The sequence below is a fragment of the Phalacrocorax aristotelis genome, chromosome Z (genome assembly GCF_949628215.1).
Source record: "Phalacrocorax aristotelis chromosome Z, bGulAri2.1, whole genome shotgun sequence".
NCBI classification, from domain to species: domain Eukaryota; kingdom Metazoa; phylum Chordata; class Aves; order Suliformes; family Phalacrocoracidae; genus Phalacrocorax; species Phalacrocorax aristotelis.
Genome location: NC_134311.1, coordinates 73,026,764 through 73,300,317, shown reverse-complemented (window position 1 = coordinate 73,300,317; position 273,554 = coordinate 73,026,764). Strand labels below are relative to the sequence as shown.

General features: G+C 41.5%; 3 protein-coding genes across 9 annotated transcripts; 1 reads left to right on the top strand and 2 right to left on the bottom strand.

Annotated features, from left to right (window-relative positions):
• Positions 1-42,737: 42,737 nt before the first annotated feature.
• Positions 42,738-220,988, bottom strand: KIAA1328 (KIAA1328 ortholog). Of its 3 annotated transcripts, XM_075078654.1 has the most exons (10): positions 220,885-220,988; positions 214,841-214,980; positions 210,704-210,798; positions 201,169-201,284; positions 151,042-151,169; positions 101,667-102,334; positions 98,765-98,860; positions 80,346-80,530; positions 73,258-73,366; positions 42,738-46,116 (listed from the first exon to the last, which is right to left on the bottom strand). In XM_075078654.1, exons 1-10 carry the CDS (start codon positions 220,913-220,915, stop codon positions 45,903-45,905), a joined length of 1,782 nt encoding a protein of 593 aa, XP_074934755.1. In that variant the 5' UTR covers positions 220,916-220,988; the 3' UTR covers positions 42,738-45,902. The 3 variants fall into 3 exon arrangements, with proteins under 3 accessions (XP_074934755.1, XP_074934756.1, XP_074934758.1); XM_075078655.1 differs by lacking the exon at positions 98,765-98,860; XM_075078657.1 differs by lacking the exon at positions 73,258-73,366 and having other exon boundaries at positions 45,962-46,116.
• Positions 220,989-221,149: 161 nt separating this feature from the next.
• Positions 221,150-242,348, top strand: TPGS2 (tubulin polyglutamylase complex subunit 2). 5 transcript variants are annotated; one of them, XM_075078626.1, is made up of 8 exons: positions 221,284-221,348; positions 225,756-225,835; positions 226,020-226,060; positions 233,946-234,033; positions 235,734-235,865; positions 237,489-237,602; positions 239,089-239,249; positions 240,857-242,348. In XM_075078626.1, the coding sequence occupies exons 2-8, from the start codon at positions 225,826-225,828 to the stop codon at positions 241,082-241,084; spliced, it is 774 nt and encodes a 257-aa protein (XP_074934727.1). In that variant the 5' UTR covers positions 221,284-221,348; positions 225,756-225,825; the 3' UTR covers positions 241,085-242,348. The 5 variants fall into 5 exon arrangements, with proteins under 5 accessions (XP_074934728.1, XP_074934725.1, XP_074934727.1 ...); XM_075078625.1 differs by having other exon boundaries at positions 226,020-226,064; positions 235,723-235,865; XM_075078624.1 differs by lacking the exon at positions 226,020-226,060 and having other exon boundaries at positions 221,154-221,348.
• Positions 242,349-242,485: 137 nt separating this feature from the next.
• On the bottom strand, positions 242,486-251,743 carry LOC142050203 (aquaporin-7-like). Its single transcript, XM_075078623.1, has 6 exons — positions 251,624-251,743; positions 248,260-248,386; positions 246,835-246,972; positions 245,976-246,094; positions 244,357-244,574; positions 242,486-243,514 (listed from the first exon to the last, which is right to left on the bottom strand). Exons 1-6 carry the CDS (start codon positions 251,711-251,713, stop codon positions 243,355-243,357), a joined length of 852 nt encoding a protein of 283 aa, XP_074934724.1. The 5' UTR covers positions 251,714-251,743; the 3' UTR covers positions 242,486-243,354.
• Positions 251,744-273,554: the final 21,811 nt, after the last annotated feature.

The window sequence follows — 273,554 nt, the reverse complement described above, 5'->3', positions numbered from 1 at the left end:
TTTCAGTACTTCATGGAAAATAGCATTCAGTGAAGGAGAAGGACAAGTGGCAGAGGGTAGAAGCACAGCTTATACAAACTGAGGCTCCTGTCAGGTACTGCAGCAATTCACATGGACCCTGACACATGCAAACCACAATGAAGTCGTTTAAGTCAAGCAGGATCAAAATGAAATTTTGTTTTTGTTAGTAATTACCGAGGAGGTGAAGGATGGAAAAGAAGTCAAGACAGACCTTTGTGGAAAATATTTCAGCAGGAAAGGTTTGCCCTTCGCTGGTGGCCATAATCTAACTTGTCGCACTGTGTGGGTGCCTAAAACACTTCTTTGCAGGAATGCAGACCAAATGATGGTGCCTGCTCCACAAAGCTTAAAATCCAACTGAGGAACAACAACAAAAACTATAGATGCCAACAATTCAGATCAACAGAGAAAAAGCCTATCACAGTGCCTGACAAACAGCAGATACAATACACTGCCTGCCTGTTTGTTGCTATATTACTACAGAGGGTGGTTAGTTTATTTGAGGAAGGATGAATCAGAGATACAGAATTATGAGGTGAAGACAGGTAAGTAAAAATTCCACAGGACTTGTCTTCCTAAGTCCATACGTTATCTTCATGTATTTCTTATATTCCTGCACCTGTAAATTTATACACAAATACAGCATCCAGTCAATCTCTGGAAATAAAACAACCATTCAGCTTAAAATATATGTCCTTAATTGTCTTGGGTGTAGCCTTCCTGCAGATGGCTGAAACTGGAAAGTAGCAGAATTTTCTAAGTGGCAATGTTTAATCAGAGGAGATCTTGGAATCACCCAGAATGCCACATTTATTTATTTGCTGGGCCTGGTGTTAGCTGGAGTTGACTCTTCATTAAACACTGTCTCTAGAGCAGACTGAGTTTAAGGCTTGATTTTCAAATTCATTACAAATTCATTACAAATTCAGAACAGCTCTGGTGGCTGCAGAAGCTCTTCACAGGGTTCCAAGGGATAACTGTCAGCAAAGCTCAGAGCTACCTTACTCCAGCCAACCTACTTCTTAAAACTCTGTCCCGTCAAGGCGCATGTGAACTGTGATTGCCAGAAGTACTTCTTAGGAAAAGGATTAGAAAGGGCTTATTAAGGCTATTCATTCAGGGCAGCATGGAAAGCTCAGGCCCAGACCATCCTGCCATTACAAGGGAGGAAAACAGTGCTAGGAAGCACTTTGTCTTGGTGCCATGATCCCTGACACATTCACAAACCATGCACATTTTGCTCAACACAGGGAAACATCACCATCTTCCAGAGAGTTCAGGCTCCAATGTGCAGATCTGAAATGCAGCAAGTGACATTAAGGAAGATGTTAAGCCTTGTCACCCAAAATAAATGCTATACAAGACAAAATCCCCACGTTAGAGTGTAGGAGTCACTTTCCTCCCCTCTCTTTAGCTTTTTCCTCATCTCCACTGCACCTGTGGATCAAAATTTTCAGTGCAATTGGACACAGCAGTTCAGCTGAGGACAGAGACAAGTATCAAGAGAGGAACAAAGTATGCAGGAGGGTCCCTTTTACATTTTCACAGACACAGACTGTATTTTCCCCTTTCCCTCAGGCTCCATCACTTCACTTTCAACTCCTACAAGTAGCACTTGGAGAGCGAAGAAAGTGGGGGGAGAGGTGTGAGAAAGCTGAGCCATGAGAAGCTTTCCAGCTCTCCTGGAGGAGAACAGGGATTTGGGGCACTGGCAGATGAGCTCTGCAAACATTGCCATGGTGTCCTCAGGTCCTGCCACGTGCTCCTGAATCCTCAGCCCCTGCCATGGGCTCCCTCACACAGCAAGGGTGGTGGAGGAGAGTCCTGGAGTGCTGATCAAGGCAAATTGATAAGATGCCAGACTACCAGAACAGGCAGAGGTTTGCCTCTCTGCTGCAGGAATGAAGAGCTGGTAATAAAACACTGGGGATAAATGGCAACACTTTCCATCACCACTGCTTCCTACTCCATGAGCAGTTGTTGGACTGTGACAGTGAGGGCAGAGAGTGGGATTTAGTGAACAGCTATGGTCTCCCTGACAGCATGCATCAAAAACACTCCCCTACACCAGCCGTCTGCAGACAGGACTGTCTTGGTGCATGGTTTGTCTGGCTGTAGGATGTCATTTATTTCTCTGCCTCATATTTCCCAAATATACAATATCCTTTTAGCACAAATCTCTTCCCTCCTCCTCCTTCTCCCCGTTATACATATATGAGTTTCTTATATATACATATGAGTGTTTCTTATTTTTTATGTGATCTCTCATAACTGCCAAAAAAAATTTCTTGACATAAATCCTTTTGGCTCAGGTTTCTTGACAAATATGTACTAGTTTTTCTTTATCCCTCACACCTTTTTCCTCTCCACAAACTCTCAGCAAGAGTTTCTGCAGGATCTTAGCTCTCAAGTCATGAAGCACCTCAGGAGAAATTACTGTGCTGAAGCTAGGGCAGAATAATGCTTCCTCTGCCTGTGGAGAGTGTGTAGGACAGGGAGGGGGCATCTGCAGTGTGCTCTGTCTCTAGATATTTTTATTTCCTCCATTGCATATATCCCTCCAATCATGGCTATGGTGAAAATGCTCCCAGTGTCTACATCTGAGCCTGACATCTAACTCCAGCATTTTAGTCAACAGATCTCTCTAGTCAGTGGACCTAGGTGACTCATCATTTTGCACTCACAAAACCTGTGGCAAAAAGCAGAACTGAGCTCCAAACCCCAGACCTTCACATGCTTCTTGAGTGCTGCAGCCATGAGGCTACTCCCTTACACTCTTCTTGGCTGCAGGTTGAGATGCAACATTGAACTGTCCACCTGAACAGACACTTGCTTGGAAGATTCAGCACCAAGTTGGTCCATGCAGTATAAGTCTGCATCCAAGCACTTCCCTCTACATGCTACAGTTGGCAGTAAAGCAGAGGGGATGCAGAAAAAGTACATCGTACAGAGAGAGAAAAGGAGGTCCTTACCCTTGGCATCAATGGAATTGCTTTGGGCCCAAGTGGATCCAGTCAACAGTTTTGAATCCCCTACAGAAACTGAGGCTGAACTTACAGAACTTACTGGTTCAGAGGAAGGAAGCAGAGGAAGGGTTTTGCTGGGATGCACCTGCACCTAAATTCTGGGCAATGAATGAAGGAAATGCATAAATCTCCCATCTAGTCAATGGGGAGTGACAGATGTTTTTCAAGGCTTCAGAGAGACTACTGTTACTTAAGTTGGCGGAGAGGATCTCAAAAAAACACCCTCTCAGATGGCTGGCTAGCAAATGTCAGTACCTCCATGAGTGCAATGGCTTCACTATCTACCTAAAATACAGATGCAAGCCTGGTGCCTAACCTAGACACACCAATTAATACTTAGCTTTTGTATTTTAACCTCACCAGAAGCTCCTGTTACAGTGAAATATATGGGGCAGCAGAGCTAAAGCCCATAGATCATGGAGTTAAATATCCTACTGTGGGCTAAGAGTGAGTGTGCACAGTTTCAGCCCACGTGTTGGTTGAAGTTATGAGCATGTGAGCAAACAGGATTTATAATGATAATGGCAATTCAACCTCAATTATAGTGTGCGACTGTCTGCTCACTATAAACTGGAGGTTTAATAATGAGGCAAGTAAGCTGAAGGAGCGAATTTCATTGTGTCTGTTTCACAGCCTGGAATTCTTACTAAATTCATCAGATCACTTGAGTTCTCCTGACAACTGTAGCAGTATAACTAATTTTAAAGGGGGTTATTGTACATTAAGACAGCAACAAAAGATATAGGCAGAGAAAACCTCAGAGCGAAAGAGAACTCCAGATTGAGGACTATAATGTATATGAGATTTGAAAGAAGTAAGTGCTAAAAGATGTAGACAGCAGTTTTTCAGGGTCCTTAACCTTGATGAATAAATGAATAAAATCCCTTAAAAAATTGCAGTGTTTCTTTCAAGTGATTTCCAGCATGTTAATGATCAAGAGAAGCTGAGAAAATTGCTAGAAAAGGAGATGACTTTCCTCAATATGCTCTTACCACAGAGACTATGACACAGACCTGAATTGTAAGCAAATAATATGCAATGCAAAATATGACAGAGGAAGTGAAGAACAGAGGCTTTTTAGCTGTCCATATTGCATTTGCATACAGGCATGTTGACTGCAGGACTTTGTGATGTTGCCAGATCAAAACCTCAATGGAGACTTGGAGCGTTCCAGTTCTTCCATACCCAGGTACTTAGTCAGGGCCCTCCTGTATCATATTTTCTTACTTTATTATCCTAAAAGAAAGAGAATAGGACCCAAATTGAAAGAGGGCACAGAGAATACACAGAAGCCTTTATCTACCACTGTAAGCATCCCACCACCATGTACAACCTCCCACCAACTAATACTGAAGCCAAAGGTGCCTGAGTTGCCCACCTCCCTCATTTCTATCAGTAAAATCTCCTAGGTATTGCTGGAAAAGTTGAAGATACCAATAAAAAGCACAGCATCTCACCCCTCAATGCAGCCCACAAAGGAGGCATCTCACCACCTTCTGAAAGACAGGAAGGGAACATCTTGGTGTGCTGCCATGGCCTTGCTGCAGGAGGTGCTGAGGACTTCAGGAAGGTGCTGCTGAGACAGGGAGCAGCAGGCACTGATGGGAAATTTGGCTGCTGAAAATGTGGGTGCTCCCAGATTAAACATTAAACAATGTCAAAGGAAATGGCAAATGAGAAAGGGGTGCTGAGGACTGAAATTTTGAAGGTATCATCTCCAGCAATATTTTTACCTCTCAATTTTATGGGCTGACAGTGCTTGTAGACAATGCTCTTGTCTCTCCCTGTCTTTGAACTCTCCCCAGCACCCACATCACCCACACACCCCTTTTCTCTCCTGGCCCCACCAACCTCTAGCTAATAATGTAGCTGATTAGATCTTTCATCATTTTTATTGTTATCCACCCGCAGATTAATAAAACAGCTCTCTGGCTGTTTCTGGCTGACCACATTCCCTAATTTATCATAAAGGCTTTGCCTGAAATACTTCTGTGTGACATGCAGGGAGAGTTGCAGTCCCTCCCAGCCAAGCATATCTGCAAGAGAACACAGCACAATGGTCCTCAGTGATACAGCCCATATTCTCACCACACAGAGCAGAAGTTAACACTCCACAACCAAGCCACTAAAGCAAAATTACCAGAGATTGGTACCAGAGGCACAGAGGTGGAAAAATGGGGAGTTAACTCCAGCTCACTGGAGCATACTGTTTCATACCTGTACTGTCTCTTAATACAAGGGAATCTGCTTTTAAAGCACTCCAAATTTTCTTTTTAAAGACAGTAATTACAAGGGTGACTTAACATGGCCTCAGGGACTATTCTGCAAGAATTGGAAGACTTGAGCCCTTAAAAGTCAAGAAACGGGAGGAATCATGAGACTGGCAATGGATATTTTTTTGCTAACTTTCTTCTCCCCTTCCCTTCCCTTCCCACCCCACTTTTCAGGGTACTGATTTAAAGAAATGCAAAGTTCAAATGTCTTGCAATCAAAAGGAGGATTTGAGCCCACAAATTAAAAAACAATCCCCTTAAAAACACACATAGCTCTGTTAAACTAATGGTGTCATCCACTTACTTTGAGCACATGACATTCACCAGACGAAGGTGAGTTCATCTTTGCATGGCCAGTGTTATAGAAGGGGAACTGAGACCTCTTCAGTATTTTCCAATCCAAAGTAAGAAAAAAGTGAAACACTTCTGTCAGCTAGACATTTTTGTAGGATTTTTTTCTTGTTTTAAACTGAACAACATAAACAATCTTCAAAATACCAACAGAGGAAACAAAACCAAAATGGGGAACAACTTTTTATTAAATAAAAATTGGAAAATTTCTACAGAACCGATAATGTTCTACAGAAAGATGCCATTTAATGAAAAAGTCCATTTTCTGCTAAAAAATATTTTCAGGGGATACATTTCAGTCAGGACTGTCAGCTGTTACTTGCCTTTCAATCACTGATTGATGCCCTAGCTCACATCCCCCATGCTAGATGCTATGCAAAGACGCAATAAGCAATCTGCCTTATGGAGCTGGGAACTCATTTTGGGAAGAGCTGAGTGTAACAAGAAATGGGGTGGAGGTGCAATAATGAGGTCCCAATGATACAGCAGCCAACATGTGAGAACAACCCAAGGGTAAAGTAGTTTGAAAACAAATATCTGCCTCCCAGCCAGCTATGCCTTGGCTGACTCCATGCAGGTAACCTCAAAGATGTCTGGCATAGTCTTCAGTGGGTTCTTAAGAAAAGATTGAACTAACAGAGGGTTCGTGACCTTTCAAGGCAGTGCAGTGGCAGTGATGTACGGGACTGCCATGATTGCTGATCTCATTAGGAAAAGGTGATTTTATATCTGTGAGAGTTGAGAACAAGCAGAAAAAACACAGAGCTGACAGGCCCTTCCAAGGAAAAACATTCTTCCTTCTCTTCCTTCTCTTCCAATATCAAAAATATTGACCCCGCTTGGAGCACCTTCTGGTGCAGTTATACATTCCTCCCTTCGTTCCTTAATTTTTCCCTATTCCTGTGTCTCCTTCTCATTTTCTTCTGAACTCTCCAAAATAAGGTTTATTGTGAACTGAAGAATCAAGACTGACTTTTCCATTATTTCGTGACTCAAGGCAAAGTGCGTGTGTGTGTGCGCGTGTGTGTGCGCACGCACATGCACCCTTCGTTGTCTTACAGGAATTCTGTGTTTACTATGGCCTATCCATCCACAGGAGGAGGCAGAGGGAATAATACTCGTGAACATCAGTAGCAGCTTAGAGGAGACTTTTCCTCCATGCCATGCAGATGCCTATCTTCACAAAACATGCAGGAGCTTAGTAACTTTCAGATTTCTTTCTCCTCTAGCCAAAATTTCTTTAAGGGGTTTGACATTAAAACGAGAGAGGCACCAAGCAGCAGAATGGCACATGCAGTGCAATTGCATTAACCTTTCCATCCTTAAGAAGCCATGGTGCCACCAATATTCAGAACCACGTTCCTGTAGCAGACACCACTGAGAACAAGGCGCCTTGGACCCTGGTGACCCACAAAAGCAGGGCTCCTCTTCAGTCTCCACCCTCCAGCATCACTAACAACAACAGATATGAAGCTTTAACAGCTGTAGACACTCACAAGCAAGGTCCACAAGGTGCAACTCTGCCAGCAGCACAGAGTGGATATCATAAAAAAAAGAGACAAGTGCTCGTCATAGGTGACTCTCTGTTAAAAGGCACTGAGGCACCCATCTGCCGACCTGACAGGGAGTCATGAGAGGTTTGCTCCTTTCTGGGAGTTACAATCTGAGAGATTTTCTGAGAGTGTGCCACAACTTGTCAAGGGTACAGATTACTATCCACTGTTACACCCACGTGGGCACAAATGATGATATAAGCAAGAGCCTGAGCAGAACTAAGGAAGACTATAAAGCCCTGGGGGAGCAAGTGAAAAACATTGGTGCCCAAGTCATCTCCTCTTCCATTTTACCAGTTGAAGAAAAATGTGTAGCTAATAACAGACAAATAATGCAAATCAGCTCTTGACTACATGACTGGTGCCATCTCAAGGGTTTTGGCCTTTATGACAATGGGACACTCCCCAGAAACCATAGCCTGTTAGGGAGGAATCGAATCCACCTGTCTAGAAGGGGCAAAGGAATCTTTGTCAGCAGCTGGCCAACTTGGTGAGGTGGGCTTTAGACTGAAGGACTCAGGAGGTAGGATCCAAAGTGGCAATGTTAATGCTGTCACATCCAATGGGGGAATAAGCCAGGCCAACCAGAGCAGTGACAAAGGTGTCTGAGCTGCCTCACGAGATGACAGTCAGAAGACCAACCACCTCAAGGGTGTGCATGGCTATGGTGGATCCTTGTGCATCCCTCCAGGGAAACCTGTGTACTCAAGTACCTCTCTGAAATGCCTGTACACCAATGCACGCAGCATGGGCAATCAACAGGAGGAACTAGAGATCGGTGTGTGGTCTCAGGGCCATGATCTGATTGCAGTTACAGAGGCATGGTGGGATAGCTCACATGACTGGAATGCTGTCATGGATGGGGACATATTTTTTAGGCCAGCAAAGTGAGGTGGGGGAGTTGCTCTTTATGTGGGGGAGCAACTGGAATGTATCAAGCTCTGCCTAGGGGTGAAGGAAGAATGAGTCAAGAGCTTATGGGTAAAAATTAAGGGGCAGGCAAACATGGATGATACTGTTGTGGGTGTTTGCTGCAGGCCACCTGATCAGGAAGAGGAAGTTTATGAGGCCTTCTACAGGCAGCTGGAAGTAGCCTCACAATCACAGGTCCTGGTCCTCATGGGGCACGTCAACCACCCTGATATCTGCTGGAAAAGCAACACAGCAAGGCATGCACAATCCAGGACGTTCCTGCAGAGCATCAGGGATAACTTTTTGACACAGGTGGTGGAGGAGCCAATGAGACAAGATGTGCTGCTGGACCTTATAATAACAAACAAAGAATGTCTGGTTGAGGATGTGAGGGTTGGGTGTAGCCTTGGCTGCAGTGACCATGAGGTGGTGGAGTCCAGGATCCTGCACGGTAGAAGTAGGGCAACAAGTAGGATTACAACCCTGGTCTTCAGGAGAACCAACTTTGGCCTCTTCAAAGATCTGCTTGGAAATCCCATGGGTTAGGGCTCTAGAAGGGAGGGGGGAGCAAAGGGAACTGGTCGATATTTAAGTACCACTTTCTCCAAGCTCAAGATCAGTACATCCCTATGAGGAAGAAGTCAGGCAAAGGAGCCAGGAGACCTGCATGGATGAGCAAGGAGCTTCTAGAAAAACTCAAATGGAAGGAGGAGGTTTCCAGTATGTGGAAAAAAGGACTGGTCATTTGGGAGGAATATAGGAAGATTGTCAGGGTACGCAGAGGTGCAATGAGGAAGGCCAAGACTCACTTGGAACTCAGTCTGGCAAGGGATGTGAAGCATAACAAGAAGGGCTTCTTCAAATACATCAGTAGTAAAAGATAGACTGGGGAAACTGTGGGCCCACTGCTGGATGTGATGGGTGCCCTGGTGACGCAGGATGCAGAGAAGACAGAGTTACTGAATGCTTTCTTTGCTTCAGTCTTTACTGCTAAAGCTGGCCCTCCGGCATCCCAGCCCCCAGAGGAGAGAGAGACAATCTGGAGAAAGGAAGAATTCCCTTTCGTTGAGGAGGATGGAGGTCATGGAGGACAGGAGAGGTGCCTGAGGACTGGAGGGTAGCCATTGTCAGTCCAGTCTTCGAAAAGGGCAAGAAGGAGGACCTGGGAAACTATAGGCCAGTCAGCCTTACTTCCATCCCCAGAAAAGTGATGGAGCAGTTCATCCTGAAGGTCATCTTCAGGCATGTAGAGGAAAAGAAGGTTATCAGAAGTAGTCAACATGGATTCAGCAAAGGGAGATCATGTTTCCCTCGACTTCAGCAAGGCATTTGACACTGTGTCCCATAACATCCTCACAGAAAAACTTAGGAAGTGTGGGTCACATGAGTGGATAGTTATGTGGATAGAGAACTGGCTGAACAGCAGAGCTGAAAGGGTCATAATCAATGGGACAGGGCCTGGTTGGAGGCCCATAACTAGCGGTGTTCCCCAGGGGTCTGTGCTGGGTCCAGTCCTGTTCAACATATCCATCAATGACCTGAACAAAGGGATAGAGTGTAACCCCAGCAGGTTTGCTGATGATACCAAGCTGGGAGGAGTGGCTGATACACCAGAAGGCTGTGCTGCCATCCAGTGAGTCCCGGACAGGCTGGAGAGCTGGGCCGAGGGGGAACCTCATGAAATTAAACAAGAGCAGGTGCAAGGTCCTGCACCTGGGGAGGAACAACCCCAGGCACCAATACAGGTTGGAGGCTGAACTCCTGGAAAACATCTCTGTCGATAAGGCCCTGGGAGTGCTGGTGGGCAGCAAGGTGACCATGAGCCAGCACTGTGCCCTTGTGGCCAACAAAGCCAACAATATCCTGGGGTGCATTAAAAAGAGTGTGGCCAGCAGGTCAAGGGAGTTTATCCTCCCCTCTACTGCATCCTAGTGAGGCCACATCTGGAGTACTGTGTCCAGTTCTGGGCTCCCCAGTTCAAGGAAGACAGGGAACTACTGGAGAGAGAGCCAGCAGAGAACTATGAAGATGATGAGGGGACTGAAGCCTCTCCCTTATGAGGAAAGGCTGAGACACCTGTGTTTGTTCAGCCTAGAGAAGACTGAGGGGGGGATCTTATCAATGCTTATAAATATCTGTAGGGTGGGTGTCAAGAGGATGGGGCCGGGCTCTTTTCAGTGGTGCCCAATGACAGGCCAAGGGGCAATGGGCACAAGCTGGAACATGGGAAGTTCTACTTAAACATGAGGAAAAACTTCTTTCCTGTGAGGGTGACAGAGCAGTGGAACAGGCTGCCCAGAGTGGTTGTGGAGTCTCTTTCCTTGGATGCGGTCCTGTGCCCCCTGCTCTGGGTGTCCCTGCTCAAGCAGCGGGTTGGATGAGATGATCTCCAGAGGTCCCTTCCAACCCCTCCCATTCTGTGATTCTGTGACAAACATCCCCTCCTCCATCTGCCTGACAGTCAGTTCAGGCATCCTGCCTGGCTTCCTCCAGACTCAGGTTATCTTATGTCCTCCATCAGCTTCACCTCTTCCTCCCTTCCCCTTCACCTTCCTCCACAGCCACCTGAGACAGAAAACAGCAGTTAAAAAAGATTATCAGGAGATGGTGTCTGCAACAGAGACCTAAGCAACACGTCCCTAATGAAGAAGTGATAATCTGCCCAACCAAGACCAAAGAAAACCCTAACAAAGCCAGCTTGCAATGAACAAAATACAGCTTTGCTTAGTTTCCCCAGGCCATGGAGGACATGGGCCTAATTTGCAGCTTACAGCCCAGCTCCACAGTGACAGATGCTGCCTGGAACTGAAGGATAAATGATGCAGAGCTGTTTCCTTCAAGACACTGTTCTGTCACCATGGAGGCAGACAGTGTGCTCTCAACAAGTTTATCTGCAAAGTAACATGAAAATTCCTCACAGCAGGAGAGATTTGACGGGACGTGCCTAGCACAGCTTTATAAAAAGGTTTCTTCAAACGCTTCCAAATCCCATGCATCTTTTTCTTGCTTTATCATCCTTTTCAACATACTTCTTTCCCTCACTTTTCCTTTTTTCTCACGCCTACACAAGGCACGTTTATCAACATCAAAGCACATTCTCATACAGCTCATGGAGCTCTGAATCCACTCTTGCAAAGTCCAAACCTACTAGTACTCTCCATACCCAGCAACTTCACCAGGAGCAAAACTTGCCTCTGGCATGAAATCTCCTTTAAAATCTGGGCAGTATCAACGTCCTAATGTAGGGGTGAAGATCCTTTACACCTAGATGAATTCCTCTGAGGCAGAGCATTTCATTTTGATAATACTGCAGACTCTACTGTGCCCGGTTTAAATTTTTATGACTGCCCCCCTTCATGCATTTTTCCTCCTTCCCCAACCAAACAAGAGGTGCATATTAGATTATATTGTAGGCTGCATTCAACATGCTCAGCCCAGACAAAAAAAAGTGTTCTATTTCTGCACTGTTATCACCAGCAAGATGCATAAGGCTTGGTTCTATGGCCACCACATTGTCCTCTTGGCAGCCTGAGCTCAGGTAACCTGCAAGCAATGGTCAAGTCCCTCCAGACCAGTTTCATGACTAAGCACAGTACACCCAGCCTACCCACACACCAGACCACGGCTGAGTGCATGATGAAGGTGTTGCAACTATGTGTTCCTTCCCATAGCTGCATCCAGAGGGTAGTGGTCAATGGCTCAATGATGAGATGGACACTGGTGATGCATGATGTCCCTCAGGGGTCCATACTGGGACCAGCACTGTTTAATATCTTCATCTATTACATAGTCAGTGGGCTGTGCACCCTCAGCAAGTTTGCAGATGACGCCAAGCTGAGTGGTATGGTTGACATGCCTGAGGGACATGATGCTATCCAAAAGGACCTGGACAAGCTTGAAAAGTGGGCTCATGTGAATCTCATGAGATTCCACAAGGCTAAGTGCAGGGTCCTGCACCTGGGTCAGGGCAACCCCTGGTACCAATACAGGCTGGGGAGATAAAGGAACTGAGACCAGCCCTGTCCAGAAGGGCTTGGGGGTACGGGTGAATGAAAGGCTGGACATGAGCCAACAGTATGTGTTCACAGCCCAGAAGGCCAACCATATCACAGGCTGCATCAAAAGCACCGTGGCCAGCAGGTCGAGGGAGGTGATTCTGCCCCTCTGCTCTGCTCTGGTGAGACCCCACCTGCAGTGCTGCGTCCAGCTCTGGAGCCCTCAGCACAGGAAGGACACGGAGCTGTTGGAGTGGGTCAGGAGGAGGCCACAAAAATGATCTGAGGGCTGGAGCACCTCTCCTACGAGGACACGCTGAGAGAGGTGGGGTTGTTCAGCCTGAGGAAGAGAAGGCTGCAGGCAGACCTTATTGTGGCCTTCCAGGACTTAAAGGGGGACTCTAGGAAAGATGGGGGCAATATTTTTAGCAAGGCCTGTTGTGACAGGGCAAGGCGTAATGGCTTTAAACTAAAGGAGGGTAGATTTAGACTGGATATAAGGAAAAGATTTTTTACAATGAGGGTGGTGAAACCCTGTCCCAGGTTGCCCAGAGAGGTGGTTAATACCCCATCCCTGCAAACACTCACGGTCATGTTCAATGGGGCTCTCAGCCACCCCATCTAGTCAAAGATATCCCTGCTCATTGCTGGGAGCTTTGACTAGATGAGCTCTAAAGGTCCCTCCCAACCCAAACCATTTGATGATTCTATTCTATGACTCTATGAAGCAGTTTTGCCTGGAATACAGTTGAAGATCTGTGCTGGACTTCAAAAATCTTCCTACCTAGTCTGTGTGAACACAGTCATTCTCCCAGAGTTTGATGGACCACCTCTGTGGGCAACGTGTTGCAGTGTTTGGCCCCCCTCATGGGTAAAAAAAGTCTTCCTTGCATCTAGCCTGAATGGTAGCACCTTTGAGTTTAAAACCATGACCCCCTGTCCCGTGGCTAGAGGCCCTGTCAGCAAGCCTGTCCCCATCTTTCTTCTAAGCCCCCGCAAAGTATTGAAAGATGGCAATAAGGTCTGCCTGCAGCCTTCTCTTCCTCAGGCTGAACAACCCCACCTCTCTCAGCGTGTCCTCGTAGGAGAGGTGCTCCAGCCCTCAGATCATTTTTGTGGCCTCCTCCTGACCCACTCCAACAGCTCCGTGTCCTTCCTGTGCTGAGGGCTCCAGAGCTGGACGCAGCACTGCAGGTGGGGTCTCACCAGAGCAGAGCAGAGGGGCAGAATCACCTCCCTCGACCTGCTGGCCACGGTGCTTTTGATGCAGCCTGTGATATGGTTGGCCTTCTGGGCTGTGAACACATACTGTTGGCTCATGTCCAGCCTTTCATTCACCCGTACCCCCAAGCCCTTCTGGACAGGGCTGGTCTCAGTTCCTTTATCTCCCCAGCCTGTATTGGTACCAGGGGTTGCCCTGACCCAGGTGCAGGACCCTGCACTTAGCCTTGTGGAATCTCATGAGATTCACATGAGCCCACTTTTCAAGCTTGTCCAGGTCCTTTTGGATAGCATCATGTCCCTCAGGCATGTCAACCATACCACTCAGCTTGGCGTCATCTGCAAACTTGCTGAGGGTGCACAGCCCACTGACTATGTAATAGATGAAGATATTAAACAGTGCTGGTCCCAGTATGGACCCCTGAGGGACATCATGCATCACCAGTGTCCATCTCATCATTGAGCCATTGACCACTACCCTCTGGATGCAACCATCCAACCAATTCCTTATCCACCAATCTGTCCAACCATCAAATCCATATCTCTCCAATTTAGAGAGAAGGATGCTGTGGGGACTGTGTCAAAGGCCTTACAGAAGTCCAGGGAAATAATATCCTTAACTCTTCCCTTGCCTACTGATGTAGTCACTCTGTTATTGAAGGTCATTAGGTTGGTCAGGCAGGACTTGCCCTTGGTGAAGCCATGCTGGTTACCTTGAATCACTTCCCTGTCCTCCATGTGCCTTAGCATAGTTTCTAGGAGGATCTGTTCCATGATCTTCCCAGGCACAGGGGTGAGGCTGACAGGTCAGTTGTTCCCAGGGTCCACCTTCGTACCCTTTTTAAAAGTGGGTGCAATGTTTCCCTTTTTCCAATCACCAGGAACTTCACCTGACTGTCATGACTTTTCAAATATCACAGAGAGTGGCTTGGCAACTACATCAGCCAATTCCCTCAGGACTCTGGGATATATCTCATCAGGTCCCATAGACTTATGTATGTTCAGGTGCCTCAGATGGTCATGAACTTGATCTTCACTTACAGTGGGAGGAACTTTGCTCCCCCAGTCCCCATCTTGCAGTTCATCCACTCAAGAAGTGTGGGAAGAGAGGTTGCTAGTGAAGTCTGAGGCAAAGAAGTTGTTAAGTACCTCAGCCTCATCCCCATTCATTGTTATCAGTTTGCTAGTATTGTTCATCAGGGGGAGTACTCTTTCTTTGACCCTCGCTTTCTGGCTGACATACCTGTAGAATCTCTTATTATTCTTTGCATCCCTTTGTCAAGTTCAGCTCCAGATTTGCCTTGGCCTTCCCACCCCCATCCCTACACCACCAGATAGCCTCCCTGTATTCTATTCCCAGGACACCTGACCCTGCTTCTACTGTCTGTGTATTTCTGTCCTGCCTTTTACTTTGATCAGCAGGTCTTGACTCATCCATGCTGGTCTGTTGCCTTCCTTTCCTGATGTCATACACCTGGGCACTGAGAGCTCTTACACTCTATGGAAAACTTCCTTAAAGATCTGCCAGCTCTTTTCTGCTCCTTTGTCCCTGAGGGCACTTTCCCACGGAGTCCTATTGACTAACTCCTTGAATAGCTGGAATTCTTCTTTCCTAAAATTCAAGGTCCTGACTTTATTTTTCACCTGTTCCATATCCCTCAGGACTGCAAACTCCACCAGTGCATGATCACCGCAGCCCAGGCTGCCTCCAATCTTGACATGACTGAATAGCTCACTTGCTTTGGTGACCAACAGGTCCAGTATCACATCCCCTGTGGTAGGGTTGTCCATAACCTGGATTAAGAATTTATCCCCAGTGCACTCCTGGATTGCCTACAGCTCACCATGGTACTTTTTCAGCAGATGTTGGGGTGGTTGAAGTCCCGCAGGCAGAATGAGAGCCTGCAAGCATGATGCCTCCTGTAGCTGGAGTAAGAAAGCTTCATCCACAGGCTCCCCTTAATTTGGAAGCCTGTAGTAGACACCAAGCACAAGGTTCTTATTATTGCCTTGGCCTCTAATTCTTACCCATACGCTTTCAGCCTGCTCACGGTTATTCTTCAGAGACAGCTCTTCACACTATCCATTTCTTGATATAAAGGGCAACCTCTCTGCCCCTCTTTCCTGACCTGTCCTTTCTGAACAGCCTCTAGCCATCGATAGCTGCACTCCAGTCATGGGATTCATCCTCCCAAGTTTCAGTAATGGCAACTAGGCCACAGCTTTCTAGCAGTATGGTGGCTTCCAGCTCCTCCTTCTTGTTGCCCATCCTGCGTGCCGGTGGTGACACCAGCCATGGAGCCATATATTAATTAGCTGGTGTAAGGGACTAGGAACTTGTCTCAACATTGTTGGCAGGACGGTTTAACTACCGAAGCCTGATCACCACGGCAACTGAGTGGGACAGTTTAATCACCAAGGCAGCCCATTGAGTTCTACCCAACAGGAATGTGTGCATCCTGTTCTTTCAAAGTACACGTCCTCTGCACGTGCACCAGGGCCCAGGGTCAACTGATAACATATGTGGGCGCTCGGACCCTCTAGAACTTTCAAGCACCCTCTAGTGATGGTATTGGACATCGGCCCCACTGCCGAGTGGGAGGTGTGGATACGCAGAATAGTTATTGACTATGCAAGAGGACAAGCCTATAAAAAAGGGAAATCAACAGAGACCATAGGTAGCATTCCCCCACCGGATTTGAAGATACATCAGATGGATGGCCAGACGGGATGTCGCAGATCCGTGGTGGTAGCTAGCACAAGGATCTCGCTGTCTCTCTCTTTCTCTTTCTCATCTTTTCTCTCTTTCTCTGCTTTTCTCTCGCGTATTTGTTGTTGGCCATATAAAGTGACTTAGCACTTGACTCCATTTTGAGTCTTAATTCTGTTTCCGAGAATGTAAAAGGAACCTAGTCATGATAACACATTGGAGTTAATCAGAAGTTAAGCCGCGCCACCCCCAACCTCCCAGAATTATCTGAGCTCTGTTGGAAAGCAAGGCAGTTTAACCTCTGCCAAATTGTTCAACCCAACAGTGGATCATGACAGCTGGGCCTGCCTGTTTCTTCTGATATTACTGCTCGCAACTGGAAAGAGAAGAATAAATGACCTGTGCTCCAGATACCCTTACCAACCATATAACCTTCATACAGGTCTGCTTTCCTAGTTAGTTGTTGTCATTAAAACCAGCAGGGCAAGACCTACAAGATTCTTTCACTGTCTTTAAAATCCAAACCTGTATCCCAACTAGATGGTAACAGAGCTTTCTTACCCAAACACTTCTCCTCTGTTCTGCTTATAACACATGGCTTGGCTTTGTCACTCTAGTATCTTCATCCCAGGAAAACAGGTTTCTCTTCCTGCCATCCTGACCTAGCAGAGCCATACATCTCCTCTCCTTGGCACTGGCACTGCCATGGGGACAGGCTGGGCACAGAAGCAGGCACGACACAGCTGTCTCCACCTTTTGGCAAATTCCAGCCAGCAATTGGCCATGGCAAAGATGAAAAATGAGCTAAAGGATGTATATTCACTTTCCTCAGTGTGTAAGGGGCTGTGTGAGTTGGGGTGGCAGTGAGAGGAGAGAAGGTGAAAGGGGAGTTGGAACTGTGAAGTTTGAAGGTGAAAAAAGTCTTTATATCTGGATTAGTGGAGTCCTGGGGCCTTCAAAAATAGTTAAAATTCCCTTTTTTGAGTAATGGAGAAGTAGTTTGCATTGATCTTAAGAATTTGCTTATAGTTTTCCCTGGAGTTCAATGTACTGGGGAGTGCAAAGCTGACACAGCTCAAAAGTTTTATGAACCTCAGGTAACAGCGTGAAAGGAAATTTTAATAAATATTACATTTATTTAAATTTAATTTTTTTTCCTTGTTAATAATAAAAGCCAACCTTGGTCTTCTGGGCTTTTCTTATATGCCTGCTTAATACAGCAGCCGAATCATGGAATTATTTATATTTTAACTTAGTTTTCAGTAAATCGTCAGTCATTCACCTTTCAAAAGCATTAAATTCAGAAAGGAACAGCAGGGGAGAGGGAGCCTGAAAAATAAATATTGACTTTTAGGGGTTTGGGTTTGGTTTTTTTGTTGTTTTTTTTTTTTTTAAACACAGGGTTAGAAATAGAATCTGTTGTGTGTGATGAGTAAAAGCACAGAAGAAGGGAAAGCCATTTGTGCCTATACATTTCTTCCCATCATAGACCTACAGCTCTATTTCTGCTTCATTTGCAGGAAGCCACAGCAGTACCAATGGGCAATGGCCCTCGCTGGCTTGAAGAGGCACTTGGCTGAAAATCTGGAGTCTAGTCATCATTGGGTGAATGGTCTTCTTTACAGAGGACAACTGTTACTAGACATGAATACTGGTATTGTGAGTAATTGATGAGATCCCAAGGAAAACCCAAGCAAAAGAGGCATGATAGAGTTAAGAAATCCATCAGGATTATCATACAGTGACCCTCATGCTGTGCAAAGACTCCAAAGATTCTTCCTTTTAAGTTCAGCAGCCCAATCAATGCCTAAATATAATGACAGACTCTTGTTACTGGATTCTTCCTTTTAAGTTCAGCAGCCCAATCAATGCCTAAATATAATGACAGACTCTTGTTACTGGTCCCTCCTGCCCCCGGTGATAGAAGGACTACAGCCAGCCATCTGTCCCCTTGGGTGCTTTAGAAGCCTTCTGTAGGGTTCTTGCCTTGCTGTGAATGAAGGCACATCTTCAATCCCCAAGTGATGTCTGCAACATCCACTGTCCAAACCAATCTCCCTTGTTACTCTGCCCTCTGACCTACATGAAATCTTAGCCTATGCAGGCTAAAATGCAGCAAAAGAGGCTACCCACAGCCTGTCATCTATGTGGAGTGCAGGCAAATGCCATACATCGTGTGTTGTACTCATGATCACTTTAGGGACCGCTTTAAAGACTACAGCAAGAAGAGCTTAGCCTGCAATCTTGGACATCACAGGCCGCAACGCTACTGTGAGTCACCTGACAAGTTGGGTTCAACTTTTTTTTCGCAGCTGTCTGTGCAAAAGTTGCACAGTGTTGATTCAAAGACACCAGGAGATAAAATCTCTACCAAGACCTTTGGCAATTTGTTCCCAGATATAGTGACCAAAAAAATAAGCATCTGGATTCCTGCTCATATCTATTTGTGTTCAGCTTGCAGGCACTGGATTGTCTTCTGCATTTCTTTCTCTTTTAAAGAGTCTTTTTATAGCAGGTGCACACACGCAGCAAGCCACAACTTGAGCTTGTTGATGAGCTGAACAAATTACTCACTTGGAAACATTTTCTCCAGCCCAGATTTGTGTGGGTTTCTGCATCCTCTCCAATTTTTCATTGTCCCTGACAAAGCACAAGCTCCTGAACTGGAGATGGGTTTCTGTTATCTGTTCCCTTGTGACTTACACTTAGCTAGAATTAGTCCTGTCCTTTCACCACTCTCCTTCAAGGTGGCATTAGTTGGTTCCACCACCATACTGAGAATACAGGTTCAGATGAAGGACCTTCCTTTGGGACCTCTCAATCTTCTTCAGAGTCATTGCCTTCCAGAGGGACTCCCACATACCACTGCACGCTGGGGTCTGTCCAGCTGGAACACGGCTTTGCAGAGGAGGACGTGAGGGTCCTGGTGGACACCAAGTTTATTATGAGCCAGCAATGAGCGCTTGTCACAAAAAAGGCTAACAGCTTCCCGGGCTGCATTAGGCAGATCATTGCCAGCAGGTGGAGGGAGGTGACCCTTCTCCTTTACTAAGCACTGGTGACACACATCTAGAGTGCTGTGTGCAGTTCTGGGCTCCCCAGAACAAGGCAGTACAAGATGTATAGAAGGAAGTACAGCAAAGGGCTACAAAGACACTGAATGGACTGGAGCATCTGACATGTGAGGAAAGACTGAGAGCTGCGACTGGCCAGCATGTTGAAGGGAAGGCTTAAGGGGATCTTATTGATATATAGCAATATTTGGTGGGGGTGAGACAGATCGAGGCTATTCTCAGGGGTGCCAGTGAAAGGACAAGAGACACAAACTGAAATACAGAAAATTACATTTAAACATAAGAAAAGTGTTGTTGTTTTTTTTTTTTTTTTTTAACTGAGAGGTTGCTATAACATTCAACAAGTTGCCCAGAGAGGTGTGGAATCTGCATCCTTGGAAATATTCAAAACAACTGGATGTGGTCCTGAGCAGCCTGCTCTGGTTGATCCTATTTTGAGCAGGAGAGGTTGGAGTACATGATCTCCAGAGCTCCCTTCCAATCCATAGTTTTGCCCTGTCCTCCTGGTTCTTATGCTGCCTCCCAATTAGATGTTGTGAAAATGTATGCTCTACGTGCCTGGACTGCTGATGGACCCAGAGTCCTTTCCACACATTCTCAAGCCGTATTAAGTACTCCTCCAAACTTTAGGCTATCTGTACATTTTAGCCAGCGGCACTGTTTTTATTTATTTCCAGACCATTGATGGAAACATTAAATTACATCTAAACTATGACTGCCTTCTCGACAACACGATAGAAAAGTGCTCATTAAATGGATTTCCTGCTCATAATTTCTGTCCAAGACTGTCAACCGCACACTGCTTATTCTATTGAATATTAGTACATAAAACCCCCATGGATTTCCAGTCCATATAGTTTCTATGTCCTTTCCTATCCATTAACAGCAATAGATACCTAGGAAATGACTGCAAGAACTCCAACACATCCACCCCCCACATACCCATATTCTCCCAGCTTCTGACAGCTGGAGGTTTAGGAGTTCTTGTAGCAGTGGTAGCAAGAAAAACATTGTTTCCTATGGCCAGCAGCGGACCTGAATTGGTCTACTTCTTTTTAATCAGTTTGCTCTTTAGTTGTTCACTGTCATGACAAATTCTCTAACAGGACCATAGGCCCTGAGGAAACCTACTTCCCATCTTTTGTTTTAAACCTGTGTGATATTTTCACTGGATGTCCTCTCCTCTCTGTAGTATGGGAAGCATGAGTCACCTTGCCTTCTCCATGTAATCTCTAGCACTCAAGCTTTCATAGCCTTCCATTCAGACCAGCTTGCTGAGACTTGTAGATCACCTTGTGATTGACTAGTTCCCAGGAAAGAGAGTTTGTCCTTCCCACTGCTTCCTCAGAGCTGGCATGAGACTCCTGCAGGTAGAGAAGCAGGGCTTTGTCTTTTTGCAGCTAGGGCTGCCACTCCACCCTACTGCCTTTCTAGCTCCAGCTGGCCTGAAACCACCTCTCTCCAGGTTGCATCCAGTTGGGACAACACATTTCCTTTGGAAGCGGGACAAGGAACCTCTCTGGTTCACAAGGAAACAGGGGCTGGAGCCCGTACAAGTTTCTGTCCTTTGCCAAAAAGCATTCTCCTTCCCTGCTGCCCTCCCCAGGCAGGCAGGCAGGCAGGCAGGCAGCAGCTCACCATATGAGCAAGCAAGCAAAAGAGGAAACAAAAGTTAAACAGAGGTTAAAGAAACAGGAGAAGAAAAACAGATGACCCACCCAGAGCCTGGGGCCGAGCCGCATGACAGTAGGAGCCCTTGAAAGCCAGCTCATCCATGCACACTGCCCTTGCTGCCTTCCAATTCCCAGGAGGGGGCCTAATAAATTTTACAAAAGAGCAAACAGCTGAAAAATGCTCGTATTTAAAAATATATTGAGAGAATTTGCATGTTGTTGCCTTTTGTGTGGGGATGGCATTTATACACCCAGCGTTTCAGCAGCACCGCATCTCAGAGCACTTTACATAGCAATTAATTACACACTGGTAGTGGAGTGACTGTCTACAGGCAACCTCATCAGCCATTATCCACTCAGCAACATCCAGCATACAGCTGTGAACATTTGCATTAGCAGAAAGTCGTCTCAGCTACCATTAGCAGGGTGCGGGAATGTCAGGGAGAATGCTAGGGGTCGGCTCACACCCCCCCCCCGCTCCTTTCCGAAAAGCCTTTAGCAGCTACCATCACAGCTTTCACATTCAAGCTTGTGACCCTTCCCTTGTTTCACCCCAGCTTTGGACCAGGGAGATGTCATCAGCTTACAGCACACTGAAGTCCAGGTCCTGCATCATAATGCCATCTTTCCTATAACACAGGAAACACCCTTGAATGGGAGACTTCTGCAATGATAGCACATAAAAGTGCAAAAACCAAACCTGTACAAGGGATAGCTTTGTGGTATGAACTTTGTCCACAGCCCATGCAAGTTTCTGTTTCATATCTGCAGTGTAGCTAGCCACGGAGCAGCCCCTGCACCCAGGATTACTTTCAGCACTCCCCAGGTCCCTTCATAAATCACCCTGGAGAGAAACGGCACACATGAATGACCAGCTTCTGACAACTTCCATACACTCAATGCTATTGTGAAGTACTTTTCAATGCCAGATTCTCTCCTGAGTCTCTTTTTGCCTCTGCTTTGCTCCTGCCACAGCAAAACCATACATGTGACTGCCATCAGGAGATTAGAGGAAGCCTGTTGGCAATGGGCAATGGGAAGAGTCCCAGCAGTGTACTGACCTTCAGAGGGGACCTGAGGACAAGCAACCGATCAGCAGTACTCACAAAGGACCTGGAGGTATTCTTGCTAGAGTTACAACATAAACTCCCAGACCACAGCTTTACCACCAGAATGAACAGTTTCAAAAATGTCCCTGGACATTAGAACTTGATCTTCTATATTGCAAGTTGTTAAAATACTACCTGGCATGTTTTTGGCACAATCTAACTAGCATTTTCCCAAATGATGCCTAGACACAGCCTGGGAATTAGCACAGACTAGTGCCCATTTGCAATAGGCAATTTGGATGCAACCCCCCCTTTTTTGGAGGGTGAGAGAATTTAATAGTACAGATGCAGGATCTCCTGTGCCAGCTGGCCTCTGCACAAGAGAGCAGACACAGCTACAGTTAATTTACAGGTATAGACGCAGCCTCAGAGTCCTGGACAACATCCAGCCGATGATTGCATCCTCCTCCTTTCAATTCCACCAACCTGAAATGCAAAACAAAGCCACAATGCTTCTAATCTTTAATTGCTGCTGTGTACCACTAAAATGTTTCTGTCTTTTGATCCTGGATAAGGTGATTGAATTTCTGCAAGTTAAAGAGTTTATGAAGTCTTTGGAGCTCCTTTGAAGGGCTGCAGGAGACATGATTGCAGCACAAACCACTTGGGTGTCTTTTCTTTCTATCTTGTTTTTGTTTCCTGTGTGCTAAAATATTCAAAACAATACTTCATTTTGCAAGACTGACATGTCTGTCTTTCTGAGCCCACCAAGCCAGCTTTGGTCACCAGAAGACCGTGGAGAACCAACATTCAGAGTCATAACTGTCATTTGGCAGATTACAAATCTTATCTAAGCTGGAAATGTAAGAACAACCTGCAAACCTGTGTCATGGTAACACAGATCTCTTTCCAGTTTGTGATTTATAAGAACACAAGTTGGATGGATGGGAAAAAAACCTAATGGACTTGTGAAGATAAATATGTTCTTCTTACAAGAGCTGTCTTCAGTGTGCAAACTCAGCTCTCCAGCTGTGGGCTTCCTTTCACCAAAAGCCAAATAAATCAGGGTGCTGGCAGCATGGGACCATTGCCTGAGTGCAGAACAGGTCTTTCTGCTCAAGCCTCCTGTCTACCCAGTCCACAGCCTGTGCTTGCTGTCCAGGACTGCAGGACCTGTGGAAGTAGAGGTGAGCAGACATGAACTCATCCCAGCCCCTTTGCCAAGAGCAGACAGGAATCAATGTTTCAGTGACTGGAGAGGGGCAAAATTCATCCAAGTAGCTGGTTTACAGCAAAAGAACAAAGTCTTTGGAAACAGTAAGATAATCTCTCTGGGGTTTCCTTTATCTTGCCTTTGGTGCCAGAGGTAATTTCATTATTTCTAACCCCTCCTTGAGATATGCACAGACACATTTTAATGAGCTTTTGGGAGATAGGGTGCTTATCCCACTCTTTAGGGCAGGCTGCATCCCATTCTGCACTTGCCTGCTGTTAAGTTCACCTGCCTTTAATTACTCACCGGTTTTCTGTGTGGCTTCCCAACTTCTGCCCTAAACACACCCCAAACCCTAAACTCTTTCAAAACCCTGGCCACAAGCAGAAATTTTTAACTATCATTTGAGGTTTCAGTGGTGTGTCACTGTTCAGGGACTTAACTGCAAGCAGTGAAACAGGTCAGGAAAATGAAAAGGATTTGCCTGAAAAAGTGGAGGAAATGGGAACAGTAAAGCCCACAGCTATCTGTCCTGAAACTAGATATCCATGCAGACTTCCCGTGCCAAGCTTGGCTTGGCATGACTCACCTTGCCTTGGTGGTGTTCACTTCCCACAGGCTCTTGGAACAGTTTCTACAGTCAAAGCAACATTTTTCACATTAGCATTATAGGAGCTGATATTAGACTTGTGCATTTTTCTGCCCAAGCATTTACATGAGAGCAGCTGTAGGGAAGGGTGGCTGATCCCCTGGCCCTTACCTGCTGGTGGTAGCCCTTTCCACAGTTGTCTTCCAGACAGAGGAGAGCTGAAGCTGCATTTTCTGAGATGCACAGCCACATACTGAGAAGCAGAGCTGAAAACCACGAGGCAATTTCACAGATTCCACTAGAGACCATTTCAGACAAGTCACTGGGCTTGATAATGCTGATTTACATAGCGGTAAATCTTCCCCCTGCTGTGGGAATTGCTGGGTGGCGTTCTCTGGCCTGTGCAATGCCGGAGGTCAGGCTGCTGATCAGAACGGTCCCATCTGGCCTGAAAATCTATAAATTCAGATCTGGATGAAATTGGGCAATTTTGAATTTGGATAAGCATTCATGAATTTAAATGAATAAATAATAATATAATAATAAATCATTCATCTCGCTGTCTAGCATGCGAGTCCCCTCGAAGACCTGCAGTTCAGATGCAGCTAAAGTTTGACCACCTCTGCAATTAGAGCCAATGAATTTCAAATGAGGGGGAGGGAGGGGAAATAAACGAGTGAAATGAAATATTTTGGGGCAACATTCATCCAAAGTGACTTCCCCCTCCCTATAGGCTATACATAGACTGGATGCTAACAAACTCATCCCACTGCCGGCTCAGGGTAGTGGCACCAGTGAAAGCTTCCATCTCCTATTACCTATAGTCAAGACAAGCAGGACCCATAATCCCAGCTAGTCCCAGATCTGCAATGTCAGTAGAAAGCTTACTGTCTTCACACCCAGCTTCACTGGCCTAGACTCAAGAGTCCCTGACTCAAGCCCAGGTGACAATGTTGGGCAAGTACATTTCCGTTTGGTTAGTTATTGTTGAAAAGAGCTTTGGGCAGTGATTTATGCTGCTGCAGAAGCTGTAACAAAAGATTCTCCTCACCAGGCTAGAGCAATGTTATGTACTGCTCAGATTCAGGCTCTCTCCCATGAGCCAGAGGTAAATTTATAGGCAGTCACCACAATGGGGAGGAAAGCAAATAACAGATTGGGCTGTGCTTATCACAAGCAACCTCCACACCTGATCTCTCTCTACCAAGAGCTGTCTCTTCATTCCTACGACGGGCCTTAACCAGCCACTTGCTGCAGTCCAAATGCCTGGTTTTATCCTCCTTCTCCTCATCCCACCATCGGTTATATCCCTTTGAACCATTCCCAAACCAATTCTGTTCTGATTCTTCCTGGTGTGTTTCTGCCCTCCCCAAACCTTTGTATTTTATTTTGTCTCTAAACCAGCTCTTGCAGCTTTCCCCAGTTTAGCCTCATCTACTCATTTCATTAAAATGCTGTTTACTTCTGCTTGTAGATCATTAGCAGCAATATTAAACACCTGGCAATTCGCCCAGGAGTCTTCTATCTCTGGGGTTGATGACTTGTTTTATTTTTCCTCCCTAGAGAGCAGCAAAAGCGGCAGAGATGGGTGGACATGGAAAGGTCTGAGCCATAAGCAGAGATGAGAGAGGTGGCTTGCTTGCCTTTACTAGTAAATCTCCCACTAAACTCCTCACTCAGGTCCTCCTCTCATGGACATGCTTCTGATACCTTCATGTAGACCTTTTGCTTGAAATAAGCCCCTGCCACCCCTTCAGCCCCTTAAAATCCTTTGGTTTGGAGTCAAAGAGTCCATATCTAGGACTGAATTTTAGGGTGATCTCTTTCCAGGCTCCTTGTATCACAAATCCCTCCTGTTTTCCAACTGAAAACTGAGCCAACAAACTTATTGACTAATTTCAGCCCATCGTCTAATGTGCTCCGGTTCAAGGATTTAACTCCTTGCAGGAAAACCCACCTCCACAGCTCAGACTCTTGAGGTTTTTACATACTTCTCTCAGGCAAATTCCTTCAAGGAACTTTGTAGAGATGCAGGAGAAGTTTAGGTTCAACTCTGGAACTCAGAAAATCTTTCTAGTAACTCAGACTGAGTATGAAATGAATCCAAGGCGACCTGTCGAGCGAGGATGAAGCTCAGACAAGGGTGAGAGGGTTTGGTGTCCTGCAACGGCTCTTCTGTTGTAAACAGAGCAGAAACCTGGCTGCAAATTTTCATTAAATATTCATCCTTTTTTTTTCTAATATGACTTTTTTTTCCTTGGCCAGGAAAAGCTGGAGGGAAGGAGGGGTGAAGGGAAATTGGCACAGTCAAAATTTCCCAGCATCTGGCAAAAATATCAACAGAAAAGTCACTGGAGAATTATAATTTTGACCATCTCTGATCATGATATTTCTAGTGCTGCCACACTGATCCCTTGCCTGTTGGCCATCTTCTCTTTGCACACCTACTAAAAGTACTATCGACATAGAACTTGCAGGGACCTGCTGCTGAAACCATAATTACCTTAATAATTTTCAATGTTAATTCTGAACCACCTTCAGAACATGCTGCTTTTTCACTCCTCTTTTCAAGGTGAGGCTCTTGCCAGCCATCACCACAAAAGGGTTGGAAAACTATATCTAGGTTCTTCACTCAACTTAAAGCCTGTTTACACCAGCTTGTTTCTGCTCTAGCATTGCCAAAAAGCTTTTTCCTCCCTTCTGCCTACAAGGGTACTTATGGGGAACCACTGGATCCCCACTTGGCCCCCACTTAGCTAGGTTATGCAAGCCAAACTCTTTAGACCCTCTCTACCTGAAGTACCGTGACTCTCCTAATAGCCCACAGTTCAGCAGATCCTGCCATTAGGAACTGACATGGTGCACTCGACTGAAATGCCTCCTTTCTCAATTATGTTTAACTGCTTTGAAATGTTCTGGTTCTGTTCAAGTAGCTTTCCCCACGATGCACTGCAATTTCAAACATGCTTGGCAGTGTTTTTCACTCAAAGGACATTCATGTGAGGCACAGATCTTTTTTGCAGTGTTTTTGGCATTACCTATGATTTTTCTTTGCCTCCCTTTTGCTGCCAGCCTTCCCAACACCTTCCTGGCCAAAGGCATCACACATTATTCCAGATGTGTGCTCCTGTGTCCACCACCCTATGGACACAGACTACTGTGCCCCAACTTTCAGCAGTTTATGGCTGAGCTGTATGACAGATGAAAGTTGAATTTGCTTTTCTAGCCCACCCCCTGGCACCTAAATGTCCTAATGTGGCCTTTTATCTCTGCTCCCCTGCCCACTTCTATTCCTTCAAATTATTCCCGAATCAAATGTCAAGCTGCTTGTCTTTCAAACCTTCCCAAATCCTATTTTTTTTAATTTCCTCTGTCCGAACCAGTACCTCTAGCTCCTGCCAGTTTAGCTTCACCCACACATTTCATTAACATGTTGTTTTCTAGTTCTAGATGATTAGCGAAGATACTAAATGAATGGCAATCAGCCCAGAAAGGCCTTTACCTTTGGGGTTGATGACTTGTTTTACGCTTCTTCTCTGAGAGTGGTGGGAACAACAGAGATCAGCAGGTCTGGAACCTCCCAAGTCAGTGGGAGGAAGATCCACATCTCTACGTGTTCACATTTTCAGTGCACCAGTGGGTTGGTGCTCTCACCCCTCTGCCATGCCAAGCCATGGTGTGCCCTGGGAAAGTGCCAGGCCCTGGCCCCTTCACTGGGGCCAGCAGACATGAAGAGAGACGTGAGATAGTGCTACTGTTTCTCAGGGATATCTCTGATCACCAAAACAGAAAAAGGGGTGGCAGCTAAACAAAAGCATACAGTACATCCTCTGGTGCTGGCACACAGTGCTCTTAGCACCTGTAACAGGTGGGGAGTGATGTGACAGCATGATGCTTGTAAAACCAGCAAAACTCTGCATTTCCTCCTGGCTGCACATAAGGGTGGCAGGTTCCCGCAGGCTGTGAGCAAGGGGTGTGTGTTAACTCTGAATGAGCTGAAAACGCTTCCTTTGACAAAATACCAACAGTGCACCAGTGTCTACCTGAGAATGGGGAAGTTGGGTAAAATCCCTTCATAAAGCCTCTCAGCCTTCTTGAATACAAATTTCAGCAGGGCCAAGAGCTGTCACTTATGCAATGTGGAGGGGATGGTTTTACCCAACAACCTGGTGGGTCCTAGGACAAATGTGGGGGCTGATGCCCTGACCTCTTCCAAGCTGCAACCTCGAATCTCTGCTTCCAGGCTACTTCTCCTCCAGAGGGGAAGACACTTTTGTCTGGAAGAGCTCACCCTGCCAAAGCATTGCCTAGCACAGAAAACCCTCCAGAAAGCAGATTACAGCTGGGAAACCTGTTTTCTGATGGTCATCTCACTTTATTCAGCAGCCTTTGGAGCTTCTCAGCCTGCAAGATTAGTCTTGATTGTTGCTGGAGTGTCTCAGATCAGCAGCTCATGAGTATAACAGCGGTTCCAAGCCAGAGCCCTTCCACACATGAGGAGTCACATTTCCACCAGCCAGGCTGTTTCAGTGCAAGGAAGATGCTGGTCACCCTTCCAGAAAAGCACTCTCTTTGGAGGCTTTTAAAAATACAGATCTTACCTGCCTTTTACACTCCTTTAGAGAATGAGATGCAAAGCGATCTCTTCCCCAATGAATAAAATAAGTGAACTGAGAAAGGAAATGTACCATGTGGCTCCCACTCTTTCCCACCTTTAAAAAATGAAGAAAAAAAAAAAAAAAAAAAAAGAAAAAGGGCTTTGAGCTGTTCTTCAAAGGTTGTCTGATTTGCTTTGAATAATATAAAATGATGATGGAGGGAAAAAAGGGAATATTAAACTCACGACCGTAAAGCTCTGCGCTCAGCTTCAGCCACTGAAAAAGATCCACGTACACTTTTCATAAAATAACCACAATGATCCCTTCTTTTCTCTGTAACAGCAGCAATGCAGAGCTGGTCCAAACATGGCATGAATAACAAAAGCCAGGGTGCTTCTTCCCAGGAGATGTTTCTCCTCTCCCAGTTACATTCAAGTGCCCCACACCTCACTGTGGGTTTCTCCACCAGCCTCCCCTGTGTGGACCCTTCCTGGGATAGAGCTCCCAGAGACAGGAGGCCAGATGCAGAGAAGGAGGCACACACAGAAAGAAGGGGAAAATGAATGAAAAAGTATGTTCTGAGCTCCCCTGAGAAAATTAGTGCGAAGCAGGAAGAAGCTGATTGATGTCAAGGCCTGCCAGAGCCCAGAAGCCGGCTGCGGTCCCCAGGCGCAAATGTGATAATAGGCAACAAGCTAAAATCATTAACAGTAACGATTGCTTCTGAAAAGACCCCAACACCTAGGAGGAAAAAACCAGTGACAGGAGAGGGAGGAAAAAAAAATAAAAAATGAAGGGAATAATTGTAATTCCCTCTTAGCATTTCTGCACTCTGCTTTCCATAACCCTCTGATCCTAACAAATACTGCCTTACCCAGTTATGGCTCAGCCCAGCTTTCTCCAGCCACCACTCCTATAAGCATTTCTCCCTTTATTTGCTGGTGGGAGAGTAGAGGGAAGGTGAGGGAGGAGATGGATGTATTTGGTGAAAATAGCCATCACCTTTAGCTGGGCCTTAAGGATGCTAACTGATTAAAAAGGCATCTTCTAGTTCTTGTCTGGATGATTCCAGCCCACACGATAAAGAGTTGCATTGTCCCCACACCACACAGCATGTGACACAGAGGAAGGCGAAAAACTAGTTTCTCCAGCAGATGTCTTGCTTTGGAGGCCTTGTAGGTGGTGCTGCGCAAGCCCAGGTCTTGCTACCTCCAGAGCTCAAAACTCAGTGTATCTCCCTTTATCAACACTGAGCTCCACCAACCAGAAAACAGTAAATGCCATTTATGCCAATATTCTTGGATCCAAGCTAGGACAGACAATCTGGATGGGTGCACAACCAGATAGGTAAAAAGGTGGTTGAATGGCTCAGTTTAGAGTGTTGCAGTGAAAGGCCCATGCTCTATGTGGAAGCCAGTGATAAATGGAGTACTGTAGTGCCATATTCTGGGACATGTCCTGTTTCTTTTCTTCAGCAATGACTTGCAGGAGGCAACAGACTTTTCAGATGGTGTCAAACTAACACGACCAGTCTGAGCTAAGATGAGACAAGAGAGGTTCAGGCTGCATACAAGGAAAAACTTTGTCGCCATGAGCACAGCCAAGTGTTGAAGAAGGCTGCTCACACAGGCCCTCCCAGGGCCTATGTCACCTCCATCCCTGGAGGTTTACAAGACCCAACTGGATAAAGCCCTGAGCAACCTGGTCCAAACTCATAGCTGACCCTGCTTTTAGCAGAAGGTTGGACTAGACGCTTCCTGAGGTCCTTCCCAACCTGGATTATCCTGTGATCCAGATCAGATGCCGACTCCTCTCCTCTCAGGGTCACACAGCCATGTTCACCACCCTTGCTCAGCCAGGGCATCTCTGTCCACTCCAAAATTCTGATGCTTCTGAGAATGGCTTGTTCCTACTGATGAATTCTTCTGGGACAAACAAAATTGGGAAGGAGGCCATACTTAGTTTGAAAGCTCCTCCTGCTCTTTGTCAGAGCGAAACACTCAGCTTAGTCCCTTGTTTGCATAATCCCCTTAAATCTTTAAAAATTCATGTACCACTCTATGAAAGCTTGAACAATTTCCTCTTGCTTCTCTACTCCTTACCCTGTCCAGGCCTTCTCTTTTGTTATCCTTCTGTCAAAGCAACTCCATGTGAGCAGACTTTTGTCAACTCACAACTCACAATCAACTGCTTCTACGAGGAAAAGAAAATGGTTAGCTTTTAAAAGCAAAACCAACAGACTATGAGTCCATTTTAATTTGTGAGAACATTTATCTGGTACTGAGGTATGGGATTTCATGCTTTATCTTGGTACAGTCCCATGTACCACGCGGCTGTGTCCTACCTGGGGTAGATGTGCCTGGTGATGGGAAGAGAGAAACTTACGAGGCTCCTCCTAAAGCGTATGGGCCAGAGCACACTCTGCACAAGGCAGTGCTAATATTAGGGGAGGGGAGTATACTCACCTTAAAAATCCCCAGTATACTGCAAGCCTACATTTACTATGTTCTCTTTGGACACAGATGTCTTTTTGCAAACAATTACAGAATCACAGAATGGTGGGGGTTGGAAGGGGCCTCTGGAGATCATCTTGTCCAACCCCCCTGCTTGAGCAGGCACACACAGAGCAGGGGCACAGGAACGTGTCCAGGTGGGGTTTGAATGTCTCCAGGGAAGGAGACTCCACAACCTCCCTGGGCAGCCTGTGCCACTGCTCTTTCACCCTCACAGGGAAGAATTTTTTCCCTCATACTTAGGTAGAACTTCCCGTGTTCCAACTTGTGATCATTGCCCCTTGTCCTGTCGCTGGGTACCACTGAAAAGAGTCCGGCCCCATCCTCTTGACACCCACCCTACAGATATATATAAGCATTGATGAGATCACTCGTCAGTCTTCTCCAGGCTGAACAAACCCAGGTCTCTCAGCCTTTCCTCATAAGAGAGATGCTCCTGTCCCCTCATCACCTCAGTTTCTCTTCTCTGCAAAGCCGTGGCCAACACTTAAGAAAGAGCAATAAAGTGGAGCACCAAGAGCTTTTTGCACCAGCCACGGAGCCCATTGCTAAGCTGCTTTGTGTAGAAGTTGTAGAAATCTCATCCCAGGCTGACACTCACCTTCTTGGGGAGCTAGTGGGGAGCACCGGGTTCCCTTCCAAAGATTGTCAGGGCTCAGAAAAGCATTTAGCAAAGCCACACTGAACCTGTTTGGATGCAGCTGGAGTTTGTAAAATTGAGAACCCTTCTTCCAAAATTAATTCCTCGCTTTGGATTTACCGAATTTAAAGAGTGGTATTTTCTAGCTCAGAAAACTCTGTGTTGTTCCTCTAGTGAAGGGATGGGAAAGGTCCCCAGTCTCCCTACCCAGGATCAGTAAAACCACCAATTCCCACACTGTTCCTGGGCAGTTTCCTCCTGCAGCTGATCTGCCCCATAGAGCATCTCCAAGTATCCTTCAATACAAAGCCCTAGGCTCAGTCTTGTGCTAGGAGAACATAGTACCAGCCTCTACAGGAATAACCAAGTGAAAGGCAGTGTGATCTGGTAACAGGGGAAAAAGGCAACAACCTGTGGGATTTATCTTATTTCCTCCATGACCTGCTAAATGACCTTCAGCACACCTGGTTAGGTGACCTCTATTCTTAGCACCCCCAGCCCCACACAGAACTTCTTGGTCCAGTACATCCCACTCAGGGCTTTCAGAGACCTACAAGCTACCACAGTCCACATGGTTCTCCTGGTAACCTTCCTGCAGCCCACCTCAGGCACCCAAGCTCCCCAAAGGACCAGAAAGGCTGGCCCAGAGCTGCTCTTGGCATTCTCCAGGGGCTCCACGAGGGGCTTGGGCAGCTCTTCCACAAGGCGCCTTCTCAGGTCTCTTGCACTGGCTTCTTGGCTATTGATCAGGAAACATGCAAGTGGGTTTTGCGGTGGCGTGGTGTTTTGTGAAACCTGTCTTTTCCCAGCTCGACTTTACATTGAGATCTCAAGGTCTGTTGGAAGGTTCATGACATAGGTGGAGCTTGAGCTCCAAGCCACAAGGTGTTCCTCAGATGCTCCACATACATGCACTCAAACTCATGAACTTAATAGGTTTGTATGGAAATGAGGAAAATGCTGTGTGAATATGCATTGGCACAAGGTTTGAACGTACAGTTTAATGAGCTTCCCCTACTCTGAACCCCTCTGGCCCGAATGATGAGTTGGCCAGTTTTCATCTTAAAAAGAAGTGTCCATGGATATCTTACAGATTGTCTCTAAGACATTGAGGCACTCATGTCAAATCCCCAGTTTTAAGAGATCTGTTTTCCAGAAGAAACATAAAGGGGAAATAGAAAGATAAAAGAGAAAACTTCTTATATCTTGCAATGGGAACAAAAAGGTGGAGAAATCCCACACCATCAACTCCATTCAGAAATCTTGGCAAGGGCTGACACAGACTTCACAGCCAAGTAAATGATGGCAGGGATAAGAATAAGAATCCGTCAAAAGTGTAGATAGTGCACACCATCACGTGGGTATCTAATTAGCCAAAATGAGTCTGAGTCTTCACTCAAAAATAACCTTTTCCCAATGTTTAAAACAGCTGATTAAACTTAAAAAAACCAAACACACAAAAAAAAAAACAAGCAAGAGACCCCAATCAAGGTGATATGGGACAAAACTTGGTCATCACAGCAAAAATTTTACGGTTATTATCTCTAGTTTACCTTCTTTATTGAGATTTTCCATCCCAGATGAAAGATCTGCAATTTTGATTTTTAAAGAGTATGTCTGGGCATTTGCTTAACCTGTGAAAGCTCCACAGCATCACTGTGGCTCTGTACAGACCAAGACTGACTCATTTTATAGTGCATCCTGCTTCTTACACACCCTCTATCCCCTCACACAACATCTGGGAAGGCAGATATTCCCAGTACAATCACACCCAGTCTCAGCATCTCAGGGCTTGTCTACATTAGGTCATTCATCCTGAATTAAATAAGGTATAATGTAAAACGGATTAGTCAAACGACTCCAGCAGCTCCTTGGACACCCTTGTTTGATGTCAAAGAGGTCTTTCATCTCTTTCAGTTCATTCCCTAAAATGTAAATTAAAGGGGTCTTACTCCAACTTATCTTAATTCTGAGTGCAGAAACAGGGTCCTGATGCCATTTAATTAATCCCCTTTAAAAGTGAATTTCAGTTAATTCTCCCATGGGTCTCAAAGTAGACAAGTGCCCAGACATCACTACATGGCTTAATGTTTAGCATGAGATGAAATACTTTCAAGGTGAGCTACTAAACCCAACCTGAAGATTTCATTTTCCTTATTGCTCAATGTTGGAGGAAATGTTTTAATTCAGAGAGCAATTACAGGCAGTACTGTCATGCTCATGGTTTGATTGTAAGCTTGATGATGAAGTAGAAAGGTCACGGCTCTTGGAGTCGAGTGATGGGATGATATTTCCACCTACCCCATGTTTACAGCTCTAACAAACATTGAAAAAAAGCTTTGTAGTGCAATCATAAAAGTAAAAACAATACCTCGAATGTATTAGTATTTTTCTAAATCACACATTCTTTTCATACTTGTGGTTGGCAATACACCATACAATAGCATCTGCAAAACACTAAGTACTAGTCGAACAGACCAAATGCTTAGGAAGAGAGCCAGAAAAATGTTCATAGCAAAATTTACCAGCCCTTAAATTTAATTAAAAATCCAGAACTAAAACCATGTTCAATGAAAATTTCACTGCAGTGGGTATAGCAGAGATGGGCCTGAGCCAAAAGGTAGCAAAGAAGCAAATCCAGACTTGAGAGATGTGTCTCAGGCTGGGAGTCTGGAAGTTGCTCTGAACATCACAACTGTGCGACAAGACTGAAAAACCCAGACCCAAGGACCTCTTAGTTTGGAAAATTGAGAACCTGTGTCAAACCTGAAGCTCCTCAGCTTAATAAACCTAACTTGCATTTGCTCGAAGTGGGGCTACATTATGAGAAAGTCAGATGAGACTCATCAGTTTTGGCTGCATTTCACATCATCTCTCTGCTTTCCAGAAGAATCAGTTAAAAAGCAAAAACTATCCTCTCACCCAAAGTCAGGATACACCACATCTGTTAGTCATGTTCGTTGACATGAGCCTGTACCATAATATATTGACTCACCTCTAACTTTGATGGGAAAAGTGTTATTGTTTGTATGCCTAATGGAAGTCACCAGGTTTTCCAGTTTTGCCTGTGTTTGGTCGCCAAAGGCAGCCTAAGAGCATTTTCAGAGCCTGGGGACCTACTGCAAACCCAGGCACACTGCCTGCACCCTGCCTCCCTCCCACAGATGCCACCACCAGCTCCGATGGGGATTGCCAGGGCCATTACAGATTTGAAATTCAGCAGCACCTCATGCACGGAATAGGCAGACAAGTGAGATCTGGCATGTACCAACAAATCCACACTGACAAACATTTTTTAACCACTCCTTGCCAACAAAAATCTGACTTTTCCTGGCTCTTTCTTTTTCTGTCTTTCCAATACCTGCCCACGTCCCACCCAGTGGCCAAATCCACAGTGCCTTCAGTGACTTTAAGGAGGAGGCTCTTTTCCTTTTTTTTTTATTTCTTCCTTTACCAGATCTGATAGGGGCTTGGCTGCCTGGTATCTCTGCTCAGGGGAATTAAACAAGAAAAAGAAGAATCAGAGGCAGGCCCATGGCAGCGTGTGAGCCTCAGCTGCAGATAATACTGGGCTGTGGGTCACACGCGGTCCTGTTGTGCAGAAATCATCTAGCAGGATAGACAGTCTTGTAGCTCTGCACGACTGCCTACATTTATTAAGTGAAATCACTGTCTTTTTTTTAGCAGCATTAAAAGTGAACTGGAGTACAATATGTTTATTAATCACTACTAAACACACCCTGGACGTTCCTGCCTCTCCTGTTTATTCAAGTAGAGCCTGGAGCACACGAAGACACCTACATCCCCACAGTGGGCTGTCCCTTGTCCATGAGCAGGAGACCCAAAACTGCAACTCAATCCCCTGTGGTTCATCTCTCAGCAGCGGTGGACTTCCATAGACAGGGACAGGGGAGATAGAGTCAGAAGGCAGGAGAAGGAGAGACGAGCTGGTGATGGGGCTGCTGGAACTGGCAAGCAGAGAGCTGTGAGTATTAGATCCCTGGGATTGAAAAGAGAAGCACAAATGAGGAAGAATGAGCAGAAAGGCTGGTGGAGGTATCTCCACAGCTTTCCCTGGGCTGAATATCAAGAGCAGGACTGAGCAAGCAGCAGAAACAGTTGCCAGAAAGGACACCCAGCATTGTACAGGGTGGAGGGGAGAGAGCAGAGAAGCCCAGGCCGAGGCACAGCTCACAAGCTCTGGTTAGCACAGCTGTGACTCCCGCTTTGTTACTGCTTCCTGACACCCTAGGGACCCACAGCAGAGAAACAAGCCCCTGGATTTATCCCTCTTTTCCAATTAGCCTCCTTCCCCCTCCTCCTGTCCCTCCACCCAGCTGGAATCAATCCTCATCCTGGCATTTTAAAGGGCAATGTGCACGTTTTATAGCTGTCCCCTATAAAGCCATTCTACATGATAACATATCCAGCCCTTTATTAGGGACGTTTGGCAAGTTTATTGGCCAGACATATTTCTGTGCTGACAGATGAGGTCCTGCCATCACTTCTGTGAGAACGCGGGGCCCTCTCTAGTCCCTTACTCTCATCTCCTGAGCCATCCAGTCATGTGGTATAGGCAGCCCAGTCATCCTCTGTGCACTGCCAGCCCCATCCCAGGGCATCTGAAGTCCTTGGGTGTCCTACATCTCACCTGCATCCAGGCAGAGCCATCATCCCCCCACTGGAGAACCAGCAGCAGTCAATTATCCCCTGACGCAGACACATGTACCAAAGACCCATTAACTCTTCAGAGGCAGGAAATGCTCTGGTCTCAATACACAGGCATCCTAGGCGGGCAGACGTTCACATCACAGCAGGATGTCTCTGCACAGCTCCTCATTTCTCTATAGCAAGGCTGTGCATTGGGGAACAGAAAAGCTTTTAGGAATCTGAGGGGGTAATTGCTCTCCTTAGATACTAGGGAACCAACTGGCCTTTGCCATTTTCAGCACTGTGACACTTTGCCCCAAGATTATCACAAACACGAGACCCCATTCCTGCAGCACTCTGTGAAGAGATGAAGCAGGCTGGGACGCAAGTGCTCGGCAGACATTTACACAGTGCAGAGGGGCTCCACTTTCCAAGAAAGCCACAAGAATGCTGCAGAAGCCGATTTACCTCAGACCTCAGAGGCTGGCATCACCAAGGCTGTCTCTGTGCCCAGTTCTTTCCCCTCCCACCCATAAGGACCCCCATGAAGCCTGGAGGTCCTGATGTAAATCCAGCCACGGGTTTTATTGTCCTGCGTTCACAGCTGTCCATGTGCGTAACAGTGAGTAGCAGGGCCAGCAGAGGTTTAATGACCGGTCAAGGATTAAAAACAGCAACTGAAGTTTATTTAAGTGCTTACCTGGCATCTCCTCACCACACTTCAGGGGTGCTGGCAGCCGCTGAGGGGTCTGCTCCCCATGCACTATCACAGCTGGAATGAATGAGGTCCCTGGGAAAGGGGTGCGGTGCCCTAGATCAGGAAGGGGAGGATGACCCCAGGCTGGGAAGGAAACCTCTGGCTCAGGCCCCACTCTGGTGAGGCAGCAGTTTGGCAGCTGCCCTCTGAGGTCACACCAGATGGTCCATGTCACCTTTCAGGTGTTTCGATTGCACATTGCACAGTAAAACAGAGGCGAATACAAGGCTGCATTGTGATTTCCACCCTGCAGGGAGCTTCCCACCCAGCTATTGCTTTTGCTCGCTGGTCTTGACCCGTTGTCGCTCGTTTAACTCTTGGCCCTGCCACCGGGAGTAGCAGTGGGCTCCCTGCGCTTGCCAGCCCCCTGCCCAGTGTTGGTTCACATGTCACATTCCCAGGCTGTGTTATTCTTAAGTACTGTAAATCTCTCACTATTATTCTCCCACTTGATGTAGTGAGCTGTGTCATTTTGAAAGGAAATACATAACAGTATATTAAAGAAATCATGGATCTCCTCATTCATGTTTAAAACAAATTTATTACAACGTAAGAAACCCTGAATAGCATGAATTTATTATAATGATTTAAGGCTCCTGGCACTTGAGTTAAAAATGTCTCTCAATAAATAACTTTCCCTTGAAAACACAGCAAATTAATATAGTTTACCATTTCCAAAGTTATATAAATCCAAGAGGCTTAAATCAACAGTATACTGGATAAGATTACTGTTGCTCAGCCAGCGCCTGGTATCACAGCTCAGGATGGAAAAAGTAGTGAAAAATGAATGGTGGATCTTTTTTTTTTGTCACCTTTCTCTCCCTTCCACCACCCTAGGCTATGTCTGTTCTGTGAAAGTCAGACTAATGTGAAATGGATGAAAGCAGCTGTGGCCTTTGCACACAGGTATCATTAAAACAGAGCGGCGACTCTGCCACCAGACTCAACAAACGCGCCTCTGATATTTCCCCAAAGTGTCTCTAACACACACAGCCCCACTGCTTTAGGTAGTGGCTTTCTAATTTGTCTGCAAACCCAGGAAGAGAGATGTCTCCAGCTTGGCTGCCTCCAACTCTGCCACGGCCTCTCAAGTCCAGAGCAAACCCAGGGCTCTCCTCTGCAGCACTGGGGAGTGTGCGAGATGGCCGCGGTCTCAGTCAAGGTTTTAAATAACCCTCACCGTAAGGCTGTTGTGTAACTATTCAGACAGGCCAGCATGCCACTCTCCCTCTCCTCAGGGGTCTCCAACTCAGAAAAACCAGAATGCAATGGCTGCTCATGTTTGGTAGGATATGTGTGAATTACATATTTAGTGGGTTTCTGCAAACTATAGGGAAATTACATGCACAAAAAAATATATGTGTGAACACCTACCCACACCCAGGTGCAGGGATTCCCATGGGTGAGGCGGCAGGTTAGGCTACGTCAAGGGGACAACCTGCCTGTCCCCCATGGCTGGATCCTGCTGCTAAGGGAAGTGGGAAGAGAAGTGAAACCCCACACGTGGTCGTAGCTATTGGTGGGACCGGCAGCGTTTTGGCTGGCACAGAGCTTGCACCAAGAGTTGTCCGTGGAGCTGAGCAGCTCTCGGGGACAGCAGCCTGTGCACACCTGTGTGCGCTAGGAAGCAGCAGTTTTGCTCAGGTGCATGCACTGCTGGGTGCCACCAGCACCTACTGCACACCAAAAAGGCTCACACTTGCTCCCTCTGCACAGACCTTCCCACTGGACAGGTCGCTGCATGGGCAGCAAGGGCTCAGCATCACCAGCTGAGCAACCCAGGAGCCCTTCTTTATCAGCCCTGCTCTCAGCAAGGTCTTCAATAGCTTTTTAATTTATGAAGGTCTAATTTTTTTCCCTTTACTGTCAGTGTGTCATTTTTTTTTCCATAACATGGCTGATGACTATTTTTTTTAAACAAAGTACAGTATCAGTGACATTCTGACAGAGTCAATACAGCCAGAGTACACGCACCTGAGCTTTTCAACATGGGAGGTTAGGGCTGTTAAGAGTCATACTGACAGCTTTCATAAACCCAAGTCCTCTGAACAGCAGACGACAAGAGGTTATTAGATACAGACAAGGCTTTCAGGTCACCTAGTCCATCCCCCACCCCACCTTTTAATTGTCTCTCTCACCTGAGCTATAAATATCTGACTCTCCTCGTCTTGTTTCCTCATTATGTCAATTCTAGCAGTCCCTGATCATTTTTATTACTCCTCACTGAAATCCCTCCAATCTGCCAGTAAACTCTCTGGTAATGAGATCCCTGTGCTGAAGGCACTACTCCAAATAGAGGCGCACCAGACCCACTGACAAGGAGCCATTTCCTCTGCAATCTGGAGATGTCATCGCCTCCTCACCTGCAGCTCAAAAGCCCTCTTGTCTGTTTTTGTTGCTATCAGATATCATCGCCTCATGCTTTGTTCAGTCTTCCCCTTCTGAGGGTTTCTGCTGTCTGGGTCTCCCCATCCCATCATGCGTCTTTCAGATTGTTTTCAGGGTGGCTGAGTTCACAGATGCTGCACCCCCAGGTTCATCCTCCATCCCAAATTGAATCCTGCAATCTTTTATTTTTTTTTTTGCCTGCTTGGTATTTCTACTTCACGTTATTTCTTCCTCCTCAGCTCATCTAAATTTAGCAAGGTCTCCTGGTTTCACTCACAGACTTTCTGCTTCCACGAAACAGAGCCATGATTTGAAGTGCAATGAGAACAGGAACCCAGCCCAACACCTCCAAACAAGGCTCCTGAAAGTGTCAAAAGGGAAATACTGTGCAGGTGAGGGCACACTGTCACTGCAGTGCAACCCTACTCTAGCATAAACTCTTCAAGATGCATAAATGCTGGAGAAAGTTCAAAAACAGGCCCCCCAGATCATCCACAGGCTGGAAAACAGACATTAGGAGACAAGGCGTAAAGGACCCCATCTTGTCAAAGAGATGGCTGAACCAGGCGTTTATCACTGTGTGGGGTACTCACTGTCTGACAAGAGGGGAACTTAGCAGTCTTGCTTCCAAAGGCACAAAGTTAGACAAACTCAACCTCAGAATAAGACAGTTTCATAGCAGCAAGGATAATTAAACAATGGCAGATTTTGACAAGGTGATTTTAAAATTTCAATGCAACTTCCAGTCAACTCTAGCTTGAGAAAGAAGCAGCTTTTGTGTCTGTGAATTCATCTCGTCCTTTCCTTCCTTATCAGGTCTAGCAGAGGAGAGGAGTTCCCACATTGCCCTTAATGCTTATGACACTCAACACTTTGTGTTTGGACAATGGCTTTAACCAAATCCACACTTCAAGGTTTTAAAGCAGTTGCAAGTAGGAAAGACCTTTTTCCAGTTTTTCGCTTTCCTCCTGCCTGCAGACAGGAGACCAGAAAGAATGAACTTATATTCTAAGACTGGTTGTTGAATGCTATGGGTGAATAAAGTGGGGTTTTTTCCACATACTTAGAGTGATTCCAGAAGTAAGGAGACTAGGAATTTATGGTTCTCTCTACAGCTTGTGGATAGGTTTGTCTGCTGGGACTGTCTGGGCATCTCTCACATCATGTATGTCAGGGCCTCACCTGTCAGTGACATCTGAATTTCCCCAGTTTAGTTCCCCAACACCTGAATGACCCCTTTAAGCCTCAAAATCTATGGAGTCTGCGAGCTTCGGCTTCAGTTAGATGGGAATGACCGGCCAATATGCTTCTGGTCTAACAGCTTACACTTCGGTTCACAGACAAAATGCTGGTGGAGACATCCAGCACCTCCTGTGCTTTTTTACTGTGCTTTTTTTACTGTGGGCAGTAATATAAGTCACAGCCCCTCTGAGATGTGGTAGTAAACACACTTCACCAGCAGAACCCAGAGCATGCTGTGGAGGGACACAAAGTGGTCTCTCCAGAGCTGGGAATCAAATCCAGGTACCCCACAATGCAATCCTCTTGCTGCAGTTGGGACGCAGTAGCATCCCCTGTCTGTGGGGACGTCATCAAGCACCAATGGCTGTGGGAGTCATCAAGCACCAACTCTGACCAGACCAAGTTGGGTTTCTTGCTCTTTTTTGGCTGACTTCTGCTTCCAAACACCCTCCCCAATGAACACAGCAAAAGCTCTGCTACACAACCATGGCAAAGATTCTCAAGGTAGCCTGTTCTCTCACAGCTACATGGAGCCACAATGCTGTAAAATGTTTATTGCCACTGTGAGCAGATAAGCCATCAAGAGATAGGGAGGGAGCAGCTATGGATCAGGAGAGGCATTTTCCAGAAGAGAGCCACCCAGTCAGAGCAGACTTCTCTGCTTCTACTGGTTTAAATCACCTCATTCAATATTCTGTGTTGTCTTATATAGCACGCAGTTATGTAAATTTATAAATCATACACTAATTAGCACACAATTTCATAAATTTAGTAACAGCGAAAAAGGAGGTTTCTAACTAACCAGGCTGTGCTCTCTCCCCCTCAGATGGTAGAAATTCAAACACCGCCTGGAGGTCGTATTTCAGAAGATCTCTGCTGTAACTTTTAGGGTTTAACCCCAGGCTCAAGTGCACTTTCAAGGGATGTCTTTTAGATATCTCAGGCTCAATCTTTCTCAAGCATAGCTAAGCCCTTTCTTCTTCTTCCTTAACACCAAACCTCCACAGCTCATTAGATCATTGCAAATTTTGTTTTGCTTGTTTCTCCCTTACCCAGATTCTTGCTATATCCAGTCTCACATGGCCAGTTCTGGGCCCCCCAGTTTAAGAAGGATGTGGAACTGCTCAAGCACGTCCAGCGGAGAGCTACCAAGATTATCAGGGGACTGGAGCATCTCCCTTATGAGGAAAGGCTGAGAAACCTGGGAGGGGGCATTTCATAAATACCTATAAATATCTGTAGGGTGGGTGTCAGAATGATGGGGCCGGACTCTTTTCAGTGGTGCCCAATGACAGGACAAGGGGCAGTGGGCACAAGTTGGAACATGGGAAGTTCCACCTCAATATGAGGTGGTTTTTCTCAATATGAGAAAAAGCTTGTTCCCTGTGCGGGTGCCAGAGCAGTGGCACAGGCCGCCCAGGGAGGTTGTGGAGTCCCTTCCCTGGAGACATTCAAACCCCGCCTGGACGCGTTCCTGTGCCCCTGCTCTGTGTGTGCCTGCTCAAGCAGGGGGGTTGGACAAGATGATCTCCAGAGGGCCCTTCCAACCCCTCCCATTCTGTGATTCTGTGATTCTTCTGTCATCTAAGTCCACTGCACCATTCTTTGCTAGCGATTAGACTCAGTCCATACCTGGGTTCTACCCTATTACCCTCCTTACGCTCTGGCCTCCCTGTCTATCTACTCTAAAGGTGAGCATCTAAAGTTAGGTAATTTCCTTCTTTCCCTGATTTGCCAGGTATCCTTTGGACAGTAGCTCCCTAAATGCAGGAACATGATTTGGAAAAGGCATGGGGAATTACTGAAGACATTTCAGGATATAAGCACAAAATTCACCTTCATCAACTTACTATATTTTAACAACTCATCTCTACATTCTGGCCCAGCTCCACCCAACCTATACCTTCTGTCATGCTTTGGTACAGTTCTCTGCCTTGCAACCTTGTCCCTTCTTGCCTTTACCTCCATCCTTTCTTCCTTACTCTTTAATTCCACCTTTTTCATCCCAAAGCATGGTGCTAGCTCTCCCTTTCTCTCCCCTTTTGTATCTGAGACGTCTCCCCCTCTTCATGCTCCAAAAGAGGTCTTGCTCCTTCTCACAGCAAAACCCATGTCCTGGAGGGGAAGAGAAGGCTCAAAAGAAGTTCCTTGTTTCTTGGCAAACTGGAGATTCAGAATATATATGACATGATGATGTGGAAAGTGGAACATATTGTCAATGGCAGAATTGACATCTAAGCTGGAGAAAACAAACCAGGAGATAAATAAAATAAACAAAAGTCTGGAAGATTAAAGGAAACCCCCGGATAATTTATTAGATTAACACCTCACACACACACATAAATATTTGCTCAAGATGGGATTCAACAGTGAGACTGCAGAGGCTAGAAGTGGAAAGGGTGTGATTGGTACATGTCTATGGTGTGCAAGGTACACAAAAGCAATGCCTACACAAACAATCGGCAAGTGTGTGTGTGTCCGAGTCACTTGGGAAGAACACAAAGTGAAGGTATGCGTAGGAGCCTTTACAGAAGTCACATTACTCCAACAAAGCCTCATGTAAAACGCAGCCCAATGTGTAGCTGAAGCATATTAACTGGGAACACTCTGGACAAACAATCTATGGCTGGACTAACTCCCCAGAGGCAGCTTCCTAATATAGGAGCTTAAACTTAAAAGGACACTGTCAAGTGATTGCTTTCGCTGGTTTAATTTTTGCATTTCCTCCACTGTTTTAGCAGATGGAAAACAATTCCCCTCCCAGTCCCAACTACTGATTTTGTCCTTTCCTATTTGACAATCATTGATTTTTTTTCTAAGGCTATAAATGTTTTAATAACTTCAACTTTGTAGTGCCTCATGGCAAAATATCTTTGCTTGCGCTGACTGCTAAACGCTATTCCTAATGTACTGCAGATAACTAGAGCAAGAGCCAGCACTATAAAAAATGATTTTTCACAGGGTCTACCAAATTAATAGCTTTGTTTCTTCACTCACATCTTACAGGCAGTTAAAACAGGCAGGTCTCCACCCATCAGACATGTCAACCACCTTAATTCTAGAATTCTTGGCTTCATAAAGGTATGCTTCCCATGTAGCTCTGACTGATGGACAGCACCTTGAGCATAGAGCTCACAACCCTGAAAACGTCCTTTTAAAAAGAGCTACTACCAAAATATAGATTCAAGTCAAAAGTCACTGTCAGAATTAGAATTGTTAATGAACAAAATGGATCATAAGGAATCCTAAAGCAGCTAAAAATTGGCACCCATAAAGAACCAAAGAACAGAATGCTCCCATGCGGTGTTCTCGACTGGGTACATAAAGGCACCTTTCAAGAGATATACATGTATTTTTTGCTGTTTCCAAAGGTCAGTTAGCACTTATTAGAAAAAGCAATTAAAGTTTCAGTCAAACTGGAAAAGAGAAGAGAAGCAATTGGACTGAAATCAGAAAATGGTTTCTTTATAAATGTCAATCCTTAACAAATAAAATCCCCAACAACACTAAAAAACACCAAAACCCAACCTAAAACCCTAAGATCTATGTGATGGTCATTTCTTCATGGTTTGCCACAATTATTCCTTGTACATTTTTCTTTCCCTTCCCCTCCCTCTCCTGCCATCTTAAAGAAACAGACTACTCAGCCAGCAGAATGAGAAAACCTATTTTTCCACCTGCTATATTTGGGTCAGGGCACTGAATACATCTTTAGGGCTTTAGGCAGAAACCTGTGCCTTCAAAGGCTCAGGGAGCAGAACAAGGAGGACATTAAACAGCAGACAGACATATTGGAAAGAACTATAATACCTCACTGACAGCCAGGCAGACCAAGCGGGGCCTTTCCATAGTCAATTTCTGCTCCAGTAATGCTGCTGTCCTCCTTTAAACTCCTCCAAGAAGCTTTTAAAATTCAGTTAGGATGCAAGGAAAGGATATCCCCTAATTTGTGATTAAGTCTGGGCCTGAATGAAACAGCTCAGAGTAACCTGAGGTTCATCTTCCCCTTCATTCTCCTTTTGTTTCACCGCTATAAGAGCACGGTGCTGCCAGGGGCGCGTGCTAGATATCCTGCACTGGTGCTCGGGCCTCACTGCAGAGCTGCGCTAGCTCCTCTCAGAGCACCAAATGCCGCGCAGAAGCGAGCATGTGGGAGGCAGGCAACAGCAGTACCCCAAGGATAAGTACAGCCACTTGCTGCCATTAAGATAAGCAGGGTTGCCTAAAGAGACTGTTGGAAAAGCTGTACTGGCCCACAAAGTGGTGTTTGGGAGCAAATGGCCTAGAACTTGCCCGTACTGGCTTAATTCTACCTTTCCCTTGCTGCAATTTTACTGTGGAAAATGAGTATTTTAGCTTCATATTTCTAGGAACACATGCCGGTGGCTACTGTTACAATAAAATATGAACACTGCATTGTGGAGAAAATGACCATTAATCCTGTAATCTGCAGTCATTTTTACCAATTCGGCACATTTCTTTAAATAACCAAGTACATGCAGTAGATGGAAGTGCATTTAAATAAACTGAAATAGATACAGCATGAATAATTAAAGCCAGCAGGGAAATGTGCCTTGCGAGCCGCTAGTGGAAATAATTACTGATTTGTCTTATTTACAATGGAGCCTGGATACAGGATCAAAATAGTGCAAGTTAGTGAAAATGTCTTAAGACTGTTCTTATACTACCACTACTATATATTTCATCTTGAAAAGTACATCAAATAGGTTTTGGACCACTACACTTTCTGTCTGTGTTCTGCTATTTCAGGGTTAGGTTACCCAGCACATAAACTCTGTCAAATAGTGCTGATTTAAAGAGGAATATATTTAAACAGATGTGTAGTACATCAACCTGCAAAATCGTCTATTAATGTTACTAGACACTCTATAGTGAGATTATGATATAACCTCTAAAAAACCAGCTTGTTAAATATCATAGTGTTGAAGGAAAAAGCAGATCATAAAATCATTGAAAAAAGTACTAAAGTGCTTGTAGCTTTATAATATGCCAGGTTTTAAACAGGCTTGTTTAATTAGAAAATAATCTGCTTTGAACGTTGTGGTTCTTGAATTTTAGGCCATTCTTGCAAACTGCTTTAGAGCTAAAAATCGATAATGAAATATACTTCCGATATGAGGCTGGCAAAACTGTGACTTCAATCTATTAGAAAATGTTGTAGATGAAAAAAATTTCTATTTTAGAATGATTACTTGGCACATGAAAGGTTTAGGAAAAAAGTTAACACTTTCTGATTGGTTGACCCCCAACAACATTCTTTGATCATGATTACTAAATCCAAAATGAAACTGGATGCTAATTAGCTATTAGCTAGAAGAGGGAAGAGAAGCAGTTGTCACTCAAATAATTTAAAAATGGTGCTTTAACACAAACAAATCAGCAATAAAAAGGTCCTAAAAATTCTACAGAAGGGCTGTAGACTAATGAGGTGTGTCAAATGAAGAAAATCTCCTCAAGGAGCCGGCTCTCCTCTAGCTCATCTGCTCTGCTTCTGGAGCTGCAAGGGGTCTGGTACCAATTCGACGACCCGTGGCTCACATGACGAGGTGGGTGCATCTTCTTCTTTTTGTAAGATTCTCTGCAGAGGTGTCCTGGAGCAGGTATCGGACTCATAGATTCAACCAGGTCAAGAAGACAGGCTTTGTACCTACAGAAACAGACCAAGAAAATGGAGGTCCGTTAAGCATCACAGCATCATGCAGGAATTGAATCCAGTCTTCCTGCCTTTGTAATTCAGACTAGACCTAGATTTGTCTGATGGGGGCCACCAGCACAGAATGAATTTTGCTGTATGGGCTCCTATGAGGAATACCAGCACAGAGGTAGTGAAAAAGAGCATGAGCAAAGCATGGGTGCTTAGGTTATTTTAAGCTGTTTCATCAGCTTTTCCATCTGAGGTGTGTAATGTCTTAGTTGCACTCCAGGGAGTGAGGACAGGCCTCAGAGATATGACAGCCAAATACAGCGAACAGGTACAAGGTAGACCCACACAAGTAATGGTATAGTGACTTATACACATGCTGCACTTTTTTGAATAGACCTCTACACTTGATTTAGTTTCCCAGGGATTTGAAAACAGCAGGAGACATTATTATTATTGCTACAAACTACACGTGCTTCCTGTAAATCTCTATGCGCTATATGGAGCCTGTCTGGTGGAAGCACTGGAAGAATATAATCTAAGCAAGGCAATACAAAATCAAAACTTCAAGCACCAAGAGAAAAGGCAAAGGTGCTCAACATTACTCAGGCTGTCCTTTAAGTACGAGTACAGATGTGGGGGAAGGTTACAAGCTGATGTTAGGTGGTAACACACACTGAATAATGGCAGTTACTTCAGACAGAGACTTCCTATTTATATTCACACAAGACAAGACCCGATCTAAATATCAGCACAGGATTGATCATTACAATATATTTTCTCCTGTCCAATTTTAAATGTCTTAATACTGTTTCCACTGCTTCCCCAAGGAGGCTGTTCCCCAGCCTAAGAGACATTACTCAAAGAGTTTTACCCAAGAGTCGCCTTTGTTCTACCCTGTTGTTAGCACCAACCTGCCTGATGTTCCCAATGCTGACATAATTCACACGTTGAATGACTTACATTCCCAGAACATTATTCACAGCATCCAACCTAAAGTATCAGTGTGGCAGGTTGGTTTCCACAGGGCACCTCTCTTGTAAGCAGAAAGAGTTTATCCATAGGGTGAGGAAACGTCTCAAGCTGCTTCCTGCTCTGAGTCCTGGTGGAAAAGCCTGTTTTTCCTTTCAGGACAGTGGGAGCCTAGGAAGGCTAAGCAACTAAGTCAGACAGCTGGGGTACGTTCCTCAGCTTGGATAGGCTGAAAAATTGTTAAGTGAAAATAATCACAACAGATCGTTGATGGGAGATTAGCAGCGGCCAATGTATTTCCCAGCAGCAGACTACCACTTGTGCTGTCCGATAGTGCCATGCAGTGAGTGTTATGTCCCAACCGTCATCAGAAGACTAACCATTACAAGGTAACTTGTAGTTATGTCCAAGACACAGGAATACTTCTTCAGCTCAAAGGAGGTAACTGTGGTACTGATGGGATAATACTGATATTAGCAGCAACCACTGGAGTTATACTATGATCGTTTGGAAAACTCAGCTCTTGCATTTCCTGCAGTTCTTGTTGTTTCTTCCAATCTGACGATCACCATCATTTCTAACACAGTCCGACTCAACATTACTGCCTCCTCACAGGGCTCTCTCCTCCATTTGACTACCTAGAGATTTTTTAAATTTTCCTTCAGGTGTACTAGCTTGCATTTCACCTGATCAGAACCCCATTTTGCAAATTTCTTTTTCACATTTTAAGCTTGTCTGTGTCTTTCTATTATCTGTCTAAATCAAAGCTAAAATGAGTGACTCAAAACAAAAAAACACAGCTTTAGTTTTGTTTCAATTGGACCCTACTCAAATGTGATGCCCTACAGTTACCCTAACCAAAAATTTCAGAAGGACATGGGGGTTTTGGCTAGCCAAGCAAGACCATTTTAGAGGGGTCTTTTGTTTGTGTTATCATTCAGCAAGTACCCTCTAAAAACTGAAGCTCTGTAAAGATATCTCCAGTGTAAGATGGAATAAACCACAGTGATAGTAAGAACTAGCGTATAGCTATATTAGACTTTTCATGTAGAGAAGGTTTTGGACGATACTCTATATATAGATATACACAGATGCTTTGAACCCCACAGAAACCCAGTTAACACATACACTGGTTTCATTAGCCACACCTAAAACTTCTTTTTAGATTAATCTAGTCTAGCATACAAATGCTTATCTCCTCTGACTGTAGTGCTATCATAAAATTTCAATTTCTCCAGCAGCCACATTCAATCACAGATTAGGTAGGGGGAAACCAAACCAGCCAGTGCATTTATAGCAAACGTGCAGTCCCTAGATTTCAGCAGTACCTTTCAGTTCATTTCTTCTGCAAGTTTATCTAACTTTTACAGCATTTCTGCTATCAGGAAGGCTAAATGATTTGGCAGATTACTAGCACAGCAAATAGCAAAGATTATGTAAAAGACCAGGTGTTGTAAATCAGTCTATTTGACACCACAGTTATATATGCAATAAAGTGAATGACCTCAGCTAACAGAGCGCTATCTGATAAAGAGAATGCTCCTCGCAGGTATTTAGTGTTTAATCCCATGATAATGGTTTGCCCTGGTTTGTCTAGGCAACATCAGACAGCATCTGGCTGGAGGCAAGAGAGTAGACCTAGAATGGTTTGAAGCTCGCAAACACAATTTTCTCACCATTAATTTTTATCCGAATATTTAAAGAGACACAGTCAGAATGCTCAAATCCTGAAACTCAGCTTCTCTAAAACCAGGATATGTATTCCTTGCATGATGTGAACAAATGCAGAAGTAAAAACTGCTTTCATTATTATTATTATCATCATCACCATCTTCGTTACTTCACTTAACGGCTTCAGTGAAGTCAAAGCTGCAGGATCATGCACCCAAGAGTCAGAACATTTTAAACAGGAAAACTGATCTGGCAAACTTGGCTTGTGAATACTGAATGCTCTCTTAATGCAAATTATCAACCAACGGTGCCCTCATATTGTTCATGCTTCCCAAGAAGAAAAAATTCCCAAATGTTCTGTGGAAGTACCAGCTCTATATATTAAGGCACAGAAATACCTCACATACAGATGCTCAACCAACCAACCAAAGGTCCCATTAGTGCTAGCTGCTTACACACATTTTCTTTGATGGATTTTGCCATCTCAACAGAAGGAAAATGAGGTGGGCAACTGCCCCTTTAAGGACGGTGTGAATTCAGTCTGCCTTCAACTTTTTGGGACACTTGCCAGTATGCGAGAAAGTCAATGAGCACCTCCGCAACAGACTGGAAAACAATCTCTTTTCTAAGCCTGGTTTTGACACTTCCCCATGTATATTCTTTCATCTAACTTTCATGAGCTTGAAAGTCTGCAAGCTTCATCATGGGAGAAGAAAATTTGTAAAGTCTAAAAGTTTGGATTATAAGTCTAACTATTTAGACAACTAAAGTTTGGTGAAAGTAATATTATCATAAAGTCTCCAAAAATTCCATCAGGAAAGGGAACACAAAGAATTAAGCGTACAAAGCATGGGGAAAGCAGGGCCACGTGCAAGGGGACAGAGGTGGGAGTAGAGAGAACAAACCAAAGAAAGCTTTGAAGCTCTTCTTTTAACAAGGAAGTTCAACCTTTGGTTTTAGTGTAGAAGGTAAAACTCCAACTATGGCTCAGAGAGTCGCATGGAGATGCCTGAACTATCTGAGAATTAGGTAGCACCAGGATCAAGCCAGTATAGCTGCGTCAGTGCAGAACTGTGACCTGGGCGGCTAAATCCGACCTGGTCAGGCATTGCACAGTACTGTGACAGGATTCCCTTAATCTCCTCTGTACAATTAACACAAGTTGCTGGAAATTTGGCTCTTTGGGCACTAAAGCGCTTTTGGAAATTTTCTAAGAAACTTGCAGCATTGGCTCCTAATTAAATAAGTATCTAGTATTGTTTATACACTCTTAATACAAAAGAGTTTTGTAGTCCATCACTAAGGTAACAGGAAACATCGTAAAGCATTACAATTCAGAACAGCTCATTAAAAGTTCCCATTTTAAAGAGGAAAACAGCATAAAAATAAACACAAGTTGGCACAGAGCTAAATCTTTACTTCCACAGTGTTTCTGTTTCACTGCCTGTGCAGCAGCAATACAACTCTCTGAACACTTACAGGTGCATCTTACCTTGCACTGTGTTTCCAGACTGAATGGAAAGGAAGGGTCTCACATTTTTATGACAAACACGCAAATGTGGCTGCTGCTCTGGGACCTGTAAGACCACTTATTCCCAGGATGGTTGCTGAGAAATCACCTGAAACCACTTGGTATTCTGTCTAATATAACTTGCTGGGCAATCAAGAGTTCCAACAGTTCTACAATGTACAGTACCTAAAAAATGGTCAGATTATGCAAAAGTGACACACTGAACTCATTACTGTGCAGGATATCAGAGAGAATGGTGCTCTTGAAGGTAACTGCAGAGCACCCTTGCACCCAATGGCTCAACAGTGATGTTTGTTTATTTATTCATTTAGACATTTGAGATATGTCATTGAATTTTTAATGTCTATTTCCCATTGCTGGTAAAATATATTCCTTACACGCTGTTCAGTTTTTAAACTACTCTATTGTACTGTCATATTGTGCAGTCCCATTTAACTAATAATATAATTTGTTCCCTCCTGAAAAAACAGCACAACCCTAAGCAAGTTTGATATTTGGAGGAGCAGGAACTTCCTCATGAGGCAAAATAATAAACTTATTAGAATCATAAATACTCTGGCAGTGAGATATATTTCTTTAAACAAGCAGTGTCAGGTATTATTTGATCACTGTGTTCAGAGATATCTTTTCATTTACAGTCTCTGAAAATTTATTCTTCAATCATAAATGTGTACAAAACACACAGAATGTCTATTCTGCAAGGTGATGGCATTTCAACAAAGCGTACTGGCAATACGGTTTTGGAGATTAGTAGCTCTATAGGCTTACTTTACTTAACTGTATATACCAAAGGAAATAAAAAGGTTTATTTTTATACTACTGCTTATATTTTCAACATAAAGTTCAAAGTGATTTACTAATGTTACATGAATTGCCTTTGAATTATGGTACAGTATTGTGCCTAAGTACAAAGCCTAACACTATTTTGTATTCATAAAACACCTCCTGCCTCCAAGCACTTTACAAATGTTAAATACAGCTAAGAACACATTCAATGGGTAGGGAACAGACCCATTTCACAGAAAATGAAACTGAGATTATTGTTATTATAAAGCAAATATCTAATCCCTATTTGATGAGAACAAACAGGGCAAACAAAAGCAGGAAAAAAACAGACGCAGAGAAGAAGTGGCCTCAGCAGTTGAACTGCTCCAAACCTGAAGACACCACACTAGTGATACAACCCGAGGTTATCTGAAAAAAACATCAGTTATGATTGATCATGCACCCCCAAGTTAACCCAGGCTCCACGGGCACAGAGCAGAACCCTACCCAAATTAGAGAGTCCTAGCCACTTCCTGCCATCTTTATTCTTGCATCCATAATTGTTGCATTAGGGATGCTAGATGTACCTCCGTGGCTTGTCCTTTCTACACCCATGTACCAACCTGTGGTCCATAAATGTGCCTAATTCCTTTTTCAACCTGCTGCTTCCACAATCTCCTGTGACAGCAAGCTCAGGAAGTTCAATGCTATTGAAAGGCATACTTTTGTTTTCTGTTTTAATCTGATATCCTTCTAGTGCCATCAAGTGCCTTTTAAGGATTGACCGCAGTTAGTCTCTCTCACATGGTGGGATCTGGTGAAAAACAGTTCCACATTCAACTTCTCTACCACCTTCACAATGTTGTAAACCCTGATCATTCTCTCAGTCAGTCTTTTCCTATCCTACTCCTTTTGGCTTCTCCTTATACGGCAGCTGCTTCATCACCTTGGTCAGATTAATTGTCCTGTGAACCTTTTCTAGTTTCCACTATGTCCTTCGTGAAGGACAAAGACTAAAGGTACACGTCGGAATGAAAATGTGGGTACACCAAGGCCTGTGTATGCACAAGCTTTGTGAAGCTCTAGGAAGCTTTGCACTTCACAGATTCTAACCACCTGCTCTGAGTTCTGTATCAGATAGGCATGGTGTCGATGACTCTTTCCTAGGTAAATTACATTTTTGTCGACTCAGTTTTTACACCTTTTTGGAATTTCTTGCTATTGACATGGCATTTGAAATCTGAAATAACTTATTATCATCCACAGACTTATTAGGTCACCCAGGAGATTTTGCTGTTCACTTCTTGCTCCAAGTCACTGATGAAGAACCAGCCTAGCAGGTTCCTGGGGGACCCCACTGCTGACTCTTCTCCATCACGAAAAATGAACATTAAGTCCCTTTGCCTGCTGTAATTTAATCAGCAGTAAATACATAGTAGGACCTTTCCTCTAATACTGCACAAACTTGATTCTTTAACAACCTTTGTGGTGGAACCTTGGTAAAGGCCTTTTGAAAGTCCAAATGCATTATGTCCACTGGATCCTCTTTGTGTCACCAGATTTCTGGGTTCAGGTTCCGTAGGTCTGAGCTGATGTCTCAGATTCTTCCTTCTCTCCCTCCTTGCTGCATGAGTATAATCCAGGTTTTAACTAGCATTCTATTTGTCCCAGCAAGTCTGAGATGAACATGCTGATGAATATTACAGACTAGTTGGATAGGAAATTAAAGCTGGGAAAGGCGAGTTGACTTTGCAGTCATTCCCTGAAAGGCCACAAGTCAGGATAGGGGACCTTGCCTTTCATATGTGAACTGCACCTTCAGTGACCAAAGCACAGCCTCAGGGGATATTCACATATTGTGACTCTCAAGATGCTGAAACCAAAAAAAGAATACAGGGAAGTGCAATTCTTAAGGCTGAAATATCAATAAAATAAACAAGATTAAATCAATAATCAAAGGGACTCTGCCAGTTAGCCTGAGATTAGCATTTTACTTCCATGCAGATTGGGACTTAGAGCAGACACTTCACTGTGGGGTACAGGAGGAGGTAAATTCAACAGTGCTATCCATGTATTTAAATCAGCTCTAGGTTGGAACGTATTTCTTGCCTGTAACAGAATCACAGAATGGTGGGGGTTGGAAGGGACCACTGGACATCATCTCGTCCAACCCCACTGCTTGAGCAGGCACACCCAGAGCAGGGGGCACAAGAAAGCATCCAGGTGGGGTTTGAATATATCTAGGGAAGGAGACTCCGCAATCTCCCTGGGCAGCCTGTGTCACTGCTCTGTCACCCTCACAGGGAAGAAGTTTTTTCCCTCATACTCAGGTAGAACTTCCCGTGTTCCAGCTTGTGCCCATTGCCCCTTGTCCTGTCGCTGGGCACCACTGAAAAGAGCCCGGCCCCATCATTCTGACACCCACCCTTCAGATATTTATAAGCATTGATAAGATCCCTGCTCAGTCTTCTCTTCTCCAGGCTGAACAAACACAGGTGTCTCAGCCTTTCCTCATAAGGGAGATGCTCCAGTCCCTTCATCATCTTCATAGCTCTCTGCTGGACTCTCTCCAGTAGTTCCCTGTCTTCCCTGAACCGGGGAGCCCAGAACTGGACACAGTACTCCAGATGTGGTCTTGCTAGGGCAGACTAGTGGGGGAGGATAACCTCCCTCGACCTGCTGGCCACACTTCTTTTAATGCACTCCAGGACACTGTTGGCCTTCTTGGCCCCAAGGGCACGGTGCTGGCTCATGGTCACCTTGCTGTCCACCAGCACTCCCAGGTCCTTCTCAGCAGAGTTTCTCAGCAATGGGTCTGTATTTTCCAAAAGCATCTTGAAGTTTCTTAACTCTTAACAAAAAAGATCACACTGCAGAATATTTCAAAGCAATTGAAAAAAGATCTGAGCCTTTTATTTAAAATACATCACACAATGTAAAACAGAATATATTTACACAGTGTCCTCAGCAAGAGCCTCCCGGAGTGCTGTAAAACCCACACCCACATAATAGAGAGCTTACAGTATCAGAGACTTTTAGAGAACTCTTTGAGGCGATATTCACAGAATCATAACCTAGAGAAGGAAAAGACTTATTAGATCATCCAGCCATCTCCCTGCTGACTGAGAACCATTCCCTACAGTGTGCTTCCTCACAATTGTTGCTAACAATCAGCCTCTCGCTATTCTCCTTGGGAAGTAATTCCACAGCCAAATATATCTCACGCTATCATTACCATTATTACTTATTTATAGGCTACAGTATAACCTAAAGGGCCTTGATCAAGATCAGGGGACCCACTCTACAACCACTTCTAAGAGCGATCCTCTCTCCAAAAGAGCACACAGCCTAAATAGATAAGTCAAAGACCAGGGGGAAAGATATAACATACAATTAAGGAGATCAGAATAGCACAGGAAGTGGCACAAATATTCCATGAACTTTTGCTTTGGAGTTTGGTAGGATGAAAAGGTAGGTGTCACAAACAAGAACATGTTTCTGATAGTCAGTTGGAGATAAACAAAGAGGATTTTCTTCCTCCTGGCTTCACACTATTAGTTTTAGCTAAAGATCTGGCATAGCACTGACAGATCCGTCTCCTTTTCTTGGTGCAAATACTTCTTAAGTATTTGAACAATATTACATTTCTCCCTTCTGCTCCAGTCTCAGTCAACATTTATCTGAGCCACACGTATTTTAATCTTCTCTCATAAATCAATACCCCTAGCATAGCAACAGATTTTGCCACTCTCCTCCGGTCTTTGACAGTATCTTTCCAGTAAGCAATCACCCAGAAATGAGCACCACATTCCCCTGGTGGGGTTACACAGAAGCAGAGAGGAGATCAGCTCCCTCCAGCACTCACGCAATGCTTCTCTGTGCGGACTCAAATGACAACGGCCTTTTTGCTACTGCTTCATTGCTCTACACATCCCTCTCTCATGTGTATGTATCGATGCACCACACTGCAACACATCCCTGTACGCTGCAAGACCTACGACACCAATGAGCAAAATGCCTCATTTTGTAGGGTTACTAAAAATTATCACTAAATCTTGTGGAAAATGGAATCAGAGATTACAGCCTTTGCACAGGAGAATTTGGAGAGAAGCAATTAAATTAGGTAACAATGCCACACCTTTGCTAACCAAAATGATCCATGCTTTGCAGAGTTATGGGATAATCCTCCCTCCCCAGTGTGATAAACAGGAGTAAAGAGCTAAAGAGGACTTGGTCTTGAAAGGGGCTAAGCACTGCTGATTTGCTCAGCCTTTTGCATATCAAAGAAACAGTGCACTAAAAGACATCTGATCCAGCAACAGCATCTCAAAAAACTTGTGCCCTAAGGCAGGGCTGATAAGAGATTTTTCTTCCACAGTTTTCACCCTGACTTCACCTATGATAGCATCCAACCGACTGTCATTACTAAAATAAGAGTTACTGCAGCTCTCATTCCTCCTTGCTACACAAACAGGCCATTTTCACTTACCCAGTAGTCAGAGACCAACACCTGATTTCCTCCTCTTTCCCTGCACTCCTGTCTCAATGCTCCTAGTCCTTTGTTATCCCACCTCTCTGGTCCTGGTAACTCAGCTTTTTCTATTATTTTCTCTTCGGACTTCCACTCAGACCCTGCTGCCATATTACCAACCTGTTAAGTACAACTGAAAGCGCTTCTTCATTGTTTTTGTCTCTGTGTGCTTCTAGTAGCTAAAAATCAGCAAACACAGACACACACACACACCCCTGACTGTTTCTTTTAAGGTATGGCTGCAGGCAGCTGAATTGGCATAACTGAGGTTGTAATAATTCTGGAAGAGGAAGGGTGAACAAAGACATGAGTGCTGGGAAGTGAAGAAGCCTTTTAAATCAGATCTGCCAGGGACAGAAGAATAATTTAGAATGAAGTTTTAGTATAAATGAAAGAAATTACAGATCCACGGAACTACCGTGGAGTTTAACAACCACCTCTACAATCGCTCTGTTTGTATTGTCCTTCTCTCCCTTCCCACACACCCGTTTCTGTCTCATCAAGTCTGAAAGCTCTTCAGATCAGAAAATGAACCTCAGTATACGTACAGGACCTGGGGCCCTGATTCTGCTGTGATATTACATAATAACTGCACTTCAGAGCATGCTTAGCTTTTATTCCCTTTAAGCACTCTGTCATCACAGCATATCTTCAGCAAGATCTTCACCCTTTATTGTTCTGGGCCAAAACTAAGCTGTCATCATCTTTTCTGCCATACCTCATCCCCCTACTTCTCCTGTCCTAACAGCCTTTCTTCTCAATTTTTTGCTTTTACAAGTTTGTCCCCAAGCATCTTTCCCCTCAAAGCAAACTCTAATTCAATGAAACATCTGTAAAATTGTACTTTTTCTTTTATAATGCACTAAAGCCTCTGACAAAGGGTTGCATATGTAAGTCACAGGGCAATTCTGCACCTCTGCTCTGCCAGTCTCAGTGTCACCCCTTAGTTTTGATTTCTTTTCCATGTTTCATCTTTTTCCCAGTGGTCTTAAGGCAAAGCTGGGACTACCTTACACCCAGTACACTGCCTAGAACTTTGTGAGTACCGAGTAGGTACAAAACAATTTTAAAGGGCATGGCTGAGGGGAAAAAAAAAACCCACAACATGCAGCTTCAAAGTCCATCACCATTTACATGGATTAGCAATCTGTATTTTTTTCACAAGATCAGTCCAAATTCCCAGCCTGCCAGATAATAAATCAACTTTTTGCTTCAATTATACAGTCACTGGGAGATCTGCATAGTTTTAGGTCAAGCACTTATAACCATTTTATGATTCCAAAGTTTCTTACCTTGTCATTTAGTTACTGAACTGTGAGCTTTCATTGACTTTCTAACCATTGTGGCAAGAACTGTTACTAACTGTGCAAGATTTAAAACCTCATTGAGCAGAAGAGCAAAATCGGACTGCAGTAGTTTTAGGTATATATTGGGCTGGAATCATGACCCTATGGAAGCCAATGGAAGTTCCGCCACTGGCTCACTGGGGCTGGGTTTCTTCCCTGCATGCTGCCATTCATTGTGTCAGGGTGAATAAGTATTGCAAGCTCTCTATTTTACGCCCTGGGAATGAGATGCCTCAGTGAACGCTTGGAAATTATTTATTTTACACCTTTTTATTTTTATTTTTTTTTTTTAATTTTCTATTCTGGTGAAATATTTTACCTACAGTCAATTGCTGTACCTAAACACCAACTCTCCCTGTGGATCTGTATGATCCCTCCTCTCCTGCTTGTCAGCTTAGTTTCTTCTGCTCTGGTATGGAGTGTTTAATCGCAAAATCTAGCACTCAAATTCTTCTGTTTCTTAATTATCTCTGCTCTGTCAGCTATATCAGTGAAAACAAGTTACCATTAGACAATTCAGATACTAGTACACACCAAGTTGTGATAATATAGAGTCCTGTATTACCGTCATTATGGAAGAGCTGTTTCAGGGAGGTTTAAGAAAAATAAATAAGCCCAGCACTTCTAAATGTCCAAAAACCTAAAGATGTCTTAACTATTCTTCAATATCTTAATCATTCTGTAGAATCATGATCTTGTATTATGGCCATTTTAAATGAAAGGTTTGCTGCTCTGCACAGTTGCCACTTCCTTCTAATTGTGAATTAAAGCATAATTTAACATGGCTTTATGCCAGCATGACTAGAAAAATTTACAGATACTAACTCTGGTTGAAATAGGGGGGGGAAACCAGTTATATTTCTTTAAGTAATAGAAAATCACTCACCAAGTTGTACTTTAAAACAAAACACTAGAGCTTTAAGTTGACAAACTGACTTGAATTAAACCACATAAAAAAGTGCTTGCACTGTAAATCTTACAGGGCAAAAGTGATGGTAGGTTATCATTCTGTTTATTAGCATGCACTTTGGAGAGTTCAGGGCAAGTATGGATACGCATTCATTCCATTTTATACCACACATTACTGAAAACACATTCTCCATAAATAATTCATAAATGCATTGTCTGAAATTTCAGATTCCAAAAATACAACACTGTTTTCAACTTTATGGTTGCTTGGTCTTCAAAACAGAAACAGACAATTGGATGGATGGACTTGGCAAACCTGATAAGAACCCATCAGTCAGAATTACACTCTAGAGGTAAATGCAAACATCTCCCAGCTCCTGATCACTGTAACAGCAAGGCCATGACGATACCCCCCTCTGCTTGTGCTAGCAGTCCCTTGGTAGGGAACAGGGAGAAAAAGAGAAAGGGCAGAAGTAACTAAGTAGCAAGAAGAAAGTGTTGAGTCAGAGGCTTGATTTTAAAAAGAACATTTATTAGAAAATACAATGCCCTGCTGTTCTCTTTTCATGAGCTGAGTGCATAGCAGGGGAGTTAGGAGACAAAAGAACGTTTTACAGGATGGTGTGGTAGAGAGCTATTGGGGTTGAAACCAGGTAGAAACACAGAGGAATTTAAAGCTGAACTACTGTAGTAGTTAAATACAGGGAAAGGACCTACTTTGCCTTGCAAAAAGCCCAGACTCCAACACAAACACGAGCACTCAGCTCTTAATTGGTATCACTTCGTTAATGCTAATGTCATAGTGACTGGCATAATCTTTTCTGCCAGATATGCCAGCATAAGAGAGGCGAGCAGGATCTTGCAGTTCATCAAAAGTCTAATTTCTGCAGGGCGCAGAGTGACCACAACAATCACTGAAGAAACTGAAGTATGCTTCATAGGCTACAGCGCTGAAGTTTTATATGCCTTGTGATTTTGTATCTTGCTGGCATTATATATGCAGTTTATGCTCAGTTTCTTCTTTTTCCTTTGTAACATACTCAGAAGCCTTACATCAACTGCTTTTCAGTCAGATTTGCGTTCACTTGCTCTGTTCTACTCACCTCCCATTGAGAGGCATACACGAATTTGGGTACTTTATCTAGTGAAACCCTTGGTGCCCAGCCCTAACAGAACAGCCCACAATCTCCCTATTTGCTAGCTCTTGAACTGAACTTATTCACTCCAGTTCGCCTGAGAACAAATGTTGCAACTGAGCTCGAATACTTGGCATCCCAATGTATTGACCGCCTAGGCACAGACTATACAGGAAGAAACAAGGCTACCGTAAAAATTATATTCCAGTAGCTAACCACTGTAAAACTTCCTACTCGGCACGCAGTGTGGAAAGGTTGGGACTATCTTTCACTCAATTCCTTTCCAGGTGTGCTGAACTCTCTGGGGTAATCTTTAAATCAGCTGAGATTTCATACATCAAAGATGAGGATACATAATTCAAGAGAAGCCACTGAGATAAAACAGTAGCTGTAAAAAATACAGCGTATTGGTGGTGCCTGGTTTAGCATGTCAAAGAGGGGTGACTGCTGGCGAGGAGTTGCATGCAGTCGGCACAAGAGCCTGCCGTGTGGCAAAGCAGGTAGGGTCGTCATAAGCTTCATAGGGACACAGGCACTGAATAGGCTTGACACTGTGCAAGTACCCAGTTAGAAGGCATCCTACAGAATAAAGCAGCAGTAAAGCATGGAGTACAAGGCGCTCAGGCCTGGTGTCCCTTGGCTGTAGTCATCACACACTAACAACCTCTTTCAGAAACTTTACACAGGTGGTAGGTGTCCCACTGAGATAAATTACCTACTTTCAGTTGCTGAACAGATGGGCAGGGAAGTGAAATTTTAGTTTGTTCATTCCCAGCAGTAACTAGCAAAGATGATCTTGGGCTCTGCAGGATTACTTTTCGATAACCATACACCTGTGGTTACTCCACGTTTCTGTCAGAAACTACATAAGGTCACTGATACACTACAAAATAAGGGAGGGCATTTAACAGCTCAAGAGTCTGATGCTAAGTCTCTTATTCCCATATTCTTCTGAATATATTCTAGGCTGAGAGGGGCCAGAAAGCATACAGAGAGGGACCTCAACAGGCAAGATAAATGGACCCACAAGAATCTCATAACATTCAACAACAGGAAATGTGAAGTCCTGCATTTGGGGTGGAATAACCCCAGGCACTAGTTGCCGTGGTTGACTGACTAGAAAGCACCTTTGCAGAGAAGAACCTTGATACCTGCTGTCCTGGTAGACAAAAAAATTAACATAAGCCAGCAAAGGCCAGCACTGCTAGCAGGTGAAGGGAGGTGATCATTCCTCCCGACTCAGCACTGATGGGACACAGCTAGAATGATGTGCCCAGTGCTGAGCTCTCCAGTACAAGAGAGACATGGACACACTCAAGCCAGTCCAGTGAAGGGCAACAAAGATGATTAAGGAATTGAAGTATCTGACACAAAAGGAACATCTGAGAGAGCTGGGACTGTTCAGCCTGGAGCAAAGAAGGCTCAGGGTGATCCTATCAACGTGTATAAATACTTGATTAGGGGAGGAAAGAAGATAGAGGCAGGCTCATCCCGGGGGTGCCCACTGAATGGATAAAAGGTAATGGGCACAAACTGAAACACAAGAAATTACGTTCAAATGGAAGAAAAAAAGCTTTCTTACTATGTAGATGGTTGAACACTGGCACAGGTTGCCCACAGAGGTTGTGGAGTCTCCATCCTGGTAGATACTCAAAACCTGACAGACACAGTCCTGAGCAGCTTGATTTAGCTGACCCTGCTTTAAGCAGGAACTTGGAGTAGATGATCTCCAGAGGTGCCTTCCAACCTCAGCTATTCGGTGACCATAGTGGGCCATTTCTCTTCATAAACACATTAAGCCTCATGGACAGCATATGACAAAAGGGCAAGGACTGACTAGGAAGAACTGGACTCTGACTTACCCATACAGGCATCATGCAACCAGGGAAGCTTAGAATGCCAATGCCTGCAAACCAGGAAGCTCCATAAACCAATTCCAAACATTAACCAAGGGCTTCTGCCCAGAATGGGTTGCAACTCACTAAAACCACATCGGATGTATGGGAAACCTGATTAAATACTTGAACAACTGTTTTCCCTCACTCCCCCCCATATTTACCAAATCATTTGCAACTATTAATATACAAATATATCATAGTGTAACGCAACCCCATACACATTTTTTTCTTTTTAAATGAGATGGTCATAGCCACACTGTAAGAAACTTAATAAAAATATTTCAGTATTTTCACTTTAAGTTTGCAAATATTTTTCTGGCAGAAATCCCCAGCTAACTTTACAGCAAGACCTCTCAAAGGAAACAGAATTCTTGCTTAAAAACAAACCCACAAACAAGCTACAAAATGAATGTGACCCAGGGACTTACCCTTCTATGCAACAACATGAGCAGAGAGCACAGAGACAGTGAAGTCCACAGGGTGTGAAATTAAAATTTTCACATAGATACAATGAAGTAACGATACAATGTTACAACCTTGGCACAAAAATCTTTTGGTTTGAGTAAAGTCAATGTCATGTGATGTTACGGTTTGTGCACTGGTAGAAATGGTCTGCTGCTAAAAAGTTCATAACAAAACAGAAGGAGTGAAAGCAAGAAAACTGTACAGATAATTACAATAGGCCTATACATTCCAGTGATCTAGACATTCCTTAAGATGCTCATCACAGTAGTCTCTAGCTGTCACTGCAGACTGAGTTAAGAAAGCACACTTTTCTTTCACGCCTAGAAATCTAGGAGCTGAGATGCCATTAGGAGATAGGAAAAAGAAGATGGAAAGAGATTTGAACTCAGCAAGGAAGGGGGAGGGAGAGGACAGCTCTCTTATCAGGTTGGTTTGTTGCTTATGAATGAGGTGGATACGCAGGTTCCAAATTCCAAGCATATGGATAAGAGCAGGGTTGCACAGAGCAATTAACAGAGTCAAGCAGAAACTGGGATTAGCAGCAGCTGGAGCACTGCTAAAGTCCTTCTAGGAATTGCTTCACTTGTTACAGTAAAAAGGGAAGTCAGTGCTGAAAACACATAGGCTCCTCAGCAAGGGCAAGGTCACCAGAACAAAAGTGGAGCTTGAAAAATTCCTGGCAGATCTGCATACAGGGACTACAGAGACAATTACAAGAACCTGCCACATCAGACTCGAGACTTGCAAAGCAAGTTACAAACTGCACCCTTTATATTACAAATATCCCTACACACTGCAACACCGAATTATCAGATAATCTGCATGGAACAGGAAGCATTTTATTTCTAAGGGTATGAAAAAGCCTGCAAACTTATAAATCATAGAGCTGCCTGTACATTATGATGTTTCACAGATACGTGATAGACTGACAGAAATGCACACATTCTACAAAATGTAGAACTGGCCTGAACTGGGGAAGGGGGAGGAAATCTGAGTGCAGTACTACTGGCTCATCTCAAACCACAATTTTGTGATTACAGGCAGAGAAGTTACGCACTCAAGAACTATTGATAATGTGTTTTCAGTAACCCTTCTGGAAATGCAACCGAAAAAGTCAGTCTAACAGTTCAAAGGTTGTTCCTTACAAGGCACGTTTCTCACCCTACTGATCCAAGATGGTACACACAGAGAAACATACAGCCAAATGTGACTTAATAAAATCTTCAAGCCTCCAACTTATTAATTTTTTCTATATTTTTCTCATTTCATTCCAGTGATTTCATTAGGTTAGACTTCTTCATCTTTATTAAAAAATAATCAGAACTGAAATGTTTCAATAAACCTAATTTCTGTTTTAAGTAGTAAAAGATGATTCAATGCAGATGAAGCAAAAATGAAAGTTAAAAGTACAATGGCATTAGAGGCTTTGAGAATCTCCTTTAAAAGATTTTAAATACATAAATTATATATTAGTACTCTGGAATGTCTTTGTTGTTTTAGAGAAGAAAAGAACTTTAAAAGCAACTTTTTCACTAAGTTCTTTAGCTCTATGTATCAAAACAAAATCCTTTAAAAGTTATGGGTGGGAAGAACCAAAGGAAATATACAACACTTAAGGCAGCACTATTAAAACAGACAGAGCTAACTTTCTACAGGGCAGAAAACACAGAGACAATATTATTTTCAGTTAAAGGCTTAATTTTCCATTATGTTTTCAAATTATTTCCCTCCAACACATTCAGACTAAAGGAAATAACCCCCCCATCCATCACCAGAGGGCCATAAATGAAGTACCACCTCATAAACAACAGAAAACAGATGAAATTATCACACATGATCCCAAATTACCTAGGAGCTAGAAGCAAGTTGTACTGAAAAATTTAAATGCTAAATATAATCAATATCTACAATGTAATAAATGGTGAATCTACAATGTAATAAATGGTGAAAAAAAACCCAGAAGATACTCTTTTCCCTTAAGAATATATGAATGTTGAGGAGATAACTTTAGTGCTCTACTCACAGCCCATCACAAAGCCAAATGTAACAATACCCAGTAGCATGCATATTTGAAAAGCAAATGTGGTCTAGGAAGAGAAAAAAGTCACACCAAGAGGAAAAATTGGTGCACCCAGCTTGAACAAAGATCTGTAACCAGGGGACTACCCCATCAACTCTTTGTTTCCTTCAAATCTGTATCGCAAAACTAGAAGATAAGTTACATGATTCAGGGTTCCCAAAAGTAATGCTTGAAAGCCTAGAAAACAAAAATGTATTTAACAGTCAATAGCCTTTACACCGAAACACTGCCATGACTTTCCTTACCCAAATGTGGAAGATACATTGGTTGTTTCATTTTCCTATCCAGGAAAAATTAGGGCTCAAATCTTATGTTATTATGTCTAATTGTAATTCCACTTGGGTCAGTGAACAAATTCCAGATATGTAACACTATGAGATTGAGACTTAAGCCTAGATATCGGGATTTTCCACATCAGAAATGTCTTAACAAGAATGTTAAGAGATGAACATGTAGTTATTTAAAAATCATTATTACAATTCATATATTACGGATGACTTTAGCTAAAAAGCTGTATAAGTTAAAGAAAACCACAATGACACAGTACGTAGAGTTGAGAACACAGTAACAACAAGAAGTCAGGATACTGGCTAACTGGACCTTTGGTTTCTGGCTAAATGTTGCACACTTCCGAATGTGCCATCTCACAATTCTGTTTGATGGCCACCAGTTTATCCAGTAAACGAGACAATATAGAATTGCTCCCTATTCACCATCTGCATCACTTTTGATTTTATGAAATCTTAAGGTATCCTAAACATGGCTACCTCATTTCTGATCTGAAGACTCCTAGTCTGTTGGGATGCTCATTCTACAAAATCTCTCCCACATCTGAGCAGTTCAGATGTGACAACCAAAGCGTAACAATACACTTAGATTCAACATCTCTAAGGAGCAAATATTTCCTATAGCAGTCTTTCACTTCAGAAGGGGAAACAACATAAAAATGAGAAAGTGTGTTAAAAAGAAATCAAAAGGGGCAGCCAAGAGGGTAAAACATTTGCAAATAGCACACATTTGTCTAATACTCATACTAGGGCTTCAAAAAAGGACACACAACCTGTGGAGAAAAACTTCAGAAGGATGAAATGGACTCATACCAGTTAACTGGAACAGTGAGTGAGACAGCTATGTCCAGTCAGGCCCAAATAAAGAAAACAGCAAAGAACAAACCAATAGATCAAGGGGAAAAAAAACAAAAAACAAAACAAACCACCACCAAAAAACACAAACCCAAAACCACAACAAAACCCACAACCAAAATAACCCCACAAATTCAAACCCCACAGTAAATTCCAGCCAAAGACTAAGGGTTATCCTGTTAAAAGCATAAGGTCTAATAGCAATCCCCACTTTAAATATACAAAAAAATAGGAAGTCTGAGTATCTGTTAAAGCCAAGAGGAGATAAAATTATAAAGAAGCACATTAGGATGATTATGCCACAGCAGAAAAGCTCAATGAGCTGACACATATTCACCATGGAGCAACCTAAGAAGTTTCTGAAGCCACAGAGGACAGCATGGAAGACCTGCCTCAAGTTGAAGTGTTGTGTAAATACATTACAGAACAAATCAACATGAATAAATTGCTGAGATCAGCTGGTACTCACTAAAACTTCTGAAGGAGTTCAGGTATGAAATAGCTGAACTATTAACTGTAGCATGTACCTCATTGCCTAACACTGTCTCAGTTCTGGGGCAAATGTAGGGGTTTTTTAAAGTGATCTGGAATGATGCAGAAATCTACAAATGAAGAGGTCTCATGTTTAGAACAAGCAGATTGATAGAAATGATAATAAAGAATTGATAAACTTGACATATTGGCAGAGTCTTTATATTAAGTCTTTATTCACTGGGGAACATTACTAGATTTGTAGAATTACTACACATCCAAAAAGGAAAATACATTTTACATAGTCTATCTGGAGTTCCAAAATCTTTCCAGAAAATCTATCACTGAAGACCTAAAAGTTGCATAAACTAAGAGGAAAATCCATTAATGGATATGTAACTGGCTAAAAGGCAGGAAATAAAGAGAAAACATTAAAATCAGTCTGCTATAAAGTGGCCAGGGAGGTCACCAGTGGAGCCTCACAGAAGTCTGTTAGGGCCTGAACTCTTTAATGCATTCATAAGTGGCCTAGAGAAAGGACAAATAATGAGGCAACATTCACTGCTGATAGTATGCTATTCATGGTAGTAAAAACAAAAGCTGGAGGTCTTTATTGAGGCAGAGAATTAGAATATCATGAAGGAAAAAAAGAGTACATTAAAAACTGGAAATGGGGCAAATCAAATAGTATAAAGGGCTGGTTAATGTCCTTAAGCAACAGAGAGGCAAGAATTTGTTTTATAAGTAGGCAACTCATCAGCTGGAAATAATTGAGACGACTTAGCTGTGTCTGTCTACTGAGACCATCTCCTGATGCACACTATGACTGACTAGCAGAGGTAGGAAATGCCTGGTGAAAGGCCCTGCTCAGACCTCAGAAACACTGCAGTATCCTCATCACCTGTGTTTGAGTTGCAGCATCACAACTTTATGTTAATTTTAAAAAGGATACTTTCCAGCTTTCCATCACCACAATTTTTATTAAACATGTCACCACATCACAAGCTCACATTCCACCGAGGAATGTTCACTATCATACAAATCCACTCCCTCTCCAGAGTGTTCAGTACCTAAGCCCTTTGATTTATAATGCGAGCATTAAAACTGTGTTAATAATCAAGGCACTGACCATGCAGCACATAGGTTAACCCTGCATTTGCCTCTAATCCGTAATCAAAATATGAATGACAAACAACTTATTTTTAGTTCTACATATTCAGCTACATGAGGGGTAAGATGTCACTGCGCATTAGTCCAGGCTTATTTTACAGTTCACAGGAAGACAGGTATCACCAAAAGGTGATTTAGCTGATCCTAAAATAAATCATTGACCACAAAAGGAGCTGAGGTTAACTAGTAGCTTAAGTTGTCTCAAGGTAAGCAAGATGAATTCCACCCTAACTATACTAGCATCACAGTTAATCTTCATTATTACAGGGACCAATCAAGCACGGAGAAGTACTGTGCCAGGATCCTGCCCTGAAGAGTTTGCAGCCTGAAAAGTCCAGGCAGGTGAAGGAGAGAGAAAAAGGGGAATACATTAACGCTACATTAACACATAAGCAATGTGGTAGAAGTATGACAGAGACATCTTTAGTGAGAATGGCTTCTTAAAGTAAGGTGTGATTATTCCGTATATAGTATTACTCAATTCCTCCCATCTCTAAAAAAACGCCAACCAAAAAAAAAAAAAAAAACCAACAAAACACCACACACAATAAAACCCAAACCCAAGCCCCCAAAAAATTCAAGAGGAGACTCCTCTGGGGAGAAGGAACAAAGAAGTGACTAAAGTACCAGGAAGAGAACCATGCAGAACAGTTCCTTAGAGAACCATGAAGAAAGGAACCAAGACTGGTCTTAATTTACTGAGCTCTGTAGAAATTGTCATCACAGTAATTCCAAGAAAATATTTAAAATCTACAACACAGAGTACTCAGAGTATCTGTGGAGGAAGAAAAGACAGTCAGATCACGTTTTTTGACAAAGGGTCAAAGCACAGCACAGAAGGAACCTGAAAACATTGTTTTAAAAAAGTATTTTGAGACTAAGTTTTCATTGCTGTGATTACAAGTGCAAACAGGAACCAACATTCACTTAAGATTTAACCTGGTATTTGAGAACCTGCAAAAGCATAAAGGAAAAAAACAAGTTAAAAAAGTAATTAAGATAACCATGAAAATTATGGTAAGAAGCAGACTAAAAGAGTTAAGTCAGCTTCATAATACGATTTGTACTCTATTTTCCTTTGCTTATTATTACTTTCAAACTGCAATTAAGTTATTGTCATATCACTGAATGATGGAAACCTTGCCAGCTACTTCAAAACTGACACGTTTTCTGTTGCACTGAACATTCCCAGAAGACACTTCCCCTCATTTTAATACAAAATCCTGTCAGATCCACAGAGCTGAATAAAAAAATGTGTGAAGGATATGTAGCTGTAATAGAACTCCCCCAACTAGTCAACTTTGGACTAAAAGACGATCAAAAAAGACTCAAAGATCCAGTGCTAGATTAATGCAAATATCTGCCTGTTTGCAAGTGTACTTTTTGATTAAACTGGCATACATCAAGTACAATTAGAAAGGTTATTTATAACTAAGAAATACATAACTCTGCATTTTAATGAGGGTGACAATTACAGCCAACAGTTGCTAATTAACATTAATCCTTTTGCACTGCAAGCCAGAATTTCCCAATAGGATTTTCATTGTCAGCAACGGACACACCAAAACTCTTATCGCAAAGAAGCTATTAGGTAGGTTGCTTTGACACAAATAGGTGTTTCTGTTTCATACTGTAAAGAAAAAGAAGCTGATGTGTTAAATTTGATAACCTCAGATGTAAATACAGAATGTAATTTCAAAATTTACTTGAAGTCTACAACACAAAATATAATCAAGACTTATCATTTTCATGGCTGAACCCAATTCCAAGTTTCCCAAGAGCAAGGCTTCACAGGTGAAATCTGATTTCAACATAAGCTCAAAATCTCCCATTGTTAAATTTGGTTTTGATCCCAGTCCTGGGTTCACATCTGCATTTCACCCGAGACTTCAAAGCTTTTAGTGGTCATAACCGAACAGCGTAGATAAGGAATAGTGTTTGCTCAGTCTCTATTAGTTTCTGAAGGAAAACTCTGGGGCAAGTACTGCTGATTGATTTCCTACCGTAGCGTAGCTTTAAGAAAAAAAAATTTATTACGTAGGGTATCAAGAAAAATTTTGATTCTCAAAACCACTGAATTTAAAATCCTAATCTTCCAAAATTGCTCTAATGTATTTCTATTCAATGATTAAAAATTTCTCCTTAAGATAAATGCCAAGTCTATAACAACCGTTGACCTAATTAAAGAATTCTATTTCCGATAGCCACAAACCTCTAAAAGAAAGATGATTTAGGTTTGCTATGCGTGTCTTTCCAAAAGGGAAGTTATCTCTGTTTTAGCCTCTCAGCCATCATCTTTTCAGACAGAAGCACTAGAAAACTATCAAAGAGTCTCTTTTCATGCTGGTCTTTAACAGGAAGAGAGACCTGGTCCAAACACCATCAGAGGCACAAGATCATAACGCAGCCAATAAATAAAACTTCTAGAAGACTGCTGAGATGCTCACCATCTGGGTCAGGCAATTGGTCTGGGATCAATGTCAGATATAAGTAAATGAGAAGGCAGAAAAGGAGAATTGTGAGCACTAAGCAAAAGAAACCTATAATGCACTTCTTACAAAACGCTGTAAAATTCACATTTATTTTGTAACTATGAGATAGATGGGGTATTTCTACATACAGAGGTGCCCAACTAAAATCAAGATAAGTGATATTAATGTCCTATGGTCAGTATTATTGAACCTCGAAAGCAATAAACTATGAGTCGATAAATATTACATTTGCAACATAGTTAACATTCTTCTACTGTCCCTGGCACTTATTACACATTGTAACCGCAAGTCTACAATACATTATTCATATTTGGGGTGTCACTGAGTGATGGATTGCTGTAAGAGAGGCTGTCCTTTAAATAAATCAACAAATAAAAATGCAAATGTTAACATTTTCAGCCACAACTTTTTCCATCTTGAATGGGGAATGAAAATTTCACATTATATCGACAGCCAGCAGAGAGAACAATTAACAACCTACACCGTGAATAAGAGAGATTAATTTGCCAACGTCTGGTTTTATCACTCGCATATGGAACTATATGGGACTTTTTCTGCTGCTGACTTTCCCATGGAGTAGGCAAAACTTGCACCTCCTACCACATTCAACACCTAACTCACCACCCCACTCCAAACACACTTTAACCCCTTTATATGTTCCTAAGTTACATATGGAATGGAAGGTTTCCTCTCCTCATCCTCCTTTTGAATCTTGACTAGTGTCTGATCCCAAGGGGGGGAAAAAACCTATCTATTTCTTTGGCACTGCTTGCTTAGACTCTACAGGAGAAGGAACTTCATAGTATCATCTTAAGAGCACATCCATATTTAAGCATCCAACATGCACACAGATCTGAAAGGCACCTACTGCATAAGTATGCAAAAGCTTAAATCTCATCACTATCGTATTTCCTAACACTCAGCATAAAAGATCTTCTCTAGACTATTCCAGTGTGCATTATTAAGTATACAACTCTGCACATTATATTTTATATCAGATATTAATTTGCTTAAAAGTCCCTGAATACACATTCACCTGAGATGTGCTGGGCAATCGGGTAAATAGTTTTGTTTTTAACATGTCCCTAAACACAAATTTACACAATGCAATCTGTTTATAAAAAAAAAATAATTAAAAAATTCAACAGGCCACTGTAGTCTAACAGATAATAATATAGCTCAAATATAGTACTAATATTGCAGGGACTTCTAAATCACTTATTTTAATGGCTACAAGAAACTTCACTCCAACTCAAAGCATTCAGCTAGCATTAAAGGTCTGATATAAAACCGCAACAAGAAAACATAGGCTTAATGCTGAAATCCCAGACTATCACTCAATCCCTTAATTTACCTAACTGTTCTTAAACTCACTTCTTAGATGCCCAAAGTGAAAAATGTTACAGGAGAATTATCTGTTTCCATGGTGAGCAGAACAACCTTTGCCTGTGCCTTTTTAAGTGCTTGATTATCTGCAGTGTTATAGGACTTACTGTGCCAAACTCAACACTACAACAGTTTCTGCGTGGGGAGAGCCTGACAACTGCACCAGGGCTGTAATCAAATTAAATGGTCTTTCACAAGGCACAATTTACAACACTTTTTTTTTTAAAAAAAAGAATAGCTTAATACTTTGATTTAGAGCAGTTTCTTTTCTGTTTTGCAACACAACTTTATACCTAAGGTAAGATCTAATATAAGCAAAAACTTCTTCATTACTACATGAAAGCCTACAAATGCCACTATCTCCCCTTTCCAGCTCCCAGCCAAATCCCAGAGCCCTTCTTCTAGGCAAACAACTGTTATGAAAAAGATTACCCTGGTCAACAAAAAGGTAATGTTTAAGATAGTCTTGATAGATAGGTAAGGAACAGACTTAGTCTTCCAAATTTGCTCAGTCCTAACCTCACCTGTGATTTTTTTTCCAAATATATGAGGCTTGGTCCAGGTAAATAAGCACATGGAGCAGAAAAGCTTTCCAGACCTGCTGTGAACATAATTTCAAGGGGCTCATGCAGGTATAGACACTTGGCTTAAGAATACTGGATAACCAAACATGCAAAGCTTGACTGAATTACAAAAAGCAGCGACAGGCGTGCATAGGAGCACGATGGGCAAACAAATCCACTATTAGCCCAACTCAGGACGCTGGATAAAGAAATGCTATTTTTCTTCCAGAGATATCACTGAAACCACCTGGTGCACATTCATTCTGCAAGTCTGGTCCTTCTACAGGTCTAGCACTAAGGCTCTCAAAGCACACACCTTTACCTTCTAGGGACGCTTATTTCTTGTCCCAGACACGATTCGTTCTGAGAGAGAGAAAAAAGTAGGACTGCAGTGATTCGTCCTCAAGCAGGAAGTAGCTGTAACACACTGAAGCCTCCGTCTGAGCCTAGCCAAGACAGGCAATCAAGCCAATGCATCTTCTACCTGCCATGCCTGCTTATCCAGCCAGCCCTCCCCAGAAGCTGCGGTAGCACCCTGATGCCTCGTGCTGGCAGGGAGCTTCTGTCGCTTTCCAACACCTTCTCCCTGGCAGGCTTTCCGTTGCTGCTACTGCTGGGTGCCAGGGTTTGTGCTAGTTAAAGCTGGCACAAACATGAGTTGAATCTAGTCCTATAAATTTAAATAGTCAAGAGTAATTAGGTTTACACGTACTGCTGAATAAATAAATTTGCTCTTAGGCTAGGGCTTTGCGCTGCAAGTTTAGACCCGTGCCAACTGTTGTGGTTAAGCTGTTAACTCCCCCCAAATCACAGATTATAACGAACATGCTGACAAACCCTAACTTTAGTAGCACAAAAGCAGCAATAATTCTCAATATTGATTAATTTAGTTAGTTAAACCTGCAGTCTAAGCTTATAACCATTCAGTGATAAATTGAGACTGACCTGCTGCCCAAGCAGGTTTTTTGATGAAGGATAGGATCAGCTTTAGGTCTCCACAGAAATACTTGTCCATTTACCATTTTCAATTAGAGAAGGCCATGAGTAAGGGAAAGCACAACATGGCTGCTTATACTTACAATTATACTTACAGCACCAATGAGAGAAAGAAAGTGAGGAAGTGTGGGAGAGAGCACCCCAGAAATACAGGATTTTTCAAAATATGTCATCAACTGGTAAAATAAACCTTTAAGGATGACAGCTAATCAGACTCCTTATACTGATCACTTTATCTGATATGATTTCTAACAGCATATTTCAACAAATATTTTACTCCCCTCTGTGGAAAAGAATGGGCCATCAATCCTCTTGAATAAGATTCCTTTTTCTGAGCAGTTGTTGTATGATGTGAATAATTATATCTACTCCTCAGTACCAGAATGGAATCTCAACTTGTCACTATTAGACCATATCAAGCAGTATCTTTACACACTCTTTATCTGATAATACCATCTTGCAAGGGGAACCTGTGCTTTTAAGAGAAATGCTTAGGCAATCTTGTGGTTTCTGTTTGTTTAAACATACAGTTACTTGTGGGAAACAGAGCCCAATCTATCTCAGTTCTTAAATCCTCCCAGAATTATCATCCTTTCCTTCAGAAGAAAAAAAGAAGTGTTTCCATAGCAAGTAAGTACAAATTTGTCAATATTGATAGTGGTTTTTCACCTATTATATATCACAAGTTCTCTCAGAAGATAGAAATAAACTGCCAGCTGCTGCCAAGAATACAGGGATGATATCAAGCATGCATTTTCCTAGTCCACTGGGCCAACAGAAGATTTAATCTGACTCAAGCCCTTTCATTCTCCAAGAAACATTTAACTCTTCTTATGAACGGTCATACATTCTTGTCATCCCACTGCAAAGTGATTGAACTAGTGGGCTAAAATATAGCAAATTCATACTTTAATCCACATTTGCTTTGTTGCTTAACTGAAGATTTTATTATGAGAAAATGTGGGATATGATGAAGAAAAGCAAGGATTGTATGCTGTTTTTCTAGGCACTTACCACTAGAATTGTAATCCTGCCTAGAGAAGGGAAGTTGTTTTTAGACTCCTAAGTCTAACAACAATGCTGCTTTCTGTTTCTTCATTGGAGCAGAACTGATAATGCTGCTTTTCCAGTGCATTTAGTGCAGATATATAGTATAATCAGGAATTGCTGACTTAATGTGATTTTGTTGCTTGTCATTAAACATAAAATAACTCTGGTACAAAACACTTTAAAAGAAATGATATTTGATAAAATGGAGGGGGGAAGCGAATACAGGGGGATTAAAATCTTCAAGTGGATTTAAAACCTAACAGGGGTTAACACCATCCCTTCAAATTATTTACAAATATATTTAATGTGTCAGGGCTTGGAACATAAAATACTTTCTGTTCAAAATCTAAGTAAAATTAAAATGTTAGAACTTGGCATATTCCTGCTTTTCTTAGTCTAACAAGCAATTTAAAGCTTACTATAAATGTCAGAAGGATATGGCAGTTTTTAGTTTATATTATCCAGCTCGTGCTTACACGAAGTATCACAGAAATTCAGCCACTTCCCTGCATCTAGGTGAATTAGATGGCTGTGTTTGCAGAACCTTAAACCAGAGATTACCTAGTGGCTTACCATGAATTGTCATGCTGGATTGGTGATGTGGCTGTGGCTGCAAGCTCTTTGCTACTGCCTATCAGCTCAGGAAATGTGGCTGCATCCTTCCTAGGTCCTGAAGTTATTCCTGTGAAATGAAGACAAACCAGACATCAGAGGCTAGTAAGTTTTGGAGAGCTGTTTTGTGATTCTGCATTATCACAGAATACTGGGACTAAAAGTTGCAACATTTTTGGAGTGCCGTATATAGTGAAACGGCAATCGGAGAACTCATCAGCTGACAGTACTATGCACAGCATGCATTTCAGGATCACACAGAATCAAATCTGTAGAATAAGTCACACTCTACAGCTTCCATCTTACTGCCCGAAGTTTGACAGGCTTGCACTGTGTCACGTCTTATAGTGGTCCACAGGATTCAGATTGTTTCACAGATGCAGTTCTCATGACATACAACAAGATGTTTTCCAAGTGTAAATAACACTGTAACAGTATTTTGCTTTCAATAAAATAGAACTGTTAGTCCTTTCCTTCTTACCCCCTCCCAATAACTCCTGAATTACAAAATAACCTAGGTTGAAAGGTGAAGTCTGGAGATCATGTAGTCCAATCCTCCATTCAAAACAGGGCCAACAAGATAAGGTTTAAGGCACTTGTCCAGTTAGGTTTTGAATGTCTCTACTGACAGTGAACCAAACTCTCTGGGCAACTTCTCTGGTTCCAGTGTCTGACCACCCTCACAGTGGAAAATGTCTTCTGTAGAGCTAATTGGGATTTCCTGAAGTCTAACTTTTTCCCATTGTCTCTTGCCCTGTTGCTGATGACTTCCAAGAATAGTATCATTCTCTCTTCTCTACACCCTCTGCTTAGGTAGCTAAGAAAGCAGGAAGATCTGTGCTGAATCACCTGTTCTTAAGCCTCAATGCACCCAGCTTTCTTAGCCTCTCCCAGTAGGTCATATGCTCTAACCTGGACTGTCCTGCTTGCCTCTGCTAGACTTCCTACAGTTTGTCAATGTTCTCCTTGCCCTGCAGAGCCCCAAACTGGACTTAGGACCCTACAGATACAGTCTCACCAGAGTGGATCAGAGAGGAAGTGTCACTTCATCCACCCAACGACCACAATTCTGCTATTACGGCCCAGTATGAGGTTTGGTTACTCCATCACACAGGCACACTGCTGACTTGTGTACAACTTGCTGTTCAGCAGGACAGTCAGGTTTTTTTCTGGCAAAACTGCGTTCTAGGTTGTCAGCACCCAGTTGGTCCTGTTACATGCGATTGGTCCAACCCAGTTGAAGGAACTGTCATTTCCCTTTGTTGAACCTAAACAGGTTTCAGTCAAACCATTTTCCCAGCCTGTCAAGCTCTTGAATACTGGTCCCTACCCTCCAGCATATTAACTGCTTCCCCAGTTGGTGTTGTCTGCAAACTTGCTGAAGGTGCATCCTGTCCTGCTGTCCAGGTTGCTGACGTTAAGCAGTTAACTACTGGCAATGGGCTGTCAGCTGGACTGACGACAACCCTTTGAGGCTAGTGGTCCAGCCAATTTCCCATCGACCTTGCACCTTTCACCCACCCACCTGTGAACTGATAGGATTTAGTTAGACAACATGCAGACAAGTAGTCAGAGGTAAGTGGAATAGGCAAATCAGGAGTAATTTGGTCTACTACACAAAAGCCTGTGAGTTTGGCCTTTTTAAGTCTAGCCTAATTAGCTCTGTCCAACCAACATCACTTAACTAAACAGTAGAGTATAGGGAAAACTACAAGTGTCAGCAAAAATTAAAGTAAAATCAGTGTTTAGCTCTTTAAGTAATTCTGTCATGCCTAAATATTTCTCAGCTCTGTCAACAGCAACATTATATACCATCCATGCCAAAACATGAAGCAACACAACAAGGTTGTAATTTTAGCTTCAGCAAAAAACTTACAGATGTCCAAGGGATTAAGATTATTTAAAATACTGCATTGATTTAAGATGTATACAAAGAAATACAATATAATTAAACCACATGTTTTGAGGTGTATTCTAGGGAGGCTAACAAAAGAAATGGGTTCTTGTTGCCCTGCTATAAGGCACCATGCTTCAGTACCATGAAGTGAAAAAGTCTCGTCTAACAAAGAGTTAATTACCACTGAAGGAACTGTTAGAAATATCATGGGGATATATGTTGATTGCATGTCCTTGGTAACTTGATAGTGTGCCAATCCATGATGAGAAGAGTAGGTATGCGTATAAAGACTGGAAGCCACTTGCTTAGACTTTTGGCTTTATGATCAAATAAGAGATATTTAGAAATAATTTCACGTGACAGTGGAATGAGGCAGATGGATTTTAAGAAACTAATCCAAAGTAATAAAAGCCTGGTGAGCATGGGAGAATATATTCAATTCCTAACATGAGAAAAGGCTGGCAAACTGTCAACATACTATATTCATAGCAAAGTAGAGGTATTTCTCAAAAAGAAAATAATACATGGACTTGCAAGTGACCAATACAACATCAAGGGGACTTTTCAAAGACCCAAGTTTGAAAATATTACCAGGGTTAGAAATGGAAAACAAGAGAAAGAACTAAGTAGGAATATACTGGCGCTGTTAGGCTGCACAGATGTAAATCAGGGGTAGCAAGAAATCCTGAATAAGTGCATATCTAAACAAAAAAATGTTTAAAAATGCATACTGAAAAAGGCATGCAAGTTGATTGAAGGAAAAGGAACACCAAAAAGCAAGCAGGTCTATGAATATACAAAGAAGATTAAATCAATAATGATCCTAAAATGGCCAAGCTACTAATAACTTTAAAATATACTATGAGAAAAAAATAAAGAAAGGGAATATTGGCAAGTAGGAGATAATGAAGACCATGTTGATGTATAATACCTGCCTATATAAAGCTGATGAAAAGAAATTATCAGGGGGAAAAAAAAAGATACAAATTCTTTAGTCTGAAGGATATATATTTCAGGGCTAAAGGGAATTAGTTAATGAATTTATGAAGTGACTGGTAATTATTTATGAAAAGTCATAGAGAACTGGGGTGATACAAATGACAGCAAATTAATTAGATTTGCAGGTGTTGGAAGGCAGTATGAGACTGGAGACCTTGTAGATGATCTAGAGAAGCAAGAAACACGGAAAAAGAATAAACACATTCACCCTTGGAAAAAAACAAAGCTCATATATGGTGTGATAATCTAAACTTTGACACCGAGAGAACCTGGAGTAGCAAAGTATAGCAAAAACTAAACTAGATGTAAGCTACCCCCAAAGCAATCATAGATGTCTTCTAAATGGTAATGTTAAAATATTATTTTCAATTTGGTTAACTTGGTCTAAGAATGATTTAAAGTAGATTAAGAACTCAATTGAGAAAATTCAAATAGCAGTATATTTCTGCTTGAGAAACAGACAACTAAAATGTGAAGAAAGTGGGAAGTACAACAGTCTACTTTTGAAAGTGTAAACACTAAGAATGAAGATATACAGTTGAGGCTGGTTCAAGCAGTAATAGGATGAAAGTAAGCAAAGGGAAATCTAGGCTGATAATCATGAAAGAAATCTTTATGAATTGAATAATACTAATATTCATAACACTTAACATTTATATAGTACTTCACAGCTTCAAAGCACTTCACTAATATTAACTAATTGCTCTATTTGGTTGTAGGGAAGAGTCTTCCCTTAAGGGAAGAAGTTCCAGATTCTGAATCCCTAAGAAGCTACATTAGAAAACCTACTTAAAAACAAACACTCCACAGAAAAATCAGCCCCTGGAAAAGTATAGATTCTATGAGCTAAAATAATTTTCCTTCTCTGGCTTTTTCTTTTACATATGGAAAGGAAAGACATGCGTGCTATACATTATCATGCAGATGCTATGTCCTCGAAAGAGATACAAAGGAAAAAATAGTTTGTTCTTTGTTTCAATGCAGAGATATTTCAGGAAGGGTGTGAAGAGGAAGACTTTAAACGTAAATGTAGAGAAGTGCCCAATATTGCAGAATGCAATCGATAGAATCTACTTTAGTTTCTCAGCCCAAAACCAGTATTTTCCAGGGCAGGAAGGAAGAGAAACACACATTTCTGTACTCCAGTGCTTTTTAACTAGACAAGTTGTTAGATTTTAGTACAAATTGACATAGCTGCTGGTGACACCAATAAAAACAATTTACTGCTGAAAAGATCTAAGACTTGAGGATTGCTTTGTCTGCTTAAAGTTTTGCTGGTAACACTGAAAAAGTTTGGCTACAAGACACAAACACCTGCTAAAGCACAGGAATAAAAATTAAGGAGTAAACAGAAATCAAGAGACAAAAAGCAACAGTGGGAAAAGAAAAAGCTGATTGCCTAAGCTGACCCAGTAAGCTTCTACCCCGAAAAGAGAGCACAAGTGCCCCCTTCACTCCATGAGGTGATGGGACCAGGTTAACAATGCTCTTCTTCCCACTACTAAACACCTGCAGAGAGAAAGGAAAAGTGGGCTTATTAGGAAATCACCCTTTCCAAACTCTCTGCACTCATAGTAAGTGAGCAGTCCTGTGCGCAGTAAAGCCTTCCAGCATTCCAGCATGGGAACGGCTTCCTGATTAATCATTTTATCTTCTAAAACAAAAAATAATCTAAGACGACAAAGGTATTTGAACAAGACAACACCAAAACTTGGTACAACTACATTGCTGTGGAGGGACACTATCACGGGTTGCACTGTCTCCCAGATGCACCCACTGTTCCCGGTGGTACAGGGAGATTATATAGTGATCCCAAAAAGCACACATCAGCACTGGCACTGCACTAAGGCATGCTTGGAGAAAGTCCCCATCCTGAAGAACATACAATTTAAAGAGACAAGACAGATCAAGGCATGAGAAAAATAAACCTCCGTAGCAATATGTTAACATCTGACTGTCGAGAAGTTTTCAGTGGACATGTTTCTGTACACAGTATCCAGCAATGCTGTTTTCTGATCAAAAGGCCACCTTAAAGTATGTGGCTAAATAACATCAAGTTTCATGCCTCAAGATGTTAACTTGTTGGCTTCATGCCCCTTTCCCACATCACATGGCTTAGCTAGAGCTCAGGTAAATGTACTTCTTTGGTAGAGGGATCACTTCATATTGACACAATAGGTACTGAATGCTGTCCAAGACAGTCCACCGGGCTTGCTGGCTCAGCACTCTGATGCAGTAAGGCAAATACGATATTTTTATAAGTTTCGCCACAGTAAACAATGTTAGCATCCTTCATTTTATTTTTGTGATATGCTGAATAATTGCTTCCTAATAAAAAAATAAATTCTGAAGTAGAAATCCCAGGACAGCAACAGATGGGAAGATCCAGCAGAAGCAAGGACAGAGACAGCTAAGTCCAGAGCTAACTAGAATTAAGAAACTTGACATTGTGCCCTGGTGATCTCCAAAGATGGAAAAAACAGTTTACAAGTATGTGTGTATGCTTGTTAAAGGAGTCCAAACATATAACAGAGGGAAGCCAATTAAAAAGGTACTAAATACAGAAGACTTCAACTTCAGTGATTAGCGCTAGGTAATTTGCCTTGTGATAAACAAGGCATTCAAATCAGTAATAGACCTGAGGTTGTTCCACAGCTTGAAAGCATTTCTCTGAACTTTATCTGGTATCACAGCAAGGGCCAATGTTTATAAGTTATATTTTGCCATGCAGCTCTACCTTTTCAAAGCTAGCAATCCCAGTAAGTGTTTGCAAAAGATACCCACCATCTTCAGAAATTATGCTGACCACTATGATCACTAAATCAGCACACGTGCAGCTCAGTTGCTATGTGCAGTAGGCAGATGCAGCTTGTAACTTCTCCTAAGTACTACGAAATGAAATGAATGACTGAAAGAGATGCCAGGTTGGATTTTTTTCCTCAAAATCTATGGAAAATAAATTACTTTTGGGGGACTATCCCTATCCAAGGAACAAAACACATCCTCCTACTGTGAAAAATCTCAATTTCAACACTACAGTATTGAGAAGGAGGGAGGAGAAGGAAGGGGAAAAGAGAAGAAAAAAAAATGATAGCTGAAAAAAACATAAAAGAAAACCATCAGTGAAAATTGCCCCTGAAACTTTGCAGAATTGTAACGGCTTTCTCTTGCTTAAATTGATTGGTGTAGCAATGTTATAAAATGACTATTAGGATTCATTGTGCACAACAGAAAGTGTGAAATGTCAGCAGACTATACAGCAAAAGTAATGGGTCCTGAACCCCTGTTAGTCAAAAATGATTTTGTTTCAAATTAGAAATTGATTTTTTTGGACACAAGCCCTTTACAGGCTTCCAACTTTTGTAGCTGTGCCTTGGAAGAGATTAACCTCAGCCACTGTTTGGGTCCAGGCTGATGATACCCTTTTGAAAGTTTCTTCACAGGGACTGCTTTTTAATGTTGGTACAGTCTTAACCAATAACACAAGTTATTTGTTCCTTTGAGAACGGCACCACATTTCTTCTCATTTTGCCATTTTCTTTATTTTTATGCTGACATATACGGTAAACTGGCTGACAAGTTAATAAAAAAAAAGTTAGCTCATAATTGAACCAAGGATTATGTTCAAGGCTTGGCAGTGAAACATCCAAGCTGCTTTTGTTCCCAACTCTTTCTCTTCCTAAGAAGGGCTGCTTCTCTGCTCCTTAACTGGAGGTGCTAAGCTCAAAGCAGGATAGATTCAGCCATACAGACATCCCTGTGTGGCAAAATATCAGGTTGTGATGGTGGAGCCATTACTTGGGGAGGAAAAGAATGTGAAGAAGATTACATTTCAAGAGCAACCCCCGCTGCACTTATTCTCTCTGCTTGCTGGGAAAAGAAAAAGAATTGTTGAAGTAGCTTTTTGAGATTAAAGGGCTATTTCTTCCCTTCCATCAGGAACATCAGCCAAGAAGATCACTTGTTATTTACAAGGCTTTCTATGCTTTTTATTACTTTAAACGTAGCTGCTTTCTCTTGGGTTGTTTTAAGCAACTTGCAATCCACTCCCTCTAATCGTGCATTTTACTGATATGCTCTTGAACACATATATACAATTTCTAAATGCCATCAGCACACTCAAGGCCCTGAAATACAGTATGCTCCCCCTTACCTTCCCTTGACTTGGTGCCTTCCCTCTTGGTTTGCATCAAAAAGGTTTGCCCATCTCCCATGTTTGCACCAAAACCAACCATTTTCTTCCCCGAACTGCTCCCACCACTACTCCTGGGTGTTCTGGAGGTTTTGCTCACTGCAGGTGTCCTTGGAAAATAATCTTCATGTTTCAACACTGGTACACTGGGAGGAAAGAAAGATCACAGTATTACATGACTCATTCAGCCCTTTCAACACTGCACCCAGCGCTCTCCCCTACTTTCACTCTCCAGAAGTGTTACCATCATGCTGATGTTTGATTTCTTGTTGAATCCATTTATAATGTCTGAAATCAGGATGCCTAAGGATTGAAGAGTTACCAACCTACTTTATCAGAAGCCTTTGGTTATCAGCAGCTGGCAGCACTTTGACAATTTTATTTGGAGTTTTGTGGCATTTGGCACATTCCTTAAAACATTAGCTCCTGGATTTCCTGTGCGGTTAGGACAGGACAAGTGGGATGAAGATACATAAAGTACTTTGTCCAGCACATTGGAACAAGGTTGGAAGAAAGAGTAATTAAAAAAAGTGTTCACTTTGCTACAAAAAAAGGGAAACAGAAAAGATTATGTGAAGAGAAAACTGGGGTCATAGTTTGCATAAGGGAAGCAGATCATAGAAGCATAGAATTATTTAGTTTGGAAAGGACCTTTAAGATCATCAAGTCCAACCTAATGCTGCCAAGTCCGTCACTAAACCACATCCCTAGGCACCACATCTACATGGACTCTTAAATACCTCCAGGGATGGTGATGCATTGATTCAAGAAGAAAAGGGATAAGAGTGAATAAGACAAAAAGAGGAGAAATTAATAAACAAAATTACTTGTAAGCAGGATAGAGAATGTATGAGCAAACTGGTGGGAGAGTATCTGGTGCAGCAAGTGCAGCAGTTTGAGTAGAGTAAGAAAAGCGAAAGCTAACCAGAACCATCATGGTTCAAGATAAACTCCAGCACAAGTTTGTAAACACTGCATAGATAGAGCCAGGAGGCAAATTTGGTGATGTGGAGCACGCACGTCTCAAGTCTCTACGGTCACAGGCAGCCACAAAACATTTTGGGAAGACAGGAGGCTATGGAGACCAGTCTTCCTCTCTGTAAAGATAACCCACTGCTTTCAAATTCTGCTCTCTGGGAAACAACTGCTGCTTTAAATGAGGATTCCCAACACATATACATCATTAGCCCCCTGTTTAAAAACATAAAACAACCTCTGGATCATCCACATGAAGGAATACAATTCATCCCAAGATTATACTGCTCTACTTGCAATCATGGGAGTGACATAAAGCTTTCCTAAGTTAACAGAAGATTAAACAAATCTTTTTCCTATTTAAGCATCAATTTTACATGGGTAACCCAAAGACTGCCACTGAGTTTGTGTTATTTGGGATACAGCTTTGTGGAGGCCAATTCACAAGAATCTTTTACTTAAAAGCTTACACTACTGAAGTTACTGTGCATCTGAGAAAAAAAAGCAGATATCTGATGTTCCCATCAGAAAACGATAGCTAAATTAAAAGTTTCAAATCAATGTGCTGTATGAGGCATTGTTTAATAGGGCCCACTGCGCCTGTTGGACAATTAGTATTACTCCTGTATTATTAATGCAGAACATTATATAATGGCTTATGACCTGTAATAACTGGCTGAAGTTTTGGATAAAGCTTCTCTGAACAACCTCCATTTACTGTAGGGCTTCAAACTGTGTAGCCACTAACAATATTGCAAAGTGTTATTAAATTTTCTGGTGGACTAAATTAGTATCTTATTGGAATTATATGAAATTATTAACCTACTAATTCCTGCAACCCAGAGTACAGCAAGGGGTGGGTTTGGAACCTAATAACTATTTAAAGAGGCTTAAAGGTGTAATACTTGACCAGCTTTCTCTGATAATACAGGACTTGATATTCAATTTGCCTATACTTGTATGATTAACAGCATTTAAAAAACACTAAGGCTGTCATTATTTGGATGCTTTCTGAGTTTTTAAAGTACATTTAATTACAACCTACAGATCTTCTCTGAAAAAAGTGACCTTTGCCTTGTACATAAGGAGGCGATTACTCGACTGGTTCCCTACAATACTTTTTACATGGTGCAGTTACCTCTAGAATACTGAGTTCTGGTTTAAATAATGCTATGGCAGAGGCAATTCCAACAGAAACAGACACTAAGAAGTTACGGAAGCTTATTTATGAGGAAATAACAAAAGCAAGCGTATTTGCATTTATAGCTCACTAAACAATTAATTAGAGCCTGGTTCTTTAGTATTTAATAAAAGAAAGCTCACACCAAAGTTTTGATCAAGTAAGGATAGAATGTCCAATCTTAAAATGACAAGCACTTAATCTGAGAGGTGTTCACTCCACAGAGGGAAAGCAATAATGTAGAGAGATACAAAAATTAAATAACTAACAATGTACCAAAATTAAGTGAAGAAAACATAAGGGGGGGAAAAAAAGGTCTCTTTCAGAGCATAGTTACTCATCTACCTGTGAAATAATTAGTAAAATGAATGATGTGACTAGTGCAACCTGGAAAATTTAAAAATAACATACGGTCCAAAGGGATCAGTTATGTACAGCTAGAGAGATTAAGTGACAAAGCAGGTCCTTCTCTATTTTCAAATCCAGCAATCCATCATATCACTTAAATGCAACATAGTTAGTAAGACTTCCTGCAGGGCACCACGATATTCAATGAATTTTCACGTTATTCCCTGAAACTACACCGCAGAGAAGACTGTCTACATAAAGACCTTATTAACCTACCTAACATATATACTAAGGCAGGAGTTGTAGAGTAGCATGGCCAGAAAAGAAGCAAGTCTCAGCACTGCTGCCTCCTTATGAATATTGAAGTATATCACCAACAAAGGAAAACACACCTTGAACATTTCTTCCATTTTGTCTGAGCCTCATATCGCGATATCCCTGCTGAGCATGAATGGCAAATTTTAAATGTCATTCAAGACCCATAGAATACTGCTATTATTTGCATTCCTTAAAAAGTAGAAAAACATTAACCTTTTGTTTTATTGAATTAAAATGCCATGGAAATGCTGATGTAGTCTTCAGAGACTGAAATACTTTTACAAAGAAGAATAGCTGTCATTTATTAGGCACAAAGAACAATTACTTGATAGGATGCTTTCTGACAAAAAGCAGATTGGTATTCTCATCATAGAAAAGGCATTGTAAAAAAACCCAGCACAGACCTCTGAGACTTGAATAATTTAAAGCTGCATTTGGTGCAATTTGAATTTTTCTTTAGGGAGGCAAAGTTAAATACCTTTAATTTGTTCTAATTATTTCAAATTTGCAAGTTAATTATGGCTGATCATTAAATAACAAAAAGGACTATCGTCTCCATAGAGTTTTACCTCCTACCCTCTGCATTACTTAAGCTAGATTTTAGTATGCATGAATTAACTTTCTAAATAATCACATGGTTTGACTAAATGGCTCAGTAAAATGAGCTCTGATCCTCAGAATGAGCATTAATGGACATTAGAAAGGCTATTGGGACCCATGTTACTTACATTATAAGTATTTTTAATGGGGTCTTATTTACTAATCTTTATGTACTGTTCAAGTTAGGGCACCATATAGATACATTATTCTGCCTTAATAGAGGAAAGTCAGTTCTTCAAGATACTAAACCAAATGTCCATTTAGAGCCAACTAAATTCATTTTTAAATTAATGCAGGAAAACTCGGATAGAATTTAACTTGTTTTAGCTGCTCATCCTGATGAATCAATCCAACATAATGGTAGCCTTGGTCTGCAAATGGAGTTTTACAGATCTATTGAAACACTAAGCAACTCAAGCAACTAAGACCCTTGCCACAGAGTAGCATTTACTATCAGCATGCGTACGCCCCCAAGGTTTTGTCTCTTCCCTGCTCTCTACCTACCGTTCATCTGACGGGTTCCCAGCCATCGATCCCAAATTTGTATGCTCACCTTCCACTGAACTCTGATCTCTCCATGCATTTTTCAGTGCAGATCAGTGGCATCCAGAGAACATGACTACATTATAACTAGCCAGAAATACAAAATGAAAGGCAATTCATGCCTCCAGTATATATGTTCAACAGATGGCTGCCTTAATGGTGCCCTACTGCACCCTGTTGAGGCAAGGGCTTGTGAGTTTAACCATTATCAAACTAACAGATTGCAATGGTAGGTTAGCTCCAAAAGCAAACATGTTGGAATGTTATTTTCCTGTTCTGCAATTTCTGTTTTAAAAATAAAATAATTAACAGTTCATGTGTGCAATCTGCTGAAATTATATCAGGCCAAGAATGCATAACACTTAATGATGCAAAACTGGTGATAAGTAGACAACCCAAGCAATACGTTTTTGTAGTTGAAACCTGCATCACTATTTCAGATGCAGTTTGACAAACAGGCTTAAAATTGCTTCCCCCCCTGCCACTTTGGCTGGGAGAGTTTTCAGCCAGATCAGCTTCCAGAGTCAGCTCGGTATAAAGCAGCAGTATCACAAGTGCTGGGACAAAGAAGAAGGTGTCAATATATCACAGGATCTTATTTTCAGCGGGGGTCCAAATTTAGATCAGTTTAAATCAAGTTATCAAACCACACTTTGAAAACCACTGGTTCCAAAGTGGGACTGTTTGGGAAGCTGGCTGCATGGCAAATAAAAAAAAAATTTCACAGGAGAAAGGACTGAAGACTTCGGATGAGTGAATCTGAGAAGCAACAACAACGGTCTCCTGAACAACCACAACTTTTTCAGCCCTCAAAAGTGTATTGTGTTACTCTTTGTAAGCCCTTACTTCCAGAACTACCAAGTGCAAAGACTTCTCAAGTGTTTTTTTCCACCATGTCAGGTAGGGCGGTGTGATTACCCTAATTTGCAAGGCAAGGAAGATGAGAAACTGATGCAGTAAAGAAGCTGGGACCCTGGACAGCAAGCAGGTCAGCAGAGGTGAAAGAGCTGGAACCAACTCCCAAATACTCCACTCACTGACAAAAGAAGACACCTCAGATTAGTGCACAAACCATGTGTGTCTGCTTAGAGCTAACCACAAGGAAAACCCTGAGAACAGAATTAGAGCTTATGGCCCTCCTTAGAACATCTCCATCTGCAAACCTGGATCCTCTTCTGTGGGGACACAGCCTGCACCTTCTTTCCAGCGTAGCTGAGGGGAGAAACACATCAAGATGTACAAGCCAGCAGAGCAGCACACGGGAAAGAGGAGTCAGATTGGTCCACTTGCTCCTGCTTTGCATAGGGTGTACAAATTTACAGGACAGCTGAGTAGAGCTGGAAGGGAGATAAGACTTGCAGGCGGGGAGTTCACAGTGTGAATTTCAGGGCAATCTCTCATCCCTGAATGCCACCACCCTTCCATTCCTTACCACAAAACCAATCTGCTCATGTCAGCAGATGAACCACCTTAAAAACTCACTGTTAAAAAATCTAAAGCCTATCATATTGAAACATAGAGTGCTTGGAAAAAATCTAAGCTTAACATTTTTCCCTTCCTTTAAAAAGCAGGTAAAATATCCTAGTCTAATGTGAATGTTGAAGGCTGTGTTGAAGCCTGGAGTAAGATTTTGTGGCCCAGTTATGACACCTGGCATTTTGAGGCTTATGTTAAATGCACCAACATGTTAATGACAATGCTGGGACCCAGTGCATGTTAAGAAGGAACAGTTACTTTCCTTTCTAGAGAGCATGTCCATTTATAGTTTTGACATCACAGAAGAGTTTGGGACATCTTGGACGAGATGAGGTGGCTCAGAGCCCTGTCCAACATGACCGTGAGTGTTTGCAGGGATGGGGCATCGACCACCTCTCTGGGCAACCTGTTCCTGTGTTTCACCACCCTCGTGGTAAAAAAAGTCTTCCTTGCATCTAGCCTGAAGGTAGCCTCTTTGAGTTTAAAACCACGCCCCCCTGTCCTATGGCTAAAAGCCCTGTCAGCAAGCCTGTCCCCATCTTTCTTCTAAGCCCCCCTGAAGTATTGAAAGCTGTCAAGCAGGTGCTCCTGGAGCCCTCTCTTCTCCAGGCTAAAGAATCCCAATTCTCCCAGCCTTTCCTCACAGGACAGGTGTTCCACCTCTTTGATCATTTTTGCAGCCCTCCTTTGGACCAGCTCCAACAGGTCCATGATCTTCGGGACCAAGTCCATCTCCTTTCTCACATATTTTTCTAGGCAAAAGGCAGGAGGGCAGGGACAGGTAGGGGAACACCTCAGCAGCCAGTGAGAGTTCTGCACTGAAATATGAATCTTATCAAATCTGCCTGTAACAAAATGATTTTTCATCATAGAAAGTAGATGTGATTGCCTACAATCTACATGTTATTATACACACAATATGTTGCTGGGGAGTGATGCAGAGCTTCCATCTCTTACAGTCCTCTTCAGGCTCAGCGTCCTTGAATCCATTAATGCCTGTGGGTGTATCTGGTTTCTCTGCTGGGTTTATTTTTTTCTCTGTTGAATGATCTCTTCTGCACTTACTGTGTTTGGCTTAGTTTCCTCCTATCTTGGAGCAGTTATACTGGCCACTATGCTAAAAACTTTTCCATGTATCAAGCTGTACCAGCATACAGTAATCCACAGCACAGCCTCCAGACCATGTCTCTCAGATACCAGTTCCTTCCCCATTCCCTCAGTGACTGGTGCTCAGATACTTAATTCCACCAGCAAGAATTGAGGCCAAATATGCTCTTAATTAGCAATGACCTATTAGATCATACCAGCCATAGGTGAAACCCTGGCCTCATTGAATCAATCAGAATACTGCCTTTATCTTCAATGAAGTCAGGACTTCACTTAATACACACAGTTAGAGGTCTATTTGTAGCAAGTACTAAGCTAAATTCCACCTAAAATTATATTCATGCCTTCCCTTTGAAGCCCTGTCCTCATTCTGCTTTAAGTTAGCTATATTTCAACTCCCTACCAACATGTTCCCCGCGTATCTTATTTTTCCTAACAAACAGCAAAATGAGCTCTGATTACTTTTCTCTCTTTTCTTCTTAATTCACAGAAAATTCCAACATAAAGGTTTTTACACAGTCATAGAGAAATGGCCACAGAAAACAGGCTGGTAAAGCTTTACCAGGACAAAATGCTGTGATTGTGTGTTTGGCCTTTCTTACAGAGCAGAGCAGCTGTCGTTCCAGCAAGCAGTGCTGTCAGGCTTCACAAAAGAAAGTCATGTAAATGTCAAGTCATAGGTATAAAAACAATCCTTCAAAACAGTGTCTGTATATCTGAAAAGCCTGCCTAGCTGTCACCAGAGAAAGTACCATAAGGAATGATGCAAAAGCCTGTTTAGGACAAACAAAGTTTTTGAACTAAATCCAAAGTTCTCCAGTAGATCAAGCCGCGACACTCTCTCCTTCAGAAGGAGAATCACATGCTCTTCAGCAAAGTGAATGCCTTAATGCCTTATCCAGCATCACTATTGTTTGGCTGAGAGCCAGCCCCATTCACAAGGTGCCCATCAAAATGCCATATGCAAGCTATCTCCTGAACAAACATTCCCCAAATTAGATTGCAATTTGGTTGTGATAAATGCATAGAACAATAATGCACCACCCCTTGCATTGTTCTTGGCCCACCCAGGACAAAAGACTCTACAGTAGATGGGCTGCACTGCAAAACAGGCCATGGCTGAGCTGTTGCTGCAGAAATCAGTCTGAGTGTGCAGGTAACCACCTGCTTGGTGCAAGAGTCCTTATATTTTCCTTCACTAAGACGATCAGTACATAAGCGCTCTCTCCTCCATAGGAGTTTCCAGACAGGCTGATAGGTGTTGATAACAGGAGCTTTCAGTAAATGAGCAGCAATTGCAAAAGCCCTTTTTCTGATCATGAATCACATCATGGAGCAATCATTTGCTAAGGATAAGTGACAATATAGCAAATGAGGGACACAATAGGAGTTGAAAAGTAGGTACTCACAGGGTTTCCAATATGCCCTACTAACAAGACATTTTGAAGAGATGCCTAATTAGAGCAACAGATATTTAAGATTGCACTCTTGTGTGCAGGTATTATGAAGAGTTACATACGCACAGAAAATAAGAGTTTTGGAGGATCCTGCAGTGCCTATATGCAGACAGAAGAGTTACAAAGGACATAACACCTCCAGCTGCTTCTGTTCATTGACAAAGTTGCACATAGATGCTAACTTTCAATACTCAGGATACTGGCATGATAAATTATCATCCCTGCTTTCTAAGTGACGAAATGAAGGAACATAAAGTTAAAAACTTCCAGGTCACTGACAGCTCCCCTGATATCACTCAATATGTTGGAGGGAAAGCCTTTCATAAATGCATCAAATTCTAAAACAAACACAGAGGTTTCATCTTTCCTGTTCTTCCAAGGCTGCTGTCCTTGAATCTGATTTCTCTAACGATTAGGAACATTATCACTGAAACCAACATGGCAGCACCCTTACAGGACCCATCTTTTTCCATGAAAATTCTGTCCTCTTATTCTAATCATCTTTATCTGTATCACACGATGATTGAATCAAGGATTTTAAGCACAGATTACTAGTAGGTTTTAGGGTTATATAGGTCTGTTACTGTTGAAGTCTTAACAAATTTTGGGACTAGTGAATCTGGGGACTGTAATGCTTTTCTTATTCCAAAAAGCCACCAGAGGCTGTGTTGGCACAAGCTCAGTCCAGGTACAAGAGACAGCTCTAACATAATGCCAACATGTCTCCTCACACCACACTGGCTTCCCAGCCAAATACATACCTCATGTGGTTTTTCATTCTTCTTTTATAATGATCAAAAAAATGACATATTAGAATATTACCAGGTCTGTAACTATAAATGTACATGGCATCCTAAATGCTCTCATACTAGGATCCATTAAAATCGTGTCATACACTATCCCACTTCTGTTGGAAACACCCCTCCTGATTCATCTTTACACTTCATTGGCCCTTTTTCCATTATTAAATCACACCTGTGGGACGTGGTCACTCCATGATTAAGGACTATATTAATGCTTTACTACTACACTAGTACTTATCTATATTATATTGCTCAGTAAAATGAAAACACTGAGATTATTTATTGATCTGCTTTTTTAAAAAAATCTTATAGCCCAAAAAGAAGTAAACAGAGACGTTAGACTTTGGACTTTACTCAGATTAGTGGATTACCATGCTCAAAAGATGTACAAGGTCGCTCTTGGTAAAGTTTAAAATAGCAATTCTGGCCAATTCAATTGCCTTGAATCCACTGAAGTTACATAGTTCATTGAACATGTTTGACGGCTAGTGACTGAAAAATCAGGTATTCATTGCAAGTCCAACACAGACTTAGATGCCTAACTGATGGTGTGCAACTCTAAAAACCATGGCCTGGGTCCCACACAAACACAACACACTAAAGATTTCCTTTCTGTGTATGGATTTTATGTGAACGTGACAGCACTACCAAATACTGGCTCAACCACGATATTTATGGAAAAGATTCAACACTTTTTGTACTCTTATATTCAGGAAATAGAGAGACATAATGGAATTGAAACCACACAGAAACCATTGCCTCACTAAGAGGCACACATCAGTGGGATATGTGTTGGCACTCTCTGATGTCCAGTATCACAGCAAGAAACAAAGAGAAGAGATTCTGGCATGAGGCTGTGTGCAGTAAAGCTGTGGGCTCTGCCCAGGCTCTGGGCTGCCCATTCCCTGCCCCTATAAACTGAACATGACAAATACACCATGTACTTTTGTTAGCCCAGATACAGGAGATTCTTGACATCTTACAGCTACCACTATTGATCTTAGGTCTTGGAAATCTATCTTTGCACAAGTTTCTTATAACCTGTTAAGAAGTGTCTGTCCGGAGCTGTTGCCACTAGTGACAGACCGACACCATGATGTGGGTTTAGAGGCTTGCATTATTTGTACTGGCAAACCATCTCAGCCCTGCTGAGTCTACAGCCAGTATATAAATTCCAGTATATAAATTTAGCCCATCTCTCAGAGACATTACTCTGACAAAAAGGATGCAAGATATAGATGGAGATTTAAGGAGCACAAAGTTAAAGAGAAAAAAAAGGATTAACTACGCATCAGTCAAACAGAAGGCCATGTATTACAAAAAGAGGTGATACCTGGTACTATGGACAGAAGTCTGAAGATACTTGCATATTGTTTTGTTTTAACCTCTTGCATGTGCTAGAAGCTATATATAAATATCTCTCCCTAGGTTATTGGTGATATCTTTTGAGTATGATTTAGCTTTTAGGTGGATTTACTGGGCAGAGACAATCCTTGTGGTCAGTGGAAAGAGATGGATTAGTTTGAAACTCATCAAATTAGGATTGGGGGTAGGAAGGAAAAAAAGCAGTCTGAAAATCTGAACCTCTGAACTCTGAAACAAAAAGGTCTCAAAGATGTACGACATGATACAGGAAAGATATAGTCAGAAGAGACAAATGGAGGCAGGAGTCACTATGATGTGACTCAACAGTTCCAAAAGTCAGAAAGATTTAAGGTACATGGTAGGGGCACATGGCCAAAGTTCATGCAACACCCAAAACAACATGAAGTCTCGGATAACGAGCAGAGTAAAGAAGAGAATGAGGCAGATCAAATAAAAAAAGAAGCACCTTTGCCACTTTCCGCAAAGCCAGTAGACAACTGGCCTTCGAAGGAGGGTTTCAGAGAAGCAATGGTGACAAGATCTGAATAAGCAGCCAAGATACTCATTTGGAAGACTCATTTTGAAGGAAGGGAATGAATACAGAGCAGTCAAAGATGACTTTACACTAGTCAAGGGGCAAGATGAAGGACAAGAGCAAGGGGTGGTGTTTTAACTGTTGACACACCAAGGGCATGTTTTGCTGCAGAGGAGAAGGAAGCTGCAATAGCTGTCAGCAGCCCAGATGCAGATGGAGAGAGTGACCCCAAGGTTATGAGTCTGAGTGACAGGGAGGATGTGGTGTTATCAAAATCAGAAGGGAAGAGAGATTTGGAAGAAAAAGTAAAGGAGTTCTGTTTTGGCCAGATTAGAAATGATCTGAAGGCAAAACAACCAGGATTATGTGTCAGAGAGGCAGTCAGATATGCAAGACTGGACGGAACAGAGCAGGGGGTTTAAGAGTTATTGGCAGAGAGATGATAGCCAAATCCGTGTAACTGGATGTTGTCATCCAGGGACATGGGTACAGAAATCTTCAGGCAAATCAAGAAGTGACTAAATTCCTTTCCTACCACCTCACAGAGGTTCCTACCTAGTTCCAAAAGAAATTATCTAAAATAGTGCTGCAAAAACATGCATAAAAAACCCCTGTCTCTCCATAAAATCTAAAGATCATACTGTTTCTAAAATTAGGGCAACCACTAAATGAAAGTTAACCCGAACAATAACTTTAGCTAAACTTTAGGTCACATGCATTTAATATAATGAGATGAAGAATATGAAAAGGCCATTCATAATGGAATTCATTGAGTTAGGAATGCCATGCTTAGCTGCCTTATAACATATAATTAATGATCCTATAAAAATCCAGCAGTACGAACTCTCCCGGCTGCCCGCAGAACTGTTCTTTATGCTGGGTAGGGCAAGCAAGCATCTGCTTCCACAAATACTGCCCTTTGAGAAGCTGAAAAGCTTTTTTTTCCCCTGCTCCATCAGGGACCACACTGCCATTTCCATGACACGCTGAGCTTTGAACCATTACCCAAATCAGACTATAGCATTTGGCAACCCAGTACACATCTGTCATGATAGACTGGTTATTGGTGAAATGTTAAAGAAAAAAATCATTAACCCTTTTCTGTTGTTTCTAATACCCCACCTTCCTCTAGATTATTTATAATCCCCACTAAACCCACCCTCTGTTTATAGTCTTTTAACACAACAGAGAAATATATACTGTCTGGAGAGCTGTCTTGCCTTATACCACTCCCAACCATTTGGTACAACAAAAGATGTTCTCTCTCCATCAAAAGGCCTGATCCCTCCTGAAGCCTTGATGCTCAGATTCAAGGTTAAAGGATTAAGGCCTGAAGCACTGAATACCAGAGGAAAGGAAGCCAAATATCAAAAGAAACACAAAAATCAATCCTCTTCACTGCAGGAACAGTGTGAAGAACAAATCAGCTGGGCTGAATCTAAAATTTTCTCTGCGTGGCTCTCAAAAATTAGCACTGTTATAAACGTAATGGGTAGTTCTGCAAAGCCTCAGCACCCATGCAAAGCCACAAGAGTTCAGCTCAACACACCAGTATGGTCTGGAAAGTTTTATGTCAGAATAATTCAGTGGCAAATACACAAAGTCCACTTCAAAGAAAGTGAGAGCTGGAGAGCGAGCAAGAGCACGCATGCTGTTATCTTTATATGTAGTCTGTATATCTGCAAGTGGCAGAATCTAATATTTACTGGAGTTTGCCTTTTGCTTCAATCCTCTGTGTGCTGAAGTGCAGCCAAGGTCACAAGAGGGGTGGGGGAGTGGGTTTTAGCTTAGTGCAGCTGTGCTCATGGCCAGAACAGCAGGGTACAGAGGATTTCTTGCTTAACTTTGTAATACCAATAGCTTTTGTTCTTAGTCCTGCCCCATCAGTTCTGATATAAGCTTTTAAATGGCGTGAAAGTTGTGCGGGTGGGTTTAAAATCTCCTAATTTAAAACTACCTTCCAGAACATTTTGTTTTATAAGATTTTTCTTAACCTTTCCAACTCACAAATTTCCGGGACATATGAATATCTAGATTAAACACAATTTTCTCTTCATCCAAGATTACATATAAAAATAAAAAGTAACAAAATGATACGTCTGAAAAAGTAATCCACTCCAATTTATAAAAATAGAATTCAGGTTTTCAAAATTCAATCCAGGCAGTAAACTAACAGTCTCTACATTTTCCTGTAAAGGAGGCATCTGCAAATGACTTGCAAAAATGTCTCTCGCTGTCTGCAAGTGTTGGCAAGGAACAAACTCCTTCAGGAGGTGCATGAATTTTAAATATTTCAACCCAAAGGAAAAAAATCTCCAAGCATTTTCAGTTCTGATATGTGATATTACAGAACTATACCCATGCATCAGACTGGCAGGAAATGCAAGTTTTGTGAAAATACCAAAGCACTCGAGTTTCAGCAAGCCTATTTTCACTGATTGCCATCCTATGCTTAGCAGTGTTCCTAACACCAGAGTTCCTGTGCTTTCTGAAGACCCCAGCTACTGGTTGGCTACATCTGCCTACAGAAATTACCTATGGTATCTCCTATTACATCTTATACCTCAAGACTATCAGCAGGCTTCCTGCTCAAGGTTACTTTGGGCTGTAATGGAAATGATGTAATACTGCTGTGCGCTGCATATGTGATCATGAGAACAGAAACAACATAATTCAGGTAAATCTGAGACAGGCAACTTCAAAACTGTCCCACAGCTGAAAGTAAACCTGAAAATGAGATCAGTGAAGCAACTACGTCAGTGGAAATGAACTCCTTGCTCTCCAGTCGGATAAGAATCACTGCCTACTTTAAAAAACAAAAAAAAGGCATGCATAGATATAAGTAAAATGCTCCCCCATGCCCCAGTCAGCAGTAAGCTTTTAGTAACCACATCAGAACAGAAGCCTTTACGCTGCACAAGAAAACCTGTTACCTTTGGAGTCTGCACGTGGCACTAATGAAGGAAAAATGTATATCAAACTCCAACTATACTCTCCCGCTACGTCACAACAGACTCCAGCAGCCATCTGTCGGAGGGATGCTGTGCCTATATATAATGAGACAACACCACGAAAGAAAGAAGAACTTGTGTCTGCACCCAATTCAGCGTTTGCACTATTGGCAGATCTGCAAGCACTTTTTTTACCGGCCAAACAAGTGTTCGCTCCACAAATATCCTATCTAAAAATGACACAAACTTCAGTGTAAAATTATCTGGAACAAGAAAGTAACTTGGGTGTTAAAAGGAGCACTAACAAGTGGGTAAGCAGCTTCCAGATACACAGATTTTATGGGCCATTTGCAAGCACAGTTGATTTAAGCCCAATTTAATGTGCCAGTCTGCCAAAACAGCAAATAGATAAAGAAAAAAAACCCCAACAATTTGTATTCAATGCATTCCTAAAAGTTGGTGAAGTACAATATAGACGCACCTGAAGAGACCAAGGACATCTCATAGATGAACTGAAGCCTGGGATATCTTGGACAACGAGCCATCTGCGGCACTGGTGACAGTTTCTCCTCCAGAGGGTCAGGACAAGAGTAACGGGAGGTGACACACTCCGGCATAAACAACTGACAAGAAAACTCCAAACAGGGAACAAAATGGGTTCTACCATTGCTATCAGTTCCCTTCAAAAACAGGAGTAATGGGGCCAGTGCGAGTCACGTCAGAGGTGGCTGAGCTGCATGCTTGCATGTGATTTTCATTTAATTTTTAAATTACTTGGAGGGGGGGATTGTGTGAACAAACCTGGGTATGCCTGGGACAGCAGGGGGAGCTGCGAGTCTGTGTTCCTCTGCACGTCTATTTAATTGCATTGAATATTTGGACAAAAACACAGAAGTGTGCTTGCACATCACCATAGAAAGATGTCTGCATGTCTAACAAGCCGCAAAAAAAAAAAATCAAGTTGATAACAAAGCATTTAACAAGGAGCAAGAGATAATTGTCGCCTTCTCTCACAAGATAATAAAAAGAGTTACACCATAAACATAAAAATCTTTTAAAAGACCCCTGACAGCATTCCCTCCTGAAACTATCACCATAGCAATGAGCATTAAAACAGGGGGAAAGAACTGCTGAATTCTGTTTGGTATTTTTAACTAACTGAAAATACAGAGTAGTGATATAGAATGAAGCACACAAACTTAAGAAGCTTTCAACAAAATTAAGCGTGGCAAATTCCACCTGCAAATCTTTAATACTCCAGGAAATAAATCCTTTAACCAGGTAGCATACATTGAAAGAGCACCTGCTCTCTCTACCCGTCCTACAGCTGCTGTATCCAAGAATTCCTCTTTACAACATTTTGCACAGGTCAGTGTAGAGGTGCAGTGGCAGGATTGTGTGAAATCTGAGGAAAAGGTGCATTTAAGGTTATGGAAAGCTGTACCAGCAGAGCTGTATAGGAACCCTAAGAATTGGAAAAGCAGGGAACCTCGTATGTTAAGATTTAGGCACACAGTACAGCTCTGGGGAAGGGTACTTGCAAAGTAGGAAACCATATCTTCTCTAGCTGGTGCTGTTAAAAAAGTCTTATTTCCATGACATTCAGATCCAAAGTTAAGATTAAATAAACGAGAGAAGAGTGGATTGTTTTAGAATTCCTCTCCCAGATGCCAACGTCAGGAGCACACACAAAAGCAGGTGCCGGGTGTATTGATCCTACTGAATACACGTGGAGTGGGTACTTGAGCACGTACCAAGCATCTGTGTCTGGGAGATAGAAAGCACTTTGTAGAAGGCTGTTTTATGCGGAACAAATGTATCAGGTTATGTTTTTATTTTGAATATTTTAAAGCACCTTGCACACTGGGGCAGACTTGAAAAGAAATTATACAGAGAACTTGCCGCTAATTGTACAAGTTACTATATCCATTGCTGAAAATTGGCTGTGGGGTCACTTAGGAGCACTCCAACCTACTGAGAACCATCCTCAATAAAACCTGTTCTGACTGCTGCACCTTAGAGAACTGGAGATCCTACATCTGAAGACTCTTCAGGTCCTACACGCCAGCCCAGCTGCACCCTGGCAAAGGGACAGACATTTCTTCCCAACAGCTCCTCAACATACCCAGCAGGGAAGTGACAAATTCAACACTGCAAATTCATACCAGGACCAAAGAGGCTGAGATGGACAATGCTTGCTGACTTTGATAATGAAAAAACTGTAACGGCACAGTTAGAAGACAAAATGAAACAAGCACCCATTAGAAAATTTGGCCAGAGTTTGCAGTAGTCCCCAAGGTAAAAGTTTTCCTTTTCACAGACAGCCAGACTATGACCAAAATTTTTACCAGAAATCAAACTCTGTACTGTATTAGATCATGGAATCCTTTTTTCCTTTTTCAAGGAGGGGAAAAATTAATCTCTACAGGAGATGACAAGATGCTTTTAAAGTACATATCTCATTTCTGACTACAATTACCTTTCAATAGCCTGGCACAGCTGCACGCTCCTATTTGCTTTTTGTTTTTCATTAAGGGCTCCTCTATTATTTGTACCCATCCTACAGCATTTACGTCTGGCAGTGATGCACATTCCCTTGCCTATGATTCTTCCCACAGATAGCAGAGAATAAATTGCAATTAGATTTTCGTAATTGTAGATAATTAACTCAAAATGAGCTGTTAATTATAAAAAACCTATGTTTTTCAGTTCTTGATTATATTATTTATTTTACTTCTAAACTCCAATACCTCACTTCAGCAAGTTTAGTATTTTGGAGGACTTCCACCATTTCCTTTAAAATACCAGGTTATTTTTAAGCTAAGTTTTGCTTATTTGAAGACTGAAATCAAGTTTCATGCTATGAGGTTTCCTAGAGGAGCTCTCATGTATGAACTGGAAATCAGACAGGGCTGAGTTTCTATTAGGGTTCTGATAGCATTTGCTGTAACAAGAACTGTTTAGCAAGTCAAGTAAAAAGCGATTAAAATAACCCACCCCCAAAAAAATTAACCCCCAAAACCCAAAAAAGAGACTTAAAAAAAGGACATATTCCTACCAGCTCTTCATCCTTTCTAAGCTCTAGCCACACGCTTGCACACTCTCTCAATACTGAAGAAAACATCACTTACATATTCAAATGCATAAAAGAGACAAATGGACTTGTCTTCCGTAGCCTCTTTCAGCCTTACATTAGAGTAAATTATTTAGGGAGTGTTCATCTGGTAACCTTTGCGGAACTGAAGATGGCATATAGGAAGAAAGACTTCCAAGTGTTTTGCTGCCAAACTTTGGAACCAGCTGCATGGCAACTTGAGACTGCACAAACACATATTAACTTTGAAAAATCATAGTAAATTAAATGAGAGGAACGAAGAGAGGGTGGGGAACCTTTTAAAATCCAGAAACCTCATTTTGTTAATGGCACAGGTTTTCCTCATTCTCCCTGCTAGGCTATGTAGATTTTTGCAGGTTTTTGATAAACTGTTGCCAAGATGCCCTAGGTTACATTTTTCCTCCAAGGGGCTTAATGCTACTGCATCTTAACATATCATGACTCTCTCCCTCTTTTGTTAAAGTGATCAGACTTCGATCACTTCAGTCTGTGCAAAAACAAAACAAAAAAGCATCAGAATAGAATGAGGATATGCCAGTAATTCACAGCAGCCAAACACCTGGTTAAGCAATGAAGTATTCCAAGGAAATTAGTAACTCCTGTTGTTCTGGAGAAAGAAGTCTTACCCCTTTCCAGTGAAGAGGGATCTCAAAAGAAAAAATCAGTATCACTTGAGGTTAACAAAAAAGAAACAGAAAGCACTGGACCCTTAGTTTATGAATAAATTAACAGTTCTTTCAGTACTCTCATAATGGAGAGAAAAGCTCATTATTTTAAAGTCTACTCTTGCCTCTAAAGGAGGGGCAATTTGAAGGACAGCTGCTCTTCTTGTCCACCATGCAGGGGACACTTTGGTCAAAACAGCAGATCTAGTTAAAGCATAGAACAAGCAGCTGTTACTTTATAAGAAAGGGAGAAAAACTCTGTCAAATACACAGTTTTAATTTGTTGCTTTTCTAATAAGCTTTAATCTTCTTACAGTGGCAACAGGATATGTGACAGGGTGGGACAAAAAGAAAACACAATAATGTATTGATTAAATTTTTTAATAGGAGGCAAAATTGAGATAAAGACCTAAATATTGACTTAACTCTACTTCCAGTTGTTTCAGTGGTAGTTTTTCCTGATCACATTGAAGCAGCAGAGGGGCAATACAACATTGTTCAAAAAAACAAGTAACTCTCACCAATTGTAAAAGATTGTTTATATCTGGGAGTTAAAGGATAATGTATATTTTAGATCAGGTCCAAATCAAGAGTTGTTCTGATCTTAATTGAAAAAATAACTAGCAGTACCCAGAAAACAGAACAAAAGCTAAGATTTTGTGAAAACTCCATGTTGCACTGGGCTAGGTTAGTGTCCTTAAAGAGATGACACACAAAACCTGAGATCTCTACATGAAGTCAACCCCTAAACCTTGAGTAATAACAGATTGGCATAACAATTGATTTGACTCATAAAATACAACAGCTAAAGAATTTTACCCTTTCTGAAGAAAAAAAGCCCTTAATCTGAAACAGATACATGAACAAATACACTTGGCAGCCAACAGCACACTGTCAAGAAGATACAATGACACTGTGAATTACTTAGAAGAGAGAAATTACCTTTGCCCCATGCTGTTGCTGTTCATCATCAGAGCAAGTTCTCCAGGTGCTTCATCAATGGGCAAAGATTCTGAACCCTGTATGTTGTCTTTAAATCTGAAAAAACAGAGTTTGTTGGTTTTGCAGCTGGTCAAATCATCACACCAGGAACCCTCCACAAAAAGGTGAGCTGTGTGTCTACAAACAGGGCACTTAATCACATTAAATACAGAAGCTTTCACAACTGTTGTCACACTTTCAGATATACTTTTGTATTGGAAAGCTGACTTATGTCCAGTGCCTTTGCTTCTAAGGGTTTCCATTGGGAAAATATTTGAAAAATGTCATGTACTGATTTCCAAGGGCCTGCTCCCTTTAGAAAATGGTCACAGTATCCAGTAACATCCTTGTTGGGCTCAGATTACAGCTCCAGCAGCACTAAAGCTAAAAGGCATCATACAAACTGCATAAAATGTAGAATTTCTTTGAGATGGTTGTGTGTCCTGAAACTTTGGGCCCACAGATGATGCTCCATTTTTAATAGATTATCCCACCTTTTTCTTTCCATCCAATAAGGATAGAAAAGTCAACAATTGAGGTACTTCTCCCTTTTTATTTCAATAAAATTCCTGTTTCCAGGATTTATCCATATTTTTCTACTCTGGTGTGGTTGGCATCAAGAGGAGTCACGGAACTGCCCCTTTCCCTGCACACACACCATTTTTGATAGCCAAGCAAGTATTTCACACAGAGAGAAACTACAAACTGAACGTACCATGCTCACTCGATGTCAAATAGGGAAATGGGGGATATTAAAATGCAGTTATGATGCAGCATGGCAAAAAAAAAGGATCAATTCATACTTTCTCTAAAAGAGCAGAAGAGTTAATAGCCAATAATTACCAATGGTCAGACCCTTTACTTGTCATTCAATGACAATACTTTCAGCAGCTCAGAATGGACCTTAACCAGCACTCCACCCATGCAGAAGGACAGACAAAAATAAACGCTATCTGGAAATGGATTTTTGTTGCATTGTGTTTTTAAACTGTCATAATGTTAATAGATGAACCAGGTTAGAGCCTCCTGACAAAGAAGCAAAGGGTATTTGAGCTCAGCTGGACAAATTTTTAGAGTTTGTAATATATAAAATTACCCTGTTATCAACTGCAAAAGTGAATTATACACCTGAAACTGAAACAACTGTGATGCCTAAGAGATTTACCTGTAAATATCAAACATTTAATTCTAAAGAAACTGAATATTCTTTAAGAGCAAGCATACTATGTTCTAGGCGCTTTTTTTTAGAGAGAATATGGCAAATGTGCTTTCACCTGCACCTCTGAAAAGAGATCACAAAAATACTGAGTCCTCAGATTAGTCGTATATGATTTCCTTTCATAGATTTCTTTTAGGTAACCAAAGCTCTGTAAACCATGAACTTTCTTTCAGAAAAAGGAATGGCTAAAATAGGCATAATAGCATTAACAAGTAAACCATTATAGATACATTTAAGGTCCCTTTTTTTCTGGGCTTATGATGCCTCAAATGCTGAAAAATATCCATTAGAAACAAAAACACCCAAAACCTCAGTCTGTATGTCCTTCATATTCTACTTGTTTTTCATTAGAGGGATGCATGCATAGAATTAAGGTATTTGATGATTAAGAATCCATCTGTTCCTACTTAATTCTCACCTGAAGCCATAATCCTTTGTTTGTGACCTCAGTCATTTTCAACACTCACAGTTGTGATTGCCTTTAAGACAGGCATTTTTAAAGCCACATAAACACATTATTTTCAATGTAAGCCACAATTCAAGACAACAAACAAAAGACCACCTAAACTGCAGTATTCATTTTTAGAGTGAAAAGTAACCAGGGGGCTGGGATTAAGAAGAGAAGATGATATATTCCTCCATGGTGGTTATAGTGCGTGAATGCAGGAAGCGGGTCATGTAACGCAGACTCTCACAGGATGCTGTCAGCAGTTGCCATACTAAAAAAGTATCAAAATAAGCATCCTTGCGAAACCCCCCTATTTCTTCTCCTGGAAGACTGCTAGATTTTTCCCTATTGCTTTCCCTCCCTAATGCTGAAATGCTGGTACTCAACTGAGTTACACTGGCTAATCAACTTGTTTTAACCCAGTCTCTTTCACTGTTCCTCTCCACTCTAGTAACGTGATACCAATAAACCAGTTTCTCCCTCTTTCCCAGAGTCCCCATTGATATTTTCAGGAAGGTGTTACCTAACCATCTGTAACAACATCAGGGGCCCTTCAAGCCACATTGCATATTTCTATGGTTATGGCCTTTCCCTTCTAGTTTTTAAGCATGTCTTCTGCCTCAGTCTTGGCATTCTCCCTTCCACAAATACCACTGGAAAGAAAACGTCCTTGCTACACAGAGCTCCCTTCCTTTTCCATGCATATACAGGGAAATATATAGATATGTTCCATATATATATGAATTGATCTCCATCTTTTCTGTAAAACACACTTCTTTCAGTCCATACCTAGGAAGGTGCAATACTTCAGAACTGACCTCTCCAAGGCAAGAAGGGGGAATGCCACATCTATGCCATCCACGCTCACACTGCTGTCTTGCCAAACGTCTGTGTTCCTTAAAATGCCTGCACTAAGACCAACCTCTCATTTTCTTCTACTGCTCTTCTTTTCCTACCTAGTCTTTTAACACTGCTTTTCTTATGCCTTTCTACCACATACTGTTTTCCACAGCTGTCATGCTGTTTCCCAACAGTATATGCTAATATACTTAAAAAGTCTTCTCTCCTCTAAATCACTGTTAGAGAGAATTTGTGCCACAGGTATTGCCCATCTTATCAGCTTCATTCTCTCATGTTAACTATTGCACATGTCTTCATTAGAAATTTCTTTTTAAAACTGTAAGTCTCAAAATCACCTGTTAAAATCCATACAGGACTGGTGTAGTTTTAGGAGCAGTTTTGCTTCTTGCTTCGTCAACAAATGCTGGAGTCGTTCCTTCTCAATTTCCAGCTCCATTTTCTGCAGAAGCAGCTTCTGCCTTCTTTCTTCATACAACCTTTTGGCCTGCTCTGTTTCTTTAGGCCGTGAGTCCACGCTGTCATTCAGCCCAGAAACTCGAGAATAATCACAGGTTTTGTGAACTGACCCAGAGTGTCTTCTAGGTACCTGGCTGACATGGTGGCTCTCTTGCACGCTCCCTGAACTCCCTACATGCCTGCAGGCACAGATGTGACTCACTTGCTGAGGGCATGTGCTCTGAAATTCATTTGCTTTCTGGTCCATCTCCTGAGCTGGTTTTATGCGGTGAGGGCTCCTCTGCTTGGCTGGGGAAATCATATTGTTACACTTTCTATGCAAGCCATTTTCTACTGGATATTCGTTCAGATGCTCCTGATGGTTGTAATGGATTTCAGTCCTGTAATCATGATTATTCCTGCAAGGCTGAGACAATGCAACACGGGCTGGGCTTCCAGCCTTTGATGCTCTACTGTTCTTATCAGAAGTTTGAGGTCCCCCAATACCCAAGCAGGAACTGTCTAGCTCCAAAGATGGTTGTTGGCATAAGCTCTTCTTGCTGGATACCTGCAATAAGAGAAACAATTTCCTGTGAATTACCAAAATTTATCTTTGCTCATTGATTTCACTGGGTAAACATGTTCTCTCAGAAACAGACTCACTGCACTGTGCTGATGGACATGCAGCCAAGCCCGAGAAAATTTTTTATCAGCAGACAGACACAAATCTGCTATCAAACCTACATTTCACTCCATCTACACAACTGTAAAAAATTTAGAACTACTGCCTGCAGGATCCTCAGCATAAAATGAGTCGCTTCAGAGTATCAAGTAGTTGTGAGCATCTAGGGTTACATAAAATCAACTTGAAAAGTGGCAAAAAACATTAAATGTTAATGTTTGAAAATGTTTAATTTTGAATACTGAGCCGAAAAAATCCATTCAGCCACTATAAATACTCTTTGATTGGCCATTACACAGCAGGAGATTTGATGTAAAACATTTCACCTTGCACTGAATGGGATATTTCTTACCGCTGGAAATTTGATGAGAGTTTTTGAAATATCTTTACAGAAACACAGATAAAAACCAACTACTTTCTGTAAAAAATGGTTGTACATCAAAAGCTGTCATTTAAATACAAAACATGTTTAAATTCAGCTATAAACGTAAGTGATTTTTCAATTAAGCTGGGCAAGTGATTATACTCTGATAAAACTCTGAAGAAAGCAAGCAACTGTAATTCACATTTGTCAAGCCAGTGCAAGTAAATTCTAGTGGTTTTGTTATACTTGTGGATGTTATGTAACAGAAATCAAAACCCCATTTAGAGCCTGGAGCATCTTTGCACTATGGTCCATCGAGGCAGTTAAGCATTTGAGCTTTTATGCACAAGAACAGCATTGAATCTGGCACTCTTTTTCTTGTTTGCTAGACCTGTGCATTAATTTCAGTAACATACTGAATTTAAACTCCTCCAGCCTTTGGGACCTTTCAAAAGGATCTAATTTTTTTAATTATGGAAGCCCGCTTTCTTAAAGATAACAAAAACACTGCAGTAAAAGTGGTTAGCAGGAAAATTTGGTATCCAGTGATGAAAGAAAATTATTATTTGCACTCTGGCAATGCTTAAAATAGATAGGTATTGTCCACATAGAGTGGAAGACACTCAGCAAGTCCCAAAACACTAAGACTTAGGAATGCAAGCAAGCATTCAGTGGTGATTAGGAGATATAATCCACAACTATGCAGTGTTTATATGTATAATTTAAATTCTTTTTATAAATAAACAAAATACGAAATATATTCTGCTGCCCTTCAAGACAACCAATTACAAGTTTCTTGTAGACTTCACAGAATGTAAATTAATGTGGATTAGCACCTGAATACTGATATTATTTCCAGTTTCATGGATACAAATATATCCTCTCTGCCATGTGATTGAAAGCCAAGGATGTCATGTTTTGCCCCAAAGGGCCCAGTGAGTTGGAGGCATTTGCATTAATGTCAGTGCTAAATGTCTGAGGGAAGTCTGGTGCTTGGACTGGGTGAAAAGAGCAGGACATTAAAATATTTTAAAGTCAGAGGGGCTGGCAGGGCAACTAAGCAGAAATGCAACATGCTGCCAAAAAAGACAGAGTTTTGTTATTTATTATTTGTAGCATGCCATCCTTGCCTGCAATATTTTCTAGACAAATAAAGGCTAAAAGGGCTTTTTATCTAAATTAGACAATACATAAACGGATGACCAGCAACGGGAAGAAAGATCACAGAAAAGGGAAAGTAAGAGAATCCTGTGGTTACACACTGTCTCTCATCTCTTACCCCACCTACTTCTGCTAGCATAGCATTTAGGGCACCAACAGAAAGAAGCTTTCATGGAGGCCAGTTTCCAAGTTGCCTAGGACAGCAGAAGGTGGCAGATCTGAAGGTATTCTTACAAAATCCTATCAGAGCTGGCAGCATAGGATGGTCTACACAAAGCATACACCTACCCTTCTGCAGCCCATAAACAGAAGTAAAAAGGAACAAAAAAAAAAAGACTCAAAAAGATTAAACAACTGAAGAGTTCTTTATTTTAGCAGTTTGTTTTATTGACTGAAGAGATGAGAATGTTAAAAAATCTAAGCACACAAATGAAGATAGTACAAAATAATAATCAGGAGCACGTTTAAGAATAAAGGCCCACATCGCAAATTAACTTCATGGCTGAGACTCTGTTAAGAGTCCCTGAAGGCCCTAAAAGAGAGGCACCAGTTAGCATTTGTTGACCTTGGTCACCATCAAATCTGCCCTGATGGTCTCGGAAACGGCATTGACATTTAAAGACTTCATAACAAGGCAGAGAAACTTTAATGTTATTTCACAGTTACAATATCTTTGCAGGGGGGGAAATTCTCATGAATGTCATTGAATGTGAGTGGGGTTTTTTTATTCCTTTGGAAGAAGGAGGTCATGTTAGGCAGAAGATTGAGTTCCAATGTGCCTTTGATGGCTATTCAGTACTTTGCAGGGTATAACCCCAAAGAAAAATGAACTATTGGCAGTCAGAAGCTAGTCAACAACTTTTTTAGCAATTTACGTTTTTCTCTTAATGCTTTAATTGAGAAGTACAGCTGGATGGTAGAGGCTTCAGGGAAAACAGACCAACATTTACACTTTTGAGGGATCAGATGAGAGCAGAGCATGCAATGACAGATCTGTAAGATGCAGACCAGGTGAAGGGGAAAAGAAAAAATAATTCCAAAGACCCACCTACTACTGTGAGTCGAAATACTCACAAGCATAAGGAATTGGGTAATTTTACAAGATGAGTTTAAGAAAGATATTGCCTATGGGACACATGGAAACCATGACAGACCATGATGGAACAGCTGTGCTTTCCCCTCTGTGGAGCTCTTCCAGGCTTGCTGTATGGTATTTAAAGATACAACTTCCTTTAACTGAGGCTTAAACAAACAAACAAACTCAGGCTGCTTCTTGCAACATATGGAGTTAATAAGTCTTGATCAGATGTGAAACTCTTGCAAGGAAACAAGGAGATATTAAAAAATAGTTCAAATAATCTTTAGAAGGGTTTAGAGAGGAGGACACAGGGAGCTCTACAAAACCTTTACTGCAGTCACAGTAATTTTTGCTCAGGGATTCAGAACAGCACTTAAACAAACATCCAGTCCTTAAAACTTCCTACAAACAGACCAACAGTGCACCACTTTTATGCACGCAGCATTATGATTTCCGCAAATTCTTCTTAAATGCAGCTTGTGTGCTCTGCAGTGTTAATTCACAGCACTGGCAGAGGAGACACACTTACAGACTGACTCCAGCACACAGGGCTTTGTACTGCAAGGGATGAATTAGTAACTGATCAGATCTTACAATCTCAACACAGGCAAGGTCCTGACAGATTTCACTGGTAGCTTTGCATGTACAAAACATGTTTAAGAAGCAGCCCAAAATCATTACCTCGAGAAGTCTTGCACTCTGAGGAAAAAAGCTAGGGTCCTAGCAAAATACGGTGCTGTTACGGTGAACAGCAAAATTCCTACAGATGTTAACAGGGTCAGAGTTTAACTCATAGCACCTGGGTTTGTAGCTGAATATATTTGAATATAGAAAAAGAGACAACAATCTAAAATTGTTCTCTGTTGTATCTTGAGGACATTTTTCTAACCTGGATTTTCAGCTCTGGGGTTTCTTTTGGTGGGGTAGAAAGAGAGGGAGGAACATGCATGTTCAGAACTAGTCTGTTATGCTGATCTGAGCGTGGACCCTGCAGGAAGCCATAAAGAACAAAGAGAAGCAGCAACTAGATGAGAAGTACAGAGATTTAAAGATGAAGGAAAAATTTCTAAATGGACAAATGAGAGGCTACCATACACAGGGACACCTTAAAGAACACCAAGGGCATATATTAGTGACTTAACTGACACACTCACTAAGGTATACATCCTAAACCTGAACTTGGTCACCACTATGCATTGTTGATGTCTGGGTCTTATCTGAATAAAGCTTGGCTTTGGGTTTGCAGGTCTATTGGCAGTACAGGCACTTGCTCCTGCCAATAGAATGAGGAGAATATATTAAAAAATCTCAGGTAGGATATCGGGGCAACAGAAATGCCATTTTAAGAACAATTATTTCAGATGATAGGACCATTTGAAGCGCATTACTAATGATTAAGGAGCTATTATTTCCAAGAGTCTGTAAGAATTTATCAAGGAGAATGTAAAAAAGGTAAAGATTTTAAAGTAAATTAGTAAGATCTACTGAAGTCCATCTTTTTTTTTTTAAATCATATAATCCTTTATTAAAATCTCTACCATAAGTAACCTAATATTAGTTATTACAAAGTGCCCACATAATAGTTCACCAACCGACTATGTAAGTACCTAAGAAAAATACAGTAGATAACTCAGAAAGTAAGTTGACCATTTTTCAAGCAAGAAATAAAGCACTGTTTTCTGTAGTAATTATGTATACCTATGATTGCCATTTTCCCACTGAATAAAATAAGTAGTCTCAAATAAAAGAAACTATATGAATGACAGTGACAAGCCTGAACAGGTGTAGAAAAAAAAATCACATCACAAAAAAAGTGAATCAATCCCTCTTAGCTGACAGCAGTAGAACACCTCCTATGTTTGTGTTGCCTTCAATTTTTTTTCCTCCTTTTTGTTAAGAGGGTTTGAGCTGGGATGCCAGGTGCACAATAAACCTGCATTCAAAGTGGCATGTGAGCATTTGCAAGCACTCAACTTTAAGTGTATATTTTGCATTCATAAACATGCCACCCTTCTTCTCCAGCTACACAAATATTGTAGATAATCTCTAACAAATGCTTCCATTTCAGATCAGCAAACTGGTTTTACTCTGGCTGATAAGGCAGTCTTTAACAATACAGTGCTCCAAGACTGAAGTGAAGCGTCTGTACATTGAGTCTCGGAAGTCACTGTGAGCAGAATGCCCACTAAGCCTGAACAATACATACATCTGGCAATGCAATACCTGACCAGTAAAATTAAGCAAACATGTTTGTTTTCCAAAACAAAACTATATCATTCCTGTTTGCACTATAGAAAAATGCCACTATACTAATCTGGACAGCACCAGGTCTAAATATTAACATTCAGTGTGCTGCCAACATTATAAAAACGAAAAATCACAATCTTCTGACTTCAATTTTTTACTTCTGCCCTTTATTTTACTGAAGAATCAGTAGTTCAAGACCTAGATAAATATTTCAAAAACTATACTATTTGTGAGCAGAGCAGGTCACTACCATTTCCCAGTGCACTTGGAGTTCATGTGAAATAAGGGCAGAAGAGTGATGAGCTGCATTTTTAACATGGGCATACACAGAATAGTTGTCTAGCTGATAGAGAATGCGTAATGCAACATCTGCACGGTACGCCTTGCCAAAGCCCATCCCAAATAAATGTACTGCATTCTCCCTAGTGCAATTAACTCTCATACTCTGGCAGGTTTTGCTAGAAGATCATCAAGGTAGATTACCTTCCAGCATATGAACTAAATACTTACAGGTGTTATATCATCAGTTATTACTTACAAACTTCTGCATTTAACAAGACATCCAGGCAAATGAATGATCTAATTTATGAATTATTTATAAGAATTTCACAGCATGCTCCTGGCGTCATCCATGGCCTTTTCCAGGTCATATGACACCAATTAGAGCTGAATTTTAAATTATTCAATAACCTGAACTCTCTTGTCATTTAACATATAGATATCAATGCAGTAAACAAGTTAAGTCTAATGGGCCCTGGAGGTTTGCATTCCTCCACCCATCAGCTTGCAGAGGCTGTATGCTACCACTGGAATAGAAAATAATACAATGCAGCAGTCAAAAACATTTGCAAGGTTTTAATAAGTTATTTTGGCTCCGTTAGGGATTCTAGTCTAACTTACAAGCACTGAATCTAAAACATATTAAAGTTGTTAGCTATTTGCTTTTAAAACAAAATTAGGACATAGCAAAAGAGCAAGTCTGACACTAACCCTAATTTAGGCCCTTAATTTGAAATGTAGTGGAAATTATGGAGTAAGCAAGATTTACTATGCTCAACTCATTACCTTCAGGCTCTCCTACAGTATAGTCAAAAATAGCCCCTCTCCCAACACATATACACGTCTCTTTAAAGATAAGCCTACACAAAGGGAAATGGAAATGCTAATTTAACAGCTATCGGTTGACAGGTGTACCTCGCACTCCTTAGCAACAGGGTGGAGAAGGGACCACTCTTCTATCCTAACAGCACTGGGGAGAGCAGTGCTGTAGAAACCCACCCGGATTCAGGTGTCAGCTTCAAGTTGTACCACTCTAGAGGAGAGGTTTAAGGACATTTGCAGCACATTGTTTAAAAAAGGGGAATGTAACAGCCCCCGAAGCACAAATGCAGTAAAAGACATCTTAAAACCATTGTTTTCCATGATGACTAGAAGAACAAGAAGATATCAACAGCAAAGGTACCTGAGATGAACAGCACAATTAGATAACTGATTCTGCCTCAGTGTACAGTCTGCAAGAAACTCACAGCAAGCATACCACATCCTGGCTCCGAATCAGTTGCCCTCCAACATCTCATGAACCTGTGAGCGTGGCTTCATGACCAAAGGGAGGTGTACAGACCCCCTTTCTAGTGCTGATCCAGCCTAAGAAGTCCAAGACATGTGGTGGAAAACTTTTGACACTGGGTGCAGCTCAGTACAAGCCTAAACCATGCCTAGCACCAACTGACTTATTTTTATGGTATCTGTGCCTCAACTTTCTGAATGCTGCTATAACGAACCCCAGACCCACTCCTGCAGATGGTCACTTGCAGACTCCTACCTTGGAGGACCCAGCAACCCCACTTATCCACAAAAGTTTCTTTTGCACTCTCATGGCTTTGCAAGGATTAAAAAGTTTCCTGAGCTCCATCCAACAACAAGAGGAAAAGGTGGAAAGGGAAATGTTCAGTTTATCCTTTTAAACACTAGCAAGAAGTTCTCCAGCTATTGCTGTCAAGATGAATGCCAAAAAACCAATGAAGCTGAGAAACCATCATGCCAAATAAGTAAAACCACACCTATCCAAAATGTCTAGCCAGATTACTAAGAATAAGGACTTAGATAAAAGAACATAACATTGGATTTTCTGCCCCACAACCTTACCATAGGAGGGGGCTGCAAGAGAGCTTTTTTTTAAAAAAAAAACTTTTTAAGAAAAATAGCAGAGGGGTGGGACGGAAAGACAATTGCCTAATCTCACAACACATATTTTAAGAACATAGAAAAATAGCTGTGAGAGATTTTGTTTTGGTTACCAGCCAGATTTAGTTTCATTCCTACACTGGGCAGCATTTATTTCACATTAAGGGCAATAATATATTGGATGATATGAGATAAATTCATATTGGTTTTCATTAAAGAGTAATATCTACCATGTATTTGGTCCTTCAAGGTAACTTTTTCAAAGTTATTTTAAAAAACAACCAGTTTTCTACTTGGAGTCACAAGTTTAGCATATCAAGGTCTACACATGTTCCCAGCTACTGCTAGTCTCTTTAGAATTCAATCAACATCTACTCCAAAGTCATGCTTTCACAGCTCCAGACACAAGACTATAGGGCAAATATACCATGACCCTTCTAAATAGCCCTGATTACTGTGATCAGACAGAATCCAGATACTTATAGGGATAAGAACATGTAGAGTTTGATGTGTGAAGATCAACACAGGAGTAGACACTGAATCAGCATTTGCCAACATCTACTACCTCCATCATGTACCATGCCAAACAATATCACCTTTCCTCTGCATTTATGGTAGGGATAGCTGGTACCCATTGGCCAGCAATCAATTTTAAGTAACAGCCACTGTTCATTCAGAAAGATTACCAGAAAGTTTTACTTCCTTCAGAAGGTGTCTGCTGCAGAGTTCCTGGGGTATGGACATAGGCTTTGAAATACCTTTGCTGCACAAAGGGAAAAATAGATGATCTCCCAAGAACTAAAAGTATGTTCAGAAGTAGGGAGAGTGTTTTGGGGACAAACAACCAGAAAGTTATTTAAATAATGCAGAAATTCCACAAAACCAAAACCATAGAATATTTTGACTTTAAAAGAGTGGAAAGGTGTGCCCAAGCAAGTGCATTCTGTCAGGAGTGCCCTTGCAGTAAGAGCCAGCTGGCATTTAGATTCCGCTAATGATCCCATCTCTGAGAAATAATTCATAGAAAGTAAACAGTAATTTTCATGTGCCTGCCCTTTTGATCTTACATTTGTAGGGAGTATCCTGAGGCTAGCTGTGGGCGCCCCTGTGGCTCTAGCTGATTGACCTCTAATCTGCCCCTCAAGTAATGATCATGCCAAGGAATGACAACAAGAGTTGCATGTAAGCAGACATTTCAATGCAATCCCATTAAAGACAGGCTGACTCACTTCATCTTGTCAAATAAGTTTCATGTAAGAAGAAATGAAAGCTTTTAGGACTCCTATTTTGTAATTATGCTGTTCTTCAGAACAAAGACAGGAACAAGACTAACACACCAAAATCTGACTGGTACATAGCTTTACATTAACTGGCCAAAAGCTAGCGCAAGACAGAACAACAGGCAGCCCTGTGATTATGTGTTAAATGGTCTTGGTAGCAGAAAATTAAGAAAACCCTCTAGAAGAATGAAGTCAGAACCATGGTACTTGACCTTTCCACATCTCAAAAAAAAAAGTATATATGCCATTTATTAGAGAGCAGTTGTCTAAAGGCTTAAGACACCAACTGCTCACAGTCTCATCAGCTTTGAGATCACAGCTTGCGTGCTTTTAACCCACACTAACCCACAGTAAACACAAGACAGCATATATGAGGTAGCTTATGTCTGTCAGTAGGAACGAAGCTAAGAGATAAAACGGCCAGTCCAGAGCAGTTGACATGCAGAAACTTGCTGTCACGCCAAGGTGACTAAATTATCAGGAACAATTTCTTTAAATAAGGGGGTGAGGAAATTACAGATTAACCTGCTAGACTACATAGAAATGGGAGAACAGACCATTTCTGTTTTACAGTAATACTGAGAAAACATGTATACTCCCAACCTATTGTAGTGTACAATGCAACATATAGATAGATGAACTGGTAAATGGGTAGCATTGGAGTTGCTACCAAAGCATTTGAAAGGCTGAGTCTTCTCTGAATGGTGAAAGAGCTCCATCATGGGCAGATACTATATATATATTATGCTTCCAGTTCCTGCTTCAGTCCTCCCACAGTTAGTTCATATACCTGTTTAATGAGACAGCTGTCAGATTCTCTTTCATTAGCAAGCACTCCATTCCTTACCAGAAGTCAACATCTTAGTTTACAGTTACATAGGAAGTCCATCGAAGTGCAAACAGCACTCCACAAATGAAAAGGACATGAATATTTTTGACTGAGAACACATGTAGCTGCAAGTTTTGTGCAAAATATAACAAACCCTGGAGAAGTTCCACCTAAGCAGATTCACAGTATGTTATCTCATAATCTGTTACCTAATTTGGCAGTCTCCGCATTGGACAGGTGTCTCCTGAGACCTCTGAGCAACAGAGGCAAACTATCTCACTTCAGTCTGGAAGGCTCAGCTCCCTGAACATAAAAATTCAAGGTCTTCTTGGCATACAGGCTGTGATTTCCGTGAGAAATTAAATGTTTTCTATTTGGCAGGCTTGCAGTATCTGAGACAGGTACATAAATGAACTAGTGAAAGACTGCAGGAAAAGTTGAGTCAAGGAATAGGAGCAGGCATGGAGCAAATAGCAATCTCTCATACCCTGGGGGTCAGCCAGCTGTTTCCTTTTGAAGCCTACCATGAAGATGCTGACTTCAGAATACTCTCGCCACACTTGAAATGCCACCGAGGATGTTCCAGCAGACCTTACATCTATGGCTGAGATTCCTTAAAAGCTGAGGTCATTCTGCAGTGGGTTTAGTACTGTTGAAGGTAGCAACAGCTGACAGAAGGAAATGACCTCTGATATATCAAGCTACAAAGATCAACTTCCTCTTGACCCATGGAAATGATCTTTTATATTCCTTCTTGACACCATAAAGTATAGCAATGGTATCACAGCTATTATTTGCATAAAATGGTCCTAGATGTGGTGTAGAGCAGTTTGACAGTCCATCCTGATGGGTCTCAGCTGCAGAATATTGATATAAAGGTTCTTCTGTAGATACCATAGGCCATTAGGTTGTCTGAGTGGACATCCATCACTACCAGCTTGTGTGAAGAACATTAAGTTAAAAGGGCATGATCAAGCATAAATTGAAAGGCCCTCTACTACTCCAGGGCAGCAGTGACCTTGTGAGGCAATTGCCTTCACTCTGAGGCACTGCAGTCTGGACAGACAGACCAAGTAAAGAGGGCTGTTAAAGGGAGTTTAGTTTAGAAAAGCTCACAGGTGTCAGAATTTACAACCACCTGAAAGGAAATCCTTGCACAAAGCTGGGTCATTGTCATAAACATATAAAAATATGCAAAACAAAAATCTGTTTATAGTCTTACCTTAACAGCTAGCAAAACACTATGCCCTGCTTACAAGCTAAAAGACAGGTGACAGGGAGGGACAGTATGCAACTGTGAACTCCTGCAGTACAGTCTCTCCAAGTTAGAACAGAGATGTAGACCTTCCTTTCAATAGAGTACTGTTATTTTATTGTGCAGTGCCAGTCTAAGAGCACCAGCTATGAGTAAACATTAAATACTTCTTTTGTGCTCTTTTCCAAGCAGTACCCTAACAGCTGTCCATTAAAAAAAAAATCTGTTCCCCACCTGATAATAATTAATGTGGCAGATATGTGACATCCAAAATCTGACATTAATTATTCTCAAGGAGGAAACAAATTTTTGAAGGAAAATTTTTTCCCAGGGACAACTGCAGAAGTTTGTATTTTTATATTTCACTTTTGCTCTGGTTTATCATTCCCCAATCTGTGAACAAAACGTGTACTGCAAGTCTGCACAAATGCAGAAAGCAGAAAAAATCCATGATGCCAAAAGGTATGAATTTTGGAACTTCTGACAAAATTCTAATGCAGAATGGAAGATTCCTCTATCTGGGTTCCCATGCCACATTTTTGGACAGAGTTAGAAAATAAATGTATTCTGAGTACCAGGCTTAAGCCTTCCTTATTCCATCTGAAAGAGCTGCACTTCAGCTCTCCTCCTTAAACTCTGGATTCAACAAAGAATAGTAATGCTTTGAGGCTGAAAATCTCTAAAACCACTCATTGCCAACTTTAACAGGAGCAGAATTAGGTCAACAGTAAAATTCACTCCCTCCAGGAACATAGTTGAACCATCCACTTGAGCACAGAAGAAATTCTCACCATTTCAGTATCTGTAAAGTCGCCTGGAATTTATAAATAGTAAAAAAAAAAATATTAAAAATTATATATTATATATAAATAAATAATTTCCAAATATTGTTGTAGTGCAGAAAGCTCTATCTTACTGAAGAAGCAATGAAAGAGATTGAGCCTCCCTCATAGTTACATATTAAATGAGTACATCTTTTCAAGTACCACAAATGATGGGAGAGAAGATACAAGTTTCAAGTATTCAGAAGAACTGGGGGAGGGGGAGTGGGGGGTGGGGGAAGGAAGTAAGAAGGGCCAAGAGTAAAGAAAATAAAGCCAAATCACATTGGTTCAGCCAGGTATTTAAAATGGGTTTTCTTTAATTAGGTGAACTGTAATACAAATTAAAACTGAATTCCTTGCTCACAATATATTCATTGGAGGGGAGGGGATGCAGCTGTCTGTTTCCAGACCAGTCCAAGCTAAAACAGACTCAGTTCTGCAGGACTGAACAGGAGCCAGTTTCCGTACTTCTCAAAAGACCGAAAAGCAACTTGGCAGCAGAGTCTGACTGCAAGCTCTACCTCAGAAATACTTATGAAGCAAGACAAACCTGTGGCAATTGTGACTGAACTCATTAAAATCACTACAGATTATTTAAAGCTCTCATGCCTGACATTCAGGTCCTTTATTATCCTTTAAATAACTAGGAAAAGAAACTACAGGCATAGGGCAGAAACGAGGGCTTCAATACCCCAACAGATTGCTAAAATGAGTTTGGTGACCAGTAAAAGGAGTTTGGTGCCACACGGTATTTTTGGCATGAAGTGTTAAACAGGATTGATTGTAGAATTTCACTTTGTTTTTGAAATCTTTTGCTTTCTGATGACAGAACTGTTTATGATACAAATGCCCAAGCCCAGCTTTCAGTCTGGATAATGACCAGAAGCAAAGTAATCAAATCTCTTGGATCAGTGTCTGTTTCATGATACAAGATAAGATTAATAGTTTCATGCTGATTTTGCCATTTCCTAGAGTGGTGTTAAATTACAAATTTACAGGGGAGTGGGGGAGAAATGTGTACTGTATGAAACTCTTAGAAAAGGGCAAAACCAAAGCACAGTTATCATAAGACAAAACCATAAAACAATCACAGCCCTTAGGGGACCAGAAGCTCTGTGCAGCCTCTCATGTGTCAGATCATCATAGGGTGCCTGGTTATTTTATGATAAGATTATCTAATGTTAATCTCACCACTAGAATAGCCTGCAATATAAATGTTACCAACTTTCAAATTTTAATTACTGGGTTCCTGTAGATAACTACTTCAATTCTTTTTTTTTTAAAGGAAAAAACCCAACACTCCCCATGGTTTCTCTGAAGCTGGGAGTACTTCAAATATCAAACTTGTGGATTGGATGACTTTCAATTAATGTCTTTAATTCTGTGATTAGTAACTCCTCTCTCCCCTCCTATTTTCACCTACGCATCCTGACACAGGACAGTGTTATATGCATATAGGATAACACAATTTCTTCCATTTCATTTCACAAACTACACCCAAAAATGCCCAACACCTGAAAAGAAATCCATAATGCACCTATAAGTAAGCATTTTTAAAATAATGCAGAAGGGGGAAAAATGATATCCTAACCTAAAATTGTTAACATAATCGCTTTAGGGTTAGCCAGCAGAAGTGACAACCACCACTGTAACAACTTCAACAGCAGAAGCCACACGCTGATTCCCTGGATGAGGTTTCTGTTGAGCACTAACTTCAGAACCTCCTACTAACTTACCAAAAAGATAATCTCAGGTGTTAGTTACATCAACTGGTGTTATAACACGCACACCCCTTCCTTGCATTATAATTCTGTAAAGCTTTTTCAGCAAATATCTTTCTCCCACTACTCAACACATGAGTGCAAGTGACTGCAGAGCCATACAAGCTATTTATCCTGATAGGACTCCCAACAGCAGACAAGAAATTTCAAAGGGAGATATTCTACAAAAACCCTTTAGGGAAACATTTTTCAGGCGCAGTAGGAGGTGGTGTTACTCAGGAACAAAAAGGAAGTGCAACATTAAATAGGAGCCAAAAAAAACCTCCGGCAGGAGAACTCAGGCAATTTCAAGAACCTCCCATTGTAACACACTCTCTTCAGGGACCCCAGTTAACTCACTGATAGTCCACAGTTTGGATCTGACTATGTTTTTCATCAAACTTTAGTATAATCAAACTCAGGATATCATGTTACAACAGAGGCATACAGAGCAAGTCTCTTCCAAGAGTCGTAACCTGGTATAAACCAAATAACTATGTCCTAATCACATTGTCACTGGATATTATCCTAATACCATAATTTTCTGTATACGAAATTAGAGGATAAGAACAGTTGAAGAAAATCTAAAGATTTACCATGTTACTAGTACGATACAATATGCTTATACATCAGTTATTTTATATATGCATTCATAATCTATTGTCTGCATTTCTCTTGTGCTTTTAGCATAAAAATAGTTAGAGAAAAAATTTAGATGTGTATTTCTCCCGAGTTCACCGGTTCCTGCTGTTTGTTTCTCACCTGAAGTCATAATCCTGTCTTTGACATCATAATCATTTGCACAGCCACCAATTGAGATGTCACAAATGGAGGATTATGGCCAGGTGGGGAATAAGCAGCAGGAACAGATGAACTCTTAAGAAACAAAAATCTTGTTTTCATGCAAATGTCCTTCATAATAGAGAACAAAAGAACAAAGGAAGAAAAATACAATGGAAAGAAAATACTAGAAGCTGGATTGTTTCTAAATACATGATCTCCCTGAAGTTTCCTCTGAGGAGTCAGCTGCTGATTAACAACTGCATAAATCATTACAAAAATAAAACAAAACTTGACATCTGATGATTTAAACCCCACCACCACCATCAACACAGATACACACAGTTTTTTACTTAATGTGAAATAACCAGAAATACTGGGCATCTTGAGAGAACTTGTAACCTTTAGAGGTATTTATATATACGTTATATATACGTTATATGGTATACAAATATTCTTGGCAGTAACTAAGCACCGTTATCCTTGTTCTACAGATGAAAACACTGAGGTCAAGAAATACAGAGGACCTCCCTGAATCTTAGTCACAAGCAGATTGCTCACGTCCAGCATAACTGACATGTATATAAAAATATAAAAAGCTGAAGTGGCCCAAATTTTGGAGGAACAGAAAACCCATGGGAGGCTGTTACAGAAGGGCTACTCTGGGTTAGCAGTTCTAAAGAGTTAAGAGAATTATGAACAATTTTTTATTAAAGAAAAATCATTCATAAATTAATCTGTCTGAAATTGATTCTAGCTATCAATCTGAATGCCAATATGCAGTCCCTGGAAAAAATAAATTAAAAAAAAAATCAAAACTGCAATTCAGATCCAAAGCAATAGAATCTTTGTATTTAAAAAGAAAACCAATCAGCTACGCTGATATCTCTCACACTGTAATGTTGCTGCAAAAAACATCTCCCAGAAATTATTTTGGTTCTATTTCTTGTCTCTTCTTTTATTCAGCTTTGGGTAAGCAGTGCTAAATTGTAAACTGGTTAAATTGTCATGTTCTTGGCGCTGCTGCTGTACCCATATCAGCAAAACCAGTGTTTCTGCACCAGCCCAATTAATAAATATAAGAAATTCCTTTTGGAAAGAGTAAAAAACCATGGTGCTCCATGCACTTGTGTTCTGCCTCACTATTGTCTGTGATGATGCTGAATGTATACCATTAAATGTGACAGCATAGACAGCCTACAGCTCAAACAATTCCATCATCTGCCTGTATTCTAGTTCCCTGTATAGTCTTCTGGACATATCCTGTCCAGATCTTGTCACAGCATAGCAGCTGTGGCAGCTCATTTCCTCAGCAGTAAAGCAGGGGCAGAACCTTAGCAGGAAAATTGTGCCTTCTGTCCTCTTATTTTCCCTTCTCCGGTTTATGGTGCTGAAGCATCAGGACTATTTCAAGTTCATTTGAATTGTCCAAATAGCCTCCCTGTAAATAAATGCGCCATTTGACAAAGCAGTTAATTCAGTAGAAAAAACTTCTTGGCTTTACCAATAATCACCTTGCACTGTGGAAGCAACCCCCCTTCCCTCCAAATCTCAAACAAATATGAGCATAGTTATAAATAGCATGACAGCAGACTGCTAACAACACATAATAGTCTGGATATCTGTACAACACAATTACACTTGAAAAAACCCTAAGTACTATGTATGACATTTATTCATGACTTCAAGTAAATGAGTTGCTGAATAACTCGAGGCTAACCTAGGATTTTACACTTGATGGTCAAACACCTAAATATCCTAACTAGATATTAACCAAACTGTAATTGCTCTCAAGTTGTATTTAGCTTTGAAATCTGCCGCTTCCATTTCAGACCTCAAAAATGGTTTGGCTGCCCAGAACCTTATTAATTTTCCCAGGCACACCAGTCCAGTTTAATAAAAGACATTATGTCTTCCTAGAAATCTTGTCCTGCATTTGCTTTTACACCTACGCCGTATTTTTTGAAATAGAAGCCTTATTCATCCACAACGTTTTTGACCATCTTCTTTAAACCTGTCACTTTCAGAGTCCAGCTGGTAAAAGAATATTTTGCTCTTATACAAATTTATGTATTGTGTATTAATAAGGCTGAAATTCTACATTCAGAATGCAGGTATGGATATTTATGAATTACCTAACAGAAACTGCTTTACAGAAAATACATTTAAATTCTTCCCTCCATTTTTTCTAAAGGATGACAGGAATATTGTCACACTCTGAACGTGCAAAGTGATGTTTAACTGCGTTCATGTGCCTTATTGGTGGCAGTTGCCATGCTTGCAAAAATTTGTCCGTTCACACCAAAAGTGAGAGACATACAAGAACACGGTCAAGTTAAGAGCAAGTAGCAAGCAGTGTGGAAGTCACAGTTTTATCTCACCTGTGCTGAAGCTTCTCATCTAATGGGAAAACACTGATATTTTAACTCACTTTTCTAAGAATTTCAGTACAAATCTGTACTGAAAGCAAAAGTTCTCAATTTTGGAAAGAGCAATGTCGTATTTGTACTGGATCTTTAATTTTAGGTGGAGGGAACACAGGGTGCAATCAATTCTACACTAAACATACATCCAAAACCTGTATATCCTTAACACCTTTGTAAGGTGAGCAGCACCCGTGCTGAGAATTACCCACCGAGAATACCAAAATACATCCTCTAGATAACATACTGCAGCAATGGATAATGGATAGTCTCTAGGAAAAGTCTGATAGAAAAATGCCAGTTAAAATATTTCAAGACTGAGGCACAGTAAACCTTTAAGAATGAAAAAACATAAGCGACCAACTGCATTGTACTTTGCTCAAGGTAAAAAGAACAGAGAATGCAAAACCATAATTGTGAAACCAAGGATGGAAGACCAGACCAACCACACCTGTAGTGGTCTGAAGTATCAGGATTTCGTTATTAGAGACCATTGGTGCCCACTGTTAACAGGAAAAAGTCTGCTAGGTAACAGTATAACCGATGTGCCTCCCAGCCAAAAATCCTTACTATTATAAAACTGATTGCTAAGCAGAGCTTTAAATAAAGTTTGGAAGTTAAATGCTTTCAAATGTTAGCCTGTGATTTCTGAAATTAGAGGTCAACTCCATTACCCCTTGATGCTTGACTTCTGAAATTCCTTAAAATATGGCTCTTGCTTCCCATTTTCAGGAACACACCTCATGCAGTCAAGAATATGGAGTCAATAAAGGTGTCTCTTCATCTGCCATCTGAAGCTTTATTTTTCTCACGTATAAATTACAACTGGTTTTAGTAATGGCAATCCCTGCACACATTTGAAATGCACTTCCATTTTCCAAGTTGCAGAGCTATATGGCTTAGTAAATACATGCAATTTAGGTTCAAAACCATAGCTCCAGGCACTACACATTGAAGAATTTATATTACTGAAAATTAATGCCTTTTTTGCATATGCTTGAGCAATAAATTAAAAAGCTATGTCTTAAATGTATCAATTGGGACTTTCTTAGCCTTCATTTTAAAAAAGAATCATGCATACAGAGTTGCATTTCTGTTTCTTCTCTGGGATTTTAATAAGAGAATATGAATTTATTTCAATTCATCAAAAGCAACTAACTAGAATGCTAGGAGTCTCGTATTTTGTACTGAAACTTGTACATGTTCAACTGCATCAATATCAACCTCTGAATTCAATTCTCTGACTGAAAAAAATTGGCACCTGCGTGTACTGTACTTATGCAGTACCCAACTAGAACAATCAAAGTAATAGTCAATTTACCTTAGCACAGAAAACTACAGTCCCCATATCAGAGTTGGGTGGAAAATAAATGAGGTTATGATAATTGCTGGAAGGAGGGCACAAGGGCAAACTAATGCTCTGAAGCTGTTCTCTCTTGGACAGCTCTATTCCATCCCGACATCTCCATTCTCCCATGTACATGGAATGGAAACACTTCTCTCCTGGCACCGACTGCTCAAGGCTGCAGAAGACTAAGGATGTATGCAGGATTTTCTTAGGCCACATAAAGAGGGAACTCAGAAAAGATAACTGGAATTGATCTATTCCTTCAAAGTTTACCTTTCAGGCCCCTTGACTGTTCTTGCCTCACCTCAGCTTGCTGCCAGAATCATCCCTCCAGTTATTTTTACCCCATCTGTGGTAAGCAGCAAAATAGCATAAAACAGGCAAGTTTTGTCTAAGGTTCAGCTGGTTCAGCAGCTAAAATTTAGCATTTACTCGCTTTGGCTTTTATGCAGTGTATGTTCTGATAGACAGTGCTACATATTTACTATCTGGCTACCTACAGCGATGCACATGCACATCTACTGATTCCCTAATTTTTACACATGGATTCCTGCCACTGTCTGGAGCTAATCCATCTTTCAAGTGACCTTTGTTTTAGGCATTTGGTTTATATTTCACAATTAATCATGCCTGACTTCGCTGAATGAAAGGCCTTTTTTCATTAGTCTTTCAGCATCACCCAATATTACTCAACATTATTCTTCATGTTTAAAAGCCTCTGAAATATGTTTCTCTGCAGTTGCTATATCTAACATCACTTAGGTCCACACCTACTACCAATCCCTTCAAAAACTGTTGCAGATCCATAGCCGTTTGTGACCTGCACCTTTGGACACGCCAAGGATAATCTAGCTCAACAGTTTGTTCAGGAATATAAAAACTGCCATACCGGGTTGCATCAGTCCAGCTGAGCAAGCATCAGTCCAGCTGAGTAGCTCGTCTCTAGCCTGCTGCCTCTCAGCAGCCCCAGTCAACAAGGATAAACTGCTCTTGGTGTAGAGGTGCCACAGTGCAGGGAACTGCCCAGAGTTTCCACTTGGCCTGACAGCCATTCCAGAAGACTGCTGCTAGGATAAACCATGAGGCCTTTGAAATATCATCTGTTTTATGTAATTGAAGAGAAAAAAAGATATAAAAATCCAAACTCAGTGGGGCTTGGGACTCTGGAGAACTAGCTACATTTCCTGCCCAGATGACAGACTGCACATGGGATCTTATGCAAGTCATTTAATCTCATCTGAACTTCCACCCCACAGTAAAACTATGGCTACAGCCGTACACATACTGAAGGTCCATAAGAAATACTGCAAGGGTTTTGCTCTCTGCTTGCTAACATAATCTCACAGCTTCTGTATCTTTCTCTTTACCACCCCAGGCAGTTACAGAGGTTTGAATGCTGCAGTAAGCCATAGCTTAGGGACCCCTTAAAACTAAGGCTATGGTGGAAGATGGCCAAGGAAAGAGATTTGAAACAACTGTTGGTTCTTGCTCCTCTCCAATCCCCTCACATACCACATACAGTCCCCCACAATACAGAAGGGAGAGCCTAGACCCAATTTAACCTAGGTAGCTGGGATGTCAGGCCAGGCAACAGAAGGTCTCAGGGACAGAAAAAGGCTTCATCCTGAAATCAGCAAGCTGTCTCAAAAATCACTTGAAACAAACATTTCTAAAACTGACCTGATGTGGGAGATTACATTAATTTTTGCAATACATTAACCATAAAGAAGATAGCATTGGAAAAATAAACTTTTCCTTCTGTATCTTACTTGCTGCACTCAGAATATGCCTCTGCTCTAAATTCAGATTTATACTTGGGGGCGTTATGCTTCAGAAAGTAAAACTAATGTAGGAAAGATCAAAAAGAACTTTCAATATGCTACCTAATACAACAGGATTTGCCTCCTAAGTAGAAACAGAAGAACTGGTTCAATAAGCCAGTGGTGAGGGGAATCTATTAGCTTATTTTCCTGTGAATTTTAGGAGTTCACTGAGGCAAAGGGCTCTGGAGCGGAGGATTGCACCAGGGACCCTTCATAAAGAAGCAAAACCATGAAGGCAAAGGTACCCCAGCCCCCTTCCTTGAACAGGAAAGAGTGAGCTCTTGTCAAGTGGCAGGTCTGACTCAGCATGGGCAGGGACAAAAGTGATGGCAGTCAAACCCCCTCACATTCACAAGCACCCCCCAGGGAGTGCAGCGCATCAGAAGGGCATGGCCAGATCTTGTGTGGGCAGGGCACAGTCCCCCTCCTGGCTTTAAAGGGTAGCTCTACTACTGGTCATCACACCCCTAGGAGAGGGCCTAGCTATGGTTTCCACTTGTCCAAAAGCCATCGCCAGAAGGAAGGCGGCAAGCCAGGCAGGGCCCACACACAAACACGCAGCTGTCCAGGTCTCCAGCTGCAGGGGGACCCTGAATCTGTCACTCGTACCAGAGCTTATAGAGAGGCTAGAGATGAGCTACTTTATATAGCTTGTAGAAAGCTTAGTGATTGTGATGGGGGACTCAAATTTACCAGATGTCTGCTGGAAATACAATGCAGCAGAGAAGAAACAGTCTAGGAGGTTCCTGCAATGTGTTCCTGACACAGCTGGTGAAACTACCAGGGAGGTACCTCGCTTGACCTCCTGTTTACAGAGAAGGACTGGTGGGAAATGTGGTGGTCAGAGCCATCTTGGGCTTAGTGACCATGATACGATTGAGTTCTCAGTTCTTGGTGAAGTAAGGAGGGGGGTCAGCAAAACCACTATGATGGAGTTCCAGAGGGAAAACTTTGGCCTGTTCAGGGCACTGGTTGGCAGAGTCCCTTGCGAGGCAGACCTGAAGGGCAAAAGGGTCCAGGAAGGCTGGGCATTCTTCAAGAAGGAAGTCTTGCAGGCGCAGGAGCAGGCTGTCCCCAAGTGCCACAAAACGAACCAGCAGGGAAGACAACCGGCCTGGCTGAACAGGGAGCTTCTGCTGGCACTCAGGAAAAAAAGAAGAGTCTACTGCTTTTGGAAGAAGGGGCAGGTAACTCAAGAATAGTACAGGGATCTTGGTAGGTCATGCAGAGAGAAAATTAGAAAGACAAAATTCTAGCTAGAACTCAATCTGGCCACTGTTGTAAGGGGTAACAAAAAATGTTTTTACAAACACATTAACAAAAAGAGAACCAAAGAGAATCCCCATCCTTTATTGGATGTGGGGGGGAACATCGCCACCGAGGATGAGAAAAAGGCTGATGTACTTAATAACTTCTTTGCCTCAGTCTTTAACTGTCAGACCAGTTATTCCCGGGGTGTTCAGCCCCCTGAGGTGGAGGGCAGGGACAGGGAATGACATAAATCCTCCATAATCCAGGAGGAAGCAGTTTATGACCTGCTGCACCACCTGGACACTCACAAGTCTATGGGGCCAGACAGGATCCACTGAAGAGTGCTGAGGCAGCTGGCAGAGGAGCTCCCCAAGCCACTCTCCATCACTTATCAGCAGTCCTAGCTCCCATCTGGGGAAGTCCCAGACAACTGCAGACTCGCCAACGTGAAGTCCATCTACAAGAAGGGCCAGAAGGAGGATCTGGAAAACTACAGACCTGTCAGCCTGACCTCTGTATCAGGGAAGATGACGGAGTGGTTCATATTGAGTGCGCTCACCAGGCATGTGCAGGACAGCCAGGGGATCAAGCCCAGCCAGCATGGGTTCATGAAAGGCAGGTCCTCCCTGACCAGACTGATCTCCTTCTGTGACACCGTGACCCACCTGGTGGATGAGGGAAAGGCTGTGGATGTTGTCTACATAGACTTTAGTAAAGCCTTTGACACTGTCTCCCACAGCATTCTCCTAGAGAAGCTGGCAGCTCATGGTTTAGGCAAGTGTATTCTTTGCCAGGTAAAAAACTGGCTGCCTGGCCGAGCCCAGAGAGTTGTGGTGAATGGAGCTAAATCCAGTTGGCGGCCAGTCGTGAGCGGGGTTCCCCAGGGCTCAGTGTTGAGCCCAGTCTTGTTTAATATCTTTATCAATGATCTGGATGAGGGGATCAAGTGCACCCTCACTAAGTTTGCAGAAGACACCAAATTGGGCGGCAGTGTTGATCTTGAGGGTAGAAAGACTCTGCAGAGGGATCTGGACAGGCTGGATCGATGGGCTGAGGCCAATTGTATGAGGTTTAACAAGGCCAAGTGTCAGGTCCTGCACTTCGGTCACAACGCTACAGGCTTGGGGAGGAGTGGCTGGAAAGCTGCCCAGCAGAGAAGGCCCTGGGGATGCTGGTTGACAGCCGGCTGAACATGAGCCAGCAGTGTGCTCAGGTAGCCAAGAAGGCCAACAGCACCCTGGCTTGTGTCAGCAAGTGTGGCCAGCAAGAGCAGGGCAGTGATCGTGCCTCTGTACTCGGCACTGGTGAGGTCGCACCTCGAATGCTGTGTTCAGTTTTGGGCCCCTCACTACAAGAAGGACATTGAGGTGCTGGAGCGTGTCCAGAGAAGGGCATGAAGCTGGTCAAGGGTCTGGAGAGCAGGCCTTAGGAGGAGCAGCTGAGGGAGCTGGGGTGGTTTAGTCTGGAGAAGAGGAGGCTGAGGGGAGACCTTATCGCTCTCTACAACTACCTGACAGGAGATTGTAGCGAGGGGGAGGTTGGTCTCTTCTCCCGGGTTACTATTGATAGGAGAGGAAATGGCCTCAAATTGTGCCACAGGACATTTAGATTGGATATTAGGAAAATTTTCTTCACTGAAAGAGTGGTCAGGCATTGGAACAGGCTGCCCAGAGAGGTGGTGGAGTCACCATCCCTGGAGGTGTTCAAAAAACATGTAGACATGGCACTTCAGGGCATGGTCGCTGCTATGAAAGGAGCACATACAACTTGTATAGAAGCCAAGTTCAAATAAAAGTTTTCAGTTTGGGTTGTTTGGTGTTGCTTTTTTGGGGGGAGGGATTTTTGGTTGGTTGGTTGTGGTTTTTTTTGTTTGGTTGTGGTTTTGTGGTTTGTTTGTTGTTTTTAAACCTCCAGACTACAAAACCCATAGACATGTATTTTGCTTGTGGTTTTCCAGCAGTGGGGTCTCTCTGCCAAAGTCCTCTGCTCCCACAAGGCTTGATCTTAGCAATGGAAGCCTTCCTACAGTCACCTTTTTGAAGGTAACTTTCAAAGTCTTCCCTATATTACAAATATACTAAGTGCACCAAAATATAATTTTCTCTAAATAAAGTGATATTCATCAAATCTTCAACCTATTATCCCACATTCTTTTTCGGAACAGACATGTCAATATAACAGCATCATCAATCAATCCAATAGATTTTGAGCATATCCACAATGAATCTACCTTGCAATAAATTGGCTTGAGTCATTTAAAAACTCATATCTTAATGTTAGGAGAAGAAAAATTATTATTTTGATCTATTCCTCCTCCCCTTAAAGCACCTTGGGCAAGGGCTAAACATTAAAAAGAAAAATAGCCAACAGTTGTATTACAGCAATCAAGCCTAAATAAAAATGACTGATCAATCCAGAGAGGAAAATATAAAAGGCATCATTCCATATAAAATACACACATGGAATTTAACTCAAAAGTTTTCAACTGTGTCAAATGTGTTACTGTAATTAAACAAGCAGACAGAGTGCTAAAACTGTAGGTAGTTAGAACACCCACATTTCCCCCCTTTTCATTATTTCACTCTGGATTACCAAAGCATTTAAAATTGTATCCTTTTACAAACACTGTTCTATTAAGGTACTTAGCAAGAGCACCACAGGAAAAAAATGACCCAGAACTGCTATATGGATTTCTCCCTGCCAGTATCTACAGCATGACAAGGAGAGCCCAAGATTGACTCCTCCCTCCTTTCATTAAGCCAGAATTTGCAATTCCTTTTTAGAAACTATTCCCATTACATTTCCTCCTCAATGCATGTTGCATTACTTCTCTTGGATGAATCCCAGCTATGTTGGGCTGCATATCAGACTCCTATCAGCTTATTTTAAAAGCCTGTTTCCCTTCATGAAATCGTTGTGCCTGAAAATACAGTTGCCACTTAAAAATATCGTGATTCACTACAATTTGATCAAATGGCACTGAGCAGTTGCTTAGCTCTAATTATAAAGAAAGAAGAAGGTTCATCAAGAAACAGTTTTTGCTGGCTGTATAACATACATCATGCCTGACATTAAAGCAACTTAGTACTTCTGAAAGGTGCTGAGGAGCTGAGTGCTCTCAGCTTTCACCAGTTTCAAACAGTGAAGAACACTCGGCACCAGCAGCATTAGTTCAAGCCCATGTCAAATCGCTTTATCTGAATATATATTTAAACATATAAAGTAAGCTACAAATATAAGTGAAAGCAGCAACATATATAGAACAGAATGAAGAGTTTCCCAAGGCAGAGGATCACCTGCATTTGAGCAGCAAATCCCCCTTCCAAGGCTAACAGAGATATCCTTCAGCAGAACCCCAAGCCAGTATTCCCTTACACATGAAGGCACACAAACCTGTCTCTAACCCTTCTGATACTGTAAGATCACCCTAAGAAGTTTCCCCAAAGTAACTTTTAGACTACATCTATCATTCTGTTCAAATCGATTCTCTCAATGCATTGCACTAAGGAAGACTGGCTGAGATACATCTGGCATCAATGACAGCACCATGAAAACTGAAAAATTACCTCTAAAAGGGTTTGAGAAGAAAATGCTCAACACTGCATTTCATATCACTGAGCCTGAAACAGAGCATGCTGTTCTATATTGCTCTTTCAAAGTACTACCTTTAAAAAAAAATTAAGATGTATTAATGATAGACAGTAATTCAGAACACCATTGAGCCAGTTAGAAGACAAACACTTAAGCAAAACATCATAGTATGCACTAACAGGTTAACACCAAATAATAGGCGACACTTATACAGGATACTAAAAATGAGTGTAATATAATGAAACAGGAAAGAAGGGTTCTAAAAATGCTTTCCAATAGCAAACCACAAAAGAAGTCTTCCATGGGAAGCAATGGAAGCCAACTTTCATGCTATTTAGGCTAGACAAAAATGTTTAAAAAAAGATCTGGAAGGAGAAAAATCCTGCAGTGGGAGCAAGGAGGGGAAGATAAAAAGTTTAGTCTCGCACATAGATTGAGAATGCAAGGATTAGATGAATTAGCAAACGTAAAACAGGAAATCTGGGAGAAGCCCAGAAAATTGGGAGGAGGGGCAGAGAAGGAAAAGGGTAAAGAAGTTCTTTGTCTCCAACGTTTCTGATTTCTATGATTTCTCCAAGCTGATGAAAGAAAGCAACAATCTCCAAGTAGAATTAACAACCACACACAGAGGCAATAAATATAGATTCAAAGTAGAACACCTAATAAGAAAAGAAAGTCCTTCTCTTTCCTGCAAATGGAGGATGATGATGATTCAAATAAAAAAAAACCATAGTGAACAATATTCATAATATATGGTTTCTGCAGGCTACAGAAATCATTGTGAGGTGCTGTATACTGCAGAGTTTTATGACATTTTTTGGCTGAGTTCATGATTAGGAGATTACATAAGCTGTTTATTACTTGCTGCAGCCTATGGAGCGCAAAAAATGAACTGGTCATTTAATTTACACTAAATTTGTACCAGATAGCAGAAAAAAAATCAAAGCAGCTCACTGAAGACAGAGCAAGCATTAAAATGCTGCAACTGAGAAAACAGCACCATTTTCCAATATCGTAGTGTATAGAGAAAAGAAATAGTTGGGTAAAAGACAATTAGTATAAAAAAGGCACTTGAACTCTGCCTGGACCCACGGATTAATGCCTAGCAACAGAAATGTCTGCATGTGTATTCACATGCACGCATGCATGAGCATAGTGGTTGTGGATGGACAAGGGAAGAGCCTGAGAACAACATGGGGGAAGGGAGGAAAAGAATGGCAATTCAGTTTCCATGTTTTTCCGTGTTTCCCCAAAGTCTCAGCTAGAACTAATCAAAATGAATTCATCTGAATCTCTGTGACGGCCAAAAATTTAGTCACACACAGTCTGGCTGTCCAAATGAATGGTGAGGAAAGGGCTCACATCAATCAGCTTCATCTAAGAAGACTGGCACAACTTCAATAGGGATTGACAGAGTTCAGTGCCTGCCAGACTGATGAGCCAAGCACCAAGCTGAAAATGTTCTGACGATTCATAATGACATTGCAGTCTAGGGCCTTTGATTAATTAATTCAGGAACTAGAGCTTTCAGTTACTGTAAGAAGAATATTTGAGGTAGCTGTTTCTCACCCTTACAGTATATGAAATCCACATCCCACCACTCCGCACACAAGCCTGCACTGGTACCATTACTAGAATGCCTTTGATTGCTGCTATGCAAGGTCTAATGTACACTCCAGTTCCTTCCCTCCCACAAACAATTTACTTTCCTACAAAATAAATATAACAATATAAATGCTCAGTGCCTTGCCTTTGAGAGGTTTTGCTAAATGAACCTTCTTCAAGCCACAGAAGAAACATTTGTCTTAATTGTTACTAATAATGTTATCTTTCAGCACTCTCAAAAAATCTCTGACCAACAGCAGGGCCCTCGCACAGCTCTGCTAGAAATGCTGCTAGGTAGCATTATACATGCAGACAATTAACAGCTTAAAAAAAAAAAAGAAGGTTGATCATTTTATTGCATTATTGTTCAGACAGAAGAAAATTCATTTTCATTAAGATAAGACCTTTCCACTCATTCTCAGCCCTAAATCTGGTTACAGGAAGGCAAGGTGTCTGCTATATTAATGTACTCCAATTAAACAAAATTGGGTAACACAAATAGGAAACTTGTTCAAGTTGCACTGAAGTTAGGGGGTTGCAGCTACACTTCCTAGGGAAAGCAGTCAGTCATATCAACTCCATTTAACAGAAAACTTGAAGGATGCAAGACATTACACAGAAGTCAGACTCAAAAAAACCTGTTCCAACCTCTCTCCAACCTAAGTTATCTCACCAATATTGTCCATGTTTTTGAACAGAGTACCCGATACAGACTCAGTCTCAAAGCAGTTGCCATTTCTTCTTCCCAGCAGACATAATTTTTCTGTTTAGTCATGCGGCTTTCTGTAGCATGATACTTCACTAAAGATTCACAGAAAAGCATTTTAAAGGGAAGCTACAAGCTTGACAAATAGCAGAAGTAAGAACCCATATAAATAGCAGCAAGGGAAAAAACTATGATTAAAGTTGGGAGAGGTTATTAAATTACCTTACTTCTCCAATACTCACTTTGCACTCAGCATGCATTTATTTTTTTTGAAATTCCACTTGTTCAAAAATAAAATACTTGCATGCTTCTTGCTGGGATAAAGTCAATCATCAACAAGGTTGTGGCCCATGTGAAAGGACAAAATTAGCTAGAGTCAGACCTGTGCTGCTTTGATATGAAAGTGAAGGGGCATTTCCTTACTATTCATGGCCTCTTAAGCAAACTTTTTGTTTTAGAGTAAGTCTCACCAGCAGAAGGCCATTAAGCCCAAAGCACAGAGGATTCACATGCAGTGGCATGAGGGGCCCTATAGGCCACATGCAATGAATGCCTAACAGAAATCACATGGTAACAGAGGATACGGAAAACTCACTGAATTCACAAATTACACAGATCTCTAAATTACAATCCATTTTACGGACACATGAAGACTACAAGGCCTATTAAAATCCAAAAGGAGTATTTCTAGGCTTGTGGCTATTCACAGCTTTCAATTTAGATTTAGAAAGTTTCAGTTTCACTCCTATTGTGAATAAAATATTCCATATAGAGGCTATTTTCTTCTCCTTAGCACTGGGAATTATGAAGTTTAGGACATTCTGGCTCGGTTCAAGTGATTTGGCTGCATTTCTCCCTTCCCTTGTTCCTTCTCAATAGAAAGTTATATAATTCATCTTCATTTGCAAAACCTAGGGAAGCCTACAGGTAGAAAACAGTGTACCGGTCTATTATTTCCTTTTAAATACATACTCTCTGAACAAGTGGTCTGCAGCAGTTTCTTGCAGGAAATAAGATGGTATGCAATTCCAGTACCTAACTCAGAATCAACTTCAAAAAATATCAGAGCAACAGTTATTCCAATGTAGAAGAATGTGTACACGACACTCAAGGAAAAAAATGACTTGTAATTTAACCTGGGTTACTGAGCAAGTCTGGATGCAAATGAGACCACCAATGACTAAAGCAAAGTCATCAAAAATAGACATAAAAATATCTAAACACAAATCTGTACTGGTTTCATTTGACCATACATACAGTGACACCTTCCATTAAACTGCTAACAGTTAACATGGAGAGAAGACTTTTAAAATCCTTACTCCCTCCTTCTATGCTGCTGCCACTGCTGTGCACTTCAGCCTCCCTGGCTCTTGGCACAGTCACCTCTATGAAAGCTACAGAAGTATTGCAAATTGACTAACAAGATTAGCAAATCTGCGCTTGACTTGTTCAATAAGGTGTTGATGCATGCAGATATATTTGCTGAAATGACTTCATCCAAGAGGCATCAAATCTCACCGGAGCCCCTTCTATTTTCAGTCCCTAATCCCTAAACCTTTCTAACCTGCATATAACAAAAAAAAAAAAGAAAAAGCTGAAAAGGAAGGAGAGGAGATAATGATGCCCACAGCGAAGGCAGCCGATCAGGCAGTGCCTCCCCCAGCCCCTGCACACACAATCAGTGCCAGCTGTAGGCCAATTAAACCCAGCCGCTCACAGGTGTTTGCAGAAATGACTAACACAAAAGAAATTCACACTTCAGAACTGCAATATTTAAAAGCTTTGAGGTGGAACCAAGAAAGATAAAAGCCCGAATTAAGTTTATTGCCACCTTGTGCTTCACTCTAATGCAGGTTTTGAACAGGGCCTCCCATTGGTATTAAAAGTTGGATGAACATCTGCATTTAAAATACAGGAAACCGAGCACGTGAAGTGCTTTTAAAACACCGGTTGCTGTAGTAGATGGGGGGCTTTAGTATATGTTCATTTATTATTCTAGTTGTACAGCAATATGGTAAAATATATTTGCCAAGTGGGCAATACAAGCTCAACTCTAAGTCAACATAATATGCTAGATTGCCTAGATTTTCATAAATATTTTTGGTGCTTATTTTCCCTAAACATAACTCTAATTTCCCAAAATAACAATTTCTTTAATTTTTAATGAGAACAAAACCATGGTAAGATCTTGTCATGCTCTCTTACATTCTGATTAAAAAACCACAAAAGGGGAGAAAAAGGAAAAGAGAGGCAGCCCCCTGACAACTCCCCATGTTCTCTTAAGTGGTCGAATGACAGGAACTATCCAGTAAGTGAATTCTTTCCCTCCCTCCACAGAGCAGCAAACAAAGCATCTTTACGGTTCTATACCAAAAATGTGTATACAAATTAACATCCAAATGTCTTTATTCCCCATGATATGTCTATTAAGCAGCAATTCTCCATAAGGCTGTTTAGCCATCCCAACAGCAGCCTAAAATTATCTCTGTAAGCTTTCCACAACTTATCACTCAGTTCCTATGAAAAGCCATTAATTTTGGCCTCTCTCTATCTTGGTCTCACAGGAAATATTCTGCAAAGGGATGTAATAAAAATGTGATTTCTGCCATCATTTCATTAAAATTCCCTGTTAAATTTCTATCTGAACAGTGTACATAATATAAAAAAACTCAAGGCTCTTATTAATGGTGCTGTTCCTTATGATATGGACTTTAAAAAATAATGAAGACCATTCCTTACTTGTAAGAATATTGTTCATTTTTCATTCCTATTAAAATTTAATCTGGAAGTTGTTTAAAAATGTTTAAGTTTCATTACATTTCAACATCTTAAGAAGGGGAAAGAGCTAGTGAGTTCATGATCAGGACTGCTGTCACTCATCTGTCTCTTCCACTGATATCTCAACAGTAAATCACTCAACCTATCTATGACTCAAGATATCCATTTGCAACAGTTTACTACTTCCCCATCTCATGAAAGCACTGTCTGACATCTTCTTCTGAAGAGCTTCAGCTCCATGGGTAGAGGATGACAGAGAACAGAGCAGCAAATCCCTTCTACTTCAAAGTATCTTTGAACTTTCAGGAGAGGGCTTTTGGAAGTTTTCTTCAGGGTTGGGTTTTTGATGTGGGCTTTTTTGGTTTTATTTGTTGTTTTTTTTTGTGGGGAGTGTGTATTTAAGCAAGCTGAAATCAGTGCAGAAAATTGTCGTCCATACATAATAAAAAAGGCACTAGGTCTCCAGTATGAGAACATTCTTAGCAACCACTCTACTGAGATGCAAACTAGAGCTGCCTTTCTGAAATTAGAGAGCCAGCTTGTCTAGAAGCAGAGTCTGGTCCACAAAAGTGGAGACCAACCAGCTCTTTCCACAGCCTTTCACAGCAACACCAGGTTATTTCACATTTTAAGAGCTTTTTAGATGGTGCAGGTGGTCTAACTTTAAAATGGTCTTCTCTTTGCTCTGTCCACAGAGGTGTCCACCTCTGTGGACAAAGGTCCACACACGTACCATGGAGTACGACCTACCTCACTGCAAGGGCACATCATGCAGGGCACATTCCTGCACTCAATTCAGTAGTGCTCAACGCACTTAAGAGAATTCGACATTTTGGGGCAACACCAAGTTAAATGAACTGACAGTGACCCACCGAGCAAACTAAAATTAAACTACCAGAACTAGGACGTGCATCTCTCTACAAACATTGTACTTAAGCACTTTCTACAATCAGGTCTTTTATTCTGGGGTCTAATTTTAGCATCCAAGTATAAAAATTCTGGCCCATACATTTAATGGAAGCATGCAATTGCCAAGCTGAGAATGTTAAATCTAATTTTAGTTTTTCTTTGCATACTTGTTTTTTCACACAATTTCTGCAACTGCATAGAAAAATATCTGTGATATTTTCTGGACCGTATTCACAATACTCATTTTAGTAGTTGCATTTTGGGTAGTTATAAAACCTATTCCAATGAATTGGAGCTTTTTCATTATTGCTAGTGAGACCAAATTTTCATTCTCAGCAAAGTACTTTCTGGTAAGTTTTTTTTTAGTCCTGAAAATATTTCTATTAAAATTAATGTTAATACTCTGTGATCTGCATGCATCCTAAATTAGAAACTAAAACTTCCCTGAAAGTCTTCCTTTTAGATCTTTTTATGCAATTATCATCCAGCTATTGTGCTACAGGCAAATTTTTGAATTTTCTTCCTCACGTAGATGGTTTCATAACAGGGATATATTGATTTAAACTACTTTCATTACTACTAATGCTCTGCTAAATTTTAAAGACAACGCAATATTGAACAGAATAATGTGTTCTATTAATAAGCACACTATTGAAATACTGAGCAGATTTATTGCATTTAGATGTTCAAATAAACACTAAGATCATTTTCTATAAATCATCTCCTGCCTAAAAAGATGACTGAAATGGGATTTGATTTTTTAAAAAAGTAATAAAAACAATGAAAACTAGTTTGAAAAATTAACAAATGGATTTTAATCAAAAAGAGTATTCTCTAATCAGACATGCTTGGGACTTGTTTAAAGCAGTGCTTATTCCCACAGCTGCAAAGGACCTTCTAAAGGCACTGGTTATAGCAACAGTTTGAGGAAAGAAGTTTAAAAGGAGATTCAAGTTCTGTTTTAGAAATGACATAAAGCAGAGATGGAAAAAGTTTAAGTCCACAGCGCAGAGCACTTGGCTCTTGTACGCATACTTAAGCTGGCTCAGGAACCACAAGCTAAGTATCCATGTCAGTGCAGTATCTGCTTGAGCCTGCTAATTAAGCTTGCTGAGAAGAACTAATTACTGATGCAGCTCTACTGCTTCCTGGAACCAAGCTAATACCACTATGCGGTACAACACATCAGCCCATTTGGAGCAGGCTCAGGTACCTGACCAAAGCAGGGCACAATCATGCCCTTAAGTAATTAATTTCTGATATCAGACAACAAATAAAGATTCTGTTTCTTCAGCAGTGACCCAGCATGTGACCTCCCACAGGCCCCCTCCTCTGTGCCTCATCTGCCACACAAGCAGAACACTTGCAAAAGCGCACAAGCAGAGAAGGACTTATTGAAAGGTAGGAAAATAAGCACCTTCTGATCATTAGCGTAACTGTGACCAAGGGTTTGCACACACTGAAATCTTCTTCATTAAGTTTGCAACAAAGCATCCTCGTTTTCTGCATTTTTGATTGCCACAAACATCGTAATAAGTGTTCAGGTTAAAAGAGAATGCTTTAAGCCATTTTCCAGCATGGATTTCAGCTGCCATAAAACATTTGCTTCCTATCTTGCTCTAACAGTTCTCCATAAGAATACTCCTAAAATTACATGGGAATCCAAGCTGAGGGAAAAAGCAAGATTGTAATCAGAATAGCAAGCCCTGTTAGGGCTAACAACAACTGCTGGTTACTCCTGCTAGAAGATAACAGCAAGGCAGGCACAGAGCACTGCTGTGCACTCAGCAAGCACATATGGCAATATGCGTCTGTGGTCACCCTGTCTTTCCATCTCTGCTATCTGCCATCTTTCCTTTCTCTGTCGCCTGTACACCAAACTAAGTTTTGCAGGACAGGAACTATGTTTTATTTACACGTGCAGCATCTGCCTAAATGACTCCAAGATTAATGATTGTGGTCCCTTCATTTCCCAGCATCTCTGAAGTGACACAAATAAATAAGAAAATCTCTGAATTTTGCTTCTAGTTTATCACAGCAGTTCACAAACCCTGGCAACTCTCTTGGTAGTTCACATGTATTTCCAGGCTCAGGACCCCGTCTCCCAGAACGGCACCATGCTTTGCTGCAGAACACCACTGGCTCCTTTGCCAAAGTGCTAGATGTCACTGCCTGCCTGCCTAGTACAGAGCCTATATGCTGGTGCAAGCATCAAGCTGTGCTCCTGCAAAATTGCAGTGTGGGCCAGAAGTCTCTATCTTGCTTTAATATTCACGCTATACCTGAAAGAAACGAGTGTGAGCCTCTGAGCACTATCATAACACAAACAACTACAATTAATTTTACAACCTGCCATTTCTGCTTGCACACGCTGTATGGCTTACAAAAGGTTATGCATATAAAATTGTTAGGTTACAGTTATTATCTTGTTAGAAAGAGCATTTTAAAAGTGTTTCAGGAATGAAAGGAGTTCTTTTTCCTAATATTTCAATAAAACTATGTGTTTAGTACTTGCTTCTGATATAAGAAAAACTTGTTTCAGCTCAGTAATCCAGCATAACTACATCCTCAAATCCCAAAAAGCCTCCAAAATCTTAAAGATGTAAAACTGGGCCATGGTCAAACTGTAAACCAACCTTCACTACCTCAGCAGAGATCTTCCACAGCCTAAACAAGCTGTCTAATTACAGCTACGTGGAAGTCTCTGCCTGTCAGATGTTAAAACTTTATAATCCCAATACTGGTTAAGTGTATTTTAAAATATGTTCCTAACAATTATTGTCATTACAGAGGACCTCTCATTGACCTGTGATAAAAACATTCTACTATTCTTCCAATCATTTTACTTCCTACACACATCACCTCTACAGCCTACCCCAAAAGGTTAAAAGCCTTTTTTTTATTAAACGCTTCATCTTTGGTGGACTGTTTGGTGTATAAGGTATTGGTTGGATGGTCACATCTAGAAGGTAATGGCCAATGGCTCTACATCCAGATGGAGACCAGTGATGAGTGGTGTCCCTCAGGGGTCCATACTGGGACCAGCACTGTTTAATATCTTCACTAATTACATAGTCAGTGGGATTATGTGCACCCTCAGCAAGTTTACAGATGACACCAAGCTGAGCAGTGCAGCTGACACACCAGGAGGACGGGATGTCATCCAGAGAGACCTAGAGAAGCTGGAGAGGTGGGCCCATGTGAACCTCATGAGATTCCACAAGGCCAAGTGCAAGGTCCTGCACCTGGGTCAGGGCAACCCCCACTGTCAACACAGGCTGGGGAGATAAAGGAACTGAGACCAGCCCTGCCCAGAAGGGCTTGGGGGTACGGGTGAATGAAAGGCCGGACATGAGCCAACAGTATGTGTTCACAGCCCAGAAGGCCAACCATATCACAGGCTGCATCAAAAGCACCGTGGCCAGCAGGTCGAGGGAGGTGATTCTGCCCCTCTGCTCTGCTCTGGTGAGATCCCACCTGCAGTGCTGCGTCCAGCTCTGGAGCCCTCAGCACAGGAAGGACATGGAGCTGTTGGAGCGCGTCCAGAGGTGGCCACAAAAATGATCTGAGGGCTGGAGCACCTCTGCTATGAAGAAAGGCTGAGAAAGTTGGGGTTGTTCAGCCTGAGGAAGAGAAGGCTGCAGGCAGACCTTATTGTGGCCTTCCAGGACTTAAAGGGGGACTCTAGGAAAGATGGGGTCAGTCTTTTTAGCAAGGCCTGTTGTGACAGGGCAAGGGGTAATGGCTTTAAACTAAAGGAGGGCAGATTTAGATTAAGGAAAAGATTTTTACTATGAGAGTGGTAAAACACTGGCACATGTTGCCCAGAGAGGTTGTTGATGCCCCATCCCTGAAAATGTTCAAGGTCAGGCTGGACAGGGCTCTGAGCCACCTGTTGTAGTTGAAGATGTCCCTGCTCACTGCAGGGGGGTTGGACTAGATGAGCTCTAAAAGGTCCCTTCGAACCTAAACTGTTCTATGATTCTATGATCTTCACCAGGCAGCTGAACTTGGCAAACTTATGACACCCACTGTGTAGAAAAAGCATATACTTACCCTTACTTACAAAGTAAGTGTCAGAGTTTCTTCCAAGTTTGAGAGAAGTATCAACTCTGGATCTCTACGAAGCCCTCTTACCAACATTACAGGCACTTACACGTAATCTTCACAATGCTTGCCAGAGGAGATTACCTTCTCAAGAAACAATAACCTGATGAATTCTTCTTCTCTTGGGTGTATCTACTGAGATAGCATTATCATAGTTCACAAATATCACCAACAGAGCACAGCTACATCATCTCCCCGTTCTTCTGCTTGAACACATTTTTGTGTTTCTACCCTTTGCCTTTTTCTCATTCTAGTCTTTTATTCCTATTTCCCCCACTTACTGTTAATCTCCAGATAATGACTTCTGTAACAAACAAATTACAACAAGTGCTCTAGGTAAACATTACGTAAATGTCAGAGGTCTTCTGCTTATCTTCAATCATTCTCTGTCTATATTGGCTTATTGAGTAAATTATTTGCTGACTACTATTAGCTCTCTTCTCACTTATATCCTAAAACAAGCTTTAAAAAATAAGTTAATAAAAGAAACGAGGATTAAGCACATCAGGTCTCAATAACATCCTGGGTCTTTAGCAAGTCACTCAAGACCATTCCATGTGCCCTTCTTTAAGGGGGACACCCCTTTCAGCCAGCATACTTCAGGATTACTTCCATTGCTACTACCCTCTCTGAACAACTGACCGGAACAATGATGGAGTGAACTTTACCAAGTACTCACTGGTCATTAGCTCACAGCCTAGCCAGCACCACTACCTGCTGCTAAAACCTAGATTTCCATGAACAGGCACAATTGAGGCACATTACTGCACAATCAGTTTGCAGAGATATGAAAACTCAGGTTCTCACCTGAGGTTCTGGGGCTTATTCCTGACCAAAAGGAAGAGCAGCATTCAAAAGCAGAAATCTGAGGAGACTAACGACCCCATTGGCATTTAAATGGTTTGCCACTTTGCAAGAGTGCTTCTTATGGCTGTTTTATATCTCATAAGCAGAAAAAAAATTGAGAGACTTGATTCACCACTCTTCCTCCAGCACAACTGTGCTTATTTCAATAGAGAGCTTTCGTACAAAGGAGTAATGCCATTATGAATCATGACAATGCTTTGTACTTGTGGTTTTCATGCACAGAACTTGAAAAGCTTTACAAGCATTGGTGGGAAACACTGTTAATCTCACTGTATAGTGACCTTAGGCACAGAAAGCTGAAGTAATTATCCAAAGGTCACAGAGTGAGTCAGTAGTAGATGCGGGACAAGAATCGACTTACATTGACTCCCAAATTCTCTAATGGTGTACTCCTCCCTTACTGAAATAAAGTTTTAAGCATAAATCAATAATTAAGGTCACTGAAAACTTTCTGCATGCAGATTGTAGTGAAGTCACTCTCCAGGAAAGTACTGACAAAAAGGAAGGTGCGTAACGAATTTTTCAGTGGTGCTTATGTAAGGATAGAGCATTCCAGGAGGAGGTGAGAGGAGAGGACGCTTCCCCAGGAAGACCTGTAACTGGGCTGCAATGACAAGTCATTACTCCCAGAACACTGCTCAGGGAAATGCAATGCTGCCATTTTACAAATGCTGGGTTATAAAACCTTTCACACATATAATATTTAAAACTGTGAGTTACCTTCAAGAATGTATCCAAACATCTAACAGTATCAAGACATGCTAACAGTTATCTATTTATAGGTCAGAAGGGCAATAAATTATTGCAACGGAAAGTAGTAAAGCCTGCATTGTATCTAGTTGTGCTGTTTAACAGGTGATAGCGAGAAGTAGGTGATGCATGGAAACTTCAAGTTTTTATAGCTTCTGCCTCAATCTGTATTCACTTATATATAGATGTCACATTTTTAAACATTTAAAAGTCAAATTGTCTGGAGAAAAGATTCATATAAAATTTATTTTCAGAAACCGATATTTAGCCTACTACTATCAGAGCTGATTGCTCTTATGTATAAGCTTTATTCAAGTTTCTACAGGTTTGCAAATACAAAGACTGACATTTCAGATCCCATAGTCAAGTGTGTCATTAACCAGAAATTGAAATGGGAACATTTCCACTTTCTCAGAAATACTCAGTTTGTTAGGGTGATAACTGCACTAACTGCTTTTGAGTTTTTGTGAAGCTACTAAATACGACTCTACTTCAACACAGACAGGAAGGAGGAGTCACAATGGCAAAAGAAAAATCCTGAATTGGTGCCTTCCCCAGCACAATATGCCCTGAGAATTCAATAGTTTCAAAGCTCTGCCAAAATAACTATTTGTAAGTGGCTAATGGCAAAAATGTTTTATTCTGTTTATGTCAAAGACACATTTGTCAGGCGCTGGACAGCCAGACAAATCGGGGTCTAATTAGTTCAGTCAATTCCCTCAGTTTTATCCTTTCAGTCTACATTGAGTTATTAAAGCATCAGAAATAAAATGCTACTGAGACAGCAATAAGGAAAATAAGATGTCAGAACTCTATTAACAATGGCATTTTCAGGAAGCAATGTAAATAGAAAATCAAATTTATGCAAGAAATATGTATCAGTAAGTAATACTCAATATAATCATTCTACATTTATCTTTAAAGCAGCTTTCATCTCCAACTGATTTAAAAAAAAAATGCTTCAACACACTGACATCGTGACTTCTTTGGAACAGTGACCATCATTCAGATTCAGATGCCTACCTAGTACAAGAGGATATTGGTCCCCAACCCAAATACTACAGTTGTACAAATAACAGTATGTGAGTAATAATTTATTCCACCCTTGACATTTAGCCAGCTCAGAGAGAACGTGTGACAGTTAAGCAGTTGCAAGATAAAAAGAATCAGAAAATGCCACATTCAACTGAAATGACAGGAAATATTTAGGTAGACAGAATGTAATAAATTTGGCAGACTTATGGGAGTTTAATTGTCCCTTTGTGAAAAGGGATAAATACATGTAAAAACCGTAACAGTGAGGACCAGTTTCTGGGAGGAACAACTTTCTGTTACGGGTGTCTAAATCTTCATTACTTGAATACAATCATCACAGAAAGGAAATTTTCTCGTCCCATGGTGGTGGTGGTTGTGTCGCTGGCAGCACCTCCCAGCCTTTGTGCCAGGCTTCATGCAGGCACCAAAAGGACAGTAGCCTCTGGCCCCACAGGGGCTGTCACATGTGCCAGCAATCTTCTGGTCTTACACCAGCTCACATTTGCTAGCACAGACAGTGAGATGTTTCCTACTTCAGACAGCATCTGCCACCCAAATAACAGAGCCTCATTTGCTCCCTCAAGACAGTAAGATGCACTTTTTTCCTCCGCCTACCACTATGAAATAGCTCATCTACCATGATGGCTGGAAAGTCCCATGTAGGTCTCACTCAAGTGTCTCAAGTCATCCTGTCTGTCAAACTATGATACAGAAAGATTACTTCACTAATATACAGGAAAAAAATTTAGTGATTTCACTGGCACCTTCACTGAATAAGGAAAGATTTTTCCTGGGCTTTTGTTAGTTTAAAAAAATGAATAGTCCCCCATTTTACAGTGTTTCTCACATTTCAAAATATTTCCATAATATCCTTAAACTCTTTCTTACTAGTCTATTATAACAGAAGTATTCGTCTCTTATTTCAATCTATTAACTTTCTCATATTAGGAAAAAATGTTAAAAGGGCACAAAGAACATCCCGATTTTTGCCAGATCTGTTTGGCAGCCTGCCACCTGGAATATGCTCCCACACAGAAGGTTAGACTCATGGGTCTAAAAGGTTGAAGGCAAATTAAAAGGAATACTTGCAATATTTACTAATTTTAACAGAAGATATTAGTTCAACATGTAAACATAATGATATGTCTGAAAATCAACAAGCTACACCAATAAAATCTTACTTATTACTTAGGATTGTACACTTTGTGTTCAGTGTTGATCATCTCAGTGATGATGCCATCTTAACCATTCATGAAAAAGTAAAGAGTATCTTGATATTTGATGAAATTAGTTCACTGAGCTACACAGCCTGACTGACAAAGCACTTAATCTGCAAGTTCTGAAATACTTTTTTAAAGAAAATCTGTAGTCCTCTATACTTACTTCTTTTTAGATAAGCATGTTGTTACAATAACAGTACTTTGGATAAACCATTATAACAGAGTTAATGCTTAAAGAAACGTAATAAATAGGCATGTGTCTAGCTAATGGAGGACACTAGTGTTTTCTTCTTGTGTTTTACTTACAGCAGCACAGACCTTTCTTTCCATACGATGCTATACTTTTTACCTCTGATGAATAAACACGCCTATGAAATGAATCATATGTTTATCTGCCTTGTGTCATACAGCATCAGAGGGTTTTTCTCTTATGTTGAGTACTTGTTCTTTCTAACCCAACCCAGGCAAAAAGACTACCTTTTTACAAGAATTAACTTATGTACAGAGAAGTCCCAGACCAACTGAGCTCTTCTTACAGTATCCTATAACTAGACCAACAATTCATCTTTCATTTACACAGCATTTTAAATTCACTGAGCTTACATGCTCTAACAAACAGTGGGCAACATCTTCTATTTAAAGAGCAAGAAACTAAGCCAGAAAGCAATTAAATAACTTGATGGCAAGACAGTAAGAGAACAGAATTAGATCCCAATTCATCAGCTTGCCAGCCCTCATCTACCTGGTAGGCCACAGCAGCAGAGCAGCAGTCCCAGTAGCACACTTGTATGCAGAATTCTCATGGTCAGCACAAGTAATGAAAAATATTAATCAAAACTTCTCATGTCCCCTTAATTACATTCCCATAGATAAAATGAAAAACAAAGGCCTAAATATTTAAAGACCTTTCTGCATGTGTCTGAACTCTCATTTCCTCAAGTGAAAACAACTTCCTCCAGGACTACCACTGGCTCTGATTTTACCTGAAGCTTCAGAATCTACACAAAGGGTCTAAGATAATGCTTTGAAAGGCTGACATCTGTTGATTAACTAGAATATTCAAGTTAAAAATAAATTTTTTTTTAAATTGAACTGGCACTTATTTCTGTGTTAAGATTTACAAAAGTAGAAAACAATACAGTTTCACAACTAGAGACAGTATTATATTCAAAGCTTGCTTACATGTGTATCAATTCAAGTGTGAATACTGAACTTGTGCTGGTGTTCCAGCCATACTTTTGTCTCTTCACCAGGTGCTACATATTGCTTTGAAAAACAAGACATTACTTACAGGTCAGTTTGTCTATACATTCACACGATCGCTGCACATGCTCCCAGGCACAGGAAGGCACAATTTATGTGTTAGCAGTGCCAGTCAGAAGCAAGTCACAGAATCAAAGAATAGTGGGGGTTGGAAGGGACCTCTGGAGATCATCTCGTCCAACCCCCCTGCTTGAGCAGGCACACACAGAGCAGGGGGCACAGGAACGCGTCCAGGCGGGGTTTCAATGTCTCCAGGGAAGGAGTCTCTACAGCATCTCTGGGCAGCCTGTTCCAGTGCTCTCTCACCCTCATATGTCCTTCCCATATATTTGGACATGCCTGCTGCTACCTGAAGAGTACTGTGCATCCTAGGTCCTCTGATCCTTTCAGCCTCAAAATCTCTAGGAATTCCAAGGCAGTATACCCACACTTAATGCAAAAGTTACAGATCAAAATAACTGTTCTGTCTCCTTCAACCCCATCCCTAAGTGTACACACTGACTACAAGGGACACTATAAAATACTCCAAAACTGCAAATCACCAGGAGCCCCAGAATGCCTAACTGAATGAGCACTGAAGGTTAAGTATCCAAAAGGAAGAGATGTGCCAATAAGCTGTATTAGCAGTGGAGTGTTGTGCTTTATGTGATGGATGTATAGATCTCAGGACAAGAAGTCGTCTCCACAGCTGTCACTTGAAATGCAGAAGAGTGAACTCAGTTGCTCACAGACTGTTCTACCTTTGCAATCTCAAGCTCATTTAATGAGACAAGTTCTCTACTAAAATTTTCATTTTCATTTACTGTAAGCATGAACATAAATGGTTCCTGACTCAAATGACGTTCTCGATACGACAGTGAGTAAAAGCTTTTCGGCTGAGTTTTAGAAGGGACATTAGCCTGCAAGAATGGGTCCTTGACAGAGCCATAGAAGGCAACAACATCCTTACTTCTTCGTGAAAAGTCTGCTGTCTGAAATTTTAGAGACATTCATCAGATGCACTGTAAACTGACAGTCTTCAGCTAAGGTACTGATGTTCATGACCCAACTCGAGAAAGTAAGAGGAGTTTTAAGTTACACACCGGAAAACAGAAGGCGTCCTGAAAATTTGTTCAGTCTGCTCCAGCCAACAGAATTGCTGCTGCTTATGAAAAGAACAGGCAAGGAAAGATATAATATGGAATCAAATGCATCTATTACAGATTGATTAGAAATTATTTCAAGGCAAAGACCAACTTCAAGGTAATCTAGACCTCCAACACACATCAGAGGACATAATTTGCTTTCCCCTACTCTAAATCTTAGGAAGTAGCTCAGCCAGCCTGAGATACCATGGATCTGTAAGGTTGTCTTTGACTACTTTGGTTTCACATTGACAGTTTTCTTGCATAGACAAAAGAAACTCATGTATCCCTGTTTTTGTTGATGGTAACGTGCATCATCACTGGCATGTGACGGTCTTGAATGTCTGCATGGTCCGTTTCTATCCACATCCCAAGCTCTGAAATCATAGAAGTGAATTTCCAAAATGAAGAGTAATGTGTATTACTATACATCTGAAAATGGGACTTCTCAGACATTTTCTGGCATCTGCCATGAATAGATGGCAACCAAAAACTGCTATGCAATGATATTTAATGCATTCACTGGGTCAAGAGGCAGATAAACAGGCTGTTCTAAACCATAATCACATGCAACATGTATGCGGTCTTGCAATAAATGCCGTAGATGCATAGTCTGTGCTGATGCCACCTCACCTCACAAATTCTGCTTATACAGGGAGAAGAGTCCAGCTGTCTCAAGAACTTCACAAATTTGTCTTATGGTGAGACAAATCCCAAGAGGAGAGTCCTTACCTTCAGATGGCAAATTGTGCATCAGAAAAACCTCTAAGTTTGAACTTTTTACAGCTCAAAATTCAAAACTCATGCTAAATCTTAGGGTATTCAGAACTAACTCAAAGAGATATTTCTGCAGGCAATCATCCTGGTACAGACAGATAACGAATTTCCACCTTCTTAGCTGAAAGAAAATTACAGCTCTGGCTCTTATGAAAAATCTTTCTGCCATACAAAGACCAACCTATACTGCCCTGAACTGATAATCACCTGACTTTCATTAAATAAAGGACTTCTAATTAAACCACCTGATCAACACAAAAATCTATGCTTTGCAGGCAAGAGATGGTAAGAAATTTATCTTGCAATATAATAATCACTAATACCACAGATGCTATCTGGAATTTAAATAGACAAAGTTATTTATGTTATGAAGTCCTAGATTAGTCTATAGCCTTTATTCATTTCAACAGCAAGAAACAGCAATTCTAATCACTTCCACTTTAAGAAATGAGGGTCCAGTTCTTGGACTGTTGCTACTGGCCCAGAAGCAATTTTGCTTTTTACCAGAACAGATTCTCACAGGATTATGTCTCTCTTGAACAGGGTTGGTAATCAGAGAATACAGAATTGAGTCACAGCAAACTTGGTTGGAAGGGAACTCTGCTAGTTATTTACTCCAAACCTCACCAAAACAAGGCTACCTTCAAAGTTACATTAGGTTGCTTCAGTCTGAAAGTCTCCAGCACTGGTTTTTAACAAGCAAGAAACTTCAGGAATGTAACCTTGATCACAACAGACAAGACCTGCCACTTAGAGGAATCAGAGAAGTCTGTTAGCAGGAACTGTGAACCAAGGAGGTTGGAAGAACAAAAGAAACTGATTTCCAAGAGTCTGAAGTTTTGAAAACGGTCGAAACCAGCAGAACCGAAGGGCATACACACAGGTGAAATGGACTATACAACCAAAAGTGCCAGCACCTGGCATGTTTGCACTCCTAATGGCTGCAGGCAAACAGGTAACTCCACAAAGCAAAGGTAAAACAGAAGTTTTCTTTCTCAAGGACTATAGTGTAATACAAATTTTTTGACTGCAAGTGCAGTCGTATGAAGCCTTGCATTCACTGAAGCCTTACTCTCACTTAAAGGGAGACTGAGAAGATGCTGATGAGTACGGTCACAATGGTCTCTCCCAAAAGCCACTATTAGAGTTGTACTAAAGAAATTGCAATATCTGATCAAAGAGTTTGTAAAGTGTTTCTCAAGGGCAGGTGGTCCTGCTACGAATTTCTTAAATTCTCATAAAAATCCAGAGATATCATTTCACAATAGTAACAATATCATCAGAAGTCTACAAGGCCAACAATGTTTTGCTGGAAAGGAAGGCTCTGTTTTCTTTCCAGATTTATCCCCCAACAGGAAAATACATACCAGAGATGAGTGTCCAGCTAAGGAAAAAGATTTCCACAGGAGGGACAGTTTTTAAAGCCAAGTGAATGAAACCAAAAGAGTCCTCTTCAAAGAAAAGAAAATGAAAATCAAATGATCCTAAAGAGACTATAGACAAGGCTGATTAAAGACAATACAACAAAAGAAACAGAACTGGCACAGATTTCAGTTAAGCAGTGAACTGCTCAGACCTCGCATAAGCAGCGAGCTGAGAGTGAAGTGCTTATCACCACGAATACAGCATCATTCACAGCATGCAAGTAGATGGGCCTTTTATGTGAGCCAAACGGTTCTACTATGGCACACATTTCCAGGGGATTGAGTGCAGGTGGAGTTCTATCCTGAAATGTTAGCATACACAGATATTTCAATACTGATGTTTCCTTTTTGTTTAAATATTTATGTCCATCTGCATTGCTGTTTGATGCTAGTGTTTTTTAGAAAAGAGAGGTAAATTAACCAGGATTTACTAATCTAGAGGTGAAAGGAAAAAACATTTTTCTTCATCCTATTACAAGGTAGTGTATTCCAGACCACTCTAAATTTGAAACATCGTCACTAATCACTGAGCACCATGAAGAAGCACCCAAAACCTGACATTCTCAGTAGAAAACAGAAAGAATGAGGATAAAAACATTATCTCCCTTTTACAGATAAGAGAGGCACAGAGAGAGATCAGAGGATTTGACGAATGTAACACAGGTATGGCAAGTCTATTCCTGATATTTACTCATGCTGAAATTAGGTCTCTGTCTGGCCTCGTAAAATTATTCCAATACCCCTGGGTCCACAGTCAAATTAGTTCTTTATTTATTATCCCAGTTCTCAAGTATGTTTCAGATGGGCTCATCCATTGTTCCCGTACAGCTGGGTAAACAGACAAAGTCAACTCTATCATGCCGGTTTACCTTATAGCATTCAAAAATCCTTTGCATGCATGGGTTTTGTGTTTTGTTTTGTTTTGTTTTTTTTTTTTTACTTTAAGCAAGCTAAGAAAATGGTTAAAGGAGACCTCGGTTGAAAAACAGAGGAATGGAAAAGTTTGGAAACAATCAGAAAGTAAAGGCTTCTCAGGATGAATTTTTAATATCCTTTTCAATGAAAAAAAAATCAAACAACCAATGTTTGAAACTTTAGTATGTAGTGACCCTTATTAAGGCAAAAAACCGATAATGGTAGGGAAAAGAATTTTAGTCACTGATATAAAAAGACAACAAGGCTTTCTAGTCCTTGCAAGAAATGGCTTCCTCTAGACTTTACTGTGAAATGACATTACAACTGCATCAACAATTTTAAGATGCACAAGTGATTGAAGAGAAATAGTAACATTAAAAAACAGTTAAAAAAAATCCTCCCCACAAAAGTTAATCTTCTTAAGATTTTACAATCTTTGTAAAGCAGACCATGTCTTCCAGTATGTTTGCACAGTGCTTAGTGCACACCAGTACCTCATTCCTGATGAGGGCCCCTGGCATTACTGAAATACAAACACCAAAACAGGAGACTGATGACATAATACACAAGAAGAGAGGAGAGCAGATATCCAATAGAAAATAAATTCTTGCTATTCCTTTCTGTCTACAATCCCACTCCATATCTGTGTCATTTCTACACAGGGGGGAAGAACCAATGCTTAAAACACATACACAACAAGAATATATGTAAACCAAGGGAAGTAGCAGATGTGTTGGTAATCTTCCACAAAGAAACAAAAGCTGCCAGCTGTACGTGTAAATTCGAAGATTAACATTAATAGGCAATGCAGAAACTACAGGTGTTATCTTTCTTTTTAGGTGAAGTAGCTCAAGAATCCCAGTCCTGAAAAACTCAGCTGCCCGTCTACCCTTTGTGACTGAAGTCCTACCCTACACTGCAAAACATCTACAGGTTCATCAGCCAGGCACTTGCCAAAGTAAACTGGATTCTTGCCACTGTTTGAGATGGCAGTGCAGCAGCAAGTATATAACTAGGTCAGACCTGATTACCAAGAACAAGGGCAATTTTCTTTACAGCTCTGTGTAAGGCTTCTGAAAATGGCAAGACTAAACATTTGGGTGCTGCAGAAAGAACACCCGAAAATAATTTTTGATAGAAGAGGTTTAACTACATGTTAATATGGATGGTATTTTCTATTAAAATCAGGGCAGAAGCCTATTGTTCAGTAGAGCACTTCCTTTACACAAGAGCTATCTCTTTCAATCTGTCTGAGTCAACTTTAGTGACCACTTTAATATTCACTTTACAATTAATGCTTCTTTTTATGGGTTGGTAGAAGGTAAACCAATTTCAGTTCGGCTTCTAGGTATTGAATTTATTATAAAAAGTTATGTACTTAAAGCTCCTATAATGAAACCAGAGGCATCATGAGATATTAACCTAGAGTTAATGCTGAGAAGGCCAGTTTGAATAATTCAATTCATGTCACCTTAAGTATCTTTTCAAATGGAATTAACTTTATCTCACAAAAAAAGGAAGCTCCATGTTCCAGTTACTGATTATTGACTCCATGAGAGTTCTGTCTTAAATCATCTCACCACCACCTTTCCAGCAATTTTATTTCACTGCTACCAGAATGCTTCTTTAAATTTTGAGGGCTGACTTTTGTTATAAAGAAGCAATATTAGGTAAGAGGAAAACGTGGTTTCAGAATTATTGCTACTGTTAGGTTATGCTAAAACAGACAAAAATAGAAGTTAACATCAAAGTGGCGGCATCAGTTCAATACAGCCACAAACCAGGGCTCCATTTCGGCCACATGCACACAGATGCTGTAGTCCTTTGCCTCCCACACAACTGCACCTCTTTTTGCAACAATGCCATAAACATTTGGTAGCTTGCAGTTCTCTTGACCTGTTAATTGTCTCATTCTAAGACAAAGCCCAGCATTTAAACACTGAAAAGATATGCTTTCAAATGCCTAAGTCCAGGGGAAAGTGATAGCTCCTGGTCAGCATTATTGTACAGTAAGAATGGGGGAGCCAGACAGACAAAAAGCAGGTGATGTTAAGACACAGGTGTAGCATTAGAAATTAATTAAAACAAACAAGTTGGAAAAAGAGGGGAAAATGAACAGAAACAAGAAAGAACAGCTCATAACAGGCAGAACAAAGAAGTGCTTCACTACTGAGTATAACTGTGCAATCCCACATTTCTGCAAGACACAGGAAAAATCAGAACAACATCTTACATTGAAGCACAGATGCCCTGGTAACATCAGCAGTCACCTGAAACAGGACACACTGATTACCTCTCCCCTACACAGTTCAAAGAAGTGAAAACTAGGTAGCAAGCTCGTATCTATTGATTTAAAGCCAGACATATTCAGGATTTCCTTAGCCCAGCCAAGAACAAACAATAGAGAGAAGATTCCTAATGGATCAGGATTCAAACAAAACCCAGGAAGACTTCCTTTAGCCTAATCTTTAAACAAGGTGACTTTTTCAATGTCCAGCTTGAAACAAAGAGGGAAAGCATAAAAGCTTCAGCAAGACAGAGACAGTTGACATGGGCAGCACTCAGAGCAGGAGAGTTTTCTGCGTCTGTCTGCCTCCCAGTTCTTACCTCCCAAATTCCTCCCTGCTGAGTTCCCCTGTGGCATTCCCCATCAAGGCAGACACCAGAATGCAAGCTCTACGCCTCCCTGAACTACCGTGTTAAGACAACACTCAAACAGAACAAAAAGAGACTGATCACGACCCTCAGAGCTTGCAGTTTAGGTATTAAGATAAGAGACAAAAACACAGCAACCAAAAAGGTGTGTGAAAATAATGCAATAGTCCAACAAGAAGTGGCCCAGTGACTTTTTCCAGTTTTGACAGCTATCACATGAAGGAGTGTGTTAGGGAAAAATACAATGCAGTCCTGCAAATCTCTCCACAGTTTCTGAGCTGTGATGAGAAACATAGCATTAAGTGCTTGTTTGGAAAAAAAGGGTAACAATTTATAAAGCCAAGCACATTCAAGATATGAACAGCCCTATGCATACCAGGACTGCGTAGAAAGAGAAAACTGAAGAGGAAGGCTAGGAACATTAGAAATAGTTTGCAAGCTATGAGAAAAGCCAGCTGAAACATGCTTTGACAGGTTTTTATCTATGCTTACAAAGCTTCGCATAGGGCAAGGGGGTTAGGGTCATTTCAGACCTACTAGGCTGGAGCTATGGACTAGGTAACCATACAGGAAATGTCAAGGCAAACCTCAATATAATATCTAAATTTTCATTTGTGGACAAAAGTATCTGTAAGTATACGGAAAAGAAATAATGGGATCAAAGATAAGCTTGATAGAACTTGGCACATGAAATCAGAAAACAAGTTCAGAGAATTCTCTGTGTATACACTGATAAAGTGATTAGGAAGACAGATGAACAAGAGGAGATGAACACGGTTTGCTGTACCATCAGATGCTGATTTGATAGTTAATGGGCTGAAGGTTTATTACCTGCTTTTATACTTTAGCAATATAGATGTGATTACACCAGATAACTTTATATTCCATGCTAACCTAGTACAAGATACAGTATTTAAAGTTGAAAGGCTAAAGGTGGAGGGTTAAGCACAGCAAAACCTGCAAGAGTATTGGCAGCATCCCAAACAGCTGCCACGGTGCTGTTGGACTACATGGGGTCCTCCTGACTGTTTTCCACGGATATCCCCAACAAGTTCCATATCACAAGCAAGAACACAGGCATCATCAATTCTCAGAGAAGGTTCTTGTTCTGAACTCAACACCATCACAGAATGGATAGCAGATGAAGATACAAAAGAACAGAAATTAAGTGCTTATAAAGGCTAAAAGCCTGACAAACAGGTCAATGTCCAGCAACGTATTTTACAAAAAACAAAATCAGCAGGATGAAAAACGATTCCTGATGTCAATGAAGTCAGAGAAGTATTGCTACCTGCTTCCTGAACAGAATTTAAAATGCACCCCTTCCTTCACAGGCTTCCTTCACAGTGGGATCTATGTAGTTTTGTTAGTAGGAACCACTGAGAGGCCAGAGTCAGGACAACTTCTGCATACTCTGTGCTGATAACTTTACTTCTACCCCTATTATAAGCCTTCAAGACTCTTTCAGAAAAAGAAAGGACCAAGAGCCCAACCTATAAAAAAAAGCATAGTCTTAGGTAGGATAGACTCTGAAGTTCTGCAGAGGGAAGCTACTGAAAGAGAACAGCAGGTGAGAACATTAGGTAGAGCACTTGAAGTAGCCTTCACTTCCAGGGTATAATCTGCAGCAGCAAGAATGCAAATCAAGTACCCAGTTATCAGAAAAAAATCTCAAGCAACCATGTTCAAGTCTTTGGGCGCATGCATTTGAGAAACATTTTAGCCCTTATAATTTAACATGTTGTATCTCTAGTCAATGTTTTCTCTTTTCAAACTGCATATATAATTACAGGTCTTCTACAAACAGCTCAAATCAGATGGGCTGCCATACTTGAGAAAGCACTTATTGACCAAATACATCATCTGTAATGTCCTTTTCAATCATCAAAAGCCACAGTGAAAATTCAAAAGGCTGTATCTATAGCGACTGCAATTATTTTACTGTTTAAGAAACAGGACAGAAAACAGAAGAGCATCTTAACTATTTCCTTAGCAAAGGCATGGGTTCCTATGATTCCTACTCCACTACCACATGTTCAATTACCTTCATCCACTTTATTGACCCAAAACTTGGTGGTTTTTTTTGTTTTGTTTTCCTGCAATCCACGTATTAAGGGAAGGACGCATGGGAAGCCAATCACAAAACAGTATTCTACACTGCATAATGCAAGACAACACACTAAAAGTTGCAGTTCTAGTAAAAAAGAAAAGATGTTTCAAAGACATCATTAAAAAGAGGAGATGGGGAAAAAGAGCTTACCTTCTGATTCTTTTCCTTGGCAGCACTGAGTTCAGAAAGGGAGAGTGATAGCTTTTCCTGCTGCTCAGCTAGGTACTTCTGATAAAGGCTCAAAAGTTCCTGGCATTCTCTGTACTGCTGCTGCAGAGGTGAGACATGGGAAGTTAAGGGAAAAATACTCTTTAGCAATTAGTTAGAGTCACATATATACCAACTTACTCTGTGTAAATCTGATTTACATCCATAACAGTTCAATTTAAAAACCGATACTCTTTGAGTACTGCCTAATGATGATAAATCTGCCTAGAGACGAATGTTCAAGTACAACCTTCTCTCTACTCAGAGAGTAGAAAAAGAATTGCACCCAGTTCTTTTATCATTGGAAAGGGACAGCAGCAGGAGGCAGGTGATGACATTGTTTCATCTGGAACAATTACAACCCTCTGATTTGTATTCAAAGCCAGACACTACCAATGTTTATTTATAAATAATAGCCAGCCAAATAAGTAAATAGTCCATTTTTAAGCACAGACACGGATTCACAAGCCCACATACCCAAATCCAAATCTCTTTGCTAGAGCACCAACAGCTCCACAAGCCACAGACACAGCACTATACAGGCCTTTCAGAGAACAGCAATGATTTTTGGACAGTAATCAGGAGAAGCAGCAACTGTGGTGTTTGCAAGGATATTAGCAAGCAACACTGTCCTGCCTTGCTTGCAGCATTGAAATTCCAACAGGAGATAAATCTGCTCTTCACCTGTCATTGTGTAATTCCCTCCCTTGCTCATGTAGCATGGTAAACCATTTATGCCCCCCTCTCTCCCCCCTCACTTTTAATTATGCATGCAGATGGAATAAGGGCTCGCTGTCCAAAGAGATTACTCTGAATAAATACTTTAATAACAAGTCACTGCAATTAAGGTAGGGAACAAAAACTTCTTCAATCTATAAAATGGTGTTGAGTTACAGATTTCCTTAACATTTTTATGATCTAATCATTGCTTCTGGGCAAATTCATGTTGCAATCATTTTTGCCAATCATGGCTGCATAAATAACTCACTGTTTTGTTATTCCCTGTTATGACCCTGTGGTTTTTTTTTTCCTGCTTCTTCTTCTTGTTCTTTTTGGGGAGGGAGGGGTCTTGCCAGGGTTTTGTTTGTTTTTCTTTCCTTTAAATAAAAAGGCTACACAGAGAATAAGCAAAACATTTCAGGAAGGAACAGGAGGAGGTTATTAAACCCCAATGTTTAAATCCATCAACAGATCTCCTAGAACACCTTTGCTTAGCACCTGGAAATACGGGAGGGTACAAACAACAGTCTAAACAGGCTAATTGCTTTCCAGAGCCAGCCTGACTGAAGCTTGAGCCGTTTTACATTTCAGTTCATTTCGTCAGAGAGCACCAAAAAGGCTGAAGTGATTTGTGGTGGTCTCAGGAGTCTCTGCCAGCTATGATGTATATAAAAGGAATTTTTTATTCCGGTTGTAACCATAGGCAGTAATGTTTATAGTAGGTGAACATATTAGCCTGGACGCAGGGCATGAATTTTACTCTAGAAAAAGCCAGTTCATTTATACAGCCTAAGAGTTAAATGTCGGTATTTGAAACAAATTATAGGGAAATTCATTTAAACCCATGTTATGTGGCAGAATATAAAAACAGACAGTCCTATCTTTATAAATTTTTTACAGCCCTCTTAATTCACTTTGCTTCCAGCAACCCCTTCCCCACAAAACAGATTTTACCCTCTTCTTCCTCCAGCTAGCACACTGCTGGCACGAGGAATGACTACCCTAAACGGCCTTGGGGCCTACGACTGATGGCCATACACCTACCCTCACTCTTGCCACAGTGTTAGTATCTGTCCTGCTGGAAAGCTAGCAAGACTGCCCTCACTCCCAAGCTTAGCACATACGTGATGCAAGTGTACCATAAGAGAGATGCCCAAATTGTGTTTGAGAGACTGCAGAGCCCTTGCTGTGCATATGATGCCACCATCTCTTGCTTGCAACTGCCAAATTTATTTAAAATACAGTTTAAAACATGACACACAAAATTAACATTTGGAAAGCATGCAAGCAAATCCTGGTTGTCCAAGGGTCAGTTACGTGATCATGAGCAGGAAGGGCAATAGTAAACATGAGCTTGAATGGCAGCTCAGATATGCCTGAAATTCGTCTAAGATTCAGTCAGCACTCTAACCGTTAAACCTTCCTGTATTAGAAGAGTAAAACCTTATTCATTCACACAACCTGTCTACATTAAGCAACACATTGTTACAGCCACCATAGTCTGAGTGTCCAATGTCCTGCTTTGCTTACTAAGCAAGTAAACATGAAGCTTCAAATAGGGGAAAAAAATGTTCATTTGTTTAAGACACAGGCAGAATAGCTCTAAGTATGATAATTCTCCATAATGTGCTGGTACATTTAATGCAGAATATGTTCTTAAGAAAAAAAAAAGCCTTAATATTGGATCTTACTCTTCCGTTCTATTGAATTTTTGCTAAAAGCAGCAAGATGATCTCTTTTTTTTCCCCCTACAAATTAACCAGGCAATATACAACACTGCCACAAAAATATTTAAGTCATTCAGATACAACAAGGGCATACATGTACTATGACAATACAATCTCTAGACAAATACATAGATAATGAGAAATATTTTCATAATCTGCTTTTAAAAAATGCTATAAGGGTGAAAAAAAGCCTATTGGACAGGAAGTCCTAGAGATTTGTATTCCACAGGAAAAGTGATGTGCCTAAATGCTGACACCAGATACTTCTTTAAGTGTTTAGAAGCACAAATATTGGATTTACAAGATGTTAGTTACCTTAGAGAAGTGGTACTTGGCATTTCACTGAATGGTAGTTTTATGTCCAAGAAATATGCATTTGAATGTATCTGAGTAATACATTTTATGCAGTTTGTTAGTAAAGTATTAAGGCTGTACAGGGGGTTGGGCAGACAAAAAAAATCAGCAATGCAAAGGTTAAGATTTCAACAGCCACGTTTACATGTCATACTGTAATACTATATATTTTATAGAATAAATTAGTTAATTTTGTCACTGAATATAAGTCACAGAATTAAGAGTTCATTTATGGCTCTTAAGAGAGAACCTCAGTGGAGACAGAGTTGTCTTTGAGAAGAGGGACTGCTAGTATGCAGTGGTGTCACGCCTACAGAGGCCTGGAACAGACTTCCAGGGAAAGGGACACTAGGCAGGGAAAAAAGAGCTTTTAGTTAGGGTGAGGTTTCATGAGAAGGCACAGCCAACATAATGGTCAACTGCTGCCAAAGACACACTCCTCCTCACGCCATGGAGTCTTACTCCCTCCATCTGCACCAGCTCTGTAGCTCTCCCTAACTTCTCACTTACCCCAAGAGCTCAGCAAACTGAACCAGCAATGCAAAGGGTCAGTTAAGCAAAAGAGCTGGCACAAAGCCAGCAGAGTGAATAGGCAGCAGGGGAGAGAGGTTCACCTCTTCCAGCAGCAGCAACCTGTCTGGTAGGGTCCATCCACCTTACAAAGTCTCAACTCTACTCTCTCTCCAGCTCCACTCTTAAGCCACAGGCTTTTAAGTCTGCTCTGTGGCTACACCAACCACTCCCAGCTTACTCATTGCTGAAGTATTTTTAGCCTTCTCAAGCTGAAGTCGGACAGACAGCTACAGTTCCTTGCTTCCCCAGAACATGGGGGGAAAAAAAATGGTGGGGGAAAAAGTGCTAATTTCTAGGATGCCCACTGACCTTCTGCACTGTTCCCAGTATGCTGTTTCCACTGCCTCTTTAAGTGAAGCCCAGCTTAAAATCTCAAGTATTTTGGTTTAGAGCATCCAGCGATTTCCTAGAAAGCTTTTGAGTTCTACACGTAAGCCTTCACACCCTTCTGCAAGCAATGTTCATGCTACTGCAGTTCAAACACCTACTGTTCTGTTCATTTAGAGTTGAGGCTTTCAAAATGTTGCCAATACAAGGCCACTCTGGAAACGCTATTTGTTGAAGTTCTGCCTTTCTCAAAAAATTTCTTGTAAGGCAGGGGGTGAAAGGTAGAAGTCTTTTTCCTTAGAGAGAAGTTTTTTTAGCCTGTATCATTCAAGGAAAATTGTTTGGTTTTTACCTCCCTTTATCTTAAAAAAATTGAAGAAGCCTCCAATTACAGGAATTTGAGGCTGGAAAAAAAAGGTTTTCTAGAAGCTGTTATTAAGGAAGAACACAACTAATGATATTCTTTTGGCAATCATGCTAATAACAAAGGCCTTGTATTTTCAGGGTGGTTGTGAGATTCATTCCTCTAACTTGTCATAAGCATTTTTGGGACAGACGTAAGCTCTAGTGTTCCCTTTTTACACGTAGAAAAACTGACACAGGGAGTCTTTGGGCATGTCTGTGCACACAGGTGCAGCCCAGCAGTCCCACACTCCACAAGGCAGCTCTAGAACACAAGTCTTGTAGCTGTAGGGTAAGTTAACACAGCTCAGGAACAGTGCTAACAGACCAGACTCATCTTGCACCTGAGCAGCTTAGAGTACAAGTTCGCCTGCATTCACCCATGTAGACAAGCCCCAAGAGACTTTCCAAGCACCGAACAAGATACCCAGGGATGACTGATTCCTATAGTCTCTGACTGTGGCTCCAACTTGGAGCCCTTCATTCAGGGCTGCGTACTCTGACCCACGTCAGAAAGAACACAAGAGCTAAACAAGACGCTCCAGTCCCATAAGCCCCTATATCCAATGGAAGATTCTCTAGAGACTCAGAGCTATTAGAGATATGCAAAGACGAATGAAGCAAGCAAAGGAAGGAAAGTCAAACAGGCACAAGTTAGATTTAAATTTAAGTAAGATAGCAATAACTTACACTTTGGAATAGAGATAAAAGAAACCTTCAGGGATATGATTTCAGGACTTGATGAAGAAAGCTTTTTGACATCTGCAATCATGATCTAGTAGCCACAAAACACTTTTTTAATCCCTGCTTAAGGACACACATCTAGAAAACTGACTAGTTATCATCATATTGGCAGTTTCAGCAAACACCAAATTCTCTTCACTGCCTGAGGTAGTCCCTTCAAGACAAAAGCTGTGAAAAAACTAGACTGTGGAAGAGATGCTGAGGAAGTACCACTGACACTACATTGCTGAAGCTAGGCTAAGCACTGACAGAGAGGTCTTCGGTCTCTAAAGACAAATCTATGCAGATAAGTTTCAGGCAGACCTGAGCTTGTCTGCCTGCCCTCCACAGAACTAGGTGCGTATAAGTGAGACCTATTCAAGGAGCCATGCACAGCATCTAGCACTTTATGCCTCACCTAATTTACCTGGCTTTGGTGCTTCTGTGGGGTTTGGTCTTGTGGGTTGGGGTTTGGTTTTTTTTTTGTTCGTTTGGTTTTGGGGTTGGTTTTTTTTTGTTTGTTTGGCTTTGGGATTTTTTTGTGGTTTTGGTGTGGGGTTTTTTTTGGTTGTGGTTGTTTTTTTTGTTATTGTTGTTGTTGTTAGCTTGGCTGCAACACCAACACTACACCATTTCCAGAATGCAGCTGGACTGTGTCTGGCAACTTGTAAGCTTGCTTTGACATTGTTCACCTGTTTAATAGACACACCTCTGCATCTATAACTTTGGCACCTTGTACTACTGTGGCATCCCAATGCACTGTGGCCAAAAAATACCCTAAAATGCTGCTGCAAGAGTAAGAAAGCATCTCACCAAACTCAAGCAAAGGCTAAGACCCAACATAGCTGGGTCTCCAAATAAAACTATACCTGTATCTAAAATGAGGTTCAAGATACATTTAAATTCTCATAATACAATGGAAAAGAATTTGCAGAGTATGCAGAGCCCCAAAGGCCCATGACAGCCTCGTAGCAAACCCCATTACAAGTACGCTCAGTTTGAAGTGGGCCCCGTTTTCCGTGCATCACCCAAGCATATATTTTTCAGTATTTTGACACGTACAGCAATGAGGTTTATTTTCTACCTTAATAGTTTGCATATCAATAGGAGAAAGATACCATGCCTTTTGGGAAAGAAGCAATATGTATGTCATTCTGATTTCCACCTGCAGGCTCTCTTCTTCCTAACCAAAGACAGGATTAAAATAATGCAGCTTCAACTACTTACATATGAAAAGTCATATGAATAAAAATAAACTGCTGGTATTAATGAATTAACATCTAAAAGGAACACTTTAAAATATAAACTAAGATATCCTAAGCTCTTTCCTTTAGCATTAAACAATTATACTTCATTGGAAGCTAACCCACATTTAATTTTAAAATACAACCTGCATTTAATACATGTACAATCCTGCACTTTGACAATCTCATCCCAGAAAAGCAACAACAGGGCTGTGTTTTGGAAATCAAACTATCCAGGCACAGATCAAAGTAAACCCTAACAGGTTTCCTCTGCCTTTAAAATTAAGAGAAATAAAATAAGTTGCTTGAACCTATGTGAATCATTGTTCTGTGAAAGGGTAAAGACTAGTAACTTCTATGAAGGTTTATTATCTAAACTCTGAAGATGCTGCAAAGACTGAAGGTAATAAAATGTTTTATGAACAACTTCACTTCGCTCATTCTTATATAACTGAGTTTATGTGGACTCCTTGGCACAGTGATGCTAAGACCCTGTAGGGAACTTTCTGCACATTCACTTTTCAATGTATTAAAGAAATCATCTGGTGTGGGTCTGAACCTTATGAGCCTTCAATTCAAAACACAATCGCTTTCTGATCCAAAATCCTCAGCACATTTCTGAGAACACTATAAAGAAGCAAGTCACATACAATAAGATAGAGTGATCTCCAATCTGAAGCCCAACAGTTACATTTTAATTTACACTTGAATATTTTAATGTTGTTATCCAGTCAGTAAATTACCTCAAGATGCAAGAATAAAAAGGGAAGATGCATAGGGAAAAAGGTCACAAGGTCCACAAAAGTTAAGAACTTCACTTGTGTTTGAAGCATCAGCATTATGTTGTTGAATGCCACAGCTCTCATATAAAGGAATTGCTTAATACATTCCCATTCTGTTTGAAGGGAAATTAAATTTACATTCTTTGGGAATACGGTATTGTAATTAGTTCATGACTTGATTACACTTTGAAGTAAGCCAAGACTGCATATGGTGCATACAAATTAGTTAAGCTATGGTTACCTACCTAAAGAAAAGCTACAGAGTTAAGAACAAAGTTAGGGGCAAAGCCAGGGCAGTCCTTTGGAGCTTTCAGGAGGCATATGTAAAACATCAAATTCAAATCTACTCTCTGATGTCAGGTGGGAACAGAAATAAAAAAAACACAGTTTCCTAAACAGCCGAACGAGTTACTTTCAAAAAATAATCTTTCCACCTCCACCCATACCACCTGGAGGGCCACTGTTAAAATCTATCCTACAAAAAAATAAAAGGCAATAAAACATACAAGATTTCCTACCCTGGTTCAATTCTCCAGGATGATTTATTCTAAGTACTTGTAATTTTTTTTTTAATTTATTTTATAGACAGACTGAGTTTTACATCATCTACCAAGATGCTTTATTCCACCCAGATGATGAAATTCAAGTTTGCTTTAAACATACTGAAAAACACTGGGTTGCACAATACAAATATAGCGCATCTAAAATTGGCCAAACAAAAAGATAGTCAGTATGACTTAAAGAGAGCAAGGAAAGCATTTAAACCTAAAACTAATTCCCAGCATAACACATGACCTCAGAGAAGTCTCTATCATACTTTCAAAATGCAAAAGCAGCATAGGCTACAGGATTTGATCCTATGTATTGAAAATCCTTTCCACAGGATATGCCAATCAAACTGGACAGCTTATCTGCCATGTTCTCTGGTTCAAAGGTGGGTAAGGACAAAAATATCACACGCCATCATATGCCAGCAGATGTGCCTGGATCAATAAATGCAAATACCACCTCAGAGCTTGCACTTTTCATTCCAAGTGGAAAACTCATCTCCAGCCTTATCTTCATTAATACAAACAAAAGGATACTTACAAGCAAAGAAAAAAAGAAAAATAAAGGTTTATTTTGCAGCCTGCCTGTGCTAACAACTTTATTCCAGTGAAAAGCAGGGAAGAATGCAACTTACAAAAGGCAAATTATGCTACTACACACACTGGTGAAAACATGCCATTTCATAATAATGAACATAAGGAATCTGATGACAGAAAACCTAAGAATCTGAATACACAAAATACAGACCCCACAGACCATCATAACAGGCTACTGGGCCATAAAATTTTCTTACTTTTGGCTTAAGAACTGCGACAGCAGGAGATTTGCCTTCACTGGCAAGAAAGAGTTTGTTCACAACATACTCGCTCCTTTCAGGGGAGCTCTGCCAACATCTACAGCGACTTTCAGGATTTAAAGATTTCCTTTGGCATTTGCTTAGACGGCACAGCTACCCAGCCTCTTCCACTGGAAAGTGTTAAGGAACTTGTTACTTATGTATTTGTCTATCAGGCAGTAAATGTATGATCCTTTTTTTATGGAAAACAGGAGCCTGGAGATTCAGCCATACACAATTTCTGTGCAAAACATTCCCAGCATCTGAGAACAACACCACACATTTCATCATGCACGACAGAAAATAATCTCAACCTCTGCTGCGCGAGAATACAAAGCCAAAAGAAGGTGTTGCACCTATCACCATCCACACCAAAAGCCTGCTTTCTTCCTTTTACATATTTAGAGTGCAAAATTAAACAAATAAAAGGAACACTGCATAATTTAGCTTTCATTTTCTATCAAATTGCTCATAATTGTAACCATAAAATTATAATATTCTACCATATGTGCATCTGCAAAGCCGACAAAAGCACTGGTCAGCCCCTGCGACATGAAAAATGGAGCCGTCGCTCCACCTAGTGACCTTGCTGGGTACTACCGCTCTCCCAACCGAACTTGCACCGAGCACTCGTCGAATTTTGAGGTTAATTTTGTTAAAGAGAGGGATTTAACACACCACTCTGAAACATGAAAATCCGCCGTGCAATCCTCCTGCTACTGGTCTTCCTCAAATTACACTCCCCTCCACCCACACAGGCAGTCACAGGTTTATATAAAATACCCATCACACAAATACTTGCTGGTTTAGTTGCAGGCCTTTGTAAGAATCAGAATCTTTCACAGTAGCCACCATCACCGTTTACACAAAGCCATTTGTCATATCAGTACTACTCGATATTAAAACAGCCATGTTCTTTACTCTAATTTGACAACGGAGCTCCTGGCAGAAGCCTGAGGAGAGATAAGGTGCTTTTAGCCTCTGTGGGAATTGAGGTATCTAAGAAAGGATGCTCAGCCTGTTATGTTTAGACACAGTAAGAGGAGTTATTTAACAGGATAAATGTAAGCTTGGAGTCAGATGTGTGGAGGAAAGAGGATGAAGAGGGAAAAGAGAAATGGAATGTAAAACCTGAACTTACTGAGAGCAGAGCTACAGCACCTCCATCTCAATTAAAGAACATGCATAGTAATTCAAAAAGGTGTCTGCTTTGCAGGGAATGAGAATGTAAGATCACAAAACATCAACTTGTTTTATAACAAAGCTAATCAGGTTTCGTCTCCATTACTATCAGAATGGCGATCACCTGAGAATACACAGTGGTGTCTGTCTCGTTGCTTCCTCACAGGAAACAATCAATCATCACTCTTAATTTTATATACTTGATGTCTCTCGCCGAACCTTTTCCTTACAGTTCTCAAATGGGAATAATGTTGACAGAGAAAAGGAACCCTCCTTCGGCCAAGCTCCCACCACTCTCAGAATGAGACTCCTCGTCCAGGTCCATACAGGAAACGAAACCTGGCCACTGTGGGGAATTCTTTTGTCTGCTGTTTCCTCACATGGTTGCTTCTCTGTATCAGTCTGCATCAGGCTTGGGTATTTCAACTTTCTTTTTCACCCTTTTAAACAAGAACATACTCAGGCAGGAGCACATAGATTTTAATCTGACTCTCTGCAAATGGTGCAAGTGGCAAGATGAAAAATCTCGAAATGTGCTGGATCAAAATAGAAAAAAAAAGAAATACCAGTGAGCCAAGAAATCTTGCCCTTCTTGTGGAACTGCCTTCAGTGTTATAGCTAGAACATGCTGTAAAAGTGTACAGAATGTAAAAATTGCGTATCATTCTAGAGAATTTAATTTTTTCTTTTAAAACTATTGCTATTTTGACAGTCTTTCTAACCTTGCTACAACACAATCTGTTTGCACGCTGTTGATGAGAGAGATGCAATGCTCCTTTTCCTAAAAGGCAGCTGAGTTCAAATCAAACTGCATACAAGTGCACCAATACTTATTTTAAAGGAGGTGTCCCCAAACCCAAAAAAGCAAAGTGTACCATGTCAGAGTGCTCCAAAGATCTTCTTTTCCATCACATGCTGTACACGTCTCTAATTAGATAAGTATTTCAGAATAACATCAAAGGCCTCAGAAAGTTGGTCCTTCCTTGTAAAAGCTGGGCTTAAACATGCCAAACTGAAAAGCACTGATTTCACCGAACTGAAGCTAGTGAAGAAAAGATTTAATAACAGCCTCATTATAAGGTTCATTGTTGTAGGACTATTTAATATACAAGATTAACACATCTTATCTCCCACTTTCACTGAAACCTATTATACCCCTCATTAATACATGCACATTTCTACATCATTTACAGCACTAAGGTCTCAAACAGTATTGTCTGAAACAGGGTGTGTTCAGCTGCTCATCCCGGTGGTAGGCTCTTTTTGTAGCAACAGTACTCAAAATAAGCCTCACAGTTCAAAACAGAAGACATGACTAGGTAAAGTAAACAGGACTGTTTAAAACTGAGAGAAATCAAGAATAAAAATAAGTTATTTTGCCAACACTTCAGATTTCACTTTTTGACTTCAGTTCCCTCACACCCGGACCAAAAGGTGATGTATTCACATATTTTAAGACAGGAAACTTCTACCTTCCCAACCTAATGAATAATTATATTCTTTATTCCTGACAATCTGAGATTTAGCAGTAGATAATGTGAACCACAGCTCCTCAAATTAACAGGCGTTTTAAAATTCTTTAGCTCTGGATCATCAGAGAAGAAAAGGAAGCTGTGTGGTACAAACACTACAACACTGTCCCAGAGGCTCTGCAAGGACTATCTTCTACAAGAAAACACTCACCTCATGCCTATATCATCGTATTTATTACCACAGAAGAATAGCTGGCATTCTGGAAGCCTTCTTGGCTTCTTATATGGAGCATACCAAGATATCCAGCTGGGTGTGTATAAACCAAGGAATTCTAATGTATTGATGGGGAAAAGAGAGAATCTCTTCTATGATGTTTTTTACACAGATACACAGAAACTGATACACAGAAATGTACAGGTTGGAAAAGACCTTCAAGAATAAGTCCTAACACTGTGAAAACCTAACACTGCCAGTTCACCATTAAACCAAGCCTCTAAGCACCACATCCAAACGGTCTTTTAAATACCTCCAGGGAAGTACTTTAAACACCCCCATTATAGTTCTCCATTCTTTTTAGAGAAACATGGGTAAGTGTTAGCCTTGAGGATATCAGTGCTGCAGGGCCGTTACTCCAGAAGACTGGAATTCAAAAATCTAAACTCAGAGTGCTCCTAAGAAGAAAATAAATGAAAAGAGTTTGCATAAAGACAGTTACTGGCAGCAAGAAAATGATACTTTCAGATATCCTTCTCTCACAGGATTAATATTTGAGTAAGCAAATAGTTCATCGGCAAATTCTTTACTTACTGCAATACAGTCAGAATCACAGTCAGATGCCTCTGCGAATACATCCACACTCCACAAAAACACCACCAGAAAAGTCTGAAATGCAGTGGGTCTGCAGATAACGCAAGGCTCACCATGGATGTTTACAAGAGCTTAGTCAAGTCAGGTACTGAAAAGGTCTTCTTGTAAAATACATTCCCATGATTATAAAAAACTCCTGAGCCATCAAACCAAAGACACTATAGGAAATGGGGAAAATATTCAACACTAAATGATTTTATACATTAGGGGCCTATAAAAATCAGAGAAATTAGGGGTGTTTTCTAGACCAACAGGTCATCAAGGTAACCTGCATACCAAACTATATTGGAACGTCTGTTTCTCGCCAACAAGCAGGAAAGGAAAATTAGTGTATGTGAACAACTTGCAAGGGCCCTAGACTAGAATTGACTGGCTTTCAAAAAAAGGATCATAAATGACAACAAATAAATAAATCTAGAGAGCTACTTTCCTTGAAGAAGTTCAAAACACAAGACAGGAAACTTAAGTGAACAGTTCAGTGAACCGGAATACAAGATCCTACAGGTCTCAAGTGATACTTATGCTAAGCCCCAGGCATAAAAGCATGAACATTCAGCAAGGTGTTCTCACTGATAAACATCATGGAGACCATGGTGGAGTGATAGCCCCCAAAGAATTAATTTCTGAAGTGCAGGATTAAGTTAAAAGACAAGACTGCAGCAGAGCTGCACAGTATCCCTCCTTAATTTCAACAGATCAAGGAAACACCCATACCTTTTCCATCTCAACTGGAAATTTACTCCTATGCTAATAGCTAGGAAGCTTCCATCATTGTAGTATCTGAATAGCTTACAGTATCAATGGACTCACTATCATCATCCTTGTATGTCTAGTCTATAAGGAAGGTCACATTTCATAACGGGGAAAGCTAGCTACAGAGATGGTACGATTTACATAACTTCACAGAAGTCTGTGCAGCACAATTAAAAGAATACACGAGTCTTAGTGCTTCCACAACACCTTGCAATGCTACAATTTCAGGACCATTTTCTGAGCTGTTGTGCTCTGTACTGGCAATGTAGCTTTGTGGTCAGTATTCCTAACAGACTGATCTCTAGCTAAACCAGAAAAAAGAAAAAGGAACCCACGCATTCCTCTTTTTTTGACAGTTTTCAGCAGTAAGACATTTCATACATTCTTGCCTTCCCCTTCCAAGGATTAAGGTGAGAGAGAACTGAAGCAAGATAGGGGCAAAAATTAAAGCAGTAACTGTACCATAACACATCTGCCTCTGAAGTGAGAAAGAACAGACAGCACCAAAACATCTTCAGATCTGACAGGTTGCTCTGCTACCAATCTGCACTAGCAGGTGAGACATGTCACCCCGTGACAAGTATCAGAAATAAAGGAGCTTAATGCAACTGCAAGTGTTTTAAATGATTTCTCTCTATCGTGCAACTGGAGACAACAAGCAGTTCTAAGAAAACATGTGGAGATTTTTCTCCCCTGAGCTGCAAAGCTTTAAAATTAGCACTTTGTGTGTGCTTGTTCTTTTAATGTCTGCATTTACTGAGGAAAACAACCATGCATCTGAAATGCCAGAGAAATATGGATCCATAAATAATGCCACGTTCCTATTCGCACCTAATCTAAATATTTATGTAGTAATTTACCAGCAAAAGATGCAAACTATTCCTTAAATGTTACATTGTATTAAAGGTTAACCACATGACACGTTTTATTATGAGGCTCTGAATTATGGTTAAGGAAAGTTTTATTTTCAGTGGAAGGTCTGGTGTTGAAATGGATGAACAGAGGCAAGGAAGTCTCGTCACCTCTCAAAGATGAATGCTGAAGTCAGTATTTTCCTCAGTATTTTTTCAGTCTGAATAGCGATAGGCCATGCAACTCAGCAGCATACCGACCAAGAGAGGAAGGGCCACCTTCTTCACACCTAGAAGAGCTAGAAATCAATCTGTTAGAGAGGCTTTGTTCTTACAACAAGACTGATGATGCTGAGTTTCACTTAGAAAAGCAGCCTCTACTGAAATCAGCACCGAATCAAAAAGGCTGTGTACACGCTTCTAAGAGAAACATTAAATGTAACAGCAGAACTGCCCCCAGTATAAACACATGCCCTTGGGTTTCATGAGTGCTAGATGTAGCCTTATCCTGTCAGTGATGTAATGTTTCTCTGCCCAGTACCTTACGCAGAAATTCATGATCCACTCCTCACTCAGTCCTACAAAATCCAACTTCTCTTTTACTTCATATCCTGCTACAGTCATCATCACATATTTATGGTGTTAACTGTTCCTTTTGGTTCCTCTCACCTTCATGCCTTCTGTTCCTAAAACCTTTAATATTAGACATAGTTTCCAACTTATCTTCTATTTTCTCTTATACAAGACTTTCTTTAGAGATATTACTTTGCTGACTTCATTTCCAATTCTCTTGATCCCTGCATGATCTTCCACACTGAATACTTTCTTCATGTCATCACTTTCCTCAGATGCAAGACCTCTGAAGCTCCCTATAGACTCAGCCATGTAGGAGCTGATACAAAGATGGTTTTGTTTGTTGCTTTTTCACTAGCAGAGTTGCTTCCATTTACACTACACTGAGTAAGATCCACTCTTGTGTGACTGTTTTGAATCAGTCTGCCAGAGTTTCCAAGGTTGTAAAAAGAAAGGGGGAAAAAAACCCACACTTAAACTTAAGTGATGTTCTAGGAGGTAAATATTTTCCAGTTTGGAGGATAAGAACAAATTGAGCACTACTGCCAACATTACTACCACTTCCTACCCTGAAACACTCGTGAAAAGAGAAATTCCCCAGCTCAAAGCGCAAGGTATTCACGGATAAACATTACAACCCTTTTTAAAGGTACTCAAAATAAGAATATAAACAACAGGAATGGTTAGAAAATACTGCCAAACCTCTTCACATATCCTTTGTGACTGTTAAAGTACACACCTCTAACTTATCAGCAGGAAATGCTCATTTTTCCAGATATCCACCCAATCAGACACAGTAACATGAGGAGATCAACTAATGTTCCCTGCTTCAGCAAGACATGAAGTTCAGCCTTATAGATAGATTCTGCATTTTTGGTTCTCATTTGTTCTGCTTGGATAAGCTTGCCAGTCTGAGGTAACATTTTCAGACACTGGTATTTTGAACATCACTGGTCTCTAGGACTACCCTTTTTCTCCACCCCATCATATCTAGATTAAAGAAACCTTGGGAAAAAAAAGTAAGAAGCTGGAAGCATAAACATTCATTCTTAAGATACAGTAAAACCTTTCATTTCAGTGATACACAGAAATACTCAGAATGCATTACAGCTGATCCATGCAGAAAAGAGGTATAGAATACTACTGAAAATAGACCTTATTTGCATGCACGCCATACAAATATGTTAAAATATGTAGTTAAATATGTTGTTGGAGTTAAGTAGCTTTCATAGAAGAGAATCATTGCAATTATCAGTGGTAATAGCAAATCCTCTCTGATAGAGATGTTTACTTCCTGTTCCAAAAACTACAGCAGGAAACAACCCTGTTAAAAATATTTGTCTAGGACCAGCCGTAGTGTTACTATTTGTTACACTGTAACAAAAATAGGTAGCTATTTTCCTTCCCAAAGCATAACTCAATGTATTTAAAATATTCAGTCAACAACCAAATGCTTGCTCCCGTATTTTGTTACTAGCCTTCTCTGACTACAGTCCTATCTCCTCAGTTTACAACTGGAACACAAAATTAGCCATCTCTAGGAAACAGACAGCATTAGCTTTTCATCACAAAAAGCTCAATTAAAACCCATTTGAGAGAAGCTGAGACACTACTTTCCTGTATTTTTTCATTTCCCTGCCTCTTGATAGCTAGGCTGAACCTAAATATCATTAACCGCTGTGAACACTAATATGCAAAGCCTGTGTACAGACCTATCTCTATAGCAAGTGCATCTGTCAGTTTTGTTGCATGGGGAAAAAAGGAGGAAAAAAAAGGAGAAAAAAAGGTGTCAACATACAGGCACAGTTTCTTCCCGATGCCCACACGTCTACTTCTTGCAGATTTCTTTTGGAAAATGGAAGAGGTGGAACTGTCTATTCAATTTCTTAGATTTCACTGTGCACCTTCAATTTCTTAGAACATGGCAAATACTGTCTCTACACAATATCCCTAGTACTTATAATGCAAAACACTTTATGACACTTCTAGCTCTGGGAGAAGAGAAAATGAAGCATGAAATAAGAAATATACTAGCAGAACAATATTCATTGACACTAGTAAGTCTGTATAGTGCTGCACTGGGAAAGTATTAGTAGGCTTTTTTTAATATAAGTTTGCCCAGCTTTTCTGATGTCAATGGTATGTCAGTCCTTGCAGCTTTTCTCATGTAACATGCAACCCAGAAGCCAAATTCATCAAATCATGCTTAAATCCAACAGATTTCTATGTTCTCATTCAAATGACAAATATCTTTTTGGCTATCTGAAGTATAGAATTCTCTTCCCAGTTCTTCATAAAACCCCCATCCTTGCAAAAAGATGATCAGATTTTTGGAAGTCTGAGTCCAAATGCTGAACTAGCAATAACCTTTTCTTGCCTCACAAGAGTCAAGAGCTAGCAATATTTTCCTTCCTAGCAAGAGTCAAGGTAACAGATTCACAAACAATAAAGCCATAAACACAGAACAAAACCCGTGAAAGAATGTCTTGACCAACCAAAGATTGACCTGAGTTGAAACAGCTTTTAAAAATTATTCTTTGTTTCCTGTAGTCTGTATTGAAATTGAAAGAAAATGTCACCAAAAAAATCATATTCTTAAAGTCCAGTATAAACAGGCAATACACAATTTAGTCTGTGATAATTTGTTCAACCCTACAGTGATATTGGATAATATGCTTTTGCACAGTTTCTAATGTACAAATGCTAAAAATCCTGCAGAACCATATACAAGGAATGACACTACTCTACAAATGGTCACATCTAGCAAGTAAGAGTTGGGCAATCTACAATTAAAAGAAAATGCATTGCAGTCACAGAATAAGTGCTTTTCAGGGCAGACTTCTGAACCTGCGTCCCAAACGGAGTGATCCAAATCAGCTGTTTACAGCACATCCTCATCTGGCATGTGGCAGGAAAGTTATGGGGGACTCCACACTACGCTGCTACAAAAAGAGCATGGAGCCTGGCACTTCTGCAGCAGGTATCCAAAGCAGAAGCAGTTTACCTACATCAGCTAATCAAGAATGGAATGGATCTTATATGGCCACCTAGTGCCTCAGGCCACAAACTCAATCAAGTCTGAAAACCACAGCTTGCTTTTCTTTTGGACATAACCACCAGTACAAACCCCTTCAGATTCCACTGGTACTGCTACCACCTTCCAAACAGCTCAGGGAAGATAGTCGTCTTTTCTTTTTCATGTCAAAACCTTTCCATATATTGGAGGAAGGGACAAAACAGATCAGTGCACCATTGAGTGAACTACAGTTAGAAATTTGGCTAGAAGTCATTACAGCTAACCGACAAAGGTTTAAATCTTTTATTACTGATTTGCTTGAATAATATATCAGACTCACGCTAATGTAATAGGCAACTTGGAATACACAGCCCTGATTTACCAAGGATTCTCTCATCAGGAATTATTTAAAGTAAAAAAGGTACAAAAAAAGTGACAAAAAGCAAAGATAAATGTTACAACGTTCATTATGACCAGGCCCAGAGCAACATTGACAATGTCATAGCTACAGTGTTGGGAATTTACACTGTGAACAAGTAATAAACATTTTAAAATCACTCCATTTATATCCACTTTTTTGTTTTATTTCACTGGCTTGGGGAAGGATCATTCACACCTGCAGTTTTAACCCCCTTTCAAATCTACTTAAGCTTTCTCTGAAGGGATAAGTTGATATTTCATATCTTTTAAAGCATTTTCAAAGCCTACCACTTTGGTCTTGATATATTTCCAAAATACAAAAGGAACTACCCCAGCTACCCTTGTCATGCTAAAAAAAAATACACGATTTAGGACACCAAAAGAGTTCTCATACTTTGCAGCAACCTTATTTACAAACCTCCACAAATGGACAGTAGTATTTTGTTCAGTTTCCATAAGGCAGCAGGGGTGGGATACTGCCAGAGAGACAGCAGAACCAAAAGATGACTTTCAACATCCAGTGTAGGCAATGCTACACAGGTGCATTTTTCATTCTAGTCCCAAAAAATGTTGGGGTCTTACTCATAAGAAGCAGTATTTTAAAAAAGGTGCTTAATGCATTCTTTGCATTAAGGATAGAATACATTTGGTACAAGTGTCTTGTTTCTTGCTACATAAATGAAGACATTGACTAGCCACCCTAAAATAATCCCATGCCACAACACACCACTCATCGCGGCCGGGGCGCTGACATTTGCTGCACAGCTAGTACTGCTGCACTGAACTTAGGCACATAATCCACCTCTTTTCTAATTTAACTAGGATCTATTCTAGTCTGTAGAAGAACTGCAATCTTAACTGCACAATATGTATATTTTTCCCTTGATTGCGCCTACTTGTTCTTTCAAGGGCATTCCCATTAGGAACAAACACTTCTCCATCCTCTCTCCCCCTTAAAGCAGAGTGAAAATAATCATATCAAGGGAAACTTATTACTGTTTCCAAATTGCGTCTGGCTCTCAGCAGGCACACTCTCCAGGCAACAGTTTTGCCGCTACATTATGACTAATTTTTTTTTTTTTCCAGGTGACATTTTGTACTGTAACTAGGTAGAGGAAGGACAGATATGTGTGATTTGGGATAAGACAGAACCTCCTGAGTCAAGCGAAATAGCAGTGTCTCCCCTCAGTCTGCACCCTCCTGCAAAGAAATTTCATTTTCACTCTAGAGAACGATTTCTTAGCACACTGCAACAACCACAGAGATCTTTTCACAAATTAATTTAAGAGAAGGATGAAACCTGTAGTTTGTACAAATTTGGAGCTCCCAGTTACTTTGTATAATGAAGAAAGAAAAGAAAAAAGGAAAAGGGGGAGAACAAAGAAAACCCAAAAAGCAATCATTCGATTTCTGGCTACCTGGACAAAGCACACGTTGTCTAATGCTGCCATCTGCTGTCTACATAGAATGGCAATGCAGCTCTGGCTGGTAAAAAACAATTTTCAGGAGTATTATCCAGGCCTCTTCCACAACTAGTATCTCCTGGATCACCATTTTATAAAAAAGAAAACCTCTCTGGTTCCTTTTCAATTTATATTTATGGCTTTCCACAATCCTTACAAATAGATGTACGAAAATATTTTTAATAAACTGTTTCTACTAAGAAAAAAAACACATTCAACAGAATAAAATGCTACACATGTGATTTTTAGGAGGTAGATAAAGAGCAATTTTAAAATTAATTCAAACTAAAGCCACCGATCCTGCTTCAAGATCAATTAACAAAAATGCCTCAAAGTCACAGGTAATGCTGCTGAACAAAGAGGAGCTTATCCAAATACATACCAAGGAATTTAGGTATAATTTCTAGCTATTTAAAGAGAACATGCATTAACACACAAGCCTCTACCTACAGAGCCACATAAAATTTCGCAAGATGAAATAACCATTTGAATCAAAAGAAAGGGCTTCGTGGCTTAACAAATTCTTTTGAGTAAGATGAGGGGAAATAGATTCCTCTTTGGGGCAGGACAGAGAGAACCCAAGGAGAACTGTACATTAACAGAGAGCTGTGTATGTCAGAATGCCACTTCAAAACCAGATCAAAGAGAAGTCAGGAGCCAGGTTCCAGCCTTTAATCTGTAAATGTAAGAACAGTGACTCTCAGCCTACCTAAAGGAAAGGTTGTATATTGCCATTCTACCTACTGGTAAGCCCTATAGCCCCACTCCTACTTGGAAGAGCCTTAGCTTAAGGACAGGTTCAGAGGTATTATTTAGCCACATCATGCTTAAATGAATGTTACACTGTTCTGCATTTCATCAGCCTCCCAAAGGAATTTAACCAGCCATATCAGTGTCCTTTCCCACCACATCCTCTTGTTTTCCTAACCTAAATAACATACTTGTTCCTCACCATAACCCCCCAGGCATGAGGATCCCCTTTCCCATACACAGCCGTTTCTGAAAAGCTGGAACACTCCTCTTGATTCCACAACTCAGGCATGTAACCCTCCCAGAATCACAGCATCAATATCCTTCCTGCTCACAGAAGTGAGGAAAAAAAAAAGCCTAGAAAACCCACAGCTTGTTAAAGTTTTACGAAAATGTACTACAGGCTTGATATGAAATAAGGACTTAGTTAAAAGACAGCTAAGTAGCATCCCAGGCTGATTCTCTAGATGATGCTTAGATCCAACTTCTCTCTTTCTGCACAGCACCTTTTCAGTCTAATACAACATAGTTATAAGATAGTTGCTTAAAAATCCTTTTGGCCAACAGAGAGTAACACTTTAGAATAAAAGTCAGATGAAGAAGGTAGTAAGTACTGTACCACAGCTGAAGTATCAAATTTTAAAAATTACTGATGCAGTCAGTTTTGCAGCAGTGGTGCCACAAAGATTGTCAGGAATGACAAACCTTTGAAGCCACAAAACCCTCTTCGAAGCTTGGCTCGAAGCAACTATCACTTTTAAGTTTCAACTATTCTGTACTGCAATTTTAAGTGAAAGGGCTTAGCAAGCCTGAAGCATTTTGAATAAAAAAAATAAAAATGGAGATGCTGTGATTTAGCTCCAGCTTCAAAAAACACAAATAAGATGACTTACGCCAGGCTTATTTTTTTAACTGTATGGATGGAAGGACTTTTATAAAGCACATGCAGATTTTTCCAAGTAATTTAAACACTGCAAACACGAAAGGCCATACTGGTATAATGGAGGCCCTTTCTAATTCTGATTTCTGTTTCTTATGATGAGCAAGTACCACTCAGCAGATTTAGTTATTTCTTCTTCTAATTCTCCAAAAACAGGCTGACCTTGGTCACTAAAATCATAGAATCATAGAATCGTTAAGGTTGGAAAAGACCCTTAAGATCATCGAGTCCAACCGCTAACCTATCACTGCCAAGTCCACCACTAAACCATATCCTCAAGCACCACATCTACCCTTCTTTTACATACCTCCAGGGATGGAGACAGAGTGAAACAGCATACTTTTTTCTTATGAACTCGCTGCATTCTTCAATGCAGCACACAGCCCCTGAAATGCTCATTCTGGCACCCCTTCATTTCCAAAAATGTCACAAGTCAGGAGGACAATCAAAATCAAATCACTTTTCCCTCAGCAGGTCTCCATAGCACATTCAGCTTTTTCAGTGTTTTGCGTTGTTTTATATCTGTAATGTCCTCTTCAATTTTTAAGTTTTTAATTGGAACCACAGACAAGCAATTGTTCTCCCATTTCTGTAACTCTTGGGGACCCTGTAGCACTATAATTTTGTTATTGAGCATTTTACTCTGTAGGCTCTGCCACTTTGATACACCTGTTTTCACCACTATTTTTTTGGTGGCAATCACTAAACTCAGATTTCTACCATCCTATCCACTCTTTTACTAGAAAGACAGACTCAAGTAAACTTTTATCACCATTCACCGCCTAAGTGTCTACAGCCTTAGAAATTCAGACACAAAAGGAAAGATGGTACTTGCTTCAAATAATTTACACTTGAATGTAAGCTTTCAGCAAACCTTGTTTCTCTCCACTACACGATCATAAAGACAACTGCTGAAGTTAGTATCTTCTCTGAACAAGATTCCCCAACCCTATCCTGAATTCAGTCATCTAAAGGAAGCCGTTATCTTAGTTCAAGCTAATTCCTAATCTTGATTATTATCTGTGTCTCAGCTGTCACTTCTTGGCTTCTCCACCTCTTCCCATCACTTCAGTGCTTTGCTTCTCTACCTTACTACTGCATCGTTTTCAGCCTTTACTCCCATTGCTCTTTGGGCTTCAAAAAGAAACTACTTCTGTTTTCAAAGACATTCTGCATACAAATTAATATCAGCTTGCCCTCTTCATTAATGGTTACTCTACAATCTCACCTATTAAGATGCCATTTTTAATTATCTTGATTTGCAAGATCTTTGGACGGCAAATGTACTTGTAAAACACTGCAAATATGCATAATTAACACAAAAGCAGAAATACAGTTCCAAGCAAGTCACATTTGAACCAGAAAATATAAGGCTGCAGAAGTAAAACACCAATACTTTGAATTAAATTTCGGATGAAACAAGGCAGTAGATCAGAGATCTTCAGTATGCCATGCTCAATATAGCTCACATTGCTACAATAAGCAGCAAGCCGTGCTCTAGCAGAATATTCCAATTGGCTTTCAAAATAAATCTCAAGTAGAGGGTGTAATAATCAAGTTGGTAAACTCAATTTGAACATGAAGCGTATTGATTTCTTCTGTGGCTAATCACCATCGTGATTCTAAATTATAAAGATCAGAAATTCTCTTCTCCCTCAATGCATACAGTAAATTGCAAACCAACAACAGCCCATAGAGCCATAATTGCTACCCTGACAGGATAAAAACGCCTACTTGTGCTATTGTTTTTGTCAGTCCATCTCCTCTACCATTTTCCTCTGTTTCTTCATTTTATCTGTTTGTTCACCACAGATGTGAACTTTGGGGCTATAAAAGCAAAGAGCCTTTTCCAGATGTTGCCACAGAGCAACAGAGAGGACCATTTTCTCACTCCACAGAGCACTTCCACGGGTGTCCCAAAAATCTCTTCTTCCCTGCAGTAACACATTGCACATTCTCAGCTTAGTCAATAACCAAGATTAATGACTAAAGTATCCCACATATTCCACTATTACTTCTTTATAAGTTGCACTCCATTTCAACTAAGTATCTTTATAAAAAAGGAGGAACATGCTTAACAGAATGCATAAACACAGCCATCCCATTTCAAGTTACTCCTAAAATACAGATTTCCCCCAAGAGTCCTGCAACACTTAGCCAGGAAAATAAGCATCAATTACCACAGGTATTCATTCAGACTCAGAACTGACAAGATCATAAACATCATTACCTAGTCTGGGATATTTTGTCACATTTCAGCTGCAAATTTCACATCCAGCATCTATTTAAACTCTAAGCCCTTCAGGGTTACTACCAGTCGGGTGTGTCTAATACTTTTAATATCATTAATACATACCTACCATACAACTTCAATTATTTTTCCCAACTGTATCTCTGTGTTTTTAGCAAATTTAATACTACCACATTATTATGTACTTCTACACTCTTGATTCCTAAAAGAGGAACTCCATTTCATAAAGGTAATGGTTCATGGAGGTAAAGTTTGTATTATTTCATGTAGAAAGAAATGCATAATCTTAACTAAGTGTGGCTGACAAGACACCCACAACAGAAAGCCTTATACATCCCTGTTGGGATTACCGCAATAGTAAGCTAAATTCTCTCTGAAGAGAGAATCTTTGAGTGAAGTACATGCAGGATCCAACTTCGGGGCAGGAAGAACGGCAGAGCTTTCTTTTTGCTTTTCTAAAAGTTATCATCATCCAAAGCAATAATGTTGAAGCTGTTCATTCTGAAAAGAATCTGCCACGTTCAGAGATGAGGACACACAACATGGGAAATAAGACTCTAGTAAATAATTAAGATTTGGGTCAAAGTGTGGATGGATGCAAATGAAAGTATGACAGGCTGGAGTTAACTGGAAGGTCCTGAACTATGACTGTAATTTTTAATGATTAGTCAAAATATTATAAAGATCATTCTCTGGTAAAGAACTGTCATGAAAATTATAGGAGAAACAAGCATTAAATATCCTACCTTCATTTACTTTCTTAACAGCCATCTGCAAAGCAAAGGCAAGGTTAGAAAGTACAGCATGCCTTTTTTAAGAGGGGTAAGATACCCCTCAGATGGTGCTTATTCTTAACTTCTACCAAAAGAGAGCTTACATCTTCCTGTATTAACCTCAAAACTAGTATTTCAGCATAACTGACTACTTTAAACAAAACAAAAAAATCAGCTCCTTTGACGAGAACATTCTGCCTTTAGCATACAACACAGCATTCTTCTTCAACCAGGGTAAGACGATACTTTTGGGGAAAGAACTATACTTTCAACCAGGACAACATGAGCATTTTTCCCCCAAGTAATCTCTCACTTCTGGTGCTTTAGTTTCTATAAGAATAACCTAAACGGAAAGGCTGAGGGCAGAGGGACTGTATCATCCTGCACCTCTCGCCGTTCAGAGGATATCCTTTTCATCCTCACCATTTTCAGTCTACCAACATTCAGGTGTCACTCCCCCTTCCAAAACAAGACTGACTGCAACTTTAGTAACTCCAAAGTCTTCAGCAGCTAGATACAGCTTTGGCATTGAAAAACAGAGGGATGCCATTACTTGAACTGAGTCTGTTGGATGTCATTGTCCCCAGCATTTGCACAGATGAACTGCTGACAAAAGAATTCAGGCATGTTTTCATTTGAACTCTAAAACATCCCCAAAAGGCCCAGTTCTGTGCCAGAAATTTGAACCTCATGGGTTTAAGCAAACACAAAGAGGAATTAATTTGCATTCTTCATACAAACATGCTTTACCAACCGGAAGAAAAGGCGGCCCTTCCCTGATGTCAAGGAAAGAGGAATATTGCTCAGATCACTTTTTATCCATAACTGGCTCCCTGCTCACATGAGGGCCAGGCCAACTTAATCATTCTGAAGTTTTGATATCGAGAGGAAATCCTGCTGAGAATGTTTCCAACTTTAAAAATTAATTCAAATTTTTCATACTTTTCACTGTCTACATACCCCAAACCCACTACATCTCTCTATCTACCAAACTAGGACTTCTGCATTTTAGAAGTGCTCCATTAGATCCCTACAATTTAGGGCTTCTGTAAGACCTGGATCTCACCCAAATCTGCTTGCCAATGGTAGCTCCCCTCTAAGGAGTAAGTAAGGAAAAGTGCCCTAGCATTATCTGCTTGGTCAATTCTCCCACTACATAATTACAGCTCAAACAGAAATCTGTGCACCTTCCACCAACCAAGCAGGCTGGGTCATAAACCCCTCCCCACTGGTACGCAAGTCTTTTCTTTCCTTCCCTTGGCAGAAGGGAAGGGAGCAATTCTTTGTAATCATTGCAAGAATACAAAATTGTATATACAAAGAAAAATTTAAAAAGCATACTCTAAATATTCGGAAGATGGAGGTTAGAACAGCAACTCAATAGAGTGGCCATAATCTTTAGCAACAGGCCAATCATTTTACATAGACAATTTTCCTACAGAGTTAGGAATACCACCTTTTTAAAAGAAAAAGAAAAATTAAAAAAGAAACCACAGAAAAACAGCATGAGAAAACTAGGTTTTTCTTAATTGATCAAAATTTTAAGGGCAGTTATATCATTCCAAGAAAGTCTTTGGACACAGCTTGTACAAAGCTTCGTAAAACAGACTGTAGCCAATCAATAAAAAACACCTCATAACAGAGGGAACAAAAACATAGCGATTGCAACAAAAAGAAGGCTGCCTCTTGCAGACATGCTCTTGGGACACTCTAAGTAACTTCATTTAGGGCAAGTTACCAAGGATTGCTAGACAGAAACCAGAAAAGACATCCCTCAGCTTCCTCTGTGCTTTAAAATTACCTTCCTCCTGGGAAAGGAAAGTTTCCACATACAGGTGTTAAGACATTTTCTCTGGTGTAAATTCCTACGCCTACTCAGAAAGGCCACATTGCCAAAGGTGAGATGCCTAACTGCACTCACTGTATCTCAGCTAGATAACAAATCGAGTTTGCAGTATAAAGTTGTTCAAGAACAAGATAAAATATCATCACCCACACATCCAAACAGATACTTAACATGGAAATGGCAAGACACTGCTTCAGGTTTCACCGTTCGATTTTGCAGAAAACCTAAAGCTGTCTAAGGAATGAATGTCCATGTGCAGACAAACAGAAAACACTTAAATGTTCCACAAGGAGATTAAGGCTGAGTCTGAAATGAAAAATATAGGAAGACAAAAACAGCAGCAACTTGCAAGAACCATTGTCAGATAGGTTCTTGCAAGTAGCAAAAAGACACGGTTTGACACAAGCAGATTTAATACAACTAAAGCACCTTTAGAACTTAGGGACTTGAAAAAAAATATGGAACAGGGAATCTGAAGTTCACTCTTCCTGTAAGCAAAAGGTTTTTTTGGTGGTGATGGTGGTGGTTTTTTTGGTTTTTGTTTTTTTGTTTTGTTTTGTTTTTTTTACAGACTACTGCAGGTTGCCCTAACTGGCAATAAAACTCATCTTCCAACATTTTTAAATTAAGTCCTAGACCTTTTGCCTTCCGTAAAGGCAGTTTTCACACAGAGTCCTTATTATGAAAGCTCAGAAAGCAGACAAAAAACAAAGGAAAACATAAGTGCCAAAATAAAGATATCTCAGTTTTAAACATAGTTCTGCTACAGCCTTCCTTTAATATGTTGAACAAATTCTTAAATTTCTACTTCATTTTTATGAAGATGAGATGGCAGCAATACACTTTAACTCACAGGATGAGGACAGAATTATAAGCATTTGCAAGCCATTCTGATCTCCTTCAGTGAAAGGACCTAGATTAGCTCAACACATTATATCAGTCCTTAGAATGAGTTGATTTTAAGTGAGCAGCAGCGTTATGTAAATTAGTTACAAGAAAGTAGAAATTAGGAAAAGATGATTCAAATACACTCAACAGGTTGTGTTAAGACAGTATATGAAGTTTAGTACAGCCATTGGGTCCATACACACGTATTTTGTTTGCACACACAAAATGGAAGTTACTGCATATCCTAATTATATTTCAAAAGGTGACCATTCAATACAGTTTCAAATACATCATTTTAATTCAGTAACCCTGTATGTTCTCATAAAGCATGAAACAGACACACATACACATCATTATCTAATTTTATAATCAGTGAGGGGAAAAAACCCACAATCTATACAAATCAAAGCTTCATACTGTTTTTTTTAATCGACTGCAAATTACAAAAAAAACCCGAGACTTCCCATCTCAACAACAGTACCCTTCATCCTCAAAAAATTAAGTGTAATTTTGCAGTTAACAACACACACCATTTCCCAGTTCACGTAGAGATTTATACAACATTATTACAAGCTGCACAACTCTCAGAATTACCAAAGTTTCTATACTTACAAGCTAAATTGCATAGTGCTATGTCCAGAACGTAAAGTTATGCATCAGGTTGATTTTACGGTTTATCCTCTGAAAACGGAAGAAGTTGCATGGGAAAGAACATAAAATGCTAGGTACAGTTTAATATCCACAATTTTATGTTTATGTATGCTTAACCAGATCACAAAAAAGGGATAGCAAAAAATAAATCACTTTGACCTGCATAACCAGGATATAACTGAGAAAAGGTCTATTTTCAGGATGGTCCCAGGGAAATTATTAAAACTAGTTATAGAAATTAAAGAGGTGTGAAGGTGCCTTTCTATGATGACAAGCCTAAAATTATTTCCTAGACAAGCAATAATGACAAGCCTAGAATTATAGTTTTAGAATATAAATTCTTGTATATTCTCAAGCATTTCAGTGAGATACACTAAAGTGGTCTCTTTCAAGACATTGAATACTTTTTCTGCGGCTCTTAGAGCAATAATGTAAGGGTTGTCAACTTCACTGAAATACATCAAAACCTAAGGCAAAATAAATGCAAAAAATTTAATCCACCATTAAGGTTCACAATAAGAAAGTAACAAGCAGTGAGACACACAAAAATTCAGACTTCAGTACAAATGTTACTCCAGTCATGCCGCACATTCTGTATGTTTTACAACACAGAGTTCAAAAACAATAAATTAATGTAAAACTGAAAAAGGAAACACATCAAAAATATACAATAAATGTATTAGCACTGCAAATAAAAAAACTCCACTGTAAACAGGCCTAAAATTCCAAGGGCAGCTTCACTAACAAAACCCCCATTCAGGGCATTTTGGTTTATACTCCTGCTTTTTTTTTTCCTTTACATAGATATATGTGTGTGTGTGTCAAATAATTATGACATTGTTAAGGTAAACAATCAACTACTCATGCTCAATCATACATCTGTCAATTAGCTGTTGATATTTCCATACTTTGTGTATCCTGTCCCTTTCAAATGTTTTAATAAAAGGAATTTAACATCTCAGCTCCTATGGCCTCTAACAAAAGTCATGGCAAGCTGTGAAACATTAACCTTAATTTTTCTGCCACCCTATATGCCTTTATAATCAGGAGATTGGCTGAATCTGTAAACTGGGAACCTTGATCTAAGCAAGGAGACGCATGCAGTGAAGAAGTACAAATCAAGGCCATCTCCATTCCTGTACATATGCCATAGCCATAAATGAATGCAGCACACCTTCAGAGAGCACAGAAATCTTTCAAAAGCTGTTGGAAACGGTACAAGTCAAACCTTTCCACTATTGAACAGAAACAGGCAAATATGCTTCAGACCAGCATTTAAGGGCAAACTTAAAATGACAAGTTGAAATGTGGCTTTTCTTTTTCCACAACCAAAGTGTTTTTTAAAGAACTCCAGTAAGTTTAGCATTTAAGACAGAATATGTGTGCCCATCCTTACATACTCACTCCCACTTGCTAATCTCTACAGTTCCTCTCTTTCTCCCTGCAAAACCTCAACTCCCATTTGTGATCCACAGCAATTCAAGCTTGAGAATTCAGGAGGCTGACTACCAGCCCAGAGGATGAATGTCTTTAAAGAAAGATAAAGTTATGCTTGGCATAACAGATCCCCAGCCCATGACTGTTGGTTTCACATTACTATCATGAATTCCTAATACAATGTAAATAAAAATATATGCTACCTGCAACCTGACAATATTTGGCTCACACATGCGCACAACTAAACAGAAACAGCACAGTTACTAGAACATAAGCTTCTGTCACAAGACTGATGTTATTATTTTAGAAGACAATTGCCAATTTTTATTATAGCAGTAATCTGTGATATGACTTCAAACAGATCCTTATATGCCTATCAACAAGTGAATGGAAGTTTCTTATATGCTTATAGTGTCTACTATAGGATCTCAGTTCTGTTCAAAAAAAGCTTTAGAGTCTGAATTTTTTGCCTAATTAGGAAAAGATAAAGCTACTTTGCTTATGAAGGATAGATCTGCCATTTGGATGCATTTCTGTAAGACAGAAATGGAAGCTAGAGAAATATAAAATAGTATGAGAATTGCATTACATTCAGATAAAGGTTAGTTTAATAATTCAAGGTTTATTTGGAGGCTTGTTTGCAACTGCAAAAAAGGTCAGACCTTATACAAATAAGGTACTAGAGTTTGCACATAAAGTCGAAGGTAAAGGTAAGTAACGAGCCTTGTTTACCACCCAGTTGCTCAGAGTATGCAGAGAGTTAAGATTTTTAAATCAACAGTTATCAGCAGTGATAACAATATGGATTACTGAGAATATTCTGCATAGAGGTCAGCACACATAGATCGAGAGTTCAACTGGAAATCACAAAATCCAACAACACATTGATTGTGTGAGGGAAGTTTTATTGTTTTAAGAGATGTGTGGCTCTGAATTACACTTAGCATTGTTATCTTAAATTCCTCATTGCTCTTCCTTGCACTTCTTGGACTTAATATTTTACCAGACTTCCATGCTTTTGCACTGAACATTTCCCACACTGTCTAGTGGCAGTCAGACACAACAGTTAACTACTAAGTTTGGACCTGGCCTGTGCTGTTCAGAAAAATCCTTATTACACCAACATGCATCTACTTTGGGCTTCGATAACTGGATGTAGAGATAGATATATCCAAGATGATGTAGAGCTACATATGTACTACCGCTCTGGGTCTGGTAGCTAGGTATTTGAACATGTACCTATGAATATTCAAATATGTGCACATTTTCAAGTCTAGCTAGGCTCAAACCAACTCTTACCAAAACAGTGTTTCAAACAAAACTGTGGGACACTAAAAATAAAGACTCAGTCTGGTATAAGTGGGAACTCAGACAACACTTATTAGTAGCCAACAGAAAACAAAAATATTCCACAGCTGCAGAAAACACAAAAAGCATATTTAATGAAAAGCAAACTTTGGGCTCATTCAGAAATGCTTCAACATCATCTGCTCTAAGCCCTGACAAAGAATTATTATTCTATTCTTCTAACCTAAGCTCCACTGATTAAATTCACAGAGGTCTTAGTAGCATAAGTTTAATTTTATTAAACTCTTTGCCTCTTGATCTAACAAACAGAAGCAACTGCGTCTCCTGCAAACCCCCACAACCTACCCATGCTATCCTCTCAAGTGCCTTCTGGTAGGAAAGACAGCATCAGAGGAAACCACGTGCTAGCAGAAGAGGTCACAGCACTAGACAGCATCTGGAGAGTTCACCTGCTGGTAGGAACATGTCAACCATTCCCAGTATCTCTACCTCTCTCTCAGTTCTGAAGCAAGAGCAGAGGACCCTAGATGCTGGTTCAGCTAACTGCCAAGCTGCCAACCAGATGCATTCAGGACATGGAGTAACCAAGCCCAAGCTTCAACCATGTCAATGCAGTGCACACACAAAAGAGGTACCTTTAACTGTGGGGAAACATATGGTAGGCATCATCTGTGCAAGCCTCACATTCATCCTGAAAGATTTAACTAGTCTGCACCTACTTTAACCAAGAATCAGCAAGTATTTTATCTTATGAATTCCCATGATTTATACCCTCAATTTAACTTTGATTCATAGTTTCTAATAACATCAGTCCATTGTCCAAACGCTACAAGGGGACATTAAACAAGTTTAGAGGGTCTGGGGAATTTGCCCACTAACGTTAAACACAGAATAATCTTGTTTTAGATAACTGTTGCAGATAAGTGCAACTGTAATGTGCCTGCTCTGAACAAAAATAAAAAATTCAAAAAGTGCAAGACAATATTGCAAAAACTTGTATTATTAAAATACAAAAGAGGCTATAGGTTATTCCAAAGAACTGCTACCCAATTTCAAATTATATAAGAGCAGAAAAACAATCACAAATAGAAATGTTACATTTTATGAGTGGCTACTGCCCACAGCTCAGTGTGAAGCTCTATTGTCTTTGTCCAGGCTCTACCTTGCTTACTAGCTGCAAAATTTTATCCTCAGTAGCTTATGTTAAATCTTTAGAGTTTTGAAAATTCAGGCAGCTGGTTATATATACACACACACACACATATATATATCTGTAAAAATAAAATTAACACCATGCCTAATAGGTACACAATTTGGTTTTGAACGCTCCTTGTTAACAGGTACACTTCTCTGTAGAATAAAGAACACCCTAAAAATTAAGTGGTGAACAGATGGCTTTTTTAAAGGGTGATTTAAATATGTGGCACATGCATGACATGCCTTTCTTTGATTTTCCAGACACTAATTGTTAAATAAGACTTCTGATGTACTCATAAATGCATGGAATTCAATAATCAGTGAAGTTTTTAGACACAAAAGAAGTCAGCAGAATTTTATGGATAGACAAAAATCAACTTACCAAAACTAGAATATCTTCTGCACTAAATACCTAGTCAGCACTATGAAAAAAGGATAGAATAATATAAGTGCTTGTGCACATATAAAGACACAAAGGAAATTGTTTCCATTTCATACCTAAAAGCACAAGTATGTTTTAGAATTGCACTGTTTCCCTTATAAAATCTAAATATTAGTAAGAAAGTTGTTTATGAGAAATCTGAGTTTTCCTTTTAATAGGGGATGTACTTCTTTGTCCCAACAGTCTTTTTTTAACCTTCCGTATTGAATATTCAGTGGCCTTTAATCCACCTCTGCATCTTGAGTTTGCCAGTCAGTTTTTTCTTTGCCAGTGCTCCTTATTCCAAGCACTTCCCCCAGCACAGTGTCATCAGTATTTTGTGACTATACATTCCTGCGCACACTGATTCCAAATACAGCAAGCATACATACTCCATACCTGCACATATATAGTTACGAGACTTTCAGGACCTTATCATGTCAAACCATATTAAAGTGACATTTTTAAGGTTGACATTCCATTTTCTCTAAGCTTGTTTTGAGTAGACGTTTAGTAGAAACCTCACACCATTTAGGATTTTAATCAAGAGAGAAAATTAAGAAAGAGTTAAGTCTGCTATCTAAGAAAAAGATCTATTAGGTCTTGTCTGGACTAGAGAAATGTATTCTTCTAAGAATCAATTTACTCTTTGCAATGCACTTGTAAAATGTCACACATTCACACAGAAAGCATTGCAGATACTGTTAAAACTAGTTTCATTAACTCTAAATGGTATTTCAGTCGGGCTGCATTAATGCCAGCTAAGTTAAAGCTTTACTGGCATTGCAGTTCATGCTGATCAAACAGTCTACCCACCAGCTTCCCCACAATATGGCCCTTTGAAAGCTGCCCAACTTCACCATTTCTGAGACCTCTGCCAAGAATCTGTGGGATAGGTACCAAATTACAATGCCTTTCACAAAGCACAGGTGAGGACAGAGTAAACCTGTGATGGCTTGGAAGGCTTATCAGCAGCCGACACTACAGAGCTTAATTTGTTGAGTTGAAAATAACGCAAATTCTAGCCTAGAGAAAGGCTTAGAGCTACGGCAAGCCCTCGAAATTGGAATAAAAATCTAAACTTCAAATTCAGGTTATCTGGGCAAAGAACTAGAAGACAGAGAGAAAGGCAAGCTGTGATCCATCCTCTGTTCAGAAAGAACAGGATACCTAAAGACCTCTTTCAGGTCGTTTTTTCTAACATATGCTTCTAACATAACACCGACCTTTTGTCAAAACCACTTTTCCACCAGAAAAAGAAAAAAAACCAACCTGCTGAAACTTAAGAAAGTCCTCTCTATTTCAAAGAGGAAGATATATTCATTTTGCATCAGGTGTTCTGTTGCTTGCTGAGGTTTTGTATCATCACATACAGAAATTGTCATGTTTTGCTCATTATTTTAAAAGTCCTAATGATATGGCAGTAGCTGAAAGTCTAAAAGGATGACTGGCATTTAGTATTGACATACCATAATGTTTCTATGAAAGACTGACATACCTTTTAAAAAAATAAATAGATCACTTCCATTATATCAGAGCACAACCATCCGGATAGCAGGATCACAACATGCATCTCTCACTACATCATGAAAGAACATAAAACTGAAACATGGCATCACAAAAAGTCTTTGAATTTGTTTGAAATACACTTTAGTGAGACAAAATTGAATTGCAAAGTATTAATAACCCCTGCAAAACAGAAATGTAAAAATCTGACCAGTTTTAAGTGAAAAAATAAATCAGTTGCTTGCTTTTATTTTCATTGGCTGCTCAAGAAGCAATATTAGATGATACTACATAAGCAAGGGTTCTGACAATGACTTTGTATGCAAGTTCATTACAGAGTCTGTCCACACTCTGTACCTTTCATACTGGAGTTCTGTCAGGCCAATGAAAACAACCAGAGAAACATCTTGCAGCGTGACACCATGCCCTCTAAGTATCTGTTTTATTAATGACCATCCAGTGCAGCTTAACATATGAAAATATCCAAATGAATTACTTTCCTGATATCACAGACTTATCTTGGCACTAGGCTTGATATTACAATTGATGCTCAAATTGGCTTTGTAAACATGAAACTATTATGTTCACAGCCCTTTGCAAAAAGAAGTGTTTTGATGATGATAGTTCTGATATGAAAGTTTGCAAGCATGGAAGAACTGCTGCCCACTACCCACAAATCCAGCCAAACTCTAGAAGCCTCCCTCTACTTGAGGTAAAACAGAGATCCAAGAACCCAAGCCCAAAGAATAACGAACTTTAAGAAATTCTAGGGGAAATATGTCTAATTCTACTAGGCTAATACTAATAGTTTCACAATTCTTGCATATTCAACAGTACAAGACTGACAAAAAGTGGGAGATGAGCAGGAAAAAAGAAATACTGTGTGTATTCACCTTGATTTATAGGTGAGTCTCCTCAGTAGAGAAGAACGATTCCATGTGCTGCATTCATGATCTGCATTGTGACTGGTGACTGCACTGCTTCTGGATGCCTCTACATCACAGACACAAAAGGAATTCTCTGATCACCTCGACTGCAGGCCCTTCCATAGCCCTGGATCATAGACACCACTGGGATCAAGGTGGGCGAGGAAAACAGTACCAAGGGTGAAGGGGTGGAGTGAGTAAGTCAGACCCCAACACATCTCTCCAGTGACTTCAGCATAGCTTAGACTGCTGAGAAGTAAATAGGTCATGGCTTATCTTTATTATTTAGCAGGGATATCAGAAAGTCACAAAGACTATACATCCATAGGCTTGACTTGCCAGAATGTCTAGAGTAGACGCTCCAATAAGTCACTTTTAGGTCTTTCCATGTGATCTAACAGCATAACTGCAGTCTGCAAGGGAGAGAACTACTTATCATCCGCGCCGTTGCCCAAACTCTATCAAGTCTTGTGCAGAACCCCTTCTGTAGGCCTCGCTAAAAGAGGTGACAAGGAAAGCCATTATGTAGCTTCAAAAAAGTCTCTTGAAACTTCCTGCCCCCTCCTACAACCATCCTTCTCTTAACAACCTTCTTCACTCCAATGACAAGCAGCCAACTTTAGTAAAATATACAAAATACAGATAAGTGGCACAAATCTAGTGATTTACACATTTGCCTTACTGAATCCACCTATAGCAAATACACAACACAATCCTTTCAAGCAAACATCTAGCACTGAAATACAGATCCACATCAGGCAACACACTTCAATGATTATTAGACTAATTTTCTTCCAGGAAAATTCAGAGAATATGCCTACCATACTGTCTTCCTGAACAGAAAATAATTTCCTAGGGAGTGAATTTTCCCATCATCTAGCAAGCAGATCCAAAGAGTGAAGAGTTTTAACTTTTTGTATAATCTCATATATTCTTCATGAGTGTTATAAATATAAACTTCTGGCAGAATTACTAATCTTTAAGTCTCTAGATTTCACAAGTCCTATTAAAACAAAATTCTTGACATTGAAAGAAAAAGAAAGTAGAACAACACCTTAAGCAATGCAGTATTATAAAAAGAGGAGAAGGAACCACCCTTTATTTCACCTCACAAACACACTTTGGGCTGCTCTTGAGGCCAAAATATTTACTGGAGGCAAAATACCACTGATTTCAGCATGCTCGCCATAATTTTATGTCAAAGCTGTGAACTATGAAGCAACACTCCTGCAATGCAAGGGTTACCCATACTTCATCTGTTTTCAAGCAGCAGCAGAAAATAATGACTTTTTCTATAAGAAATAAATTGCAGAACTTCCCATTCATATATTTTTATGAAATATTAGCCAAGAATCTATTTTAGTATCTATAAAGAGAAACAGACATGCCAATGGGAAACGGCTGCAAAACACCCCCAGGAGGGACAGATGTAGACAAAGACTGAGCCCAACGAAAAACGCAAGGACATCATTTAGCAACTCTGAATTAATAGCAAATTTTTCCATATTTTTTAAAATGCTTTCAGCCACATGGTTATTTCCTCATGCACAGTGAATAAGAGTCACAACATGAAACACAAGTACATGATTCACTAGATGCATTACATGAAATATAAATCTGCTACAGATCAAGATCCTAAACTTTTGACTACTTTATTATTGGTATTTAAAATCAAAAAATCATGATGCTGACTTTGTTGTGGGCAGCATCATCAACAGATTTGAGATGCCAGTAGCTACACAGCTAATGCAGATCCGCCTACATGATGCTTTTTCTCTCCAAATTTAAACCATTCACAACAGCTTGATGTCCTTGAACACCTTGTACTAAAAGAACACCTGCAGTGGTGTTCCACATCCTCTCTGGTTGATGATAAAGCAAGACTGAACAGGATTCCTAAAAAGAAGAATTGGCAAGACACCTTTGCCATGGTGAAAAATTACATGGCTTCTGCCCATATAAAGTCACACCATAATTTGTCTGCCCAGTCATCTCAGTTACTTAAAAGCATCAACCTTTAATTGTATCATACACATGCATCTAAGTTTGACCTTTGGGGACTTTCCATAACACCAACCAGGTGTTTTGCTATGTAGCTTTGCAAAGATAACTTTACCAAGGCAACCACCATATGCAAAAAAAAAAAACCCAAACAAATCCCAATCAGTACACGTTACTGTTCTGACTTTGCTAAACTCCCTGACCTTTCAGTCATACAATTCTTCTCAACTTTGTACATTTCACCATGATTTCTAGCCTGTTCTAATCCAGAAGTCAAGCAGTTCCCATCATTCATACAACATGCATCCAAGTGAAAGAGGAACTTCTGTCACCTTGTCCTCTCTTCTCCCTTTGAGACAGGAAATGTGTACTGCTCTAATCCCTTGTCCATAAACATTAAATAGAAGGAAGATGTATTTAAGCGAAACAATGGCACAAGAACAACCATGTTTATGCTAACTGTGACTGTGTCTAGGCTGGAAGTTAAAAGTTGAAGAAACATTTGAGGATCTTTTGAAACACTGATCCTTCAGAAAATGACACAGTGAAGTAACAAGTGAACCAAGGCAGATATTTGCAGCTTTATGAACAGAAATATGTTACGAGGATTGTTCAAGAAAGACAGAAGATTCCTGACAGTCTTCTGTCCCCTGCAGATGAGTCAGGAGAATCTCCTATGCATTCACTGTTCAGTCAGAACAATGCATTTACACTGTTGTTAAATTATTTTGACTGTCCTGTGGCTATTTCCAGAAAGAAGAGTGTAATATATACAGCATAAGCCTTGCCAACATGAGAAGACTTCAATATAAACAGTTCATTAAAATCAACTGGGATTCACAGGCTGTGCAGAGATCCACAGACATCACAGCAGATGCACCTAAGGCAGCATACCAAGATGGCTTTCTGGGGAAACCAAGAGGCTTCTCAAGGTAACCAAATCTAGCCTCACACTACTAGAGATAATACCATGCAATCCTTTCCACAATCAAACTCTTTCCTGAAGGTAAGTTTATATTACTTGCTCCCATAACTTCTCTCTGCAGATGATTAGAAACATATTTCTGATTTTTACCTTCCCTCTATTCATAGGAGAAATTTATTCAGTATATTTATTGGCAGGTTAAAGCAAAGAGCATTGGCAAGTTAAATATGATTATTTGCATGGAAAGAGAGCAGTAAGGACTCTCAGGATTTGTCCAGTTACCTGAAGTGACAGCTGGACATTAAGAGCTGTGCTCACTTGAGTCTTATTCTGCACACTTAAGAGACGATGAGTAATGTCTTTAAAAGCATCTAAGGATCTTTCATCAATGTGACTAACAATATTTATAGCAACCAAAAAGTCCTCCCTGAAGATAATCAAATATCAAGAAATTCACACAAGCGTCTGAGCAGTGTAACTGGAAGAGTTCATGTACTATGAAGGCTGTTAAGTGCTTTGCTCGCATTTCTACATAATTACATTAAAGTTCTACTCTTTGAAGAAACTACATGAAAGTAACACCTTTTTACTTCAGTATCCTGTTTCCTGGACATAAACAGAATTAGACCTACCAATCACTGTGACCACAGTACATTTTATTTACCACTTTATTTTTGCATTTTGGAACATAAGCCATATTACATTCCTCCTCTTGATGCTTCATGAGGAATTTCAAAGTGTCATAGCTAATATGCACAAACCTGCTGAAAACAACCTCTACAAGAAGATTACTAAATGCCCAAATTGCACTCAAAAACTTCATTTACAGGACTTCAGAAGACAGCAAGGTGCCACTTTACTGGCAAATTCCAAGCTGAGTTTACAGAACTACTAGGTGGGGAAAAAAATTCATTTTTAGTAACAAGGATTTAAAATATGCAGAAGTCAAATGACAAACCTTCACAATGGCATTTTCAGATTTCCAACTAGTAACACTAAGTTACTGTTCAGATGGTAAATATGTGGTTTCATTCATCAAAACATGTGCCAGTCTACCAGAAGTTAAAGTCTACAGGGATAATAAGAAGCCCGGCTGACTGCAAATTGCTGAGAGAAAAAAAGACACATGGCTAGATCAATTGTATGTGAACCTTGCTGGAGCTATATGAATCCAGAAGCAATGGTCTTGGCCTGGCAATTAAACTTAAACATAATCATTATCTGGCAAGCTTAAAATCACAGTTTAGGATGCCATCACAACATGCCAACTGTTCCCTCGCTGCACCTGCACTGGCACCAGGCAAGACGCAGCCACTGTAAACAAGGCTACTTTTTGATCTCCTTCAGCCAGGAGGGTTTGAGAAAGTTTTGATAGCCACAATTGTTTTATTCCATTTTATTCTTAATACTTGGGATATACATCCTTCAGCTGGATCATTTTTTAATCACTTCAGTACTTAAACTGTCACACTTGATGCATAATCTGATATTACAGAGTCATAGTTTGAATATTTCAGTTCTATTACTTTTAATTCTGTACCAGTTAATCATATTTTATTTAAAGGTAAAATGTTAATCTTCTGATGTTAAAAATCATCATACTTTACCTTTTTATGGCCGCATATTAAAATAAGGATAGTTGCCAATTACCTAGAGCCTTCTCTTCAGGATTCAAACGAGAAGTTGACAAGAGGTCAGCTCAGAGTCTCTGCAGTACAACAGTCTACTCTGCATGCCAGAGGTGCTCTCGTTAAATTTCCCAGTACTTCACAGCTGAAATTAGCACATCTCACCAATTGCTACCCACTTCGCTGAGTCCTATTTTAATCCTGAGTTAAAAGTTTACCTAAAAGCACCTTGCTCAAAATTGTTTCCTATAGGCTGGTTGCATTTGCTATTGCAAGCTCAAAACTGTAACAGAAACACTTCAAAAAGCTAATGGTTCTAAGATAACAAAAGCAAAATTTCTGTTGTTTTAATATTGCTACTTCTCATTACTTAAAATATAGCTCTACACATGCCATCAGAATGAGGTCTTAGGCAGCAAACGTTTCCCAGCAGGGATTTTTGTCTCTATACTTGTCTGCAAAGTAACTAGCAAATTGTTAATCTTCTATAATTAAAGACACCACAAGCCCAGAACCCATCAAAGTACAGAGTATATCTCCAGTTTGCCCACATGGCCCTTTATACATAAAATATGCCTTTTAATTTCAGTCCAAGTATCCTTTTCCATTTGGGTGCCTCCTTCAAACCTTCTTCAATGACATGCCCAAGATGAGAAACATTTTTAACATTTATTTTTACTATAACACACAATAAAAATGACACATCTGTGTTACAGACTTCTCTCAGACTTTTGCTTGACCCTAAGATTTTTTGTTTGATTCAAGATTTTCAGACATGCAGTGTTTGTATTGCTGAAGGCTGAGGGCGTTCATGAACTAAGCAATAACATAACTAAGCAATGTGGGTACATTTAACCTTCCATGTCACACAACGGCCAGCAAGCAGTACTCCAAATTTTAAATAGGTAAGTAAGAAGGAGAAAAGACAGCAGAGTTGCCCAATGACACATATGGTTAACTCAGTAAAAGCATAGAACTGAGCTGGAGATTGACCAGGTTTCCGTGCTCATTCACATGGGTCATGGCTGGCTCATAAGCAACATACCGTACATCTTGATATTTACTTTTTCCTTTGACCACAACTGTATATTGCAGGTTGCACTCATCTGCTCTAACTTTGGCACTCTACTTACCTTACAACTGTAAGCAAGTCATCCTAAGATAAAGTTCATACAGAACAAGACGAGACACAATAGTTTCTTTTTTAAATGGAAGAGAAGTAGTGTGGTTTTGGTGGTGGTGCTGATTTTATTTATTTACTTTTATTCCATCATTTCACATTCAGAACTGCAATTACTGGCACCACCTCTTAGGTTTTTGATGCTCTGCTTCCACTGTTAACTTCAGTCCAAGTACCAAAGCTGTTACATAAATATGAAGATTCAAAGCAGCACTGATCATATAACCAATACCATCCCCGCTTAGTGAGGGCTCATATACCTCTGCCTGCTGCAGAACCACAAAACAAAAAAAAATCTATTTTAAATGTAAAACTAATAGCTTGACAATGTACAATTCCAAATGCACTTCTGCTGACAAGGCACCAAGTCTCGCAGCCAAAAATTCTCCTTTCCTGAACCTTCTCTACAGTGATGGTCTGCTGCCAGGAAAGTCAGTCTGTGGACCACTGCCTAGCCAGGCAACTTGCTATGAATGGCTCCATGCCTTACCCATAAGGCAATCTCAAGGTTACAATCTTTATTTTAACAAATCATTACCTTGAATTTCAGAAGACTCATTCACGCAGAGGATAGCCTCCCACCCTTCATAAAGAAGGTATCTGTTACAACATTTGGAAGTGACTAGTAGGGGTGAAAGCTAAGTTTCATTTTTTACAGATTCTTCAGAATGAAACAAACTATATCTAAAAAGTGCAGATATGCTTTTTTATTTCTTTTGCAGTTCAGGGGAGGGGAGAGGGAAAAGCATCTCTGATTTGTATATTAAAGCGCAAGCATCTGTCCTACTGATGATATTCTAGGGAAGCACATTAGCATAAAATTTAACGATGTCAAATAAGTGGATGTGAAATAGGGACTGCGTAAAGACACTATTTCCAAGCCTGACAGAAACATCACTGTTTAGAAATGCAAATGAAACCATTATGTTCAATAATTATATGAAAATATGAACAGTTCAGCATGTTTTCCAGCCCTGATGGCGGTTAATGGGATGTACGCTTATGTAAATAACTACTATTAAAGCTAATGCTGAAAAAAACTAATAAATTCATACTAAAGCAACTGATTTAGTACGCTTTTAAACCCCAGCAGTGCTCACTTATTAGAAAGGAGTGCATTCTTATGTTTAGGACTCATTACTGTTACAAGTCACTGCAACTCCATCAATTACCATGCATTAATGAAAATGGGACACATACAAAAAAAATTATTGCCTCTCAGCAGTTTTCTTTAAAGACAAAATATAGGGGTATTACCATCATGGGGCCTTGAGGGGAACTTATCAGCAACATAATCTTGATTACTACAACTTTACTCCCTGTGCTGTAACCCTGGGGTATTTTTTGTCCCATGACGGGGCTATAACCTTTATGTTAAACTCCTGACATACACGCAATGAAAGTGACCATACTGCCATCAGTAAAATCTTACTGTTCTCACAATTAAAAATGCATTTAAACAAATATACACGCACCAGTATGTGAACTGAAAAATGTAGATATGAAATTAAAAACTACAATTCCTGAAACTAGAGTAAGGAGGTGCAATGCAAATAGAATTAACAATAAAAGGTGCAGATGGAAGTCCTCTATGAAGTTCTTGTATCTGGATAAATTCCATCCAGTTTTACACTTACACATTTAATGACCTCCTAGGAAGCCATGGAATTAAGACTTCAAGGACACTCTTCATTCCTGTTTGGATGTTTTCTCCAATTCCTCAGCATTAGTTGAAAAATTCTTAGCCCTGGTTAAACATCACTATTGACAGAGGAAACAAAACCAGCACAGTGCTATTACAACAATGAATCGCTATAGAAATTAAAAGCTGAGATTTATTGAATGTCTATAACTCTACAACTAACTCACTTTCATTTTCTAAGCAGTCTCTGAAAGTGAGATATTAATGTAACATCCACTAGAAACTAAGAAGCTTAGCAAGGCTGAAAATCCTTTGATAGTAGTTTGCATTGACTGGCAGTTTAAAATTAAGGATGGTTTTGAACAACCTTACAAGAGACTATGGACAACGAACTGATGGCAAATAGAGAAGATTCACATAGGACACTTAACTGTCCAGCCTCAGCTGCTGTAAAACTTCAGTCCAAGATAACATTCTGCTACTAAAAGTCACAATGCAGACTTGCAACTCATCTGACTACAAAGGCATTGTCAATAAGAACTATGAAACCCCATAACAACAGAAAGGAGGAAAGAAATTGTTTAAGTTTTCATCATGCATGAACAGTGAAAAAGTTCATATAGGCCAGTGTCCAGTATAATAGCCAATGTTAAATTTAGGCTATGTTTAAGTGAAATGTACCTTCCACAGCATAAGGCAAAAATAAAAGCTACCCCAGCCTGAAAAACTTATAACCTAAAAGCCAGTAGCAAAACTAGCCTTTATGGAGGCCAGCAGCTGATAGCATACAGCAGCAAACACACACATGATGACAGTCACTGTGACAAATGTTTGAAGGGGGGCAGTGGAAGAAAAACACAAAACTATATGATTGCTTTCATTAAATCTCTGTTGAAAGTGAGGTATGAAGTGTTTTGCTATCTAAACCATTAAAACTATTTCATGAGTGAAGGCCACTCTAAGGTTAAAAACAGTAAGATAAATTTGCTACTGATTAATAATAAAGCCATTCATTTTATTCTTCAAATCTAAAGTAATTACAAGCCAGAGCATGGCAAATGGATTTAGCAGAAGCCATTACGTCAGAAGAATCCTTTAAAGAAGAACGGTAATTTAAAAGACTAAACTGAATAATGAACTCTCCTGAACAACAATTATTATGAGATTGATTTATTGAAAGTGTATTTAATCATGCAAGAAATGTTTAAACTTTCCAAAATAGTTCAGGAAGACAGAGAAACCAATAGAAGAGTCAGCCCAACGTCCTCATTATAGTTGAGAAGCTGAAGCAGATGGAGAATTCATTTAGTTTGGAAGGCTAAAGTACATCAATTTCTCTGAATCCACATTTCTAGTCAATTTGTTACAGTACCAGCTTCAACAATTAATGATCTCATTTTCCCATTTGTGCCTCCTTTTAAGAGATCTCAGTCTTTGTTTCTGAATAAGCCAAATGTCATAAAGGAAAATTTAACTCAAAAAAACATCATTTTAAAAGCTCACATGCCTAAAGCAAAACATTTCAGCAGCAGCCACAAAAGCAGGGGCCAAATTCAGTCAGGTAAGTAGAGTGGTTAGTTTAAGTGCCTGAAAAAAAGAAAAAAAAGAAATATCTGCCTTTCACCTGAGACACAGCCCTTCTCTGTAGGAGTCAGGCAGGTGAGGAATACCTTTTACCTGACATATTTCAGGTTTTTTTAATTATGGTAACTGATGTTGATATATGAGATTACCACAGCTGAAGCTGCATTTCTAATGACTGGTCTCTCCCATTAAGTTCAGACAGAGGCAGCTCATCATCATATCCAGTTCTGAGATCCACATCAGATAGATCGTATAACTAATATAACGTCCATGCTTAAGATACCATTCATCTCTAGAGCTAGAAGCCAGGTTGTCTGTGAAGCATATACCTACCAGTGGCTATCAACAACCTGGCAGACCAGAACTCCAGCTCTTCAGCCAGTAAGACTGCAGCTCAGAAACATCAAGTCTCTAGTACCAGGAACACATCACCACAATATAAAAATGTCATGGAACAGAGAAGTGAGACTGCTACTAGCCCTCAACACTCAGCTCAGTGAGCCTCCAAAATTCTACGCCAGAGCTGCTAGGTGGAAAAGCATTCTCTTCTTCAGTCAGCCACACATAGAACAGCATAATTCCACACCTTTCAGTAGAAATTACAAAGCAGCTCTGCTTCTCTTATCCACAGATGTACTTCTGTACTGACAGTACCATTTCATAGACATCCTGCACTACTGAGTGTGCAGTTTTAGGGCAAAAAGCCTCTCTAGCTCATACTCTACAGAGGCTGATGCTGACTGTTTAGATTCTGCCTGTTGATTCTGGATAATTTCATAACATGGACAATGTGACTAGCCTGTGCACTACGGCACTAGCTAGGATTAAGCATAGAAAGCTGAGCTTTAGTGAATCTCCAGTCATTGATCCATTTGAACACTCAACATTACAGTGTGTTTCACCTTGTTTTAGTTTAAAACGTCATGAAAAATTCAAAATATCTTTATTTACCCAACAGTCCTTGACTGATTCTTCTACATTTAGGAAGTTCTTAAATACATACATTATTCAGCCAATACTGCTGTTATAGAATAGCATATAAATATTCAGGAACTTTTTAATAAGTTCAGCTTTTATTCAATAGATCATAATGGTTGCTTAGAAACATTTACTAGTAGGAGACCTATAACAACAGTAAGGGAAACACCTTCAGAGAGTGAAGCAGTTGGATAAAATGGAAGAAAGGAGCAAAATACTAATTTTTCATTCTCCTCACATGCCTTCAAACAAGTTATGATGCACAGAAGGATATATAGTATACATTCACATACAAAAAATAGGAAGGGAAAATTTTAAAACTATAAGCTGAGGGAGCCAAACTGAGGAATAAAAGAAAAACGATGATGGTCATTCCAATTCCTCAGTTTGTGTCATGCACTATACTATCAGGAACTGTACTACAGAAACTACAACAGAAGCAATAATCATGCCAAAGTTAAACTCAACAATTGTTATTGAGTTTTAAATAAATAGCCTGACTTTGAAAGGCACTAGACACGAATTTCCTGAAAACAGCAATTTTTTCTCTATTTCGAAATGTTCTTCTTGCCTAAAAAATAATAGAATTTTGCTGGGGCCAACAAGGCAGGAGTCTAACTTTTATATATATACATGGTTAACTATACTGTTAATTTCCATACCCTGTTTCTCTATGACCCCATTGTTGTCATCATGCGTTCAAACTAACTGTCCTTTTGCAAGCGGCAGCCCTGGGAGGTGTACACATGCACACGCACATGTATCTGTTAAGCAGGACATGAGGACCACGCATTCAAAGCACATTTCCAAAGGCTTTCTATGCAAGACCTTTTATTTTGTTTCTTCACCTGTGATGACAACTTGGTGGGTCAGATTTAGAAAGGATTGAAATAGAAGCAGCATCTATATCTCTCCCCATTTTCAGAAGAGAACAAACAAGTAAATTCTGAACTATGCTATCTGCTTTTCTAGCATTTTGTTCTTTGGCATTAAGCAAGTCAGCAACTATTTTTCTTCTGAAAAATAATTATAATTCTATATTAACACCAAAAGCTAAGAAAAGGAGAAAATATGTAAATAGCACTAATTTATGAGTATATGCAAGAGTAATGTAATGAACACTATTGCAAAACTAAAAGCACTTTATTAAAAACTCTAGATAATGCTTATAAGAAGCCCATTATTCTTCCACTAAATTAATCACAGAATCACACAGAATAATATTCTATGTCTCACTAACAATATGAGCAAATGAACTGTCTTAGTTAAATTATTATTCATAAAATCAACTAATTAGGTAGTCCTAAGTTAGAATATTAAGGGCATATGTAAACAGAGTCTGATCATTTAAGACTAGTGTCATGGTTTTAGCTGGGATAGAGTTAATTTTCTTCAGTGCAGCTGGCATAGTGCTGTGCTTTGGACTTAGTATGAAAACAATGTTGATAACCCACAGATGTTTTCATTGTTGCTGGGTAGTACTTCCCATGCACTGCCTGGTGCACAAGAAGCCTGGAGGGGAAGGGGCACAGCTAAGAGCAGATTCAAACTGGCCAAAAGGATATTCCATTTCACATAACATCAAGCCCAGGATGTTAACTGGGAGGGGCTGGCCGGGGGAGGGAGGCAGCAGTCGCGGCTCGGGGATGGGCAGCGTCACTCGGCAGGTGGTGAGAGGTTGTATCGTTCGTGTTTCTGGGTTTTTTTTCCCCTTTTCCATTTATTATAGTATCACTATTGTTATTATCATAATCATTATTATTATAATTATTTTTATTGTAATTATTAAACTGTGCTTATCTCAACCCACAAGTTCTTTTGCTCTTCCGATTCTCTCCCCCATCCCACAGGGGTGGGGGGGAGTGAGCAAGCGGCTGCGTGGTGTTTAGTTGCCGACTGAGGCTGAACCACGACAACTAGCCAAGTAAATCATATGGGATTTGTGGTATGAACTTGGCTGGGTCTTTAAATCAACAGATCATGTTGAGTCAGAAAACAATGCCAACAAAAAGCTTAAGTAATCCTGTTACTTCTATATATAAACCAAAACAGTGGTTTAACAGGGGTCATGACTTTAAATTCACAAAAAGAAAACAGTATGTTTGTAATATACAGAATCTCTTCTTGCCTTTACCTCCCTATTCTTTGTCTCCAAAATTATAATTTCAGTATAACTCTGAAGTCAATAACCATTTTTAAAAAAATGTAAAAGTTTACTCTCCTCCAATTAACAAGGCTTCACAGAAATTTAAGGCTGGTTTTGTTTCTTCATTTATGCAACACCATCAACTTCAGATGAAAAAAATCCTTTATGGTGATACAAGAAAAGCTGAAGACCATAACATAATTTCTTTGAGCTTTGAAATAACAGTAGTATTTGTTTCTTAATAATCTCATTATTATAATTTTTTCCTAAAACATCTATCATGACAGTACTGGGGCATCTTACAAAAGATATTTTCCTGTTTCTTAAATTAAATCCTATTTCGGACCTAAATTAATAATAGGTGCTTGAAAATATGCCAGAAGAAAGGAAAGCCAGAAGCCTTCCTCTTAACAGCTCCTAGCACAAGTGGAAGAAGGGGCAGCGCAAGGAGCCTCAGAGCACAACATGGTGTACACTACTCATCCCTTTTTCTGAAAATGCAAATGAAACAACAAAAATAAGAACATTGAAGCGGCAAGTCAAACACTCCAAAGGCAATGCCAGAATTTAGATTGCCGCTAGAAGCAACATTCAGTCACCCAGTATGTATCCATCACGATCTGGGAATACAGAAACAAAGAGAAGACAAATACTAAGAGTAGATGCTGAGAAACACACAGAAGTAGGTTACACACAGTGAGCCTTCTCACATGAGCTTAGTTCCAAATTCTGTTTCAAAGTTTGAAGGGTGGTAAAATACATCAGACACATCCCTGCTTTCATCAGCTGTCTCACAATCATCTGGCTGATCCTAGGCCGCCTGCCTCCATCCTGGCTCCTCCTTAACCCTGACTGCTTATCCCAAACTTTTTTGAACTTGTCAGTCACAGGCTTTACTTGTTCACAGCAGTCATACCCAGGCCACTCTCCTTTTCCAAGTCTGTCCTTCCACCTGCATTCTAGCTCTCATTTCCCCAGTACAGCCTCCACTTATGTCTTCCACTCTACCTCCTGCTTAATCTTTCCATTCAGAAGATTTATTTTTTCCAGGACTTTCACATCCTCATAGCTATGAAGAGGCTTTCATTGTGGAGGGCATCATAAGGATGGGAGCACCTGTTACTGGATTTTCCAGTTTGGCCCAACTGGGCAGATATTAGTAATAGCAAAAGATGTTATCCCAGCACTCATACCTTACACCACCAAGCATCACATCTCCAAAGAACAGCTGCATTAGAACTGCTTACAAAAAAAAACGCTACAACAGTTTATTATAGACAAAATAAAGGTCTGATCCTCTTTTGGTTTTAGAACTGGTTGAAACCCTTTAGATCAACCTTCTTTTGAAAGAACTCCATTTCAAGCGGGAACACTCAGGAAAACTGAGCCAAAAATACCTACTTCTGAACAAACGATAAGATAATATGACAGGTCTAATAATACTGCTTTAGGGAAAAGGAGTAGACCAGATGACTACTTGAAATCCCTAATTTTCCTTAATTCTGTAGTAAATATTTGGCAACCCTGACAACAGGCTGGCCTATTTATAATTCAGAGTATGCTCATCAGGGTTGTCCTCCATTAAGAGTATACCCTAGAAAGAACTACTCAAACTTCAAAGTTTCAACTGCAATGGAAGGATAGGATTGACGTTTAATTTTGCATGAGATTATAGTTGGTTTTCCCTACCCAGACAGAGCTGCACAATTCCAAAGCAAATGTATGCTTAGGCTGTAGACAGATACTAAGTTTTCAACACTGGTAAGCTACTCAAAGTTTTGCACCTACTGCCCTACCCTCCCAAGCTTTTGTCATGGTTCATCAGCAATGAATTCAAATGGACAGGTCCACATAGGTTCTCAAAAAAAGTCAACCACAACAAAACGAGGAAAATCTGCCTTTAAAGTAGGGATTTCAAGCACACAAAGCATACGCAGCAAGACTGTTAAGAAAAAAAACAAACAACAAAGCACATGTTGCTTTAAAAAACCACACTCCCTGTGCTATTCAAATTAAACCTTTACCAGGCTGAAATTACACTTCACTGGATAGATGCAGTTATACCATAAGCACCAATTTATTATTGAACAGTAATTTTAAATACTAGACTAGATAAAGTCATTTTATAGAGAATAAATTAGCTTTGGGGGAAGAAAGAAGAAAAAGGTAAGTAAAACTGATTTTACCAGACTTGCAGGTTTTTTCTTATGGTATTATATCCCTGATATCTTATGTGCAAGTGAACTCTGTACATTTCAGAAGAACTTGAAGAAATTCAAGTTGCTGTACTTGAAAACAGCCAGAATCTCTCCTCAACTTCAGCAAGACATTTCTACCATTTCTTGTCCCTGCAACAAGTTTAAAATAAAAAATTAACTTATCAGAGGTACGTTGAGGATCTTGAATCATTCATGTATGATGGGCAAGTATTGCAGTAGTTAAAATTATATTGTTTTAAATTATAACCTTGTTTTATATTTCTACATTTTACAGAGTTTTATGAAGTGTAAAATTGCATGCATTAACCTTCTGCCACGTCTACCAGAATTCTGCAAAAGTATTCATGCTTGTGCAAGCTATTTCTAGTAAAGGGGGAAAAAAGACCACAAAAACAAATAAAAAACCCAAAAGACCCACAAAAAAAAAACCACAAGCAATCATGCCTACTTCCCAGGAGCTAAATAAACCTCAAAAGAATTAGTAAAAGCTTTATGTGCATAAATTTAAAAAATATTGATTGGGAACATACATGCCACCCACATTCATGAGCTAGCTGAATACACAAGACATAATATACGGCAAAATACTGACTTCAGAGAAATCAATGTAAAAGAGTTATAGTCACATCTAATGGCTCTTAAATACATCAGATTTGATATTTCCCAGGAACTGTTGCATGCCCAGCTAAGCTTATTGATGTGTATATTCTTCAGTACAAACAGACCAAATTCTTTTTATCTGTGTACGTGCCACTGTGCGACAAGGGATCTTCTGGGTCATCAAGGGCAATCCCCCTCTGACAGAGACAACATACCACTGAATTCCCCTTCATAAGCCAACCAAGCTCCATCATTAAAAAAACTTTAAGCCTTCCAGTGCTAAACTGAAATATGATTGCTCAACATTTCAAGAACCCTCCTCTAACTTCACGTTTAAGTCTGTGGACTGTCTATCTCCATTTATTTCTGTTCCTATGCTGGCCTATAGCTTAAAAAAGTCCCTTTTTGTCTTAGCATTGCCTCTCCCCCTATTCAGCTTACCATCACCTCAACCTATTTCCATATGGCCAGTCACACTATACATAATCATACACACAGACACTTCAGCATCTTCTCAAAAAAGAGCTTCTCCAGGGTCCCCGTCATCTTAAGTAGCCCTTCTCCAAAACTTTTGTCACTAAATTAATTTTTCATTTGAACAAGGGATGACTTAGGACTGAAAACAGTATTGCACACTAGGTTTCATCAATGTTTTTTAAAACTGCATTAGTAGCCTTCCTATTTGAAATACAACTCCTGATGAATCATATACTATTTGCTTTTCCTGTAGTTGCAGCACTGTCTCTTCCATATCCCACTGTCATCCACTATTAGCCTTCTGAGGACTTAAACAAGAAGGCATCAGTATCAAAGATTTGGAAGAGAAACGAACAAGAGAATTTTGTAAAGTTCTACATACCACACAGAAAGGAAATTTTAATTCCTGTAATATTGACTCTGCATGTGATATTCCAGGATTGGGACTAAGCATATACAGCTTAACAAAAATGGAAGCCACAGACTGAAAAGAGAATCAGCTAACTTTATATAAAAACAAGCAAACAAAAGCTACACCAAAAAAAGTTTGAACTGGCTAAACCTCCTAGTACATCTGTACAGTTTAAATGCCTTCAGTGTAAGTTGTCTTTCTCTGGACACGGAGAGCACTGGAATACCATGCAAGTTTTAGACCTCGATTACAACAACCTAACAGGATTAAGAAAAAAAAATCTATAACCATATTTTAATGCATAAATTCCTTATTGTCATTTTTAGTTGACAAATATCTATTTCATAGCAAAACAACATCATAGGAACAGCTGGATGGCAGTTTTAAGCTCAAATGAACGAGCATCACATGCTGACAAGTCATCTCTTTGATTGCTTTTGAATGGCAGCACATGCAGATTTATTCTCTGCCATAAATTAGAACAATTATTTCTCTGTAGTTCACTTTTTATTTCAGACAGTGAGCCCCTGCACATATTTTTAAAGGATATCTTCCCTTTCCTTGATGATAAGTTCATTCTGTTCCTCTAGCTGTCTGATCTTCTTCTCAAATGACTCTTGTTCAGCTTTCAGCCGTTCTTCTGTCACCTCCTTTTCTTCACTTACCCTGAAAAGAATTTGAAAGAAATAAAATACTTGCTCATAGTCATAGTTCCTGAATTCCAACTCCTCTGCTTCCCAGGTAAATGGATATATCACCTTCTCCACCCTTAAACAGGTTAGTTCCTCATGTTTATTTCATTATATTGCAGTGGAAGATGCATATGACTTTATGCAATACATTATTTTTAAAAAGACACTGGTCTCACTAGGGTACATGCACATTAGTGGGCAGCATGGAACAAAAAAGTAGGGACCTGAATCCACAACTAGATTTGTGCAGTCTGATTCCCTGCAGCCACAACAAAGACACACTGGAATCCTTACAAGCCGTGGGCATGTAGACAGACAACTCAAATGGGAGAGCTTAGCTGCTGAGACAGGAAGGAAATTGAAAAAACTTTTCTGTTTCTTAATCTATAAGATAATCCTTCTTTCACATTTACTGGTCAAATATAAGTCCAGGAAAGGAATCATTTTTCTTGTTAGTTTTCTCCAAACAAAACAGTTTGTCCTCTTCTGGGGATTTTAAAATACAAAGCCACAGGAGTAAATTTTCCTTCCTGTCTGGGCCGTGGCACCCCGTATCTCGCTGCTCAGTGTAAATAATTGGATCAAGATTAAAATATGACACCGTAAGAAAGGTTTACAATGATCATTTATTCTGCACCTCCAGAGCAGGCTGTAAAAACAATTATTCTGATATCACGTAGGCAAGAAGACCATTATGCACAGATGATTCTGTAACTCTGCTAAAAACCACGGCTTAGAAATCATGGTTCTGTAGAAGTTCTACAAAAATATTAAGTAATGAGCTTACACTAATAAATATTATTGCTCTGCACTTAGGTAATTTTTGTTGCTGAAGGCTCTTAAAGTTCAGTCTTTTATGATGATGAAACAGCTGCCACAACAGAGGTGACAGGAGACCAAAGCAGTACAACTTTCAGAAAACTTGAATTTTAACTTCCTTTAAGTGGAATAATCTTATAGAAAGAGGAAAGGGGGGGAGAATATTATACATATATATACACACATATATATACACAGGCATTGGACTAAGCCTTCCAGTCATCCCATGACACTCATTCACGTTTTTAACAAATCAATTCAGAGACCAAGCCATCCATTTGATATTATGACGCTTCCCTCAAGAAGGCATGGAGTTGTTTTGATACTCCAGTAGAAAAACCATAAATACCACAATTGGGTGACCCCCCTGGGGTGAACTATAGACAGACAGTATTCCCCAACTCTAAGATCAACCCACAGTTCTTCCCACAACAGCTCAAGCAGACTGCATGAAGTTGGATATAATTAATACAGAAACTCACACCTATTCCCTACAAACCTGGAGGGAGAAAAATTTTGTAAGTTAGAGTGGGTTGAAAGCTTAGAACAAACTATTAATTGCAAAGTTTCTAAATTACACAAAAGGGACATGGATTTAGCATAAGCCCATTCCACTAGTTATATGCCCAAAGTCTAATTTACAATCCTGTCCCCAGCAGTGTTCATCAGCTCATCTCTAGGCCCGTTTCCCTTCGCACAAAGGCTGTCAAAAGGGGGGTGGCACACATCAGAAAATAATCAGAAAATGAGTGAACCAGCTGTATTAACTGTGGATGCCTCCCAACACCTATGTAGTCCTTAGTTAAGCAGGCAACAATCTTTTGAAAACTATCTACTACACATCCTTGCTCCCTGATGCAGTTACAACTACAGTATATATGACACAGGCTGCATGCCCAGGCTTCTGCATCTAACCACAACCAGTTTGTTTTGCTTTAGATTCAGAGAATCAGGGAAGCGACTACAGCATGTATGACCTTCCATCACAAATCCATATATGACCTTCCTTCATGTAAGCAGTGAAAGATGCAAGAATGTTTTCTTAGGGTAAAAAAAAAAAAACAGTAGAGAACAGAATAAAAACCATCAGTTAGAAAAAGACAATGAAGACAGCAAAGACCATGTGAATGAAAGACAAGAAGGAAACAAGAACAGGGCAAAGATCAGAAGGGAAAAAGAAAGGACAAGTATCATCTATGGGGCACTATATAAGGAAGCTTGCTTACTAACTGTAGGAATGATGCTGCATTAGGAAGAGGTTCAGGACAAGCAAACACTGGCCATACTGGCACCTAAGAATATTAAAATGAAACAACAGTATAAGAAAATGAGGTAAGGTGCGAATGACTAGAGCACTAGAGAATTAGACTGAACCTCGCAGGTTTTACCCATCTCTAGATTGTGTGATTTGCTGCTTGTATCTGCCTGCATCACATTCATGTGCGTGTTTGTATTTACCACAGATCACAGCAAGCTGTCATACCCCCAGACACATGAATATATCGTGCCACATATCTTATGCAGTAAATGACTGAGAACAGTAAGGGATCTTAGAAGAAATGTGGCAGCATGTGTTTATGTATCACAAAGCAGGAGACAGCCCATAAAGGGCAGGCAAGTTATAGAAGACAGTTACTCACAGGAGGTGGCAAAAGGAAGTTAGAGAAAAGGAATACAAGAATGTCATCAGATTCTGCTGGGTTTATGTCACATCCTACATATAGCTCAGTGAGATTTTTTTATATACTTATTTCTTTGCCTTCTGGCTGTAAAGAACAGATGATTTTTAGCAGAACTAAGGAGGACTTCACTGATGCCAGAGACATTACAAGGCTCACAATGCTCCTCAAAAGGATTTCTCACCCGCTTTTCATCTGCTCATAGTCAGAAAAGAGCAGTGAAAGAATGAAGGTACTGCACGTACAAAGGGCACAACTGCTCCATTGGGCAACACATTGGTGTCCAGCTCTGTTATCATTGCTTCCAGGAGCAGAGGACTGACAGCTGAGAGCAACGACGATAAATCAGTAGAACTACTCCTGCTGTCCAGTTTCTGCAACATTTTCTTGCATGCTATTTACATTCACGTATCTTGTGTCACAGGACACACACCATCTTTGTTCAAGATTTGTTTTAAATTCAACACTTCAAAGGTTATGTAATCCTAAACGCATCTAGGTAAAGATTTTAATTTCTTTTCACAGGAGCCTCTGTAGGAAAAGGAAATTCACACACATATGATATATTGACAAAAAACCCTCCTAGGATATCCACCTTTGGGTTCAAGTTAATTCCTAATGCATGAATTCCAATTATTATGGTGTCCTCCCAAGTCTACTGCTGATACTACTAGTTCTAACCATCAGATCTGAAGAAGGAATTGATCAAGTTTGCTGATGACACTGACTCATTCCTCTGAGTAAGCAGGATTGATGGTCTCCAGGTGGAATTTTTGAAGCACTGTACAGGTCAACAGCACTTCAAGTTTTATTTGTCTAATGAAAAACTGGCATGTGCAAGAAAGAGTCTCTAGGGACAAAACTCAGAAGAACTCTTCCTGACTGAAGGCACTTACAAGCTTTACAAAAGAAAAAAAAACACACTTATTTGCTTTATCAGCTCTTTTAAAAAAATTTAGAAAATTAAGCTACTACCAAGAGAAATCTGAATGCATTAAGAACTATGGCTAAGCAAGTTAAGACAGAAAACAAAAACAAAAAGCAGAGACACAGACACCGGAAATTTCACTGATCAGTCCTACACTTGTTGGGAGCATTTATCTTCTAGGGGACACTCACCTGGCATTAGTCTGCAAGCTAGCTAGCAAAAATGAAAATACTTTGGTGACCATTCCAAAATTACAGGTTTTAATTCCAAGCAGGGAATGACATCTGGAACAGGCAAGACCACAGGGGAGGAAACATGGAGCAGGGACCAAGATAAGGGCATCACCCAAAGAGCTAAGCCTACACAGGATTCATGGAATGAAATCAAGTATTACAAGTAAAAGAAGTGCTCCAAAGTGATGAAACAAGAAGTTTTCATACCAGAGTTGATCACAACATGCCTCTGGCAGAAAAAAATTACTTTTACTACCAGCACTGCAGGAAAAGAGAGTGGTAGCATTCTTTGTGTAAGGACACTGTTCACAAATCTGATACATTTTACTCAAGCATCACGGGCAGTTTGTATAAATTTAAAAAATAACAAAAACCCCAACGATCCCAAAACATAATTGAAATTGCTGCACAATGGATAAGTTTTATGATATGCAACTTGCAAAATAATACAAAACTAAATCTCACAGCATGAATTTATAGCTGCAAATGACTTTTTAAGCACAAAAGGTAAGTGTGATTGGTGATACAATAATGCTATGCATGCTTTACCTATCAACAAGAAGTAATTTCCAGCAAGCTTAGGGACATCTCATTTGTAGTCTCAGTGCCTGACCAATAAAGAGAACTGCAGCACAATACTGTCTCCTAAAGTAGCACACACACACAAAAAAAAGAAAAGATCTTGACATTGAAGTCAAATCCAGGAACCAATCTGGTTAAATATGAGGTAATGTAACCCAGGAGAGAAGGCAACCCAAAAGGCCAAACACTGCAGATTTGTAATATGGGCTTCCACAGACAAGTTGTCCTTCAAAGATCCTAAGTGCTGGGGGGGGGAAACGATTAAACAGCAGATATACGCTACAATAGTTTTACTGTACTCTGTAATGGTTTCCAGTTCTGTAACCAAATTAACCTTCTGTTTTGATTCCCATCTTTACCTTCTGTGGGAAAAATTTCAATTTTAGTTGGTCAATTTCATCTTCGTATCAGGATAAAAAGTCCACATAAAGCAATGCCAGTATAAGAGTCTTGCATTCCCAGACTGTCAGCACCCTGCAAAGGATTTAGGAATCCAAGGTCTTGGGAAGGAGGAAGCACTTTCTCAATAAGGAAAAGGCTGTTTTATGGCTGTTCTACTAGCTGCTGGGTACAAGTCATTCTGGGCATGCCAGTGGTCTTTGCCAGAAAGACGCTAATCTAATAGCAAAACCCATCTTGTATCTCATTTGAAAAAGTCAATCACTCCCTCCCTTGGGTGGATAAGCGCATTATGATACCTTTCTACCTAAACTGCTTTCAGAAGACTTGTTTGCAAAGGCAAACATGGAAAAAGACCTGGCTCCCTGTTATCTTATCTAAAGAAAGAAAGAATGTAAAGTAGTTAGATGGCAATTCTCACACTAAAAGCAAAAATTAAACTTTCATGAACCATTCTATGTCACTTAGTCAATGCCTCTGTTCATTCAAAAGCAAACAGCATATGTGAGCTCTACGAGCATATGTGAGCTCTACGAGCATATGTGAGCTCTACGAGCATATGTGAGCTCTACGAGCATATGTGAGCTCTACGAGCATATGTGAGCTCTACGAGCATATGTGAGCTCTACGAGCATATGTGAGCTCTACGAGCATATGTGAGCTCTACGAGCATATGTGAGCTCTACGAGCATATGTGAGCTCTACGAGCATATGTGAGCTCTACGAGCATATGTGAGCTCTACGAGCATATGTGAGCTCTACGAGCATATGTGAGCTCTACGAGCATATGTGAGCTCTACGAGCATATGTGAGCTCTACGAGCATATGTGAGCTCTACGAGCATATGTGAGCTCTACGAGCATATGTGAGCTCTACGAGCATATGTGAGCTCTACGAGCATATGTGAGCTCTACGAGCATATGTGAGCTCTACGAGCATATGTGAGCTCTACGAGCATATGTGAGCTCTACGAGCATATGTGAGCTCTACGAGCATATGTGAGCTCTACGAGCATATGTGAGCTCTACGAGCATATGTGAGCTCTACGAGCATATGTGAGCTCTACGAGCATATGTGAGCTCTACGAGCATATGTGAGCTCTACGAGCATATGTGAGCTCTACGAGCATATGTGAGCTCTACGAGCATATGTGAGCTCTACGAGCATATGTGAGCTCTACAAGCATATGTGAGCTCTACAAGCATATGTGAGCTCTACAAGCATATGTGAGCTCTACAAGCATATGTGAGCTCTACAAGCATATGTGAGCTCTACAAGCATATGTGAGCTCTACAAGCATATGTGAGCTCTACAAGCATATGTGAGCTCTACAAGCATATGTGAGCTCTACAAGCATATGTGAGCTCTACAAGCATATGTGAGCTCTACAAGCATATGTGAGCTCTGCAGGCAGGGAAGAAGTATTTATGATGTACATGTTCTAGTAGTAGCCAGAAAGTCACATTACAAGGCTATATATCAGTTAGGAGTGAGGTAAATGCTTGCAAGCACACACTCACTCTCTCTGCAAAGAGAGCTATGACCCTCTCCATTCAGCCATATGCAAAGACAGAGAGGGCTTTCAAAAGCTGCAGATTACTCCAGAATATTTTGTAACCATTCTCAGCATGGCGGCTAGCAAATCCTTAATGTTCAAGAGTCAACTGGCTAGGTCACAGGGGACCTTGTGCTGCTCCCTCTTGGAAGAGGCTAATGTGTCCTGACACTGGCACAGAGTATGAGGGCAGGAATCTTTCAGGACCCTCACCGTGTCACTGCTCATTTCATTACATAAGCTGATGAATGCTTCAGGAGTAGCCTGCAGTAATGAAAGCTCTGAGAGAGTCTTCTTTGCCTCTTAAAAGGACTCCGCTTGTAGGGAGTGCTAAAATTTGCTCTTACTGTGCCTGCCACTTTCAGCAAGGTGCTGCTGGCATGGTGGTGGAAACACCAAGGTACCATACTGGTGGGTTTTTGAAAATAATGGCTGTTCACACTCAATAATTTCCCATTTACTCACAAAACACTTTGGCATTCATAGGCATGACTCAGTCTACTCAGAAATTCACCTACAAAAACAATTTAAAAAGGATCTGCTGACACAATAAAACAAAATTAAAATTTACAACATTTGAGTCTTCTAAACTTTGGATCCGGTTTGCCTCTCTCTTTTCAGCTGAAGAGTGAGATAGACTGGATACGTTCAGAGAAAGGCAAAATAATGGTTAGATTTACAGGTGGCAGCACAGAGCAAAAACTAAGATAATTTAGCCTAGAAAGAAGGATTAGAAAGGATACAGCTGAGTCCTTTCTTTCAACCCTGTCTCAAAATTCAATTTCATAAAGTCCCTAACCACTAACATGAGGTCAGCCACTGGAATCCCCAGCAGCACAGCATTACAGCCCACTAACAGATTTTGTCAAAGGAAAGGAAAATAATATAGCCAGTGTTAGAATTTACACATACCGAGACAAAGTCTTTCCCTGCAGCATATTAGCTAACACATAGGCACACATCTTCCAAATGTCCAAAACTACATTAGGAATGAGAGTTGGAGGAAGAGAATTAAGCAGTGGAAAAAGTCGGGAACAACCAATATCCTGAACTACTCAGGCAAGGCTTGGTTGAAATTCAAGCCCCAGGAGTTAATCATATTTTGCTACTGGTTTCCACAAAGAATTTTACCACTTTAAAGCTGTCTTTACGCAGCGAGTTATTGACCAATCTATTTCTGTCCACCGTCCTGCAATAAACATGCAAGAATGAGTCTCAACCACCATAATTTTCTTTCATAAATAGTAGCAAAATAAAGAACAGTGAAGTATAGCTCTACTCACGTGAGATCTCCATTATTCTAATTATTTCCTGCAGGGCAGTCTTCCTGGAAAACTTCCAGCATTTTGCTGGTTCTTTTTACTTTCTGAAATAGCAAGAATTTTCTACTGCATATAAAAAAAACCCCATCATTGCACAACTAGGGATGAAAATTACAGAGAGTTTTAAAAAGTGACGAGGTGAGGGGAATTAAAGTTCAACTTCCCTATTACTCTGCAAAGGACTTTTAATTACATCCAATAAAAATATGATTTGGTTTAAAAATAAAAGAGAACTAGGTATAAAATAATAGTGTTCCACTAATTTTACTTTTCAAAATTAATGTTGCTGCACCTTCTATTTTTCTTCAAAGAAATGTCAGGCAGAAATATCAAACTGTCCTCAGGGAAAAATCACAGCATCTGAGATTTAAGAAGAATCCCGTGCTCAAATGAGTTAGTGTACTACTATTCACTAGGGAGCAGTGTATTATGAGGAACAATGTAATAAAAGGCTTTTTTAAATATTAGAATATACCTCTATATATCAACAGTGGCAACAGTGTCCGAACAGCTCCAACATCTGACAATTTGTAACCACACTTCCCAGCAATCTACTCTTTATGACAACCTTAACTAGACATTTTCTAACACATGAGGTAAGATAAAATAGAGTTGCAAGCATGAAGAACTTCAGAAATTACTGAAATACTGTATAGCAAGAAATCATATATTGGTACAATTATTAGCAGGCAAAATGGTTCACTGAATGAGGATAATCAGAGAGAATATATTCCTAGCTGCATCAGAGACTTATTGCATGACCTTGAGCAAGTAACTTAATTTCTTTACCCAAATTTTACTATATAAAAAGGACAGTAATGCTTTCCAATTATTGCACAGACACAGAAACTCTATGGCATAAAACATTTCATTGGCACCCAAGAACTTGCATTTTGTTCTAGGAAAACTTTGCATGTATGAATTCTTAGCATGCACACTAACTTTTATCCCAAAGGACCTGAGATCATCTCACAAGACTTTCCCCTCTGATGTTGTGCAAAAGCCTGCCAAAGCCCCATGTGCTCCTCCTCAGTTTTACAGATACTATGCAAGAAGAGGATTTCCAGAGATTCTGAACTGTTAGAGACACAGAGAGGGGGGAAAAAACCCTCCTCACTCAAATCCAACCTATTTTTCACATCATTTAACTTCATGAATGCATCTAGCACTGGAATGCAACTTAGAAAAAACCTTTGCTAAAGCTGAGAAACTTGCACTATTTCTACCTCTCCTTTCAAAGGATAGGAAGAACTTGAAGAAATTAATCAGAGCAAAAGAAAGTTTGGCTAGATACATTAAAATTACACTGAATTTTTTATTGCTCTACATGTGCAAACACCGGCGAATACCGATTAACATGTTTCAGCCACAAGATCACCACAGAATCACAGAACAGTAGGGGCTGGAAGGGACCTCTGGAGATCATCTTGTCCAAGCCCTCTGCTTGAGCAGGTACCCCTAGAGCAGGGGCTTCTTACCAATCCACATTTAACATGGCATTCCATATAAAAGCTTGCCCCTGACGAACAAGCACTACAAAAGTTTCATATCAACAAAGTTTGTGATTGCCAAAAGACAACATGTGTTTATTTAAAGCACACGATACAAGCAGCAAACAAAACCCTAGCCCTGTGACTAGGTTTATACAGATGAACTACTGCAGGTCACAAAACTTTGGCTCTTGTTTTCAATACATTTAGGGAATTTGGGGTCAGAAAGAAATGAAAAAACAATCAGGGTGCTTCATTGTTCATATCTCTTCCAGCAAGAAAAATTACCATATTCAGTTCCATAATCCAGTTCTACATTGCTTATGTTAATTAGAGGAATGACTCTCCTCAAACAGAAAGCATTTTCAGGTGATGCTTATTCTTACCTGGCAAGTTCTTTAATTAAGTTTGCAATGCGCCTCTTGTCCTCAGGACACAAGTCCTTTAAAGAAGCACTCTTCATTCCTCCTTCATTAGTGACCTGAAAATTTAAAGTAACATTTTAGAAAGCACTCTTTAAAGGAGAGCAAATATTTCATAAGATATTAAAAGCATTTCAAGATCTAATAACTACTAATTGAAAGTAGACAAATTCCAACTGGAAATAAAATACATATTTTTTTAAAATGTATGTACAGTTCAGTGAAACAAATTACCAAATTGTGGTGAATTCTTTTAAGAGACCCGTAATTCAAATGCCAGCTGCTAGCTTCAATACTAAACACGTTGGGTAAAGTTTTAAGACATACACTATTCATTGATTCATACTAGATAAAGAGCAGTTGGTTCTCATGACTTGGAAATCTATTGCAGAGATATCCAAATCCAAATTCCAACTTCATTATGTTAAGATCCTAAAATAAAGAGTTAGAAAAACAACATTCCACCTTAGTATTTAAGATCAAAGCATACAAAACAGCACAAGGTATGCAATATATTGTTAGTAGATAGTAAATCCATATTTCAGACGATTTTTAATACACAGAAAAGTACACTCCCTTTCACATGTAACTGATTTGGTTTTAATCACTTATTTGCTTCCTTCATACTTATTACTCCTTCTCTAACCAGACCTTTAACGTATCCAAGTATTTCAGTTCTTCTAACGCATTCATCACACTCAGAACTGCAGTATTTGTTGTCAATGTCCACCAGAGGGCATATTGCTGGTCGCATTTGCAATAGTCCATTGTATTATTGAGATTACCGGCTTTACCTATTCTGGGTGTTTCCAAGCAGGAAACAGTTCTAAATTGTTTGGGTTTTTTAATCAAAAACTTCTGTCATCAGTGACTCAGTTATCCAGTGCTAGCAATAAGCACAAAATAAGAATCCTAAGATGAAAACAGCAATAAGAATTACACTATTCTGTCCAAGATTGACAAGTTTAAATACTCCACTTAATCTGACTTATTTATTTTCAGTTTAGACTTTTCCAAACCTACAAATGTTACAGACCACCCTGAGTACGTACAGTGCTTAACATGAGATACAAGAATGCTACCGAATGCCTTGCAGTTTGGCCAAGTTAACACAATACAGCAGAGAACAACCTCTGAGCACGCAAAGCAATGACCGGTTTCTCTCCTCTCATTAGCAGTAATGGCAGCTGTCCTGCACACATCAGAGAGGAGGTGCCCCCTTCCATTCTTAGCTAATTGCTTCTTGAACAGGGGTTTGAAACAATTAAAGGACTATGTCGCTTTTGAAAGAGGTGATGATTTTATACAGACTCCTCTTATACCCAACATGACCCTTCAGTACACTCTTATTTTAACTTCCATGTATTTTCCTCGGGGGCGGGGGGGGAGCAGGGGACGGGACCACACACAAAACACTGGGGTTTCATAAGGCAAATTAGACTTCAGGCCTTTTCAAGGGGACATGTGATTTCCCAGTTTCCTTCCCAAACATACAGTATTTACAGTCATACAAATGAAGAGAGAATGTCTAACTTAACTGAATTTAACTTCAACTAACCATATGGTTGAAGGACTTCCATTTCCCATGCTGAAAATTATTTTTTTTTAGCAGCTAGATGGTGGAACATCTTTAAGAAAAATAAGATGATACAGGACATTTTTCACTCAAAAAAGAGGCAAAAGCTTGATCAGATTAGTGAAGGAGATTTTAAAAAGATACCTCAAGCTATTACCAAAGTCTACGTACATACCATCAGACAAACATTTGTGTGATGAAGAAGAAAATCTGAAAACTTAGTCTGCGCATTTTTGTATCACCCACAGGTATGGATAGACGGCACACAAAAAGTTTCAAAGGCAGGCTTGTACTATAACACATGTCAAAATGAACCTGTGGAATTATGCACAGCAACAGCTCCACTGTCAAAACAAGATGATAAATGAGATATAGTCCAAGATGATATAGTCTCTTTTCCAGATTTCTGTCCTTTCTACACAACTCAGGGTAGAACACATTTTCCTAACTCAGTATTTTCTGGATGAAATATACTACAAAAATGGAGGATCCTCTCACTTTATCAATCACACCTTGGAAGATGACAATCTGCGTGAAAGAAGCAGGCAAATTCTGTCAAACAAGAAGTAGGAAAATGGGAAATTTTGGTCAAGACCAGGATAGGAAACCACTGGTTTATTAAAAGCACCAGAAGAGCTAGCAAGACCTTTTAGAAGCCCTCTCCAAAACTTTCACTCGACTTTGTGGTACCCAAGTCTATTTGTACGAAGAAAAGGTAAATCAGTTCTGCCGAAATTCATATTAGAGCAAAACTCATTCCATTCTCTTCAAAAGAGGATTCTGGTAAATCATAGTGGTGAACTACCTACCAGTACAACAGTGTACAGTATGTTAAAGTAAAGCGATCTACTGTCCCCAGACAGATACACAACACCTTAAAGAAAATGAGTTTTGTTGGTGATGAAACCTCCTTACAAAAAAACTTTGTGAAACCTGCCTCTTCCATAACAAGTATTTGTTCTGTTTGTTTCAAGCAACTCAGAGTTTATCTTCAAAGTTAGAGCACGAAGTTTCCATGAGGATTTGGCAAGGTAAGAGTAAAACAGAATGTTAAAAAAAGACAGGAAGAGAAAAAGCTTTGAACACATTTTATTGTCAATTTTATAAAAGCACATTTGAGTCTCAAATCAAGATTTGGCATATTAGGCATTGTATAAAAAGAACAAAGCCCATTCTTACGCCAACAGCTCTCACCGGGAAAAAGGAGTAAAATTCTCTAAGCAATGTAAAGTAATACAATACAACAAAATCAATTTTAAAGGGACATATGAAGGCATCTATGAGGCAGCAGGCTTGTAGATACTTATGAAGAGATGCTTCTACATAAAGATTCTGCATAATGGGGGCTATTTATGAAATGTCTCTGCATGCCATTTAACAGCAGCATTTGCAAAGTGGAAGTATATACCAGCCTCTGAAAACCCAGTACTGATAAACAGAGAAGTAGAAAGAAGTCCAGGATGGGCCCTAAAAATGAATACTAGTTATTAGCGTATCGTGCTGAAGGATTTGAAAGGCAATGACACTGTCAAAGCAATGAGAACTGAGGGATCTGTCTTCACATCAGAGTTTTGAACGTGCTTGAAAGACACACGGCATTTACTCAGTACACAGAAGACACAGAGAAGGACATCTTAGCCTAGAGAAGAACACGATTTAACTGCATGACCACAACAGTCATTCAGAAGCAGTTAAAAGTTTGGCATCTTTCCACTTAAAGGCAGGATCTAAAACCCTAGTGACTTCCAGACTTGCCCAAGATGACTACAGGACAGGAGACTTAACAGTACTCAAATGACTTACATAGCCACTGTACTACACAAATCATGTTAGAAAAATGGTATCTCTCAACAGATTTCTGAATATCGCAAGACCTATCAGAATACAGAATAACTTTCCACAGGAAATCACACTGCTTTGAAATTTGTAATGCAATAAACTGTAGGAAAAATGTCACTTATTGTCACAAGAGTAGACCAGGCAATTCGAAGCAGAGCCAAAGATAACGTCAACTGACAACACTACTCCTACTGCTTGGATGCACTTTTACTATCAAAAACAGAAAGTGATTTTACCCTACTAACATGAGCAGCCGCAGCAAAAAGGTCTCTGAAAAGAATTTTTCAAGTCTTGTTTATAAGCGATACAACTAGAGCAATGAAACCGAGTAGACTGAAACACAACTTCTTGCATGTTTGGTTAGTAACGTACAGATTAGGCGCTCCTCAAAGCTACACTCACTTTCTCTCTGTACACACACAAAAATATATATAATCTGTTTTACATAGCCCTACTTACATACCACTTTCATAAATTAGCACACTCAGCCTTTGCTCTCTTTACGTGGGCAAGCGATCTCAGTGGAAAATTACTTTTTGCCAGCAAGCCACCATGGGCAAGAAGTGTAAGAGATTGCAAAAACAACAGTACTCTAAAACTGTTTAAAAGTTTTCAATCCAAAGATTTTTCTGCCACTTTTCTGCTATGTGCACTCTTAAGAGCAAGAAAAATTTGCCTTTACTTACCTGCTGCCCTGTCAGATCTCCTGTCCTTCTAACAGAATCCCTGGAAACAGAAGCAACAGCTACAGGCACCTTTAGCTCAGTTTCACTTTTTTGATATTTTGGCAAATCCCTTGTTCTTAAATTTCCTTTTGTAGATGCTCCTGTAGATGAAAGACAAGCAGAACACAAGGATTATAAAGTCAAAAGGGACCCTTCTCTTGCCCCAACAGGGTCAAGTACAAGGGGACTTCCACAAAGGCAGCCTTCCTTAGCAGGTCTTTTTGAAAAAAACCAAGCAATTCAGGTATGTTTGCAGTTCTCCCCCAACCTCTCCATACAAAATTTTATTAAGATGATCATATCAGCAGAAAAAGAGGTGCACAGCACTGAAATGCACCCTGCAACATGAACATCAAAGTAAATCCTGAAATGTACGTGCTGTCTTCTGGCTGAGGTTCAATGCAATAACTTGCATTTAAGATACAAAAGCATAAAACTGAGCTTCTGCTTTGACACTCAAAGACAATGAGGAACCAAGCAGCAGCAATGCTGTTAGAAGTACCGCTTTTATGATAAAATATAACTTTTTTCTGTTATACAGCCAACCTACTGATTGCTCAGGCTAGTTGTTCCTTTCAAGACCAGGCATATGAATAAGGTAACACTGCAGCACACGCTCCACAGATCATTTATAAAAATCTTTCTGCCATAATTAGAATTAGTTCATCCCTACCAATGGTAACAACGTTAAAGCATTGAAAATCACAGTGCTGCAATTATAAAGTGCCAACACTGACACTAACATTAAAACCCCCCAGGGCCAGATGCACCCAATAGCTTCTTGGTACTGCCTCAAGGTTTGAGACTTGACTGTTCAGAAGTGCAAAAAGTTTCGAACAAAAAAATACTGATTTTACACTAGCAGATAAATTCCATTTATCTGGGTAATGAATTTCAGAAGTATGCCAGCAATTCAAGTGAAAGAACTAAATCATAAGCTTTGGCACCTCCATGCTCATACACAAGAGAAAACAACGTTTCTGAAACTCTCTTCCACAGACGTGGAAGAATATTTCTCAGAGTGAATCTATTTCCATCGTTTAGGATCACTGATTTCTCTCCAGGGAACAGGGTATATTGACCTTGTGGGGGATGAATTTGCAACTAACTTAGCACTGTTTGACACATCCTTGACCTGAAGCAACACGGCAGTAAAAAACAGAGACAGGAGCATGGGAATGCCAAGAAAGATTTAAGTAAGCAAAAACAAATGAGACAGCGCAAATAGAACAGCTTATTAGAATGTAGCGTAAGGCACGCGATTAGAGCTAGCTGACGAATAACAGAAACTGTTTGTGTGCGTGATCACGAGGAATATGTCGAAAAGATATAAGCAGTGAAAAGCTGACAATAAAGGTCTTCTGCAGAACATCAGTCAGGAGTCTGTGACATTCATCCCTGCATGACCTGACATTGCCTGGCTTGAACTATGCTAGCTACAAAAAACACATCCAGAGATTTTTAACAGAGCTGTTTGGCCAGTAGATTTGAAGGGTAACCATGCTACCCCAAACCTAGAGAGTAGGATTCCTCAACATTTATAACTGCTGGCCATACTCTGGACATATACACAATTTTACCAGAGTTAATCATCCCCAGGTAGGTTTTCAGGACCTGGTGTCACTTTAAAAGCTGTGTTGGAAAACAATTAGAAAGTTCTGAAGGGGGCTAAGACCACCCATCTTTTTCCCAGGGATTTACACAAGCATGCACTCAGTAAATCAATTGCAAGAGAACTAACAAAAAAAAATTGCTTTTTGTTTACACAATGAATCTTCATTTTAATTGTAGTCTTCAACATTTACAAAAGACCTGAACATCTCTACTGCTTCAACATTCTTTGGAGACCACATTAAAAGTTCAGCTTACCTTATAAATTTGATAAAACTATGCCATACCTGCAATATAAACAACTCCCCTGAAACTGTTCATCTTATACCGTATGCTTATCTAAGCAGCAGAGCATAAATCCTCTGTTATAATCCTGTATGTCCCATTACAACTTGTGATGACTCTGTACTTTACACACTTAGGTACACAACCCACGTTCCTGAAAAGACATTGCAAAGTTTAGCATTCACAGGAAAAAACTTTGTTTACAGCTATTAGAAGGTCATACCTGAAACAGATACCATGAGCTGTTCTGAATCAGAAACTGCATGTGGCTTTGTTAAAGGTAATAAAGAAAAAAGAGAACAAGCCTGGCCCTTTAAACAGAACTATAGAAATAAGGATTTGGCTCTTAATTTTATAAGACTGTTGATAAGAAAGCAAACTGGCAACACTTTAGGAGCACCAAAAGCAAGAAAAACTTGACTAGAAAAAAACCCACACATATCGCTAAAACAGAAAGCATTACTCCTTCACTGTGCACTACCTTTCAGGTTGTAAAGATTATCTTAGAGGTCACCTTCACAAAAGATCCCAGGGACCAGCCCCAGTTGCAAGTGCAATTACTAAGATAATGAAGTAATAATATTTATTCAAATTAGAGCAGCTTATCATTACATAAGGACCCTCTTGGTATGTACGGAAGACAAACTCCAAAATAGTGTATATTCATATTGTGATGAGATACATTTTGCACAACATATTCTAAGCAACATAAATGAGGATAAATGCAAAAGGTTTCAAAGGAAGTTGGTCATTCTCATCTGATCATCACATGATGAGTAACAGCTGAAAGCCTGAGGACTGATTTTTTTTTTAAGATCAAGATTTGTTCTGAGGTAGTTTCAAGAAAAAAAAAACTACTTCAAGCATTTGCAAATTACCCAGGCTTTAAATATTAAATTACTTGACTGCAGAAAACACTGAAAAATCACAAAGGACTGGGCACCATATTATTTGTGCTATGTTAGCAGTCACTAGACCTGAACTCTTGCCTCCTAGCAGGTGCTAAAAATAGGACTCAACACAGTTCAGGGAAGGATGTAAGCTATAGTGCCTTCCTTAAAGCAACAGTTTCATTTAGCTGAATGTAAAGATTTTTATTCCCGCATAAGTAACTAACATCGTGAAAAAGAAAAGCACAGGGCACAAACTTTTGCTCCACTATCTTCTGTTTATACCCCTTTACTTTCCTCAACCTTCCAAGGCTGGCCAATTAACTCAATTACCCAATTCCTGCACTGTTTACAGAAAAATGCATTTAAGGCTTTGCAGTTGTCTTCATACAATAAAGTAAAATTATGAAAATATTTCAATTAACCTATACAAACACTTGCCTTAACTAAAATTTTATTTTGATAGGACCCTCTCAGAAAGTTAATTTAATAAATTACCATACAGTGGAGAACATTAGCAACAGCGTAGAAGCTGTCCCCCTGCGGACAGCAACTTCAAATTCAATCAATACCCACTATCCATCACACAACTGGTAACTGGCATACCGGAAGGCCTTGATCACAGGCTCACTTGTGATCTTGTTGATCCACTTTATCCCTTGTAAACAATTATCACTCAGTCTCACACTAGTTTGAGAGTATGTTCACATGGTACCGCTGTCAAAGCCATTTTTCTCTACAAACACCAAAGCACTTCTGTTCTCACCTTTAAGCTGCAGCCTGCTATCTCTAGCTGTCACAGCACATTGTGGGGTTATGCCACAAACCAGGTGAGGAAGTTGAAAAGTAAACCCTGAAAGTAAAGCACTATGTCACCTCTCTCCAAAAAGCAACAAGATAGATCAAAATTCCAAGTCTGGATCACAGCCCAGCCCAAACAGCTGCATCAGCACAGCTACAACAACAATCTCCAGGAGAGTGAGGGGCATATCTTCAAATCATACTACTACAGGAAATAACAAACTTCAGTACAGGCAACTGCTTTCTCAGTTGACATACAGTTAATCTGTATGTCAACACATGGCTATAGGAAATAAGACAGATTTGCCGCAACAACATTTGGCTTTTGAAGTCTGCCTCCAGTATCAACACCGTTGTAGATAGATACCTAGTAGCAGGAACAAAAAACTAGTCAAAGCTGTTGGTGTTACTCCCCACAGACACCAGGACCACTCTCTTGCTAAGGTTTACAGCCTAGTGTATGAGACTAAACCAAAGTCATATCAGGTTACCTTAATAACCTGAACTGAAAATTTCAGTGACTCAGGAGCTGATTCACAAACAGGTCCAACATCCTTGTCACAGAGTGGGAGACAGTACCAGCATCAACCATTTAACAATAATCCACTGCCATGTGCCCCTCAAGGCTCCCAAGAGGTGGCCACACACATGATAAACCTTGTGCCACCACTGCTAACATTCAAGGCAACAGCAGAGATGGTCTTCACAGGCATCAGAGAAACCAGACGCCTCATGAGGACATATGGCTGCCCTACAGTAAGCAACAGCACATCTGCCTTGCTATGCTGCATCTATTCAGCAATTACGGAGAAAAGTTCAGTTTGCCAAAGCTATTAAACCAATATTACCAAATCTCACAAGTTTACTGCCCCCACTGCCCCCTTTTTGAAAGCATCCGCTATTGTGCCATATGCATTTCCATGTATTTAAACTTTTCCAAGATCAGAGGCAACACTACCTACTTGCAAAACATGTAAACTGGAAATGGTTGTCAGGAAGAGCCTCATTCCTTAGAATTTCATGCTGTATGAGGCCACTGCTGGGCTCAAGAAACCATATTTAGTCATGGGAAACAACCTGCCACGCCAGTAGCTAATTGATAAAAATACACTGTCATCGTAACAGCATCAAAACTTCCACAACCGAACAGAGTAGTAACAGCATGTCAACAAATCTGACACATGACGACCAACCTTTACCCTATCACATCACAGAGAAAGTTGTAGGCAATGTATTTTTTTTTAAACCACAAATGGGAAATCATAGCACTGTGCTCCCTAAACAGTGCATTGGATGGTTGACCCATTTCATTTGTGCATTGTTTCCAAGTGGGTATGCAATCAAACATAAACACAAGAGCGTGCACACACATACCCTCCTTTTCAATCACTTCCAGGTGATGCTGGAATATCCCCCTCTCTGTGCGAGTAACAGCAATGCCTGAGCCCCTCATACCTACAGCTAAATTGTCAGCTCCTAAATTTCCACCAGGCCAGACTACCAGTTCCACTCAGTCTTTAAGTAGCTGAGCCTTTAACTCAGCCACACAGGCCCAGACACCAATGCCAACTCATTTTGCTTCCCTGACCACACAAACGCATCTCTCTCTAGCCAGGCTTTTACAGTCTGAATCCCCAACACCACAACCACCACCTACACATCTACATGTCCAGCCCCGTGTAGTCTCCCACAAGTGCAGCTTGCACATCTTCTGCAGATGGAGCCTTCCACTGGTCCCTCCCAGACAGAGGCCTCCACAGAATCATAAAGGTTGGAAAAAACCTCTAGGATCATAAAGTCCATCCAGATCCCCCACAGACTCACCCTGAATGTTATACTTGTAGTCCAGCTTAGATGCCAGTCACAAAAGACACATCTTTTTCTTACTATCTGTTCAGGCATTAGCCTCAGTTTCTCACTGTTGATTCCCTTGCAAGTTTCTATAACCTGAACCCAGTTCCCCCATTCCCTACGTACTCGCCTCCCCCAGGACTTCACAGCTTCACACAGAAAGGGGACACCCAACCCTCCCTCCTCTCGCAAGCCACCTTTGCTTGTAAACCCCAGGTAACTCCCCACTCCCTGCACACAGGTACACGCCCAACCTCCCTGCCCAGGCCGAGCTCACCCAGACCTGCGAGCGGAGGCCCCCCACACCCGCCGTGCCCGGTCACAAAACCCCACCCGTCCCAGAGCCCCACATCGGCTCTAGCCGCCTCTGCTCCAAAACTCCAGCACAGCTGTAGCCGCCTGCCCTAACAGGCCGCCCTCCCCCACACCCCCTTAGCTCACAGCACCATCCCGCCCTGCTCCCCCCCTTCCACCGCCCGCCACCTAGCCCCGGCCGCAGGCCCCGCCGCAGTCCCGCCGAGCTGCCCCCACCCCAGGGAAGGATACCGCCCCAGCCCCGGTGAGTACCTCCGCCCGGCCCGGCGGCCACCCCCGCCATCTTGAAACAACCGCCACTCCCAGAGTGCCCCCGCCGGCCCCCCAGCGCCCGCCGCTCATTGGCTGCCCGCGCCGGCCTCGCCTTGACGCCGCCGGAGGCTAGCGGGCGCTGCCGCTAGGCGGAAGAGAGGTGCATGCTGGGAGTCGTAGTCCTCGGACCACACGGGGGCCGGAGCACGAGCAGGAAGAACTACTACTCCCAGCGAGCCTCGCGCCTCGGCAGCGGCTACGGGTTGGGAGGAGGGACAAAAGAGTTATTCCCCCCCTCCCTTCACGCACACGGGCATACGCCCCTCTTGGTCTTGCCTGCGTAGCGAGGTAGCGTTGGTGGCGAGAGGAGCCGGGCAGGGGCCTGCGGAGGATGGAGGAGAAGCCCTCCGCCAGCATCAAGCCCTACCTGGACAAGCTCACCCTGGGGGTCACGCGGATACTGGGTGAGCGGAGGTTTGGGAGGGCCCTGTGGGGTCGGCGGGCAGGCCGGGGTGGGTGGGTGTGGCTCTCTGTGTCTCTGTGTCTCTCTGTCTGTCTGTGAATCTGCTCAGGATCAGCTCCCCATAGTTACCCTGCAGCTTCTTCCACAGCCTTGGACTTTCTCCACAACATGCCCTCCATGCTACCTCCATATTTCGCTCAGATCTTGAGCCTCCTTGCACCCCTGCAGTTCCCTTTGAAGTTCAGCAGGAGTGCCAGGCATTCAACATCTGCAAGTAAGGCTTCTCTGACAAAACTTTACCCACAGCAGTAGAATCACAAGAATTGGTGAAAGGATTTGCATGTGTAAAGGATTTTAGCATCAGACCTTTAATCTGTCAGCAGCTTGGGGCCCAGAAACGTCTTATTTGTACACCTGGAAAGCAATACATCTATTACAAGCCTTGCATATGACTACAATACCAACTGCAGTACCAGAACTACTTCTTATGAATTTTAAAGCCAAAAGTGATGGCTGTAATTACTTCACCCAGCTGCTGTATTGCAGGACAGTGAGTTTCACCTGTAACCTAGGCGTACCGCTAATCACACATGTCTTTAGATAGCTACTCAGACAGACGAGATTAAAAAATCAGGGCAAAATTCTTGCATTGGGCTTCAGTGAGGACAGGATTTCATCCTCAATCTCTGTTCAGTGTTATTTTACTGACTTATTCTTGGACTTCTAGGGGAGAGGGAGGGATGCTTGGTTTTTTTGGTTTTTCCAGTTGTGAGGTCAGGATAACGTTATCGTTCTACTCTGTGAGAGCATCAAAAAGGTGAAACTACTGATGGTCAACCATCATGACAAATGCTTCTCTGAAGTAGCTCTTTTTAAAAAATTACTAGCCCTGCCCACATTTTCATCACCAAGGCTCAGATGATTGAGAGCTGCATGATGCTAAATATGTCCAAAGTTGATGTTGCCATCTAAACTGTTTTGGATAGGTATGTTATTTACACCAGCAAGAATGGCGATGCAGGTTTGGCTCTGAAAGGCCTGCAGCATCCCTTTCACATGGGAAGTGTTGCCTGGTTTGAGTTTTTTTGCTTTTCTGCTTGTATGTCTGACAACTTGTATTGTTCAATATAGCAATGCACACCCCAGTCCATTGCAGGGATGTTTTGCTCTGGTTCTTTTCTCTGTCTGTCCTCTCCTGGGAATTTTGCACATTTTTTCCCAGTGAAGTAGTCCAAAGCATGTAAATTGTGGCACCATATTAATTAGAATTGCTGAGCTAATTGGGAAATATTACCAATCCGTTCTGTATTTCTTTCTTTCAAACAGCAAATAGTTTCTAGCACTGCACACTACTGAGTCTTTCTGAATGAGATACCATCTTATTTTAAATCTTCTTTTGGGAAGTCTCATGAAGCCAGTAGATACTTTTCTGCCTACCATGACATAAGAGCAGTAATAGGCTTTTAACTCTGGGTTTGTGAAACACTTTTTTCAGGAGATAGAAATGATCATGTAATGATCAACATACTCCTTTTAAGCAAGAAAATTTTGCACGTACAGTATATGGGAGCTCGAGGCAAATCTCACAGAATCACAGAATCCCAGGTTGGATCATCTAGTCCAACCTTTCTAGGAAGAGCACAGTCTAGATAAGATGGCCCAGCACCCTGTCTAGCCAACTCTTGAAAGTGTCCAGTGTAGCCAAGTCAGCCACTTCCCTGGGGAGATTATTCCAATGGGTGACTGTTCTCACTGGGAAAAATGTTCCTCTCGTGTCCGATCGGAATCTCCCCAAGAGCAACTTGTGTCCATTCCCCCTTGCCCTCTCCATGTGACACTGTGTAAAAAGAGAGTCTTCATCTTTTTTGTAGCTGCCCCTTAAGTACTGGTACATGGTGATGAGATCCCCTCTGAGCCTCCTTTTCTCAAGGCTGAACAAACCCAGCTCTCCCAGCCTATCCTCGTATGGCAGCTTCCCAGTCCTCTGATCATCTTGGTGGCCCTTCTCTGGACCCCTTCCAGCCTGGCCACATCCACATCTCCTTTAAACAAATTCTACACATGAGGTTGAGGGCAGTGTTTTGGGGTTTTTAACTTGTAGTCTCTGTGGAAGTCCCTACAAGGTGGGAGATTTCTCACAAGCATTATGGAGGTTATAATTTGAGGACAAACGAAAGGCATCTTTCCTATTACCAGTATGATTCATTTTTCTGAAGTTCTATGACTAAGAGCAAGTTCCAAAAAGGTTGATTGCTCACAACAAAATATAAGTGGAAGGTGTTAGCTGCTCTGGACTGCCCAGAGCAGGAGCATACTTCACTATTTACATTCTTTATTAGACAAGAGTGTAACCATTCAGACATTTTAGAAAGATGCTGAGAGTTTATCCAACTTGCAGGCAGTATTAGCAGTACTGTAAGGACTGATAATGCTGTGATTTCCTGCTTCAGCTTTGTGACAGACCATTACATCAGCTTTTTCTCATTAGTACTGCAAAGCATTTTTGGAAGCTTACAGGTGAAATGTCCTAAAAACAGGACAGGGTTTACTGTGACCTTGATTCAGAATAGTTAATAGGGAGGAACGTCCTGAACTAGTTAAGCTTTATCCTATAACTTTTGTCTAACATAGATGGTGTCTTTATTTCTTCCATCTGGAAGAAAAAGCAACCCAGGACAGACTTCTTCTCCTCATTAATGTTTAATGGAGCTCCCATCCATACCTACACACATCTGTTAAACGTGGTCTTCATTTTACCCACAGGATATTTTTAATATAACATCAGGCTTTTAAGATGGAATTTCTTTTTCTTTTGATCTTGGATTTGGTTCAGACCTCTTTAGAAGTTGCATTTCTCTTGTTCCTAGACATCTTCTTTGACTGATATTTAATCTTCTGTCATCCCAGCTGAGCCATTGTGCATGATGAATTAAACATCCCTGCTGTTTTCTTTGATCACAGAAATAACAATTACTCTGTTATTATAACCTCTTAACTTGTCATAAGGCTTGCATAGCTTAGATGGAAAATACCAGCTAGATCATTGATTCCACAAACTTCTTTAGAAGCAGAAGACACACAGACAGCTTATATTTGAGCAAGAGACAGATCCCCCTACCTTGCACCCACATATTTGAAGTGAAACTTGGTGAAACATCAGAGTCTTCTGTATGTGGGGGCCCAGCATTGGCCAGAAAGATTACCCAGGTGACATACTAGGATTTTATTTTCTTTCTTTTTTTCTGTCTTTAACTTGGAGTTTGATTTTATGGTGCTATGTTTTATCTTTTAAATTATCTGAGAAGGTAGCAATCAATACTTCCAATTAAAGTGAAGTTCAGACTTTCTGAAACTCAGTGCTGCTTTTCCACCAGCATAATGGACAACAGCAACACCATTGCTAGAATTAAAAGCCCAGCACTGGAGATACAAACCAAACCAAGCCTGCCTTTCCTGTCTAGTGCACTGAGTATGCTTTACCAGAAAGCAATTATAATATGTGTGACTGCTTTGAGAGCCAATACTTTCACAGCAGAGCAGGTCTTGAAAGCCCTGCATAGTGATCAATTCTACTCCATGGCCCTGTGTGCTGGGTTTGCAATTCCAACAACAAGTTAGTAGTCTTTCTGGACCTGATCCAAAGTAAATGAAGTCAGTGGGAACTATTTCAGTTGGCTGTAGATGAAGTAAAACATTATAAAATAATAACTGCAAGGGAGACCGTTCTGCCATCACACACCCACAAGGATAGCACCATGTAGATTAGTATCTTGCATTTATATAGCACTCTTTCCCATAAAATACAGAGATGATTTTTATAAATGATGAGCTCAGTGCTTATTACAAATTTGGATGTGCCCAGGTGGGATTCCAGGGAAATTACATTTGCTCATACAGGTCCCTTTGGCAGGATCAGATTCTGCATCTGTTCAAACCCACTGAATCCAGCGCTGAAGCGTGCCTGTCTTTGGGGAATACTGTTGTTAGCAATTCACAGCAACACTGCACGTCTTGTGTCAAGCTGAGAATATCCTACCCAACTGAAACCACAGGCCGTGCTTACAAAGATTCTTCTCTCTTTTAGAGTTTTCCCAGAAACCTGTGGTTGATTTTTCAATTAATCCTCTGCAAAAGATCACACCTTGAATACAAAATGCATGTGTGCATATATATCTATAGAAACCATCAAAGGATGGCATCATGTGCAGAACTAGGCATCTTCATGCCAAGACATGCTGAGTACAGTTACACACACAAAAAAAAGCGACTGCTCAGTCACCAGCACAATGCTTGCAGTCATTAATGCCTTTTTCCCAGGTGTCAGTTAGGTTAACTTGCAAAATTGTCTGACTCTCAGTGCTTGGTGTCACCCATGCCAGCTGCAAACACGCTCCTCTTCTCGTTCTAGAGACTTCTCCAGGAGTTGCTGAGGTAACGTTTGTGGAAAAGGAGCCAGCTGAACGCCACACAATCATCTCATGGGAGCAAGTGAGTGTTTTCATGATAATACTGCAGTGAGGTCAGTCTGAAAGTACTACAGCCCATGGAAAATGTCAAATGCAATGGCTACCTTGTGTTTATTTGTCAGACAGCCTGATACCAAGTTTGATGCACAATGGAGCCTAAACACGTTTTTCTTTTTTTTTTAATTGGGTATTACTTTGCCTTTTAGGCTATCACATGTACCTGATCTGTTGGAGAAACTTCATCAGTGTAGGTATATTCAGAATGACAACTCTAAGAAGAAATCATATAACTGTAGTAGGCAGCAACAGTGGTGACTCAGTGGAGAACAAACATAGTTCTGTTTCAGGTCTGAAGCCATTTTCCAACCCCCTTTTAATCAGAACAAAGAAGCTCTTTATTATTCATGACCATTAAAGGAAAAGGCCTCAAGGTGGAAAATACCACTGAGCCACACAGTTCGTTCTAGTTATTTATTGCTCTTTTCAGTCTCAGCTATTCACTTACATTTCTTATAGCTTCTCCTTCCACCTTCTCTTCAGCTAACCAACCCAATCTTTTGGCCAAGGCATGACCCATTGCCTGTTTTAGAAGACTTTGAAGGAGAAATACTGCCTTGATTCTACTGACCTCACTGCATCAGAGTGTGTGACTAGAGGGCTCCTGAATACTGTTGTCTGACTCTGGTGGGCAGAGATGGCATTTTTGGTCCCCTTTTTTAATATACATGTGTTTATCAATCCCATGATCGTGGGGGAATAACTACTTTCTAGGTATCAGCCTTATCTAGGGAAGGGCTAGTAGAAGCTGACTGGCCTTTGTAAAGTGGTGTGGCAGAGGATGGACTTGGGTGAATCACCCTCCCTCTGCTCCAACCTTGGCTGTTCCCTAATGATATCCCTAAGAAAATGGAATTTTTAGAACTGTTTGCTAAAGACAGCAATGCATTACGCGAGCCTGGCAAAACAGAAGTTGAGGGCCGGAGACAGAAACTGAGAGACAGAGAAGCACTTGTTTTATGACTATATCCTTGTGGAGAGCTGAGAGACTGATCAGAGCAAACATCCTGCTTCAGAAGCCCTTGAGAAGAGGATGATCAAGTGTATAGTCAAGGAGAACAACTAATTGGGATGTAGGTAAGAACTAAAACAAAGTGCCCAGTAGGGGAAATATCCTTGTTATAATACCAAAAATCAGGCCCATAGTCCAGGAGCCACCCCCCTCTAGTGAGTCCCTTAACTTATGAGCATGCATGGTAAATTAAAAGTGAGCTATACCATTACATCCAAGTGAGAAAGAAATTAACCAATTATTAGCTGAGGTGTGTGAATATTAGCTGTGATTTACACATTTAACTGTATAAATGCCTTGTAGTTTCTCGGTGTGGTGTGCTGGCTTTGTGGGTTCCCACCTAGCACCAATCTTTGCACAAAAATGACTTGAATGAAATACCTCCGCTCTGTGTGGAGTTTGGCATTTTGCACACTGGGTGAACAAACCAGCTTTTCAGGATAACGCTAACACACATGCTCCTAGAGACTGCACTTGTTACCACTACATAAAATAACTTCTCCTTTGATGACACCTTGCCATTTACAGTTTTTCCTAAACATCAGGGAAAAATCTTGACTAGTTTTGGTAACACCCTATCCCACTTAGTGATATTTATCAATAATTTATAAATCCAGGTCAGAATGTATGTACTGTAAACCTGTGTTATTTACTGAAACTTGAACAGTAGCCCGCAACTTCGGTCAGGCAGAAATGTCCAGTTTTTCAGGTTCTTGTGAACTGATTCCTGATTTCGTGTAGCTGTTGTTCAGGTGTCGGATTAACTGGGCTGGAAACCCTGAGGTGCTCTGACTGTGAGCCAGATCAGGTCCAGGAGCAGCAGTGGCATTCACTCATTATTCTGCTGAGTGAAGAGGACTGCTTCTCCTGAACAGGGTATTGCTCTGATTTTTAGGTGCCTCTACTCCTCTGAACTAAATTGGGTTTGTTTCAAAACTGAGCTATTCTTGTAGAGCCAAGCTTTGAAATGCTGTAGTCAAAGCACTTCACTCCAAAGATGTGAAAACAAAACTTCAGCTTCACACCCCCCACCCCAGTGATGGACTAAGTTAATTGTGGAATTAAATAGTGAAAGTTAAGTAGACACAGTTGAGCTGCACTGCTAATGGTGAAGGACTTTGCTCTCTGTTTCTTTGCTTTTGATTCCAGTTGCATTGACAAAACCTGAAATCTCCCTCTCGAATTAAGAGATAGATATGTTCTTTTTCCTTTTTTTCTTGAGCTTTGGGGATGAAGTCTGATATCTAAAACAGTCCACACAACTGCAGTATGTCCTGCAGTGATGATTAAGTGCAAAGCACTCAGCACCTGACAAGGCTCTTCCAGGATGGACTTGCACCTCACTTTCCTTCAGACTCATCCTGCTTCAATTTGAATACAAGTTTATGTGTACCGAATGTTCACTTTTATCACTGGTTTAAATTTTATTTTCATAGCCACTAGGTGGCAATACTTACACACGTAATCATTTCTCCATAGCTGAGATTTTAACAAGATCTTGTTACAGTCTGTATTTTTAACACCCCTCTACGTCTTTGGTTATGAAAGTATTTGCAAGGCTTTTTGTGTGACATAGGGAAAACTGGTCAAACTATTCCCAAAATTACATCCTTTTTTCCAGAAAAAGCCTCTCTTTTCATTGAGACTTAACAAATAGAAGCTCTATTCTTGAGATTTTTTGGGGTTTATTACATTTTTTTCTAGAAGCAATTTTTCCAGTCCTATTTCAGTTTTCCAATGGAAAGGTGTTCCTACTGAGAGAAAATCTATCGTATTCAGAAACTCTTAAAAGAAAATCAACCTTTTAATTATGAGTGATTAAAATATTCTAATAATGCTGGCAGTATCATCTTTTTTTTTTTTTTTCTCCATCAGGTCTGTTTGTTAAATTGGGCTGTGCCTGGTTTGTGCTAGTATTTAACTAGATACTACAGTGGAAGTTTTAAAATCTTAGATGAGATTGTTGAATGTCCATTGGCTGCCATGAGGCTCTGCAGGGGAAGGTGAGCTTCATGACAGAAGACAGTGCAGCAAGACAATAGGAGAGAGATTTTTTTCCCAAGGCTTTCTGTAGAACGCTGTTAAATCTTACACGTCAGGAAATCAAGCCTGAAATCAATCCTGAATATTTTATTGGAAATCAGCACTCTCACAAAAATATTTAAGGTATTTGATTATTAAGCATTCACATGGGTAGCATCACTTCCCCAAAACTTTAAAGCAGTTCAAAATATTTTAATTAAAACAGGTAATTTTTTGACATTTCCTGGTATTTAGACCTACCAAGATGTTATCTTTTCCCCAAGAAAGTGAAACAAGCAACAGAAGGGGGAGTAGAGACAGAGTTACCAGCTCACTGGAACACCGGTGCTAGTAATTGTATATTGCCCTATGAACCTGTTTCCACTCCTAAAATTAGGCTGGCAACTGCCCTGCTCCCCTCCACATGCAATTTTTAGAAGTAGGTGTTATACTAAAATATTGCTAGGAGGCAGTCTTGTATCTGCAGTGGCAATGTCTGAACCACGTTTCTTTTTGCCTCAACCAGAAGAGAAGTACATCACCCACATCATTGTTTCGGTTTTCAAAAAATAGAAAATTGCATTCTGTTACAGGCAGCTTGAGGTCCCAGAGCTCAGCACCTCAGCAGGCCAAGCAAAATGAAGGGGGTCATTTTGCCTGTTCCTCTAATTGGCTTGTTAGCAGTGTCTGAACTGCTCCTGGCTCGTTATAAGCGATCCCTGCCCATCACGTTGCTGGAGCATTGATTTTCTACAACTCTACAGGGGAAATTATTTCTTTCTCCTTATGCACTTTGTCTACAATGATTTATTTTATTGTGATAAAACCATAAAAAAGCCCTCAAGCAGTCTGGTACTTTGCTGTTGTGGACTGTCTTAGGCTGCCACAAAATTTAGAAACTCTGCATGTAAGCCTCAGTGCTGTGGGGGTCAGGTCTACCCCAGCCCCGTGCCTTTTGGGGCAAGAAAACCAAGCAAGGTGATCTTCTGGGAGCACCCCCCAGATCAGGTTTCTAAAAGGTGCGACAAGAATGTCTCAGTATCTTACATAAGGTAACGTATTCTGCATTCACTGGCAGCTAGGGCAGACCAGTGTCGAAACAGCGTGACATTAAGGAGACAGAAAGGTAGCTGCTGGTGTGCTCTGCTACATGGAAACCCTGAGAAGCGACATAAATCCCTTCCTTTTCTCCCCAGAAGTTGAATAAAACTCATTCAGTTTTTTAGAAAAGTCTCTCTAGCGTGATATGCTTTGATTGCTGTCCCTTTCTTTAGTATATTTGCTTGGGAGGCATTGTTACAACAATGCTTTAAGTGAATTGCCATATGTCAGTGTTTTAGCTCTGGATCCAGCGCTGATCTAGTCTTGGCAGCAAGGCTACCCTGGTTCTAATATTATTCTCTTTCTTCAATGGTCTGTGCTTTCTTGGGAGACTATTTGGGGATATTACAGACAATAAAGAAAAGAAATGGACCTCACACACCATATTGGGCACTTGGGATATTTTGTTTTATGAGCTGATGAGTGTAACCAGATGACTGGAGTGAAAACAGCTGCTTGCCAGGGCTGTGGTTAAGCCACTTCTGGCATGTTATTAGGAATACCGTATTTTATGGGGCTGCAGATCACAACCCTGGAAACTACGAGTTAGGCAGGGGGAGTACAGAGCTTGAGAAGTCATTTTTAATATGTAGTAGTGGCTTGTTTCTCTGACTCGGCTGTAAGAAGACCACTGTTTTGAAGTCATAGGATCATGTGGCTAAGCATAATATGACAAATTAGTCAATCCTTTCTGTCAAATGGGAGAGATGGATATTAGTGAAACTTTCTATATAGAGGCCTTTTCCTATAAACCCCAGATTTACTCTGGTACAGCATTTTCCACCCATCTATTCTGCACCATCGTCTGGAAAGTCATGCAAAGCGGCATCGTTAGGAGAATCCTAAAATAATGTGAGGAAGGCAGTCATTTGGAGAAACATGCACATGTTGATCTTTCCCTGCAGAAAAGGAGGATTCAGAGCAGAAGGCTTATCCAGATGTGATTTTTTTTCCTTGTCTTAATCAGCTGTGTTCAATTGGGCTGTGCCCAGTTTGTGCTACTATTTAACTGGATACTATGGTGGAAGTTTTAAAATCTTAGATTTTATCATCTGGTTCTGCTTAGAGGAGAACATCCACTGGAGCCAAGAGAGGTGTTTCCATATGTATTGTTCCTGCTGGGGCAGGTTTTTTAAAATTGGGGGGGTCAAAATGGACCGAAAGTGCTGTGTAAACATTTATACTTTTCTAAGGCTTTGTAGCAGGTCTGTCCTATTTTCTTTCTTCATAGTTTTAAACCTAGTCACTGTACTTACAGCTACAGCTTGAAATCAGAAGTGGTGAAAGCACAGCATGAAATTATAAATATTTAGGACTGAGAAGAACCCACAGAAGAAGGTGTGTTTGTTAAAGGCATTTAAAGAACTTCAGATATGTCCATGTGGTTTAGTAATCCCCTGAAACTTACCACCAGGGCCTCAGCCATCAGCAGGCACTTATGAAAGGACGATAAATTCTTCTCAAAACAAAGTTTCTAAAGTATCAGATTCTCTGCTTTAATACCTGTTGCCTCTGGAGATTTTCTCTACCTGGGTTAAGAAAGCACTGTGCTAGCCACCAGGCAGCTGACAGGGCAAGTAAAGTGACCTGCCCTATTGCAAGCTGCTAAGTCATTAATATCTGGGACTCATCAGTAGCAGTCTGTCGGCATAAATAGATATGCTTAGAAAGTAGGTTAACGCACAGAAGTGAAGGTTGTGGGTGGGTTAGAGGGTCCTGCACAGTGTATACACTACAGTTTAGGGGACAGGGACTGTAACATCTCAAAGAAAGTGACTGTGAATAAGACTTTAACAGGCAGAAGAGCTGCTGTTGTCCTAGGGGAGGGAGGGGATGTGGACAGGAGGCCAGCGCCTTCCCTTGCTCATGCCAGTCACTGATGGCCAGAGGCCAGTGTTGCAGCTGGATGCACAACTGGCAGGCGGCTCCTGCTGGGTAGATGCCTTGAGGCAACATCAGTGCAGATAACTGGATGGGCACAAGTTGTAGGCATGGGGAAGAATCTGATCAGCGTCTCTTGAGATCTTACAGATTCATGCCCCAAGTGAAGCAGGGCTATATGAACTGCATGTGGATGTTTCTTTTCCTAACCTATTGGTTACCAGAATATTCTTCCTTTATTTTGAGACTTTGAATATTACATTTTCTTGTAGCTGTAGGGAGGATGTCCCAGCAGAGGCACAATATTGGAAAGCTATTAATATCTGACCGCTCTGTTTTCTCCAAAGCAATTCTGTAACAGCTTCAAAACCCACCCAAACCTCTGAGGCAGGCTGTGAATACCTACCTGAATAATATCTTGATCTGTGGCAGGGTAAGCCTGTATGAGGGACAGCGCTACTGACCTGCAAATGTTCTTAAAGTTTGTAATTCTGTCTTTTCGTGCTTTGAGTGTCGAACTCACTGCACAAAGAGCAGGCCATATCCAGCAGCATGTCTTTAAAACTGGCTGAATGGAAGAAATACACCTTTTTCAGAAAAGGCTGAAAATCCCGTCACAAAAGTACCTGAATTATCAGACATACTATGTTGCAAATCTCACGTTATTTGTCCATTACCCTGTAAAATGTATCTCCCAGAGTCCTGAGGTTATAAACAGGTCTCAGATTGACATTTTAAAGAAATTGTCTATTCTCCTGGTTTAATGACAAAGCTTGACGCTCAAGGGGCTTATTTATGTCTGTGTCCCTGAGCAGATTTAAAAGCACATGGGACTGAAAAGGGAAAATGACAAGTTGCAACTTTGAGGTTCAGACTGCAGTTAGGAAAACTTTTTCACAAGAAGGGTGGTGCAGCCGTTGGACAGAACACGGAGGTTGTGGAACCAGCATCATTGGAGACCGTCTTTAGTTTTGGGGTCTGATCCTTTCAAAGTCTTGAGTTTGACAATACTTTAGATGCAAACTCACTTCAGTCTTCCTCAATCTGTTTTTTTCTCTAAAACAATTACAAACAAAACAAAAAAACCCTTTAGTCATGCGTGTTGCTTGTCATCTTAAAACTGACGGACTTCTGTACTGTTTCATTTTGTGTTCTTGACATATCAGCAGGAATGGAGTGTCACTGGTCTGCAGCCAGCCCTGTCACCAGCAGCACTGCCTGCAATTGCCTATAGCTCTTTGGGCTTCTTCTTGTTCTGACGATAAGCCTTTATCCTTACCTTCCTCCTATTTGTTGCTTAGCTGAAGAGTCGAAGTTAAGAAAGGCTCCTTCCACAACTAAGACAGGTATAGGAGATGGGTCCTCATTCTTAGAAGCACTCCCACCAGCTCATGGACATTGCTTCTTTCAGTGTTGGCTCAGGAGTAAGCAGGCTTAGGACACCCAGCCAAACACTGAAGTTTGGTGGGATGAAGCCAGACCAGCAGGTTTGTGAGTCTGACTCTATGCGTATTTGCACGCATACTGTTTGTTAAGTGAAATGTCAGATCTGCTTGTATATGTGCAACTATTGAGTCTATGCTGCTCTTACCTGCTTGGAACTGAAATTCCTCAGAATGAGAGAGTCCTTGTGCTAATATTACACATACTTTAGTGGAACAGGTAGGTTTACTCTGATTTCATTTAAAGCAAAACTCTACTCTTGTAAGCTGTATATATGAAAAAGCCAATTGTTCTTATATATGTGATCTTGGAGTGGCTGTTAGTGTCGAAGGATGATACGTCATCTCAGTGGGGAACAATCCTGTAATAATCTTGTGACACCTGACTGGTCATTGTAAAATTTTCCCAAGTCATCTTTCTTAATAGAGTAGCACAAACCCAAGAAATATGGAGTTTTCTTTCAAGGTTTTAAGATGACATATTTGAGCTGACATGAGTCATCTTGGAGTTGAGCAAAATATTTGGTGGCAAATATTTCTGTATCAATATTCAGATGTTCTTTGATTTTTGAGGCATGTTCTGCATTTTCCCATAACACTTTGATTGTGATTTGCAGAAAAACTCCTGCGTATTGCCAGAGGATTTAAAGAACTTCTATCTAATGACCGATGGCTTCCAGATGACCTGGAGTGTGAAGACCGATGGTGAGTCCATGTGTTCCTCTCCACCAATACCCTCATTTCACTGCAGCCAGTCTTTCCTTTGCAGAGTCTCTCTAATTTCAAACTTAGCGTCTGCACAGTCTGTACAAATCTGTCAGCATCCTGCATTAGTCTGAGCAAAAGCACATGCACCAAGCCATTTTGAATGAAAAATTAGCACCATTCCTTAAATCGCAAAAAAATGAAGTAGTTTGTTTCTGCTAGGCAGCTTGTTCAGTGACTACAGAAAGCTGACCTATGAATTAATAAGTGAGTGCAGTTCTGCATGGGATCATAGACTATTTCAGATAAGTCCTGGTGAGGGAAAAAATGTGACTGCACATCAGAAGCCCCTTCCTGATGCAACTGGGCAAAGCCTATTAAGCCTATTGCTTGCATGTGCTGGACTTCCACAGAAGAGACATGTACAAGGAACACTGGCTAGAAACCAAACAAGACTTGTTGATGTAAATAACCATTCTGTAATACACTGGTTATCTGTTGACACTCAGATTTAGGTATGTAGTTTAAACCTCATACCTACACTCCCTCTGTAGTTCATGGAGAGAGAAGCAGCTCTAGCACTTTATGCTATCATAAAGGAGTTGGAAGACTCACCCTTTGATAATGCCTCTCTCTCATTAAATGTATACGTACATGCCGGAGCCTGATTCTGCTTTCCACCAGCTAAAGTCTGTTCACTGGAGTTATTTCTGGAGTCAGTGGTGGAAATGAGGACAGGACTGAGCTTTACTGTCGATCCTTGTTTGGCAACAATCAGGTGGTTCATTCATTCTGCACTGGAGCCCTGCAACTATTATCCTGGCTCCTGTTGCTTTCAAGTGAGGTTGTCAAACTGCGCTGTGGACACTGCTCACTTCTGGAGATGGGTGCCAAATACAGGGTTTTCCTCAGGAAGTGGAATTTCATTTCAGAGACAGTTGACATCAGGTCTCTAGCACCTGCACTGAGTCCCATCATGTTTCAAGTGGGATTTAGTGTGTTGTGACTTCTGAAGGGTCTTGTTTTCAGGGCACACAAGTGCACAGAGACCAAGACAGTTCACATAACTGTCTTATTTGGAGCATGCATCTAGTAGTGCCTCCTAAGGCCCTTCATGCTAGCACGTGGCTGAACAGGGTGCTTGTTGGCTTGATGTCTGGTAACAGTACTAGTCCTCAGAAGGAGAGACAAGTGACAAGTGTTCAAGCATTCATTCAGGAACACCCACATGTTGATACGCTAATAAAATCCTGTGTTGGGTGCACCCTGAGCAGGCACGTGGGGTGGAAGAGGATGAGCTGTCCAATAAGCTGTGAATGGGTGGGGTGGTTTCTGGTAGGAAGGGCAGCAGCAGGGACAAGTGTTTCATGGAGGTGGCTGTAGCTAACCAGGACTTTTAATAGCCAGTTTAACAGGACTGAGCTAACAGCTGCAGCGCAAGCTTAGCCAGTGGTGTAATTTTCATACTTGCACAGCTGTGAGGTGGTGTCACATCACCTGTAAATGTGATTCTGTGTTTGAAAAAGCCTAATTTTTGCACCTGTGGAGCCTGAATTGGTTAAATGTCCAGGTCTATCGGGTATACCCATCTCTTCTCCCCATCTGTGTTTTAGAAGAGGTTGAGTTGATGTGTGAAGGAAAAGAAATACCTTCTATGCTTTGCCAACACTGGATGTGATTAATGATCAGTCTTATTGCAGATACCCCAATGCCCCTGGGCTCCATGGTGATTAACAGTGTCTCAAATCTATGTCGGCTTGGGGGCTCCTCTATGTACACTCTGCCTAATGCACCCACTCTTGCTGACCTGGAGGATGACACAGATGAGGAAGGTAAGGCAACAGGCTCATCCCTTTTGCTCTGTTAGGGTAATATTAGGATATAGCACATGGGTATAGCAACAGAAAAGGTCACTCTAACTAGTTGGGGTTTTCTTTGTCTGCTGTGCCAGATCTACTATATGTCATATTAATCCCCTACAGCCTTGAGAGGTAGACCATTATGCAGTGAATCTCATGGGGATTGTTAATGCCACCAGTTGCTAGTATTGTTTGCATACTCTTTGAACAGCCTGGCAGCTCTCCTGTTCCGCCTTTTCCCTATTTAAGTTTTTAACTGAGGCTTCCTCCAGTGATTCAGCTTCCAAAGTCTTTGTGTGCTTATGGTATTACATGAAAAAAAGATAACAGTTTTTGTCTTGGTAGTGAACAGGCAGCTGATACGCTCTTTGGAATTGGAAAAATAATTCTGGTAAATGCATGTGTGAGGTGGCACTGGAAAAGGTGTGTTTCCAGACTGCCTGAAAATTCTGGGCATCCTGCAGTTTGGAGAGAAAAAGAAAGAAAAAAGCCCACTCTTTTTCTCAGAGTTCTTACAGTCTAACAAGACTGGAAGAAGTAGGAAGACAAGAACAGAACCAAGTGTCATGCTGACTCCTTAAAAAATTGCTATTTGATTTCAGTCTTATCTCTGAATTTCTATACCTCTTGTAGATTCTACATGTGGCTGAGTTTCTTTTTGCACATTCCAGCTTGGCTGCAATACTGATCTTCTAGCTACTGTAATGAAATGGGCCAAATTCTGCTTCCAGTTAGCCACTCAGGCCTCCACTGATGCACTTATAAGGTACACTGAGAAAAAGTTACATCCCCATCAGCGTTCTCATCCTGACTTTCATGGAAAGCTCTTCTGAAAAGTACAGATCTTGTGTGTCCTCCCCCTTCCTCAGCAGCATTAAAATTCAAAATTCTACTCTGCAAGAACGTGCAGCTACACGATCCCAAAATGGTTGTGTAGAAAAGCTATGTGGTGGTTGTGGGTCAGAAGTTGGATATGAGTGAGAACGTGTGGCTGTTGAGAAGGACACTGGTGTCGCACTGGAATGTATGAAGAAATGTATATGTCTCCAAGTTCATCAAAGTCTTCTGTCAAGTAAAAAAGAATAAACTGTTCTACCTGTCCTCCTTAGAAAAAAAAAAGTAGGGCAAAAAAGAGGTGGTGGATAGAACAGAATTAGCGGGCTTCAGTGTCAGCAAGGAAGATTCAGGATCCACATGAGGAAAACTTCTAAGTGATAATGATGGATTTGGGTTGGCTGCCTGGAGATTGTGGCATCTCCAACACTGGAAGACTTCAAGAAAAGATTAGACAAACACCTCTCATGAGTGACTTCTGCAAAGCTGATCTTGCTTTATGCCAGAGAAGGAATAGAGGGCAGTTTGATGTCTTTTTTAACTCTGTGGTTTGTTTTCCTACCAGATATTAACATTTTTCTCACTTTTTCTTTTTTTAACACAGGGAACTTAATCCTTTCCAAGAAGTATAAATATAATAGTTTGATTTAGGTCTTCCTCAGCTGATTTATTAATAAATATCAAATCGACTGGCTCTCTGTTGCAGAGTCACAGTGAGTTTTCCAAACACGTTTCATGAACATTTTTTTGTTTTGTTTTCAGGTAATGGAGACAAACCAGAGAAGCCCCACTTTGATTCTCGTAGTCTTATCTTTGAATTAGACCCCTGCAATGGGAATGGGAAAGTTTGTCTTGTTTATAAGCATGCTAAACCAGGTAAGACTGAAAAGAGCAGAGTTAGCCATCTCTTCTTGTGGATTGTATCTGGAAGCCATATCCATAAAACCGTCTTACGTTTCTGATCTTCTTTGCAATTTGTAGATGAACATTTACTGGGACATCCTGTCTCCACTGAAGTCAGGGGCTAAACCTTACAGAGACTTAACTTTAGCTAACATTTTCCTTCCTTTTAATGTTTGAATCTGAGTTATGAATTACGATTTCTACACACATAGCATACTTGCATACTGAAACAGGAAAGCATTCACATATGACCCACAGACAATCATGTTGAAATACTGGAGAAGGCTAGAGCTCAGCTGCTAAAGTATCTCTGGTTACTTGTGTATCTTAGAACCGTTCCCTTACATTTTGACGAGAAAAGGTGTAATGTTGCTTAGAAGCAAAGGGTAGATGGTAAAAAACATCCTTAGCTGATTGAGACAGGCTTAGGCTGGTTCTTCCACCTCGTGCATAGATGCAGAGCCTCCAGGTTCTAACAGGAAAGTGTTGAACAGGAGAGTGAAAGATGTCAGCTGAGCTGTTCCTTCCTACAGATACACAGAAAGCTGCTATCAGTCAGGGATTAGTGAAATAACCTACAATAACTTGTACACTAGTTGTCATCTGACGCAGTGCACAGGTCACTAAGCATATGTGGATACCTATATGTTCGCTGTGTGGGAGTGTGCTGTTGTGATCTACTTGTTCTTAAGAAAACCCTTTGGCACTTCTGTCTTTCATTGGGTGTGACTATAGCTCCCAAGGCAGAAACTTCTTACTTGTCCTCTTGCCTTCCAGTCTTAGCAATTTCAGCACATGCAGTGGATGACCTGGGCAAGGGGAGGGAGTGTTGTTTACAGGTGTTAATCAGCACAGGAGGCAGGCGGTGTGTTTAATTGACAATGTTCAGTGTCTCAGTTTCCCAAGTAAAATAACTTCTTTTTATGCTCCAGAGGATGTCACCACCAGAGAAATATTTGATCACTATGGAAAGATTTTGCAAAATGTGTTTTTGTTGGCAGCATACACTCTCATGAATTCCAGACTCTGGACTCTATTCAGTAATCCAGATGACTGACAATTGAGTTAGTTGCTTTTTACTTTGTGGGGTAGATAAATGTTTGCCATAATTGTACTTTGAACTACAAAGCTGCTGATATCCAAGCATGTTCGATGTCGAACATCAGTCCCAGGTTAGGAAACAATAGCATTGCATCCATTTTACAATGAGGAAAATTAATAAAATGGCTATTGCATGAGTATTTTTTGTAAGGCTTGGAGCGGAATCAAGTCCTTTTTAGTCCCCATCCTCTAACTGTTAAACTGCATTGCCTCTGGATAATCATCAATGTTAGTCAGGGATGCTGTGTTTTAGAAGCTGCAGCCTTTCTGATAAGTATGTTGTCTCCAACCTGACAATGGCCAGGGCTTGATCTATTACTGTGGATGAACAGTTTGATTTCTGTTTGTTTTGTTCTAGTTGTCTCGCCAGACACAGAGATATGGTTCCTGGACAGAGCTCTGTATTGGCATTTCCTCACCAAAACCTTCACAGCATACTACCGCCTGCTCATTACCCACCTGGGTCTCCCACAGTGGCAGTATGCCTTCACCAGCTATGGGGTTAGCCCCCAGGCCAAGGTAGGACAGCAGGAACCAGCTCATTAGTATCTCACCTCAGTACAGACTGGAAAACCATCTTCCCAACATTTGACAAGCAGCCTGTAGGCTCAAGTGGGCCTCCCTAGTGAGCTGTGGAAGGGACCATGAGTCTTTCCCCTGTAACATATTAACAGTCATTTGTTTATATTAGTGAATTCACTAACATTGTGTTAACCTTGCTTTCCTCACCTGAGTTCAGCTTATAATAAGGACCATTCCAGCTCCTTGTTATTATGAAAATTGCTATTCTGCTCTTAGAGTCTCCTGCCCTTCCTCTGTGCTTGACTGGGCCTTCAGCCCTAACCCAGCTTCCACCTTTTGAGAGGTTGGGGAATGGATCTGACAATACTACTGAACACAGCACATGAGCCTGTGCGATGTCTGTGCATGTTGGCAAGGCTTGGCAGGTCTCAATGAGTGTCCTGCACTTCACCCACACCTGACAGGTGTCTTACCATCACAACATTCCTTCGTCCTGCCGCAGCCCTGTGCATACATCAGAACTACTCACTAAAATCACTGCCAACCTCCCATCTATCAATGGCTGTAGAATTTGGCCCTGTATTTTTGCTGTGTTCCCTGTTATACTGTGCTTTACTGTATCAGTCATGGCTGTGTACGTGGTACTCCAGCATATGCCTGTGCTGTGCCTTTCTGTAACTTTCCTGGTAGAATGTTTTATTATGTTCAGTATATTCACAACCTTAGTGAAATCATTCATGTATTCCCTAATCATTTGCAGCCTGTGTTAGTTAAAATCCTCCTAGTATGTTAACCATTATCATTTGTAAAGGTCTTCAAGGGGTGGATATTGAAGCTGTTTTCCTTTAAGTGGTACATGAATAGATTGCTGTCTACCTTTTGGTATTGATCTTTTGTTTATCTTGTTGAACAGAACACTTTGCTGATGGTTTCTGTGGGTTTTGTAATACCATAACCCCTACAGTTTTATTTCCTGACTTTGTCAATGGAAAACTGATATGAAAAACAGTAAGAGAATCAAAATGCAGGGCATAACATTGTGGTGGCATCTGGGAACCAAAATGTCATTGTGATCACTTCTAGGAGTAGACTCAGGCCGAAGAGAAACACGCGCAAAATCCTTTGTGTAAAGAGTTAAAAATCCTGCGCTATTGTATGTGTGAAGAGAGGGAGGGACGCTATATTTTGAGAAGTTCAGCTAGTTTGGTTCTAATTTATAATCAGTTTTAAATTCCAAGGGTTTTTAATCTTTTCTGCTTCTCTGAATCTAAATAAATGTGGTTTAGTTTCATCCCCTCCCTTTGATTTTCTTCCTGTGGTTTAAATCAGAGGTTGCTCCTGATAGGAGTTACACTGCTGGAAAGGTAGCATTAGGTTTGTGTCTGGTTCTTCTCTTCCCTATCTGGAATGTGGGGCAGTTCCAGCACTGTAGCTGTAGCTGTGCCATGCGTATCCTTATCGCAAGGCACTCTGCACAGTCCTATAAACTGCAAACTGATAAGTGGTGTATGATTAAAATCAGGTCTCAGGGGTGAGGGGGAACAGGGTGGAAATGTCTAACTACAGTTTGATTTTAACCTCTTCCCCACCATACTGCCTTTCAGCAATGGTTTAATATGTATAAACCCATAACGATCAACACAGCTCTCCTCTCTGAAGAAGCTGATTCCTTTGTGAACAAGCTGGACCCCAACAAGGTATTTAAAAGCAAGAACAAAACTCCAGTGATCAAGAAGAAACTACCCTCCCAGCCAGCAGGCTCCCAAAAGAGCCACACGAGCATGGCCTCCTCCAAGACATCCTCACTAGGTGGGAATTCTTCAAGGAAGTGAGACCCCCAGATCTGAGCCTGGACAGGATTTGCAATAAGCTTTGACGTCCTCTGATACAAAGTCTGACTCATTCAGACCAAGTTCCTTGTGCATGAATAGATGTGCCTATGGAAACCACATGGCAGCACTTGCATGAAATATAGCCATGATATATTTTGACATGGGAGGGATGTAGCTCCTAGAGACTGAGAAAAAAACTTGAGCCATTGATTTTATTCCCCTCCACTACTTGCAGTATGTACTTTTCAGAGGGCAGGAAGAAAATGTCTTGATGTCACTGCTGTATAGAGAAGCTTTTGTTCCTGTGCAAATGAAAGCAAATGTAAGTCACTGTTACATTAATAGACCCATGCCGAAATACAGCATATGAAGATATTTCTGCTTATCCTTTGAATGAAACCTGTTGTGACCTAGCATGCTATGGGAGGAGGCTGGAACCCACTGTACAAAGAAATACCTTCTGCTTCAAGCAGAATCAAACTCCGCACTTCCCTCTGCTCCTTCCAACTTCTGCTCTGAGATTCATGGTACAAAGGGACCCGGGTTCCATGTCTCTGCATTGGCCTAGTCGCTTCCTCTAAAGCCCAGGCCACTTTTTGGCCTTTGTGACGTTATCTTTTCAGACAGTGATGTCTGTGTGGTGTCCTTCCCAATAAGCCTGAAGGCAGCCAGAAACTGCAAAATCCCTCATTGCTTCTGCTTTTTCCTCGTGTGGGACCTGCTGAGCCAGGGCTGTCAGCGGTGTTAAGGGTCCCATAAGCCAGGAGGACCCCTTGGTTTGTCACACATTCATTTGCAAAGTTGACCATTCAGACAGCTTTTATCACTTTTCAGTTGGGCAGGATGTGACCAGGGGCCACTGAGATCCTACAGCCTTAGAAGCCCCTGATGCTGTTTGCCATGCTATAAGTTTTCAGGTTAGAACTGCACTTTAACCCATTCACTGCTGATTTTCAGTTACATCTGACTGTTTCTATTACTTTCTATGCCATTCTGTCTTCTTACGTGTGCTGGAAACACATGGCAGCAACCAACACATTATGTGCCTAAGCAGGGAAATAAAAGTCACCATCTTCAAATAAGTATTGATTATTTAAACAGCATCATCTTTTATTTATGAAACAGTCACATAACTACATAAGACAAACCTACCTCACAGGGGTGTTGTGAGGCTTTCATGAGTATTTGTATGGCCTTCAGAAAGACAAAGCCGCCCTGTAAGTGCTTAATAGTATTTTAATAAAGATTCGAATATTTTCCTCCAGAGTGATTCAGTATTTGAAGATGCCTTTGGGAGCACATGCACAAGGATGTATGGTAAAAGCAGTGTGCAGGCTAGATCGTTTGGGATTTTTTTTTAATGCAGTGAAGAAACTCTTGCTGAGAAGGGTTACAGGAGTAGGGCAGCCTCTTCCCACAACTCTCATGCATTCAGAGTGGATGAAAGGGTTTGGGTTTTTGTTTGTTCATTTGAGCATTTGGGGATGGTGCCACAGAAGTTGTCTGAATCCTTTCATATGGTGGTAGTTAAAGTCTAGCCTGTCAGTAACACACATAGTTCCATGACACCAACATGTTCCAGCAGAGTTGTGGGATTCAGGAGACCCTGTAGTTTAGTTTACTAATTTTTTGGTGCTTCCTGAATGTTCAGATCAAAAGGCAAAAACCAAAACAAGGCATGCAAAAAAAAAATCAGGTTCAGACTTCCATTTCAGACTGTCCTTCTCTTCCCTGTGCTCTGCCAAACCAGGTGTTTGTTAGGATGGCAGATTAGCAAATGAAAGCAAGCCTAAGCCTCTGACCGGTCCGTGTGGTATCTACATCTTATCAAAGAATATTCCAGATAAAATTAATTAAGTTGTTCTTTAAGTTAATTAAGTTGTTTCTGCCACTGTTGGATCCTGTATTTTGATTTCTGTGGACCTGTAGGTATCTGGGGTCCTGAAGCTCTGCTTTACTTTTCTCCAGAATGTGATGATGTCTTTTTTTTTGGTAGATTTTTACAAAGGGAGATTGAATAATTTCTTCAGGTCACAGACAGGTCTAGCCCTACCCAGGTCTGCCCAGTGTCTCAGAGATGCAGTTTGTCTGGTTAAGCAGAGTACATTTATTGAAACTAGTCCCTCATTTCTCCACCTGCAGGGTGGAGAAATGGGGTGCTCCAGCAGCACCATTGCACATGCCCTTATCCCCTTTGTTACCCTTTGCCTGTCTGTTCATACATCCACATAGACTTTGCTGTCAGGCCCTTTCCTCGGAGTGTGTGCCCATCACAGCGTAGAGGTCTCCACCACTGGCTGCCCTTTTTCATTTCTGCTTTCCAAGACAGGTTGGTTGTGAAAATCAATTAAGAGTTTGTAGATTAAAACACCAGCAAGACTTCCCAGAATCGGAGCTGTGAGTGGGACCCACCACCAGTGGTGTCCAGCCCTAAAATGAAACACAGAGAGGCAATCAGTGAGCCAGGCTGGTACCGCTCTCTTGCCACTGCATTGTGGAGGGTGAGGTGAGCTTAGTCTGTTGGGGCAGGAGTGAGCTGTGTGAGCAGGGGCATCTAGTCCCACTTCACATACGGGGCCCTACAACTGGCTTAGGGAAATGCTCTATCCCCTAGCATAATTGCTGGAGGGAGGGTCATTTTCCTCATTGGCCTGGGAAAGTGGCTCTGCACTGTCTGGAGGTTTGTTGTTCTCCTACAGAAATAGCCAGCCAGACACACACACACTTCTACCTTCCCATTTCCAATAACACTTGCTTCTCCTCTACCAAGCTTTCAAAGATATTTTCTGGAAATCTAGTGAAAATGGGTAGCCAGGATAGAGTACTACTAATGCCCTTACCATGGTAAAAGCCACAGCATAGCACCATCTTACTAGATAGGGAAAGGCAGGGTTTCATCTCCAGATTCAGACATTAGGAGTGCTATACAGCAGTCCAGCTGTAAGTACCTGCCTTCAGGTGAGCTAAATCGCTCTCTGGCTCGCCAGTCACTGCAACAACCAGATAGATCTCCAGCTAACTGGCAGCCAATTTGGTGCCCAGACTGAGGTATCTGAATGTCAAGATGAATCCCATGATGGAGAATTAGTGTACCCAAAATTTTGGGTGCATAATGCACAGGGCTCCTCTGTGCACAACACTAAGAATGGAGAACACGATCTGCAGTGACACCATCACTTTGTGCAAAGATAAAGGCTTCATGACCATTTTATCTGGGGCTTATCTCCTCTCCTTGTGAGCTGAGCAGTGTAAAAGCAAAACAGGTCACTCACGTGAAGACGTCCGTTCCCCAGCCAGCAATTGCCGTGAAGAGCCTGGGGGGCAGGTCCCGAGAGGGGTTTATGGCATAGCCTGTGTTCATCCCCATCCCCAGGCCAATGCCCAGGACCAGGATACCCGTGAGCAGGGCCTGCGTGCCTTTCAGGGCTCCATTGTTTTTCTCATCGTGGATGATCAGAATGCCCAGAAGCAGCATCACTGTTGCTGTAAACTGCAGGAGCAGGAAAGGGGGAACAGTCAGGAGAGAGAATGAGGACGGCAGAAGGATCCTGCTCAGGAGAGAGGAAGGGACTTCCCAGAATGGAAGATCAGGTAGGATTCATGATCTTATCAAGTCAGGGAGGACCCCAATGGTATTCCCTCCTCACAGGTGGACTAAAGAAAAGTCTTGACTCATTTCCCAAGAATAACATCTCCACCTCATCACCAAAAATGCTCTAGGATGGATACAGACGTCTCAGCACTGTCCTATCCCTCCACCTTTCAAGTTAGGGACATGGATTATTTTAAGTAAATTTTGTCTAACAGAGGCAGAGCCATAACAAACTGCTAAGAAGACAAATCTGATCCTCCCTAGAGGGAGTGATGTTTTATATAGCCTGGTGCATTAGCCCTTTCAGGACTAAAAGCAGATACCAGGTTCTCATCTGGGAAACCACATCACCCATCTGTGACAGTACGTTGCTAGCATTTGGAGATCTGCAGTGCGCGACATGTCAGGAACTGTGGTTTGAACAGAGGTGATGACTCCTGTCTCTTTCTGCTTCAGAAGATGCAGCTGGAGAGCCCTGGACTTCTTGCAGAGATGCCAGCAAAAGCAGCAACCCTGCAGCTCTTGGCAATGCACTGTCACTGCCATTTACTTTCTTGTACAGCAAAGACAATGCATGCTCCACAGCAGGCTGAGTGATCAGGTTCCCACCTGCAGGCTCTCCAGCTCTCACTGTCCGCCTCATCATGCCCAGGCAAGAGTTCTGTCAGCTCAGAGACAAAAGGACAGGCTTCCTCAGATTTGAATTGGAAGTGAATGTTCCTCTCCAATGTCCCAGTGCTCCACATGCCCTGAAGCACCCCTTTCCTATTTCTGGGCATTTGAAAATTGTGTTGTATGCTGGGAATCAACTGTACACAGCCTAAATTGGACTGTTCAAACTCTAAAGGTTCAATCCAGACAGGCTGTATTCATATGAGGACAGACCCAGACCCTCTGTGCCAGTGACTGGCAGCCAGCAGAGCTGCCTGGGAGTGTGGAGCAGGTATAGGATCCAAAATGAGGAAGAACAGTTCAGGGAACTGCCCAGATCCCAGGGGAGATAATCCTGACACAGCTCAGCTTCTCAGTTCCCACTGCTTGGGCTGCATGCTGGGAAGATATTTGGAGGCACTCAAACCAAGCTGCAGAGGAGCCTGCAGATGCTATCTTTTAGGCTTGCTCAGCCAGCAAGGTGCCTTGGATCCTACCTGTCAGGCACCCACCCACACAGTGGGCTCCTTGGAGTAGAGGTTGTGATTGTGTCTGCATGTGCAGGGCTGTCAGTCCCCTGCAGCAGACCTACAGCAGCACCTGTTACCACCCACCTTCTCCTAGCACACTGCAGCAGTCCCTACTGACCTCTGTGAAGAAGCCCCCCAGCAAGGATACATAGGGAGCAGGGTAAGTGGCGAAGATTGATGCCGTGGCTGTGGGTCCTGTCACTGTAAAGTTCCCCTTGGTGTAGTCATACAGAGCATCTAGGAGAAATGGGAATTATGGGAGTTAGCACAGAGTTCATCCCACATGGCACATATGCAAGTCCACCCATTGCAGCCAGCATGGACACCAAGAGGAAGTGAGGCAATGGGAGATACAGAGTAGGTGATACACCCCTCGCAGGACATGACCTCACCAATAATCCGTTACCCTCAGATTTCGGTCTACAATTGCTTCCTTACACCTACCAGCTCCCTGTCCCTGCTCTGGGAGCCTGGGGCAGGCTGGATGCTCTGGATGCACTGGAGGCCTCCATCCCTCTGCCCCTCAGAGACTGAGACGCTGGGGCCATGGTGGTGGGTCCTCTGCTCACAGCTCAAAACCACGGATGACTGCTGTCCTGTTTTCCAAAGACCAGCGGAACCCCACAGAGCTCCAGCTGTACCTAATACATCGTAGTCCAACTAACTCAAGCTTTTGCAGACCCTGGAAACAAAACGCTGAAAAAGTGCAGCTACTGGCCTTGAGTTGAGGGCATGTTTTGGCAATGGGAAGGCCCTGAGCAAAAGGAACTGTGTCCTCCAGGAGCTGCGCATCCCTCCCAGCTATATCTGCACCCTGCTCTGGCCTTGAGCTATGAAGGTCTGTCCTAAAAGCCAGGAGCTCGCCATCCTCAACCAGACGTCATCCTGGGTACTGTAAGAAGAAATATTTTGTAGGACTGCAAATTAAGACTGAAATGGTGCCCACAGCAACCCCTGTGATAAAGACGCAACCATACCATAGTAAAGGCCGAAGACAGTGGCTGCTGCTGCAAAGGAGCCCAGGAACTGGCCGATCAGATAAGCTGGGAGCTTTCTCCAGGGGAGGTTTCCTAAAATGCAGTGTGTGAGGGTGATGGCAGCATTCAGATGAGCTCCTGCAAAATCACAGCAAAAGAGAGTGGCCTTCACCCTGTAGCAGCAGCTTTAGAGCACGCCCCACATCCCACCGTAAGCACCCAGACCTTGCTCCAGAACGCCAAGACTCTCCCTCCTGCACAGGCTGAAAACTGACCTGTTTTCCCTGGGCAGCTGAATGGTTCAGGGCAAAGAGCCCCTAGCTTTAGTCTTCTAAAAATTAGACAACCTCTGCTTTACTCTTTGTAGACCACAGACTGCCTCAGTCATCTCACCTATCAGAGTGAACCCTGAAGGTGGCTCCAGAGCCATCTTGATGTTGGCTGAGCTGAGACCTTTCCTCCCACCTCCCAGCACTCAGCAAATCAGCTCCATCTCAAATATCAGTAGGGACCTACTTTCCTCAGCCCACTTTCCCCAGGACATCTGCACCAGCACCAAAAGGACAGATTGACTACAAGCTGACTGCTTTCATGGAAAAATTTTCCAAGCAGCCCCAGCCTTGGACATCTCCGCTCCGACAGTTCAAGAGCAAGGATTTTTACTTTAATTTTCTGCCAACTAGAGCCCTTAATCTCTTCTCTTGGTGCAAACGAATGCAGAAATTGCACAAGGCAAAGGTAATACTCTGTCATGTGAGAGATACCATGCTGTGGCCCTGGAACACCACCTCCTGAGTTCACGTGGGGCATGTGTGCATGGGTGTGGGTGATAAGGAGAAAATTCGCACACCGTTCCTTGTTGCAGCATCAGCAGTAAGCTCATATTTGCAATAAATTATTTACTTTCCCATGGGTCAGATTGGCAGCATGTTTTCAGAGCTCCTTGTCTCCTTAGACAATGATGTCATAACCCAAGTGCCTAACAGGGGCACTGCTGAAACCTGGCTCTGCTGACCAAAACAGGAGGGGATGGCTGAACCTCTGGTCCTCTCCCTGTCCCACTTGCCCCTGTCACAGCTCAGGGCACACGTTTGGGGTCAGCATACTGTAAGCGTGCTATGCCTGCTTTGTCCTCTGCTCCTCCTGACCTTGCCACACCATCACAACTCCTTGGCTTGACTTCAGACCTGACCCCCCTCTGGTCTTGGCTGTGATCACCGTGTCACAAGACTGACCTGGTTACGGTCACCAGACCTGCTCTGCTCGCTTGGGGACCCTAGGACTGTCTTTTTTTCTGGTGAGTACACTGCCCTTCCGCAGCCCACTCCTGCGGCCTCTGACATATGTGGCTATAATTTTTGCCATCAACATTTATGTGGCCACAAAGGGACATAGAGATGTCCTATGCTCAAGTGTCCTGCTCACCAGAGACTCCTCCAGCCGCATGGATGCCCAAGGTAACACCAATGCCAAATCCCAGATTGACGCTCAGATGCTGCCCGAAGTCCCCTCTTCCTAATACCACTTGTGCCACAGAAGACAAGCCAAAGACCTAGTGCATGGAAAAAGAGAGAAAGGAGTGTTAAAAGTAGTGTTATTGCTGTGGTGGACTGAGCTGCTTTGTTGCTTTTTCTGCCATATTAATAAATTCCCAAAGACAGGAATACTCTAAGGTGTCCATGGTCAGGAGATGAAGTGGGAATGACCCTCCTCTGCAAAAATTGAATGGCTAACTGGATTATTCTTCATTGGTGACCATCACACGAAACCGGACATGCTGATCTGCGTTGTATGCAAGGGAGGCAAACCCCAGACACCCGCACCAAGGTCTCGGGCTCAATTGCTATCACTCACACAGCTGTGGTAAGGGCATCTGTGCCTGTAGCCAGGGACATGAGCCAGGGCATCATCACCACAGACCACCCAGAGGCAGTGCCCAAGTGAGATGGAAGGAGGGTGGGCAAATTCTTGTTCTCTTTCTTTTCCTGGTGTGCAATTTATTGACTGAAAATGTAGTTTGAGCAGCATGTAGCTATTTCCCAAACTCGACTCTAATTTTGGGAACTTATTCCAGCAAAAAAACAAGGAAGGAAATTCTGGTTTGACTTTTCCTTTCAGCATAGAATACTTTCAATTTGAATATTTTAATTTTGAATACACTGATACTTTTCAGTTTGAAAACAGCCAAAGTTTCAATATTTTTATAGTGACTAAAGGGGAACCAGGTTAAAAAATGAAAGAAAACTAAACGCTCTCCAGGAGGAAAAGACATATTCAAGAAATTGCTCTGCCCTGAAAGTAATCTCTATTTCATTTTTCAGTGTGGTCAGAGGGTGGAAAAATCAATTCTTTGCACACTTCTTACACTGAAAACTGGAGAAGGACAAAGCTTCTCTTGAGGTCTCTGCCTTGCAGACTACTTAGGGCATGGAGAGTGTATCTGTTCCTTGGCCTGCACCAATGTTTATCCGGGGTGATATACACCTTCAAGACAAAAAGTCAGTATGTTCTAAACTTCTGCTCTGGCCTGTCCTGTTTTGACTCAGATCTTTACTGGCTGCTCTGCCTGGATGCAAATTTTATCTCATGTATCCCCTCTCCCTCTTCACTTTCAGGCATAACAAGCACAACCCTGTTCCCCAAATACGCTGTTCTTATCTCGCTCATATACACTCTGTGCTCTGCAGGGAGCTACAGCCTGCATGGTGTGAGCCCTTCTTTCAGTCTGCCTCAGCAGAATGGATGCCTCAGCAAAAGCCCCAAAAAGCAGTGTCTGGGACATCCCCCAGCATCTGCAATGCCTGTATAAAAATTTTGCCAGCTAATCTCTGAGATTTTCAAAAGCTACATCAAAGAGAAACCAAATGCATGAAGCATAGGTTTTGCAGGACAGCGTGCAGGTGCAGAGAGAGGGGTGCAGGGCAGGAGACATGGATGTTGCAGCTGAACAGCACTGTCCTCAAAAAACCACAAGACGGGCCAGAGAATCTGTTTTTCAGCACAGATCCAAACCTCTGGGCTCTTCCTCTATTCTCACAATCCCAAAATAGCCTTTTTTTTAACTGCCTCCCTACTCCTTGTGCTCTTTACTCCCACTGCCTGGTTCCCTCCTTTATGAACATTGCCTGTCCATTAAAGCAAGAGGCTCTGGCTGAGTGGTATCATCCAAATAACAGCCATCCAGGAATCCCAGAGGTGCATCCAGCACATTCCCGGCTTCAGTAAGGGGCAGGAGGCTGCAAAAGAGTTGGATGCTGGGTGCTGTTTGCGGCCAGTCCTTGATGGCAGTCCGTGTGCAGCATCCTTCCTCCTACTCTATTCTCTAGTGGAGATCAGTGAGGGAAGCCAATGTGATCTGCAGGCTTCAATCCTAGCAGAGAAAAGTGTCCTTCTCATGCTGCTTCCCAAAGACAGCCCTGGCAGAACTGCCTTGAACTTGATCTTTATCACCTGACAACTTCCATCACCAAAACATAAAGGGAATGGAAAAGGAAAACGTTTTGCTCAGCTCCTGCTGAGGAGTCACGATGTCTGTACTCTGACTTCCAATGCATGGAAAACTACCTGCGTAGTAAGGAGTGAACTTCAAGGAGCTGGATTTGCAATAAAATGTTATAAAAAGCAAGCATCCTTTGCACGTGCAGTTATTGCCCTTTAAAATAAACACCTTTATCTGTGTATAGGCAGCTCTGTCAAAAGGTCCCCATGCTTATACAAATCTTATCTCCCTCCTGTGCAAATCTCCAAGTATGAATTATTTGAATTATCCCCAGCCCTTCCACGCCAGCCTCTGTCCAGTCCAAAGCATCTCCCTCAGCCCAACAGTGCTTGCAAGCTAAGTCCAGGTGTAGTAAGTTGGCACAGACAGCTAATGGTCCTTTTCAGAGAGAGGATCTCATTTTGCTATGTTGGTCCAACACATGAAGGGTCTGGTCTCAGGGGGAGCCTCATGCCCACCAGGGATCAATTCTGACTGGAAAGCCTTCCTTGCCTTCTCCACAAACATCTCCAAAGCAGCCTGAGAGCTCAAAACCACTTTGCTTTTTCTGCGTAAAACAGATCCCTCAGGCAAGGGGGGAGTTTCTGTATGATTAGGTTAAGCACTGTTTATTTGCCACTATAAGAAAACAGAAAGCAAAATCCTGGCATGCTTTACACCTGGTAATTAAGTTTCCTAATTGTTGTTTGTGGCTCTGGAGAGTTTCACAGGTGTTCATTACCCTGGCAACCCCAAGAGGAAGATGGATGAATGCTGTTCTCATTTCACAGAGGCTGTCAGTGGTAGAAGAGTCAAAGCCTGCTCCCCAAAGCTGTGCAGGACCCCGCAACCACACCATCGCCTCTGGCACAGCAGGAAGAAAAGCCTCAATTCACTGGACAGGATCTTTCAGGGGGTTTGGCACAAGCGTTGCTTTGCCCCGTCTGACCAGACACCGTTCTTTGTTTTCATTCCAAGAGTCTTCCTCACTTTTCTCCTAGAAGAGAACTGAAACAGCAGCTCATCTTCACCTGCTTCACCCTCTTCCATCACCCACTTCCCTCCCTCCACACTGCTTTTTTCCTCCAGAAGGTTTTTGGCAGACAGTCTACCTGATGGGAAGCTGCCACCCCACCAGAGCAGAGGGGTGAGCAGTGATGACCAGCTGCTGAGAAACCCTTAGGATGTGGTAGGAAACCATTGACCTTACAAATTGCTGCTGCAAACTCTTGTCCTCTCACCCACTATGTGCGCACACACACACACACACAGAGGCACATACACACTCGTCTAGGCCCGTCTCCTCCTTACCATGAGGATGAACATCCCCAGTGCTTCTGCCAGCAGCTCCCTGACAGTGCTGCTATGAATCCTGAGCGCCTTCTGAATCTTCTCCAGCATTTTGCTCTCTGGCTCCAGTCTGCAGCCACAGGAGCTCCTGTTGTGACAGCACACTTCATTGCGCTGAGCTAAGTTGCCCTTTGAAACTTGGCATCCTCCCTTCACCCCCAGACACCTTCATTCATTTGGTTAACAATGAACAAGCCAATAAAGTAGGAGCTAGCTTCAAAGTCTTCCCACACACACATGCCATCCTTTTAAAACTATATGGAAAAGCTGCAATATTTTGGCTAGCAGGGCATTGAGAATGCTGTGCCTCTGCCCAGGAGCAGCCTACCTCCATAGAGGTGGAGCTGTAAGTAGCCTTGGTGTGCTCCTAAAGCCTGTCTTTCTGTATAACCTTTTCCACAGGAACTGAACAGCAATTTTTGCTATGCTCTGCATTGTAACACATTGACTGGTGGTTTGGTGCCATTGGTTTTTAACAGGTGGGATTAGGACCCTTTGCATGTTCTTTGCAGGACTATTTGGATGTCCAGCCTGCGGTGAGGATGCTCTGGTACTCTGCCTGGAGCTGCTGTGCACCTCTGCCTGCAGCTGGGAAGAGCACAATGCCTTGAGCATTGCTTCAGGTTGAATATTTGCTCTTGCTGGATGCACCTGTGTCTGCAGGTCCCGTCACACTAGTGGAGAGCCTCCCTGGCACTCCCCTGGTCTGTACTCTCATATGGGGCAAGGAGAGACCATTCTCAGCAATGGTCCCCAGAGTCCTTCACTCTCATCTGGCTGCCAGAGCAGAGCCCTCACTGTCCTGATTCCTCCTCCATCTCCTGATTATCTTCCTGCTCACCATGTGGTCTTACCTCTCCACTGTGAAAAGATTTTAATACCTTTGCTTAATCACTAAAAAATTTAAACCCACTGAACACTCAGGAGTTTTTTCTGCCAGCCTTGATGGTTCTTTGCTGGTTTTCTTCACCTTCCTCTCAACCTGCTGCAGCTTCTCAGTATGTCTCTGGAGGGGGCACAATGCACAGCTCTGGAGGGGTTACCAACAGCAGCGCTGATGGGGACATAGAGTTCTGCTTGTGTTGCCTCCCTCTGCACTACTGCACTGCAGAAGTTCATGAACTTTTCTTTCACCCACAGGACACTGAACAGCTGTATGGAAGAACCTGGAAAGCTGATTCTCCTCTCTGCCCCATAGACTACTGTCTATCTCATGGCAGGGAAGGGTTTTATGGACGGGGGTAAGCCCTCCTCCAGCGACAGATTAGCTGTTGACCTCAGTGAACACCTGGCTAAATATGCAGTAATTTACTAGACTGTCTCTGACAGTAATGACAATTTAATCATAACTGATCATAATCAGGCTGGTGGCAAGGGTGTTCCTACAGCATATTTCTAGGTGGGAAGGGTTTTTGTCCCATAAGACTGTGACCCATGCTGTGGCACAGAAAAAGTGGCCAATAAATCTTTCCAGGTCACTTCATTCTCTGCCATGCAAATGTTTATTGGTGGAGCACACAAACAGGGGCCCTGGCACACCAGGTCAGGGTGGTGGCAAAAGTCTGGGGTTTCTTCTGGACATAGTAATTTCCAGATGACAGTTAAAGCTGAGGTCCTGGCATCAGCGTGTGTTGAAGATCTGACAGCCCTCTTCAGGTGGACGAGGTGTGAGTGCATCAGTATCCGCCATAACTGGACCTACAACTTTGTTTTTCACTCCTAGATCTCAGGGAGCCTCCCAAGAGGATTCCTCCCCTGTGAGCAAACGAGAAATCTGTTGTATCCCTGAAAGGCTTTGTCTCCTGCCTTCAAGCATCAACTATAGGCATCTCCATATTCTAATTTGGGCTGAAAAATGGACATGTATTTTCTGGGAGCACTGGGCTCCCATGGACTTGCAGTCTTCTCAAGGAAAAAGGCAATCCCAGTTTGTAACAGAAATCCTTGGTTTGGTGATAATATTTGCAGCATAATCCCTGATATTACCACCAATTACACTAAAACTCCAGAATGCTTCTAGGATGGCATCATGGATCACTGGATGTGCCGCTTGCCACTTCTTGTCCTTTTACACAGATTATTCCACAAGATGGCACTGAGACATTAATTTCTCCCTTAAAAGTGTTCAGATGTGTTCCTCTGTTGGCTGCTGAAAATGTAAGACCCTTCAGTTTTGGGGTTCCTCCAGGCATTTTTGTACATTAAAGAAAGGTGATTTACCAAGGTTCAAGGAGTGTAATAACAACAAAAAACACCTTTTTATGACTCCTATAGGGCAGAGCACAACTGCTCTGACAGCACACAAAACTGAAATGTGTGAGCCTGTGCCGGTCACCCTCCACTTTATCATCAGCAGAGAAAAGCAGGCAGCTCCAAAGGGCAGTTCATCCCCACCTAAAGTAAGCTTCTGAGGCCAAACATACAAGTCAAGATGAATGCTGGCAGTTTTCCTCCAGTGTGTGCATCAGGACCTGCAGTGATCTGCTTCAGCATGCACACCCACATGGAGGTATCTACCGCCAGGTGAGCTGAACCACACTTCCTCCCTGCATCCAGGCATAATGATCTTGAGCGAGCACAAACAACCATGTGAGTCAGCCACTGGCTGGAGTGCAAAGATCTGCCAGTTGCCCAACACTACCTGTTCTGCTGGTTTTGTCTGGGATAGGGTTGGTTTCCTTCATAGCAGCTAGTATGGGACTATGTTTTGGATTTGTGCTGAAAACAGGTAATACAGAGATGTTTTAGCTGTTGCTGTGCCAGGCTTACAGAGTCAAGGCCTTTTCTGCCTCTCACTCCACCCACCAGTGAGTGGGCTGGGGGTGCACAAGAAGTTTGGGGAGGACACGGCTTGGACAGCTGATCCCCAATTGACCAAGGGGATATCCCACACCATATGGTGTCATGCTCAGCATATAAAGCTGGGGGAAAAAGGAGGAAGGGGGACATTTGGAGTGATGGCGTTTGTCTTCCCAAGCCACCATTACATGTGATGGAGCCCTGCTTTCCTGGAGATGGCTGAGCACCTGCCTGCCCATGGGTAGCAGTGAATTAATTCCTTGTTTTGCTTTGGTTGCACGGGAGGCTTTTGCTTTACTTATTAAACTGTCTGTGTCTCAACCCATGAGTTTTCTCACTTTGACTCTTTCAATTCTCTCCCCCATCCCAGTTGGCGGGGAGTGAGTGAGCAGCTGTGCTGTGCTTAGTTGCCAGCTGGCGCTAAACCGCAACAGCTGCTCATAGTTGCATGGTTTCACTTTACCTGCAGGGCTGACAAGGATTTCTGAGGTCACCAAATACAGTCCCCTACTAGCACAAGCAGCCACACCACATCCCTCTCATGAGCAGGCCAGCCTCCATCATAGGGGTAGAACCTGTTACCTCCTGCTGGAAGCCTGTTACCAGTACTTGCTGCTCCAGAGATTAGAAACTTTCTTCTAATTTCCAGCCAAATTCTTGAAGCCATTTGTTTACGTGCCAGCTTTACCCCATCACAGTCATGAGTGATGTCTTACAGGTTCTGTCCCATAGCATATCCCATGCTGATATCTTACAGGTGCTATCCCATAAAGTTTTCCTATAAAGTTTGTTAGAAGGGCATTAGCTGCTCACACTTAGCTTTCCACTGCCTCCTGATGTGTACCTTGACTTGCTCACAAGTTGAAACTTCTCTCAACACTGACCCTACAATGATTTTACCATGTTTTCCATTGCATATTAAGCAACGACCTGCTAAATGAAACCCATTTCTTCCCTAAGGCAGGTGTGCTTTCAGCACTAGTAATAAAGGCCTCAATTTTGAGAGGAAAATTCTGGTACAGCCAAGGCCCACTAACTGTGCTGGTGTTGATAACCATGGTACTAAAGAGCCAGGGGAACAAGCCCCCCTGGGTCCTGCTACAGTAGCCCTGGGAAGGATGAGTGCCCAGGGACTGCAGGGTAGTTTGTGCTTCTGCAAGCAATAACCTTTCACTCAGTTTGACAGTGCACGTATTTCCTCTGCACCCAGGACCTCATTTATCTCTTAATTGTGCTAATCCACAGCTGGAATGTCATCACTCGATTAGCTTCAGCCCTGCTGGTGGAGCATTAACTTCTCCCGGGAGGCTGAGAGGAGCATGAGCAGACAGCACAGCAGAGATGCTCCTCACCATGGATGAGGACAGCTTGGTCCTCCATCAGACCAAATGAACATGGCACCAAGATATCTCCAGGCCCCTTTAGGAAGCAAGGCCAGATCAGAGAGATAAGTACAGCACTGGTGTAACCTTATCTGTCCAGGACAGACCCCACTTGATGTATTCTCGAGCGCCCACACCCTGTGGTCTGACATCTAACCATCTTGGTCTATCTCCTCCTTTCCTTTACAGATGTCAGGCTCTGAGCAAGTTGCAGACACCCGAGATGTCTGTTTCTCAGCAGATGGCTTTGCTCTCTGCGCTGTTACCCAGCTCCCCATTCCCAGAACACCAGCCTCCACAGCCTTTCAGTTCACCATCGTCCCTTGCCCTGAAACTAGCCAAAGGTGCATCACCCACACCTGTGCCTTTCCAGTGAAACCAGGGTAGCTCTTACCGTGCCGGGCAGAAGTGGGGGCTGGAGGGACCAGCAGAGGGATCTGGTGGATTGATGGTAGGATCCTGCTCCGCTCTGCAGCCCTCTGCTTCTCTCCCCAGGGGCACAGTGCCTCCCCACCCCAGACTGCTAAAGCTCTCTCAGCCAGAGGTAATCCATGAGGCAGTAGTGTCAGCAGCAGGGGAATTACATGGCTTTTGTTGGTCATTCGGGGGAGATCAGGGCTGTCCAGGAAGGGGTTGCCTGGGGCAGTGCTGGTCCCATTGTTGGGCAACAGAGGGGAGGGCGCCTGGGCTCCTGCAGCCTGGGACCTACCCACCCCATGTTGGGCCACCCTCACCTCCTGTCCCCCATCTGGATTTTGAGACAGAATTGGGTCATTTTTATATGCAGCAAACCATTATGGTTTTTGAGGCACCTCACTGGATTCCATCTGGGCAAAGCCCTGGAAAGTGTCCCCCGTGAACAGGTATAGGGCATTTAACAGAGGCAGAAACAGAGGCACAGGGGCATCTTAGGTCCTGCAAGAGACTTGGGGTACCTGTGAGATTTCCACCAAGGTCCTGCCAACTCGTCATCTGCTGTCATCCCCCATTCTCTGTCCCATCACTGACCCATGAACACCTTGTCCTCCTGATCTGATCAGGGCCAGGCTCTCACACCCCTGTGTGTGGGAGCATCCCCCACTCACCCCGGAACCCACTGCAGGCCTCCCCCAGACCCAGGTAATGAACAGCAGGCTCTGTAGGTGCAAATGCTCCTGCCAAGCTTTGAGCTGCCTGCTCAGGTCTGCTTTCAATCCACAGATAAGGTGAAAGCTGGGAAAACCAGAGGGCTCCAGGACATTGTCACCCTGGAGATAAGAGGAACCAGGTTTTCTCCTGGAGGAGTGTGAACACCCACACTCTGAAAGGAGAGATTATAGGGGAAAAGCTGCAGGCTGGGTGGGAGACATCGGGTGAGCTCAATGAGGTCCTGAAATTTCAGAGTCTGATGGAGCAAGCATGCTGATCTGAACATTTCCCTGCCACTAACTGCACCCAAGAGACAGCACAGCATGGCTGTGTCGTCCCCTCAGGACTCAACGAGTTCGCTCTTGCAAATGGTGCCACCAACAAAACTGCTCATACTTCAGTTCATGCTGTCTCCTCTGCCTCATCCCTCCTCCAGACACTCCAGTCCAGGACAGCCTGTGGGACCCACTAGCCCAACATCCCCCTAAGCAGCACCAAAAAGGAATGAGCCTGTGTTAACAGGCCCAAAGAGCAATATCACAGCAGGGGGCAATGACAAAAACACAGCCATGCCTGCTTCCTCTGCACTGCTAGAGTAAGGCTGAGCCAACAATCAACACAGTTCTTCACAGCCACCAGATGTTTGAGGGTGGGCTGCATCCACCCAGGGCACACCTATAGACCTTCAAAAGATGATGCTAAACCCACAGGTGGACCATCTTCACTGCTAGCTGTGATACAGATATTTTGTGGGGTGAGGAACCAACTGGTAATGCTAATCTTTGCCCATATGTACAATCAGTGAATCACCCAAACCCCAGATGCCAGCCACACAACTGTATTCTCTTGTATCACACCTGCCACAAGGTGTCCAAAGACCATGGCATGACTCACACCAGTGGTGAGCAATGGCTGCCGTGTGGGATTTGTCCTTGCACACTCCACGGGGGGGAGAAAGTCCAGGATGCAGGTGGCTGGGTTGGCTTTCTCAGAACAAGCCCACCCTAGCCTAGAGGGCTGCTGCTAGTGCGGACGTGAAGGCATCTGAAGGAAACCCCAGATAAGCTCCCGCTATCACTGCAGGAAGGACGTGCCACAGATTCCTTAGAGACACATGCGCAAACCCCTTCAGATGCTGCCCAGACTCTCCCAGGGCCACAAGGAGCCCTACAGGCATTTCAGTAATGGTAGAGACTTGCTCCTGCATGGGCCAGACCCATCACTCTCATAGCCCCTTTGGCTTCTCCTTTTGGGAGACAGGAAAGAGGGGCCAGGTATGGTGGCTCTGGATGGCTCCATGGTCATTTCCATTCTACCAGTTCCTATGTGAAAAGCCACTGACCTAGAGAAACCAAGAGAAGCTGCAACTCCATCTGTTGGTGTTGTCTGGACAGGAGGAAGTTTTCCTTGCTCATGTAGTTTCCCAGTACAAGTCCTGCATGATGGAAGTGGCAACTTCATGAATCAACCCATATTAAGGAAAGCATCAACATGTCGTTTATTTCCCAAAGCACAGGGTACCACACATCAACAATCACTGGCAGTGTAGGTGTTCCTGACCCATGGCAAATACTAAATATTGTCACTGGTCTTTATTGTCCCTATGTTTATTTTTACACAGACACACAAACACATTCATATCAGCCATTTCTTAGTGAAGAAGTAACCATTGCACACCACCTTCTCAATTTTTACTTCATGGAAACCTCCTCAGGGTCAAAATATCAATTTATAATCTCATGAGAATGACAGAGGGTCTGTCCCCCCTCCCAGGGTGACCCAGTTAGAGCTCTCTGGCACTGCCTCAAGATGTATTTGCACAGGACCTGGCCCGATGGACCTCTTATCAAAACACAGAGTCCAGGTTCTGCCACAAAAGCAACATAATCACAAATAACAACAGGTCTGTGAAGCTATAGATACTGATTTTTGCACCTGAAATGTTCATGAATGTGTCAAACTACAGCATTAGGCACAGCAAGTGCCTGGCTGGAGCTCTCATCTACAGGAGTGGCCACTCCAGTTGGTACAGTCTACCAGGAAATGTGCCGCTTTGCTCACCTGGCTTTGCTCACACTGAGTCTACTGAACAAAAAACTCAAATTGTTTTCCATGCACTGGGGTATGTAGTTCATCTCTAGAAGTCCTTGACACAAGATGCTGTTGGTGCTATAAAGGGATCTAAAGATAGTTACACAAATTCACAGAGGTAAAAATCCACCAATAGTCCACAGTGACTCCCCTCTATCATAAGTGGTCCCTGCACTGTGAATTGTTGGAGATTGTAAAATATTTCTGGGAAGATGCATTTATTCTGTTCACACCCTCTTCTCCCATCACACCTAGGATCTCCTTCATCAGTTCAGCCTGTCTCAGTGACCACTGCCTGGCTGACTTTGGTGTCCAGTGGAATAGGAGATCCAGCACTTCAGTCACAGGAACAGAAGACTAGCAGCATTTACTAGCATGTTCTTGAATTGCTCAGTTGTCCTGAGATGACATGAAGACACAATATATATTCCCAGTTTTGCTGCTCACCAGTGTGAGCTCTGAGCAGCAACTCCTCCTCCCTGCCCAGTACCCCATCCACAGGGGGTGGACATGACACCTCATTCAGAAGCAGCTTGGGGTGGGCAGAGGCAACATTTGCAACTGCTCACAGCATGCTGTGTGATCCTTCCTAAAACACCTATCCCAGCTTAGTGCTGAAAATGCCATCATCTCCTGGGTCATTGTAAGTCATCCACTCTCTCATTGCTCTCTCCTCCTCTGTGCAATGCAGATAGTGACCTTTCCCAGAGAGCCAAAGACATGCATGTCTCAGCTTCCATTTCACCACTGGTGAGGCCAGTGGTCAGAAAAGCAGGCAGTAGTGTCCTTCACATACACAACAGGTCAAGCCAGCAGAACAGCTCCCTCTGCTCACAGCAGTGCAGCAATTCAATGGCATTTTAGCTACAGCAAAAGCTTTAGTAGAGGAAAATCTATTGCACTGTGGTGGAGTCTCCCTTCTCTTTCCCCCCCAGGAGCTGAAGAAAGCCACATCGTATGCGTCATTTAAAAGCAGACTAGAAGCAAAAGGTATTTGAAAACTTGCCATGGGGAACAATTGTGCCCTGCTTTAGGGCAGTAAATAACTGACTTTGTCTTGTTCATCTCATGTTTTATTGCCTCTGCTGTTTGTACAGTGCTTCATGGGAAAAAGAAAACTAACGGAGCAGAGAGCTTGCTCGCAGCCCCCCTGCTCCCTCTCCTGCACAGGCACCCTCCTGCACTTGTTTCTTCTGTACAGCCCCTGAGGATGGCAGCTTTGGATGAGCCACCACCACACCATGGTCACACAACACTGTCAGCAAGGGCTTGAGAGAGAAAAAGCAGTGCCAGAGCCATGGGAGTGTTGCAGGACCTCCTCTGGCCTCCCTCCACTGTGCCCAGGGTGAGAGATCACACCTTCCTCCCACCTGGTCAGTCTGGTCCCAGGTTAACTTGCAAGCTCTGGTCTGGGGAAAGACATGTCGGAGCAGGGCCTCACTCCCTTGCAAGTGCCATGGAGTTTGCCGTGTCCCATCCAACCACCCATTCCCTTATGCTGGTGATGCCTGGAAATGTAGGATGTGAACAAAATCCCTGAACTCACAAGACCTTTCTTAAGCCCACACCAGCAAAAAACTTAGAAGAAGCAAAGAAAAGGTCATACAATAGATAATTTTGTGGGATACAGCATGTTTGTCGTATGTAGCCACAGCGTAGTATAGGGGAAGATCACAGAATCACAGAATCCCAGGTTGGAAGGGACCTCAGGGATCATCTAGTCCAATCTTTCTAGGAAGAGCACAGTCCAGACAAGATGGCCCAGCACCCTGTCCAGACGACTCTTAAAGGTGTCCAACGCGGCCGAGTCAACCACTTCCCTGGGGAGATTATTCCAATGGTTGATTGTCCTCACTGTGAAAAATTTCCCTCTGGTGTCCAACCAGAATCTCCCCAAGAGCAATTTGTGTCCATTCCCCCGTGTCCTCTCCATGTGACACTGTGTAAAAAGGGAGTCTCCATCTCCTTTGTAGCTACCCCTCAAGTACTGGTACATGGTGATGAGATCCCCTCTGAGCCTCCTTTTCTCAAGGCTGAACAAACCCAGGTCTCCCAGCCTTTCCTCGTATGGCAGCTTCCCAGTCCTCTGATCATCTTGGTGGCCCTTCTCTGGACCCCTTCCAGCCTGGCCACATCCCTTTTGTACAGCAGGGACCAGAACAGCACACAGTACTCCAGGTGTGGCCTTACAAGCGCTGAGTAGAGCGGGATAATGACTTCTTTATCTCTGCTGGTGATGCCCTTTTTGATGCAACCCAGCATCCTGTTGGCCTTCTTGGCCGCAGCAGCACACTGTTCACTCATGTTGAGCTTTCTGTCCGCCAGGACCCCCAGGTCCCTTTCCACAGAGCTGCTCTCCAGCCAGGGGGATCCCAGTCTGTGCTGCACTCCTGGATTATGTTTTCCTAGGTACATGACCTTACACTTTTCCTTGTTGGACTTCATAAGGTTCTTGCTGGCCCACTCTTCCAGCCTCTCCAGATCTTCCTGCACAGCAGCTCTCCTTTCTGGAGTGTCTACTTCCCTACTCAGTTTGGTGTCATCAGCAGACTTCATCAGGCTACACTAGATGCTGTTATCCAGATCACTTATAAAGATACTGAATAACATTGGGCCCAATATCGATCCCTGGGGGACTCCACTAGTGACAGGTTGCCACTTGGAAAAGGAGCTATTTACCACCACCCTTTGGGTGCAGCCTGTCAGCCAGTTCCCCACCCACTGCACAGACCACTTGTCTAGGCCATAATGCATTAATTTCTCCAGGAGGAGACTGTGGGGGACAGTATCAAAGGCCTTGGAGAAGTCCAGGTAGACAATGTCCACCGCCTGCCCCATGTCAACCAGGCAAGTCACTCTGTCATAGAAGGCCACCAGGTTTGTGAAGCACAATCTGTTTTTAGTGAAGCCATGTTGGCTTTTCCCAATCATGTGCTTCAATTGACTTGTGATGGCCCCCAGTAGGATTCGTTCCAGGGATTGAAGTAAGGCTGATGGGCCTATAGTTACCCGGATCCTCCCTCAAGCTCTTCTTGTAGATAGGAGTAACATTTGCCTTCCTCCAGTCCTCTGGGACAGATGCCTAGCTTTGTAACAATGCCTAGCTTTGTAACTATCTTCTTGGACTGCAGCTGGACTCTCAAAGTGTGGGTTTTTTCCAAGAGCTTTGGATAAGCTCTGGTTAGTTGTTATTTCTGTTGTACAGTTACCCTATGCTTTTTGGACTCTGACTTGTTTGGAAGCACCACCAAAATAATCCATCACAAATGCCTTGTACCCAGAGGCAACAGCCTGATGGAAGACATCCTGCCCTGATCAGCGTCTACACAGAGTGAGATATGAGCCAGCAGTGACAAAAACATGTTTTGTTCTAGGTTGTCAGCACTGAGGAAAAATACATGTTCATAATTTGCATTTGTTGATTCACATTTGCTGACACGATAACAAGATTGAGCAACACAGAGAAATGGAGGTTAATAAATCATAATCACCTTTAAGTTCTCAGCAGGCTGACCCTAATCCGTAACCCAGGGTCGAAGTCTGAAGTTGTCTGTCTACATGGGTATATTAGCTAATTCATAAGAGGCAACGTATTACCCATCTATTTCTTGGAAAGAAGATACATCCTTTGGTGAAAGCAGCCCCATGCCCCTGAATTTCTCCCTGCCTGCTGACAATCCAGAACCTGGAAGAAATGGCAAATCCTATGGAAACATCCAACAGTGTCAACTGGTGCATTGACTTGGAAGAACACAAGTTAAACATATAAAAAAGATGGTGCTCCCACACCCAGTGTCCCACCCAACCAGCTGTCTGTCTGAAAGGAGCGCATCCCTCCACAGATGCTGTCACCACCTGCTGTAGCATTCAGCTTTAATTAGAAGTTTTCCGTTCAAGCGCTGACCTGTCCTGCCAGATTAGTCCTGCTTAGCTTTCAGCGCTTGATAGGATCGTAAACCGAGGCAAACGTAAGCAAGGGATAGAAACAGCGGATAGAGATCTAGAATAGGCAGTTACACATACATCAGTGTTATGTTATGCACAAAGGTGCATGAAATATGTTTGAGAAGGAAAAAAATCTGCATAGCTAGGAGAGTTGCACAAAGTCAGGATATTATCAGATCTGGAAATATGCCATGTGAATGAGTCACTGGAGCATCAGTCAATGGCTGTGTACAGAAAATGCCACAAAGTCAGCTGTTGTAATCCCTCTCCAGCATTCATACGGTATCATTTCATGGTTTCCATAAATGATTGACTAAAATGTGCCATGGGCCACTTCCTTGCATTATAGTTATCTGCCCTGCTACCCTGTTCCAGTCCAATCCCTACTCACAGCCTCCTTCCCTTTAATAAAATGTGTTTTAATGAAACATCTTTTTCAGATCAACATTGGAGAGCAAATGAAGGCCCTTTGAAAAATGTTTTGCATATTCTGCCCACAGCTGCTCCCCAAACAACCTGCTGGCACAGTTGTGGGGCAGCCTGACGCCAAGGAGGGACACCAAATATGACTGATCCAGCAAATTTATATGTGCCCCATTCCTTCAGGAGCTGGAGCAGAGTACCTCATCTCCCCAGCATTTTGGACCAGCACAACTTAATAGCTGGACATCTGCAGATCAAGACAGGAATCTTGCTGCCAGCAACAGGTCCCAGGGCACAGAGTGCTTGTAAATCAGAGACAGTGCATTCAGCTGCAGCTAGAAACCGACAGCCAGACTGCAGACATCCCACAATACTGGTGTCATGCATTGCATGTGCATCAGCTCAACACACAGGTCTTGGCTGGCTGCTTCTCTACTGCAGGATGGGTCCCTGCTCTAAGCCCTGTCCTGGGCTGGCCTCAGGCAGGCAAGGACATTCAGAGCAGGGCAGCTTTTGGCTCAGCTCCCATTTCAACCACTTCAAATGGGCAGGGGTAATAAAGGGAGGCTAGGACAAAAAAAAAAAAGGAAGCCAAGGGGGAGAGGCTGGGAAGTAGGAGGCCCCTGTGCCCCAATGCACTTTCATACCACTCATGAAGCAGGGCAGTAGAGGCAAAAGCAGAGGGCCACACCTGGTGGCTCCCAGACCCTCTGCTCTGCACTGGGAGCTGGAGGTCATAGCAGACGGCTTTTGCTTTGAGTCTTACAGGGAGGTGGGTGGGGAAGGTTCAACAGGGAGACATGCTACCTGCCAGTGTTGCACTTTGGGTGGCATAGGTGAAGTGATGCCTCCTATGCTGCCCCTCAGAATTGATGTTTCCACCCTGCATGTGTGCAGCTGGGGCTTCTAGGACAGAGCCCACACTCCCACAGGTGCTAGGCTCAGGAGCAGTCCCATGCCTGTGCCCTACTCTGGAAGAGGCAGCAAAGGCAGGTCAGTTCTCTCAGACTATACGTAGCAATGTTTCACAAAACTGGACGTGCACTCCTCCATCAGCATGCAGGATCTTCTGGCCAATGTAGCAGGGAAGACCAGCTCCTGGCTCCACATCTTCTTCATGATTCCAGAGGGGAGTGCTTGGTGTCAGCATGCTTCCACACCACATTTATTTATCAGGCAGCCACTCTAATGGCTTTAAATGATTGCATAACAGCCAGTTTCACATGCAAGTGTGGACATAGGCAATCTAAATGCCAACCTGTTTAGCCCTCAATTCAAAACCCACTTGTGCCATGGGGACTTAGACACTCACTAAGTCACTCTGACCTTACTCTTAACCAGATCAGAGCACACCTTATTAGCCTTGTGTCCTGGCAGCTTCCCAGCCCAAGACCTGCATCAAATACATCTGACACTGACTTGGAAACCAGACCATGTCCAGAGGCAAAGATGGAGACCACATTTCACATATACAAGTCAGTTGCAAAGTCTCCCTCACCATTTGCGAGGCAGAACTGGTCTGCTGGCACTAGGAAACGTTTAGACAAGTTTGACTGCAAAGTGCCTTGGTGTTGTTTGCACAGATTTCCTGTGCATTTTGTGTTTGAGTCTGAGCCAGAAAAAGAATCACACAAATAGACGTGTTTACACAAACACAATGCAGTGAAGGAGCAGTCACTCTATGACTGAGATACTTTTACCTCCCTGAATAATAAATACATCCTTCATTGTCTCTACTACTGTAAAGGCTGTTGATGGAGAATCCATCTCTGGACAGAGGATCTGCCTTCTATTTCCATATCACCTGTTTCAAGTTAGTTGTAATAAGCTCTCTGGAAAAAGGACTGACTCTCCTAATGCATTTGTGTAGGTCTGGCACAGTCAGTCAGAGCCTAGAGGTACTGCTGTAATAACCGTCTGTGCCAACAAGAATTGTAGCAAGGAGGATGCGCAAAGAGCATTTTGCATCGGCTACAAATCAGTGAGCATACGTCCATGACCTCCGCATATTAGCACGCCAGAGGAGCCACAATATACTCTAGGAAACATGTTTTGCTGCTGCAGCTTTGGGTGCTGGAGGAAGACCCCGTGTAGCTCTCTCTGCTGGCATGTATTTTCCCCTTGAAGTGCTGCTGTGTGATCTCATAAGTGACCATCAAGTGTGTTCTTCAGGCTCCAGCAAAATGCCAGCCAAGCTGTCACTGAGCCAAACTCAAATCAGCTTTGGGCACTCATGAGTCTGAGCATGCCATGTCCATTTCCAGCTCCAAGACTTGCAGAGCTGACGAGCAGTGTCACTCACTTTGCTTTGTGTTTGCACTAACTTCTGTTTATGATTAGAAAAGGAAGACCAATCCTACATACCATGTGGGATTGTGAGGAAATTAATCCATGCTGGGCTCCTGCAGCACTCTCTGCCTTGCCGCCAAGTCCCTATGCTTTAATCCTTGGACCACCTGGAGACCTGGATGTACCAGGACCTTCTCCATCTGTCCAGCCAAGTTAAGTGACATATAGACATGACTCACAAGCTGAGCCAGACCCCATGATGCTCAACTTCGGTCCTGTTCTGTCCCAGTGAAAGTCAGATCCTCTACTCCTTATTAACAAGCTTTTCCCTCAAATGAGTATCCCAGCTGTGCATGTTTACAGGCCATTCCTGAGTATCATGAGATGTTCCTGAGAACCTGAGATTAATCTGGTTGGAACTGGAAGAAATAGTTCATTAGAGGGTAGACCAGCAAATTCATGGGCAGCTCCATGACGTTTACAGTTGGTGGTGACCTGAACAGGAAAGATCAGCAGCCTCCCCTGACTAGCCAAGGAGAGACTGACATGACAGAGGGTACTGGTGAGAGGTTTGGAAATCAGCTCCTGAATCCCACCTGGGTCTGCCAGATGCTTCTCTTGACAACCAGGAGAGCAGATGATGCTGGAGATCTCTTGCCTATCAAATGCATACCCCTGAGCTATCTTCAGGAGCTCTCCAGCATGGTTTGCCAGTTTTGACAATCCTGATGTTGTCAGATCCTATCACCCATTCCTACATATTCCAATAAATCATCACCTCCTGTTGCTGAACATATCACAGAGAATCACGGGTTAACTCGAGCAGCAAGAAGGTCACCTACACCCCTTGTAGAGTCTGAGCCCAGTGCCTCCAAGCCTGACTTTTGCTCTTCCCAGTTCAGAAACTGCCACTAATATTTGCTGCTGCTCCCACTGAAGCAGATGGTGTGCTAGTGAGGGAAGGAGCCTTTCCTTCCCTACCTCAGACATACCATTCTGAGCAATTACACCCAAAATAACTCAATGCTTAGATGGACATGGACAAGCTTGACCATGGTAGGTTCCTTCTGAGGCATGAGCCACTATGAGCAACAGCATCAGCTGCCACTGCATTCCCAGAGACCAGCAAATCACCTTCACTCCCTGTTTTCAAAGGTCTTGATATCAGGAGCCCAAACTGCCTAAAAAAGCCTGTGGCATCAGGATGAAGCCCGCCCTTGACAGTGGCTCTCCTTTGGTTCCTTTGAGCAGTAATGAACTCTGTCCCTCTGTGTACGTGGAGGAGTCTGTGTGGGGCCAGCCACATGCTGAGGAGCAAAATATCCCCAGAGCTAAAAGCCATCATAAACCTCTTTACCTTCTGGTCTACCTCCACAAGCATAAAAGAAGAGCTCTACGTGTGTGTCCACATGTGCGTTTCTGTGAAAAAGGAAGGGAGAGACTGGCTTGGTGCAACAAGGATTTCAAACAAAACAATTTAACTATACATATTTTCCCCCCATAAGCAGGATGACATCTAAACATGTAACAGCTGTTGCTTAATGCATTCCTAGATAGCACACAGATATTATGCCAATAAGCACCACTTAAGAACCAAGATAGCAAAGGAGAGGAAGAGAAGTAATGATGTTAGTTATGCAGAGAGCAGGTCAGATCTTAGTGTGACTTTAAAACGACCTGCTTTCCATCCCTCCATTTATCAGAGCATTTACAGTAATGAGTATAACAGTGAAGCATTTTAATAGCATTTTGAGGCAGTAAAATCTTCAGAAAGGGGACGTTCATTGCACTGCTGTACAGATACCCCTGGAAACTGGGGAGAGCCACATCACATACACCCTTTAAAATCTGTCTTGAAAAAATACCCTCTGAAAACCAAATGTTGATATAGATTCTGTGCTGGTTGAGGGTCCAGATAAGAACAAATAAATCACACCTCATTCAGGTCTTTAGCTTTTACCAGAGCACAGCTTACCAGGGGAAAGGCATGAGCAAAATGAAAAGGTACCCACCCCACACTTCCCACATACTGTACTCTTCTAGTGCACCACGACAATGCCTCCCATGCTGGTCTCATCCCGTACTCCCAGCACCAAGAGGTGGCAGCAGAACTCCTGCCTTTGGGAAACTGCTCCTGTGTGGGACTGGCATCCTCTCCTGCCCTGAGAACTGACACCCTGGGGAAAAGCAAGTGCACACGGACCTGCTCAGACACCACATCTCTAAGCTGAATCACCAGCTGCAGTGGGCCTAGCACTGTAGACAAGCATAGTATAAGGCTTAGGGAAGGTGTATTAAAAAAAAATAATTTATGTGCATCTGGCTTAATTTTTCATGTTAATGGAGAGGGAAAAACTCCTTCTGGGATTTAAATGAACCCTGAGTCTCTGCTTACCATTCTCAAGGGGAAGCTTGCCAGCATTGCTCATTACAGACACCTTTGCAGAAATATCAGCTGCACTGATTCTCTCCAGACATCTCTGAGACTAAAGGTTGAAGACAAAGTCACAGACTTAAGTCACAGAAAGAAGAAAGGAAAGAGAAAGGAACATAGTTCTTGTCCCAAAGATGGTACAACCTCAAAAGACCAAACACGTGATGGGGAAAAAAAAAGTGAAAAGAGCCAGAAACAGACAAAAGTTCCTTTCATCCTGGGACAAAAAAAATAAACCATCCCGCCAGTTCTCAGTACAATCCTGTAGTGGTGAGACTCGCGTAAGAAAATTAACAATGATGTGCATCTCAGCAGGTGCAGTTTCTGCCCTACCCACGAGTGACACCATTGATGCCAACTCCATTACACTGCTTGGACAGGTGAGAGGAGCAACACTAAAATTACATTTATGAGCACAGAATTCATAGACTCACCAGTCAGGGTCCTGTGGTCCCTATGAGTGAACTTCTCATGTTCGGGGACCCCCTCTTGCAGCCACAGGATGCAATATTTGAAGGTCTGTATGTGTCAAGGTACTTCTGTAACCCAGTGAATAAAATTCTTGAAACTGTTAGTGAAAGACCACAAGCTTTGGCATCTCAGGATGTCTCCAGGCTTATCTTGACCTGAGCTGGTTTTAGTTTACTTTAACAATGGCCAGTGGTCAAGTAACTTCTATATAACCTGTTCTAGTTTCAGCACTGTGATATCATACGTGGTAAAATGACAAATGCCAATAGTCACTGAATAACAAGAAATAGCCCTTTATGTTAACTGAGGATGGGGAAAGCTGTTGTGAAACTTTCAAACTTCACCTGGAAAACACTAAGAAGGAAAGAGAGTGTGATGAGAAAAAGCAAAAATAGCCCCAGGCAGACTCGAGGCTTAAGGAGGAAGGGACCTCCACCATGAACATTGTGCTTCTCCCGGTGAACAGGTCAGGAGACTGATGACTCACAGAGACAGCCCACCACCTCTTTACTTGAGAAGGTTGGTGCTGCCAACCGCAAGACTCAGAGAGACATCAGAAGGTAAAGATAGCATTGGGGATGAAGATTAGATATTAGTAGGATTTCTTTCATAATAGTTTTAAGAGTGGTATTATTAATGAGGCTTTTTTGTATTAATCTGGTTTATAAGTGTTTGTATTATTGCAGCTGGACTAATAATAACTTTATTATGTCTTGATTAGGTTAAGATTTTAATTAACCTTTGGCTCTGTATGAATATAATATGTTCATCTTTGCCCGTAACAACGTTTTAAGTGCAGCATGAGAGAAGCTGTCGGCAACCCAAGACTCATTGCTAGGCACTAATAGAGCTGAGAAAGCCTCTCCAGACAGTGACTTCAAAGACATGAGTGAACCCTACATGAATCCTTCTCCTTGAATTCTATCCTGCCCAGTTTACCTGTTTGAGGATGCATAGGACAACTGTTAATCTCACAACAGCCACCAGCCTCCCAATACCGGTTAGGATCAGGAGCCAAAATTTTGGTCAACAGCCTAGGTAGTAAGAGCTGCATCTACTCAAAATGCTCCTGCTGGACCTTTTCCAGGCATCACCTTAAACAACTCTATCACCTACTCCCAGCTCATACCCACACACACTCATGTACCCCCATCACTTCCTTGGCTGTCACCTTAGCCCTTAGTTTATCCAAACCGACCTTTTTCACAAACTCTTACCATTGTGGCTTAACCTGGCAGGCAGTTATACACCACACAGCAGCTCGATCACACCCCCAGCCCAGTGGGATGGGGGAGAGAATCGGAAGGGCCGAAGTAAGAAAACTCATGGGTTGAGATAAGAACAGTTTAATCATTAAAATAACAACAAAAACAATAATATTAATAATAATAATAATATTGTAAGGAAAACAGAGAGAAAGAAGCGACACCCAGGGGAAAAAACAAGTGATGCAACTGCTCACCACCCGCTGCCTGTCCCCAAGCAGCGATTACTTTCCCTTGGCCAACTCCCCCCAGTTTATACACTGAGCAGGACGTCCTGTGGCATGGAATATCCCTTTGGCCAGTTTGAGTCAGTGGTCCTCGCTGTGCCCCCTCCGGGCTTCTGGTGCACCTGGCAAAGCATGGGAGGCTCTGCTTCCAAAAGTCCTTGACTATGCAAGCACTACATAGCAACAAGTAAAACATCACTGTGTTATCAGCATTATTGTCATACTAAATCCAAACCACAGCGTTATACCAGCTACCAGAAAGAAAATTAACTATATCCCAGCCGAAACCAGGACACTTATTCCCCTGAAAGAGCTGTGAGCTGAAATAACCATTGAAGAAGGCATCACTTACACCCACAGCAGTGCACAGGCTTGTTGTCTTTGATCCTCCTAAAGCTGGTTCAGGTTTAGAGTCCTTCTTTAAGAAGGTAATTCTGACTGAAAAATTCCAGGTGTGGCTGGAAATACCTCTCCAATAAGGGACACAGCTTAGAAAGAAAGAAACATATTTCTCACCTCTAGGCTCATCACATTATCCTCAGGTGTTTCCTCATCTCTTTCTGCCCTAACTCTGCAACCTCCTTGTCTGTGCAAAGGTCTGAGCATCACTGAAAACACCTGAAAACCCCAAAAAGTATCATGGAAACCTCCTCACCTCCTAAAGCTCACTTTCACCATCTGGGAAGAGGTAGAAACCACAGTGACATGTCACCCATGCAAGAAGCCCAGCAGATAAGTAGCAAAAGAGACAAGAATAGCCTGAAATTATTCTTGTTAGAAGCTGTGGAGGCTTGAATCAACCCAGATTTTACTGTCAAGATGACCCAGCAAAGTTACTTAGTTTCAATTTCCCTATGACAAACTTCCACCGAAATAAATGTTTACCCAAGAAAAATGTTCATTCTGAGAGCATTTCACTTTCTGATAGTAAAAGTAGTGAGGGAATTCAAAACTTTTCAACCACCTTGGCTTTAAAGCATAATTTTCAGCCTTCTCCTCTACTTTTCACAAGGTAGTTCACTACTGTTTGCAGAGTACAGTGTTCTTCACTGAGATGTGCTCACAGCAGTTGACTAAATGTCTACCCATTTTAAGGTGTTATTCATCAATGGAAAGTGTCACTTGGGTTGGAGTTTATTATTTCAGATTTTTGAGGGGTTCTCTTCCTATGACTTCCAGTCATCCCTACCATATGTAACAGCCTCCAAAGACTATTCCTGATTTCCCACAGCCAAGGAGAAAACAATTCCACCCTCTCCTTTCTAAAACAGGCAGGGAGGAACAGGAATATGGGGAAGGAAAAATGGAATGGATATCTTTGTTAGATGCCCACTACAGACAGACTGCAAGAAAATGGAGGCATCCTGCTAGTTTCAGACTCCTCTTCAATGTAGGAGAAAGCAACAAAGAAAGTCAAGAAAGATGTAAATACGCATATGTTTTATATGTTAGTATGTTATAGATATGACTATAGGGAAATAGGGCACTATCTATTTCCACAAATCAGATTTAAAAAGCCCTAGATTTTTAAAAAACTAAACTTGCAACAGAATCATAAGGTTCGGTCAAACAATACTCTGCCCCCAACTGATCCATTGAGCTTTGACAGTTTCCAAAGTCACTCCCAGTCACAAGAGTACATTGCAACTTGAGATAACCCTCTGAAGGCTTTCTGGAAATATCCCCTCGTCCCCATCACATATTCTAGCAAGCAGCCCAGAGGAAGAGCGTCTTTTGGTCAGCAGGTGCATCAAAACCTGTTTTATTTGCTGAAGCTGAAGGCCATGCAAAACAGCAAGCAACACAGCAAGACTTTCTGCTGTGGAAGAAAGGAAAAAATTACTCATCTTCTGCTGTACCAGCTACAACAGATAGCAGTATGACCCCTCCCCACTGGATGTACATTCAGTTCCTAGTACTGTCCTCTTACCTTTACGTCCTGCCCAGGACTTCCCCCAGTCTGATCCGCAGTGACCAATAGACCTGAGGATTGCAAAGCATATTCACTTGCTGTACAAAGAACACAGCTGCGTGCCTTCTGCTCACACACCACACCATGCCCTCAACAGGAAATAAGTGGAATCTCCCAAGGGTCTGCAGCAAAGTCTGGGTAGACCCAAATGAAGCAAATAAAGGAAAATTTCTCAGCTGCCCAGTATCCAGAGCTGGAGCAGATTTCTCAGACTGATCAGTTGCCATTCAGGCACAAAGGAAGCAGTCAGATATCCAAAGTAGCTCAGCATCCATTGTCAAGAAGGGTCATAATGTTAGCCTTTCCAAATGTATCCACTGTACTCTTGTTTTCCTAACCCTCTGGTTTTTGCCCATCTTCCATTTCACAGTGCATGTGGATAAGCAGTGATTTCAGTGGGAGCCAGAGGCAACAGCAAAAGCAGGTGGGGGATCAGCTCCAATAGTGGAGGGGACATTTACGGCACCTCTGTGGAAGCCAGCTTCCTCCCCTGCCTCCACTCCTCCTACATATTCATTACAGCTCCTGCCAAGCAGCAGCTTCTCCACTTTTATGGCTTTTCTCTGTGGCCTATGACCGCTTTTGGCACCATGACACGTGTACTGAATACCACATCTAAGAATCCCGAGCTGATGGAGCTGCTAAGGACATGGGAATTATGTCTGGAACGGGAGAAGAAAAGGAAACTATTCTTAGCCTTGTGGTACAAGGACACTATTATTAAAAATAGGTTGTTCTGTGACCAATTGAGTTAATAAGGTATGCTTTCCTACAGTTCATCCTCAAGTGTCCTCCACTATGATACTCCCAGCTCCTCCTAGAATCTGCTACTAATTTGGCTGGAGATCTGGGTCCTGTGCTGCAGCTGGCTGTCTTGGCGCTATACCTGCATTGCTTCATTAGCCAGGATATAATTGCTCCTCAGCCAACAGGCAGCAGCACCACAGGGTATATATTCTATATTGTGCTGATCTCTGGCTTTGACTTGCGGGGAGGGAGCAGGAGGCAGCAATAACATGGATTTTTCTGCTCTATCCAGCTGCCAATTTTCACAAATATGTTAGCAAATTCAAATCTTGGAGATTTTTTACTACATGAAAAATATGGTAGGAATCATACTATGGGTTCAAAAGCTTTTTGAGGACATAGAGGGGGAAGGGGAAAAAAGTAGAGGGGAAAGAGTTAACAGAAAGCTTCATTTCCCTAGGTAATTAGGTTTAAAAATACTGACAAATGTCACTACTGTGGACTTTACACACTAATTTGGCACAGGATAACCTGCAAATATCAATAGGAGTCCATTAGGGATACAGTGCGAGTGTGAGGTCATGTTTGCTGCAGCCTGTAAAAGATCTGCTGGGCCCATTAAAGTCCCTCCCAAGCTAATTTTAAGCAAGTGTAAGTAATTAGCAGGAAGTCCAAAGAGGGAGAGAGGGAAAGAAGAAGGAAATGCAGTAATAAAATCT

Bases quoted from the DNA above. Each gene is read 5' to 3' on its own strand.
- LOC142050203 (XM_075078623.1), bottom strand. From the start codon at position 251,713: ATGCTGGAGAAGATTCAGAAGGCGCTCAGGATTCATAGCAGCACTGTC. The intron at 246,973-248,259 runs GTGAGCAGGACA...GTGATTTTGCAG, and splicing joins TGCGGCTGGAGGAGTCTCTG to GAGCTCATCTGAATGCTGCC. The intron at 246,095-246,834 runs GTATGGTTGCGT...CATTTCTCCTAG, and splicing joins TGTCTTCGGCCTTTACTATG to ATGCTCTGTATGACTACACC.
- KIAA1328 (XM_075078654.1), bottom strand. From the start codon at position 220,915: ATGGCGGGGGTGGCCGCCGGGCCGGGCGGAG. The intron at 201,285-210,703 runs GTAAGAATAAGC...AATTCTTTTCAG, and splicing joins TTAATTAAAGAACTTGCCAG to GGTAAGTGAAGAAAAGGAGG. The intron at 102,335-151,041 runs GTAAGCTCTTTT...CTCTTATTGCAG, and splicing joins CCAAGGAAAAGAATCAGAAG to GTATCCAGCAAGAAGAGCTT.
- TPGS2 (XM_075078624.1), top strand. From the start codon at position 221,276: ATGGAGGAGAAGCCCTCCGCCAGCATCAAGCCCTACCTGGACAAGCTC. The intron at 225,836-233,945 runs GTGAGTGTTTTC...TGTGATTTGCAG, and splicing joins CAATCATCTCATGGGAGCAA to AAAAACTCCTGCGTATTGCC. The intron at 237,603-239,088 runs GTAAGACTGAAA...GTTTTGTTCTAG, and splicing joins TTATAAGCATGCTAAACCAG to TTGTCTCGCCAGACACAGAG.